The 288,358-nt window shown below is 35.2% G+C and overlaps 3 protein-coding genes across 3 annotated transcripts; all 3 read left to right on the top strand.

Annotated features, from left to right (window-relative positions):
* Positions 1 to 48,410: 48,410 nt before the first annotated feature.
* On the top strand, positions 48,411 to 253,284 carry LOC124357857. The gene is made up of 12 exons (XM_046809936.1): positions 48,411 to 48,678; positions 218,059 to 218,206; positions 220,205 to 220,272; positions 222,085 to 222,336; positions 226,904 to 227,108; positions 232,390 to 232,469; positions 233,589 to 233,862; positions 237,673 to 237,737; positions 238,259 to 238,339; positions 241,301 to 241,765; positions 245,283 to 245,495; positions 247,985 to 253,284. The coding sequence occupies exons 1-12, from the start codon at positions 48,597 to 48,599 to the stop codon at positions 248,083 to 248,085; spliced, it is 2,034 nt and encodes a 677-aa protein (XP_046665892.1). The 5' UTR covers positions 48,411 to 48,596; the 3' UTR covers positions 248,086 to 253,284.
* Positions 253,285 to 263,558: 10,274 nt separating this feature from the next.
* LOC124354390 (putative gustatory receptor 28b) lies at positions 263,559 to 264,554 on the top strand. The gene has a single exon (XM_046804848.1). It carries the CDS (start codon positions 263,559 to 263,561, stop codon positions 264,552 to 264,554), a length of 996 nt encoding a protein of 331 aa, XP_046660804.1.
* A 2,308-nt stretch (positions 264,555 to 266,862) lies between these two features.
* On the top strand, positions 266,863 to 270,372 carry LOC124354322. Its single transcript, XM_046804722.1, has 3 exons — positions 266,863 to 266,955; positions 269,586 to 269,647; positions 269,808 to 270,372. The coding sequence occupies exons 1-3, from the start codon at positions 266,863 to 266,865 to the stop codon at positions 270,370 to 270,372; spliced, it is 720 nt and encodes a 239-aa protein (XP_046660678.1).
* The last annotated feature ends 17,986 nt before the right edge of the window (positions 270,373 to 288,358 follow it).

Genomic DNA, 288,358 nt, shown 5'->3' with positions numbered 1-288,358 from the left:
AACAGTTTTTCACATAAGTCGTAACAGTTAATATGACATGTTGAGCAGTGTCTACTGTGTCAGCAAAATATATAAAGTACGTTATCGTCCGGGTACATTGGAACCTAGCGCACCTAGCGGCCGTAGCTGCAAGTTCGTGGAATCAGTCCATCTTGCCTCTATTTAAAAAGTCTGTGTTTTGTTTTGCCACTGCCAGCAGAATATAGCAATTTAGTAAGTTAACTGTTGACGTGCGTCCTAGATTTCACTTTGATTATTCAATAATTAAAATGAAATAATTAAAATGAACTTTGACACAATTGACTTACTAAACATAGCCAAGAAACACACTTGGATAATTTTGAAATTACTTAGCTTAGATAAAGTTACAGAATTGTAGGTTAACGTTATTAACACTATTTATAATCAGTATAGGTTAAAAATTGGGATTTTAGTAAACCAAACCAAATTATCCTGGATTAAATTAAATTATCGTTGTAAGTTGTTGCCATTCCTTTGTTTATTATTAAATAAATGTATTTATTAATTTTTGTACAATAGATACAGGAATATTATCCCATATCCTATTTACTTATACAGTACAGTTTATTATACTAGTAAATATATTTTGAATTTGAAAAATGTTTTAATAATGATATCACTAGCAAATTTCTATTTCTTAACTCCATTTTGAATTACGTAATAGAAATATGCGTAGTATATCTTTAATCTAGTATTAAGGTTAGGTGCATTCCATTTTTGCGTAAAATTTAGAAATTCTTTCGATATTGTCCAATAGGTAAGTTTGCTTTATGTTCAAAACTGTCGACGTTGAAGTATGTTTTAGGAAATCGTTAAGGAAATATTGAACGGTGTATCAGTTTCTTGTATGAAAAATGTAATATAGCTCTCTAAAACGAATAAAACAAGAACAAAGCCTGTGAACTATAATCCTAAACTGTTCTGTATAATCTGTCCATACACGACTGTCCATAAATGATTAAGCCTTTGTGTCTGATGTGTTGTCTTTTAAACAAAACATTAACAATTTTGAAGTTAGTTGGTTCGAATGAATGTATTGAGTTATATTTCCATTTTTGAAGTGAAAATCATTTTCAGGACACTTCATGATTTTGTGGTTTCAGTATAAATCAATTTAGTTTAGATTTCCAAGAAACGTTGATCATTTCATATGTAAAAGTTCAAAATTTAATATGTTCTTTTCAATGTCTTTTCTAATACAAACTCTTAATCTTTAAAACACTAATAACATTAAGTAAAAGATTTCCAAGTTAAAAACTTGACTCATCATAATGTATCTATTCGAAGTTAAACGTAGGAGCTTGAATTAACATGGCGTATTCTCGTGGGATATAAATATACTTTTACGTTTTTAATTTTACTGAACTAAATTGGTAGGTCTATTTACCAAGGGGTACACTCCATGATTTTTAACAGTTAAACTTCATGATAACCTGTGTTAACTCCTTATACATATTTTAGAACATTGATCTATTTAGTTCTTTTCTTCAAATTAAAATAATCATATAATTATAATCGCATTTAAATAGTAGGCAGCTAATTCCATATATTTCTTATGAATAAAAAATGTTAGTTGTTTTATTTCGTAAAGGCTTGATTAAATTCAAGAATCGTCTAGATTATTTTGTAAATATAAAAATGATTAAATAATTCCAAGAAACTGAAAATCGTATGTCTTTAAATGTTTAATATTACAAAATTAATGTGTGAACATGGAAAACCCAGATAGTTTTATATTTAAATCAGGATAATTTTTTACATTCGAATAAGTGTTCCACTTTCAATATATGTTACGTTACTGTATATATTATATTTAGGCTTACGTCTAGTTGGACGAACAAAGAATATTTTTCGAAGCTTTTCTTATCATTTTATGGAGCTAAAATACTAATACTTTAATTACTTTGAATGTTGCCTTAATTCACCTTATAAAACTTCTAATTTTATGTTATTCCCTAATTAAGAGCTCATAGCAGTCCTGGCTTAGTATACATAATCTTTTTAATATATTTTATTTGTGGGTTTTCTTGCTTTAAGTATTTTCAACTGAAATATATATATACCAGTGTTAATAATGAAGGTTAATAATGTGTCCTGTTACATTTGAAATTGTTTTATTAAAAAAAAAGAGTTATACTGACTAAATTGTTCATACAACTATAAATACGACAGTAATCACTTTCAAGTGAAATTAAATTTTTTGTTATCTTTCTAACATCATTTTAAGAACTTTTTCTTTAGTTGCTGTTGTTGGATTATCAAAACCTTGTAATAAGAATGAATGTATATCAGCACGCTAACTCAGCAATGTATTTCTATTTCGAACTGACAGGAAATTTTTTGAAAAAAAGACATAGATATACTAGAAGCGTTAATTTTTAATTCACCACCGACTTCTATACAGGTTGAGTCTAAATGTTCTATGTCTAAATCCTGCTGATCATTATTGAGTTATACACCATTTTGATGAAGTATATTTTCGGCCTCTATTTTGGATCCCACATATTGTAATTAGACAATCCTTCTGTAAATATGACATTTTTATACACGATTTAAATGCAATTTTGCACTTAACACGATAGCGGAGTTTGTATTTTAATATATTCCTTTGTTCTTTAGATACTTTTAGAATTAACAAAAACGTTTACGCCCGCTTATTTATTCTAAGTGGTTTACCATTAAACGAGCTGCTGTAATGGCGATAACAGTCCCACATTATTAATGTCCATTATAGCTCTAATTGTCATAAAATTCCATTTAAAATTGATTGTAATATATTATCCTCATAATGTGTCACATTTCGTAGGTTTTTATTTTTTAGACGGCCAATCTTTAACTAGGTCCTGTCCAGTTTAAATATTTCATAAAAAAGTAAACTTATGTATAGAATAGGAAATCAAGCTTGTTGGAGATGGAAAATGTCAGTCTTCAATTTTACTAAAACATCACAAAAATATTTTAGTGTGAGGGTACTACTAAGTAGTAGTAACAGGGCAACCTTTCTTTAAGTAATCTGGAACTTTCTTATCTTACTATAGAACGCATTAATTGGGCCAGATGTGAATGTAGGTATATGTATAGAACGAGGGTGTTTTCGCTATGTATTATACATGTATTTCACCATTATACCTTTCTAAGAGTACCGGCTTGCACCGTAGTCGCCTTTTACCAACCTGGACAAGCTTGAACGATTTGAGAGAGATTTGGATGTCCCTAATGCAGACTTAACATCAATAGAAAATGCTCAGAAGGGATTGGTTGAATCTTGTTATAGGCATTTTTACAGTATTTTAAATCCCTTGCACTAATATGTCGTAGCTTTAACTTGATATACTAATCGGCAATACGATTTTGAATGGATCACATACGTATCCTTGATATGCCTCATCTTCTCTAGTAATTTTCTATGTTTGTCAGATTTTGTAAAAACAATCATGCGTTAACTTAAGAGGATAGGATTTGTACCCTAGTTCTAACTGTGCGTTTGTTTTGGGAACTTGGAAACTTTGCTTTGCTCGCACTTTTTTCTTAATTGTCAGAGGACATGCAAGGTTCTCCCGCACAATCATAACCAAATATAGGCAGTAGATCTCTTCGCAGCAAACGCTCTTACCCATGCTTCCTATCTAACAAAACCAGAACCTCTGAGATTGTTACTTCAGATCGGTAAGGTTTCAATCTATTATTCTTTCAAAGATAGTCCTATCTCTCTCAGCTTTCGAGGCTTCAGTGGTCTTTGCAGTAGTTAGTGTTGTTCCAAATACCGATGCGAATAATTTTCTCTTCCCACCTCTGGCAATAAAAGCATGTGTAGTTTGTCGCCTCTTATTCAATTCCGCTGTATATGTAGTCCAGTGGTTCTAACAGTTCTTTCCGGAGTCTTCCACCCTCCTACGTTTTATGTGAACTGACACATCCATTTTGCATAATAACTCTAAATCAACACTATTTGGTATACTAGACCTCGCTTTCTGTCCTGTAAACCTATGTGTAATGCATATTTCTCTTCTTGTAGTTCATGTGGTCCATAGTCAATGACTGCTCTGGACAGACTTTTTCTATAACGAAATTTTAGTTGGTTGCTGATGAGAATCTTTTCTTCTAAGGATCTATGCTAAAGATATTCTCAAGGGTGTATTATACACCATACCGTAAATAAAAAAAACTAGCAGTTGACAGTTTCAAGCTTTGAACAAAACACTAAAAACAAACAACGAGTTTGTTCTGGGGAAATTTACCGTTCTTTTCAAAAGTGCCAAAGATGGCAAGGCGATGCCAAGCCAAAACAAGACCAAACACCTTTGTCTTGTCCATTGATTATCTCTAGAAGTACCAACTCCTTGGACACGTTTCTTCCAATATCCAAGACAGATGATTAGGTATATCATGTGAGAAAATTAACATCTGCTCATGAAGAGAACATCAGATGTCGTAAGGTAAATGAATAACAAACTTACTCATCCATAAGTCCGGAAGCATGGAGTTTGGGTGGGCTTATATTTGTGGTTGTGTTATTTACATTGAAGATCGTGGGCAGGATTTGTTGTTTGTAAGAAACTCCCTATGAGACCTGCTTTGTAGTAGACGACTGAGAGGACTGTATAGTTTGTCCACCACCGTTGCATGAGAGTCATCTCTCTCATTTGCTTAATCATAAAAGTGCGAATACAATATACGTAGTTGTCTTGAAATAGAGTTTTTTATATGGTAGTTATATTGTTACTATTTTATTGTGTTCCGTTTTATACATTAATATTATTTGCCAATAATTGTATTTATTTTTATTTTGTAGACGAGTTTTGTTGAAATGCATATGGTGATATTAATTTAATTATAGTTAATCCAACAAAAAGAAGTAAAATACTTCTAAGTCACTGAATCCATTAATTACTAACATTTTCCTTTCTATTCCCATAGCCTTCGGACTATAAATTAAATTGGTAAAAAGGTGTTTCAAAATACATCAGAATAGTCGTTACAAAAAATACATAATAATTGCCCAGTATTACAAACCTTACAGGTTATAGTACTTTCAAGTTCGTAACTTTGCCTGAACGTAATTTATGTTACTTTAACACCCTGAATACGACGATGTAATTAGTAGATAATTAATTAGTCGATGTAATTAGTACGATGTAGCCAAGGACGTTATCGTTGTATTGGTTAGATACAATCTGGTATACATAGATGGTACATACATGATGTATCAAATAGCGTAAGTGTTGTCATTAAAAATTACTGCCCAAAATTAGGAGGATTCACAATAACATATTGCTGTTAAAATATGAATATTGGCTAATGGCTGCTTTTTAAAAATACATGGGCTGTAATGTGTCATTAGAAATTTATAAACGGAACACGAGTTAAAATTAAACGCGATGTGTGGCGAGTGTTGCCACATAATGACATAGAACTGCGCTGTGGCAATGGTATCTCCGAACTTGCCTATAATAATTAATGAGATACATTAGCCTACTCGTGTTGTGTGTTGTGTGCAGTTGTGGTGTAGCACTGTATGCGGTGTCTTCTTGCCGTTACATTGTTTCATATATGTATTATGGAAATTGAATGTATCGATTTCCCTTCCACTCGTAACAACCTAAAGTCTGAAACACGTTACAGCGATACTTGTTGGTATTGTTTAAACCATATATTATCAATAATAAACGGTCAGATTCCGTTATATGCCCCCAACACTTAAACTTTTTCAATGAACTTAGAACGTTATAAAACGATGTAACAGAACTAACATTCCATCAATCAACAAGCATTTCCAGGTATTGCGATCGGTATTGTTGTCGCTGTTATCTTATCTTTCTCGAGAATCCCGATTACGGCAGGCAAATCTCGAGAGTGAACGTTTGGTCCACAGTCGTGTTTTGGAAAGGAAAGCCAACTCCAAAGTGATGCATATTGATAACGATCAAGGTTTGTATTCTCCCAACGTACTTTTCTAAGTTCAAACATGTGATGTGGCAGGAACTTAGAAATTGGTGGAGAATATATTCAAGCGCATCTCATGTTTCAAAGGATCATTCTTTGTCCGGCAAATATATACCCTTTGTCATTGGCTGAACGTTAGCGAAACCCTAATCACTCCAAGGGCTGGAAAATGCAATATATGTCTGTCTGTCTGACGTCCGCGCGATACCTTTAGCCAAACTTTCATAGACAAACCTTTAGAATTGAAATTTTTCATAAAGCTTAATTTCTACGTAACTAATATCGAGTTCGATACTGGAAACCACTCCGTGGGATTTGGCCAGAGCGTTAGCTAACGGCTTTGCATTGGTCTTATTGGTAGCCATGATGGACATGAGAAATTTTAAAATTACATTTTAGCTGTAGACTTGAAATTTTACATGTTACCTCAGCGAAGCCATGTTTAGCCTTTATTTAAGCTAAAAATTCTATATTTTTCTTTAAAGTATATATTTAAAAAATGTAATTTTTGGTCAGTTCATTTCGTAGTTTAGCTCACCCGAAGTAGCCATCTCAAATGTATTAAGTGTGTTGTTATAGAACCGAAGATTAATTAATTTAAGTTTTAACAATAATTATGTGACAAGAATGGGTTACCACAATTATTGACATTAGTATTTGACTCACATGTAGTATGTTTCACAGTTAAACTGTTTCTTCGTAATAATGTAATATTCACTTGGAGCTAAGCTTACTAAAACTGAAGCTTGTACCTCAATAAATTTGACCTTTACGTGCAAACTTACACATATTTAATTATGCACTGGAAATCTCTGTAAATAATGTTCTTCAAAATCACAAACAGGCAAAATAATACTACGTCCAATTTTGTTATTGAAATTTTTGAATTTTCGTCCTTGCAACGAATGTTTTAGACACTAAAAACTAGAAAATATTTCTAAAAACTAAGCCTATAGTAACTTATTTATTTATACATTTTTAATGCATCATACAGCTTTCTGTGCTAATTGATAAGCGACCTCGGTTTTTCAGTAAGGTATTAGAATGAGAATTAATGTATACTTCAATTGTGTTAGTAATAACACATATTATAATAAATAATAAGGCATGGCCTCCCAATTCCAAAATTTATCACGTAAAGAAGTTTACGACCGAAGCTGGATTACGGAGTTCATGGAATCGATTTCCTTTTGTTTGACCGAATCTTGAAACCCTCCCAAACGCACTCACTCGATACTATAATTCACTGAAAATGGGAGGAAACGCTATTATAACCGGGAACCAAGGGGGACTCGACGTGTGTGTAATACAATACTGGCATCTGTATGTGTACGGGAATCCGTGTGCGTGCGTATCAGTGTAGGGCTATTGGCAATGTGTGCGCCACGCTGGCCAGAGAGGGAAAGAGAGAGACAGAGAGTCGGCAGCGAGTAAGAGAGAGATCGATAAAGCCGGGACTCGCGGGGTTCGGTGGGGAGGGGGAGGGGACGTTATAAAGCCCTGAATTCTCACCCTCTCCCGACCGACCCCCAACTGCCTCTCTTATGCTCTTATGCAACCCCTAAATTTCCCATCGGGAAAACCTCGCGCACAGACACACGTAGGACGGTGAGGAGGGGGGGGTGACTTTTCATCGAGCCCCGTTTAATCCGAGTCTTCTTCACATGTTTCCCAAATAAACATGTTCATTGTGCACAGCTCGCGAATTAAAACTGGCACTGCCTACTGCCTCACCTCGACTCTGCTCTGCTCGCTTGTTATTCTCTACCCTTTCTTTTACGTCGGGCCGAGTTCACTCCGCAGGTCGGGGATTTCCTGAGCCAACGAGCTTGTCTGCACACGCATTATCCCCCGCGCGCAAACCCTTGATTGGACCACAAAGACTTTCCAATTTATTTTGACATGTTACATACGTCCGTATTGAAATGGACTTTTGCTCTCTCCCCGTTTCTTCATTTCATCTTTCGGGATCAAAGGAACTTTTATTTCGGCCCTTTGTTTGCCCTGTGAAATATATCATAAAGAATTTCCGACGGAATGAGATAGCATTTTCAAATTATTCTTCTTGGTTTTTAATGCGGTCTGTAGTATGCTTGTCAAAAACTGTTTGAAGTATAATGAGCTTGTTTGAACCGTTTCTTTTGAACGCGTCTCTTCATGAATGTAGTACTGAAGGAGGGGTAAATTAAAAATATTCATAGGAGATGTTACTGTGGGAATTAGAAAACTCGTATAATTTTTGCACTGATTTTCATCCCTTTGAAGTTTTAGGTTAGTATCATCCGTAAAATTTTGAGGTTAAATATAGTCTACTTATAATTAGCGCATGCACAGGGTGGGTGAAATATTCTTCTGAAAACACCTAAGTATTGTATTTAATACTGGAAGTTTCAATACTTTTAATACTCAAATTCTGCTATAGTAATTAATAAAACGTTTATCCCATACAAAGTGGCAAATTTTTACAGGTTAAATACTGAACTTATTTCGATAGCATTTTGAAATGAATAAAACTTGTGAAGTGCAACTTTATGTTCTAATAACAAAGGTATTTATTTTGACATGGCCTGCATTTAAGATTTTCGTGGGACTCTTCACGGGCATCCCCTCAATGTGGGCGTATGATGTTTATTGCTTAAACAATATTTAAGATAATACTGTACAGTTTGTCGATATTATCTTCTATGATTTAAAAATATTAAACTGTTACCAGACATATTTTACACAGGGCATAATTAATATTCAACTACAAGCCATGTAGTGAACTGATATTTTCGGGTTATAATTCTACAGTATCAAAACAATAGTTTGTATTTTCTTAAAATTTTAAATCTAAATGATGTGGCCCTGGTTTTTTGATGATATGAACTGAAGATTCACCAGGATGCTGCAAATATGTTTGGGTCAAAATTGAATACTCTGTTTATCTTTTTATATAAAACAAAAACAAATATTCCAAATTGAACATCAGCTTATAATACTTATTTACTTACTCCCATGGCCATGGATACCCTAGGTGGTATTTGGCCTCGCCAACCAGCTGCCTCCATCTCTCCCTGTCTTCACAATCCCCCTGACCCGCTCTCAATTTCCGCAAGTCCTTCTCCACCTGGTCCTTCCAGCGGTTTTTTGGGTCTACCTCGAGGTCTTCTTCCAACTGGATTGTGTTTCCAAACCTCTTTAATCAATTTATCATCCTCCCTCCTCATCACATGGCCTGCCCACCGAAGTCTCTTGCTCTTTGCTTCTCCTACAACGTCTGGAGATTGAAACATCTCTCTGATTTCATGGTTGTGCCTGATTCTCCATCCATCTCCATCTCTAATAGGTCCAAAAATTTTATTCTCGAATGTAACCAATCTCTTTTCTGCCTGCTTATCTATAATCCATGTCTCTGCTCCATAGAGAAGAATTGGTCTTATAACAGTCTTATATATTCTTAATTTTGTTTTGTAAGACAGTAATTTTGATTTTAAAATATTATTTAATGCGTACATGATTTGCCAAATTTATTCTATTTTGGATTTCTATTAGTTCATTACTCTTTGAATTTAGAGCAAAGAGTAATTAACTCTTTACTACAGCTTATATTAGAGGATTTAAAACCAAAATTGTAAGTTTTTGACGCCTTGTACAGGCATAGTTTATAACTAATGAAACAGACAAACAATAACATTTTTCTGCTTGTTTGTTATAAATATAGGTTTGTCTGTCTGTTACAGTACATTTCAAGTTATTGTAACATCATTTCGATTTACAAGCTGCCCAACAACGGTGTTATTACGTTTAGATTCATAAACACATTAATTGAATCACTAAAGAACTTATCCATAATATAACTATCACTAAATTTAATGTGTTGTCCATAAAACTAGTATCGGTGGAACTAACAGAATTGACACACGAGAACGGTCCACATCCATCCAGAGTATGTTCCACCATCAGCAATCTATCAAGCATGAGCGCGGAGTATTTCAGATTAAAGGTCAGCTAAACCAATTTTTCAAGACGAGCGCTCTGTGGTAGCGATAAAGCAGAACAAATTACCCGTCGCCCCCCGTCACCTGACCATTTCTCCACCTCGGACGCGGGTGTCGTGTCCGGGTAATGTGTGTATCACATGCAATGTTACAATGATAGGGTTGATAACGTTACAAATCAATCCCCTCGGAATTTCATTGTTCGGGACTACGGTGTTTGTGATAAACCTAATCGTGTAAAAGCCAACATTTATGTTAAACCATTTTGTTTGTTTTAAGTGTTTTACAAAACATTTACATTGATTTTAGGTCGGAAACCAATCAAGAAACTCATAGAAATCTATATTAGAGATGTAGCCTCGAAAAGTGTTTGATAAATATATTTATACAATAATAAACCTTTTTAACTCTTTTTTATCTTTTTTATTTCCGTACAATGTACATTTCAAATTCAAGGAATTCATCTTCAGGTACTATTAGGTTAAGTCAAATTATGAATATTTTTTTATAATTTAACTTAACCTAATAGTACCAGAAGATGAATTCCATGAATTTTAAATGTACATTTTACGGAAATAAAAAAGACCAAAAAGTGTTAAAAAGGTTTATTATATATATATATATATATATATATATATATATATATATATATATATATATATATATATATATATCATAGAAATCTTCTCAAAATTAAACGTACAGTTGTTTTTATTCCATTTTTGGTAATTTTCGTAAAATTTTTTATTAAAGTTATGTTAGTTTACAACTAATTAAGGATTCATTATACTTCAAAGGAATTAACGTTAATTTAATGGTGACATTTTCGAAATTTTTATTATTATCAAATATGAAAGACATGATTCATATTTCTCGGGAAGCTTATAGTATAGGGTTTGTTCTGCTAAAGCACACTGAAAGTTCATCTAGGGATGGATCAAACTTGTAATAATGTTTATACAGGGTGTAACATAACGGGTCACCAACGATTCAGAAATTGATTTCGGGCATAAATATGTGAACAAATGTAACTAAACACATATATGAAAATACTTTGTTTTCCACATTTCTGTCTGTATTTGTTTTATAGGAAAATATAGTGTCATGTATTTTTAATCTAAAAAAAACCACGAATATATATTTTCGTATTCTAAAGAAGAGCGTGAAAAATTAAGATATCTTTCTACAAACCATTTACAGGCAGATACACAGAAAACGGGACCTGTCATTGATTTCTTTTCTTATTCCTGAACAAATTTGTGCTGACTCCCGATAGAGGACAGCCTATTAAGAATATTTCACGAATCCAAGCTACGGTATAATATTTTTGGGACAAAAATTAATACGTACTCTGTTTATCTTTTCATCTTAGACAAAAAACAAAACAAAAAAATTACTCCAAATTTACTATCAGCTCGTATTAGTGCATTTAAAATCTTTAAGTTTTTTACGATTGATTAGGTATATATTAGTATTTTATGGAAATAAAATCAATAGCATTTTAGTTGTTACCTCATTTTTATGTAATATTTTGATTCATAGAGGGATTTTTTTGTTGTTATGGGTGTGTATTTTCTTTTTAGGAACAATTTAAGGCCTATTACTAAGAAAAGTCAAACTTTGGGGATATGTGAGCTAATTCTTAATCTTACATTTAATTCTTCAAAGCTAGAACATTGGTTTATTTCAAATCCATCTATTTATAGAAGTCTCGTTTATGAGCAAAGATTTTCTTTAAAGATTTATTTATATCAAGGTTTAAAATGCCTTACAAATTGAAATTCGAATAGTGGCAACTGCCTAACAATGCTAAATAAACCTAAATGCTTAACTCGATATTTTATTTTTAATTTCCATACAAGTGTTCGTAAGTCTTATATTAGTTATGTGTTATATTTCGCATAAAGCCACAACATTGTCTACTGAATTAGCTTTAGTAATTAGTCTGTCCGCAAAATATCTCGAAAAAGAACTAAAATTTACAATTGAAACTCGGCATAAATATACTGGCAACACTGATTTCGGTGATCTTGCATGTTACTGTAGTATATACCATATATACTAAACTAAGGGTAACCATGATGGAAACGAGAAAATGACAGAAAAAGTTTATTTTACAACAATCCGAGTACAATCATATGGGCTTTTACCTTGTAACATATTAACATGTATAGCTTATTCATACAGTATAAAAAAAAACAATAAAAGTTTAGGGTCAATGATAAAGGTCTGTAACAAGAATTGATTTCAACGCACTGTTTCGTTGTAGTAATTTCTCTTGCTCACCGGAACTTTTATTATTTAAACACTATTATGAAACCTAGTTTTAAATAGCGCTGTTCCGGTTAGCTAGCGAGAGTAAGAGCGCACTAAAGTCTAATATTGTCACCTACTTTTAACATTGAATCCAGTCTATTATATTTTCGTTTTACTCTATGAATAAAGATGTCACTTGTTAGTATCTTATATGATTGTGCACCGTTGTTTACACATTTATTCATTCAGCTATGTTTTCGTCTCTATCATGGTTATCAATAATACCTGTGTAAAAGTATTCGCTAACGCTCAGCCAAATTTCATGAAATGATTCAGAACATGATCAAACAACTATTCCTCAAAATTTCAAGTCGTTATCAAGATATCTTGCGGACAGTCATACAGAAATTAAATTAAATTAGCCCGACTATAGCTCAGATAACAAGAATGAGTTCTACGTTGATACATGACCAACCACAGAATGTGACTGAGCGCCATTGAATGGATGGATACAGGACGGCTGTTGCTTAAATGGGTGACCGCTGAGCGATCCTGTCCTTGCAAGCAGCCCGGCTGCTTGGCCATTTTTGGTGGTTCGGAAGTCACCTTTAAGCTCCCCTTTGGTCCTCAGGTTAAGTGTTAGAGAGGGCTTCTTAGCCCTAACTTAGCCTGGTAAAATAAGACATTCTTTACTTTTGTCTGCCCGGGATATTATTAGCTGTATAATTGTCTATCTGTCCACAGAACACGCTGAGATTATTAGCTGTATAATTGTCTATCAGTCCATAGAACACCTTGAGATTATTAGCTGTATAATTGTCTACTGTCCAAAGAACACGCTGAGATTATTAGCTGTATAATTGTCTATCAGTCCACAGAACACCTTGATATTATTAGCTGTATAATTGTCTATCAGTCCATAGAACACCTTGATATTATTAGCTGTATAATTGTCTATCTGTCCACAGAACACGCTGAGATTATTAGCTGTATAATGTATATCAGTCCACAGAACACGCTGAGATTATTAGCTGTATAATTGTCTATCAGTCCACAGAACACCTTGATATTATTAGCTGTATAATTGTCTATCTGTCCACAAAACACGCTGAGATTATTAGCTGTATAATTGTCTATCAGTCCATAGAACACCTTGAGATTATTAGCTGTAGACTTGGCGACGTAGTCTCATATTTGTTTAAAGACTAATTCACCTTCCCCTCAGCGTACAATGAACCTGTAACCCCAAGCCTCGGTATGGTAACGAGTAACGACTGGAGCTCAGGCTAAGCTTGCTGACACCTGGCCCAGGATTAGCGACGACAAATGGGGAAAGAGAATCCTTGATTAGCGGCCCGCTTTGAGTGTGAAGACCGAACACCTCTGAAAGGAATGCGGCAGAGTGAGCCTCTTTATACCGGCAGGTGTCGGCTCTGTGTGAGGAGAAGCTTCACGCAGTTTTATGATCCCGGGAGATAGAAAAAACTGAAAACTTGTCTCTTAAATGTGTTGGTTCAGGACGGCGGAACTGTTGTTGAGGCAGTTAAAAGTGAATGATGCTAATGGGCCTGGAGCTTTAATTGGGCTTTTAAAGAAATATTAGTCGCCGTAGTGCAGTAAGACTGTTCAACATTCATAGTTTCTTTCTAACGGCTTTTGGCTTACTGCACCTATTGATTGTATTATCGCTTTTAAGTAAGTTTTGTAGTTCTTCTACAGCTGTCATCCTGATAACAGAATTTAAACAATATTTGCTGATATCGTGATTTCAGACCCGAACAGAAACACTGTTCACCCATGCTTTTCAAAACGAGGACCAAATATTAGAATATATACAAATCAACTAAAAGCAAATTTTATTTATATTTTCAAAATTGCGTTTTTTAAACTACAATATTTCTGAATTAATTTCACTGCTATCGACGAGATGATGAAAAATGTTACAGGACAATAAAAGTTGCTAAATCTAACGACAAACATTTTGACCCTACAACATATAAATCAGCCAAGAAATTATGTATATAGAAGTTTTAGCCTGTTGTAATATACCACAAAAATTGCAATGATTACATGTTTATGAAAAATTAACCTTTTTTACCAAAAACTTATGTATGTATTATTGACGGATTTGTATGAGGCATCAAAATGTTAGTCATTACATTTATCAACATCTATTATCTTTTAAGAAATGTCACAATCGTATTAGGTTTTACGATATTCATGTTTAAAACAACCTACCGCCATCTAGAAACATAATATGATAAAATAAAATAATTTTTATCTTCATTTGAAACTTCGAGGAATATAATTTTACCTAATTTTATTTAATCTTTACTACTTTCTGAAAAAAAAACTAAAAAAAAGTGTACATACAGACGGAAGGGAAACGAAGGGAGATACCCATCCGTTCCAATCAGTTTTAGTTCCCCTTTATCCGTAAAATAATAGAACTAAAGATCATTTTAGAGGGTTATATTCCACTTCAACACCTTGTATAATAAATACATGTATTAAAGGTGGATTAGGTTTTGATTAGGTTGAGACACGTTGAATTATCTCTCCTCGTATACCTTTTTACTCCCAGAAATCCTCAAATAGTAATAGCTGTGGTGGAGTGGGGGACAAGCTGTCCACGCCGGAAGTACTGGCTGACCAATCATCGTGGGTTATATTCCTGAGGCAGCGCGGCGGGGCGCGGTGTACAATGACAGCATACTATCTCTGTTGACAGTCGACAAACACGTCGGAATGAATGACCAGTTGTCTACGCCGGATGTACTGGCTGACCAATCATCGTGGGTTATATTCCTGAGACAGCGCGGCGGGGCGCGGTGTACAATGACAGCATACTATCTCTGTTGACAGTCGACAAACACGTCGGAATGAATGACCAGTTGTCTACGCCGGATGTACTGGCTGACCAATCATCGTGGGTTATATTCCTGAGACAGCGCGGCGAGGCGGGGTGTACAATGACAGCATACTATCTCTGTTGACAGTCGACAAACACGTCGGAATGAATGACCAGCTGTCTACTCCGGGAGTACTGGCTGACCAATCATCGTGGGTTATATTCCTGAGACAGCGCGGCGAGGCGGGGTGTACAATGACAGCATACTATCTCTGTTGACAGTCGACAAACACGTCGGGATGGATGACCTGCTGTCTACTCCGGAGTACTGGCTGACCAATCATCGTGGGTTATATTCCTGAGACAGCGCGGCGAGGCGGGGTGTACAATGACAGCATACTATCTCTGTTGACAGTCGACAAACACGTCGGAATGAATGACCAGTTGTCTACGCCGGATGTACTGGCTGACCAATCATCGTGGGTTATATTCCTGAGACAGCGCGGCGAGGCGGGGTGTACAATGACAGCATACTATCTCTGTTGACAGTCGACAAACACGTCGGAATGAATGACCAGTTGTCTACGCCGGATGTACTGGCTGACCAATCATCGTGGGTTATATTCCTGAGACAGCGCGGCGAGGCGGGGTGTACAATGACAGCATACTATCTCTGTTGACAGTCGACAAACACGTCGGAATGAATGACCAGTTGTCTACGCCGGATGTACTGGCTGACCAATCATCGTGGGTTATATTCCTGAGACAGCGCGGCGAGGCGGGGTGTACAATGACAGCATACTATCTCTGTTGACAGTCGACAAACACGTCGGAATGAATGACCAGCTGTCTACTCCGGATGTACTGGCTGACTGACCAATCATCGTGGGTTATATTCCTGAGACAGCGCGGCGAGGCGCGGTGTACAATGACAGAATACTCTCTCTGTTGACAGTCGACAAACACGTCGGGAATGGAGCTAATTGCCGACCGACGTATGGGCTCTTTAATCCTTTATTAAAACATGGAGGGTGAGAGTGAGGGAGGTCTCCCCTACACTAATTCCAAATCAATTATCAATGCGAGATTGGTGATGTGGCGCGGGCCCTCGCTTATCGACCTCCCCCCCCCCTGAGAGTTACATCACGTCATCCTGCGGCTAGGTCATCCTTCTTTTCGCCCGCGGGACATCCTTGTAATGGTCCAATTCAAGTTTTATCAACAGCTCACGATGTAAAAATTCTGGAATCTCCTTGAATCCTTACTTTATTGTGTGTGTATCTGAACAGTATAAAAGCTGTTACAAAACCTATTCACATATCTTCTATTGATTCTCTAATGTTTCAAAAACTGCAACCCACACATAGTGAAATTTTGATAAATCAAACAAGAAAAATAATAACATTAATTTTTTTATAATACCAAGAAAATAACATTTACATGCATAGAGAAGTCTCACTTATTTTTCGCAAATACGTTGAACATTACTAGTTAGTACACCTAAAAGTTTCTTACATAACAGTCTATGGTTGTAAAAAGAAGATTTATGTTACATGCATTATACTGTATATTGGCATATAAGTATAGTAAGTACTTAGCAGATATATCGTATTCATTGTAGAATAATTATTCTAAACCCATAAAATCTTACACATTATTGTCAATTTCACACACTTGTTGGTTTAGGTTTAACACTATTACGCTTTAGACCAATAACATGTTTCCATGATAAAATTGTTTTTTGTAAGTATATGAGAAAGTGTATAATATTGGACGTTTAAAAAGCACAGAATTACCATTTTTTACGTTTCGAAATGGTAGTTTATACTTTACTGAAATAGTAAACTACATTTATTAATTAAGGTCGTACTCTAACACATTTACCACCTAAAAAATGTATGAAATAAAATATAACTTTTAAATTAAATAATACACGATTATATATGATTCCTTTTAAAACCAAAACCACTACTTATGATGAAGTATATTTGATTAACTACTTTCATAAACAAACTTTAAATTTATGATCTAAACTTATACTTTTTCGATTGTATATATTATGGTCTTATTAATAAGCTCTTAGGAGATGTATGGAGTGCACTCTTACAATAGTAACAAGATTAAAAATAGAATGTTTATCGTATTATTACTAAAACAACAAAGCATTGGCTTTTAAATCATGTTCAAGAATTATGGGCAAATTGCCCAGTTGTCAAAGTTTGAGTTTGTGTTGCATTACAACAATAATCAAAATTATGTAGGTGAAACTAAAGTTAACTCACAAAGTGGATCGAGAGGTTAATCTAACAGTTGAAAATTAACTAAAAACGCAGGCATCCGGCATTGGTTTGATTTAGATCAGTTCAAATATTTCTTGTAGGTTGCGAATACCATAGCCAAATATATTATTTACACATTCACTAAAGTAATTTTTTATGGTATTTCATTTATATTTTATCATGGACTTAAGTTTTTTCTCAATTTGTTTATAGAAATAATCTCCGGACTGAATTTTATAGCTGTTTTATAAACTTATTAATTCTTATATATTTTAGCTATTGTAAGCCCACTTAAAAATTATAACATAAATTTTCCTTTTTACAAAAGACCGCATTGTGTACAAAACATGTCCCATTTCAAATAGTAATGCAAATATCGTAGCCTACAACAAGAAAAAGATAAATTCTGAACGTCCTAAAATACAACCACCTAAGTACAACCACATCTGTCTCAATTGAGATTATTTAGAGATTGTAGGTAAAAAACCACTGGTACTTGAATCTACTCTTTACAAATTCCAAACATCTCACAACAAAATATTGAGACTTTCAGTATTCTCTGCATAATAAACACCTAAAGTAACATGTTCGTCATATATCGTGTAGTGTCGTCTATTATTTAACGTCTATTATTATTTTGTCGTCTATAATTTTATCCATTCCCATTGATTTCCATTTTGACTAACAAATTACTTTAATACAAATGATTTATTTTCTATTTTAAAAAGTTGAATAAAACCTGTAATTATTTATGTTTGCCTAAAATATACATCTTTACGTGATAGACGTCACTGATTTAGTAACTCTCTGTGACCTAAAAATGTGTCCTACCCTGTCACAAAAATTTGTGAGTAGTAACATCTAAATATGAACTTATCTGATGTTATTTGTGTTCAGACACGGGGTTCATCGACCTGGTTTAACGCTTCGCTCACGATCAGACAAAAATATGTACTAGTGTTCAGAGAAGAGCAGTTTAATTTGATTTCGCTTTAAAGTTGCGATAAGAATGTTTAATAATTTAAAAAAATATCAGACAGAATAGACAGTATTTAGATGCAGGATATAAGTTTCATGGTGAAGTCTCTCTGTACAATGAACCGACGAAGGTTGTACGTAAAAACTTTTTCCATGAAGACTTTTCAAAATCATGGCAAGCAAATATATTATATTAATATAGTCATAATTTATAAACCAATGGGTATGGCAAGAAAGGAAATGTTTGTTGCATCAGAGCACTGTTGATTCCTGCCCCAAACCATGATGAACTTAGTAGTAAAGTGTAGTATCTAACACTCTGCCAACATTACTAATCTAGTTAACATGTTCACTGCAAGGTGCACCATCTGGGTAGTATCCTGTCTGTAATTCTTGTCCTGGCACCGTACCGCATCGCATGTGTCAATATGACATCTGCACAAACCATGATTAACTTAGTAGTAAAGTGTAGTGTCTAGTACTCTGCCAACATTACTAATCTAGTTAACATGTTCACTGCAAGTTGCACCATCTGGGTAGTATCCTGTCTGTAATTCTTGTACTGGCACTGTACTGCAGCGCAAGTGTCAATATGACATCTGCACAAACCATGATTAACTTAGTAGTACAGTGTAGTGTCTTGTACTCTGCCCACATTACTAATCTAGTTAACATGTTCACTGCAAGGTGCACCATCTGGGTAGTATCCTGTCTGTAATTCTTGTACTGGCACTGTACTGCAGCGCAAGTGTCAATATGACATCTGCACAAACCATGATTAACTTAGTAGTAAAGTGTAGTGTCTAGTACTCTGCCAACATTACTAATCTAGTTAACATGTTCACTGCAAGGTGCATCATCTGGGTAGTATCCTGTCTGTAATTCTTGTCCTGGCACTGTACCGCAGCGTATGTGTCAATATGACATCCGCACAAACCATGATTAACTTAGTAGTAAAGTGTAGTGTCTAGTACTCTGCCAACATTACTAATCTAGTTAACATGTTCACTGCAAGGTGCATCATCTGGGTAGTATCCTGTCTGTCATACTTGTCCTGGCACTGTACCGCAGCGTATGTGTCAATATGACATCTGCACAAACCATGATTAACTTAGTAGTAAAGTGTAGTGTCTAGTACTCTGTCAACATTACTAATCTAGTTAACATGTTCACTGCAAGTTGCACCATCTGGGTAGTATCCTGTCTGTAATTCTTGTCCTGGCACTGTACCGCAGCGTATGTGTCAATATGACATCTGCACAAACCATGATTAACTTAGTAGTACAGTGTAGTGTCTAGTACTCTGCCAACATTACTAATCTAGTTAACATGTTCACTGCAAGTTGCACCATCTGGGTAGTATCCTGTCTGTAATTCTTTTCCTGGCACCGCACCGCAGCGTATGTGTCAATATGACATCTGCACAAACCATGATTAACTTAGTAGTACAGTGTAGTGTCTAGTACTCTGCCAACATTACTAATCTAGTTAACATGTTCACTGCAAGTTGCACCATCTGGGTAGTATCCTGTCTGTAATTCTTTTCCTGGCACCGCACCGCAGCGTATGTGTCAATATGACATCTGCACAAACCATGATTAACTTAGTAGTACAGTGTAGTGTCTAGTACTCTGCCAACATTACTAATCTAGTTAACATGTTCACTGCAAGGTGCATCATCTGGGTAGTATCCTGTCTGTAATTCTTTTCCTGGCACCGCACCGCAGCGTATGTGTCAATATGACATCTGTACAACTCACTAGGGTATTAAACTGTAAAGGAACCCCATTTTCCCAAAATGAATAAAAACAATCTATTGATTATTTCTTAATCAAACCATGTCATAGTTGCCGCAATTAAGCCATGCGCAGAATCTATGCTTGTTGGATGGCTGGATGGCAGCGTTGATGGAAGGGATCTGATGACTTTTATTATATTGTAAAACCTATTACGAAGTAAAGTAGTTTACCAGACGAAGTTAGAGCTAAGAAGGACACTCTGACACAACCTGGGGACCAACGTTAAAGGTGACTTCCGAACCACCACCAATGGCCGGGCAGGCGGGCTGCTTGCAAGGACAGGATTGTTCAGCGGTTAGACATCCAAGCAGCAGCCACGCTCGACGTTGCTTGATTTTGTTATCTCGCAATAAACGCCGTACCCGCTACACCGCGCCATTGGCAAATAGAATGAGCGAATGAAAGTCCAGACGCACTATTGAGGGATTGACGCAGATAGTATTGTTTTACTATCATTTATACTGAAGACGACCATGGATCTTTCATTATGGATATTGATGTCGGTGAACTGGAGCTAAACACTGAACACCAAGACAGAAATCTACTTTCTTCATCAACTGTAGGAAGAGAATTCGCTCAACACATTAAACTTCATTTGTCTATTTTTAAATATAATGAGTATGTTTTAAGCCCACAATTCTAGATTTTAAATTAAAAATAAAAACTTATAGTAACGTTTCGTTGTACTTCTTCTGTACACAAGTACAGTCACAAACCGAGTTCACGCGAGCCTGCAAAATCATGGAAATTAAAATAAAAACTGTGTTATTCATGTACATTTTCTGCTTCATGGACATTGTCCTAGTCATATGCAAACAATCGATGTAGAGGCAGTCACATAACATTTTAACCCTTTAAGTAACGTCATTCGACATTTCTCATGCGTATATTAGAAACTGGTGGGAGATCATATTGACGGAGGGGGTAATAAGTTATAGTAGTAATAACGTTTCTATCGTGTCATGCTACAACTGAGGGCACTTTAAAGCTACTGTAATAACGCACGAAAGGCGCTGAACAATGACAAACATTTTGCGAAAGTAAACAGAATTCGGATTTACTCGAGCATAAATATAATATACTCTCCGTGAGTAAGACAGAGTAACGTAATGTTCGCATATACGGCACTACTAAACACGGCAACAAGACTATTCAGGAAAGTCATTCAAGAGTAATTCTGTTCACCGCCAAGCTTTAACAAATTGCCGCTCGCATTACTTAGTCATTCGTTCAACTCGCGCTTACCGGTAATGTGTTTGTGTTTGCGGAGAGCACCCCGAGTAATGGGGGGTTTCTATACGAATGGAACCACCTACACACTGAGAACCGTGTTTGTTTAATAACTATTACAAATGTGAAATGGTCGGTAAAGAGTAGAGTTTGACTTGGCGACCCAGAGTGAAATTTAAGGTTAGTGGTGAGAGGGCATTCGAGCAAATGCCTCATTTATCTCAGGCACGGTGATCAAAGAAGCCGATATCTGAAGTAAGTTGTTTGCCCCTCCCGCCCCCCTTCACGTAGCATGCAGACTCTGTTGACATTTCCTTACAGTTTATATGCTAATATACATAAGCAATATCGATAAGGTCGACATCAAAGGGAATTTATTCATCCTGCAAAGCCGGCCGCAAAAAGCTGCCTCGAGCCAGGATCATCAAGAATCCATTTTCCGGCCATATTTCATTAAACTTGATCCCGCCGGTTAACTTCTTTGCTTCTCCATTCCGGCAATATATGTTCAGCGTATTCGACCGAGCAACTTTATTAAACTTAGACGTTGATACCAATTTAGCTCGTTTAGGGGGAGGGGACTTCGTTTCGACTCTTGGCCAACGTGCGTCTCCTGGAGAGAGCTCCGCTCTTTTATATTCTAAATTGAAGCTCAAATGAAAAAGGTGTAAAGTATTTTTTAAATCCTAGTTTGCACTACATCACAAAATACATTATTATTATTAGATACGAGTAATGCTTAAAAGGCTGATCGTCAGCGAAGCCTATCTCACATGGGCCTGGAAAGCTTTTGTTTATATCTGTCTGTCTGTCGATATCTCTAGATTTAACTAAAATACAGAGTTGTAATTTTGCATTAAGCCACACTTATACACAAGCAACATTGAGTTCGATAATGGTGCATGTCGCTCAATTAGATTTTTTTGAGCGTTAAGAACATTTTTGTTGGTCTAATGTGTAACAATGACGGCTAAATGAAAATCGCAGAACAAATAAATTTGTTAGCAAAACGTGTACGACTATACGCCATCTAACATGAGACATAGCACATGTGACCTTATGAAATTAGCTATGGAGCTACTACAATTTTGGGCTACAGTATAATAAGAGGCCACCACCACAATAGAATCAAATTTATCTAAACTGTAGAAAAAAAAATGTTGACACGAATTACGTTATACAAAAACTATCTATGTTGTGTACCCATAAAATTTAACAAACAAAACAGTTTAACATTTAGTTACTTTTTACTGTTTTTAAGGATATACTATGATTCTATGTGGTGGTGGCCTCTTATTATACTGCACCCCAATTTTGCATGCAACCTCAACAACGCGACACTTGATGTGGCGAACTCCTTAAGTATGTTGTCTTTTTTAGATTAATATACCAACAATTTTTTTTTAGTTTGACGCTACTCTATTCTTTGTTAAAAGTAGAGAGCGGTCTCGTTTTATCTTAAAACTCTTTTTACTGTAATGATGCAAGTTTAATTTCCAATATGTGGCTCGCTATAATGTAACGTACAAGAACACAACAAACCAATATTCCTGACAAAGGATCAACATCCACAACTTGCGCAACAGAGCGGATTAGTAATTTTATTTCAGATAACTTCAGATTCAACATTATTCGCGGATAACAAAATGCAAATATTGAAACGAAAACAAGTACAAAGCGCGGATTACTAACCAATTTAACTGTGGCGGGGGATACTATTTTAATTTGGACTACAATGAAGCCATGTTTGATCGTATAATGCTCGGGGAACAATCGAGGGGATGAGTGGAACGGGGAAGGGTGGGGCAAGGGTTGAAATGAAACGTATAATTGATTGTTTAGTTTGCATGCATTCAGCGATCAGTCAGCGCGTGAATAATGGCCTGTCAAGATATTCATGGCACTCGTTCACTTTAATGAACAGTTTGCAGGTTCTTGTCCTGTAAGCGATTACTGAATACATTCTCCCCGCAACTCTTTACAAATACGTCTCTCTTCATTAATTTAAATCCCGGACTACTTACACAGGCCATGTCGTTTTAATTCGTTATGCATTTCTGACTATTATGCAGAATACTATATTTTATTTTGTGGGGTATATTACAAGTTAAAAGCCCAAAACTCATTATTTACAAATTTCCTTATATTGTATCCTCTATAACGCAGGTTTTAAAACGTAATGACATAATTTATTTAATTGTAAATATACTTGTAAATCTCTAGAACGTAAAAATCTCCTACAGTTCTTTTGACCGTGATTAAGCTTTTAATAGTTTATAAACTAAAGGGTTATGGTGGGGCCTGGTTGAAAGGTATTAAATCGTTTTTTTATCCTCATTTTTAACATAATTTGTTCATCAGTTTACTAATTTCACCACTTCTCTACACAGTGATCTTAAGTAGTCTAAAACCACAACACGTGCACTATTGCTCTGCCATAACGTTTCCTTCCTCATTTATCTGGATGTGCGATGTTCTTTGACTCTATTTTGTACTAAATTGTGTACTCACCATTACTTAAATCGAGGTTTCCAACCACTAATGCGGATATTAATGGCATCGATATCTCGACATCGGTTGAAGGTTGAATCTAATAAGTGAACTTTCAAATGTATATAAAAAATGCTTTCCCTCATTCTTCAACAGCTTCAATTGTAATTACTAGAAAATTCCTAGTACAATTGATGAGTCTTCAGAGTTACCCTGATTACCATGGAATGATAAACCTATATATCGGAGTATCGAAGGACCGAAGGAATGTGGCAAAAGTCTTTATCGTTTGTAACTATTTCTCGGATTTTTGCAACTTTGCTGCGACTTTTGACCTTAATAGGGATCTCCCTTTGACAAGAGAACCCTATATGCCAAGTTACAAGTCTCTAGATTGTCTTTCAAGAGTTATCACACAGGACAAACAGACTATAACACAATTTTAAGAAGGGCATATTGAGTCCTTAATTACTGTAAACAAAAACACAATGGAGATATAGGTGCAAAAGTCGATTGTACAGATTATGCAATCATCCTTGAAATTAATCAGTGACGAATGTTTCAATTGTAGTCTAAATATTATCTAATAGTCGACGGTCTTTTAATTTATCAAATTTATAAGAGATGGTCAGTTACCGAAAGTAAACGGAAAAATTTACCAAAAATTAAAATATTTCACAAAAAAGAAAATTATATTTTGCATTTATGCTGCACCTAACCTGTTTTTGTATAGGACAATAAAACTGGGTGAAGTATAATAAATTGTGAGCAGTATAATTTCCCGTAACAAACCATAAGAATTCTTATGGAAACCCCATCTTTATGGTAAGGGTGCACGTTGTACTTGAACAAGCCAAGAACGGAGCAGAAGTAGGATGTCAGAGAAAGCTGACAATTTATTCTACAGACCACAGAGATTGATTTATTATAGGAAGCTACAACTGATAAGGCTGTGTGAAGATCGGGGGTAGGTAATCGTATTTACCCCCATGGACATTATGGTCCACAGGGGCGTTTTGAGACATCTCCCCTGTTAAGTAGTGTAAGGGTGGAGGGCGATCATGCCCCGCTGCGATCTACGAACTTAGGGGACCAATAAAGGGAAACGGTATTAGATGTCGAAAGTCCAATATTGACCAAAACTCATATCTTATTATCTATACATGCACAGCATAGTGGTCTTAAGTTTGAGGATCTGGAGATTTGGTACAGATGACTTGTCGAGTATTGAAGCGACAAATTAAGAGCTAGTATGAATATGAATTTCTCCCAGTGACATATTACGAGCCTGTTGGAAGCGATGAACATGTAGACATTGTTAGATGAGGAATCAAAATTGTACTTTTTTGATATAGGTGATATAGGTAACTTTTAACAATAACAATAACTGGCTTCAAGGTTATAATAGACATTTTACCGCACTGTGCGTGCGTTTGTTGACGGAGTTTTATAGCTCTGGAGTTCCAGGATGCTGTGAAAAAACATAGGAAAAGGTACGAAAATGTTGCTTTTCGCAAAACCAGCACGGTTTTCGGAGCCATTTATTGCTTCACCAACTATGTAAGGGAGTTCAATAGGTTCGATCCATTATCCTAATATTAGGAAAGAAGTCAGGAAGTTTGTATTTTGCCCATAACAGCCTTAGATCTAGGTACCTTACCATTACGATTGTGTAAAATATCTTTTTGGTGCCTGCTGAGTAAGTTCAGGCAGATGAACTAGTATTTACTCTGTTAAGTAATATATAATCCTAACAGAAAGTTGTGTTTATTACTCGAAAAAGTTAATTTGAAAACAAAATTGCAATATAATTAGTGCTCTTACTAAGATTATAAAATTGTTACATATTTATTTTCGAACACAATTTTATCGCATGATCTTCATAGAGCTTTATAATAAGTTTACGTACATTTTTGATTTTTTTTTTACATTTCAGACACAAATAGTCAGCAGGAAAATCCGAATTGTTTCTACTGTAAATATTATTCTAGGAAAATGTTACGCTACAGACAAAGAGAATCTACCAATTACTGTTGGATGAGTGGTGAAATGCTGCACATCCAAGAGTTTTCTTTCTTCAATTATCCTGTTTTCTTCATGATTGCTTCCTTGGTGAACAATATAAATTGTAATTAAACTATTAAACTCCTTTAATTTACGATATTTTGGTCTTGTTAACAAAACTGAGTAACAGAAGTATTTGTAATATAACTGTACTTTATTATTTTATTTTGAGAAAATATGGGAAATATGGGTTAAACAAGCCCCATCACTCCACATATATTGACTTGGTACATATATTTCAGCTAGAGAAAAATGGCCAAATTATCTTTGTAACAAAAAAACACTATGTGAATGTCCCCACCAGATCCCTAGGTAGGTTTATGCAATCTGTTGTTGCAAATATAACAATAGCTTATTATTTTGTAATTAACAGGTTTTCTTATTAAATTATGTTTCTCCTGCTTTATCGTCTCTGCCATATATAGTGGCTTCCATTATTTAGTGTAGCCACAACTGAATTTCCGTTTTAAGATTATATAATTAAAATAAAATCTTTTATATTGTACATTAATTAAACGATAATTGAACCGTTAGAGTAAAATGTCTAAAATATCCGCCATAGACATTATAATTACTATTTCCGCAATGTCAGTACCAATTATTAAGTTTCAAATTTGTTCTCAATTATAAAGTGCTGAAAGTATTATTTTCATTTAACAGTAACTTTGATTTACCCTTCTCCTACCTCACCTATGAAAGGTTCTAGTGGTCAGATTCCGTTATATGCTCCCAACGCTTAAACTTTTTTCAATGAACTTAGAACGTTATAAAACGATGTAGTTGAGTAACAGAATTAACATTCCATCAATCAACAAACATTTCCAGGTATTGCGGTCGGTATTGTTGTCGCTGTTATCTTATCTTTCTCGAGAATCCCGATTACGGCAGGCCGAGCGGCATCACATGATTATTTAAGTTTTTTACACGGTACATTCCTTTCCATTACAATTTAATTTATATTTCTGATCAGCCCCTCTTGAATTTAATATTTTACTGATAGCTACTATCTCGAGAGATGTTTTTCTTTCGTTGACATCAGCGCGGGCTTCGGCAGCACCTTCGGTCGGAGGCACTCGCATTTTGGGTGGCGGAGTGTGATCAAGAATAAAAACAAGTTTTGTGTGTGTTTTTTTTTTCAATAAAGAGCTTAGTTTTTATTTGGTAATGTTTGTTTTTGTTGAATTTTTGTGTTTGGAGAAATGTAGGGGTGTGGTCGATATAATACGTAAGTACCCTTTTTTCTTAGCTAGTAACCAATTGTAGTTCATTATAATCATCCATAAATGAAAAATTAGCGTTGGGGGCATAATGTTAGTTCTGTTACTCAACTACATCGTTTTATAACGTTCTAAGTTCATTGAAAAAAAATTTAAGCGTTGGGGGTATATAACGGAATCTGACCGTTCTAGTTTCAGTTTACATATGAGGAGCGCGTGGTAATCAAACTGTAGGCATGCAAATATACTTTTAATTAGAAACTGGGAGTGTATGGAAAAATTAGGAGCTTAACTTGTTTAAACTAACTTAAAATGTATACATTTCTTGTTTTGTTCATATAACTATTTTAAATTTTGTATCACTTATGTGATTATTTGTGTCATGAAAACGCTAAGTTTTATTAATTTGTTGAGTGAGGAAATGGAACATACCGTATCGATAGCCCTATATATATATAGCTTATTTCGGTAGTGGTTTTCATTCTTAAAAAGTTTGTTCATATTTGTCTCCCGAGGGTGTCATGCTCTCTTTTTTAATTTGTTGAAATATTAAAAAAATGTGGTTCTCTATGAAAATAAACTTATATTATTCTAGAATGTTTTAATCCGGGTAACGGTTACATTTTTGAAATGTTCGTGTATATGTAATACTTTATACACATAGGTCTCAAACATATCACTTGAGGGGCTGTACAAGTTCATTTCTTCACATCTTGAACAAAATTATCTATGTTGCAGAAAGTTTCATTTATATAAAACAACATCGATTTCGATGATGGCCCTATGGGTAACTATGATGGCAACGAGAAAAATCGTGGGTTAAATCAATTTTTAAACAAATTGAGTACAATAATATATATTTTTACCTGTGACATAGTTGGGTAACGCATGTAACCTAGTCATAGTTATGGTCATACAGGTCATTTTTTCGTAATAGAACATAAAAGAAAATGTACACATACAATGTTGTATTCAACGTCAGCGAAGTAAATCGTTTTAAACGATACGAATCGACTCAAAATGATAAACCAAATTTCTTCTTATATTGTTGTCATAAAATGAGTTCTGATCAATTGGATAACTATGTTCAAAGAATTTTTAACGATATCTCATTTTTGGGTAATAACGTATAATAAATAAAAGGTCGACAAAATAAGTTATTTTGGTTGCGCTGCGTATTAAAACCGTCAAAAATGTATTTTATACCTCTTGTACCGCTTACATTTCGTAGTTTTCATATAAGTTCTCAGCTACATCTTAATGACTCGAATTCCAACATTAAATCTCATAGAACTCTAGAATGTACGATTTGACCGGTGAATAAGCAGAAACGGACGGGCATGTCAAGGTTAGGAAGCCGAGCCGAAACCTCCAGTCGTAAATCTGGGGAGTCGTAAAATTTTGTTAAACATTTATAACATTTCCGTGACCGTTCTCGAACCCCGGACAGCCGCCTATATATTTTGCTGTATGGCAGGTGGAAAATGAATGTAATCTCTATTTCAGATTACATAGCAGTTCATCATTTTTTCCAATCTTGGTTCAAAATAAAAGTTGTTTCGGTGAATTCGCTTACGCGGAAAAAAAAGCTAAGTTATGAAGTCACCTCCTTCGGAAACAATAAATCTTGTTTGCTCAATCTTTTAGCATTGTTTGGTGGAGTAGCTCCACTCAGGGCAAATGGGCCTCTACAGCGAGTCGCGCACTGGGCTCCGTCGCTATCAGACGGACCATTCATCCAGTCTGATTGATCAGCTGTACGACCAGCAAAACAATCAATTATGCCGTTTCATTTCAACCCTCTCCATCACGGTCGTGTCGGGGCATTGTTGCCGCATATCGGTCCCTGGGCACCGCGCCTCTCACATTCCTCCGCCCCTGTCACCTGAGCCGATCTGTCAAGCTCGGGCGAGGAGGTCGAATGTTCGACGTTACCATTCGTCTTCATTTTTAGATTCATGTTTTACGTCGATATTGTTTCAGAAGAATAAAGGTTACAACCAACGAACAACAGCGGGTCTTCAGACTTCAGAAAGGCCGTTGGAATAATCATCGTTAGGTCGTGTATGGCTTTCAAAGAGTTAACCTTCTATTATAGATATTAATTAAACAATACTTTTATAAATGGTTTATTTTTTTAACAAGGCCTTTCAAAACCAAAGGTTTCATCATTAGGCGATTCCACAAATTTTTTGTGTTGAGTCACCTGATGATGAAACCTTTGGTTTCGAAAGACCTCGTCGAAAAAATAAACCATTTAGAAAAGTATTGTTTTTATTAACATTTAATAATATTTCAAATTTTTAATCGAAGAGTCTTCGATTTCCCCTATAGGCTTAAGAGTTGGCTGTAGTGAAACAACCTTGAACTTTTCTCCACAAGTACAATGTTAGACCTAATGCATTTTTACACCCTTATTTTTGATCGTAGCTCTATGGGAGGCATCTATTTTCTGAATTTTATCAATACACATAACGAGTTGTAGTTTTTTGTAAAGTATGCTCTTTTGTCATATTTGAATGATGACGGCCAATTGTTTGAGATTTTATTCTGAATAACAAATAAGAATTTCTGAAAAACTAAAAAACGTTTGGATGCATTTTAATAAAATTTTATTTTTTAACTTGAGACATCTCCCATACTTCTATGACTTAAAATAAGTTCGTAAGAGTGCATGAAGATTAACATTGTTCTTATGACGTTAAAATCAAAATGGCTTCCTCTACAGACGTCTCATAACGTGATCGTGTACTGCAGATAGAGGTGCGTCGTGATTCACAGCGGTGACGTCATCAATATGAACCAAAAGGGAGGACAACTTTCGATTCACAACTGTCTCAACACATGCCACAACAAGTTGGTGTCAGATGAATCAGTAAACTTCCTGAAAGTGTACAACATTCTGACAGCCAAAATCAATTTAAAACTCGTCCCAAACGCCCTTTGGTGTCGATGAATTCATGATGAGCCGCTGGAATGGAAAGTGCTGGATCTGAGGTCAGTGTGGCTAAGTCTGATTGTATGAGTAAACAATCGTAAGTATGAATGTGGGTGAATGTCCCGATAAGAACTTTCCTATTGAATTAAATAAATGTGTTAACAATTGTGGTACAAGATATACTGTGAATACAATTCAATTATCATAGCATTGAATTATTATTATTAATTGTTATTCACCCAATACTCTAACAGTCAAACATTCATTCAATATAGGGCAACGTACAATAACACTGAACGCTAACACGTTATTAAATAGACGACAGATAATCGCAAACTATTTTGTATTGTTAAAATAATTTAGTGCATAAGATTTGTCTTTAATCTTTGGAATAGTTTTGGGTTATTTATTACGAATTGAGCCGAAATTAATCGAAACTGTTAGCAACACTTAACAACAACTTGATAATATTTTTATTTATTGTTAGTGAACATTATTTTGTTACTATGAGACACTTGTAGATTTTCATTGCGCAATATTTCTTGTAAAACGTAAAAGAGTAAAGTAAATAATACTTATTTTACTAGGTGAAGTTAGGGCTAAGAAGCCCTCTCTAACACAACCTAGGCTAGGGACCAACGGCTTAAAGGTGACTCCCGAACCACCACCAATGGCCGGGCAGGCGGACTGCTTGAAAGGACAGGATCGCTCAGCTGTCACCCATGCAAGCAGCAGCCACGCTCGACGTTGCTTTATTCGCTTATCTCGCGACAAAATCCGTAATTGCTAAACTTTGCCATTAGCTCTTCTTGTGTTTTAATTTGGAAAAGTTAATACATTTTAATTTTTTTCTTATTATTGTTGCTTATTATATAGTCTATAATTAATGCTAGTTTCGTAGACTTTCATTATGTATATTTATTCCCTATTCTATATTTCAGAGTACATATTTTATTACTACCGTATCCCTTTTTAATTCAATAGATTTTTTAAATACTTCTGATATAAATTTAAAAACATGCACTCGTTGAAATTTTACCCCCAGTATTAAGTACTTATAATCTCAACAATCTTAGCAGTTTTACTGTATTTATTATCTCAACAATCTTAGCAGTTTTACTGAACATGTGGTGCTTGTAACATCTAAGTTCTAGTATTTAGTTTTTAGGAATACACCAGCCCGGTGAAACCTTCTGTTGCCATCGCATCGTAGCATTGAATATGCATCAAGTTTACCGGCAACCCTATCGCACCTGTTTGATGTAGCAGCTTTGACAATACACAAGCTTTACCTGCAACCCTCTCTCAGCAGCCTCAGGGTCGTACTAGAAACATACCAGATTTTCTTGCAGTATGGGGAATCCAATGACTTCTCCAGAAACATTATCTCTGTAGCTGATATTCCCCTTCATGGCTAATCTTATCTGTCATTCAGATACTGGAAATATACCAGTTAGCAGAAGGACAAATACAATTACTTTGTTGCAGATTGGAAATTACCTGCAACCCAGTTTTGTTAAACAGCATCTACCGATATCCAAAATCATACCATCGTCTAATACCAAATGTTTATATGTAAATTTGAACGAAAATTAGTTTCAAACCCAGATAAACCAAAACTGTACACGTATCTTATACATGAAAAGTATCTGTTCTAGCTCTATGTTATATGTTTTCCATAAGGTAATTGGTTTGTAATATCTTCATAGATTTAATTAACTTCAGTTAATAGCTTTTAATCATTAAACAGTTCGTAAAAGCTATGAGCTTTACCATAAAATAGCTTTATTGGAAAATGCTTTTTACTCGGTATGCGTACAATCTTTTCTCGCCAGTATTATTTTTACTACTTCCTTATTTGATACTTATCTTTATCGGGATTTTTATGAGAAAATTGTATATACCATGTTTGATAAGATAAGATAGCTTGTAGAAAAAAGTTTTGTTTGTATATGCATAAACTCGTATATATTTTTCCCCTGGTAATTAACCACTAATGCTAATTGTACATTAATGACAGCCCTGGTGAGCGAGACATTAAAATAACGTGGCACTAACGTCACTAAGCATTAAATACTGTGTCGGACAACAGGGGAAGTTTGGGCTTCGTTATCAAGTATAATGATGATCACGGGTCACTGTTTATTGTTTCGATTCCATGTCAATCAAACTGGGCTCAATTTAGGTAGCGGCCATTTGCAAAATAATTATGCCCAAATACCGTTGTTTCAGAGCAAACTAGCAACGGTACCCATTACATCTGTACAGCCTTCCCTCCGCTGGACTGAGATAGTATATTCAATGTATTTATCATTGAGCGTTTTCAAAGTGAAGATTTCTGAGAGTTAGGAATATGTAATATCAATTTCACATTATTAAAAATATGTTTTTTTATAATATTTAAAACTATTTTTTCTGCAAGTGTATCCTTTAGAATTCAAAAAAAGAAAATCAACACTAGTTTAAAAAAAGTAATATCTTTGTAATGAAATATCATTATCAAGTGTAATGGTGATATTCGGTGACGAAATATCAAGTTTGTTCTGCATCAGCATAACGATAGTAACTATTATGGAATCAGCAAATCCTTGTCGAAGCCAGAGGCAATGATGGTGGCATTTTTAACGAATAATCTCTACGATCTGTTGACATGAGATTTAACGACTCTCTTGCTGTGATGGTCGGGTCTGTGCTACATCAGCATAATGAGAAGTTACTATCATGGAATCAGCAAGTCCAAGCCGGAAGCAGTTGCTGTGGCATTTAGATCTGCATCAAATAATCTCTGTAATCTGCTGCTATAGCCGCTTCAGATTACTCTTACAGAGCAACTTTATAGTCATTTTGGTCATGGGTACAATGGATTTAATGTCACAGGATTTTGATGTTTTATAGTGTCAAGGGCCTCCTTTTTGGCTACTCCGCCTATAATTTTATTTTCTAAGATTCCTTGTTGTTCTTGGACTCCTGGGTTATAGATGGTTACGAGTCGCGAGCTAGACAAATTTTTAAAGTTTAAAGAGATTTTACAGGAACTTTTCGTCTCGTAATTCTATGTAAAAACACATAAAAATGTTATTTACAACCTTTCCATAGCCTAGAAAAGTGTGCCACAAATTTAATTTAAAATTTCCATTACCTTCATTGGGAAAGATAATATGGTGATGGCAGATTAAATTTGGTTGACTTGACCACTTCCAATGTTCATATAACACCGTTCCAAGACCTGCAATAACCTTAAATTCTAATCTGGGAGGAAAATAAAGACAAGATGGAAGGCGGTACTAGAGCAATGCATTGTGCTCACTACGTGTCTAGCATTCACTAACTTCTAGTTACACTTTTATTAGAATAAATGCTAGCGAGTATTGTTCGAACACAAATCTAGCGGGGTTTTATCGCGCACTAAAAGATCCGAACAGAATGGGCTATTCAATATCCATCAGCATTTCATCAAAATCCGCTTTTGTTCATTACGTATAAAAATGGCCGGTTCGAGAATATCGGTCGGCCAAAATGGAATGTCAATTACGCCGGAGAGTGTTTTATGTTAATGCCACAATTTATGGATATAGCTCCGAGCGCTTAGCTTGTCGATAGTTTCATCAAGTTTGCACAAAGTCAACCGCTTTCAGCGGTATTGTTGGTAAAATACATCGAACGACAGAAAATAGTTGTACTGTACTGTACTGCGAATATACAACTTACTTGGTACAGGAAATATTATTGTTTTATCTAAAATGCTTAAAATTGTAACTCTAAATACATTTTCCGGTAGTATTATTTAGCAGTTCACATTGTAAACGTATATTATTAACAATAAGTTGGTAATTACCATTTCAAATTTAAATTTCAGCTATCTGTGACTGAATAGTGAAGTTTGAAGTAAAGTTCATTATAAGTCCCGCTTTGTTAAAAAAAAATATATATATAAATTAATTGTATATACATAGTGTATATACTCTATTGAATTTCAGTATATCATGTTTAAAATTTTTTTTCTGCTTTTTAAAAAAACACACATTGGAGACAGAACACGATTATTGTCTAACGTATTTTCATCTTTACAAAATTTAATTTTTAACTCAATGCGTCGGCTATATACCATTTTATGCAACATATAAAATTATTATCCTTAAATTAGTAATTACGTCCTTAAAATTCATTTAACACAGGTACAATACGGTATTAATACGTTACGTAGTAATGTTAGGTATAAATGACTGCTTACACCATCCCTATTTGCTGTACACAGAGATGTAACTTAATACCCAATTAATGAGTTAGAAAAGAAGTTTAAAAATCTATTTTATAAATTAATTCCGAACTGAATTCCATACTTGTTATAGCGAGCCACCCATCAATACTGTACTAGCTGTTTATTTATGTTAGTTTTTTTGTAAATGAATCAAGAATTTTTCATTTTTCTACGGATTGACTCACATTTTTATTTAAAAATAAAGATAAATAACCTCTGTAGCGATAGTTAAGAGGACTGGCATGCATGCCCCACCACAGTGCGCGGCGTGGGGAGCCGCTGTATCACCGCGAGATGATATTAATTACAATATTAGCACCAGCAGCGTGTGGCCAGCGCGGGAAATTAACTTTCATGATGAGCTTATTCTGCTGGCAACACGGCATCAGCCAGGCGAGCTCCCTGTAGGCTGATATCTGTAAAACATACATGGAGATAAATAACCTCTATAGCGATAGTTAAGAGGACCGGCATGCATGCCCCACCACAGTGCGCGGCGTGGGGAGCCGCTGTATCACCGCGAGATGATATTAATTACAATATTAGCACCAGCAGCGTGTGGCCGCCGCGGGAAATTAACTTTCATGATGAGCTTATTCTGCTGGCAACACGGCATCAGCCAGGCGAGCTCCCTGTAGGCTGATATCTGTAAAACATACATGGAGATAAATAACCTCTGTAGCGATAGCAATAGTTGAGGACCGGCATGCATGCCCCACCACAGTGCGCGGCGTGGGGAGCCGCTGTATCACCGCGAGATGATATTAATTACAATATTAGCACCAGCAGCGTGTGGCCGCCGCGGGAAATTAACTTTCATGATGAGCTTATTCCGCTGGCAACACGGCATCAGCCAGGCGAGCTCTCTGTAGGCCGAATATCTGTAAAACATACATGGAGATAAATAACCTCTGTAGCAATAGTTGAGAGGAGTGGCATACATGCCCCACCACAGTGCGCGGCGTGGGGAGCCGCTGTATCACCGCGAGATGATATTAATTACAATATTAGGACCAGCAGCGTGTGGCCGCCGCGGGAAATTAACTTTCATGATGAGCTTATTCTGCTGGCAACACGGCATCAGCCAGGCGAGCTCTCTGTAGGCCAATATCTGTAAAACATACATGGAGATAAATAACCTCTGTAGCAATAGTTGAGAGGAGTGACATACATGCCCCACCACAGTGCGCGACGTGGGGAGCCGCTGTATCACCGCGAGATGATATTAATTACAATATTAGCACCAGCAGCGTGTGGCCGCCGCGGGAAATTAACTTTCATGATGAGCTTATTCTGCTGGCAACACGGCATCAGCCAGGCGAGCTCTCTGTAGGCCAATATCTGTAAAACATACATGGAGATAAATAACCTCTGTAGCAATAGTTGAGAGGAGTGGCATGCATGCCCCACCACAGTGCGCGGCGTGGGGAGCCGCTGTATCACCGCGAGATGATATTAATTACAATATTAGCACCAGCAGCGTGTGGCCGCCGCGGGAAATTAACTTTCATGATGAGCTTATTCTGCTGGCAACACGGCATCAGCCAGGCGAGCTCTCTGTAGGCCAATATCTGTAAAACATACATGGAGATAAATAACCTCTGTAGCAATAGTTGAGAGGAGTAGCATACATGCCCCACCACAGTGCGCGACGTGGGGAGCCGCTGTATCACCGCGAGATGATATTAATTACAATATTAGCACCAGCAGCGTGTGGCCGCCGCGGGAAATTAACTTTCATGATGAGCTTATTCTGCTGGCAACACGGCATCAGCCAGGCGAGCTCCCTGTTGGCTGATATCTGTAAAACATACATGGAGATATCAATCTGTCTTTTACCCCACTGAATATTATGACAGCGATGTCTGTAATATGAAACTCCACTAAAATACTTGATTCTCGGTGTATTCTTAAAATTCCAGAAAAGCGCATTTGTTAAACAATCGAAAAAATAAACTTGACAGATTAAGTTTTAAAGAACACAACATCAAATAGTGAAAGTTATTTTGGATATGATATAATTCTGGATTACAGATTTTAATTTATTATACTAAGTTTATTTATATCTGTTCAAAATAGTAGACTAAACTACCGCTGGTCGTAAAACGCGTTCAAAATGACCAGCACCAAAAATCCACAACCTCTTGATAGCCACGTCAAAATCCTTCGATCACCAATATATAGGCTTGTCACGTCTTGAAACCCATTTGGCACTCCCGAGGCAGTCATGGCAGTAGCGTGGCAGTCCATGTTGTGTAACGCCCTCGCGACACTACATAGCTGATGTTATTTCAGTACAATAACATGCATTTTTAGTGTATTCACAACATACATTGTCAAACAATCTATATTTATTTGTTTTTGCTTAACGAAGGTGGTGTGCCAGTATTCATTTCTTTTCATTTTCAGATTTGCATTTGTTACCTTTCCACAGTCTAATTCATAATATCACTTTCCATATTGTACAATTTTCATTATTTTGTGGAAATTCTCTCAATTTTAGGTTACCATACCAAACATAAATACAGAACAGTGTGTATATATACAATACATGTATTGGAGTTTATGTACAGGGTAATAATTAATTCAACACTCTTAAACAGTTTTGAAGGTAACATTATTTTCTGCATTGTAAGTTCTGCATTCTCTACCTATCAAGAACCAGTCACAAATTAGGATCGAAATCGGCCAATTTATAATTTCCATGAGAAATAACAATAAACAGTTCCGCTATACAATGATTCAGTGTTTAATTTGTAGGTTTAAAACTTATATAATTGCATTAGATTGTTGATACGTTTATTGTAAAGCCAAATCACAGAGATCACTATTTTACGCGGATTCGATACAAACCTACCTCCTAAATTCTCTTAGGTACGTTAGTTAACTTGGCTCATTTGACTAAGGAAAAATGGATGGGAAAATTTTATTTACCATAAAGGTATGATAGTTCCCGACTATTTTAGTTATAGCCACTGTTTTTACCTATTTTAAAGTAAGTAAGAATTATTATGTATAGACCTTTTTACATTTATAAATCGGGATACATGGTTTTCCACGTAATTTATATTGGAAAATCTAATAAATGTAAATTAAAACCAGTTGTTGTAGTCATATAGCACTTTATTCTACAATAAGCTAAAATTACAGCCTGAAACCACTTATCATCTTTCTTCAGGTTCGGCACAGATGATAATTTGTTTGTTTGAACCGTGGTTCACATTCAGGCCCGCGGTACTTTGTACTATAACGCTACTACTCAAGTACTATAGTAGGGGCGCTGTTTAATTGCATTAGATTTCAAACAACAGCTCCTTGTTGCATGTTCCACTTAGGAGCCAATATGGATAAATCGATTATTCGTTTGAACCTGCCTAATTCGGTCACGCCCTTTGAGTTTTGAGTAGAACTCTTATTGTTTAATTGGCATATGAATCTATCATTGTTTTGTGAAAATACCTTTGCCGCTCTTGTTGTGTCGTACATAGACAGAATACTACTGACACTAATGCTAGTTTATGTTGCATTTGATTTGTTTAGTTTACGATATTTGTTAGCTTTAATTGTTTTGATTGAATGTTCTTACTTATAGACTGTTTCGTATTGTACAAACTAAATCGCAATCTTAGTAATTTTATAAAACGTCTACTTATGCTTGTTAATGTTTAATTGTATTGTACCATTTATTTTAATTGATTGTTGGTTTACAACTACGTATATTTAAAATTTGCATTTTCCCTGCTTGTTGAATATTCTAATGATTGTAATTTGGAGCCCTTGCAGTGTGGCATTGTCTTGTATGCGACAACAGTATAATTTCAGTAATCTTTACACTTTTGTAGACTTAAGTCCAAATCGAGTTAGTGTATCACATTCTGTAAAACTATTGTTATCATGAAAAAATAACCTTTTCATCCAACAAATAAAACATACTTATTTGTGTTAGTCTGAACAAACCATATATGGCCGTGTTTATGTATGTGTTTTGATCAGTTTGTGCCATATCCGAGAGCGATAGTGCTTATATATGTATTTACACTTTTAAGCAAATCTCTTAGAACAGCTGACACATTTTCAGCTGTATTGGACTGTTACTATAATGTTCAGAACATAGCTTGAAACACGCAAGGTGAAAATACAACCAAAAGGACTTCCTGCCCGCAATTTCATCCTTGTTTGAACAAAATCCCTCTCAGGCTAGCCGTGATTCAAATGGGGGAAAGGTGCCCGAGAGAACCGACATTAAAGGATAGGGGAGATTTAGATTTAGATCATGCCGGAAACTTCTCTTTCAATGTTGCGAATGTAACTCCTAAAGAAATAACTGCGTGTTTCTATGACGAAAGTCAACTTTTGTGAACCATTTAAGTTTTCCTTGAATTTGTTATTATTTTATTAACTAATATTTAACTTCAACCCGTCGGTTGGGCTTACGTGTAAGGGTTTCAGTGCTGAATCTATAATTATGAACGTATCAAAAGTCATCTGGATTTCACAGGAAGAATGATCTTCCATGTCCTCTGGACTGCAAAAACCGTCCTTGAAACACGTCGCAGTTCTTAGGAATAAGATTTTCTTAGCCGATTCAGTGTTTAGCAACCATTTGATATTCAGCTAAAGACTAATGAGGACAAAATAAATATCCCACAGAAACTGACATTAATGCGTGTTGTTGTAAGATTTGGAATTAAATGAAAGTAGGCCATATAAAAAATGGCCATTTCAATGATCTAGAATAAATTTAGCAAACCATTCTTGTACAGCATAGACCTCAGAAAATTTGTATAGCAGACGTGTTGTAGTATAAAATATTACTCCAATATTTTCTGAACACTTCATTGACCGGTATTTGACTAATTGTCCAAAGATACTCATTTTATAAGTTAACTAGGAGATTATTGGTTGTGTTACCTTTTCTGTATTACCTGACAAACCTAGCCCGTGCAGTTATAGCCACCACTTACGTAGTTAATGCAGGTGGACCTCCCACCACAATCGATATTCCGCATGAGCGACCGACAAGAAATTGCTATATAAATATAATGTATCGCATTAATATTAATATGGCCTCGATCACGCGACAGTTTTACCTAATACGTACAATGTAACCGGGAGTTTAGCGATGGATATCGCCGCGTTTATGTTCGTGTTTTGGTCCAATCGCGGGCTCGCGTGCCTAGAACAACACAACGGTGTAGTTGCGCGCCAAATCATAGCCGAGTGGCGGCAAATATCGCGGGAAAGACCAGCCGAGAACTTATCTCTGGGTTCCGTGGCTCGTGTCAACATTCATTTCCGCCCAGACCACTCTCGAGTAACACAACGGTGTTTTGCGCGCCAAATCATAGCCGAGTGGCGGCAAATATCGCGGGAAAGACCAGCCGGGAACTTCTCTCTGGGTTCCGTGGCTCGTGTCAACATTCATTTCCGCCCAGACCACTCTCGAGTAACACAACGGTGTAGTTGCGCGCCAAATCATAGCCGAGTGGCGGCAAATATCGCGGGAAAGACCAGCTCGGGAACTTATCTCTGGGTTCCGTGGCTCGTGTCAACATTCATTTCCGCCCAGACCACTCTCGAGTAACACAACGGTGTAGTTGCGCGCCAAATCATAGCCGAGTGGCGGCAAATATCGCGGGAAAGACCAGCCGGGAACTTATCTCTGGGTTCCGTGGCTCGTGTCAACATTCATTTCCGCCCAGACCACTCTCGAGTAACACAACGGTGTAGTTGCGCGCCAAATCATAGCCGAGTGGCGGCAAATATCGCGGGAAAGACCAGCCGGGAACTTATCTCTGGGTTCCGTGGCTCGTGTCAACATTCATTTCCGCCCAGACCACTCTCGAGTCGACCCTGCGTGGTCATAACTGCAAATATAACTTTGCTCCATGGTTCGGAACTTACTTTACTCACGGCATGGGGACAGTACCTAAATACCAATAGCTTCATGTCAATGCATACGGAGAAATTACTTTTTTACAACCGTTGGTTTTGTAGTTTTTATACCCTATTTCTAATTTGGAAACATGTTGTCAAGAATTTCTTCTTTCTTCTTTTAGAGTTACGTGGATATTAGACTTTTATTTTATGATATAACATTTTTTACTGATTATCATATAATAATAATAATAATAATAATATTCTTTATTGCGTGAAACAATTACAATATTGCATGGCATGCGTCAACGTAACTATATAAAGTACATAAGTACATCAGATAAATGATGTTAGTCAAGGTAAATACATACAATGCAATACGATTCTTGTATGTATCAGAACCGGGGATTTCGTGGTTGTTAATTTCAAAAATTTTCATCCCAGCGGCCCATCATGAACTCATTAGTTCATCAGTTTAGTAAAATGCCTTTGACATAAGAAAATGTTTTAGTCGAGTTTTGAATTTTTTTGTTTCATTGAGTTGTTTTATGCCTTCAGGGAGCCTATTGATTAGTCCGACTCCAACTTGAGATGGTAAGTGTTCGAAAGCTGCCGTCTGTGCTGTTCGACTCGAAAGTTATTCCTGCCTCTAGTCCCATATAAGTGAGGATAAACCTCCGCCCCCCCCTCATGTTGATGGAAAAGTTACTGTTTTTTTGTATAAAAATACTCTTAGGTATGAATGAATTAAAGTTTTATTCCACATACATAAAGTACTTCGCAATGTTGCAAGTTAAATGTAAAAAAAAACAGAATAAATAATAAAAAGAAGTATAATTAAATTTTTTTGTTATTGTATTTTACGTTAATTAAAAAATTTTGCTCATTATAATAGTAACTGATTAAAATAACTTCACCGGATACGACTTTTCTAAAAAAAATTGAAATTCTATACACCTCTCATTCCAGCAAGGAATGATTTTCTGACCTTCGACGGTTACCCATGAAGCCCGTGGTGTTTTAGATTACGTGAATTGAAAGCTACGAATAACTTCGAGCTGAATGTTTTATTGACAGCAGACTTTTTAGAGAATTTGATCAAAGAGGAATGTGAATCGAATCCGTTGATCACTGTACAGCAGAGGATTCGTCCTTGGGAAGACAATGGGTCAAATCGATAAATGCCAGAATGAACCAATTAGACGCTGCTGATTGGCCAGCTCTCGCTTCCCAATTATAGCCCCCTCAAATATTATTTCTACTTATTAATGCCTGTTAGTTCTAATCAAACATCAAAAGAAGAGCAGAGCGAAGCAAATGAAGTGAGCCGCTACAAACTCGGCCCTTATATTGTAATTAGTTCCGCCGCTCGTTGGGGGAGGAAGAGGGTAACTCGACTCCTTTCATGGAAACTGGCAAATAGATTTTAGCGAGCTTGTAACTCTCTCCTAACGAACTCTTTATATTGATGGAGCAGTTTTACTCGGCCGTTTGCTCAACGATCGGGTCTGTGTTTAGCATTATTACTCTCCGAGCAGTCCGTCCATTTATAAAGCCGAATACGGATCAAGTTCGTTTCCCCTTCAGTGGAAATCTCTTTGCGATACCGGGGCGTATAAACAACTTCGATATATTGGAAGTCTTTGATTTCCCCTTCAAGTATTCCAAAGGAATTCACTTAAGAGATTAATTTTGAAGTCTGATTCAGAGGCTAAGCTTGTTATTAAAACATAAATAAGTAACAAAGTATATCAAGAAGGAATTTAACAACAAATAATCATACTTTTTGTTCTGCTGATTAATATATCGTGGAAAATTGTCTTCTATAAATACTAGTATAGTTTCCAAAAGGAACACAAGAAAGCAGGAGTGGTTTTTAAGACCGGCTGTTTGGTGTTGTTTAAGGAGAAGGTTGGTGTTCCAAGGTAAAGTAGGTGCCGGAGTATACGAGCGCCGTAAAGTAGAAATAAATACGAGCAAAGCACCAGCCATTGTCGGGGAAAATGGAGGCGGTATACTGCCGCAGCGCACTATAGCAATGAGATGTGTAGTTTGTGTGTCGGCCGCCAGAGTGGAGGCTCACAACAGCTGATAACGTCTTAAACTAATCACAGAGCACAATTAATGAGACATCGTCTTTGTTCCCGAACAAGGGGCGACAGGAGACTAGGCTGGTGATGCTATCAGAGCAGACAACTCATATCGAATGCAGCATTCACAGACAGGGTTTGTTCTTTCCGTTCTTTCTTCTCGGCGGGCTGTGCTTGTGCAAGTCATTTTGGCACCCCACTCATCATTCACCACCCCCTCCCCCTCCTCTTCCCGTTTCTCCCCACCCACCCCCGACACCTCCACCCGACATTTCTCTTCTCGCGTCACAAACTTCACTTCTACAAAATTGAACACTTTCCCGACCGAGAGAACCTTCCTTTTTGTTCCCGTTGTTTGTTGAAATTGTCAATCTTAAAGTTGCCATCGACGTCGACATCATTTGATTGCGACTTCTCATCGGTAGGACTAAGTATTTTCTCGGGATAACTTCGGAGACAAACTTTTTTCATTTTACTTTTGTTTTCGAGTCAATAAAATACCCGGTGCGAATTTACGTAACCCATATTTCAGTCAGACTGCCGCCGTTATTTGTGCACGTTGGTCTTACTTTTTTAATCATTGTTCTTGAGACAATCACGGACTTTCTTATTGTTTTTCTTCCCTTTATTTTTGCTTCAAAAGTTGCAAATTGTGTCGAATCAATCTTTCATTTCGCGAAACAAATGCGGAGAAATTACTTTCCAGGACTTTCCCCCGCTGATTTCGCCAAATGGCAATAACGCTGTGTTTCAACTGTTCCACAGTTGTGAAGTTCGACAGACAAATAATTATTGAAATTATTGTGGAACGCTTTCTTAGTGTATTTATTAATTTATCAAGCGGACTCTCAATTAATGACTGATTGTCTACCTGAGAGCAAATTTGCATTGCGTGAGTACAAAATCTGTTATTTTATCGGTAGGTAAACTTTCTAAGAAAGAAATTGATTTCGGCTATGCTAGTTTTTGTGGAAGATGAAATAAGAAGGCTTAAAAACAGTTAAAAATATGAAACGATAATATTTTCGAAGATTATACTGTCTATATTGAATCACATAACTGTCCACGAGACAATAAATAATCTGTATATCATCGTTAGGTAGTCACTACTGGTTGACGGTTATTCAACGGTGATTTGTTTATTGTCTGACTTTATAAGAAACAAATATTTTTTTAACTGTTTTTGCAACCTTCACCTGTTTTTGTATTTTCACCTTAGCGTAGCTCATGATCGACTCTTTCTCTGTCAATATGAACAACCCGGGTTGTGTGTTTATGCAATACCAACTCACTGCTCCAGAACTATGACTTATTGTATTTTATTACAAGATACAGATCTCTTAAATACCATTGATAAAGAGATAAGGACGAAATTTGTTGGTTAAAAAACTACGTTACACTAAAAAGAAGTCTATTCTTTGTGTAGCTTACAGAAAGTAAACCTAAGTGTTTTGACCCAAAACTGACAAGGACTAATTGTTCATAATTAATAATTTCGTGGTACTAGTGTAACATGATCACCCCAGTTACCATTTAGTTTTCAAAGCTTGAAGGTGTAATAATGGTAATTTACAAATTATTGACGTTGCATCTATTAATCAGTTTCCAACAAGTACATAATTGTCCATGGCTGCATACACTTTAGTGTTCAAAGTTTGGTTAGTCCATCAATAATAAATTACACACCGTTACTGACACTACAAAGTTCCTGTAGTTAGTGATTAAACAGTAAATCTCTGACAAAGTTTGTAATTTAAACAATTTTGTTACAAATGTTTCTAATAATTCTTTATAGATGATTCCTAGTTTGAATTGTATAATAGTCACAGACAACATAACACTGTTTTATTTAAACGGGGATAGATCATTGGATCATTGGATATGTTACATCTCAAATTTAATAGCGGAAAGAACTACTTCTGCGCCACAAAAAGGGTTTTTGTTTGAGCCCTGTGTTAAACATCTAAAGTTAAAAGGTTTTTATGACATTAAAAAGTCTAGGATATGTTTGTGGGTTGTTTAACCCAGTTTTTACTGAGTGGAGGTTCCAAGTGAAAAAAGATTGAAACCCGCCCCAACCCCTTCCCTGAACATAACATATGTGGTTCTTAGCTTGAGTTTTAACTCTTAATACAATAATAACTCTTTTTTTAAGGAGAAACCGATCCCCTTTTAAGCCTTATTTTGCCCGTCCTCGTGGACCACTGGCCTGTGCGAGGATCTTAAGGGGGAGAGTCGATACAGTACAAGGTCGATGGCACTGATAAAAAGTGCACCGGTCATAGAAAGGATTCGAACCTGCGCTTTTACTAACTCAGACTCAAAAGTCCAATGCTTCAGACCTCAACAGTGCTCCAGACCCCAACACACCTCCAGACCCCAACACACCTCCAGACCTCAACAAACCTTCAGACCTCAACACACCTCCAGACCTCAACAAACCTTCAGACCTCAACAAACCTCCACACCTCAACAAACCTCCTGACCTCAACAAACATCCAGTCCTCAACAATCCTCCAGATCTCAACAAACCTGCAGACCTCAACAAACCTCTTGACCTCAACAAACCTCTTGACCTCTAAAAACCTCCAGACCTCAACAACCTCCAGTCTTCAACAAACCTCCAGACTTCAACAAACCTCCAGTCCTCAACAAACCTCCTGTATTAGTGGTTTATCCACTGAGTGACTAATACCGTCAAAGGTATAACGTCGAACAGATTTCCAAAGCATATTTGCGACTATAACACAGCGTAATGTATTTAACGAATTAGAAACTAGAAAAGTTACTTTGTTCAACATAAAACTCGGCACTGCAGTTTATGTCCTATTTACGTATGTGAGGTCAGTATGCTATAAAGCAATCAGTTACACAATGAAAAGTAAATACTTGACCTACATGAGCAGCAAACCGAATTGCAACAATGCAAACTACAACTCTTTTCGCAAACAAACTGCTCGCGCTGGTGAAACTATTCCTGCGGCCCAGTCAGCGCTAACTTTGAATTTGTCGGTTCACTTCTCTAATCTATACAAAATGGTAATGTCATACCGAGCTGCTGTTTGCTCATTAAAACCCTGTCTGTATGCTGTTTAACTGTGGGATTTATACATTCAATCCAACTAAATAACGTAAGACGAGTGTAAATTGTGTTGGCGAAGTGTAAAGTACTTAACATACGTGCAAATATACTGTGCAAGCATTGCATCGTCTACTGCAGTGAGACAATAGAAGATATGTCACCATGCATTTGGTGTTTTAAATATTCCAGGATTACAACTGGTTCTATCTTAAATTTTTGCGAATGTGTAAAATTATTTTGTAAAATATCTCTAAAAACCTCCATATCACTTCTCCCGCTTCGCCGATAAAAGTATAAGGTGAGAGAAAACGATTCAGCCCTTCATCCTTCTCCTGTATATCTAGCTGTAATAATTACTCTCGGTTATAACATATCAAAACTAATTTGCATTAAGGGCTGATCCATAATGATGGTTATACATATCATTGTTTAAAATCGATCGAGATCAGAACAATGATTAAGCACGACCATTGTAAAAATCTTTGCTGAATTGTTCTGTATTTGAGGAAAGCTTTTTCTCTCATTAAGGCAGTTATAATCAAATGGTAAGTGAAGTAAGAGTATGTTCCGTCAACAAACAACAAAAATATTCGCCGTCCAATATACTGTATTTTAGTCCACAAATACATCGATATCATACTTTAGTAGCTTAACAGAATTATTATTTTAAAACTAAACAGAAGCTATTTTATTATTTTAAGTTTAGCTCTTAGTCGTTTTTACTCAGCTATATTGAGTTCAGCCACCAGTTGTACTTATTAAAGTGTAAGAACTAACCGAAATTACGAATAGTGGAAATTGTGTAAGTTTTTGTGGTAAAACATTGGAAAATTAGTGAGCAGTACTTATTTAATTTACCTTAAACTTTTAACATGTAATGTACGTAACAGTTTTAGCTAAGGACGTGCTATAAGACAAAGACTATTCCATTTACGAGGATGAAACAAATTTTAATAGTATTAATTACACTGAAATAAAATAAAACATTCCACTTAACATGAACTATGTAACCAATTACTGGCGTGACATAATTAAAATGAAATTGTACCGCTCAAAGCAGTTTTATTTCGCCATTTTATTATTGTTAGCAACTATATATACGAGTATCTTCATATTGCAACACAATATAAACACGTAGCAACGATATTATGTCCTGTGGTAATGAACACTACAGGTACATTGCCAAAAGCAGAGACTAGGGCACTAATAATCGTTTATCTACTGTAACGATCCGGTAACTGGTTGTGCATTATCTTATCTCAGTTGATAACGGTTTTCCGACGTTGCCAGTTTTCTGAAGTAACAGGTTTATCGTTTACAGCGGGAGTGTTATACATGATCGGTTTCAGCAGTTGAGAAATAAGATGTAACTGGTGGGTTGTAATAAAGATAGATATTTGTAAGCTGTATTCTATTTTTCACTCACGCAGGTCTTCAGAAAACGGGTTAGAGCTTTATTACTGGCAACATTGTAAGTAATTTTCAGAATTTAAAATTGTAAAAGAATTTGTGAATAACTCAGGATTTAATACTTATTTATGGTACCTTCCTAAATATGTGGTTTTATCTTTGTATGTCGTGCGTGCTTTATTTGGAATAAATTTCAGCAATATACAAAATGATTTAAACGCAAGTTCGGGAACTATAAAGATATTTTCTCTTTTTTAACTGTTGCCAATTATAAACATGTTATCAGCACTGCGCACTTTTCAGAATTTTTTTTATTTTTATTTTACTTATTTCTATCTGTTCCTGTCCTCACTTGACACCAGTACAGTTTAAAACCATTAAAACTCCTTGGCTCATCTCTCAGCAGCCGCCTGGTATAGTAACGTTTAACACCTGTATTGTTGTTCCAGGATGATCTAAGTGCGTGTGGTTGACGCTACCGCAGTAAGATGACTTGGTGCGATACCCTGGTGGTATTAGCACTGCTCGCCTACTCCCTGGCTCCTCTCTCAGCAGCCGCCCGCCATAGTAACATCGAACACCAGTATTGTTGTTCCGGGATGATCTAAGTGCATGTGGTTGTCGCTACCGCAATAAGATGACTTGGTGCGATACCCTGGTGGTATTAGCACTGCTCGCCTACTCCCTGGCTCCTCTCTCAGCAGCCGCCCGCCATAGTAATGCCTAACACTAGTATTGTTGTTTCAGGATGATCTAAGTGCATTTGGTTGTCGCTACCGCAGTAAGATGACTTGGTGCGATATCCCTGGTGGTATTAGCACTGCTAGCCTACTCCCTGGCTCCTCTCTCAGCAGCCGCCCGCCATAGTAACATCGAACACCAGTATTGTTGTTCCGGGATGATCTAAATGCATGTGGTTGTCGCTACCGCAGTAAGATGACTTGGTGCGATACCCTGGTGGTATTAGCACTGCTAGCCTACTCCCTGACTGCGCTCTCAGCAGCCCCCCGCCACAGTAACGTCTAACACCAGTATTGTTGTTCCAGGATGATCTAAGTGCATGTGGTTGTCGCTACCGCAGTAAGATGACTTGGTGCGATACCCTGGTGGTATTAGCACTGCTCGCCTACTCCCTGGCTCCTCTCTCAGCAGCCGCCCGCCATAGTAACGTCTAACACCAGTATTGTTGTTCCAGGATGATCTAAGTGCATGTGGTTGTCGCTACCGCAGTAAGATGACTTGGTGCGATACCCTGGTGGTATTAGCACTGCTCGCCTACTCCCTGGCTCCTCTCTCAGCAGCCGCCCGCCATAGTAATGTCTAACACCAGTATTGTTGTTCCAGGATGATCTAAGTGCATGTGGTTGTCGCTACCGCAGTAAGATGACTTGGTGCGATACCCTGGTGGTATTAGCACTGCTCGCCTACTCCCTGGCTCCTCTCTCTCAGCAGCCGCCCGCCATAGTAACGTTTAACACCAGTATTGTTGTTCCAGGATGATCTAAGTGCATGTGGTTGTCGCTACCGCAGTAAGATGACTTGGTGCGATATCCCTGGTGGTATTAGCACTGCTCGCCTACTCCCTGGCTCCTCTCTCAGCAGCCGCCCGCCATAGTAATGTCTAACACCAGTATTGTTGTTCCAGGATGATCTAAGTGCATGTGGTTGTCGCTACCGCAGTAAGATGACTTGGTGCGATACCCTGGTGGTATTAGCACTGCTCGCCTACTCCCTGGCTCCTCTCTCAGCAGCCGCCCGCCATAGTAACGTTTAACACCAGTATTGTTGTTCCAGGATGATCTAAGTGCATGTGGTTGTCGCTACCGCAGTAAGATGACTTGGTGCGATACCCTGGTGGTATTAGCACTGCTCGCCTACTCCCTGGCTCCTCTCTCAGCAGCCGCCCGCCATAGTGGTAAGCTATTCTTTGTTAAACCTCAATGTCGTAAATGTTCAAGCTTCTTGCTTTTCACAACCATTTGGTTTCTTTTAAAAGCTCTTGTATATTCTTACTTCTAAAAAGGACACTCTAAAACAGATTATTTTCACTCAGTGTCACGCTTGGATTATAGCTATCCATTTACTTTAGATATGCACTACAATAAACTTCTTAACTCGATGTATTATTAAAAATCAACATAAACAGAACTGTAAATTGATTTTTATAATGAGCAAATAGTGATTGAATGCAGTCGTCATCTTTAATCATTCAAGAGAGTACCTACTCTCTAATATGCAAGTGTATTATATACTCGTATATGTAAGTGTAGAATGTAAGTGAAATATTCTTTTATAAACGGTAGTCTAATAATTTATAGATTAATCCATTGTGAATATTATTTTATTTTTCTGCTTTTTTATGTAGTATGAGCAACTATTTCTCCCAATTTCTTATATAATTTACGTATTATTAAGTGTCAAGGTATTTGTATTATGGCCTCTAAACGCGCTTATAAAAATAATATCCCGCAGAAAACACTTGATACACGATTTTTCAAAATAACGATCAAAAGCCTCACAAATCTTGCCGAAGTACATTTCACTTCATATAAAGCTCAGTGTGGTGGAAACGTAACTGTGGGAGCGAACACATTCACCGGAATCCTTCCAAATTTAAGAACATTCCCCCAAGGAATTTTACGACCCTCTCACTTAAAGTGAGCCCCATGTGGTGGAGAGACCGCAGGTAATTCAGTGAAAATAGCTGGCAAGGAGCCCCACCACCGGCTATTACAGTCTGTTTAGGGGGAGGGTATGATACTGCCGGTGTCTTGGACGCCGCGGCTCGAGATGTTGGCGGTAGTTCTAATGTTAGTGGCAATATTCCATTATTGCTTCTAGATCACACTGGCTGGATTATAGAAGCCCCTGTGGCTAGCACAGTGCCACTCCTCAATATAACAAGCAGATTTTTGTGTCTGAAACTATAACTTAGTAGTGTACTTTGGTCGAATGTGACCAAAGTGAGCTAAATCGTTCAACGTCTATAACCAAGTAATGTCATAGTTATAATGGCTCGAATGTGACCAAAGTGCTTACTGTAACTTAGAACGTCTCGAGTATAACCAAAGAATGTCATGCTTAGAATGTCTCGAGTATGACCAATTAGTACTTACTGTAACTTAGAAGGTCTCAAGGAGCACCACATTTAGAACGACTTAAATTATCATCAAAGAGCCCCACACTAGAACATCTAAAGTATGATCAATTAGTACTTACTGTAACATAGAACATCTGGAGTATCACCAACTAGCTCCATACTTAGAACATCTCGAGTATGATCAACTAGTACTTACTGTAACTTAGAAGGTCTGGAGTATAACTAGTAGCTCCATACTTAGAGTATATCGAGTATGATCAATCAGTACCAATTGTAACTTGAACGTTTGGAGTATGATCAAGGAGCACCATATTTACAACAAATCTAGCATAACCAAGTTGCCACACTTGGAATATCTCGAAAATATCCAAGCTAGAACGTCTTGTGTGCGTTTTTACGTGTAGTGCCTCTGTACCGCCTGACTGGGGCCTGGGGATAATAACTGGCCGGCCCAGCTGTTACACGACCGGACTACAATCAGCTGATTGCCGCCTGTCAGCTCGCGTGCTATGCACAATCAGATGTAGATAGAGGGGGCCGCAATGACTCATTCCCCAGATAAATTAGCCCTAATCAATCCCATTCGGGTTCGTTCTGGTATGAAAATTTGATTACGCCCTTCATTTTATAAATAAAAACCACCCTCACTTTTTACGCTCTATTCAGTATCAAACGATTAAATAGTTCAAATTGTCGTGGCAATCGTTAGACATTGTTATACCTTTATAGTCACACTTCGGCGTTAGTCCTATGCGTACATGCAACAGGTTAGTGAAGCCATAGTCATAGAAGCACTCGCGTTACTCATACATAGCGTTATGATCTCACTTATTGCCTGGAATGATAGGGGTTAAACTATATAATATTACAATTTTAAAGTACTAAGTATGTTAGGATTATTACATGAATGGATTTTTAAAATGAATCCGACCTGACGAAAACGGAATTTGTATAGAGCTTAGCTTTAAACATATGTACTGATTTTATGTTTTACTTTCTAAACTCGGAATCCCGCCCCACTAGTTCAAAAGTCTTCAATGAAAAATTGATGTTATAAACGTATTAAACAACTTGAAATAATTTTGGTTCTTTCAACCCATTAATTTACTCAAGGTCGTCCAAATTATACTTGTGACGTCTTTATTGGATATTACTCGTATTTATTGGAGTGAATATTGGGAAGCAAAGTATGTAAAAAGTTGAATTATACTGTATTTTTTTTCTTTCCACTACAGTCATCGAGTGGATTTTAATCCCATTTTATTCACTACTTCTAGCAACTTAAATCTAAGAAAATATTCACATACTATCCCCCTTCACAGTTCTGTCCAAGTTTTTTGTAGTTTCAAATTATAATTTGATGTTTTAAACTGTAAATAGTAATCTGAAAAATATGTGTTTACTTTATTTATTCAAAATGTCTGTACCAATTCACAAAAATACATATGCCAGGTCAAGACGGTAAATATAAAACATAAAACAGCAGTAAAACCAAAACAATAATACAGTAATAAAAAGCGTTGTCAAAAGTCACAACGGTGAGAATAAAACAATTAGATAACAGTCCTAACATACTTAAGTTCACATACTTAAAAACACTATAAGAATGAAGGACACAATACACTCCAACAACAATTTATTCCAACGATGATTCCTGATCCCTGAAATTGTGTAAATTAATAAAATCCAACAACAAGATGTTACAGTAATCGAAAAGTTTAAAGAATATTAAACAGTAATAAAAATTACAATAAATACTGAGAACAAGAACGAAGTTAAAAAAGAGAGTTTGTGTGGAAATTTTGAAATAATTTATTCATATTTTGGAGTTACCTCACCAATCGCTAAGAAAAAGTACCCTACGATTTGAAAATGGCGTATATTTGTTGCGAACCATAAAAAATGGCGTTGCTATTAAATTTCAAAACTCAAACTTACTGCTCTTTAAAATTTGAAATTAATAATTCGTGAGTGAGCTCTGTGATGAGGATACATTCCAATGACCATAACTTATCTCAGGAATGTCTGGGTGGCATTTAAACAGGGTTGGCTATAACGCCCCTGTCATGCTGCTCGGAATTGTGTGAGAAGCCACGGGTCAGTTTAAATTATAGGTAAACTAAGAGCTTCAAATGAAGGATGAATGTGTAATTAAAATTATACCGTTATATCAGTCAATCTCAGCACTACGCCAACGTTTTGAAAATACTACTTCTTTTGGCGGGCCATGGATGTATATTTTGAACGGGGAAAAATCTTCGTTACGCGTCACAGAGCATCACGCATGTTTATATTTTCCACATGCTTCCGAAGTGGAATGACATCGTTACCGAAACGTAAATAAACCGTTATATATACATCTGATCTGAACTAACATGCCATTTAAAGCATGTTTTACTGAAATGACCAGCAGTCAACAACTAGACAATAAGAATGGTTTTTTTAGTTCTCCTCCGTAGACTAATGGCTTATAGACTCGGCTCTCTAACCGAGAGATCAAGGGTTCAAATTCCGGGGAGCTCCAATCATGTACTTTGACAATAAAAACCAGTGCACTTCGAAGCCGGCGTAGGTAAGACGCTGAGGCTTAAATGAGATTAAAAAAATAAAAGAGTGGTGTTTGTAATCAGCTGTGAACTACCGTATATATTACTATCACTTGGATTCACAATTTTATTTAAATATTTAAAATATTTGTTTATCTCTTTTTCAGTTATCATAAACCCGTCATTTCGTTTTTAGAATATACTGACAAAGGAAATTAAATAATTATTTTGGAACTATTGGATTCTAGTGAAAATGATACTGACCAAATTATAAAAACTAATATGAACGATAGTAATAAAGATGTATAAATATATTTTTTACCTTAATATTTAGAAGTCAGTGATCATTGTAAATATGAAATGTAAAAAATATTTTTTATGGTTAAAATTAATTGAAAATATAAAACTTTACTGTCCTAATATTATTCAAAAATAAAAAAATACCGTTTAACAATTAGAAATTAGCTTTTTCAATTCCAGTGACTGTCTATTTTTTTCTTCTAAAATTGGGATTTATTGCGGCTTAAGGATCGAAACTCTCAGAAGACAAAACGCCTTGGTTTTGTCAGTAACGGCAATTTAATTGCTCCAACTGCATTATCTTCTAAAAATTTTAAATTACTTCTACTGATTTTTAAAATCTTTTGCTTATCATAACATTTTTACAAGCCTTATTTATGCTTAAGAAAGCCTTTAGTAATTGATAAAAAAATAAATTAATTTGACATAAGTAAAATTTATTTATATTTTACGGCAGTTATAAGAGTAATATAACTTTTTCAAGAATGGGAATGATAATAATCTACCTATGACTTTGAGTAGGAAGTTAAAATCAAGTGGTAATATGCTAGGTTAAATTATTGCTGCTTTAAGTATTGTTCTTAAAATTGGATTTTTTAAAGTGCGTTGTTTTTTCTTTCCTACTGTTTTACATGTCATGTCAAGATGTTCTTGCAATTTACTCATTCTTTACAGAAGCTTATGTATAATTTCATATTTTAGACCACCAGTTCCTCTAATATAATTCACAAATTATATAGAATATAACTAATACTAACCGAACTTGCATTTGTCTCTTTGATGGAAACGTAATACAATTTGACGTTTGAAACGACCAGCCGTCTTGAAAAAGATCAGAGAGGAAGTGAGATGATATCAAAAGGAACGGAACTCGGCGAGTCATCGAAGCGTGTTCTGGAACAACTGGAATGAATCATTTCCTGGAGGGAATATACGAAATTTCGCCCTTGTAAAATGGAGCAAATCTGGGAGCGGGGCGGGGAGGGGAGTGTGAGAAAGAGGGGGTTAGCGAGGGCTGTAATTGATTATGCATGTAAGTCTCAACTTGTTCGGCCCGAGGCCCCCTTCGGAGTGCCAACTGCACACAACGAAATGTCCCACTGTTTATTGTGTCTCCGGCCCAGACCAACACCGTGCTCAAATTCAAATGGACTTGTCGGGTTTTTCCCTCTCTGCCGCAGTTGAAGAATAAACACGGCTCTGTCGCCGACAAGCTCCTGTCGTGGCAGTGGTCTAACCGCTCTCACCGCGCCACTGTCTCTTCCTGGATTACACGTCCACTCTGAAAAACAAATCCTGCACGCCTCTCAACAAATATAATTAAAACAGTCGGATAACTTCTGTTATGTTTCCTGCTCCTGCATGTTACATAGTGACACATGATTGTTTTTCTCCGGACAAAATAATTACTAAAGTTATTTAAATAGTAATAATTATTTATGATAGTTTTTTTTATTAACATCCTTTTGATTCAAAAATATATAATGTACGGTACTTTGTACTCTTAGTAGTTTAGAAGTAACATATGGCAGAATAATGATAGTTTTTAGCAAAGTAATAAACTTGTGCTTAATTTATTTCGTAGATAAATTCCTCAATTTCAAATATTTATTTTTACTTTTTACTGTTAATATTACTAGTAATCGAACAAAGGATTCTGGTAAAAGACAGGATTACTCAGTGATACTGACGGAAGTTTTCATCCCGCAGATAAGAAAACTTGAGTTCCTAGAAATCGACAAACAAGTGATCCAGAAGCTACGGAGATAAAATATACACAATCAAAACTTCTACAATGAATACTTTGCCTGGAAAACTCAAAATGCAGAAATACTAGGGACTTTTGGAATATTTGAACAATTCTTGAAAGTCTATAGACTACTTACTATAGCTCCTATTATGTTATTTTCATTTCGTATTTGGATTAAGAAACTAGTGAACTAAGAGCTAATTGAAGTATACTAACACGACTGTTTTATCCAGCTTTTTAGTTTGAAGTTGTTTTTTGACAATGGAGGATTGTGAAGGAAACGGGATTTTCCGGACATTTCACATCGTTCAGTGATATAAAAAAGATCAGTAACATTACACTTCGAGATCTACAATCTTATCTCTTCTTCGAGTGAATAACTAACTAACCTAACACATAATTACAAATTACTATACTGGAAGTTTGCTAAGCGTCATTGAAGCCTATAACTATGTAGACTGGCACCATTTCTCTTTCCTGGTTCAAACGAATGTAAATATTCATTTTCTGTATGATTTTCTGCCTAACTGCGCACAGGAAAACTCGAGAATGAAATAAGCTAAAGGTTGTACACTAACTCATGAAATTGTTAGTGTGAAGTTTGTTTGTAACGAGGGAAGGATTGTGAAGGAAACAGGATTTTTCCCCAGACATTTGACATGTTCAGTGTTACAAAACAATTCAAAAACACTACGTTTTCAGATCTGCAATCCGATCTCTTCTTCGAGTGAATAACTAACGTAACACATAATTACAATCTAGGTTGAAATAAATAAATCATACCAGATTGTTGACACGCATTAGTCAGGAATCCCAACCACCATGTTGTGTGTCACCTTCACTACCTCTAAAACATGCACTTAATAAAAACAAAACATAATTATTAAAACTAAACTACGGAATACAGGTCACAATAGGTCTGACGAACAGCTTTTTAGCCTGGATATCTAAAGACCATGAAGGCTGACAATCTTTTCGCAGGATATCAAAGAATTTGAGTAAGGCGCTACTATCTAATGAGAATGAAGTTTCTGAAAGATAAGGATTTGAGAAAATCACGTTATATAGAATGTAAGATATCAAGGAAGCAGGGGTCAAATCCATACATTTTTTGCAGTGCCTAAGGACTCATTTGTGGAAAATCGGGGGAATGTATATTACCGCAGCAAAGCATATGCAATGTAGGTTGGAACCTGAAAGTTTACAAAGAGTCACTTAACTACACTTCTCTCGAAGTATGAATATTGTTCAATATTTACAAAACAAACAACAAAATGTAAAGCGCTGTTAGTCAAACTAATGTAATGAAATTAGTTAGTAGTGATAAAGTTATTACAAAGCAATTAATAACTATTACACACAACTTGTCGCATACATTAATATAGTAGAGACGTGTTCATAGGGTAAGTGGCCCATAATCACTAATTCGTTATTTTTGCTTTAAAATAATCACACTGGAATTTTGAAATTGTAAAGTTGTAAGCGTAATAATCCTTTAAATAACTGGTAACCAAAATAAACTCTAGAATTTTGTTTAATTTTGTGTCGAGGAATGAAAAGAACATCTCAACCGTCTCTGTTTGTCTCAATATTTGTGGTATAAAAAACTGATGGCAATATTTGTGTTACCAGCTTCACAGCGCTTAAGGCGAGGAAGCAGGCGGGTACAGCCAGGGTCGGGCAGCGAAGCTTGTAATTAGGTTGTTCCCCGGTTAATATAAACACATTTCCTGAACAATCTTGGAAAACCAAGGCACTATTATCTTTTCAACAACAATAACTCGGCGTTTAGCGGATATTTTACCGAACACTTCCAGTGCGCAATTAAACAATAATGTCATTGTGACACAATTAAACAATAACATGGCTTTAAAATATAAAAACTGATGGCAATATTTGTGTTACCAGCTTCACAGCGCTTAAGGCGAGGAAGCAGGCGGGTACAGCCAGGGTCGGGCAGCGAAGCTTGTAATTAGGTTGTTCCCCGGTTAATATAAACACATTTCCTGAACAATCTTGGAAAACCAAGGCACTATTATCTTTTCAACAACAATAACTCGGCGTTTAGCGGATATTTTACCGAACACTTCCAGTGCGCAATTAAACAATAATGTCATTGTGACACAATTAAACAATAACATGGCTTTAAAATATAAAAACTGATGGCAATATTTGTGTAACCAGCTTCACAGCGCTTAAGGCGAGGAAGCAGGCGGGTACAGCCAGGGTCGGGCAGCGAAGCTTGTAATTAGGTTGTTCCCCGGTTAATATAAACACATTTCCTGAACAATCTTGGAAAACCAAGGCACTATTATCTTTTCAACAACAATAACTCGGCGTTTAGCGGATATTTTACCGAACACTTCCAGCGCGCAATTAAACAATAATGTCATTGTGACACAATTAAACAATAATATGGCTTTAAAATATAAAAACTGATGGCAATATTTGTGTAACCAGCTTCACAGCGCTTAAGGCGAGGAAGCAGGCGGGTACAGCCAGGGTCGGGCAGCGAAGCTTGTAATTAGGTTGTTCCCCGGTTAATATAAACACATTTCCTGAACAATCTTGGAAAACCAAGGCACTATTATCTTTTCAACAACAATAACTCGGCGTTTAGCGGATATTTTACCGAACACTTCCAGCGCGCAATTAAACAATAATGTCGGAGCGATACAATTAAACAATAACATGGCTTTAAAACAATGTGATGAATCCGAAGAACGCCACACGTGAAACTGTAGTAAACAGAAAGGAAATTGTGGAGATTTTAATCCGCTTACAGCCAGTGGGAGGTTGATGAATGTATTATGGCTCAGGACTACATAATCACGGTCAAAATCCTCTACAGTATTTATCATAGATATAAGGTGGAATAATATTATGTTACAAGTATTATTACAGTAATACTACAATAGCAAGATTCGGACCGATTTTTTAAACTGAACTAATGTAAAGTTAAGCTTTATTCGATGTGAATTTCAGTTAGTAAAAGCAACAACTGAAAATGCGTATGATTGTAATCAATTTGTATACACTCATATTAATTCATTATGAGGTCATCTCGTTATTGTATTTTTGTTAACGCTCAGCCGAATTGTATGAAGAGTTCACCATCATTGAACTCAATTTTGCCTATATAGAAATGAAGCTTCGTGTAAAATGTACAATGTAAAGGTTAATACATTCTCGAGATTACTTGCGGACAGATACACAGACAGTCAAAAATAAAACTTGTCTAGCCTTTTCGCTAACCCTCAGCCCAGTATCCAAAATTAGACACATTTGAGCCAAAAAAATAAGAGGTGTAATACATATATACCTCGAGATAAAGGTATTGAAAAATCGCATTACAAATGAACCTTAGAGCTCCAGCGACTTTTGCTCGAACAAATGTGAGTCCATCGAGTAAAATGAGGGCAATTCTAATATCAATTTTTATTCTGAAAAGTGTGACAGGAAGAAGGCCCACTTTGCTGAGATCGCGTTTAATTTCCGCTCCTCTGTGTACATCTGTGACGTGAGAGAATCGAGATCGCTGTTCGTGCTACCAAATAAATATCCTGCGACAAAATAGTGATCGTCCTTTCGTGCGATATTGAATCTGTGTTTATATTTTACAAAAGCGGACAGAGAAACATCATGGCAATTTGTTCGTATAAAAATACTATTTCAGGTCTTTCAAAGTTATTGCTCAGTGTCAGATATCTTATACTGATTATTATTACATTAATTGTGTAATAGCCTAGTAAATAAAAGAGGTACCGTCTACTTAGAATACTTGTACCGAATGGACGACACACATGGGGTTGGAGATCTCTGAGGTCGTAGTAATAAATACTTGTTTAGTTAAGGCACATAAAACCTACAAGTGTCACTTTTAGATGTTGAAATAAAAATATGAATTGCCTCGTTGATGCTAAAACAGTTTAATAAATTAAAATGATATATTGGGAGTGGGCCTAGTAGTAATTTAAAATTACTTCCCTTCACGTTGATGTCGACATACACGGGCGGCGTCAGCATCTTGGCTTGACATTGCAACTGTAGTCACAAATAAAGGAAGATTGAATCAAAGTATTCTTCAAAGAGAACCATTCTTGGACTCAAGACGTCTAAAACAAAATCGCGAAGGGATTAGCCATTTATCGAGACTTATAATCACGACAACGTGGTCTCATCAGCATGACATCACCACAACTTATTAACCTGGCAAATAAAACATCATCATAGGTAAGTTACTGTACTTTTCACAAATTTATCGTATACTTCATCCTAAATAAATGTCCAGAATGAAAGGGCTAATTTATAATACGAAAAATGTAAATTTTACTTATGAACAAATGGCGCGAGGTGGTAATCGGTGAGCTATCGAATGGCTACAAAGTTCATGTGAAAAATTACTATACGTGCCAATTAGGTTATTATTCCGCCTAGAATTTAGTTCTAAGAACGTCGGAGAAAAATAATACTGACCAGTAACAAGTAACAGGGTTGCGAAAATATGTACATTATATGTGCCACAAAATAACTGTACACACTAAATCTGTCCTGAAAAGTAAAGTCATAACTTAGCTACACACAGTAAGGTGAAGATTAATGGAAAAATTAAGGGTCTTTTCTAGTATGTCCCCGCATTCTCTGTTTTAATTTCTATAAGTTAGATTACGTTACTAGAGCTACAAATGTAATTTCTTAAGGTAATTGAGGTTAGGTTAAGCTAGGTTTTTGACAATAATTAGTTCGTAGGGCAGTAGTCCAGGTACTACTTCTAGTATAAACTCGTCTTATGTTATCAGTGATAAACGCGCGACGCATATCTTTTGCCTGTAATGAAACCTGCGTTAGTCCTGTCTGAGTTTTGTGTGTGTAAGCAGTCATGTTTTCTCTTGTTCAATAAAGCGTGGTGAGTTGATCTGGGCTTGGAATTTGCAAGCTCGAGTGAATTTTTTTTCTAAAAGAGCAAGCATCGCAAAGCGCTGCGCAGCGGGCAAGCATCGCGTGATCTGAGTTTTGAAGAGGCAAGCTAGGGTCTTTTGGCGCTCGGTACAATTTTAAAACTCATCACAAATCATTTACTGCCTCTATTAATACTGATAAGACTCACGCTCTGTAATAATGAATGGAAAAAACAGTTGGTGGCTATAGAAATTAAAATAAAGAATGCGGGGACATATTAGAAAAGACCCAAAATTAAATTTTAAAGTAAAGCAAAAACTCAAAGAAATATTTATATTTACCGGCTTTAAAAAATCTAATAAGAGTTTGTTACATGGTGGTACTAAAATATTCTACGCTTAACCATAAACCGAACCAGAAGCTATGTTTTCACGTTATGACAAGAGAACGTGAAAATAAGTTAGAAAAGTATGTGATGTACAGGATTACATATAACCTGTAGGTTATATAATTTGGAATATGAGTAATTTAATTTCAATTTCGGGATATAAATATGCCCTAAAGATACGCCGACTTGCCGCATTGGAAATGTTTCTTTGACATAACACTCGCAATACTATAGTGAAAAACTAGTACTACTACTATTACTACTATAGCGATTTACTACTAGCAAATTGTGTAACTTGAAATTTTACTTTATTATTGAAGCGAACAACAACTGTGATATGTATGAAGACAACTTTAGGATAGTTTTTATACGGGTGCTACTTCTAAGTTATTGGAAGTTTGAATCAATTATACTAAAAGTTTTAAAGGAAACAGGGCCAAAATATTTTCAAATTTTTGTACTGACCTTCTCGGGAATCAAACCTACCCCTAAATTACGGCGAAGGTCAAGAATATTACAGCCATTTTGTGCATACCTTACTATTTAGGCGTTGAAATCAAGCTTTGATGTAAGGAAAATCATAACTGCGTAATATTTTCACGAAATTCGTTCGTAAAAATAGGTCACCTTTGATTTATTACAATAACAAAGGTTAGGTTGAGTTTGATCATAAAGGTGTAACACAGTTTTCCAAAGTGCTCTTTTTATTCTAACATTTTCTAGAACTAAGTTGCACCAACTCTTAAATATATTTTCTTTCAACTTACGAGTATTTTCATTGAATAGTAAAAGGTAGATTTCTGATAAAAATTCGATCTAAAGTTTATTTCGCAATACCTGTAACGTTATTTGAATTTTTTAGTTAATCTAAATCAAAACTATGGTTAAAAAAATTATGGTTGCCTGTAAAGTCGGTTTTACGGGCGAAGATTTTACGTGACAACGTCTTTTTCTCGGTAGAATATTTATTGATATGAATATTATTAAATTGCACAATAGGAACAAGGAATTGAATGAAAATAAGAATTGCACAAATTTTAACTATAGAAATATATTTTGTTTACTAAAACATTGTACATAATTTGAAATTAATTAAAATTTGTTATTGTAAATGGTAAAGTTGAATAAAACATTTACTAAAATTGGAATTTGAAATTCTTGCTAAACACAGTTAAATTCTAACTCCGCGCGTGGTGATTGGTCGGTTTAGTTCGTTTGTTTGGTCGCACTGTTATGACAGGTTAGAGGTTATAATTTGTTATTTTAAATGTTTGACTAGCAATACGCGCTGTTTCTTCTCAATCGACTGAATTACGATTGGTTGCAGAGTGATTTAAACTAATAATTTACTTAACACTATCAACATTTGTCAATAGTATGACATAACCTATAAACTCAGTTTCTCAACTTTTGTGTCAATCTAACAATTAATCAATCAATCATAGTTTACGATAATGAAATATCAGTGTACAATTATTTACCTTTATTGTTGTAGTTGTTGTAAATGACGAATCTAAGCACTCCACATTTTCACGAATAAACATAGTTATCTGCTTTATCCCGTGCGGCGGACCCACAGTTATCTGCTTTATCCCGTGCGGCGGACCCACTGGACGGGCATCGTAACGTTACCGGGCGTTACACTTTTTCATGAGTGACTCCGAGCCGCAACCTAATTTAAGACGTTGTCACGTCAAAAATTTGTGACATACTATGACTTCAAGATCTTGTACTTGGTAACTTGTGATACAGATTTGTTCATGCGAAAACAAACATCTATTGTACATCCAGTATTGTTAAAATATGGTATTTTTGAATTTATTTACGATTTATAATTTCTTGCTCAAAACCTAAGATAACACATATTCATTGTAGAGTGGATAGATGTAATACTTACTGAAAAACTAAGATAACACATATTCATTGTAGGTTGGATAAATACAGTATAATGCCTTTCACAGATTCTGTTTTGAAATGTAAGTGGGGTAACCCAAAATATGTATCTTACTTTGTTTTAGATCAACATTCACACCTCGTGCATATTTTGTGTTATTTTACCTACTTGTTTGTTCTTTGTATTTTTTAAAAACGCTTAAAGTAGCCGAAACTAAAACTATGCCTCTAAATAAACGTACTACTGTATTTTGGAGTTAAAATAAATTATTGATGACAGAGTTATTGTGTATTATTTCTCATTTACAGCAACAAAAATGCAAATCCGTGGGAAAACGAATGGATAAGGAAATGCCTGCCTCGAGACCTCAAGTCGTAACTTTCTTAATCAACTTTGATGTAAGGCTGTACTTTAAAAACCCTCGTGCCGCGAGAATTTGAGAGATTCTTTATTTCGTGGAGGTGCACTGAGATAAGGCAATGTGATTGGCCTTAATATTTCACTCTTGACACGTGACAACTGTCAATAGCTGGTTAGTTAGGTTTAACTATTTTAAAGTTCCTGTCATTATTCTGTAATTCCAATGACCATTTCTAGCACGCATCTTGGACATCGCAACGTAAAAGGACATGAATGTGAAATTAAGGTATTTTTCACTTTCAGCTCAGTGCAGTGCGCCGTCTTAAATCTGACACTGTCACAGACCTGGAACTGCTGGAATCTGGCACAGGACCTGGACGAAGACGTTCATGAAGTATTTGCGTCATTTAGTCATCAGAGACGTCGACTAATAAGGAGTCTGCCTGGTTTTCCAGTGGCCATCCAGTGTAATCTAGATGAAGAAATGTTCTCATTGTCTCATCAGGTGCACAATTGACAACGATGTTTTAGATACAACTGCATAGCACGGCGGAGCAACCGAGTTTTCCAAACATAACATGGTATGGTGGGAAGGGTTGATTGAATGCTAAAGTTGAGTAGCCCCATTTCGCCTTTCACTCAGTCCAGTCCCTGAAATGTGACTGAGCGTTGATACGTGTGTCTGATATGATTTGTTTATTTTATCCTAGTTTGTAATTATGTGTTATGTTAGTTGTTTACCTGAAGAAGAGATCAGATTGCAGATCTTGGAACGTAGTGTAACTGATTTTTTGTTTCACTGAACGATGGCAAATGTCCGGAAAAATCCGGTTTCCTTCATCGTCGGGTTTTTTATCTTTCTTTCCCTCTATTCCTTTCTTCCCAGTTTAGTTCAGCAATATTTTGACATAGACTTTACATTAGACTCTCATAATGGAGATTTCCACCGGCCAGAATTTTTGTGGTAGTCTACACATCCTCCCCTCTTGCAGTTTACGCAGCCTTTATTTTCTTTGTTACTCTTTTCTTTCTGTACAGACTTTCAAATCATATTCTTAGTCAAGGTACGAGTGAACTAGGTTTCGTCGTATTGCGGTGCTTTACCTATAGAGCACAGCTGTGCTCTATGGCTTTACCACGTGCACTAACCTCGGCAGCTGTAACATCCAGCCAAGTCGTTATAACCCTTGACCCTTCGGCTTTGCAATGTTTATGGGCGAACCTTTCCTTTCCTCTTAATCCATTCCTATCTCTTACAGAACATTGAACTATGAGATGGAACTTACATTACCGTTTATACCTCCTCTTGAAACATTTCTCTTGGTATCCCTTTATAAAATTACTATGTTAAATTCGCCATTGAACAGGGATGAATATTCACCTGGATGGATGCACAAATGAACATATTTTGGAATTTTTGCAAGCCGTGACTGATGGCGGAGGTGGGGAGGGGGTGACGAGTCGGCTCCACGAGACACTTGATCGGAACACTCGGCTCTTTGTATTTGCCCACATTCATATGCGGCAAGTTTCGCACTTCACCTTAACCGGGGCTTTGTTCCGCCGCGCTCCGAGCCGCGGGCCTCGGCAAACTTTGCCATTTCAATGAAAAACTTATCGAGCACGTAAGGGGAGCGGGGAGTACATTAAACAGCGACATGACTACATGAGTGTCACTTTACTCCGGCAGTTCCTTTGTGCTTCGCTGCTGAATGTCGCTGTCTCACTATTGGAAATGTATTTTAGCTGAATATGTGAGCGTGCATGCACAGTTCACAGTGCTCTATTTATTTCAGTTACCAACAGTCGTTTCATTATCTACATAAATAGTTTATTTTTGCCACATAACAACAATAGTATCAACCTCATTATATAAATAAGTAAAATATTAGCACAGCCTTAGTTACAATTGAATGTAGAACGAACAGTTAATATATGAATAATAGTAAAAATAGAATATCCATTACACGAATGATAATGACGTGCTCTAATGATGTATATAATGTCTATAAACTTTTAATGAATAGACAATGACAAAATGGAACAAACAGGATTAGAAATATATTATACAGAAAGGTAGGTGCAAGATAATACAAATAATTCTCACTATTTTTGTTGAGTTAAATGAATAACACTCTAACTTAAATGAAATAACTGAAATTAGACTGAACAATACAGGAATAACACTAAACAGTGATTTTTATGTTTTATTGCCGATTGTTGTTGAAAGAAATAACCAGAGTTAATTTGGTACTAAATATTGTCTCTAAGGGCTATATGAGACCGAGTGCTTAAACATTCCATCTAAATGTGTGTCTCTGTTTCACAGCTAACATCTTTTATTACACTTACACTTTTAGTGGCATTAAAGTAATCACATTTTCCTTATAATTTTATATAAAAAAGGCGATTCGCATAAATTATATTTTTATAAACGCTCTACGAAAACTGTGATAGCGACTTAAATTCAAGATTTGTCATACGCAGTGTATAAGATAATATATACAAAAAAATAATAAAATCCAAATTCTTAATAAAATAATAAAAATGTAAACGATTTATGTTCAACGTAGGTAAAAAATGCAAAGGACTAGGGGGATGGTTAAGTTTGATGTTATTTGGCATGTAAGAATTTTCTCCAAGTAATTTGTCGTTTGTGCATTTTTGGCTGAGCGTCGGTGAAGACTGCCATATGAGGGACTGGAAATCTGTCTTTCAGCCAGCACGATATCTCGATTCAAGTCTATATTTGAAAATGTGCATAACGCTTCATTTATATATATGTAACATCGTTTTCTATGATGGTGGGTCTCACTCCGTGGGGTTTGGCTGAGCGTTAGAAAACATTATTACATTGGCCATGGGAGCAATCATAAAAACGATAAATTCGCAGAATAAATTCATTTCTGAGCAAAAAGTATGATATTAATATGACATAATGTCATGTATAGCCTAATGAGTGAGCTATAGGCTGGAAACGTTACATGCAACCTCAGCTATGCCTGTTACGCGATCGTGGTGTGGCGTACTTCTACCTTGTTTTAAATTCACTTCTGTATATTAAAGGCGTTATTGTTTAGCCAATAATGTTGAACGAATATTAAATTTAATATTTATTTACTCACATGCAAGAAATGTGCCATTTTAAAGTAATATTTAAAAACACAAAAATACCTACTTCGTGCGCTTGGACATGACTTTGAGATTAGTGCCCTAATTCTTCCTCATGGATCTCGATAGGAGGCGGCCCCTACCCCTAAACTTACCCATTCTGAATATCCTGTCACTCCGGAAGCAGCGCTAAGGTCCTTGTAGGATTCGGTGCAATTTATAAGCTTCTTGTCCTAAGAGAACAAAAAACCCATTAAGGTCAACATTATTGCAATATAACGTATATAGAGGATACTTGAATTTTCTTAGACTTGTCAATTTCCAAACCAAAATTTCAGCCAAGAAGTAAATAAATCTATCAAATCCCCCTTACCTGACTAGGATGCTTCTTAACATTATAAACGACCCATAAGCACCGGCACGACGAGCCGCGGACGAGCATTTGCCGGTATCCGATTGATTGGACTAGCCTAAGCCAATATAAAATCAAAAAAATGTTAAACTATGAACAGCATACACACTAATAGTAAAACCAACTATAAAGACTTATACACATTTCTCAGAGACACAACAAGCTCTTTCTTACGATTGGAATACACAGGTAAGTTGGAAGGAAGATGGCCACAGCAGTGACATGTGTACGGCGATCCAATCCCAGCCGGTATCTGATTGATTGGACTATGCATTGACCGTGTTTACAAATCAAATTGAAAGCCTCATGTTTAATCCTACACGAATGTTTACTGGATTCCTATTAATCTTTCGAATGTGATCGAAAGTGTGAACTCTGCTCTCCACACCAAATGAACACTGTTTTAACTGTAGTTGTTGAATCAGATTTGTGTCACCTTCACGGATGTGTTACATATGATGCTCGTAAACCAGGTATTCATTATAGACAATCCAGCTCGTCAAAGTCACCAGTATCGCTTTTTTTATTCTTATGAAGATTCCAAACTGCTTCCATTCAGCTACATTATTCATAAAGTTAGAAAGTTTCACAATATTTTGTAAAAAAGTGTTTGGCACGTTCACGACGACGTGTACTCCATCTGGTACACTCGATCTTTCACAACTGCTGTCGTGTACCCGATCGAGTACACAATGGGATTTCGTAAATGTTCATCATACAACAAGACGTTGCCAATTTAGAAACGACGTCATATCTAACCGTTCAAGTGCATAGTTCCATTCGATCTTGAGATGTCATCTGTTAAGTATTTACTAACGCTCAGCTAAACCCCGTGGAGAGACTTGCACCGTCATCGAACTCTCTCTTGTCCATCCCGTGATTTGATACAACAGCGTATTGAAGGATCCGATATAATGTAAGGAAAACCTTACCAACCAATCCCCCCAATATCACATGTTAAAATGTCATATATGATTCTGATCAGTCAGTGTTTACAAATTTGTTTATTCCATAATTTTATCTCTGCTGTCATAAGAATAATGTAAAAATGTTTTTTTCGTTGACGCTAACCCAAATTCCATATGACGAATAACCAAATTTCCTTTTTAGAGACTCCTAGCAGAAAGACAAAGAAAAACATACACATTTTTCAGCCCCTCGATTAACAGGCTTCGCTAACGCTCAGCCAAGTAGTGCTATTCCATATGATAAATAACCCAATTTTCCTGTTTAGAGACTCCTTGCAGAAAGACAAAGAAAAACATAAACATTTTTCAGCCCCTCGATTAACAGGTTTCGCTAACTAACGCTCAGCCAAGCAGTGCTATAAATTACAAAGTTCGGAGTTGGTTGAAACATGTCTACCGTACTTATCATAACTGCATGAATGTTTATAATTGATCTCATTCCCTCCTACGCCTGACTTATTGAACTTTACTGATGAAGGCCATGAAGGATGAGGGGAGAGATGAAGGAGGCCCTGACTAATGCGAGGGATCATGCAGGTAAAGTTCATTTCTCTAATGGCATCTGCGACTCCTTCCCACCCTGCGACGTCTTCTTCGCTGAAAGACAAATTAATCGATTAAGTAGTAATGCGATCGGTTCCCCTACAATACTCGAGCCACTCAACATACCAGCAATACGCTTGATAATGTTGCCATTTGTTTATGTCCTTTCTCCCCTACTTTTGCAGATTTTTATTGATTTTATTTTAGTAGATCAGCAGGATTTCAGACATTTACCTTCGTTACGCACGTGCCGTTGCAAAACAAAAACTGTAGAAATTGATAAATAAGGAAATAAAAACTGGATGATGAACAACATATATACGTATACTGGACGATAGATGTTTTCGGACATTTACCTTCGTTCCGCACGTGTATTTCCAAAAACAAAAAAAACTATAGAAATTGATACAAAATATAACAACTGGATGATGAATGGATGAAGTTACATATATACGATACTGGACGATAGATGTTTTCGGACATTAACCTTCGTTACGCACGTGTCTGCAAAAACAGAAAACTGTATAAATTAACAAGGAAATAAAAACTGGACGATGAACAGGCCATACGTATATTGGACGATAGATGTTTTTTCCATTTATCAAGTGTGATTTTGGCCTCTCCAGCGTCTAGTTTTGGTTGACTGCTTATATTAAATACAACCTTACATTTATGTCTTTGTAACTAAGAACTATGAACTGTTACAAAAATCACTTTACCTATTCAAACTTCGGTAAGGGTAGGGTACGATAAGCGGACCCGATTTTTTATATCGAAGAATGTAGTCTTCGATACCTAATATTCGCATCTCAAATCCTAGACTATCAATCGAAATAAAAGTATCTATAGTCCTCAATAACAATCATATACTTTAAATTAAAATATGAATTTAATATTTATAGTGATCAAACAAATTATTATAACAAAAATTAGGAAAACTGAAGACGACCATATTTGCTCCTCTCACAGTTACAGTTGTTTCTTTCTCACAAATTTCACATAATGGGTTTTCGATACGAGTCCAACATGTTGAATCCACAAAAACAATATATTTTATTTATGTCTTATCATCTTTCAAAGCAATGTCTTGTAGTTTTTTAAAATCAATTGGCTGCCATTTTTAATAATTAAAATTACTTACGTAAAATTGAAATATTACCCTACGTGTATTATTTTAAAGTGTTTACAGCTGTTGATATAGACTATTTAAGTTAATAATTCAAAATAATTAATCAGTATCTATTGATTATATTGATGCCTATGAATTATTAATATCGTTTGCCAATTTCGATATAAAAACCGGGTCCGCTTATCGTACCCTACTCTTTGGTAATACGAGAATAATAAGTATCAATATGTGTTACATTTATTTATATCTTATCGACAATGTCTCTGCTAATCCTTGAAGAATCTCTAGCAAAATTTACCGTACTGTAGCCACAAATAATAACCTTGTAAACTTGTATACGTACAGAGCCAGTTAGCGTTTTAAGTTTTTTTTTTTTTCAAGATAAAAGCTCTAGTATTTTAATAGTATTCTCCACAGTAAAAAAAAACAAGTAAATCATCATGTCTCATAAATTTATTTTAGTATAATAACTTTGTAATTTCAGTAATTGTGGAATTAATTTATAAAGCAGTGCTTGCTCGATTTTCCATCCGAATTACCGATTTCACAGTCCAAATATTCTTCAATTTGAATGTACACAGATTGTATGAGCCGACGTATTTACAAATATAGCATTTATTGTTCACACAGTTTTATTTTAATGTGATGATGTAAGCACATGATTGTTTTTTTTAACTTTTCAGAAAAATCTGACACACACAATTAATAATTCTTAATGTACATTTTGTGTTTCACATGTACACACCACTTTTGTGTTAAATTGATTATGTGATTTTGATGATATTCAATTGATGTCGCCTAAATGAGAACTTTAGTTAAGTGAAACACAAATGCGCCAGTATCACACGCAATAGAACCACCATTATGATGTAAAAGCCATCACAAAAGTGGTAGGATTAAAAACAAAAAAGTCCATTTAAGTTGGGAGAGTGGAGTTATGCCTGAAGGCACAATAAACAGTGAGTTATTTTAGCGCGTGCAGTTGGCACTCCGGAGGGAGCCCCGGGCCGAATAAGTTGAAACTTACATGCATAATCAATTATATGCCTCGCCTAACCCCCGTCCTCACGCCCGCTCACAGGGCTTATGCCACATTTTACTGGGACACTCGCTTAATTCTTGCCTCACTTCGCTGTTTTTGGCATTGGTTAGTGGAAAACCAATAACAGCACTTGCCGAGCCTCAAGTGACAGTATTAGAACAGTTCAAGTGATAGTATAATTACAATTTATAGATCTTTAAGTAGTTGTCTCTGTTATCTTCAACGATCGCATACCACCATGCCTTGCTGTTACGCCCTCTTGAGATCTTGTCTCTGTTATCTTCAACGATCGCATAACACCATGCCTTGCTATTACGCCCTCTTGAGATCTTATCTCTGTTATCTTCAACGATCGCATACCACCATGCCTTGCTAGTACGCCCTCTGGAGATCATGTCTCTGTTATCTTCAATAATAGCATACCACCATACCTTGCTAGTACGCCCTCTGGAGATCTTGTCTCTGTTATCTTCAACGATCGCATACCACCATACCTTGCTAGTACGCCCTCTGGAGATCTTGTCTCTGTTATCTTCAACGATCGCATAACACCATGCCTTGCTATTACGCCCTCTTGAGATCTTATCTCTGTTATCTTCAACGATCGCATACCACCATGCCTTGCTAGTACGCCCTCTGGAGATCTTGTCTCTGTTATCTTCAACGATCGCATACCACCATACCTTGCTAGTACGCCCTCTGGAGATCCTGTCTCTGTTATCTTCAACGATCGCATACCACCATACCTTGCTAGTACGCCCTCTTGAGATCTTATCTCTGTTATCTTCAACGATCGCATACCACCATGCCTTGCTAGTACGCCCTCTGGAGATCTTGTCTCTGTTATCTTCAACGATCGCATACCACCATACCTTGCTAGTACGCCCTCTGGAGATCTTGTCTCTGTTATCTTCAACGATCGCATAACACCATGCCTTGCTATTACGCCCTCTTGAGATCTTATCTCTGTTATCTTCAACGATCGCATACCACCATGCCTTGCTAGTACGCCCTCTGGAGATCTTGTCTCTGTTATCTTCAACGATCGCATACCACCATACCTTGCTAGTACGCCCTCTGGAGATCCTGTCTCTGTTATCTTCAACGATCGCATACCACCATACCTTGCTAGTACGCCCTCTGGAGATCATGTCTCTGTTATCTTCAATGATAGCATACCACCATGCCTTGCCAGAACGTCATCTTGAGTTCTTGATAGGTCGTAGATTGACAAGGAAGGTTTACATTGATTCATTCAGATTATGTTCCATTGAGAATTGTAACATCCTCATTATGTTATGGAATCTAATCATGAAGTTATTTCACAGTCACATGATGAAATCATTTTCATTTGATAGTCACGTGATGAGGTCATATCATGGAACTACATGATGGAATCAAGTGGTCACATGTGAATAATCGTAAATCGTAATAAATTTAAACAATAAAAACGATACAAAATATTGATATTGTACAAATTTATGTCGTATATCAATAGTTTTCCAGATAGATTTGTTTAACAAATCCTCACTTATGAAAAAGGCTTTTAATTTCACAATGTTTGAGCATTTACCTCAGTAACTTAGTGTTTTCTACACCGGAAGAAGTTCTCCAATCCAAATTTATCTGGCTGTCATGAATTACATTATCTAATATTGTATTTTAATGCATTTCCTAAATCGTTCCTAATTTAAACTGAGGACTAGACGGCTACCATACAAGCCATACAATGGTTCTTCATCGCAATGAAGGTTCTGTCCTGTTGGCTATATACCGACGTATACTAGCACTTAGGTATCCCAGGCTGTTGCAGGTCCCCTTGGTTACAAACGCTCCTAAGTGATCGGCGTAACCGATTTGTAGGTAGAGCGCATGTCCTATCTGAGAGTTTTCCGGTCCTGGAACTGCGGAGACTGATCACGTGACCAATAGCTGACGAGCCAAATTCAAACTCGTGAGTCTGATTCCCTTCCAACCAAGTTTGTATCTTAAGCTGAAACAAACTAGGGTTTTTGTTATCATAAAATTAAATTTGGTAAAATGTACGTTGTGATAATATCTTGCTCAATCTTATATGAAGATCTCATGGCTTCAATATATGTCTAGTATCATACTAATGTATTGTAACTCTATTTAAAAAAGGCACTCTAAATTTTGATAACACAAACAAAATTGAAATTAAAATAAAGTGCTGATAATTTATGGATAACATTTCCTGTAATTAATTTTTAATTTTCTTTCACAAGGTTATCGGGCAGACTTATTATGCAAAAAAAATGTTTTTCCAACATTTGATCTACCCAATGTCTAAAATAAATAATGGAAAAATGAATTATAAGACGATATAAAAAACTCTTGGCTCTCATATCTTTCAGGTGTATTTAGCAGGAATGGCTTTTCATTTGTACACGAACATATCACTACAGTCCAGTATCTAAGTAAACGTCAAATAAAATTAGTTCATTATTTTTGCTAATTATGTTAAATTTTGTATTGAGACCGACTAATACCATTTCAGTTGTTTCGTTGTTGAATACAAATTATTTTGCTTCTAAATACTACATGTATGCTAATTAAACCAAGTCCTGGCTTCGCTTATTTTTAAACCTTGAATTAAAGTTCAACTTTATCTTTTTGGATTATATTTTATATGGTTACTGACACAAACCAAGAGAGCCTTGTTATCTACTGGTAGCACACCCGCCCGGCGGATTGAGTACTTTTGCTGTATCAATCTTTATTGATTATAAAAAATGTATATACTGTACGTATGTATGAAGATTTGTCGGTAAATCTGATATATATGAATGAGTGCATGAAATGTGAGTTGCAGTATTGCTATTAAGACATATTCCAGAACATATATATATTATATTACATTATGATTGAAATACAGTATTCTTATGAATGGGTGTTTACTTTTAAAGGTGTAAGTTATTTTACATAAATCAATATTTAACAATAATGCATTAGTTTTGGTAACATTTCTGTGCTGAACGTTTGCAATGCAAAGTATTTATCGTATTTATGCAATAAAGAATATTATTATTGTTGTGTTTCAAAAGTTTGTTAACTATATTACGGAATAGTTCATTCAATATTACTTCATTCAAATATAAGTAACCTTTCCAATAACATTGTATAGAGTAATGTCCGCTGCAGAGCAGCTGACTGACATTGATTATAAGGACGTGCGTACAGGGTAAGTTATCAAGTGAGCCCGAGTGTGTCCCCTACTTATTGACCCTTACAGCGCCAGATGGCGGCGCGGTGTGGCGTGAAGAGTCTATAGATAACACTTTCAGATTTATCAACATCGCCACCTGGCGCCCGGGAGATTACATGGAAACACCTCACTAGCTGTAATAGACAGCTGATTTTGTAAGCGTTAGAGGGCTATGTGAAGAATTAAATAAACAACACTTTCAAATTTATCAACATCGCCACCTGGCGCCCAGGAGATTACATGGAAACTCATCACTAGCTGTAATGTAATTTAAATGTATAAGAGAATCATAGGTTTACTATAACTCACAAGTTTTATGATGAGGAAATGAACAAAGTAACTAACAACAGTTAGCGTGAACTGCACGGTCCGTAACCAAACTGCTTTTCTTCCGGTCTAATTATGCATGTGCTCGTTACCTTCATCGTATCTAGGAATCTTTTATATTTCCAGTCTTATATTCAGCAATATATTATTAGTAATTTAGAAAGAAAACAACTAATAAACACTAAATGAATCAATAGCTATATTAAAAATAATAAGATAATAGTTGCTATTACTGTATTGGTTAGAATTATTCGTGAAAGGAAGTGTATAATTAATTGTGTACTACTAAGTTCAGGAAACGGAAATCCCTAAATTTATTTAAAATAGGACTTTTGAATCCAAAACTAGTGTAATTCTTTATAGAAAATGTAATATAATCTCGATTTTCATAGTATTTTTATTAAATATAGGTACGATATTAATTGGATAATTATAAATTTTTATGTACAAAAATAACTTTCCTTTCTTTTCACAAAATATGTAAGTGATTAATTTTGAAGATTAAACTTATGTTTGTTTTTTTATTGTTTTAATTACTAAATTGAAAATCACAACAATCAATACTGTACAACTTTTTATTGTGTAAGAACTTTCGATCGCAAGGCTATGTTCGTTAGATGCATACAACATTTTTAATATAACACGTAAGGAACGAATCTTATCATACGTCCTCACCTGTTATCAGTGACCTTTTGTTAGCAGTGATTATCGACTATTATCAGTGACCTTTGTTATCAGTGACCTTTTTTATCAGTAACCTTTGTTATCAGTGACCTTTTGTTATCAGTTACTATCGGCAAATGAAATACCAAGTATCATATACTCCACAACTTTAAACGATTAAATATTTTAGATGAAATGTAGGTACATTACAAACAATATGTACTACAATGTACCATAAATTAATACCTAAAAAGCATAGTTTAGGACTTAAAAGAATATATCTAAAATTTATTATACATTTCAAATATTTTTATGTATGTTTTAAAGTGAATTTCTTATTGGTTTAAGCAATTAAATCAGGTCATATTTTATAAATTGACCATCATAAATTTATGATATTGTACGATGTAGGTGTAATACCGTATTAATATAAACGCCGTGATTATGTATTTCGCACCGAAGTGTTAGAAGCAAGGCTGAGTCAAAGACCGGGGGTTGACAGGAAGTTGTGAGACACTGTGTAGGGCAGAGTTCATCTTATAATGACCTGTCTGGCGGCCGCTCTGACCTCACATGTTAATTTAATACTCCTTGATTAGTTAATTAAGCCATTTACTTGATTCAATTTAGTATTTTCGCTACCCTTATTACCACGATATGATCAGTAATGGGTGGTTCAGTTTAATGTGCTGCTCTGAGATAAATGTACGAGATAAATCATTCGCACATCTGAGATAAATCATTCGCACTGACGAGGTGTACTGATGTTAGTTTGGAGGTCTGACGCTAGGGCTGTGCCACGTACCGTTCAAATATTGGATACCAGACATCTCACTCCATAGATGGCGGTCCTAGCGATCACTCATGCGGTGCCTTAATTAATTGCATCAGATAAGTCATCTCTTGTGTAACTAATATAGTCAAATTACTATACCATAGCTTGATCTAGATAAGTGGACGAACTGTTTATATGGTTTTTATGGATCGGTAGTTCCATTTCCGGGAAATCCTAAAAATTTGGTAAGTTAAGAGATATCTAAAGAGCTTCTAAACTTGGGATATATTTAAATTTAAAAGTGTTTACAATGTTGTAAACGTATGTGTTAACATCCTTTGGTTAACCGCCACCTGTCCAGACAATCGCTGAGGCAGGAGCTTTTAAATGTGTTAAAAGTATGTGTCAATTGTTTTGAGGTTTACACACGCGTGCAGACTAAAATTAAATACTATATTTTTATGTAATTTTGTTCTATTTTTGTGTTCATTACACTATATGTCATAGTTTACATGCTGAATATTTTAATATTTTAACTTTATGCTAACCTGTTTTTATTTTATACAAATTGAACGTATTGAAATGTACAGTGTTATGGCGTTATGTACAGCGTAGCTGACATATATAAGTCAATCGTACATAAACTGCTATTGATTTACAATCTATACAACAGGAACTGTACTGTCAATATTAACAAGCAGTCAGCTGATTCTAGAATGTAACGGCGGAGAAAAAAAATTATCTGCTTACCTGTTGGACACGTGTTCCTTTTCTCACTCTTTATAAGTCATTGTTAGATCGAAAGCTCATTTGGCTGAGCGTTAGCGAATCTTCGCTTGATATATCGAGAACGGATTGAGTACGACGTATGCATTTGATATGTTTTGCTATAAATCAGTGGGCTGGCAAAAAGTTTTCTTTTGTCTATCTGTATGCTTGTTTCCTATACGATATCTTGAAAATAAAAAATGCCACAAACTTGATGTTTTGTATGAAGCTTAATTTGTACGTAGTCTAGATCGGGTTCAAATATGTTGTATATCCCACCTATGAGATTTGGCGAAACTCTATCGAATCATATTGCCCAGATGTATAGAGAACGAAAAAGCTTTTTAATCGATTATTAGAGGAATTAATTCACATCAAACTATATTAACTAAATTTTTATTTTGAAGGAACTTGTTTTACTTTTTAAAATTACTCTACACACATTCTTGGTTATTTTTTGATTGAACTATACCTGTATCTGATTTACAAAATTGATTGATTTCATTCATCATAGTAAGAAATAAGGATTTGAAGTTGAAACACGAAGGATTTAATATTCAATCATGGATTATTCACTAGAGTTTGATTCCATTATTTAAAATTTTCACTCAATTTTAAGTAGTTACCCTTATTTCACTACTTATTTGTATTATTACCTTATATTTTGTATGCCCAAGAGAACTTAAACAGAAAAATAAAATAGAAAATACTCTAATGGTTTTAAATATACTCACATACCCTATCCTAATAATGTATTCTGTCACACGTAATAGTAAACACATTTTTGAGTTAAGAGTGCCCCAAAAATTCCGGTTCCATATACATATTAATAATGACTAAATTATGAAAAATTGTTGTATCAGATACCCCGTATGAACACCTTTTAGGACAGACAGCACAAGTTTACTCACTAAAAGAAAGAGTCGTTAGAATGAGCAGCCGCCAGCACTTAAAATTCAAATATTTTAACCCTCAGGTACACAACTATTTTTTATTTTCGAATGAAAACTGTTTGCGAGGGCTTAGGGTCAATTAAAAAAGTTAAATATCCATATACCATGTTAAATTGTATTTTATATTTTAAGTACTTAGTTGCCTAGCGACAATTGTATTTATACCAGATATACCATTATAATAAACAAAACTATGTAGACAATTAGCTTTCCTTGTCCACTACCAAGTTTGAAGGTTAGGCCTTGTCACGTAATTTTCTTTGATTTCATCATTGCCACGTTCATTACTACTTTCGCTCAAAATTTCGGCGTCAAAGTTAGTTTTTACTTTTATTGAGTATTTTTTATACACAATTACTAAAACTGTCGGAAAAAGATCGCGATTTTATCGGCAACAATCAAAAGAAACAATCAACAGATGGAACAACAGTAAACATCAATCGATTTCTAGAGAGTCGACCAACTTCAAAATCGAAAGATGTTATATTTTAACAGACTATCGATTTAATAGTATAGACAGATGTCAAAATAATCGATATCAGAAATATTATTCGACTCCAAAATTACGTAATTAGTGTTGACCGTCATTGGCAATTACGCCGATGCTGATGATGGGCAATATACGTCATTGGTAGCCTCAACTTTATAGACGGCTGGCTACTCTATTTCACAAATTTAAACAAGCAACGCAAATGGAGAACACAATCGAATGAATTCCTTCGGAGATAATTGATACAACCATGGTTCAGGTCAGGAGATTGCAAGTCAGCCTCTATCAGCTGTGCAGCTCAAACTGAGGTTTAAAGTCGTTGTTCTATTAAGTTTAAATTGATGCAGTCAAAGTACTTTGCTCGACCGAGACAATCTTGGAATTGGTTGTCTAAATCTTCTGCCATCCACTCGAATTTAATTTGCGGCAAACCTCGTACTCTTGGAAATGATTGATATTGGCTTGGAAATTAATTTTGTTCTTGAAAATCACCAATTATTGGTAGGAAACGCTTTCGTACTTCAATGCACGTTGTAAAGCGAATATGAAAGTGAAGTATACACTTCTTCTTATGGCTCTTTAATCTCTAAACAAACGCTGTGAAACAACAAACAACTATTTTTTTTTTTCATAGCTTAAGTCATTTTAAATACAAGGTAACAAATTTTTATTGTTTGAGGGTTAGCAAAAATTGGAAAAATTGCATTTCTGTCCGTCTTTTCGCATGATATCTCGACAACGAACTAACCTTTAAACATGAAATTTGGTATGAAGATCCATTTCTGGATAAGCAACATGAGATCGATGATGTGCATATCCATTCATGCAATGTGGCAATGGGTTACCGAAACCTCTCACTTACTAGGCAGTGCCTGCCATACAACCACTCTGCTTTTAGTGTATATTGTTAAAAAACTAACAAGTAAACAGTTTTTCACATAGGTTTAGTAACTAGTAACTTTGCATTGTTATAACAAGAAAGGTCACTATACGAGTACATTTTCATTTTAAATCCTTATAACATTTATTATTGATTTATTCACGATATAGTCGTCTTGATTCTGTCAATAAAATTGTCAGTACTTTTGGAACTAATAATAGTGGATACTAGTCGTCAACTATTTTGAGTCGCATAAAAATGGAGAAAGTTGTGTGTTGTCGTTTAGGATGTCTGTTTCCGATATCAGTACAGCAATGCACTATATTCCAGGTAATCTTCAGTTTTATTTGTAGTCCAAACCTCGGGACCAAACTGCAGTGTACGGTTTTGTCTTTTTATCTAATCGGTAACTGATAAGCGGTGCGCATCTGTCTTTTATTTTCTCGCGATAATAAAAGACAGTGGTCACTCTGAAAACATTTGCTACTTACTGTTGTGGTAGCTGCCAGCTAGATCAATTAACCTTCTCAGGTTCAATAGACGTGATTCGAAATGTCGGTGTCACAGAGAAAAATATTTAATTTTCTTACGATTTTAGGATTCCAATTTTTATTTTGTTACAAACACTAATGACATTTTTGTATTTCTCATCATGACAATATACAGGGTGTAAGTGTAATTTACCCATATATGTTGCTAGAAACGTCGTAGATATGTTTTATTCGTGTCATTGTGTTTCTAATTAATTTAATTGCATTTAAAATGACATACCACAAGTTAGGAGTTGCAATTGAACAATTTTAAGTTCTCTTCTACTCCATTTGAAAAGATAATGAAAATTTTTATCCTCCAAATAAAATTCACAAAAGTATTTTAATACGTAAGGTGAAAGTTGTACATCGATATCTCAGTCCGTTTGGAACATATCCAATCGTATCAGGAATTAATTTACAACCTGTATATTTGTTTATATTGAAATGTATTTATTCTATTATGCTTTCTTTTGTTAAACTGCCTACCAATATAAATAAAACGCAATGTGGGTGGGGTACAGCAGTGGTCGTGAAGTAACGGAAAAGGTCCAATGTAGATCCTAAGGTTAAAAACATCTTTGAAATCCGATCCCCATTCGTGATTCAATTTCTAGTATTTTAGAAAATTATCCAAATAGATATCCAACTCTGATTTCAAGAGAATAAAAAAATACTAGAAGATGACTTTAAAAGAGCCTATTTACATTAATAATGTATAAATTAAATTAATGACATTAAATCCAAAATTAATTTAACTCTCACATAGAATAAACAACTATTTTGCAATCCCCCATCTCAGCAAAACACTTTATTTAAATTACTTGAATTAATTACCGATTTAAAAACACCTTAAGAAGATCAAAAGCAGGTTTCGTACATTGACGCGTCAAGGAAGTCACGAAAGTCAACGACCAAGGAGTAACACGAGGATTTGCTGCACCGAGTTGGGCGGAGTTCATCTTTATAATGGCTTCTGTCAGCACCCACCCTTATGATAACATCTTGCCTCATGATTAATTACTCCCCGTAATAATTGATTTTACTGGAATCTGGTGTAACCAATCTTTTAAATGGTTGTTTGATAAGCAGCCTTCGTTTTCAATTACCCAATCCGGAGTGTTTTATTGTACAAATCACAATTTTAGTTACTCTGGTTTCGAAATTTTATTTTGAATGTTCATTTCGAAAGTCATAGGCAAAATTAAATGTACGTTTATTTTAAATAACCTGTCTGTTGTCTGGAGGTCTTAATATTATTTGTAAAATTAACAAACAAACGTACATACAGAGAGAGTTTTATGTCCTGGCAAACCTGGATATAATTTAAACGGCCCGAGATATCTATGTGAAACCTTGACCCTACCTATTATAACATATTTTTTAATTTTACAAGTTGTTGAAAATTTTGCCCCCCTTTACTAAAGGGGGGTAAAGGGGGGCAACTAAACATTTTCAAATACAAACCCCTACAATGTGTTTTACACACGTTTAGCACACTGTCAAACAGCCTAAGGTGAACAGTTTGAACACCTGCTACATTAAAACAGGTAAATGTTTTTAGGGGTCTTTTTCGTTTAAGGGCCAGCACCTTACAAACATACTATACCTGACTGTCAGTGCATTTAATCGTTTTTTTTTTGTGTTATTAGTTCGTAGGGCAATAGTCTTGGTACTACTTCTACTATAAACTCGTCTTATCTTATCAGTGATAAACGCGCGCCGCTTATCTTTTGCCAGTAATGAAACCTGCGTTAGTTCTGTCTGAGTTTTGTGTTCAATAAAGCGTGGTGAGTTGATCTGGGCTTGGACTTTGCAAGCTCGAGTTAATTTCTTTTCTAAAAGAGCAAGCAGCGCAAAGCACTGCGCAGCGGGCAAGCATCGCGTGATCTGAGTTTTGAATAGGCAAGCTAGGGTCTTTTGTGCTGGCCCATAAACGAAAAAGACCCGTTTTTAGAATTTGCGTAAGTGTTGAATCATGTTACGATAAACAGGACAAGACAGTTACTGATTTTATTACTGTAAATTTGTCATAAAATCTGTTAAAATAAACGTAGAGACCTCTAGTATGCATTATTGGATTTCTTTTTTATTCCCTTTAAAATATGATCGGGGTTTGTATTTGAAAATGTTTAGTTGCCCCCCTTTACCTCCCAAAATTTTCAACAACTTGTAAAATTAAAAAATATGTTATAATAGGTAGGGTCAAGGTTTCACATAGATATCTCGGGCCGTTTAAATTATATCCAGGTGTGCCAGGACATAAAACTCATTCTGTATATAAAAAGGTAAGTGGCGATATTAAAAAAAAATACGATTTGTTGATTTTTAAACTAGGATACCCTAAAATGCAATACATAAAATCATTCCATATATATCTGACTTCTGACTGAAATCATTGACAATTTTTAAATTTAATTAAATTAGCGACTTACTTTTAAAAGAACGAGTTACAAGAGAGCTCGTTTTAAAAATAAGTTTTGGAATAGTCTGAAGAGCAGGAGAGATAATTTTATTAAGTTTATTACACCAAACTCTCATGAATGCTGGAGACAGACATGGCCTACTTCAAGGCAAAAATGAATCGAATTGTACTTATAATGTCGGTCATGGTGTATTCGATGGTATAGAAATTATCAGTACAAGATATTTTTAAGGGGAGGCCCATCACTTTTAATCAAGGCGATAATCTTATCACACAGTATCCAAGGAGGAGAGTGGATACAGCACAAAGATCGAAGGTACAGATAAGAAGTGTTCCTTAAACATGCGCTATCTCTAACTCGGATCCAAAGTCCGACTTCGTAGATCGCTCGACCATCGTCACTCCCAATATAGTATTGGTGTTTGAGCTAGAGATGTGCCAAAAGAACTGGAACAGTTCCATCGGAACGTTCCGGAACCGGAACGGACCTGGGGCAGTTCACTTCGGAACTCCATGTTCCGTCGGAACGGTTTACTAGACGTGCCAAAAAGCTTCCGGGTGTTCTGGAACGACTAGGCTGGTAAATTTTCCAGTTCCACTCTGTATTCCAAGCAACCACAATATTTTCATATGACAACCTGAACTTAATTATTTGTATTGATAAATTCAAATCATTATTACCTTATACGTTAACAACTAATAATTCATCATTATATACCATTTAGTGTCCGTAGACTTAACGAATGAACTTTACCAAATAACATTTTTGCACAGCTATAGTCTAAGGCTCTCCCTAGCAATAAAAGTATTTTTTAATTTTAAACTAACTTTTAACGTGGGATAAACAGTAGTAACGAGTAGTACAGTTTTAGTATTTAAATAATAGAATTTTCTTTTAACACATCTATTTATTTTACTATTTCAAGATAACCTTCTAAATATATAATTACGAGTATGTTTCAAATCCATTCTTTGCATTTTATACGAATATTTTAAAATATGTGAATTTTAATTCATCAGAAATATTTCTTATTACGTTTGATATTGTTTTAATAACATTACCTTTAATAGTATTGTTTAGTTTATTTTGATCACCTATACTGAAAGTATTGGTGGATAAGAGGCTTTAGAATTTATATTTATATTTGCAAGTATAAGCATTCACAAAGTTCAATTTTTATGGAACTGTGTATCTATGATGCACAAAAACAACTTGAGCCGGTTATTCTTTGTGTTTCAAATATCGGAAACTTAGTATTATATTGTACTGGAACGAAATCTTCCAGAACTTAATAAGTAGACAAGCACTGTCGGAACGGAACTATCTCGCGGAACTAGTTCCAAGACTGGAGCGTTCTGGTCGGATCAGCTCCAGTTCCGGAACGGCCTGATACACCTCTAGTAATTTAATCCAGATATTTTGTAGTACACTAGTGTCTCACATTATACGGATAAAATACTCGATTCCTGAGGTAACAATTTCGAAGGAGCATGTTTGACGGAAACGATCCTCACATTGAGTAGGGGAGAGGAACGTTAATGGATTAGGGAGTCAGTTCTGATAATGACCGCATCTCACGCAGAGAGAGGGTGAGAGTCACGATGCAGGCGTAACATTCAGATATTATCTTGGGGAAGCCAGTATACTGAGAAGGCTGGGAAGCCTCGCCTTATCAGTCCTGCCTGGACCACTGGCGATATCTAATGATGATAAAATAGTGTAATCTGTTTTAAGGATTTTAAGGCTAAAGTTTCTTGTTATTTAGTACCAGAAACATTTTTAAATGTATCAACCCATAACGGATTGTAGGCATCTAACCGTCTTGGAATAAATTCAAAGAAACACGGCCGAATAAAAGGCTAGAGATTGCACAAGGTATGAATGTAAACTTCATTACGTAAGGAAATGACAAGTTTGTCATATGTGAAAATGTAATTAAAATAAGCAATACCTAATTAATTTTGTAAATCATATGTTATATCTCTAAGTTATTGTTCATTAAAATCGTATCATACCATTAGACCATAGCTGTAATTCAGTACTATAAAATGTGTATCGTTATCAGCAGGACTTATTATCCATTTAGTAATTTTTTTAATTAAAGGCTGTGACTTAAATAATATAAGAAACTAACTAAAACAAAAAGTTATCACACCACCTTTTGCAAAATACTGTAAAAGAACAAATTTGTGGGCCACTAGTTATTGACCTATGAATATTTATATTTTTCATTTCGATAAAAATTGAAGCTCAAAAAGATGCGCCGAGACTCGAACCCGTATCTTAAGCAACATACGAGTGACGTCTTCAAATATCAGATTGATAAAGAAATTATTACCAAATCCATTTAGATAGTCGTTGTTTTGACGAATATGATTAATAGTTCAGCAAAAATATACATTTATGTAAAACCAGGATTATAAATCAAATATTTGAATAATTTGTAAGTATCGCAAGCAATATATTTTGTACTTTCAGTATTTTTTTTTATTATTTCTTTGACATATACTACCCGGTTTATTCCCTTTCCTCATAATATAAAGTTGACGAATTTCCACAATTTTGAATATTAGAGGAAAATATGTTTCAAACTTTTTTGAGTTCATCGATTTCGTCGTATTTGATAGGAATATTAAAGTATCCATGTATACGATATTAAACCTGCAAAGGTCGCAACCAGATAAATTCTTGTTTTCAAATCTTTAAAAAATTTTCTTTTACTCTTAACGTCAGAAAATAACTCCGCACGAATACCTGAGTAAATCTCGTCATGTCGAGCATTCCTATTCACTTATTCAAGCGAATGTTGACCGTATGCACATTCACGGTAATTTCAGTGAAAGTCTAAACTACTTCTCAATGTTAAATATTTCCAGCAGACGTTATGAATTAAATTAATACAATGCCTTATAATATGGCAAATCCCTTTTTATAGTTTTTTATTTTATTTTCGAAAAGTATACTCTTTATCTCATAATAATTACGGTAGTCAGGCATAAAAACTGTACAGATGAACGAACACTGTTTAGCTCTATGAAATCAGTATTCAAAAATCAGCAGCCTGTTAGCGGGATTTGTATTCAGTTAGTGAATTGGTGAAACCGTCACTGAAACGTAAACAGCTTAGGCATTGGAAACAAAGCAAATACTGGAATCGAGGTAGTGTATTGGCATAGGGATAATTAGAACTGTGTTAACAAGTTCTGTGTGTGTGTTTGTAGTACTGATGGTTGACGCTAGGGAGCTCTGACTTACTAAATAACTGTCACGCGAACTTTAATGATCTATCTCGTATACACTAATATTACTATTCCATAACCCGTAAGGTATGTCATACGTTTTTTAAGAACGAAAGTTTAAGTTCAACTTTAATTACAAATTACATGTTCAAAATAATAATTTATTAGGAAGTAAATAAATAACAAAGGTTGCAAATATTCAAATAGTACTTGTATGAATAATGCTATGCGCGCGCAGTCTGTAATGCAATAGATGAGTGGGGGAAGGGGGAAAATACCATCTAACATTCTCAGTTAGTTTGTTTCACACTTTTAGGACAGTGGCAGATCTATTACCAGGAATTGCAGGTTTTTGTTTGTTTTTTAATCTCATTCCAGCTATGTCGGCTTCGAAGTGCAGTTTTTATTTTCAAATTACAAAGTACATGATTGGACATCCCCGGAATTTGAACCCGTGATCTCTCGGTTAGAGAGCTGAGACTATAACCATTAGTCTACGGAGGAGGACGAATTGCAGGTTGAGTGTAAGAAATGTCTAGTGCAATGAAGAGCTGATTAAATTCATATATGCAACCCCAAATTACGCAACAAATTTCAACTAAAATAACAAACTTGTTATGAATTTCAAACAAAATCTATAATTATAGATTTAATTATGCAGCAAATAAATTTAATTGGAAAAATTCTAGCGGACAAATTATCAAACCACCAATATAAAACAAAACCTCGTTTCGCTTAATTGATAAGTAAGTTGTTTACTCTTTTCAAGGTGGGTGACCTTTCAACAAACTTTACATGACATCAAATAGGCTACCTTCTACGTAATCTTTATTATGAAGAATCTTGGAGCATTGGTTTATTTTACTATCACTGGTAAATAAATATAAATTTCCCAATATTTATTTTTTTATTGCTAGAGCTTTTGGAATCATTTTATTTTTGATGAAGCTGATGATGGAATCATTGATTCCGAAAGGCCTAGCAATAAAAAAATAAGTATTGAACAATTTATATTTATTTAACAGTGATAGTAAAATAATATTAATTAGATATACTGAAATAATATTTATCGTAATTTAATGCGACCTGTGAATAATTATTAAAAAGTCGTGTTTTTTTATATGATGTAATAACAGTCGTTTCTGTTAGATATATTTTAGTCTAATAGTTTCTTTCAGTCATTTTTGGCTTATATCATTTTATTGCCTGCAAAGTAAAAAGATGAGTTAAGAAGAAATTTAAATCAGAGATCAGCGAATAACACGAGGCTTTGCGGCACAACGATGGGCGGAGTTCATCTTTATAATGGCTTCTGTCAGGCGCCCCCCCCCCTTGTGATAACATCTTGTCTCATGATTAATTACGCCATGTAATTGATTCAACCAAAATCTGGTTTCTCCAATCTACTAAATCGTGTGTTCACTACAAGGTGTGTCATCGTGTAACTCGATTTCTTTTATGAGTTTTCCACTAGTTACACCTCAATAATGTTTCACTTTTTAAGATTGTAGATTTTTGCACATTTAAGTAAAATATTGAAGTTACTGTACTACTTTGTTACACATATTCCTGTTCTTAACCGAAATAAATTGTTTTTCAAAAATTATTTTTGATTTTTTTACAGATATTTATAAATAACCCACACAAATAAATTGCTTCCTGAATACAGACTTAATAAAAATATTATCGGATGGCAAAATCTCTTAGATCTATTTATACACTCAAGCTTAACCAGGTTTTAAAATATACCCATCATAATATGTGTAGTATGTGTTTTGCTCCGAATTTTAACTGTATGGGGTTATCCAATTTCGATTTTGAATTGGTTTTTAATTCAGCGGGAGGTTTTTTATTGGTTTTTTTTTTTAATACGTATCAATAAATACCACTAGATTAGAAATGTATTTTTAGATTGGATGTGTAATAAAACTTATATATCCATATTGCTTAACGAACACTTTCTATTCTATTCTAGCAAACCTTATTAATTTATTACATCTTTTCTATTGTATTGTAAAAGCGGGCTTCTTAATTACGCCAAATTAAAATATTCCAAAGCTAATACACTGAAAACGCGAGTAATTAATTCGACAGAATTATGAAACGTCTCAAATTTGTCAAGATTGTTTGGGCACAAGACGGAAGAAATTTCATTTGAGCAGTTACGAATTAGTTAATTCTCAAAAGAGGCTGAGATCGGAGAGCAGCGGAAACAGTAATGAAGTGTAATTAGTTTAAGACTCGAAAACAAGGCAGAAATTCGGAGAGCGGAGCATTGAGCGTATCGGGGGGTAATTGTGCTGCCGACTGATCATGAGTCTGTGCTTGTCAGATCTGTGGACTGTATTGACAACAATGTCAGCCTGCCATTGGTGGCCATTTCTGCGTCCATTTCCCCTTGTAATGACATTCGTTGACAAGGCACGAGTGTTCGAATTGAGCTTGAAACTTTAACATGGTTTATGAGCCCATAATTATGCATAAATACAATGAATATCGTACAGTAATTACGTGGTTTGTCCGGAACTGTATTCATGAAAATGTTCATTCGTGTGTGTCATGGGTGTTGACATTGCTCTTGTGTATGAATAATTTTGATTGGCGAAGAAACCAATGGTCTTCATAAGAGAATTTGGATCTTTTTGTAAATATCTGTTATTTAAATATTATAATATACCGAATTGTAAAAATATGTAAATATATATATATATATATATATATATATATATATATATATATATATATATATATATATATAAGTTCAATAAACACTGAATCGCAAAAAGTACTTGCTCCGCCGGGATTTTTGCGATTCAGTGTTTATTGAAATTAAATAAGGCTATTGCCATTTATACAATTTAATGTATATATATATATGTGTGTGTGTGTGTGTGTGTGTGTGTGTGTGTGTGTGTGTGTGTGTGTGTGTGTGTGTGTGTGTGTGTGTGTGTGTGTTTTGGTTATTTATCAAGTTATTAATGAATAATGATACAATGTTTTCAATGTTTTTGGAACTCAAATTAAGATACACATTTTCAGCTGCACGTTTGTATTTGTTTAATAATAGTTGTAATATGTGATTTTCTTCTTAGGTTTTTCTCTCAGCTTCGGCCAGAGTGGATAAAACAAAGACTGCGTTGTACAAAAAATGGTTATTATTGAATAAAAACGCTTTTATAATCTTTTAACCAATTTGAAATGATTGTTTAGGGGTCTTAAACATGTTTGTGAACAGGTTCTGAATGATTCCCAGAACTCTATATCGGACACGCATTACGTAAATAGACTATAAAGTTCTTAGGATTCTAATCTCAATCTCGTAAGGGATTAGTCTAAGGGGGGGAGGGGGTTACTCTCAATAGTTAATGATATTGTTTGAGTTGTCGTAGTGTTGCAATTTGGCAGAATTGTTTATCGGCCAAACTGACGTTTTGTGTATCTAAAGGCGGAAATGACCTTCAGTTATTATGCAAACATGAACAAAGATATACAGTGGTGTATCACCTTTTATCTTCTCAAATAAATGCAGAGTATGTATGAGTTTTATACATGAGAGCAATTGTTGGTTGCTTCTTAAAGTACTATAGTAGCAACGTATTAAGTCCAGATAGTCGATTGTGGTTGAGGATATTGGTAATGATTGTTACTGGAGTATGTTCCAGTGTTCCTAAAAATAATAGGACACCCTTTATTTCAGTAGGGTTACCACTATATTGTTTTGTTTCTTAAGGCGTATTTAAATTTTTGTTTCACAAATCTTTGAAGAAATACAGTACATTTTTATTTAAGTAATTTCCGTTGTGTTCACAGCAGAGTCAAAATTGGTAGGATCAATGAAACTCAACAAGCATACGACGTCCTCCAGTGTCATAGTACAGCATGCCGTGGATAAAATACTTAGTGATCAAAGTGGATGAAATACTACGCTATCAATATTCCACAATGTGACCCGATATCCAAAGCACCGCTCGAGAAAACAGTTTCCCGCCTTAACCTAGTACGGGTACTGAATTTTCATTATGCGAGCTGCAGAATGTTACATCTTGCTGTATTGCTCTTCTCGACCAATTCATAAATACAAGGAGACTTAACTGTATTCTACTGGTGTATTGTGCAAATCTCCCTTATGGTAATGTTTTGGATTTGGACTGATGTTTTATCCACATTTATTGGTGGATCTCGCTATTTATATGGTGCCATAACTGCCAATGGCGCAGTGTAGCGGGTACGGCGGTTATCGCGAGATAACCGAGCAACGTCGAGCGTGGCTGCTGCTTGGATGGATGACCGTTGAACGATCCTGTCCTTGCAAGCAGCCTACCTGCCCGGCCATTGGTGGTAGTTCGGAAGTCACCTTTACACAGATGGTCCCCAGTTTAAGTGTTAAAAAGGGCCTCTTAGTCCTAACTTCACCTGATACAATAAGACATATTTAGTCTTTAATATTCGTCACTTACTGTATCTTGCATATTTCCGTCGCCTTTTCACTTTCATTGGAAGATATGGAGCTTATTACCGACTCGTAACTATTGAGAAATAATTTTAAAGGGAAGTGCAGTGTCAGAGTCACCGTCAGAGAAGATTAGACAGACACCTGTTCACTGCCATTTGGCGTTGGGTCAAGCAGAAAATTCCAAAACTCTGTTAAATAAACAGAAAGAAGTAGGTCTGAGGACCTCAAGGAACCAGAGGGATAATATGTGCTTAGAATTAAAATTACTCAACAAAGTCGTCTAGAAAATACGTTGCGTAACGGGCTTAGCTGAGGTTGCAAGCAATATATCAAGCTACATGTGTTTCTACGTCACATTGATTTAAACTTCATTTGATTGTACTCAGTTTCATTGCAATTGTATTTACTCTGTGATATTCTCGTGTCCATCAGGTTACCCATAAGATGTAAATATGGAGAATGTAAAGATGCCAGCTGAAGTTAACCCAAATTCCAAGAAGTGACAAGCTCTAACGTTGAACTCGATGTTTCCTACATACAGAGTGAGTTTTATGTCCTGGCACACCTGGATATAATTTAAACGGCCCAAGATATCTTTGTGAAACCTTGACCCTACCTATTACAACATATTTTTTTTAATTTTTCAAGTTGTTGAAAATGTTCCCCCCTTTTCTAAAGGGGGGTAAAGGGGGGAAACTAAAAATTTTCGAATACAAAACCCTATCATGTGACCCCTCATTTTAAAGGGAATAAAAAAAAGAAATCCAATAATGCAAACTAAAGGTATCTATGTTTATTTTAACAGATTTTATGACAAATTTACAATTGAGTAAAGAGGGGGCAACTAAACATTTTCAAATACAAACCCCTATCATGTCTGAAGTTTTTACACACGTCTAGCACACTGTCAAACAGCCGAAGGTGAACAGTTTGAACACCTGCTACATTAAAACAGGTAACTGTTTTTAGAATTTGCGTTAGTGTTGACTCATGTTACGATAAACAGGACGAGACAGTTACTGATTTTATTATTGTAAATTTGTCATAAAATCTGTTAAAATAAACGTAGGGACCTCTAGTTTGGATTATTGGATTTATTCACATGATAGGGGATTGTATTTGAAAATGTTTAGTTGCCCCCCTTTACCCCTCTTTAGAACAGGGGGAAAAAATTTGCAACAACTTGAAAAAATTAAAAAAAAAATTTATAATAGGTAGGGTCAAGGTTTTACATAGATATCTCGGTCCGTTTAAATTATATCCAGGTGTGCCAGGACATAAAACTCACTCTGTATAAATGAAAAAATTCAAAAAAGTTTGTAGGTTAGTTTGTTCTCGTGAGATCGTGCAGATAGACATACAGACATAAATATAAAAAAATCCAGCTCCTCTGTTGATTAGCATCGGTATTGTCCAGCCATAAGTTATAGATACCGCGCTTCTGCTGGTAGATTGTTTATTTAAATTTAAATATTAGTTATGTGTAACTTTAGTTATCCACTTAAGGAAGATCCGTTTGAAGATCTCAAAGCATTGTTACTGATTTTTTTATCCCGGAACGATGGGAAACCCCGGCAAAAATCTGTAATTCTTAACATACAAAAAAAAACTATTACAATAATACAGCAGACCAATAATTGTGGTGGATTTCTTGGGTTAAAAGCTAATAAGAAGAATTCAATTAGATATAAATTATATCATCTTAGATACATTCTTAGATGGGGCCCGCTTTCGATGAAAGTTGTAATGATAAATAAGTTTGAAAGATGTTTAGTGCTAAACTGTAGATTTTGTCATCCACGAGAATACCCCCGACTGACATTTATAGTGAGAAATATGTTTGGTTACCAGAATACGAAAGAATAATTCAAGTTCATTCTGATGAAAAACGGGATCAATCTACTGTAGAATCCTGTTGGGAATTATCGGGGCCCGGGCGATTGCTTTTTAACTGCATCACTTCTTTGTTGATTGCATCCTGTCAGATCTAAACCAGTTCGGGAAACCCACTACACTGTTCTGGCTATCACTCGAGTTAAAACAAATGGTCGTTGGGTTTGATTGAAACGTTATTCATTTAGAGGTTTCGACACTTAACCCCTTAGGTATTTCACTTAAACTTATTTAGTCCAAGTAAATTTATAAAAAAATATATGCAAAGTATATGAAGATTTTGAAAATATTACGAGCTATAAGTATTAACTTTTTCGTGATATACTACTTAAAAACTACATTGGTACATAAACAAGGTAAGGAGTAGCTACACGACGTGTCGTGAACATTCTTTACTAATGTGAAGGAAACAGGATTTTTCCGGACATTTTCCATCGTTCATTGATACAAAAATCAGTTTTTCAACTGGTTGGTCAGTCGTAGGTGGTTGGTCGGCGAATGCAGACCTATTGTGACCTGTATTCTGTAGTTTAGTTTTAATAATTAGTGTTTTGTTTTGTTTTTATTAAGTGCATGCTTTGAGTTATTGAAGTTGACACACACACAACATGGTGGTTGTGATTCTTAAAATGTGCCTGTCAGAACGCTTTGGTATGATTTGTTTATTTTAACCTAGTTGTGAATTATGCGTAAGATTAGTTATTTACCTGAAAAAGAGATCAGATTGCAGATCTCGAAACGTAGTGTTACTGATTATTTTGTATTACTTAACGATGGCAAATGTCCGGAAAACCCTTGTTTCCTTCACAATACTTCCATTGTCGAAACAACACAAGGACAATAAGAAACAAACTTCTAAATAAAGATTGCTGAGGTAGTGTGCAACCTTTAGCTCGTTTCATTCTCGAGTTTTCCTGCGGGCAGTTAGACAGAAAATTGTACAGAAAATGAATATTTACATTTGTTTCAATCAGAAAAAAGAAATTGTGTCAGCATACTGAATTAAGGACTTAAATGACGCTTAGCAAAATTCCAGTATTAGTCATACAACTCATTCTTGTCTCTTTAGAAATTAAATTTCATTCAAAATTCAAATTCTGCAGATGATCTTTTCCAGTATATCTTTCCACATGATTGAATTAGGTGCCAAAGCAGTATTTTTAATAATAAAAGTTCCAGTTAGGTAGAGAACGTATTATAATGTGAAATCATATCTTATCACTTTTAACATTGACTTTTCACGCTATTTGTGTACTGTATGAATAATCTACATACGTTAGTACTTTACGTGTTAAAATATTATATATTAGTATTGAGTTTGTTTACAAATTACATTTTTTATACTATTTTCTCGTTCCCTTCATAACCACTCATATGACCAATTTGAAATTCACCAACGCTCAGCTAAATACCATGCTATCTATACACCATCATGCAACTAAGTGCTGCATGTATAGAAACGAAGCTTCATGCAGATTTCAGGGCTATATATGTCAGTTCATTTTCGAGATTTCGTGCTGACACACATACAGTACAGACAGAAAAATGAAAACTTTCCCGCCCCACATGTGATAGTCTTCGCTAACGCTCAGACAACAAACTATATGGGTACATATATTAGTGACCTACTAGTAAGTTATTGACCGACCTAGAGATCTCCAGATAAAAAAAACCCTACAAAACTGAAAGCTTCGTTAGTTGTTTATAACAGGACCATAATAAAAGGGAAGATGAAAAACTCAAAGGAAGTTGAGATGGAAAGGTGTTATTATTACTTTAATTGCCGTAATTGGATAACTACTGGACGACCATTTATCACCATTCTTGGTTATAATGTTTGGTCGTAATAGCTGTAGGGATGCAGGCTCCACCTGTACACTGTAAGATAAATGACAAACATCATATAAGTATCGTTTAAACAGTACTGATAGTATGGGCCCTATAATCGGACAACTTTTTAAATTAACATACCGAACATACGAATTTTGAACACTAATGAGAAATATAGATTACATAGATAACAAGGTCTCCAGTTTGGCACGAATAAACAGATGTTCGAAACTATAGCTTAACTGAACCGAATTGTCTGTGACCTACTTGAGATGAGATAGGGACAATATGATGGTTCCCACGGGAGTTATCACACAAAAAGGTCACTCGTCTTAAGATGGTAATCCGCGCTTTGTTTGCCTTATAAGTTAATCTCCTTGTACTACATTATGTTACTTACTTAGAAGTATAGCATAGTAACTTAAGAATAGAAACTATCGGAATCAGACAGTAATGTAGTAACCGAAAATAGGTTATTTGCAGGTTTTTCATAACAATATATAAATAGTCCTTCCGGCTTAGCCGGAAGAAGTAGGTAGATTTGAGACGTCCGAAATATTAATTATTTATTTATTACGAGATTTACAGATATAATCAATATAGCAAAAAGAACTCGAGATACAGAAGCATTCGAAAATAGTTTTTATTTATTTTCTAGGTATATAAATAAGAGTTGCGTGCCGCCACATTGGGTGAAACTAGGGGACCTATTAACGTGGCTGAGATATTTATAATATCAATTTAGGTAAAAACTTTGAAATTTGTTTTGCATTTAATTCACCATTTCTTGGTCGTCGAAAAATCTTATCGGATTTACAGTTGTGTTATCAATTTAAAATACAAATTGAATTTACAAAAAGCTACTAAAATTTTTGAAGCATTCCAGAACAGTTTTTCTCTAAATCCGCACAATACGGAGCTATGAGTTACATGTGTATGTAAAGGTTCTTGAATTGCAACGAAATTATTGTGTACCTTGCTGATCAACGAAATTGGCCGAAATGTTATAACATCAGTGTCTGTACCATGTTTCCACTTATTAACCCTTTTTTTGGCAGTTATACATCACATGTGTTTGATGAAGTTATGTGGAAATTTGTTGAAAGTGCTATCAGTTATTGCAATAGACGAATTTTGTGAAATAATCTACCTAATATTATTCTCAACACATAGGCCACCAGTAAAATGTGATATTTTGCAAATCCTTCAATTCTTTGCAGTAGAGGTTTCACGTTAAAAAGGAATGTGCCACCCAAGAACTTATGTACTTTCTAAAAGGTCTAAATGTGGGGACAATACCCATTACCCTCCACTGAAACGAATATAAAGAGTTGCTTTGAAGATTTGTGTCGAATTTTATAGAAAATAACAAACAATTGGACGTCCAATAACGGCCTTTTATGGATAGTTGAATATCCATATAATTTAAAATGTTTTACTCTAAATAGCTAGTCCTGGTTGACCCGTTTTAAATGTAGCTACATTCTAGAAAGGCAATACTACTATCGGAACCCATTATACGGAGCTCTTTATCAGTAATTTTTGTGTGCTAAACCACTACACATCGACGAACTAAAAAGAGTTTTAAAATATTACAGAATTTAAAGAGTGATACATTGAATTCGTACTATTGTTGTTGTATTGACGATTTTATTACCGCAAAACGTGTTCATCATAAACCAACCGCCTGGACTAAGTTGCAAACAATTCACTGTGCTTTGTGGTTGATGATTTATGCAGGCAAACGGCAATTCATAGTATTGATGTTCTATGGACCTATTTTTTTAACGTGTCCAGCATAAACCACCCGCCTTGACTAAGTTGCAAATCAATTCACTGTCCTTTGTGGTTGACTGGATTATGATGCAAACGGAAATGCATACAATTAATATTTGGACCTATTTTATTGCCACAAAACAAGTCCAGCATAAACCACCCGCCTGGACTAAGTTGCAAATCAATTCACTGTGCTTTGTGGTTGACTGAATTATGCGGACAAACGGTAATTCATAGTATTGATGTTGTATGGACCTATTTTATTGCCACAAAACGAGTCCAGCATAAACCACCCGCCTGGACTAAGTTGCAAATCAATTTACTGTGCTTTGTGGTTGACTGAATTATGCGGACAAACGGTAATTCATAGTATTGATGTTGTATGGACCTATTTTATTGCCACAAAACGAGTCCAGCATAAATCACCCGCCTGGACTAAGTTGCAAATCAATTCACTGTGCTTTGTGGTTGACTGAATTATACGGACAAACGGTAATTCATAGTATTGATGTTGTATGGACCTATTTTATTGCCACAAAACGTGTCCAGCATAAACCACCCGCCTGGGACTAAGTTGCAAATCAATTCACTGTGCTTTGTGGTTGACTAAATTATGCGGACAAACGGTAATTAATAGTATTGATGTTGTATGGACCTATTTTATTGCCACAAAACGTGTCTAGCATAAACCACCCACCTGGACTAAGTTGCAAATCAATCTACTGTGCTTTGTGGTTGACTGGATTATGCACGCAAACGGTAATTAATAGTATTGATGTAGTATGGACCTATTTTATTGCCACAAAACGTGTCTAGCATAAACCACCCACTTGGACTAAGTTGCAAATCAATTCACTGTGCTTTGTGGTTGACTGGATTATGCGGACAAACGGTAATTCATAGTATTGATGTTGTATGGACCTATTTTATTGCCACAAAACGTGTGTAGCATAAACCACCCACTTGGACTAAGTTGCTAAGTTGGAAATTAATTCACTGTGCTTTGTGGTTGACTTGATTATGCACGCAAACGGTAATTAATAGTATTGATGTAGTATGGACCTATTTTATTGCCACAAAACGTGTCTAGCATAAACCACCCACCTGGACTAAGTTGCAAATCAATTCACTGTGCTTTGTGGTTGACTGAATTATGCGGACAAACGGTAATTCATAGTATTGATGTTGTATGGGCGATTTTATTGCCACAAAACGTGTCCAGCATAAACCACCCACCTGGACTAAGTTGCTAAGTTGAAAATTAATTCACTGTGCTTTGTGGTTGACTTGATTATGCACGCAAACGGTAATTAATAGTATTGATGTAGTATGGACCTATTTTATTGCCACAAAACGTGTCAAGCATAAACCACCCACCTGGACTAAGTTGCAAATCAATTCACTGTGCTTTGTGGTTGACTTGATTATGCACGCAAACGGTAATTAATAGTATTGATGTAGTATGGACCTATTTTTTTGCCACAAAACGTGTCCAGCATAAACCACCCGCCTGGACTAAGTTGCAAATCAATTCACTGTGCTTTGTGGTTGACTGAATTATGCGGACAAACGGTAATTCATAGTATTGATGTTGTATGGGCGATTTTTTTGCCACAAAACGTGTCCAGCATAAACCACCCGCCTGGACTAAGTTGCAAATCAATTCACTGTGCTTTGTGGTTGACTGGATTATGCACGCAAACGGTAATTCAATAGTATTGATGTAGTATGAACCCATTTTATTGCCACAAAACGTGTCCAGCATAAACCACCCGCCTGGGCTAAGTTGCAAATCAATTCACTGTGCTTTGTGGTTGACTGAATTATGCGGACAAACGGTAATTCATAGTATTGATGTTGTATGGGCGATTTTATTGCCACAAAACGTGTCCAGCATAAACCACCCGCCTGGGCTAAGTTGCAAATCAATTCACTGTGCTTTGTGGTTGACTGGATTATGCGGACAAACGGTAATTCATAGTATTGATGTTGTATGGGCGATTTTATTGCCACAAAACGTGTCCAGCATAAACCACCCGCCTGGGCTAAGTTGCAAATCAATTCACTGTGCTTTGTGGTTGACTGAATTATGCGGACAAACGGTAATTCATAGTATTGATGTTGTATGGGCGATTTTTTTGCCACAAAACGTGTCCAGCATAAACCACCCGCCTGGACTAAGTTGCAAATCAATTCACTGTGCTTTGTGGTTGACTGAATTATGCGGACAAACGGTAATTCATAGTATTGATGTTGTATGGGCGATTTTTTGCCACAAAACGTGTCCAGCATAAACCACCCGCCTGGACTAAGTTGCAAATCAATTCACTGTGCTTTGTGGTTGACTGAATTATGCGGACAAACGGTAATTCATAGTATTGATGTTGTATGGGCGATTTTTATTGCCACAAAACGTGTCCAGCATAAACCACCCGCCTGGACTAAGTTGCAAATCAATTCACTGTGCTTTGTGGTTGACTGAATTATGCGGACAAACGGTAATTCATAGTATTGATGTTGTATGGGCGATTTTATTGCCACAAAACGTGTCCAGCATAAACCACCCGCCTGGACTAAGTTGCAAATCAATTCACTGTGCTTTGTGGTTGACTGAATTATGCGGACAAACGGTAATTCATAGTATTGATGTTGTATGGGCGATTTTATTGCCACAAAACGTGTCCAGCATAAACCACCCGCCTGGGCTAAGTTGCAAATCAATTCACTGTGCTTTGTGGTTGACTGAATTATGCGGACAAACGGACCAACCATATTGAAACTCCTCACGTTTATTCCGGTCCAACAAAACTGTTTGCTTGCCGTGTTTATTCAGCCGGACAAATATATTGGCTCTTTTACTTTACATCGGCAACATCTTAACAGGTCAGATTAAAATACTATATAAGTGTTCTTTCTGAGTTTAAACCATCTAAATAACAAATTATGTAAAATTCCACCTTATCGTAGATGACACTAAATTTTTTATTTCTCTTTTTTTTGTATATACTTAGTACCAGTAATATTATTTTACTTGGCTGCTTCTTGATAACATTTAAAAAACCTGATACAATAAACATTGAGGAATTTTAGTATTTTGTGATAATATATTGTCTGGTATTAATTGTTATTTTATTTTATTTTGCTGTAAAAAAAATTGTCAGAGTCTTACAAAATACCAATTGTATCTGTTATATATTCAAAGTACCTAAATGTATGGCTGAATAAATAATTCGGAATGGTAGTAAGAATATTGTGACCAAGTCTTATGGAATCATTTTAATAACGAATATGTTTGTTACTATAAACTATGTAATAGCTGTAAATCATATTATACGTTACAAATTTATATTACCTTTTTAACGGTTTTAAAGTACCGTACGGTTAATATTGGCGTAAAGATGTAAGCAATGAAAACTGTGCCGTGGATTACAACCGTTAAAGGTTATATCTACGTTATTTAGTGACCGATATTTATGGTGTTGCTGATAAAACGTTTGTAGTTAAACTTAGCAACTATATTATTCTTTAAAAGTGTCATAACCTTTTTAGTTTGTAAGGCATTAACTTTTAAAAACTGAACCGTCCGCCATCTTGAAACGTAGTATGATAATATTATAAAAATGTTTCTCTTGGTTTGAAACTACATAAAGGATAATTGTACCAATACAAACTCTAATACAACAAAAATTCCTACCCTCCCCCCCCCTAAAAAAAAAAAAAAAACAGACAAAAACTGTAAACGAAAAGATAGACTATTGGCTGTATTTAGCTCGTCTTCAAGGAACAAAGTCCTGAAGTTTTTGTAGAGAATCGTGTCTCGCTCAATGAGAGTAGATAGTATTTACAGGGTGCAACAAAATTGTTACATACACATTTTTGATTATATTAGTTTTTTATTTTGGGGGTCATGATCGGAGGAAATGCAAACAGTCCTCCTAAATCCCATTGCGAAAGCGATATCAATTGGTAGATGTATATGAAATCTATCGACAAACGTTCGCGAAACTGTCTTTTCATACTATATTTATAAGAAGCGAACCCCATCCTACAAGTTATAAAGACTATTATGAGGCCCAAAACGTATCTTTTTACGACGAATCTTTTCAGTAATGTTAGAATTAGTTTTTATTATCTTTCATCAGGCCTTAAGCAATGCTGAAAAATTACTAAAAAGCGTGTTGCGTGTTCGCGTTTCATATAAAAGTCAACACGAATAGCTCGCTCGCTGTGCGTGCAAACAAACATTTACTCGTAGGTTAGTCTCATTGACCTTATAAACCTTACCTAATTAATTAAGACTAGAAATTAATGAATGAGTTGGAAATAGTATTACAATTAGAATGCTCATGGGGGATGCATTTTTTAGGAATGCTTTGACTACATATACAATGGTTTCAGAAGATTATATGAAGACGAGAACATTCCAATTTAAACTTAAAATACTTAAAGTTTTACAAAAGAATAAAAATAACATAAAAAATCTACAAATTTGAATTATTCATAATTCAGCCTACTGCATTCCCTTGATTCATTACTCTATATGCCAGTTTTCTTTAACGTTAACAATATTAATTGGTTATAAAAATATTGCGAAATAAAAACAATTGTTCCATGCTAAAATTGTTAAGGACTCCTTTTGTTAAAATATATTGATGGAATTGTATCAATTGGACTCACTATAAATGCTGAGTTTAGATCCATTTCATCTTCAGCTCTGTGCAGCGTCTTAAATGTAACACTTAAATCATAAGAAAATTATTAAACCTCTTCATCTATGTAGAATCTTGGAGCATTGGAAAAAAAGGTTTATTGTAGTATCACTAGTATACAGGAATACAACAATTGTGTACTCCAAATACAAGTATTTGTGAAGTGCCTGATGATGGAATCTTTGATTCAGAAAGGCCCTGCACAAAATAAAACAAATATATTGGAAAATGTTGTATTCCTGTATACTAGTGATACTACAGTAAACTCTTTATCTATATTACAACGAAGAGCTGCTGGGTAAATAGACAGAGAACTCTTTTGTAGTCTGGATGTCTGTGATGTCGAAGCGGTGCGAGGAGTTAATTTTGAACGTCTTCGTCACCGGCTTTTTGGATCTCTTCAGACGGACGGACGGCTCCAGATTCCAGGAGGCAAGTCTGTGACAATTTCAAATTTCAGTCCCTAAACTGAGTGGAAGATGGAGTTGAGCTAAACACAACTTTCGCATTGAATCACCCCTCCTAACATAGGTACGTTATATGTGAACTCATTAGACTTATTTATTATTATCATTTTTGTGAATGATCTTTAATGTAGTTAACGGATAAGACATTGTCAGGTAAAAGGAAAAGTACATGGATGATTTCAAGAGTCTTGTCATCTCCTACAAAAAACACGAATTCTAAACCATCTGTTCCGGTACTACCGTCGTTTCAGGAAACAATGAAAACTGCTTTGTATTCTTGATGGAAGTCACCAGGTTTTATAAGCGCTGATGTATTTATTATTAAACAATAACTGATGATGCCTTAACCGGCGAAAACGCTTTTATAATAAATTAAAATTGTGGAAGAATAAAAATGTCTTTTATATTAAAACAACGAAAACGTCCAACATCTTGGATGCTAACTGTAGATCTGAGCTTCAAGCCAAGCAGGCGTTTATAGTTTGAGAATTTACTATTCTGGGAACGTTCTCCCATAAAGACGTTGCTGTTGAGACTTCTTAAAAAAAGCTCCGGAAGACAACACCACTTGTCAGCGATCCTTGGAATTTTTTGTTTTTGTCATCGGAGAGAGCAAAGGGATGATTATCATCTAACATCGCCCACAGTAGGAGCGGATCCCCGGGCGCGGTTTCCGGCTGTCTGGCCGATGTCTGAGATCTAATCTAGCGGCGAGGCGAGCCCACACCATGATACCCTCGGCTAGTCGCGTCTCTATGTCCCGCCCGAGGTCGCTGTAGCATTGTCCGCCCATTGAGGATCCTATTCAGCTCCCCTTACGCCAAGCCTTAGAATGATTTGCTAAGCAATTACCGCATTTCCGTCGTTCATCGTTGTTATCTTGGTGGTCTCAACTCACCAAGCATCCAGGGGTTTCTTCAAAACTTATAACTGCAGGTCAGAAATAGTGTGTTATGTAATGAACATAAAAGCGCCACTTCTAGGTTTTAATAATTAAAATAATGTATTGCCACTTTTCTGCCAAATAGAGTGATAATGAACTACATGATATTATAGGGTGTGGGCCTAATGGTTCCACTGTTCTATGAGAATTTTGGATAGGAACTTAATAATTATTAAAACTTTAAAATTGACTTCCCTTCACGTTGATGTCGACTCACAAGCGCGGGCGTCAGCATCTTGGCTCGGCATTGCAGCTGTAGTCGGTAAAAGTGAAGATTAGTAGCCTAGAGGTCTAAAACATGAATGATGGAAGCACTCGAAGTTGTTGTACTCATAGTTAAAATAAAACTCAGAGACTTGAAGTTAAATTCGCCTAAAACAAAATCACAACGGTATTAGCCATTTATCGCGAAACTTAAGATTCATGACAACGTGGTCTCGTCAGAAGGACCTCACCACACTATTATCCATATTAATCTGCCAAATAAAACATCAACCAAGGTAAGTTACTTTACTATATACAACTTTACTTTATATTACATTCAAAATTAGATGTCTCGCATGAAAGGGCCAATTTATAATACGAAAATATAAATGTTACTTAAGGACAAGGCGCGCGAGGTGTTGCTCGGCAGAAGAAACGGCAGCTACAAAGTTCACGAGAGAAAAAATTAATACGCGTGCCAATTAGGTTATTAATCCGCCAGGAATTTAGTTCCAAGAACATCGGATTTAACTTATATTAACCAGTAACGAGTAACAGGGTTGCGAAAGTATATATTATATAAAATACAACTAAATAACTGTACAATCTTTCTGCCAAAGCTTAAGAGCCAGATGTAGCAACATGACCTTGAGTTTTCCCCCATAAGAACAATGTTAACCTCAGCTGGACAGATTATTTAGGCTACAGTGAAAGACTGACTGTCCGAATAATTGCAAAACTGAAAGTCAGAGTCGTGTCAGAATACGTTTAAGTATCTTGAGTTATTTACTTCACCCTGTTCTTGAGGTGTCACTTTACTGCTGGTCAGAAACGGTTACGAGGAACTTCCACCACTGGGGGGGAGGGGCAGGAACCACTATAGAATACAGCAACACAGAACGGTTTCATTCCATAAGCTTCCATCGCAAGTTGGTGCCAGAAATATAAACTAACTTCCTGAGGGTTGAAACAAGTCTACTAAAATTAGTCACTTCCAAGCTCGTCTAAAACGTTTATAAATGGAAGATGTTTCTTTAATGAAATAATTTGTAAGGATCCAAACCTTGTTTTACTGTAGGTACGTAAAATGTAAACTGTTTATAATTTAAGTAATAATGTACAACAAATTTTTGGTATTTTTTTCTGAATAGCCCGTAAAGGTATCGAAAAAACTAAAGAAGCGTTTTGATGCGTATTATATAATACTATATTTAAGAGACACTCTATAATTTTTCATACAACATAAAATTAGGGCTTACAACTTCATAAATTATAACATTGTTCTTGTAAGGATAACTCAGGTCATTTTATTTGTTTTGTCATTATAGGTGACAAAATATGTAAAGTTATAAGTAAACAGAGAGAGACAACTAGTAAATAACTGATTTCAAACATTAACAGCTACGTACTTTAGTAGCAAAAAAGTATGGTTCACATTCTCGTCCGATGAGTGAGAAATCAGGGTTCGGTGGATCAAATCTTGTTGCACTCCATTCGTTATTGAAGGTGCACACGGCTGGTTTGTAAATTTTTCAACGTTTCATAGAAATTGAAAGGTTATAATTAAACCAGGTTTACTGTTGTTTCCAAGGACATACTTGATTTGGTATTGGAAATAAAAACTATACGTACAAAATAATTTATGAGCAAATGCAAGGTTTATATAATGGAATAGTTAGAATGCTTGTCAAGTGATAAATCCGGATTTTAAGACCAATAAATATAAATTTTCGTTCATAAATGTGTATTTAAACTAAATTAACCTGTTGCTATGTATACAAATTTCACGAATATATACATATACATACCTGGAAACTGTGAATATGATCAAACGGAACAACTAATTCGGTGTTCGTAACTCTTTTAAATAGAAAACTAAAAAGATATATGTTTTCTATCTACAATTACCTAAACTAGTGACTTCTATCGTAATACCACTGAACTACTGACACTAGTTACTACACTAAATAAAGGAAAAAGGTGAATATAAAGTGAAATCGCCATCAATATATGACCCAGAAAACTGTGGCAGTGACGAAAATTCTTGTTAAACTGATAAATGTAATAGTGTTCACACAAGCGGAATATACTCATACACACACAAACACACACACACACGGTAGTTATATTCCGCATGCAGTTTAGATCAAAGGATTTCCTGGTAGTGTACTTGTTAAGGGTTTTCACTGATTCGCTCTGCTTCATCGACACGTGTCATCGATTATTACGAATACAAACTTCTCTAAGCAACTGAAACTACTCAATTAACGCTATGGTGGGAAGGGTTGGTTTCAATGGGAATGTTCAATTTAGCTCAGTTAATCTTCCTCTTATGCGGCATCTGGAATCTTCACTTGACGAGACAGTGAGAATATTTCTTCACCTAGATTACATTATATCTTGTAGTCTCTGTGTCTCTAGTATCAACACGATGTAAAGAGTTCATTTTGAGATTCTTCGTCGACGACCCTTTTTGGATCTATTCAGACGAACATGACACCAGATTCCATCAGTCAGGCCTATGACTGCGTCAGATTCCAGACGCTGCACAAAGAGGAAGAAGAACTGGAGCTAAATATTCGTAATGAATTAAGTTTCGTATCTACCCAAGAGAGTAAATATGTTTCTGTACTCTTCAGACCCGAGGCGACTGTGTCTTGAAGAAGGTAGCATACTCAATGAAGTTTACGTTACGGAAGTAATTCCTGGAAAACTGAATTCTTCCTCTATTGTAATCCGTGTAATTTCCCCAGGTGTCCGGTTCTATATGTCGTGCTGAAGTTGCCTTTAAACACCAATACGCAAGTCCTTTACAACGTAAACACCAAACAGCAAACCATGTTAAACTGTTTATTTCTAAAATATGCCTACAACAGATCTCATTTTACGTTTTTATGACAATCTATTAGTTTTGCTATAATTTTAAAGTCTGTAAATATTAATGGAGACGAATAATAAAAATATGATTGAAATCAAAACTTTAGGTTGTAATGAAACAATCTTTGAAAGAATCTTCATAAGTATATTAGTTATTAATACGGAATAACTTAAAAGAAAACTGGGATTCGGTAATAAGATTAGATCTTATCCGCCGAAATGCAAAGCAGAGCGTAATTTTCGAAGGGTTGGAATTTTCCTAGTTCGTAGTCAATGATTACAGATAACCATGTAAGGGCTGAGATCAGCGTTTCTTCAACTGCTGGTATATGAATAATTTGTAATATAAGCAAATCATAGATCTTATTCAGTGTAAAAAGTCAGTACTTTTGAATGCACAACCAACAATAAACATTTCATCATCTTACCCATAACTACATTTAGTAGAGGTTGTAATGTTATGCGCCCGATTCTATTTTCCCGGGACTCGGGTTCGAATCTCGGCTTGAAAACGGTATTTCCACCATATTTACTGGTGATAAACAGTTCAGATTATCTGTATATATTCGTGTGTAACAGAGTTGATTACCTTAGGTATCCCTTCCACTTGGATCTACGACAAGGAAAATCGTTCTTCCGTAAAGAACGATGTGGAAGAAATTATTGCTCAATCGATATTGAATGCCTGTTGTCCGACCTTAATATTGAAGGTATTTCATTCTGCTATTAATTAAAGCTATAGCTCAGTCAAACACCATGGGTGACATGCACCTGTACAAGTAATTCTTTTGTATACAGAAATAAGTCTACATACGTTCTTGAAATATCCTGTGAATAAATGAAATGAAATGAAAAATGTCTTTATTAGAGGCGAAGTTAGGACTATAAAGTCCTCTCTACCACTTAACCTCGTAAAAAATTAAACTAACATACATATACATGTATAACTAAAAATAAATCTATTTATTTACCTTATACGTTAAAAGAATCTTAGATTTAAAATAAAAAAAATCTACAATTAATGTAACTTTATAAATATTTACAATACTATAATAAGAGGCATACACGCATTCATTCAACTTGCATTCAGTTGCCTTAAGTACCACATTCCAAAGCCGCCAACCGCTATACCCGCTGAGCCCCCAGCATCAAGGCCCTGACCTCCGCCCCAAAGCGAGCGCGCTTATCAATGCCTCTGATGTTTATAGGTAAGGCATTCCACAATCGACAGGCAGAAACTGTAAACGACTTACTACAGGTAGTTTTGTTCGATGAATTGGGATAGATAATAAGGATGTACCCCTCCTTGTACTTCGTTCACTTATTTCAGACATAAATTGAAAGTTGTTTGAAAGATAACTGGGACAATTTGTATTTAAAAGAGCGTGCAACAGAATAGTAAGCGTATGTAAAGTATCAGCTACATGCTCAATAGCACACACGACCCTGCCTTTGTAGAATTGTTGTTACAATGAAAACTTTCAAGTCCATAGCGATAAAAATGACTAGCAGAAAGAACATGTGGAAAGAATTTTGTCAGAACTCGACGTGATAGCGAAACAAAACATTAAACACCAAGTTTATCGCTCAAATTCAATCTTGAGATATCACTCTAACGTTCAGACAAATTCCATGGAGTAACTTGCATCTTTATCGAACTCAACGTCCTTATTTAAAAATGAACCTCCATGCATAATTTCAAGCTATAGGGCAGTTCGTTTTCGATACATCTTGCGGACATAAAGAACTGACATTTGTTCAACCCCACAAATGTGATAGGCTTCGCTACAGCTCAGCCATGCAAGTATTGATTGGCTCAGATACAACTAAGTTTTGATTGGCTCGGTGTAAAATGTATCAAAATTCTTACCAACTGCAGTAATCTACCAATCATCACATATTACGTTGTCATATAATTAAGCTCCGTTTTTTAATAAATTGATACATTCTATGATTTTCTCGTACTGTTTATTCATGTAAAAATAAAAGTTCGCTAACGCTCAGCCAAAACCCTTGGAGTGAGATGCACATACATCAAACTCGATGGTTCTTGTGCAAAAATTAAGGTTCAACCAAAATTTCAAGTCCACAGATCTGTTGGCTTTAGAAGAGACAGACTGACAGATGGGCTAAAAATGTACATTTTACATTTTACAACCCATCGTGTGACAGTATTATTCCTGACAATGTGTCATGGCACACAAACTACACATTTCTTCAACAATCACCCAAACCGAATTGAATTTTGAGATCCATTGCCTCGATTTCTTAACAAAGCGGCAGCCCAAACACCGACATTACTGATGATTAGTTCCATTAACTCTTGGTATAATTCAAAAAATCCAAGTACCCAGCGAGTACATTAAACCGTAGCTCACGCTTAACACGCGTGTTATTTTGTGACATCAGTACGCACCACCACCAGGCTAAGAAACCAGTGTTACAGTAGAATGGCGGCCAAAGTGCACATTAATGCAACGAGGTGGAGTTAAAGAGCATAGAGAGTGGAAGAGAGGAAAACACACTTAAACAAGTCCATTTGTATTAAGAGCTCTGTGCCTAATGTAAGGTCACAAGTGGTGGGGGGGGGGATATTTTGATGTGTGCAGACGTCAAGCGGTGTGACGCGGTGGGGAAGTCTCTGTCCGCTTGATTCGCCATTGCGCCCAAACTTCTGTATTGACATATCGTAACCTTATGGATATTAATTAGTGGACGATTCTTTAACTTTGTGTCTTTAAAACGTATTGTTGTTTATTGATCGTTTTTATGCACATGGGTAATTTCTAGCAATAACACGTTTTGATTGTATGACACTATACTATATTGGACAAAGGACAAGGAGGTAATATTGATATATAAAAATAATTCTATAATAGTATAGAATGATCTATACTATTATATAAAACTCTAATGGTGTATGTGTGTGTGTGTGTGTGTGTGTGTTTTGCTCATTCACGTAAAACTACTGGACTGGTTATAGTGAAGCCTATTCCTATTTCGAAAATACGAGGATTGAGACAGCGCTCCCCCTCCGGGCTACGCCCCACTGATCTTGACAACTACCCTTTGTTCTTAATAAGCAGATAGTAAAAGTGTTTTTTATTTACCTGTCGAAGTCAGGAAGTATAAAAATGTATACCCATTTTAGCAGGTATTTTTAAATACCTTCAGCGCCTTTATACTTTTAATAATACTTGTTACACTTAAAACTGTTGAATTAATACAGCTTAATTTGTGGTTAATTATTGTAAAAAACAACTGATGCAGATGTGCTGAACTATTACCTAATAGCTAAGAGGTTAATTATGTCGTACCTGTTTGAAAGTTTGCTCCAATCACGTCTGAAAGTCTGAGATGTAGAGAAACTAAAATTTTCAATTTTTATATTCATTTTTATTAGTTAGTAAAAGTTCTCCATCATATCAAAGGGCAAATTACCGTTTTCAGGTTCCTTATAAATTAGAATACGTCCTTTTTAGAATCGTCTTGAACGTATGAAAGTCACTTATGTTTGGAAAGTGGTTTAAATAATTTTATTTAGTATTAAGACATTGTCGTATCTTAAACCATTCTTGAAAAGTATTTAATAAACTTACCTGAAAGGTTTCAATTAACAGTGAAGACGATTACTGAAAATGGAAAGATCAAGTAAAACAGCTCTAAATATGTGTAGATTTTAAAGAAATCACACATCTTAATTTATAAATAAATTTAACGTGTAAGGTTGCTAAGCTGTGTACACACATATTAGCTTCTTGTCATCATAGAGTTTGTAGAAAGGAAACAAAGCAACCTTCTGAAATCTCGTTAACTACTCAACTGCATGCCGTGGGAACTTTGATATGTATGTTATCACACGTGTTATAAGATTACTTTGTGCTCTACGATTTCAGAGTTTCGCTTCTCGACGTTAACATTTATAAGTTGCCTATTTAATAAGTAGTAACCATTTAAATAAAACAACTTGGTGATAAGGTAAGTTGATTTTCTTATAAGGCATCATAAATGTCACGGAATGTTATGAGAACAACCAAAATCATTGGAGCAGTACTCCTGAATAAGTTACCATACAAATATACGCATTATTTAGGTGGAATGCATATGTGTTCTACGTTTTTTTAGTATTGTAAAATATTTTAAAGTATATAATTAAACTCATACATTAATTTATTTTAATATAATTGAAATGAAAGTGATTAATTTATTAAAATACAAATTTAAAATAATTTAATATTAAGTTTTACTTAAATTTATCCGAACCTAGATAGAGTTGTACATTGAAGAACTCTTGGGTCTTGATTTTGTCTATAAACCATGTAATTAATAAACTTCAAGTGATTTCTAAATGTTACAGAATCTCACATAGATTTATGTCATATACCATCACCAATGACCACTACGAACAATATTTTCTTCCAGTTTCACAATTGTATATTTTTCTATAGTTACACACGATATAATCAGTGTGTGCTGTCTTCGTCCATCTTCTTTTCGAAATGGCAAATAATGCAACTAATCCAACTTCAATTGTCAATCTATGTAGGCATAAAAACTGAACCCTTTTATTGCCGTTAACGATATACCTCTTATCGCAAAAGTCATGATTTGTATTAGAATTTCGACATTCATTCAACAATGCCACATTCCTACATACACTTTTGCATTCATGCTTTCGCCAATGTTTTCCACTGTCAATGTCAGTGTCAGTTTTCCAGATGTGCAGTCTCCAAATGATGTGTCAAAAACTCGGCGACATTATAGAAAGCCTTTGTCGTTAAAAACGTTTGAAACGAATCTTTAACGCCTTGGGCGTTAGTGATTTTATAGAAAGTGGACACGTGCTTGCGAAGGAAAGTGTTCATAAGCCTTCATATTTTGAAAAAATAAATAATACTTTTATATTTTCCGTTTAAGATATTAATTTATTAATGACCGTTAGTACGTTTACTTGTCACATTCGTCATCCAAATTATGGGATGAACTGTGTAAATTGGATGACGCTAACCTGCAGTTATGGCCACAACTTCGTAACCTTCAGTATGATCTGTACGGCCAGTATTTAGTTATTCTTGCAGTGGACATCAGTGTTGTGCGAGTACACATATTGACCATAGCTCACGTGAGCAATAACGTTAAGTTATTGCAAATACCCGGGCCAGGACGGACAGACAGACAGACAGTCAATACAGAGCGCCCTGCCCGGCGCGGTGTGGCGGTTCACTGGTGCCGAGTGTACGCGTGGTGATGTTTGATGTGACATGGTGATCAATACACGGGTCAATCAGTCTACTTATCGACACGTGACTGGCCATCGATCAGTCCGTAAAGGATTTATTGTTGTTACGTTTAAGAATTCTTTACACAGTTAAACAGTTGGATGTTTGCGAATCCTTGACTAAAAGCCACGGTGTCAACCCCAATATTATTTTAAAAGCTTTGTCCTGAATAACCTTGAACTAAAATAAAACGTCCACTAGTTTAGTGTTACTACAATGTAGGATTGTGAAACTCCAGGTTCACCTTCCTCTTAGTGCAGCATCTAGGATCTGACCCTGTTAAAAGACATCACTCCTGAAATCTGGAGTAATGTTCATCTGAAGAGAATCAAAGAAGTCGGTGACGAAGAAGCTCGAAATGAACTTGTTACATCGTTTCTACATCAGAGACACATTTACCACAAAATTTAGTGTAATCTATTTTAAAAGAGGTATTCTCATTGTCTCATCAGGTACACAATTGTTTGCACTACGATGTGATAGACACGATCTATAATTCCTGTGCAGCAACCGAGTTATCTACACATAATGTAGCTATGGTGGGAAGGGCTGATTCAATGTGAATGTTGAGTTGAACTCCAATAAAAAATGACGCCAATACAGAATTGACTCCAGAAATCTGGGGCCGTTTGTGTAAAGAGATCCAAAAAAAGTCGGTGACGAAGAACCTCGAAATGAACTCGGTACATCGTTTCGACATCAGAGACCTTTGACCACAAAATACATAGTGTAATCTAGGTGAAGAGGTATTTTCATTGTCTCAAGTTTCTGGCGCTTAACTCAACACTCACATTGAGTCAACCCTTCCCGTCATAGCTATGTTAAATATGGCATTGCGTCACACCACGTGTATATAGAACTTGGCTAAGGCTGCATGCATAATTCCAAATCTACAGATCATTTTTTGTACTGTGGCGCAGGTTAAAATTTATTCCATAATTATCTCTTTGCCATCATTGCAATACCTATAAGACCACTGTAAAAGGTTTCAGCCAAAGCCTACGGTAAAATATTTGGTCTACGGTCACAGTTAATTCTCGAGATATCGTTCGGACAGACAGACGTACAGAAATTAAATGTATCCAGTAGTAGGCTTTGCTGACGCTCAGCCAGAAACCTTCCATTTATGTTAGTTAGGAATGCGTGAGAAATAACACACATAAGCTGAAACTATTCCTATCTCTGTTTTAAGTGATGATGAAATTAAAAGTGTTCAACTATTGTATTTCAAGCAAATTATCTCGCTAATGATTCCCAAGCTCAGAACTCAGAACTTTTTCAGATACCTGAGCTATGATTTATTAAATTATATTTCTATACTTAATAAACTAAGAATGTAAGCCTATATCCGTATGTATAAGTATATCCGTGATATATTTGTATATTTTTTTATCAGTTGCGTCCAATGTGTAGAGGTTTAAGAACAAGCCTTTGTTCAGATTGTAAATAAAAACATGATATTTAAAACATTACTGACTTACTCTGTATGGATTCCTATATACATTCCAGAGTATAATTAATTAGTTTTAGATGTATTCTATAAATTATATTTATAAAATGAATTCCACATTCTCTACATATGAAGACAAAACTTCACTCTTGCTTTTAAACTCCACTCTTTTACGATAAAAGTGGCAACGTTTCAAAAATTCAATATAAGATTTTCTTTCTATTCTGCCGATCTATTTGTCAGTTCCAATTTATCTAATACTAGAATTCTAATGTAACCAGGATTTTTCTGGATATTTACCATCGTTCAGCGACACAAGAAATCAGCAACACTACGTTTCGAGATCTGGAAATTAATCTCTTCCTTAGGTGGATATCTAACATAACACATAACTACAATCTTGGTTAAAAAAATAAATTGTATTAGAGCTTTGTGACACGCAGTCAGAAATCACAACAAACTAAGTGTTTACTCCATGCATACTATATCTAAAAAATGCTCTTGATAAAAAAAACACTAATTTTTGAAAACGAACTAGAGAATACGAAACGGTCATGTGCCATTGCATGATTGAAAATGTTCGGAAAAATCATGTTTCCTTCTCGATTAATCTTGACCAAACCGGTACAAGGTTTTTCGGTATTGGGCATTTGACCACTGGAGAAAAGAAATTATTAGTGACGAACCACACATTAACCACTAATGTGTGGTCTGTAGTGTAATAGTGGCTACTCAAATGTAATAACCATCGATCGATCACTAAAATATTTTCATTTCATTTCAATACGAGTGTGATATTTAGAAGATAGTAGAGCGCCTCACCACGTTTCGCAGAACAGGCACTGAGATTTCTGGCAAAATATCAAATTTACAGCTCATTTCACTGTCGACATATCCTGTAAATTGATAAACAGCAAGAAATTACATTCCTCGGGAAACGAAAAAGATATCATACCAGCCTATCGTATTTCATTCTTGTCTATGTAGAAATGAATTATTCCGCGAAATAAAAATTATACATATGAAATAGTTTTTGAGATCTAATGATATGATACATTCCCATTTTGGTCCATTGAGTTAAGTTTTATATCAGTGTACACATAATAAAAGTTAAGTTGAATAGGATCAGTATGCAAGAATGCGCTGAAATAAAATCTTATAACCTACTTTTAACATTGATTCACAAATATATTATTCTGTTACGCTATGAATACAAATGTCACATGTTAAAATCTCGACATTACGATTTAAAATACGATTTTACTCATTTTATACGTTCAACTTTTTGCTCGTTTCCATCACGGCTATCCATAAAACGTATGTAAAAATATTCGCCAAAGCTCAGCAAAATATGAGTGACGTGCATAATCATCGAATTCAATGTTCTTCATATAGAAATGGAACATCATGGAAAATTTCAAGTCGAAGATCAAATCGTTTTCGACATATCATGCAGACAGACAGAAATGATTTTATTAGCTACTCCAGTGATAGGCTTCGCTTACGCTCAACCAAAAATTCGATTTTATCTATACATTTTTATAGTCCCTGTACATGACGCACGGCCAAAACAAACAGAGTGTTTTCATGAGTGGAGTTGCCAACGTGGGTAGTCTCCCTGGCAGCAAGTGTTTTGTCATCGCCGCCACCCCCTTTCCCCCCACTCCACCCACTCCCCTGAGTATTATTTGTATTGTTGACTTTGTTTTTGTTTCTTTTTGTAGCGAAAAAGTGCACATCATTTATTTCCCACTTCCCTTCGTATCGAAAATATTTTGCAGAGTAGGGTGTCAAAATAAATATGGGAATTATCGGTTTATATATCATCAAATTTCGCTGACTGTCACAGCGATTGTTGTAGAACATTCTGAAGCTGTTGATACGTATCAAATTTTAATCAAAACGTTTATTTGTTTCTCAATAATAGATTTTTAAATGGATTTGTAAACTTTGTTCATCATAGGCATGTTTTATTCATGCGAGTTATAACAATATCAATTAACTGTATTTTATTTACCAACTAAACAAAAAATATGATTATGTTTATTGAATTAAAATACTTTACTAATTATTGTTATACCGTGTTCAATAATCAAGTCAGCTGATCCAGACGTGTGCAGGTGACAGGAGATACTAGCCCAGTCAATGAGGTCGAGTTATGCATGCACAAACATGTTCAATAATCAAGTCAGCTAATCCAGACGTGTGCAGGTGACAGGAGATGCTAGCCCAGTCCAGGAGGCCGAGTCATGCATGTACAAACACGTTCAAAAATCAATTCAACTGATCCAGACGTGTACAGGTGACAGGAGATGCTAGCCCAGTCCAGGAGGCCGAGTCATGCATGTACAAACACGTTCAAAAATCAATTCAACTGATCCAGACGTGTACAGGTGACACGAGATGCTAGCCCAGTCAACGAGATCGAGTTATGCATGCACAAACATGTTCAATAATCAAGTCAGCTGATCCAGACGTGTGCAGGTGACAGGAGATGCTAGCCCAGTCCCGGAGGCCGAGTCATGCATGCGCAAACATGTTCAATAATCAAGTCAGCTGATCCAGACGTGTGCAGGTGACAGGAGATGCTAGCCCAGTCCCGGAGGCCGAGTCATGCACGTACAAACACGTTCAATAATCAAGTCAGCTGATCCAGACGTGTGCAGGTGACAGGAGATGCTAGTCCAGTTAAGGAGGTCGAGTCATGCTTGTACAAACACGTTCAATAATCAAGTCAACTGATCCAGACGTGTGCAGGTGACAGGAGATGCTAGCCCAGTTAAGGAGGTCGAGTCATGCTTGTACAAACACGTTCAATAATCAAGTCAACTGATCCAGACGTGTGCAGGTGACAGGAGATGCTAGCCCATTCAAGGAGGCCGAGTCATGCATGCACAAACATGTTGTTGACGGGTTGTTGACATAGGTTGTTGTCTGAACCACCCTGTTTGTCTAGTCAATGTGTACACTACTCGAATAAGGTGCGAGTGTTTGGTTTTCCATAACAAGTTCTTTTTCCTCCTATCGTTGAATTTATCGAGAGGACGGGCAAGTTTATAACGGAAATATTAGATTAGCAAGTGCTTTAAGATATTATATTGAGAGATATTTTATAATATCTCGATGTGACTTGAACGTAACGAAACAACTATACTATACAGAGTTAGTGTCGCTAGGTGAAACAATTAAAAACTATTAGATGAAATAATGTTTATGGAATCCGTTTAAAGTAGTATAATATTGTATTATGTACAGATTGCGCCGAAAATGGAGCCCTACTCTTGCTTTTTCTTGTAATTTCCAAGCGTAAACCTTTGTCACAAACTTGCTTGGGAGTTTTTGTAAAATATCGCGTAATACAGCGAACCAAAACAACGAGTTTGCAAAAAAACTTGGCTTCTGAACTAAAAATTATAATGAAACTACGAAATTCATATTCTGAAATGTTCTTCAATAGGTGTGCTAAATACACCATATCCACTAAAATTCGCTTAACCCCAGAAACCCTCTTGAAAATGTAAATTGCCAATTTCATCAATTAATAATGTTATTGGAGGTGTTTGACATTTGGCACCTTCAAGAAGACAATTCTGTTTGTTATTGCAGTAGAACAAATTAACTCATATTTGAAGTCATTCGAACTCACACTATTATCACGCATAGTTTATTATTATATAAATAAAGTGTTATCTAAAGTTTATTTTGTGATATTTAAGAAAATATATCCAATAACTAAATACTGAATGTTTTAACACAAATAATATTACTTATTCTTACAGTATTCACTAAGAAATTTTCATTCTTTGGTGGTACAGGAAACTGCAAAGGTGGTGGAGGATATTTTAAGGATAGTGAATTTCGATATTGATACAATACCACCGATCGATAATCGATCAAATAAGAAATAAATGAAACTTTTTTGGTGGCAGTAGGAATGGTATTGGTCTATATTAAAGTTTATTGCTTCTAAAGGAAACTGTATTGACATTAAAAATCTCCAGACTTGATAAATACTTCTATTTAACATGTTTTAGACAAAGCGTTTGTAGACGTTTCTCCTATATGACTTGATAAATAACAAAACCGCTCATAAATGATTCTTTACTCTTTGTCAGTTATGGTTTATCTTGTAGATGAAAGACAATAAAGTTTTCCTTCTGGTCATTGTCATTTTAATTTCGTTCTTTTAACATCACTCTCTACTCTATCCCTTCTATATATTCATTCTTCTTTATTTTATTTTCCCACTCTTTTCAAATCGTTAGTCGTATTTTGATTTTATTTTTTGTAAATAGTAATAGGCCTTTAACCTTATCTACACCCTGGTTCAAGAAGACAATTCTGTTTGTTATTGCAGTAGAACAAATTAACTCATATTTGACGTCATCCGAACTCGCACTATTATCACGCATAGTTTATTAGTATATAAATAATGTGTTATCTAAAGGTTATTTTGTGATATTTAAAAAAATATATCAAATATATCCAATTTGGTGGTACAGGAAACTGCAAAGGTGGTGGAGGATATTTTAAGGATAGTGAATTTTGATATTGATACAGTACCACCGATCGATAATCGATCAAATAAGAACTAAATGAAACTTTTTTGGTGGCAGTAGGAATGGTATTGGTCTATATTAAAGTTTATTGCTTCTAAAGGAAACTGTATTGACATTAAAAATCTCCAGACTTGATAAATACTTCTATTTAACATGTTTTAGACACAGCGTTTGTAGACGTTTCTCCTATATGACTTGGTAAATAACAAAACCGCTCATAAATGATTCTTTACTCTTTGTCAGTTATGGTTTATCTTTTAGATGAAAGACAATAAAGTTTTCCTTCTAGTCATTGTCATTTTAATTTCGTTCTTTTAACATCACTCTCTACTCTATCCCTTCTATATATTCATTCTTCTTTATTTTATTTTCCCACTCTTTTCAAATCGTTAGTCGTATTTTGATTTTATTTTTTGTAAATAGTAATAGGCCTTTAACCTTATCTACACCCTGGTTTTTGCGACCATTGAGCCATGCTTGTTATGGCCTATTCTTGTTGATTTGTTTGTAAGGTTACAGTTGTAACTTACAACTGTAACTTTAAACAGAATAAAGTACAGGATAACCACCTCAACGATGGTTATTTTAAGACCTTTGACGTGGGTTTATTGTTATTAATTCAAATCTACCCTTTACTGATGGTATTTTTATGGACTGATTTTACACTATATTGTTCCACTTTATTGCCTTTCTTTCATGTTCTCTTTTATTGAGTAAGATCAGTTTGTGTATAGTTGGATGCAAACAAACAAACATTACGTTAAAAATTATTAACAACTCATTTTTGTATTCTCGTATAAAAAAATCAGGATATTTTCAGGAATATGTTAATTTTCACTATAGAACTTTAAAGGAGTTGCAAAAATTGTTTAATATGTTTCAGAATGTATATTCTGTATTACATTTAGATGAAATCTATATTCATATATTGTTTTGCCAAGTTAAAAAGTTGAAACAAATTAATTTAAGTAATAGTACTCGATGTTTTGTATTGTTATGTAAGTATGTCGGATATACCTGTACATTTGCGAAAAAGCTAAAAATAAAATCTGCTTAGAGGGAAATGTCTCTGTGACGGAATATCCATTTGATTATGTTGGATTATTTATAGTAATGGATCTTTAGATCAGACAAGGTTAAAGTAATTACTAACTTGGTAGTCCTCGATCTACCGGATTTACTTCTATATATTATTCATGGAAGAGCTTAAAATAAAATCTGTTTACAGGAAAAACACTGACAGAATATCCATTTGATTATATTGGATTATTTATAGTAATGGAGTTTAAATCAGAAATTTCCTTGTAATATTTTCTTCCCATGACTCTAAACCCCAGAAGACATTACATATACAGACACATCTTTGAGTTGTGACGTCCACTTTGTAGCTTTCTCTACCTTGCTATTCTAGGAACTGGTTATATTTATTCTTCAAAGAGCACTTACTCTATAACTCCAATTTTGTTCCCTATATAAATGTCATCTCTAAACCCGAAGGAGTAGGGTTTACTTATCCTCATGTTTCTCCTATGTTATTACAGTCGTACAGCGTACTTCTTCAATACGATCTGCCGCTGTTCTAGCCATTTATAGGTTTTGTTTTTCTCAGTAAATTTTATAGATTTAGTCTTCTTCATACTTTAGCTACCTACGATACATTATCTAATGTGTTATCCACGTAGGATAAAAATAAAATCAATGATTCTCCTCCCATGTAATGTAAGTAATACTTAATAATTGAAATCATTACAATTCTTCAGAGTTTGCTTAAATACGTATACGTTTCTCTTGTTTAAAATGGTAGAAGAACAAGACACGTTTCCAAGGGTATCATCCCCTGTATTTGAAACTCGCCAAATAGAAGAACAAAGTCTGAAGCAGTTACTACCAAACTTGTTTTTCTTATTTCTATGGCGACTGTACAAAGTTTCAACAGGAACTTTAGGAATAGGTTCAAAACTTTGTATTGTGATTTACAATATTTCCCCACCATTTATAAAAATTGGAAAATTTTAAGTAAAACATGTAATGAATATGCTTAATATATGATCAAACACTCCAATAAATGACACATTTTTATTTTTGTGAGGCCTTTCGTGCTCAATGAACACATGCGTTATGTGGGTCTGACGATGTGTTCATTGAGCATGAAAGGCCTCACAAAAATAAAAATTTGTCATTTATTGGAGTGTACGATCATATATTAAGCATTTAGTTTCCAATAAGAAGCTGGTAAAATGTATGTAATGAATATTTTTCCGTGGTTATCTGGTTGCTCGTTACCATAAAATTTGAGATAATGTACTAAATAATGTAATTCATTAAAAAACGCACACCGTTTTGTAATAGCCACCTTTTTTATACGAACTAGTTAATTATTTTTTGAACGACATTGAATTCTGTTTTTGGCCACTTAAAATTTATACGGTCCTAGTTAAGCGTTATCGTTAAAAAAAACTCTTAAGGACCTTGCGTTATCGTTAAAATCTTGCTCTTTTCTGGAAGAACCTATTAATAACATTTCCAAACTTAATTAACTGTACTTAAGTTTTATTGTTAAATATTTACGACGAAAAACAGACTACTTTACTCACTTGTATTGTATAATACCCATTCTTTACAAGCCTGACCTTACAATTTACTGTTTCAACAAAACAATTTTAGTAAAAAAGGTACAGGTTACATTAATGTTTTTTTTAATTATATCTCTTGGATAACCATTTCTGAGATTTATAAAAAAATTGAAAAACTCTTAATATACTTTAAAAACCTATAAAACAGCTCATATCATCTCCAAAATACATACATAGAGAGAGGGAGGACGGGGGAGAGGGAGTGACGGAGGGAGAGAGAGGAGGAAGGGTGAGTGGGGAAGAGGTGGAAAGAGGGGTAAGAGGGAGAGGTGGAGAGAAGGTGAGAGGGAGAGTGTCTAAAAATAATCCTAAAATAATGTAATAGTAAATATACAAGTTTCATTCACATTATTCATTTATAAGTTTTTATATACATTACAGTATTACTGTACTGCAGTAGGAGGCGTTGTAAAAGTCTTATGGACACATGTACAGTCTTATCACGAAATGTGGACATCTATTTTCCAGCATATCAAAATTCAATGAATGTCGTGTAAATAAAGTGCAAATAAAGTGAATCTTAGTTTAAATGCATAAGCCCGGTTCACAGTGCTCGCCGAACGCTGACACATCAGTCCGGCCTATTGCTGGCGACAACCAATCAATAAAGCTGTGATATTGTTACAAAGCAATCACTCAACCTCTCATGTTAGCTGACGGACACCGCTCTCACCGGTGTTACATTGTGTTACGCGCTAATGTTTTCATACGGTCGCGGTATGAAAAGATACAAATGGAATGTCTGGTTTGTAATTGTTTTTATTGGAGTTCTTCAACTTCAACTTCTTGGTAAATAACAAGATCACGTTCCACAAAATGAGTTCCGGAAGAAGGAAACAATTTCATTTCTGTAAGCCTGTCCTCGCGATACTAAAGAGGTACTGATCTATAGGATAATAGGATTTCGGATATTTTCCATCGTTACAGGTTTTAAAAGATGGAAATGTCGGAAATCCTGTTATCCTTTCAAACCTTCCATCGTCAATAACAAACTTTAAACAAATAAATGATCTAAAGCCTTGAAATGTTGCTTGAAGCTTCATTTCTATATCAGCAATACTGAGTTCGATCTTGGAGAATGTCACTCCATGGAATTTTGCTGAGCTTCATTGAAGTTTACCACAATTTTTTTTGTCTACTGGAACAGGTCAAAATTTCTTTCCCAAATGATTGTCTTTATGTCTATATGTCCGCAGGAAATTTCTATAATTAATCAAATTTTACAAGGGACCTCAGTGAAGCCTTGGAGTAGCGTACTCTTACCTTGTCACTTAGAAGTGGTTTGATATACTGTCACTTGAATCTTTGCAGTTCTTGGAATTTCAGAATTAGCATTTTTATATATAAGTTACAAATGTATTATCTACTTGTTAAAGCCCAAATCTTTGCTAATTTTTAAATGACTCAAAAACGTATAATTCCAGAAACCACTTTTGATCTTCCCGTAAGAAGATTTAGTTGCGTTTTAAGGAAGAGCAGCACATGGGAAATATCACATTAATTACGAACCCTGTGACTTACAGAGAGATAAAGAACTTCTGTTGAAGTCTGAGCACAAATCGTCAGCGGGATAAAATACTGACATTATACAGAAGACTGTCTACCCTCCCCCTACCGCCCCCTCGAATTATTCTAGAGGCTGAAAGGGGAGACCCTCATCTCAGCTATTTTTGTCGCACTTTACTGAAAGTTCTTCATTAGGAAAATAAAAGGAGGGAAATCCTTCCGGGAATTATTCTGACTGAGGACACATATCCTACTTGGGGCGTCACCCGACGTTACGTTTTACTGCGACTTGAACGTTACCTTATAAATTCACATCATTAAAATTAACCGAAAAAACAACTGATGATACATACTGAATCTAAGAGAATTAAATTTATTGATGACACCGTCAGACGTGATAACGTAATTGATGACACAGTTTGTTTATTTAGGTAGAACATCTTTTAATAACTGTCCTTCACAATATAATAACAAACTTGCCTGCGCATTCATATAAATCTAGCATCATACTTGCATGCCTTTCTGATCAGGCATGCATCATACAAGGCATGATCAGAAAGGCATTCAAGTATGATGCTAGATTTATTTTAATTTGCAGGCAAGTTTGTTACTATATTGTTCAGACAAGAGCCGCCGTTATGAGTTTTCTTGTAATTCTATAAATAGTGGTGATACAAGTAAAACTATTGATAAGATCAGTGAACGTAAGAGTCTCGTTAGAGGATTCCATAATGTTAATGTTAAAATCATTGGCGATTCAAACATAGCCGGGGTTTTTGTTGATGATGGAAAAGCACAGCTTAGAGCTTTTCCATAAAAAAGAGGAAAGAATCCATTCAGGGAACGGGGAAATAGCTCTCTATACTCTATGTTTTCAAACAATGATTCCTAAAATTTGTGTCCAGTGGTTTGCGGCATTATATTTTAACAATAAGTAATTTTAAAATATATGCATATTCATTCATCTAACCTTGCATTCGAAACTTCCATGACACTGTTCGGGCCGTCCTCCCCATGTAGGCATGGCACTGTCCGGGCCGTCCTCCCCATGTAGGCATGACACTGTCCGGGCCGTCCTCCCCATGTAGGCATGGCACTGTCCGGGCCGTCCTCCCCATGTAGGCATGAGTCGCACTGTCCGGGCCGTCCTCCCCATGTAGGCATGGCACTGTCCGGGCCGTCCTCCCCATGTAGGATGGCACTGTCCGGGCCGTCCTCCCCATGTAGGCATGGCACTGTCCGGGCCGTCCTCCCCATATAGGCATGGCACTGTCCGGGCCGTCCTCCCCATGTAGGCATGGCACTGTCCGGGCCGTCCTCCCCATGTAGGCATGACACTGTCCGGGCCGTCCTCCCCATGTAGGCATGACACTGTCCGGGCCGTCCTCCCCATGTAGGCATGGCACTGTCCGGGCCGTCCTCCCCATGTAGGCATGACACTGTCCGGGCCGTCCTCCCCATGTAGGCATGGCACTGTCCGGGCCGTCCTCCCCATGTAGGCATGGCACTGTCCGGGCCGTCCTCCCCATGTAGGCATGGCACTGTCCGGGCCGTCCTCCCCATGTAGGCATGGCACTGTCCGGGCCGTCCTCCCCATGTAGGCATGGCATGGCACTGTCCGGGCCGTCCGGGCCGTCCTCCCCATGTAGGCATGGCACTGTCCGGGCCGATCTCCCCATGTAGGCATGACACTGTCCGGACACTACTAAAAAAGTAGTTACAATTGCCGTAAAACATTGTATAAAGTTTGTGAATACTATCTACTCAGCTTTAAACAATATTAAGATTAACTGTGAAAATGTTGTATAATTGTACTCAATTTGATGATCAATTTAGTTAATCTTCTGTTTTGTCGTTGTCATTAAGGTTAATCATAAGAACAATGTAATAATATTCGCTTCCGCTCAGTTAATTGCCATAGAGTGATTGCACCGCAGAAAATCCGCATATTCACATAGGTAAGTTCATTTTCGAGATATCGCGCCAGACACACAGACAGATATGAAATTTGTCCAGACCCTCAAGTAATAGCTTTTCCTAACGCTCAGCCAACGAAGTTTTATCTTAAAACACACCAAAATCTGTGTTTAGTTTACCTCAAAAATAATTAAGTCCCTTTTTGACCCCCAAAAAAGTTGATTGAGCTGGCAATGATTTGCTTATCTATTTATTTTATGAAATTATATCGATTATATGGTTATACAATGGAGCTTGGTTCTTGACTCCAAAATTATTCATAAAATACCCACAATATAGTACAACAAAATGAGTATAAAAAGCTGAATATGTTCTAACAATGAAAAAGAACCATAAAAAATGTTTAGGGTAGCTTGTATTTGTCTTGAGGTATTTATTAAGAACTTTTTAATTTTAGCAGCACACCTTGTTACATAGGCGTTATGAAGAAAGGGAAGGCCATATGCAGTGCAGCATTCTTTTGGATTCGAAGAAACGTGCTTTTATACTTTGCTTTGAGTGTACGATACAATTCCATATCTTTTGTGAGCGAACGCTTTTCCTCATCACAACAGGTCCCATGAAAAGAAAGAACGGATTTCCTGTACCCAACCTTTCACGCAGAAACTCCACTGACAACTAGGCACGAACTGGAAAGTTCCATTCTGTCCTTCCATCTGCTTGTAAAACTGAATAAACACACGTGTTTACTAAAGGTTAACGTAAATCGTAAACCAATTTTTAACTCCAGTTTTGGGATAGTAACATACAAATTAAGAGCATCAGTGTATTATTTTTTTATCCAGTAATATCTAAAAAGTATTTGTTTTTGTTTTAATGCACTACAGAAAAGTATGAATCTTTTATACCTGCTTTTCAAAATAATATATTCATTAAGACCACTTAATAGTGTAGTGTAAATAGTTTTTGGGTTTATGCGGCTTATGCCATAATTAAAATTTGAGTTATCCTACTCATACCATGTCCAAACAAATTCAGTTATCGGATGTTACTGAAACTCCCAACGATACATATCCGCCTGTACAGGTGCGGAACCTTATCGTGGTTGGCTGAAGCCTGGCCAACCAACAAGCGATTTAACCCAACAGGAATCAAAATGGCTTCTTAATTACTAGCCGGCAGCTTTTCGCCACTAACGTCTTTGTTGAAATTATATTTAACAATTAAATAACTATCTAGTTTAAAATATGTTTCACACACGTTGACTGAACTACGCCTAAATAGTTTAATAATGTTTATGTGAGCAATGATTGTGTCCGCAGTACAAACCACTACTCCTAAATGTTAGATATGTTTTTATTTCTTCATTGTAAAAATAAAAACAGCGTCACAATATTTCTATAGTTTTTGGACATGGATAACGAGTTTTGTACAATTCCCTACATTGTTTTTAATTAATTTTGTCATGGTCTATTAGAGAAATCAACAAAAACGCCACTTAGTAGTTCAAGACCAAAATACCAAATTTCATTTTAATCAAACCACATATTATAAAAATTATTTTTTTATTCGGTATGATAGTAATTTAACAAGTGTCAACTAAAGTTAAGTAAATTATGGGAAAATTAGTTACAAACAGAGGTAGGTGACTGACTGAGAGAGTTATGACTGGCTTGGAATAGTTTGCGCTACAAAGAGATTTTATCTCTAAACATCATCTTTGTTTTTAAGCCGTCTTGAGCCCACTGCTATTTAATTAACACCCTTATTGTTCGTTTGTCACTATTAATTAATGAGCGTAGAGCCAACTTCTCAAGTAACTTATTATGATCGTTGTTGTATTTTGCTTTCTTTGGTATCCGTCTTTCAATCTTACTTCTAGCGTTTAATCATTTTTATACCATTAAACAATTTCTCTTATACCGAGTATGATTAATTATAATATAGATCATAATGATGAAAAAATCGTAACTTAACTCCGCCGGTTTTTAAACGACTGAGTTAAACCTCCACTTCCGGTATGGTGATATCCGTTACCCAAACTGGCTTGTCAGATACGAAGATAAATTTACGAGTTCCATCCATAAGTATTATTTTTGTTTATATTAATAGTTATATGAGGTTGTAAATAAAGTAATGAAACTGGTTCCAAAATATGTTTTATTCACAATGTAGAAACTCTTATTTCCTTCAAAGTTGTTCCCTTGGGAACCTCCACACCACTTCATTCAGTTTTCCCACTCCTAGTAGCAGCGATGGAAGTTCGAAACTGCAATCCCCTTCAGCTGGTCGGACACATTTTGTTTGATGTTTTATATTGTTCCAAACTTATGTTCTTTGGTGTGGTTTTTCAGCTCAGTGGTCAGGAAAAGTCACAAGGACTAAAGTCAGGATAATATGGTGGTTGAAGAACAAAAGAAATGTTTGTTCTGGTAAAAACCTCAGTAATTGAGAGTGCAACGTGGTAAGGCGCACTTTTATGATGCGGCATTCGGTTTTTGATGACTCGTGTGTGTATTTTCGCAGCCTTTAAAAGGATTTAGCGATACACATTTTGATTTGCAGTTTGCCCTGCAGGCAAAAACTCTTTATGGACAATGATATTGGACTCATAGAAAGAAATCGTCATGGTTTAGATTTGGGGTTTGCTCTTCTTGCCTTTTCCGGTCGAAGTGAATTGGAAGTGTGTCATTCTTCACTCTGACGTTTTGTCTCTGGGTTGTACTCAAAAGTGCAAGCCTCGTCACTGATGATAACGTGTTTAGTAAAATCAGCATCTCTTTCAATGCGTTCCTAAAGTTCTTGACAAACTTCCATTCTGCTGTCTTTCTGTTAAATAGTGAGATGTTTGGGATGAATTTTGCACAAACCTTTTTCATTTTTAATTCTTCCGGCAAAACTTGATGTACTGTCATATGGTATAAATAAGGCTATTCTGAAATCATTCTTGTAGTCAATCATCAATCATTTTTTATTTAATCTCTGATTTTCCAATATTTTCAACCATTTTAGATGATAACGATCTACCAGAACGAGGATCATCCTGAGCCGAAGTGAAGTTACACTTGCTTAATCCTTTCGGCAAAGCGTTTTTTATGTTATTAATTATTATTTCGGCTTAAATATAATTAGTTTGGGGTTGTTTTATGCAGGTTCGTGCTGAATATTTTGTGGTCAACAAATTTCGTAGCAGAAACAATTAGTGGTCGTTTCTTCGTAGCCAAGATAATTTTGGATTGGCTTTCAGTTTTCATGTCATCAGCATTTCTGGAGCCAAGATTCAAAGTTCAGTCAAAAGGAAGTATTTTTAAGTAAACTCTTAGGGGGACTTTGTGATGTCAAAGGAAGTATTCAGGATTAGGGCTATTATAAGACTAGATTAAAAAAAACAGGCTGTGTCAGTAAAAATGTCAGTCAGACATATTAGTCACAGAAAACGTATCAGTACATTACATCAGAGTGTCATAATCAATGGATATTATCAGCTGTGAAGGCTAAGATTTATTTATCCCCCTGTATTTAGGTATACTCGAATAAGTGCAGCCTCCGACTTTGAAATCTATATGTACGTCGTCAACTCGTAAATTGATCTTTCAAAAGCATTATAAATCTCGAAGTTGACACGTAATGATATTCAGCCACGCCGTAGAACTAAATGAAGCTCATTTGTAGTAGCCCGTTAAAAAGGGTGACAGTTAAAATGCGTCCCCCTAGTAGGGTCATTAATATTCGCTGACAAGTCTTTCAAGACACTTCCTCCTCTTGTCGGTGAAACACAGATTTGATTGGGAGACGAGAAATTAATCTGCTCATCGCATGAGACAGACAGGAACATGAGGCAATCTATTCATGCAGCTCTCTTAAAATACTCACACTTGTGTGTGATATAATGTTCATTGGTGGAGTATATTATTGATCTAAAGATGGGATTAGGAAGATTAGGATTTTCGGTCAGAATCTGTTTATGTACACGCAAATCTTAAACTTTTTTCAATACAAATATTTAACGCTAAAACAATTTCGTACAATTTTCTACAATAACAATGACTACTGAGAATCGGTTTTACGGCGTTATCAGTGAAACTATCAAAGTCTTATCGCTATAAAGATAACGAACTTGGGACTGGCGAGCCGAGTTTCGTACTCCGGTTTTGTCTATTGAGTACATCTTTGAAAATGAAATTACAATATTTTATCATACATATCTAATCATACCCTTTATGGTATTATTCTGTTACGTAATAGACACTGTCAAGAAGGTTGATTTTTTGTACATCGCTAAGCATTATTGTCGAATCTAAAACTGCTGAAATAGTAATGAAAACATCAAGGAAACATTCTTTACGATTGCTTAAACAAGATTAGATAGAATGTTTAGTTGTCGAAACGTCTGCACTAATCCTCCGGCCATCAATACGACCTGCGGTACCAATGCCCAGTACTAATGAAAACCAAACGAAAAACATCTCTCAAGTAATACGTATCCTATAACAGGATAAAATTCTAGAAGGCCTAAGAGCATTTATAACCCAAATAATTAAAAGTACAAATCACCACAGTGATATTTACTAAGGAAAAAACTTTTCCAAACATGTTTAAAGGTCATAGCTAGAGTACAATAAAATCGAATAAAGAGGAGGGGGAGTAATATCACGAAAACAAAGGACCCTACTTCCTCGTACTTACTCAGAATCTGTACATCTTCTACGAAAATGTCCAATCAGATCTCCTGATAAATATTGTCTTTGGTAACAGTTCACAAGACACAATGGTCTCCAGTACAATTAATATCGTATATCCAACAGAACACTTAGCAATGAATTAATTTGAGGCGAAGGAAGCTGAGACACGTTCTGATGATAATGCTAAATCTAGGACTATCAAACATATGATAAGATATCATCGGATTTGGTCCAAAGTCCGCGGAATTGTTGGCACAGAATAGGAAAGGTCATCACACTTTTATCACACTTAATGAATATTTCTACAAGCTTAAGGTTCATAATTTATCACGAATCATATCTCTGAATGTGCTTTCTAAGTACCAGCCAGCCAATCTCTAAGGTTTCTGGAAATGCGATGCAGCTGCTATTCTCTGATTTCACTTGGGTTACTGCAGGTGTTACGGCAAATCCTTTAACAATGTTGTATCCTTAGAGACACCGGGTTTAAATCTGGTGATAAATGAACCTTTTCTTTATCCCCTGATACAGAATCTTTATTTGCCTTAACTAATTACCATCGTAAAGTAACTACTTCTATTTGCTTGTTCTTTGGACTGATATTCTGTTAACCCTTCTTGACAACAATGAACTATGAAGCAGGTTCGGTGTCTGATTCAATGACTACAATTGAAGTCGGTGCGCCCTTTGATACAGGATACTATTCTCGTTACAGAGTAATGGAATCTGTAGAGATGGCTAAACAGTAACATCTAGAGGTTTCGTACTATTATTTCTTCTAATAAGGCTAGCAACATAAGTTAACCTCTAATTTTACTCCTCATCAAGGTCATTGTGAACTAAAATGTGATATTTCTATCTTCATTCATGATTTCCCGATTACCAAAAAGAACCTCAGACAAAACATTTTCAGAAACACAGGCTACAATATCAAAAACTGATTCCTCGTTGAAGCAGGTTTTGTTAAAGATTTCGTTTTATGCCATAACAAACCACCAAGTATGGTATGTCTGCCTGGCAGTATCATAATGTGCATATGCCACAAATAGGTGCATGGACAAGAGATGTTACAAAGTGACGAGATATTACGAAAAGCCTTTTGCGAAAAAATTAAATGAGCCATTCATTTTCAAGACATTAAAACAATACTTTCTGAAAAAAGCAATGGCCATACTGTGTGACAGCCTATGCCTGAAAGTACATTATGGTGCCGTTTTTTGATAAAACATGAAAAAATTCTTCATAAAAATCTTTGGTCATTAAAGTCAATGCCAGAAAATGTTAGGGTTTGAGAAATCCGTAGTTAAAACAATTCTCTCCACCGGGCCAGACAGTGTTCGCGATGTCACGAGATAATGTGTGTAATGTACAGGGAGTAATGTGACAAGTTAGTGGAACGTAAAACAGTGTCACTTAATATTGCCTCGTGGGAGTAGAAACTTACTCCATTACTTCTTTCACGGACAGCAACTTCACAAAAACTGGTGCATCTGATCTAAACGCTTGTGACTAACTGATTTATTTCAATATGTTACGACAAAATAAAACTTTCGAGAACTATAATCTGGTGTCTTCTTCCGACGGAACACATTAAAACTTAAATTGTATTACATAGATACTTTAGATCTCATTGAGATAAGTGCGTTCTACTAAGAATGTTTGTTGACTTGATAATGTTTATGCATTATTAATCTAATATTGTATAGTAAACATTAACATTAACAAAGTAGCGCATTTTGCAAATTTGACTTTGTCTTTGACCCTTTTGGCATCCGAAAGCTCGTAGAGCCCAGTCACCCTTTTGGAACTGACTTTGTGTATCGTAATATTTTATTTTTTTACACATGAAGAATACTCTTCATATTTTTAAAACGTTTTATATTGTTTAAATTACACGAAATAAGGAAAATTATTCATAAAAGCACAATATACTTTTATATTACTTACTTCCAACATACAAAATCTAACATTTTCTGTTAGAACAGGGGAATACCTGATTTTAGTATTTTACTACTGACCTCAATCGTTTCTGATAAGTGTAGGTAACGGTATCTTTAGTGGGAAAAGTCACACTATGGGTACACTGTATCCTTAAAGTATTCTGAAGAAAATCCTCAACATGTATCTCGAATCAAGTATTTCTAAGAAAGGTTTGAAACTCTTAGGTATATAATCATTAGTTCTGTACATCCTCAGACTCTCTAAAACTATATGTTCCACTTTTTCCACTATTAATATAAAAAAATGTTATTCCTGCAGTACTACAGATAATCTACCTATGACAAGTCTGACTCTAACTGAAATGGGAAGTGGCAGTGACAACACATCCTACACAGACACATCCTTCTCTGTCCTCGCTGTACATGTCAAAACGTCTATTTGTTATCCACAGTATTACAGAGAACGTGCCCATGACAACTTTAAATCTAACTGAAGTGGAGCTGGTAGTGACAACACCCTACCAGACAGTTAGCCCGCTGTACTCGCTGCACAATTCTCAAAAGGTTTCATAGAAAAAATGTCACAGAGAACCTGCCGATAACTGGCAAGTCAACTCTTGTTTGCCCACTAACTAGAAAACTAGCAAGACACACTCTAGAAAACAATACGGTATCTGTCCTCGCTAACATATGACAAAGTCTCAATGTTGCCCACAGTAATACAGAGAACCCTGACCATCCGAACTCTAAACTCTTTACTGAAGTGGAAGTTGGCATTAACAACACACTCTCAGCAAACAAGACGTTATCTGTCCTCGCTTCACATATGTCAAAGTCTCAATGTTGCCCACAGTAATACGGAGAACCTGACCCATTCCGAACTCTAACTCTTTACTGAAGTGGAAGTTGGCATTAACAACACACTCTAGCAAACAATACGTTATCTGTCCTCGCTGTACGTATGACAAAGTCTCAATGTTGCCCACAGTAATACAGAGAACCTGACCGTCCGAACTCTAAACTCTTTACTGAAGTGGAAGTTGGCATTAACAACAAACACTCTACCAGCAAACAATACGTTTATCTGTCCTCGCTGTACGTATGACAAAGTATCAATGTTGCCCACAGTAATACAGAGAACCTGACCGTCCGAAACTCTAACTCTTTACTGAAGTGGAAGTGTTGGCATTAACATCACACTCTAGCAAACAATACGTTATCTGTCCGCGCTGTACGTATGACAAAGTCTCATGTTGCCCACAGTAATACAGAGAACCTGACCATCCCGAACTCTAACTCTTTACTGAAGTGGAAGTTGGCATTAACAACACACTCTAGCAAACAATACGTTAATCTGTCCTCGCTGTACGTATGACAAAGTCTCAATGTTGCCCACAGTAATACAGAGAACCTGACTGTGCGTCCGAAACTCTAACTCTTTACTGAAGTGGAAGTTGGCATAACAAACACACTCTAGGAAAACAATACGTTATCTGTCCTCGCTGTACATATGACAAAGTCTCAATGTTGCCCACAGTAATACAGAGAACCTGACCATAGCCGAACTCTAACTCCGTTACTGAAGTGGAAGTTGGCATTAACAACACACTACTAGCAAACAAGGACGTTATCTGTCCTCGCTTCACATATGTCAAAGTCTCAATGTTGCCCCACAGTAATACGGAGAACCTGACCATCCGAACTCTAACTCTTTACTGAAGTGGAAGTTGGCATTAACAACACACTCTAGCAAACAATACGTTATCTGTCCTCGCTGAGTACGTATGACAAAGTCTCAATGTTGCCCACAGTAATACAGAGAACCTGACCGTCCGAACTCTAACTCTTTACTGAAGTGGAAGTTGGCATTAACAACACACTCTAGCAAACAATACGTTATCTGTCCTCGCTGTACGTAATGACAAAGTCTCAATGTTTCCCCACAGTAATACAGAGAACCTGACCGTCCGAACTCTAACTCTTTACTGAAGTGGAAGTTGGCATTAACAACACACTCTAGCAAACAATACGTTTATCTGTCCTCGCTGTACGTATGACAAAGTCTCAATGTTGCCCACAGTAATACAGAGAACCTGACCATCCGAACTCTAACTCTTTACTGAAGTGGAAGTTGGCATTAACAACACACTCTAGCAAACAATACGTTATCTGTCCTCGCTGTACGTAATGACAAAGTCTCAATGTTGCCCCACAGTAATACAGAGAACCTGACCGTCCGAACTCTAACTCTTTACTGAAGTGGAAGTTGGCATTAACAACACACTCTAGCAAACAATACGTTATCTGTCCTCTGTACGTATGACAAAGTCTCAATGTTGCCCACAGTAATACAGAGAACCTGACCGTCACGAAACTCTAACTCTTTAACTGAAGTGTAAGTTGGCATTAACAACACACTCTAGCAAACAATACGTTATCTGTCCTCGCTGTACGTATGACAAAGTCTCAATGTTGCCACACAGTAATACAGAGAACCTGACCATCCCGAACTCTAACTCTTTACTGAAGTGGAAGTTGGCATTAACAACACACTCTAGCAAACAATACGTTTATCTGTCCTCGCTGTACGTATGACAAAGTCTCAATTTGTTGCCCACAGTAATACAGAGAACCTGACCGTCCGAACTCTAACTCTTTTACTGAAGTGGAAGTTGGCATTAACAACACACTCTAGCAAACAATACGTTATCTGTCCTCGCTGTACATATGACAAAGTCTCAAAGTTCTCCACAGTAATACAAAGAACCTCCCATGACAAGTCTATTTCTAACTGAAGTGGGAGGTGGCAGTGACAACACACCCTACCAGACAGTTCACCCACCGTCCTCGTTGCACATTTTCAAAAAGCCTATTTGTTTATTCTTTACCAACAACGTTATCAAACAATACGTATATCTGTCCTCGCTGTAGTATGACAAAGTCCTCAATTGTTGCCCACAGTAAACAGAGAACCTGACCGTCCGAACTCTAACTCTTTACTGAAGTGAAGTGGCATTAACAACACACTCTAGCAAACAATACGTTATCTGTCCTCGCTGTACGTATGACAAAGTCTCAATGTTGCCCACAGTAATACAGAGAACCTGACCGTCCGAAACTCTAACTCTTTACTGAAGTGGAAGTGGCATTAGACAACACACTCTAGCAAACAATACGTTATCTGTCCTCGCTGTACGTATGACAAAGTCTCAATGTTGCCCACAGTAATACAGAGAACCTGACCATCGCCCGGAACTCTAACTCTTACTGAAGTGGAAGTTGGCATTTAACAACACACTCGATAGCAAACAATACGTTATCTATCTGTCCTCGCTGTACGTATGACAAAGTCTCAATGTTGCCCACAGTAATACAGAGAACCTGACCGTCCGAACTCTAACTCTTTACATGAAGTGGAAGTTGGCAATTAACAACACACTCTAGCAAACAATACGTTATCTGTCCTCGCTGTACGAATGACAAAGTCTCAATGTTGCCCACAGTAATACAGAGAACCTGACCATCCGAACTCTAACTCTTTACTGAAGTGGAAGTTGGCATTAACAACACACTCTAGCAAACAATACGTTATCTGTCCTCGCTGTACGGTATGACAAAGTCTCAATGTTGCCCACAGTAATACAGAGAACCTGACCGTCCGAACTCTAAAACTCTTTACTGAAGTGGGAAGTTGGCATTAACAACACACTCTAGCAAACAAAACATTATCTGTCCTCCCTGTACATATGACAAAGTCTCAAAGTTCTCCACAGTAATACAAAGAACCTCCCATGAATGTCTATTTCTACTGAAGTGGGAGGTGGCAGTGACAACACACGCCTACCAGACAGTCCACCCACAGTCATCGTTGCACATTTAAAAAAGTCTCTTTGTTCCCCACAGTAATACAAAGGGATCCAGCCATGACAACTATAACTCTTACTGAAGAGGGAGGTGGCAGTGACAACACACCCTACCAGACAGTCCACCCACTGTCCCCGTTCACATTTTCAAAAATTCTCTTTGTTCATCACAGTAATACAAAGAACCTGCCCATGACAAGATCTATTACTCTTACTGAAGTGGGAGGTGCAGTGACAACACACCCTACCAGACAGTCCACCCACAGTCCCCGGTTGCACATTTAAAATTCTCTTTGTTCACAGTAATACAGGATCCAGCCATGACAACTCTAACTCTTACTGAAGTGGGAGGTGGCAGTGACAAACACACCCTACCAGGACAGTCCACACCCACTGTCCTCGTTGCACATTTCAAAAAGCCTCCTTGTTCCTTCAGTAATACAAAGAACCCGCCCTTGACAACTGTAACTCTTACTGAAGTGGGAGGTGGCAGTGAACAACACACCCTACCAGACAGTCCACCCTACTGTCCTCTTGCATAATTTAAAAAAGCCCCTTTTTTCCTCACAGTTGATACAGAGAACCTGCCCATGATAACTGTAACTCTTACTGAAGTGGGAGGTGGCCCAGAGACAACACACCCTACCAGGACAGTCCACCCACTGTCCTTCCTAGTTGCAACTTTTCAAAAACCCTCTTTATTCCTCACAGTGATACCAGAGAACCTGCCCGTGACAACTCTAACTCTTACTGAAGTGGGAGGTGGCAGTGACAACACACCCTACCAGACAGTCCACCTACTGTCCTCGTTGCATATTTAAAAAGCCCCTTTTTTTCCTTACAGTGATACAGAGAACCTGCCCATGATAACTCTAACTCTTACTGAAGTGGGAGGTGGCAGAGACAACACACCCTACCAGACAGTCCACCCACTGTCCTCGTTGCACATTTCAAAAAGTCTCTTTGTTCCTCACAGTATACAGAGAACCTGCCCGTGACAAACTCTAACTCTTACTGAAGTGGAGGTGGCAGTGACAACACACCCTACCAGACAGTCCACCCACTGTCCTCGTTGCACATTTCAAAAAGTCTCTTTGTTCCTCACAGTAATACAGAGAACCTGCCCATGACAACTCTAACTCTTACTGAAGTGGGAGGTGGCAGTGACAACACACCCTACCAGACAGTCCACCCACTGTCCTCGTTGCACATTTCAAAAAGTCTCTTTGTTCCTCACAGTGATACAGAGAACCTGCCAATGACAACTCTAACTCTTACTGAAGTGGGAGGTGGCAGTGACAACACACACCCTACCAGACAGTCCACCCACTGTCCTCGTTGCACTTTTCAAAAACCCTCTTTGTTCCTCACAGTGATACAAAGAACCTGCCATGACAACTGTAACTCTTACTGAAGAGGGAGGTGGCAGTGACAACACACACCCTACCAGACAGTCCACCCACTGTCCCCGTTGCACATTTCAAAAAGCCTCTTTGTTCCTCACAGTAATACAGGGATCCAGCCATGACAACTATTACTCTTACTGAAGTGGGACGTGGCAGTGACAACACACCCTACCAGACAGTCCACCCACTGTCCCCGTTCCATATTTCAAAAAGTCTCTTTGTTCCTCACAGTAATACAGAGAACCTGCCAATGACAACTCTAACTCTTACTGAAGTGGGAGGTGGCAGTGACAACACACCCTACCAGACAGTCCACCCACTGTCCCCGTTTCATATTTCAAAAAGTCTCTTTGTTCCTCACAGTAATACAGAGAACCTGCCAATGACAACTCTAACTCTTACTGAAGTGGGAGGTGGCAGTGACAACACACCCTACCAGACAGTCCACCCACTGTCCCCGTTGCACATTTCAAAAAGTCTCTTTGTTCCTCACAGTAATACAGAGAACCTGCCATGACAACTCTAACTCTTACTGAAGTGGGAGGTGGCAGTGACAACACACCCTACCAGACAGTCCACCCACTGTCCCCGTTGCACATTTCAAAAAGTCTCTTTGTTCCTCACAGTAATACAGAGAACCTGCCCATGACAACTCTAACTCTTACTGAAGTGGGAGGTGGCAGTGACAACACACCCTACCAGACAGTCCACCCACTGTCCCCGTTGCACATTTCAAAAAGTCTCTTTGTTCCTCACAGTAATACAGAGAACCTGCCCATGACAACTCTAACTCTTACTGAAGTGGGAGGTGGCAGTGACAACACACCCTACCAGACAGTCCACCCACTGTCCTCGTTGCACATTTCAAAAAGTCTCTTTGTTCCTCACAGTAATACAGAGAACCTGCCCATGACAACTCTAACTCTTACTGAAGTGGGAGGTGGCAGTGACAACACACCCTACCAGACAGTCCACCCACTGTCCCCGTTTCACATTTCAAAAAGTCTCTTTGTTCCTCACAGTAATACAGAGAACCTGCCCATGACAACTCTAACTCTTACTGAAGTGGGAGGTGGCAGTGACAACACACCCTACCAGACAGTCCACCCACTGTCCCCGTTTCACATTTCAAAAAGTCTCTTTGTTCCTCACAGTAATACAGAGAACCTGCCATGACAACTCTAACTCTTACTGAAGTGGGAGGTGGCAGTGACAACACACCCTACCAGACAGTCCACCCACTGTCCTCGTTGCACATTTCAAAAAGTCTCTTTGTTCCTCACAGTAATACAGAGAACCTGCCCATGACAACTCTAACTCTTACTGAAGTGGGAGGTGGCAGTGACAACACACCCTACCAGACAGTCCACCCACTGTCCCCGTTGCACATTTCAAAAACCCTCTTTGTTCCTCACAGTAATACAGAGAACCTGCCCATGACAACTCTAACTCTTACTGAAGTGGGAGGTGGCAGTGACAACACACCCTACCAGACAGTCCACCCACTGTCCCCGTTGCACATTTCAAAAAGTCTCTTTGTTCCTCACAGTAATACAGGGATCCAGCCATGACAACTATAACTCTTACTGAAGTGGGAGGTGGCAGTGACAACACACCCTACCAGACAGTCCACCCACTGTCCCCGTTTCACATTTCAAAAAGTCTCTTTGTTCCTCACAGTAATACAGAGAACCTGCCCATGACAACTCTAACTCTTACTGAAGTGGGAGGTGGCAGTGACAACACACCCTACCAGACAGTCCACCCACTGTCCCCGTTTCATATTTCAAAAAGTCTCTTTGTTCCTCACAGTAATACAGAGAACCTGCCCATGACAACTCTAACTCTTACTGAAGTGGGAGGTGGCAGTGACAACACACCCTACCAGACAGTCCACCCACTGTCCCCGTTTCATATTTCAAAAAGTCTCTTTGTTCCTCACAGTAATACAGAGAACCTGCCCATGACAACTCTAACTCTTACTGAAGTGGGAGGTGGCAGTGACAACACACCCTACCAGACAGTCCACCCACTGTCCTCGTTGCACATTTCAAAAAGTCTCTTTGTTCCTCACAGTAATACAGAGAACCTGCCCATGACAACTCTAACTCTTACTGAAGTGGGAGGTGGCAGTGACAACACACCCTACCAGACAGTCCACCCACTGTCCCCGTTTCATATTTCAAAAAGTCTCTTTGTTCCTCACAGTAATACAGAGAACCTGCCAATGACAACTCTAACTCTTACTGAAGTGGGAGGTGGCAGTGACAACACACCCTACCAGACAGTCCACCCACTGTCCCCGTTTCATATTTCAAAAAGTCTCTTTGTTCCTCACAGTAATACAGAGAACCTGCCCATGACAACTCTAACTCTTACTGAAGTGGGAGGTGGCAGTGACAACACACCCTACCAGACAGTCCACCCACTGTCCCCGTTTCACATTTCAAAAAGTCTCTTTGTTCCTCACAGTAATACAGAGAACCTGCCCATGACAACTCTAACTCTTACTGAAGTGGGAGGTGGCAGTGACAACACACCCTACCAGACAGTCCACCCACTGTCCTCGTTGCACATTTCAAAAAGTCTCTTTGTTCCTCACAGTAATACAGAGAACCTGCCCATGACAACTCTAACTCTTACTGAAGTGGGAGGTGGCAGTGACAACACACCCTACCAGACAGTCCACCCACTGTCCCCGTTGCACATTTCAAAAAGTCTCTTTGTTCCTCACAGTAATACAGAGAACCTGCCCATGACAACTCTAACTCTTACTGAAGTGGGAGGTGGCAGTGACAACACACCCTACCAGACAGTCCACCCACTGTCCTCGTTGCACATTTCAAAAAGTCTCTTTGTTCCTCACAGTAATACAGAGAACCTGCCCATGACAACTCTAACTCTTACTGAAGTGGGAGGTGGCAGTGACAACACACCCTACCAGACAGTCCACCCACTGTCCTCGTTGCACATTTCAAAAAGCCTCTTTGTTTTTTCTTTACGCTGACGTGTCTCTTAAGACAAATGGACTTGCTAAAGTGCGCACTCCTCCTTCTTTTCATAATTGAGTATGATTTGTCTCATTATTTTTATATAAACATGTGTTTTAATAATACAGTATCTATAAACATAAACGCTGCAGATAAACTGAAAATAAGTGAGTAGTACGTGGTAAAATATTACATCATTCATTATAAGTATAGTAATAGATTTTGAATATATTTTATTTATTTTTGTTTCACACAATAATAGTGAAGTTAGTTTATGTTTGAAAAATAAATACTTTGCTTTCATAAGAGGCTTAGATTTATCTAAATTTAACATTAATAGTGACCTTTCTTATTCCTTTTTTAAGATAAGTATATTTTAATATCGTTTGTAATTAATTAAAGACCGATCCCCTTTTAAGCCTTATTCTGCCCGTACTCATTAGGTCAGTGGGCCTGTATGAGTGTATTCTCAAACGGAACAATAGGAATAGTTGGTAAAGTACAATGTTACCAGTAGTGACTAAAAGTTGTCCCAAACAGAATCTAAAACCGCCCTACGTCTTTGATATATTTTCACAGGTATTTTAATATTCAGAGATTAGTTTTGCACTTTCAGATTATTGGATTTCTTGCCCGACTACGGTCCATGTCGATTTCAAATCAGACTGTAAATGCACTATACTGGTCGTTATTTATTACTTATTACTTACGTCTAAAATTTGATGATGGCACAGACTTCTGTAATTTGGAGTCATGTTCGTTTGAAGACGAACTTTCCTTCCATACGCTTTTTGCCGCCTTTCCCCCACTGTGTGCCGACCCGTTGTGGGCAATAAATAATTATCTCCCATATGGACAATCTATCAACAACCAATTTTGCGTTGCGGAGGACTCATTCCACGATTACTGCCCAAAAATAATTAATTTTTCACCACAGACCTTAAAAGTAATTTTCTGATTTACCGAATGAGGTTTTCCAGAAACTCGATACTCATATATATGATTAAATCGAGGTCGAAGTTAAGTTTTAATTATATATTTTGCAAATAATTTTACAAAATATTTGGGTTCTTTCAATTCTTTTATACAATCTTGTTAGACTCATGCTTTTATTGTTTTTGACTAACCTGCAAAGAAGGTTTTCCAAGATGCGTAAATGATTGTATCCAATGGAACTTGTTAGCCTACATAAATCTAAACCTCAATCATTATATAGTATACTAGCTGTTTCCCGCGGCTTCGCACGCTTTTCGTAAGTTTTGCCCGCGTATGAGCATTTCTGGTTGAAGTAAATTATATTTCCAACCCCGATGTAGATTTTACCTTGATGTCACGATCAAGAAAATATGTCAAAAATGTATTGTACATGCATAATGTATTTTATTACAAAGTGGTCTACCACTCAACCTTTAAGTTCAACCAAAAATTTAGTTTAGACAATTATACATCATAACTTAGCGCCTTCAAATAGTGTTTCACTGTTTAATATACGTATCTATCTCGTAATTGCAGGTTATAATGTGCAGGCGCTTTGAAAACTTTTCTTCATTTTATTCGTTTATATTCACGACATAAGCGAATAATTCAGATAATAACTATCCTATCTTCTAAGTTAGACTAAATTACGGATACATGTGAAATTTGATTGAAATTGGTTCAGTCGTTTTGGAGTTTATTGGCAACATACATCGTGACTCAAGATTTTTATATATATAAGATATAAAAGAAATGTCGTTAGCTCCAAGTACTTTTAATCCAAACTTATGTTTTAATTTTATCCGTAACCAATTACGGACATCCAAATGAATATAAATTTATAGAAGCTTCTGGATAACTCTGCTTGTAACTGCTTTCAATTTTATGAAATAATTTATTTTCCTAAATTAGACAAGTTGTATTTAATTTCTTGTACTAATTCAACGCTTCGTTTTATTGTTATCTTGATGGTTTACATAAATAGTCTTCTCTGAACTAACATATTTATAGTTTCATTGTATCTATATAATTATAAATAGTTATTACCAGTATTGTTAGGTTACTTTGGAGAGTTATCGCAGTATTAGTAAAATAGAATGAAAACAGACTAATTGCGTGTTTTATGCAGCATAGCAGCGAGCAAGATACATCTTATCAATAGTCTGGTTTTAATGAAGAACTCCCAAATGATGAATAAAAATAGTCTGGCTGAGATCTCACCTCCCCCCCCTCTATCTTTGGAATAATGGAAATGAGGCGGCGCAGCGTGGAGAGCGCGTGGTGCTGGAGAGTGAGAGAGAGAGTGAGAGAGCGCGCACAAGTCGAGAAGAAATTATTCCGAGGCGGTTCATCAACATTTTTTACTCAGTGCTCGTTATGAGAATCTTTGTAACGTTTCTATTTCCCCAAGTTGTGGTTTTGGACTGACAGTTATAAGGAAGTAGTTTTAATCTTATAGATAGTGCATCAACAAAAGATTTTACATATGCATCACTAACTGCTGAGAGGCAGTAGATTCAACTTATGGAAACCTCTACTTTCCACAATCACATCATTTTGACGTAGATCCTCGTACTTTTGATTTCAGCCTTACACAAATAGTTAATTAGGTAGATTTTGTATTCAGAATCAGCCAGTTGCAAGTGAACTGTTACCAAAGATTTCTGCATAACTTAACCGAACAAGCCCCTAGTTACTCAAAGCCCAACCCCCCCCCCCCCCGTTAGAAAATGTACCTATCGTTTCCAAAAGCCATGTTTTATGTATGTGTTTATTTAATTATATAAAACTTTCCGAAACAAGCTAAAACTTGGAAGCTTGGTGCAAACATGTATCTTCTAAATTTATAGGATAAGTTTGTTGGCTAGTTTGGTACTCCATTTCGTTTCAATATGGCGGACGTTCAAACTTTACTTTAACAAAACTCCGTTTTTTAAAAACATAAACGAAAATAAAAATGACTTTGGAATGCTTATAACATTTTCTAAACTTTTCGTTCTAAACAAGTTTTTAATATTTATCAGTTTTTGACATATTGAGTAGGCTACAGGTAAATCACTGTTGATTCCGTTGTCACAAAATTTACCTACTTCTATGGACTGACCTGGAATAAGTATTTTTAGTACGGGAAGAGCACAGAATTCGTTGTTATTGTTAATGTATCATATTAAATAGTGCAGAATTAAGAATTATTATTTTCAAGGACGTTGAGACTTGCCTAAAATGGTAGCATTTTTCCTAACCATGAAACAATTCCATCCAAATACGACATCAATGTAATTTTGATTTTCTCAACTGACAGGTCATTGTGTATAATATGGGACACATTAGCAATAAGTGGGCAACACATGTAAAATACTTTTACTAAATGCTAAATAATTTTACCTCTTTTTAAGATAAGGGCTTGTGCAACCTCCTGTTTCTGCTCAAGACAGGAGAAGGAGACAACAGCATCCTACCCAAAGTTCCCATCAGACTACCCATCTGTATCATACCTGTTCATTGAAGTGCATCCGTATATAACATTAGTGTCTCTCTTACGTCTTACAATTTTGTAATAATTGTTTACCCTGTACATATAGACTCATCAATTTTACGAAAACTATTATAAATTTACAAATTAATACAATTCAATAGATAATATTATTTGTTTTAGTGTTAGATAACTGGCTGAGCGTCAGGGAAGCCTATTCTTCCGGGGGCTAAAAACACTTCATCTCTGTCTGTCTGTCGGAACGGTACCTCGAAAACAAACTGGCATAGTCTAAAAGCTTCATTTCTATATAGAGGTAACAGTAAGTTCGCAAAGTTTCAGGTTCCTCTATTAGATTTCAAAGAGTGTTAACGAATATTTTCACATTCATCTTATCGGTAACCAACGGGCAACGAAAAAATAGCAGAATAAATTAATTTGTAAACAAACTGAGTACAACCAAATGAGATTTTAACATGTGACATAGTTAAATGTAGGCCTAACTCCCCCCCCCCATCCCCCCCCAAATTTTGTTTACAATACTTTGAAACCCAAAATAATGAAAAAATGTGAATGTATTATGTGCGAAAAAATATAAGAATGATTTCATCTGTAGATGTCAAATTTTGCATTTTTATAAGTTTTATGATGGTACATGTCCAGCCATGAAAGTTAGCTGAGCATCACTCTGTAGGCTGACAAACTTTTTCTTACAATTATTACAAGAATGGAATGAGTTATATATTTTAACTTTTGCATACAAGTAAGTCTGTTACGTGACAAGTGGTATGGTGCACTCCTACCAGGTATTTCACATCTAAATTAATTAGTCGATATATCGTGAAAGTTTCCGACGGATAATACTAAGAAATAATTAAACAGTAGCTAGTTTGACTAAACTTCAAACGAATATGTACTACGACAAGAAGAACTTGGGGATTGACCAATGATGGAACCTCTTTTACTTACTTAAAAGTAGTTTGGGTTGGTGAAACTGAGAACTATGGAAGAGACGGTATTTTGCTCCCAATTTTTATAAGTAATTATTTAAATATTTTTCAGTTGATTGGAACAATCTCGCTAAGAATGGAACACATAAGAGAAGTTTTATAACACTGCAAGTGCAAAACAAAAAGGAAACTAGAACTGAATCTAATGCAACTAGAAATGTTTTAACCAGTCATGTTTGTTGAGAAGAATTTCAGTTCTTCGGAATGCACTATTAGTTATTCTAATAGATAATAAAATTCACAATGCTGTAGTTATCTGTTTGAGTTTTATTTTACACTCATGTGGCACACAAATCGAAATCACCTTATTTTTTGCATTTAAGTGCTTGTAAGTTTATTAATTTAATTTATGTAAGTATATTTATATTGTTGTAGAAAGCTAAGGAGAGATTATAGTCAATTATGACCGACGCGATTCCTTGGAAATAAACGGATAAAAGTATATGTATTTATTAATTACATATTTTACTAAAAATTCAACCCAATCCTACTCTATAGTCTCGTAATTTTACGCGCATTTTAAATAAAAAACGTTTTGGAGCTAAACCACGTTATCGATGGAATATTATTACAAGCAAGTTGAATATCGTTTCCTCTATCATTAAAAAATGTTTTTAGTGACAATTCTTAAAATGTCATCAGATACCAATTTTTAAAACTAACTTATCTTTTAACGTCAGGATTTCTTTAATTGCACACAGTTTAAAATAGAAAGGCCGTCATTTCGCGTTGAGCAACGCACAACGTCATCGAGCTAAATGGAGCTAATTTTTAGACGCCTTTTAAAGCGGGTGACAGACAAAGGTACTCATCCTCTTTTAAGTCGTTAATATTCGCTGACAGTCTTTCACTGAGCTCCCTTCTCGTGCCTGCCGGCTTGGCAGTGCAGTGATAACAACACAGAACACTCAATACTTTTCTAGTGTCAGAGAATAGATACTCGATACTCGTCTTGTGTTAGAGGATGTATACTCGTGACTCGTCTAGTATCAGAGGATGGATACTCGTCTAGTGTCACAGGATAGATACTCGATACTCGTCTAGTGTCAGAGTATGGATACTCGATACGCGTCTAGTGTCAGAGGATGTATACTCGATACTCGTCTAGTGTCAGAGAATGGATACTCGATACTCGTCTAGTGTCAGAGGATGGATACTCGATACTTGTCTTGTGTTAAAGGATGTATACTCGATACTCGTCTAGTGTCACAGAATTTATACTGATACTTGTCTAGTGTCATAGGATGGATAATCGATACTCTTCTAGTGTCAGAGGATGTATACTCGATACTCGTTTAGTGTCAGAGTATGGATACTCGTCTAGTGTCACAAGAATACTCGATAGTCGTCTTGTGTCACAGGATGGATACTCGTCTAGTGTCAGAGGATGGATACTCGATACTCGTCTAGTGTCAGAGGATGGATACTCGATACTCGTCTAGTGTCAGAGGATGGATACTCGATACTCGTATAGTGTGAGAGGATGTATACTCGATACTCGTCTAGTGTCAGAGGATGTATACTCGATACTCGTCTAGTGTCAGAGGATGGACACTCGTCTAGTGTCAGAGGATGGTTGTTCGATACTCGTCTAGTGTCAGAGTGTGGATACTCGATGTTCGGCAGAATCTCCATCGGGTGTGTCCTTGTTAGGTGTCACATTAATATGTATATATTTTTTGTGAAAGGTCCAAAATTAATCATCAGTCCTCCGTCTTCACGCTCATCAAAGAAGTAATCAGCAGTATATCAGAACCGTGTATCCGGTCTGGGTCGACGCCATATGGCCCGAGCCATCCTACATTCCACTGACTCGAGTGTTACGTTACACATATTTTACGAAAAAGTGTGTCGACACAAAATAGAAGGACATTAGTCAACATTAAAAGAGGGCGAATAAGTAATGCACTCACATTTACATAGTTGTTTTTTCAACGTTTAACCTGATCGTTAGGATAGCTAACATCGGGTACATCCTTGTCCAACAAACTTTTTTCCGTTAACCAAAGTTATTTTGCCTTGTGCGGAAGAACCCTGCTCATGGTTCCTTTCCAATATTAATGTTATCTCGCAACGTAACTAAGTGTTTTTCTACGTAACAACTGTTTAGAAAATGAATGTTGTCCTCAAGAATCAGACAAAAATGTTTTCATGTCTTCATTATTTATTAATTACGAATTTCCATCCTAACAATAAAGAATTTAAACTTTATGTTTCATCAAGCCCTAAAACGCAACTGAATCTACCCCAATGATCACGGAGCAGAAAGCAGAAAAAGCAAAATCCAAATCAGACCGGCAATGGACACAATATACGCATTATAAGAGTGTTACCTCGAGCGTTTCATTAAGCCCCACAACGCAACAGAATCTACCCCAATAATCACGGAGCAGGCAGTAGATAGAGCAAAATCCAGATCAGACCGCCAATGGCCACAATGTACGAAGTATCATAGTGTTACCTCAAGCGTTTCATCAAGCCCTATATCGCAACTGAATTTACCCCAATGATCACGGAGCAGGCAGCAGTAACAGCCAAATCCAGATCAGACCGGCAATGGCCACAATATACGAAGTATCATAGTGTTACCTCAAGCGTTTCATCAAGCCCTATATCGCAACTGAATCTACCCCAATGATCACGGAGCAGGAAGCAGAAACAGCCAAATCCATATCAGACCGGCAATGGACACAATATACGCATTATAAGAGTGTTACCTCAAGCGTTTCATCAAGCCCTACATCGCAACTGAATCTACCCCAATGATCACGGAGCAGGCAGCAGTAACAGCCAAATCCAGATCAGACCGGCAATGGACACAATATACGCATTATAATAGTGTTACCTCAAGCGTTTCATCAAGCCCTACATCGCAACTGAATCTACCCCAATGATCACGGAGCAGGAAGCAGTAACAGCCAAATCCAGATCAGACCGGCAATGGACACAATATACGCATTATAAGAGTGTTACCTCAAGCGTTTCATCAAGCCCTACATCGCAACTGAATCTACCCCAATGATCACGGAGCAGGAAGCAGTAACAGCCAAATCCATATCAGACCGGCAATGGACACAATATACGCATTATAAGAGTGTTACCTCAAGCGTTTCATCAAGCCCTACATCGCAACTGAATCTACCCCAATGATCACGGAGCAGGAAGCAGTAACAGCCAAATCCAGATCAGACCGCCAATCCCCACAATCAACGTACTGTAACGTAGTTACGTCAGGCGCTTCATCAAGCTCCACGTTACGGGCTATTCCATTGCTTCATCATTACCCACCTTCATTTGATAACTCTGTGCTTTTCAGTATTATTTTTAATGTTGTTTAACTTGCTAAGTCTTTTTTTTAACTTTTATAATTTTTGGAAGGTTTAAGCACATTATATCTTCAATCGTTAACTTTCTGTTATTTAATATAGAGGGTGTTAATTAATGTCTGATACGCCTGAATATATTCCAAACGGATTGAGATACCGATGTAAAACCTTAACCGTACTTATTAAAATACTTTTTTACATGTTTTGTTAGATAAAAACAAATTTCCCCCTTTCAAAATTACACTTAGGTGAAACAATTTCATAAATTAGCCTTTATAATTAATCTATATTAATATTTAAAACATTATTTCGATGTCGTTTCGTCAAGTAACTAAACACATACTAAAACGATCACCTGTAATGTACTGAGAGTTCTGATTACTCACGATTTAATGATTTGCCAATAAATAAGTTCAGCGGCGAACTCTAACCAACGGTTACACTTCAAATAATGTGCGTTCTACTGTAATGTGTTTATTTTTTGTAAAGATAGTTTTATGCTGATTGAGTAAGCTTGCAAAAGTGTAAATTTAAACAGTTTTGATCTGCGTTCAGTAAATCAGTTAAAATAGTTGGTTTTAATTCACTTCCCATGTAAAACAATTATAAATTTTGTCTCAAAAATGGAGTGCGAGTTTCAAGTTCAGTTTAAAAGCAATATATGAGTGGAGGAGAATATCTAAACTGAAGAGTTTCCACTGGTCATGAGTCTGCTGAGTAACCTTTTTAGATTTTTAGATAATATTCAAAATAATCATCTGAAATTGTTCCATCATTTTTATGAATGCCTAATAATTTCATAATACATGTTTAATATACGTGTGTTACTAGTGAAATATGAAAAGATGGACAGTATTTAAATGTATTTTGTTTCAATTATTGAATATTTTTGTGCTCGTGATTTTATCAGGTAACACGTTTATTGCGAAGATGCCGAGTACTCTATTCGATAGGTCACGAGTAAAGATTAACCATTAGTATTATAGCTAGACAGTGACCGTGCCATATTAACTACATGCATTATAATAGCTAGACAGTGATCGTGTTATATTAGCTAAATGCACTAAAGCTAGACAGTGATCGTGCCATATTAACTACATGCATTATAGCTAGACAGTGATCGTGTTATATTAGCTAAATGCACTAAAGCTAGACAGTGATCGTGCCATATTAACTACATGCATTATAGCTTGACAGTGATCGTGTTATATTAGCTAAATGCACTAAAGCTAGACAGTGACCGTGTTATATTAGCTAAATGCACTGAAGCTAGACAGTGATCGTGTTATATTAGCTAAATGCACTAAAGCTAGACAGTGACCGTGTTATATTAGCTAAATGCACTAAAGCTAGACAGTGACCGTGTTATATTAGCTAAAATGCACTGAAGCTAGACAGTGATCGTGTTATATTAGCTAAATGCACTAAAGCTAGACAGTGACCGTGTTATATTAGCTAAATGCACTAAAGCTAGACAGTGACCGTGTTATATTAGCTAAATGCACTGAAGCTATACAGTGATCGTGTTATATTAGCTAAATGCACTAAAGCTAGACAGTGACCGTGTTATATTAGCTAAATGCACTAAAGCTAGACAGTGACCGTGTTATATTAGCTAAATGCACTAAAGCTAGACAGTGACCGTGTTATATTAGCTAAATGCACTAAAGCTAGACAGTGATCGTGCCATATTAACTACATGCATTATAGCTTGACAGTGATCGTGTTATATTAGCTAAATGCACTAAAGCTAGACAGTGATCGTGTTATATTAGCTAAATGCACTGAAGCTAGACAGTGACCGTGCCATATTAACTACATGCATTATAGCTAGACAGTGATCGTGTTATATTAGCTAAATGCACTAAAGCTAGACAGTGATCGTGTTATATTAGCTAAATGCACTAAAGCTAGACAGTGACCGTGCCATATTAACTACATGCATTATAGCTAGACAGTGATCGTGTTATATTAGCTAAATGCACTAAAGCTAGACAGTGACCGTGCCATATTAACTACATGCATTATAGCTAGACAGTGATCGTGTTATATTAGCTAAATGCACTAAAGCTAGACAGTGATCGTGCCATATTAACTACATCCATTATAGCTAGACAGTGATCGTGCAATAGTAAATACATGCGTTGTAGCTAGATAGTGATCGTGCAATAATAAATACATGCATTGTAGCTAGACAGTGACCATGCCATATTAACTAGATGTATTATACCTAGCAGCGATCGTGTTATATTAACTAAATGCATTATAGCTAGACAGTGACAGTAAATACATGCGTTGTAGCTAAACAGTGACCGTTCTATAGTAACTAAATGCATCATAGCTAGACAGTGATCGTGCAAAAAAATAATAAATACATGCATTGTAGCTAGATAGTGATCGTTCTATAGTAACTAAATGCATCATAGCTAGACAGTGATCGTGCAATAAATAGTAAATACATGCATTGTAGCTAGATAGTGATCGTTCTATAGTAACTAAATGCATCATAGCTAGACAGTGATCGTGCAATAAATAGTAAATACATGCATTGTAGCTAGATAGTGATCGTTCTATAGTAACTAAATGCATCATAGCTAGACAGTGATCGTGCAATAAATAGTAAATACATGCATTGTAGCTAGATAGTGATCGTTCTATAGTAACTAAATGCATCATAGCTAGACAGTGATCGTGCAAAAAAATAGTAAATACATGCATTGTAGCTAGATAGTGATCGTGCTGTAGTAACTACAATCCTTATAGCTAAACAGTGATCGTGCTATATTAACTAGACATTTTATAGCTAGACAGTTAGCACTCAAACAGTAACTACATTCATTATAGACACTCATCGTGCCATATTAGTTAGATTCATTATAGATAGACAGTGATAATGCCATATTATGTACGTGCATTATAGCTAGACAATAATGTTACAATAGTTTAAAGGAAGATAGAAGATGGGGTATCCTTGTTTACTTGTAGAGTAACCTTATATAAAGTCAGATTAGATTTTCAAAACTTTTATTACGCATATAAATAAGCTGGCAGATGAACTGTACATAAATAATATGATGTATATAAAATATGAGTATTAAAAGGCATAGTTAATGATTACATAAATCTGAGGAGATATATAAAACATTTTTGTATGTAGAAACGCACGATTAAAGAATCAAGTAGTAATTTAATTGGTGTTACTAAGCCACTAATTGGGTATAAGTATTGAATAAAATTAAATAAAAGGTGAGCGGAAGCCACGGCGAACATTAGCAGGCGCTGTTTACAGTTGGCTGTTTGTAATGCTGAGGCCGCGCTCCACTGCTGTGGATTGTCGGCTTTATTCCAGATTATTGGATTTATAGGGCATGAAATCATTTACAAAGGAACATCACAGAGAGCTGTTGAATTCCTAACATAAATAATTTTTACAAAGCTATTCATTCCGAAGCCGTCAAAAACAACGAGATTCAAAGTGTTGCTTTGTTATTTCTACTTATTCAATTTATGAAAGTTAAAATCAGCGATCGGAAAACAGTTTACCGCAGATAAAATTTCTGTAGGATTTAGTCTTAATTATAAGGGTTTATCTTTTAACGGCGTATGTGGATTTATATAGTTTGAATAAATATACTAAAAGGGTAACTTTTGAACGTCTTAAATAGGATATTCTACGAACTAAAAATCTTATCCTGCGTACTGTTCTATTTGGTGTGACTTCTCTATTACAAAATCACTTAATAATTGCTTTATTACATCTGATTGATACAGTTTAGTCGCCAAACTGAGATTTACTGGCTGTTTCAAGTTGTCAACCGAGTAACTTTAAATTCCTGTAATTTATTTGTCAAACAAAGATCTTGGACTGAAGACCCTTGTCTCATATACAAGGTGTTTGAAAAGTTTGGGTACGGCTTATTATTTTACAAACCATAGCAGATAACATCTATAAACTTTGCACAGTGTCATATGGCTATGTAAACTATTTTCCCTTGCTATTACCATGACATGCCATGCCAACCATGGGGGGACGGCCCATAGAGGAAAACATGGAAATCTTAAATTAAAGCATGGGTCGAGTGATAAAATAGCATTGCTAGTGTGTAACTATGTTAATTCATAAACATAAAGACGACGAATTAATTTTAGTTTTATTTATTGTGTTATAAATTAATGACATAATTTGCTAATTAAAAAAAAGTCAGTGAAAACACATCAGTTAGTAGAGTGAAACGCCGCCTACCGCATCAGAATACGACGATCCAGTCAGAAATGGCAGCACATAATGTACTTCACAGTGTGTACCTAAAACAACCCGCCATTTCTGATTGGATAAACCTTTTGAGATGCGGTTTGCGGCATTCACCTCTACTAAGTGAGCTCTTTAAAATGAGGCGACCCATGCTTTAATTTAAGATTTCCATGTTTTCCTCTGTGGGCCGTCCCCCCATGGTTGGCATGTCATGTTAATAGCAAGGGAAAATAGTTTACATAGCCATATGACACTGTGCAAAGTTTATAGATGTTATCTGCTATGGTTTGTAAAATATTAAGCCGTACCCAGACTTTTCAAACACCTTGTATATGCGATACTTCAAAATCCACTAGTCTTAAGTGCCTATGTTGAATTTGAATTACCTTTCAAATTCCTCTAGTGGTACCCATTAACTAATTATTCTTATAAATAATGAATTACTTCTCAAAACTGAATCAAGCGTTATTTACTTTGCATTACTATATTAATATTCCCGTTAGTTCATCAAATTGCAGTCATTTGTAAGACATGCAAGTTTTTACAATGATTCTTGTATGTAATTAAATACATAAATATTAAAGTGTCGGCAAGAAAAGAATAATTTCTAGTTGGTGTATACTTACCTGATACTGATTAGTCTTAACGTGATCTAGATGCAACTAAAACAATACCATTCTCATCACTGTTAAGAGTAAACTGGGTAAATTTGAGATTTTGGGCAAGGGAAAGAGTCGATCGCTATGTCTAGTTCGCTTGAAGGATGATGGTTAGAGTACTTTTGGCCTATTCAGTGTATGATAGAAAAAAAGAATTTCTGGTTGATGTATACTTACATGATACTGATTAGTCTTAACGTGATCTGGATGCAACCAAAACAATACCATTTCCATCAGAGTTAAGAGTAAACTGGGAAATTTTGAGATATTGTGGTAAGGGAGTGACTCAGTCGCTACGTCTAGTTCGCAGCCAAGGGTACTCGTGGCTTATTCAGTGGCAAATGCTTTGGCAACCCTAGTCCTGAAGAAGCCTTTCATCGCTTCCCTGACTCCAACGGGTATTAGTGGCTGGAACAGTTCGAAAATTGCTGTCACTAAGATGTTCCTTTGCCCCCCCCCCCCCCAATGGTAGCTGATCCATAGGATCCCTTAGTGTGATCCCTATATACGTGTCCCAAATATAACCACGCAGTCATCTAGAAGTCATGTTAAAGACCTTTTAGGATATTCCATTTTATAAGATCATTCGTGTACAGTAGGATTAACCTATAGGTTCTCGGTATCTGGTGTTACGGGATAGTCTGCAGAGAGACATGTACGTTGAAGGATTACTAAACTATCTTACAGTACATGACCGTTTCTCGATATTTTATCAATTGAACTTACTATTTTCCCGCAGATCTGAGGAAAAGTCTAAACAATATAGTTAGACTTATGTATTCAAAGAAATATCTGTCCCAAGAAAGGATACGTCTAGCCAGACTTTTTTTACTTTAAAATGTATCCAGTGGAATAACCACTGTATAAAAGCAGGTGACTGAATAGCAGGAGCTAGAGAGAAACAATTAGATGTACTTACATGTTTATCACCACCGGATATTGCCAAACAATAGGAGAAATCAGCATTAAAGGCACACAATGGGAATCACATGATGGTAATGGCTCTCAACGGTTGTTTAGTTGCTTGTAATCGTTCCAGTGAAACCAAACCGATGTGAAGGCTAATTAGACAAGTGTGTGTATTATTAATGTTCTTCTTTTAAAATTGTTTGAGTGAGAAACTGGAAATTGTTCAAAGCAAGGGGGGGGGACCGTTTTAACTGAATTCTTAATAGTTTGTGTTATTGATTAGCGTACGGGACTTACAATTTTCAAATTAAATTAAATCGAGAATTAATCACTCAAAGATATTACCCTGTGTAGGAATATATTAAACAGAGAAAAGCTCTCAATTAAAATTTTGAAGCTAATTGATTCCCTATTATTTCGACCTCCGTAAAAACTAGCGATCGATTACTTTCTCATGAGACAATTTTATATCGATTTTTTTCACAGGCACATCTATCGATTTCAAGAAAACCCTGATTTTTTGGACATACAATGCAAATTGGGGCTTGACTAAAATATTGTTTATATATTTTTAAATTGCTGTTTGTAACATTTACTTAAGTTCCTTATTTATTAATGAAGTATTTTGTTTCAGGTACGTACTTTTTTACACACAAGAAGATATCAAGTGAGTACAAGTACTTAGCTCCTACACCTATACGCTCCTTACACTACATTGTTGCACATTTGTAAGTAATATTGCTTATTGAATCATATTTGGATTTTTTTTTATTTTCTTCTTCCTAGTATCAGAGGGTGCTGTTAGTACCATGAACGTTGCGTTGACAGTGACCCCTGTAGCGTAGCGTAGAGGTAAGACCGCGGTCCTATAACTGAGAGGTCACGGGTTCGATTCTCGGGCAGGTCAAAAAGATTTTGCAAACGTGATTAAACCGCGTTCCCTTAAAAACCAATTAAAATGTAATTGTAGAAAAAATATCCCTAAAAACTTGTACTGAAAACAAGCAACAGAACTCACGACGCACATGTTGTTATTTAATTAAAACACCGTGACCCAAAACTTAACTATTTCCTGATTTCCGGTGTTTAAATAAAAGCGCCCTTTACAATGACTGATAGTGGATAAAGGGAAAGTTGGAACTGCACAAACATTCCCTTAATTGTTTAATGGCGTCACATGTTATAAAGGCCGCTTTGTTTAACTAACTCTGGCAGACAAAATGAACGTTCAAGCCGGTTGCGCTCCCAGGGTTTTAAAGATAACAGAAATTATATTTCCACATCGGATTAACAGTAACAATAACGCAGTTGAGGAAGGTTCTCTAATGAATGGGTTAAATGTGGGCGGAGTTAAACTGCGCACATTTATTCCCACCAAGCATATGCCTGTATTTTTATTACCTTTTGTCACGGTTAAAGAGCTAAAAGTTAGTGGAGTTAAAAGGACTTTTACTTCTAGCCTGTATGTACCGAAGGAAATATCTTTATTCTCGAAAAACTGCAGTTTAGGGAAAACATTACTCAAATGTGATTTACATATATTTCGTGGAAACCTGGATTCTTCAACCTCATATCAGTGTTTGTATTAAATGCGTGTAGCCACGTGTCTTCAAAACTCTAAAACTTTTACTATTCAACATGGTGGCGTGAACACATTGATTGCATCCAAACATATTCCAACCGCCTGACATACTGGTTTTACTCATAACTCAGTTAAATAAGGCAAAATCAGGGTGCAACCTCGGTATGAAAGATAATAAGCTAAAAATTTGCATACGTCTTTATTTTGATGGTATAAAACTTCCCTCAAAAGTCTCATATAATCACGTGTACGCGACTTAAGATATTTAAGGTCAAAGGTCACGAAAATTAGTTTTTTGCAAATATCTCGTTTCCCTTACCCTAAATGACTTTGAAGGTGGTTAGAGATATTGTAGAACGGAACATTCTCTTCAACTTTTGTCTGAAGTAATTCTATGTACCTTCAACCCTTTTTGAGATACAGCGCAAAGAGTAGGGGGACCGCTTACCTGTATATACGATAATGTGAGGTCAGCCAGTAGAATACAATAAATAAATGAGTTATATTGTTAATTATTAACTTACTATTATTATTATTACTTAATACTATTATTATTGTTATTGTTTTATCATTGTTATTAAGTTTTTATTATTATTTATTATTTAATATACCATATTTATAGATAGTAATTATAAATTATATATTCTCTAAATAATACTTATTTTATTTTTACCAAACATACAATATTAAAAGAAACATGTTAAATAAATTTTTGGATATGTATACTCTACAACCAAAAAATTTTAAAAAAGGCTTAAAAGGGGTTGAAGTTGAACATTGTACGGGCAAATCTTGAGTTCGTTTCTCTCATGTTGGCTTAAGGACATATTAAGAAATATTAAGGAAATGTTAGGGGACTATTTGTAGATAAAAATTATACTGTTTTCCTACATAGAAGTTTCTAAAAATTCATGACAGGGCTTTCTTAGTTATAATTCATATTTAGTCCTGTAAATTCTCTGAGAGGTTTAAAAAGTGTTGTGGGGAAAGTTTCTTTTATATTTAACAATTTTTACTAAACTTTGTTAGACCGTGAAATTTGATTTTATAAAAATATTGTAATACTGACTTGGAAGAAATTTCATTAACTTTGTACATGCAATGTGAAATCTTTGAGACAAACTTATATAGAATGAAATAACTTCGTCCCGTACATAGAGAAAAGTACATATGAACCACTGATGATTTCATGGAGTTGTAATGATCATCATTACAAAACCATATCATCGAAAGTAAAGGTCTCTTACTCTGGCAGTGAGTATTAATGGTGAAAGCGTTAACAAAACTAAATAAATAACAACAAAAAAACAAATAAGTCTTAAAATGAGTTTTAGTCTATTACAATAGAAATATTTGAGTATTAGTCTACGTTTGAATTCTATTGTTTAGTTTTGTTCAGTAACTTTTTACATTTCAGCATATACTGAGAAAATTATAACTGTTCTTCATGTTTTTTTACACAATAGTAGAAACATTTTACTAATAAGAAACGTTTTAGTGGGAGCTAAGTTTCGACATAATTAATGTAGGCCTAAATCCGTTAATTATATTCCATTTGAAATATCACAATTGCATCAGCAGATAAAATCTGCAGATAAAATTCTTTCAACTGAACCGGAAACAAAATAATTCTTGTTTCCCTAATAATGAATTAGATACGATGTGATGTTCGCTAAATTACAACCAAAGCTCATATAAAAAGGGGAAAGAGTTTTAAATTTTTATATGCAGGAATTAATTTTTTTCACAATTTTGATTTGACTTGAGTCTAATATTCGCTATCTGAATTAATGACAATGTTTTTGAATTCATGACTAAGTGAGTTTGAAAATTTTCGGAGAAAGTAAAAAATAACTTTACGCCGATTCATTGTAATTGATGCAGTCTTCCGTTTCAAAAAATTGAACGGAGTTTAATCACGTTACAAAGCACACTCGTGGGCTGTCACGCCTTTTCCGGGTAGCCATTTGTTTCTGTAGAGCAAGGCTTGAAGTCTATTATTGTCTACTGCCGGTGACAAGGCGATTTTCAGGTTCCATCAGTCGTTGTGGCTTGGCGCCTACACTGCTGATGAAGATACGTTTTTTTACATTCACTACTGTTATTTTGGATCCTGCTCAGATATATTTCACAGGTCTTGCGGAGAACGATTAGCTAAAACTTATTAAGTGTGGTAATGTGCAACTCAATAACAACAAATCATTACTACAAATGCTGAAATACTATTAAACCACGGACAAATTTCTAGAATTATATATTTGACTTATGATCAGTTTATCTCAAAATATTTACTATAGATATCATTAAAGTTATGCAATCAATTTTGACCTTGGAAAATGTTTGTATGTTAACTTTAGCCCTATAAGATAACTCCTTGAATACAAAAAATTGTTTATATCACTCCATCAGTGGCCTTTGAAGAAGGAAATTTGCGCCATTTTGTAACCAGGTACACATAAAACGGTTGAAGATATAAATGTGTTCTTTACTGTAGGTATCTTCAGGGAGTGACATAATTGTAATTTATGCAAAAATTAATTTCGTATTAAATTTGTAAAATAAGAAAACATATTTTAAAACCTGTTTTTATATTTATGTTTTTTTAAAGTTATAATTCATGTTTATATTGTGAAACTTTACGTGTTGATCTTCCAAATGAAAACCGTTGAAGATATAAATTTGTGTATTTTACAATAGGTAGCTTCAGGGAGTGACATAATTCTTATTTATGCAAAAATTAATTTCGTATTAAATTTGTAAAATAACAAAACATATTTTAAAACCTGTTTTTATATTTATGTTTTTTTTAATTCATGTTTATACTGTAAAATTCTACGTTTTGATCTTCAGTCGTTTATATTTGGACCTGATTACAAAACGACCTTAATTGCTTACTTTAAACCCCTCTTATTTTACGTAGAGTGGTTTTGAAGGGCCGTGAGTTTATTACACAAAAATTTTCCAAACCCCATTTCGATTATACCACAACATCCTGCACGTGTTGCGGTCACATGCAATACAAATGAAGATTGATCATTTCCAATCAATTACCGATACATACTCCGCGCAGTCTAACCGATACCGGTATAAAAGCGCAGTGTAGACTGTCACACTGTTTATAGTGTAAATGAAGTCAATGTAGAATTCTAAGTAATGTATAACATTGTTAGTGGGTTGACAAGCGTGAAATGCTCCAGAGCCGTTAGAGCTTGCACAGTTTAGTAACTAGGCAAGTAGGTTGGTGCCGCACCGTGGTGCAATACTTCACTTTGAATTTACACCGAGTTTGTTCTCGTAATGCAAATAAAAGGTTAAATTTACTCCGACAGCCTGACTTACAGCAGAACTGAGCACCCCGCCGCCATTTCCGCTCTGAGTAGCGCGGGGGCGGCGCTGCTGCCTAGGCGGGATCAGCGGCAGCGACAACAAAATCGGGACAGCGCCCATTATACCACCACAAAGGCTCTTTGTATTATTTTATGGAAATTTTAATGCGTTCTTTGAACAACGCCCTGACAACGCAGAGTTGCTTTCCAAAAAGGTATTAATCAAGGTTAAGCTGTCATCATAATGATCTAATTAAAGTTTTATTGCTAATTTCAAAATCTAATTCTTTTAATTTTAACATTGAAAGTTATTATCTGTGTAGATAATTATTTAACTGTTTTCATATTAACAGTGAATTCCAATATTATAATAAACTAACAGACTGAATTATGACAAAGTGTCTCATAGCATATAAAGTTAGTTCACACGATATTGTAATAAAATAGCTGACATCTCCTTTACGACGTATGACAAAGTGTCTAATACCACATAATGTTAGACTCACGATATTATAATACTAGCTGACATATCCTTTATGATGATATGTGACAGTGTCTCATAACACGTAAAGTTAGTTCACATGATGTTATAATAAACTAGCTGACATATTCTTTATGAGGTATGACTAGGTGTCTTACAACACCTAAAGTAAGTTTACATGGTATTATAATAAACTAGGTCACATGCCCTTGTGGGGTATGACAAAGTGTCTCATAACATATAAAATTAGTTCACGCGGTACTGTATTATAATAAACCAGCTCACATATCCTTTATGAGGGTAAATTAGGTGACATATCCTTTATGATCTAGGCATGAGAAAGTGTCTCATATCATATAAAGTTCACACAATTGATTTTTAAGTTATGTACTTCTTAAGTTACGAATCGTATTGTAAACTGCTAATAATCCCGTACTGGTTTGGGTCACTCTATTTATTTACGTCAATCACCTCATATTTTTAGTTTTATCGCCACGTCACGTGTCGCAGAAAAAGTATTGTATTCACTGAGGTTACATGCAAACTTTCTATAGTTTATTCCGTTCTTAAAATGAATTGCGAACAGGCAGCCAATACATCATACATTTAAATCCCTCTCAAAAGGAGTACAGAAGAGGAGCGTAGATACTATTTCTCGAAACGTCTTGTTCTGTTGTAACACGTAACTTGATCATACTTTATTAATAATCTTATCCGATAATATTATTTAGTTCTTTTACTACCTATCTTAGTTTTAAATTAAACAAAATAAATGTTATGTTTTAATTAACGTTTAAAGCATTTTTCAAATAAATTTCTAAAACACCTTAAGATAGATTTAACGTAAAATGACGCCATTTAAACGTTTCTTTAAGGAATGGTGCCATCGAACGGTTCCGCCTCTTCCAGGTAACACTTAATTTGTGACACAGTTTGACATCAGCTGATCCAGTCCGCTGACGACAGGAACACTTGCTACTTTGTGGTCAAAACAGAGTTCTTTCTCCGTACATTACATGACCTGGTGTAAGATTTAATTTTAAAAAGTGTAAAGTAACTATTGTTATTGGTTTTAATTTAATCCTTCAGATACACTAAGCTTTTTCTATTTTCCGTTTATTTCAACTCCACTTAAGACATTTTTTTGGGACTCTAATTGTGTTAGAATTGTTCCGTATCAATGGGTTTCAACTTTTTTTATTTTTATGTGTTATTTGTTTTTTAGGTTTGTAAATGTATACAGAAATTTTTTAATAAATGCATTGCATTCCTGTACCTCTCTGAAAATGCCTAATTTTATAAAATAGAAAAAGTTGAATGTTATTATATGATATAATGGTCTTTGCATCTGTATACCTACTTTATTTATATTTGTATACCATACATTCTATTTTAATTCGCATATATACTTATTAGTATTTGTTTTATCAGTATGAAAGAATTTTTCTCTAGAATGGTTCAGCTTCTTAGCGCTCATACCATTATCAACTTTACTATTTAGTATGTATTTTGCTGAAATTAACCTACTGTAGTTCATTGAATTAAGTTAGTTACTATTGTGACACTTCTATTGTACATATTAGCCAACGAAAAGCGTGTGATACATTTTCGATTGCCTACATGAATAAAAGTGCATTGGAATTCATATATTCGCCTTAGTAATTAGACAAAAATAATTATAGATTTTTTACAAAATCGTAAAAGCACGTAGTTTTGTAAACTAATAACTAAATTAATCTTTTTTTTTGTAATGTAACAACAAACGTTAAACGGTAACATGTTTGCGTAACTAGGAAACATGCCGTTCATTTTGTGTGAGGAGGTAAACTGAATTAATGTTTAAACATTCTGTAGTCTCTGGCTTACGGAGCGGCTAAAGTCATTAGAACACAATCACTCAGTCACTGTCTGTAACAATGTATCGTTCTCAGTATTGATGCTACACAGCGCTGTGGCGTGGTTTGGTTTCACGGGCAGTGTTTGCCTGTAACAATGTATCCTTCTCAGTATTGTATTGCTGCACAGCGCAATGGCGTGGTTTGGCTTCACGGGAGTGTTTGCCTGTATAACAATGTATCGGTTCTCAGTATTGATGATGCTGCACAGCGCGATGGGTGGTTTGGCTTCACGGGGGCTGTTTTTTGCCTGTACGGGCGGGCAGTGTTTGCCTGTACTTCAGTATTGATGCTACACAGCGCGGTGGGTTGGTTTGGTTTCACGGGGCACGGGGCCTGTAACTATGTGTGTATATCGTATCGTACTCAGTATTGATGCTACACAGCGCGGTGGACGTGGTTTGGTTTCACGGGCAGTGTTTGCCTGTAACAATGTATCCATTCTCAGTATTGATGCTGCACAGCGCGATGGCGTGGTTTGGCTTCACGGGCAGTGTTTGCTGTAACAATGTATCGTTCTCAGTATTGATGCTGACACCAGCGCGATGGCGTGGTTTGGCTTCACGGGCAGTGTTTGCCTGTAACAATGTATCGTACTCAGTATTGATGCTACACAGCGGCGGTGGCGTGGTTTGGTTTCACGGGCAGTGTTTGCCTGTAACAATGTATCCTTCTCAGTATTGATGCTGCACAGCGCAATGGCGTGGTTTGGCTTCACGGGCAGTGTTTGCCTGTAACAATTGTATCCTTCTCAGTATTGATGCTGCACAGCGCGATGGCGTGGTTTGGCTTCACGGGCAGTGTTTGCCTGTAACAATGTATCGTACTCAGTATTGATGCTTGACACAGCGCGGGTGGCGTGGTTTGGTTTCACGGCAGTGTTTGCTGTAAAAATGTATACGTACTCAGTATTGATGGCTACACAGGCGCGGTGGCGTGGTTTGGTTTCACGGGCAGTGTTTGCCTGTAACAATGTATTCCTTCTCAGTATTGATTGCTGCACAGCGCGATGGCGTGGTTTGGCTTCACGGGCAGTGTTTGCCTGTATATGTCATGTATCGTTCTCAGTATTGATGCTGCACAGCGCGATGGCGTGGTTTGGCTTCACGGGCAGTGTTTGCCTGTAACAATGTTTCCGTATCGTACTCAGTATTGATGCTACACAGCGCGGTGGCGTGGTTTGGTTTCACGGGCATGTGTTTTGCCTGTAACAATGTATCCTTCTCAGTATTGATGCTGCACAGCGCGATGGCGTGGTTTGGCTTACGGGCAGTGTTTGCCTGTAACAATTGTATCGTTTTCTCAGTATTGATGCTGCACAGGCGCGATGGCGTGGTTTGGCTTCATGGGCAGTGTTTGCCTGTAACAATGTATCGTTCTCAATATTGATGCTGCACAGCGCGGTGGCGTGGTTTGGATTCACGGGCAGTGTTTGCCTGTAACAATGTATCGTTCTCAGTATTGATGCTGCACAGCGCGATGGCGTGGTTTGGCTTCACGGGCAGTGTTTGCCTGTAACAATGTATCGTACTCAGTATTGATGCTACACAGCGCGGTGGCGTGGTTTGGTTTCACGGGCAGTGTATGCCTGTAACAATGTATCCTTCTCAGTATTGATGCTGCACAGCGCGATGGCGTGGTTTGGCTTCACGGGCAGTGTTTGCCTGTAACAATGTATCGTTCTCAGTATTGATGCTGCACAGCGCGATGGCGTGGTTTGGCTTCACGGGCAGTGTTTGCCTGTAACAATGTATCGTACTCAGTATTGATGCTACACAGCGCGGTGGCGTGGTTTGGTTTCACGGGCAGTGTTTGCCTGTAACAATGTATCCTTCTCAGTATTGATGCTGCACAGCGCGATGGCGTGGTTTGGCTTCACGGGCAGTGTTTGCATGTAACAATGTATCGTTCTCAATATTGATGCTGCACAGCGCGGTGGCGTGGTTTGGTTTCACGGGCGGTGTTTGCATGTAACAGTGTATCGTTCTCAATATTGATGCTGCACAGCGCGGTGGCGAGGTTTGGTTACACGGACGTGTTTGCCTGTAACAATGTATCGTTGTCAATATTGATGCTGTACAGCGTGGTGGCGTGGTTTGCATTCACGGGCAGAATTTGCCTGTAACAATGTATAGTTCTCAATATTGATGCTGCACAGCGTGGTGGCGTGGTTTGGTTTCACGGGTGGTGTTTGCCTGTAACAATGTATCGTTCTCAATATTGATGCTGCACAACGCAGTGGCGAGGTTTGGTTTCATGGGTGGTGTTTGCCTATTACAATGTATCGTTCTCAACATTGATGCTGCACAGCGCGGTGGCGAGGTTTGGTTTCATGGGTGGTGTTTGCCTATTACAATGTATCGTTCTTAATATTGATGCTGCACAGCGTGGTGGCGTGGTTTGGTTTCACGGGTGGTGTTTGCCTATAACAATGTATCGTTCTCAATATTGATGCTGCACAACGCGTTGGCGAGGTTTAGTTTCATGGGTGGTGTTTGCCTATTACAATGTATCGTTCTCAATATTGATGCTGCACAGCGCGATGGCGAGGTTTGGTTTCATGGGTGGTGTTTGCCTATTACAATGTATCGTTCTTAATATTGATGCTGCACAGCGTGGTGGCGTGGTTTGGTTTCACGGGTGGTGTTTGCCTGTAACAATGTATCGTTCTCAATATTGATGCTGCACAGCGTGGTGGCGTGGTTTGATTTCACGGGTGGTGTTTGCCTGTAACAATGTATCGTTCTCAATATTGATGCTGCACAACGCGGTGGCGAGGTGGTGTTTGCCTGTAACAATGTATCGTTCTCAATATTGATGCTGCACAGCGTGGTGGCGTGGTTTGGTTTCACGGGTAGTGTTTGCCTGTAACAATGTATCGTTCTCAATATTGATGCTGCACAGCGCGGTGGCGAGGTTTGGTTTCATGGGTGGTGTTTGCCTATTACAATGTATCGTTCTTAACATTGATGCTGCACAACGCGGTGGCGAGGTGGTGTTTGCCTATAACAATGTATCGTTCTCAATATTGATGCTGCACAGCGCGGTGGCGAGGTTTGGTTTCATGGGTGGTGTTTGCCTATTACAATGTATCGTTCTTAATATTGATGCTGCACAGCGCGTTGGCGTCGTTCGGATTCACGGATTCTCTGAAACACCTGAGCAATTCAACATTAAGTAATTAGTTATAGCTGATTGAAGTAAACACTGATGCTGTGGAATTGATTTATAATTTTTTGACTCAGGTAGGAAATCTAATATTTCAACTGCCACATGAACGTATATGTTACATAAGTTACATAATCAATACAGCTATTTATGTGTAAATCTAGGTAATAAAAATACATTTGTGATGTATTACTGATAACTAAAAGAACTAAAAATTGATAAACAGGCAGTCTCCAGTTACTGAGTAGAAGAGTCTAAGATCAGCCTTACGCTGCAGAATCGATATATGGCAGGGGCGGATCTTGCTGGGCGTCATAGGGGCCAAATCTTTTCTTAAATACAATTAAAATTTTTTTAATTGCAAAGGCATCCAAAATTCCTAAAAGAATGTATTTTATGATGTGTACTTTTAACAATTTACTGGGGAAGGGCCCCGATACCTCATTCTTTGGATAAAAGTATATACCACACTCTAGACCCCTATGGTAGCACTGTAGACTCTATGCAAAATCCGCCCCTGTAAATAGAAATCTGTGACTTTTGCTAAACATTACATGAGCGTCTTTGGAATTTAAACTCGGTTTTTGTGAAATTTTAAAATAATTAACCGACTCAATAACGTATTTTTCATTGTAAACCGTGCAAAAACTTTAGATTACTGCCGGTTACTACGGAAACCCATACGCTAAATAATTTATGTACTAGCAAAATTGTTTTACTCACCTATAGTCTTTGATTTTGATTCAATATATTGTGCAATTCTGTATTGTATAAAATATTGATGGCCTATTTTCGATCCACGAATAAGTAACTAAACTACCAGATATGTCTTTTTATCACAGTAAAACGTTAAACGGGTAATGTACCCATGGAACCATGTAGGTAAAATTGCGTTCATTTTGTGTGAGGAGCTGAACTGGATTAGTGTTTGAACATTCCGCAGACTCGGGCTTACGGAGCGGCTAAAGTCATTAGAACACAATCACTCAGTCACTGTCTGTAACAATGTATCGTTCTCAGTATTGATGCTACACAGCGCGGTGGAGTTACACAGCGGTGTGGTTTCACGGGCGGAGACGCGGCGATTGTTCTGTTCTCACTGGCTCTTTCACAACTAAATACACGTGTGTATTTACTATTCATTTATTATACTTTTTCCACTTTATGACGGATCATCATTGATACAATATTGCTTGGATATTCAACATTTAGAAATCTTCTTTTTCAATTTTTATCAAACATACTTTGAGGCTATTTTGGGAATGTTGAGAGTTGGTCACGTTGGAGTCGGGAACTCATTTTTAACAATGCACGCACAGTTTGATAATGCTAAATAGGATAAAGTCTTTAGATTTATTTTATTTTCAACGGTACATCTCCGCTGGCTGAGATTGTACTTAAAGGGAGATCAAGCTATGTTTTTATCTGGTACGCTTTAATACACTGACATCTGAGATCTGCTGTCTTTCTGTGTCTGAAGAGACGAAACAATGTAGAAAAATCTTCATTAGCCGGAGTTTCTGTTCCTTTTACTCATCAGGCTTTCGCAAGAGAGTTCAGACGCACACTAAAAAAGTGGTCTCTTTTAAGCTTTGCAACCAAGAGAGCAACTGAGAGGCATCTCTAAAAGCATTACAGGTATTGTGAGCTGTCGTCTCATCTGGTACTTTCACCCTCGTCGGTAAGAGGTCGCTCCTCTCAATGAGACGCTGACATCCAACTCTATGGGTTCGGATGCTACCCGGTCCTTGCAACCTGGAGAGGACTGACCTTCTGCCAGGTCATGTTCACTCATTCCTGCTCACTAGATGGTTTATCACCTGGAATCCAAACATTGAGTTCCTTTTCTGTTTAGTTTTCAACCAGGTCTTGTTCCCATCCAAAAACTAAGTTACCCACCACATATTTTGGTTGCTAAGAGGAGACCATTCTCTTAGTATGCATCTAGACTCTTCTAATAAAGCCTAATGAGTGAAAGGGGTAGATGCTCCGGTTAGTGAAGCTGTTTCTGTGTTGTTTTGTCTCTTCAGACAGCAAATTTCAGCTGCCACTGTTGTAGCGTTCTCAGATGAAGATTAAAAGAATACTCTCTTTTCTTGAGTACCATCTCAGCCAGGGTAGGAAACTAAACTCGACTGCTGAACCTTTCATGGCTACAACTTGTCGATCTCCTCACACTACATCATCTCCTTTTTAACAAAAATGCACGCAAACAACGAGCATTTCACGATAGCAAACTACCAAAATAAGGGTTATAAAGGACTAACACGCACTTTTGCGTATCATAGCTTACATTATAAAAAATAATTAGAACTATCTGCAATATTAGCAAGACATGAGTAACAACAAATATTCGTGAAAGACTATGTGTAACAATAATAAATAGCAATCAATAAATATATAACAATAACCATCTTTTGCGTATGCCAAAGTCAAAGTCAATAACAATGAAGAGAAGTTTTAAAAAACGGCAAATATTCCCAAGAAACTGTTTTTTTTTTTATAAAACCTTGAAACGGATGAGATGGAATAAGGAAGTATAATCATTTGCTTTAAATTAGTGAAAACCCTAATAATTTTAATATTTTATTTAAAAAATGGCTTTTTTTAGGAGATGTTCAGTTTGGGATAACTGTACACTTTGCTAATGTGACACAGACTACGCTCAAGTACGGTAGACAAATAACACCAACACAAGAGGACACACCCCAAAATATGGTTTGGCACCGGTCCCAGTTAATTAGCAGAGCTCGGGGAGGTGAACTGAGACGTCATGCCCGCTCCTCACACGGTCCGGGGGAAGAAAGGGCTGCCAACTGTTACCGCCTGGTTGATTATTGATACAGTTATTTTGAAATGCAAATGTGTGCCAGGTGTGCACAATAACGGCGAGGCCCGGGTCTCGATGGCGGGCCGCACATGGACTGCCGCGGCGACATCGATCCGAGGCGGGTATTGTGCCCGGCCTGCAGCCCGCCCTGCCTACTCCACCGCTTCCTAGGGACTACGGCGGAATTTTTCATCTAAATTTTTGAATCATCGCTATTCCTAATGTCGACTGACTTAACTTTCACCATGAGAACAGTGTTCACCCTCTTTCAGTTTACGCCCTTATTTTTAGTCGTTAAATTAGGGTATATGTCTCATTTTATAGATATAATTTATACAAATCCAAACTCTTTATATTTTCCAATATTTCTATGGGTTATTCAGAAAAAAAACTTTGTACGTCATCATAAATTAAAATATTATACACTTTATGTTTGAGTTTATGAAATATCTTCCATACCGCTACGATAATAAGATCGCACTTTACAAAACATTTCAGAGTGTTTGGACGCTTATTAATTATATCTTTAAAATGAAACATCTACAACGCTATGATAAAAAAGGGCGTACCACTCCACGAGGTTTAACATTGTTCTTATTGGGAAAGGAAATTTTACTAAAGACACAAGAAGACGCTCTTAAGTCACAAGAACGTTGCATCTATGTTGAATATCTTACTACGACTGGCTCTTAAGACACATTAAAGTAGCATCTATGTTCAATATGTTACTACAGCCGGCTCTTAAGACACAAGAAAGTAGCATCTGTGTTCAATATGTTACTACAACCGGCTCTTAAGACACATTAAAGTTGCATCTATGTCTCAACTGCCATCTTGATTGTATCCACATAATATCAACGTTAAACCTTATACACTTTTACGACCTTATTGTTAGTCGAAGAATTACGGTAGATGTCTCCTTTTAAATGTATAATTAATATGTATCCAAACTCTTTTCAATATTATTAAACGTTGTTGGGAAACATCCTCAATCTTTTATTATATTATATTAATTATATGGTAGTGTACAATTTAAATAAGGGCGTAAGCGCATGAGGTTTAATATTGTTCATATGCGGGAAAACTGAAGGCCTTTCAGCTGTAGCCGGCTCATTGACTATTAGTCGTTGAAGCTCGGTCCCTTTTTCCGACTCTGACTTCGTCCGCATTCAATGAGTTATTCATTACTTTTCATTTCCAGCAAAGTAAACGGTAACAACCGAGGGGAAGGGAGAGAATAGTAATAAGGGCAATATCCCACTTTTAAACTAGTGTGATCTCGAACTAAGTGACTTCCCTCATCTTCTGTAACCCTGATGATATTGATCCACTCAATACAGTTACATTCTCGCGACAGAGAACCGTAGATCTGCCTCTTTTGTCTCCCTCATCTTCTGTAAACCTGATCATATTGATCCACTCACTACAGTTAACATTCCCGCGACAGAGAACATTAGGTCTGTCTGATTGTCTCACTCATCTTCTGTAACCCTGATCATATTTCTCCACTCACTACAGTTAACATTCTCGCGACTGAGAACCGTAGGTCTGTCTTATTGTCCCCTAATACCCAAATAACCTATACTATTAAGGCCTTCATAACTGAGCGGTTCGTGGCATCTGAATTTTGGCCAATCGTATGTGATAAAAAGCCGATGTATTTTTGCAATACAACACTTTTGAAAATTGGTCATAGCAGGAGTGGTGTTGGAATGACCACATGTCTGCTAGAAGCGTTTGCCTACATCTCCGTTGTCTGTAATTCTGCCAGTAATAGCATTTTACTCAGAACTACCCCTTTACCATCAGGGATCGTTGGCCTGAACATATTACCACATAATAAGTTATCACATTGCCTATAATTATGTTACTTTCAAGATACAATTCTTTGAATGAATGAGATCTAGTAATCCTTACAATAATGTTGATACGTAATATTTTTGTTTTTCTAATAAATATGTGGCAATAGTTTGTATATGCAAAAGCCTACATATTATGGTTTAACGTATTTAAAACCAATGAAATTATATACGTCATAACTGGAATTAAAAGTAATTGACTCGCCCTTAAAGGAAGGAGGGGTTGTCACAAATTAACTTCTTATAAATGTTGTATGTGATGTACTATTTTTAGAATACTTGATTCAGACTTATAATCTTGTCAGAATTTTCGTGTACCGAGGGGAAAAAGTAGACTTGGCTATTACGCATTAAATTATAATATTCTTCTCGTATCACTTTTCTCAAACAGTGTCATTATAGTTCATCAAAACATAAATTGAAACACAATTCTAATTTAGTATAAATATCAGAGTTCTAATGAATATTCGTGAACCATCCAAAGGAGAAGACGAAGGGTTACAGAAAACACAAGATGTGTCAAGTAGGAAAACCTAGAAAGTAACAATATAGTTTGGACGGTTCATTATGCGATAAACGTATCTCCTAAACAGTTTGTCCTGTTCTCTATTATAATATAGAAAAAATACCTTATAAATTATATATTGTTTGCACTATCTTTTATTAAAGGTCAAGTTAGGACTATAAAGTCCTCTCTTGCACTTAACTGCAGTACAATTTATCGTATTGAAATAAATAGAAATTAATTGAAGGAACATTAATAAATTAACAAAATACCATAAATATAAATACCTTATTGACAACACTACTTAAAATAATAATATTGAACGTAACGTCAGTGTATAGTAGTGAAAGCAAAGCATAATAATAAACTCAAGTCATTAAAAAAAATATTAATATAAAAATGAGTAATAAATTAGTAAATCGTACATCCAAATCATTCACACATTTAGCCACGAAGTACGTCACCGGTTACCCAGATCCGACTCCCACGCAACATCTCTGTGACCTCTCCCCCTTCCACCACGACCTGAGAACGCATGCCAAGATTTCTGATGTCATCAGGAAGAACATTCCATAGTCGGCAGAAAGTAACAGTGAACGATATGTTGAATTAACTGGAATTATGGATAGGAATTTATAAAATGATGCACCACTTCGAGTTAATCGGTAACTGATGTTGAAATGAAACTAGACCTTTATTAGTAGAACTAGAACTACATAATTTATTAGTGCATATAGAATGCAAAAGGACAGTAATATGGTATTCATAGTTTCTTTCAATTCCATTATGGATAGTTGTGATGTTATGTTAAAATTATAGTTTTGTCTTCACAATATAACGTTAAATTATGGGCGGGGGTGGAGAAGTAGATATTGTTAACTGTGACGTAAGTCTGCTATATATCTCTAGAGAGCTCTGTGAATTAACACATCCAGATTGTTTTGTTGCAACTCAGCATGTAAATGTTGCAATAAATTGTCATTAAAGAATGCTTCAACAGTAGATTTGTATACAAAACGTAGCCGGGGTAGGAAGGGTTGATTTAATGTTGGGTTTAACTCCAGTTCACCTTCCTCTTGGTGCAGTGTTTGGAATCTGACTGTCACAGACTCGACTCCTGGAATCTGGACCATTTTCATATGAATATGAAAAATAAATATTTAAAATAAATTGGCGACGAAGAAACTTCAAAAAATGAAACTCCTTTACGTTTTACCTACATCAGAGACACCTAGACTACAAAATCAAGTGTAATCTATGTGAAGAGGTATTCTCATTGTCTCATCAGGTGCACAATTGAGTGCACTACGATAGCTTAGTGCCATATGTAAACACGGTGGAGCAACCGAGTCTTCTACACATAACGAAGTTATTATGGATAATAATAGTTGATTCAACGTGAATGTTGAGTTTACACCGGTTCACCTTCCTCTTAGTCTTTGAAACTTATATTCTGCGTTAGTTGGAACTCCTGATCAGTGTATCGTTAATATATTTTCCAATTAAGATATTCAGTCAATTGTAGCCTAAAAAAGCACTCACGTTAAAAAAGATGACGGTTTTAATATGTGGAGTATCGATTACTGACGATGATGGGCGACGCTTAGACGCCATTTTATCTGCGGGAGAGATAACAATCGATAATTAATAATAGATAAGAAAATTCTCAGAAAATTCACGTTTAAGCTTCTCAAAAGTAAACATGGTAAATTAAGTAAGGGGGACGAAATACTATATACGTTCTAGGTGGGGAGTTCTAATAGAAGTTATCAATTTATTTCAATATATATTTTCTTCAGATACTATGAAAAATCATTACTGTGAGTTTTTGAATATTTTAGAAAATCATTCGAATAAGTAAATAAATACATTTTAAATTATTTAAAACATTTAGTGAATTTTTTGCTACTAGTTTTAAGTAGTGTTTTGTTGACACTACTAATGAATGACTTGATCTACTTCATTTAGCGAATGGATTTTGATGAATTCTGCCCAACAACAGAACATTTACTAATTAATTTAAAAACAACGAATATACTGCACTTTTATACCATTGAATCCCTGAAAAATAATTTAATACAAAACCGTAGAATACAGCTTATACAGTGGTGAACTGACCGAAGTGGAATTTTAACCTGATTTGTTGGTTTGATAAATATTTATTTTTAATCCGTTAAAACCGTTGGTTTATTCTATTACCACATATTTACTGGAGGTGAATGTGGATGAAATGCCGATGGATTCCATTAAAGAGATCAATCCACCCCTCCCCTCCACACGCCTCTCATTTTTTACGATCCCAATAACATCAAGTTCATTCCAGGGAGGCTCTTTCGCGCCTATGAATAATTTATCATTACCTGCAAATTTATCTTCGATCTATGAGGTCAGATTTTAGCAGTTTTACTATATTCATTAATCTTGTATAAATGGTAATAACCTAATGTAATTTATATAACGAATTATAAAACACTTCTCTCCGCCACCATTCGAACCACAGACCAAATGTTAATGTTAATGTTATGCCTGTAGTCCAAGTGAATGTTTAAATGAAAAACCAGTATCATAACAAACTTGTAGAATAACTATTATTTTAGTGATTTTTTAATGATGTTTATGGGTTAGGTAATTAGTAGTTAGTAATTATTAAAGGCACTACGTTTTTTTTATTTTGACGAAGCACAGAAAAAATTAAATTAACAATATACTAAACTACATAAAAAATGAACAAATTATAGGTTGTTGTTTGCATCAAATAATAAAAATGCTGCAAATGTAATATACTTTCTCAATTGAACAACCATTTTTGCAGTCATTTACAATAGTGAGATTAGTGAAACCGTGAGGAGCGACGTTTGGCGGAAGATGGCTTATGCATTTCCTCCCCACTCCTCATTGGTGAAACCGCTGTCGAGTCTATTTCATTCTTTAGTCTGTGATCGAACCCATATCTCACACCGGTCGAGCGTGCACTAGATATAGGTTAACATAACAATGGTTGCTTTGGATAAATTGATTTTCCCTTGCCCTCTTTACGTGCACGTTTTTCACGAAAACATTACCGTACCTTTACATCCGCTATCCCTTATTGTTTTCGTCATGTATTTAGAATTTTGTTGTTGTTACGAAATAGATGAACACTAGATCCTAATCCAGTAATACTACTAGCTTGATCAGTTTTTACTCCAATATTTCAATCTGTTTCTGTTGAAATAATTCATAGTAATGAAAAGTAATTTAATTATTTATTACTTGGAATCAAAGAAACTTTCCGGGATTGGATCGTATTTCTGTGTTCCGTTTCGCCACTCGCATTAAAACCAATCTTGCACAATTTTTGTACTAATGGTGAAAACCCCTTTGTACTCTTCTCCAAAATTTATTTATTCAACTATTTTCTCGTTCAAGACTGATGTTAAAAATGTTTCTCTAATACTCAGCCAAGTTCTATGAACATACACTACATAGCTTGTTGTTTCTTAATGTAGTTGTTGTTTCTTATTTAAAGGAACCTTTATGTAAAGTTCAAGTCTAAAGTTAGTTCGTTCTCTAAATATCTTGCGGACAGACAGAAAATTAAATTTTCGGTCACCTTGAGAGATAGACTTCGTTAACGCTCCGCTAATTAATCAGTTTTCAACAGAAAATTTTAAAAAATCATTAAAAAATAAACTATCATTTTGGCACAATTAAATCTCCTTCATAACAAATTTTGATTACAATTTCCAGACGTCTCAAAATGACATGATTATGGCTATGACATTCCGGAACAATCGTTGTGGAACATTGAAAATTCAGTGGCAGCAACATGAGATATTAAGGTTTTGTTGTGAATGGTGAAAAGTACGAAAATCCTTACCGGTAACAACTCCTTGTGTAAGTTTTTCCGGGTTGTTCTCTTTTCTTTTAGCGTAAAGTTCTTTCATTATAAAATTAAGAAACTTTGATATTGCATGTTTTAAACTGATAAAATCATCCAATCAGGACAACGTTTATTAGTTTTCATAAAGGTGTTGTTAAAGGCAACGACAGGTAACAACAACTAACAAACAACTTTCTAATGATAAAATGATAAGGTTCCTCTCAAAGTAACACCACTTCTAACTTTTTAAGTAAATTGGTAACCGTATATTATAGTTGTCATCAAAGTTTGTTATTTACTGCGCATTATTGACTGAGCCTTAGCGAAGCCTATGAACTGTGGTGCCGGAAACACTTAATTTCTGCCTGTCTGTCTGTCTTCAGTACATGTATTTTTCATGTATGTTCATTAAGCTTCGTTTCTATATGAGAAACAATTTATTTTATTAAGGCACGTGTAGTCTCTCCTTGAGATTTGGCTGAGCGTTAGTGAATATTTTTACGTTGGTTCTGTGTGTAACCATGAAGGCAGCGTGAAAATAGCAGAATAAATACATTTTTAAACAAACTCTGTACACTCATAAGAATTTCAACATATAAAATATTAGTAGATGCAACCTAATTATCGCAACATATCCAACATCGTTTTATGATAACTTGGTGTGTAAACTTTTATTATTTACACACTGATATGAAACGCAATTTAATGAACCAAAAAAGTGTGAATTTATCATGTGGCAGGGTACCTCGAGAAAGATTTAACCTGAAAATTATAATTGTGTATGAAACTTGTTTCTTTAAATAGACAAGAATGATTTCTATGATGTTGCATGTCCAACCATGGAATTTGGCTGAGCGTAGTTGAAGCCTAGCACTGAGTAGAATGACACAGTTTCTCCTTCGTTTTTCAGTGAGGTAAAAATTTCTTTTTCGTATATCATTGTCCATCGTTCTATCTGTTAATAATGAAATTCGCTATACACTTGGAAAGTATTTCATTGAACCTCTGCGAAGCCTGTTTTCACGACACGTGGTGTAATGTACTCTACCTTGTATGTATACTACCTTATTAATATCGCTTGCTTTCAATTCTTGTGGCAGGTAAAAGTTTACATATGTATTATTTAAATCGTTTATTGTCAAATAATATCGATTAGGTCTACTTTTTTTCTAAATTTTACCCCTCAATAAATTCTTGATAAGTTTCAATCGGTGGGACTTGGTTCCATATGTTAATACTATAGTACTAAGCCTATAGTCTGTTATAGTCTATAGTCCACGAGATAACAGAATTACACATAGTGCTACAAGTTGTGATAACCTGTTTTGAAATAGCTTGACCCTTTTAAAATATTTTGTGAGGCATAAAATTCATGCCTCCTGAAATATTAATTATAAAGTGTATCTTGGTGATAGATACAGCGTTCATGGTTTTTTTTCTGTTTTGACATTTTAGACATTTTACATCAATATATTTAATTCTCGTTATAATAACACTATTTAATTTAACTTTAAACGATTACAATAGTTGTGTTACCTAGCAAGATTATTTATTTATTTATTTATTTATTCATCAACGGTATCCACCATTTTTACAATAATTGAATAACGCAATACAATATAGGACTACTAATACTATATAAATACACAATAATACATGCATTAAATATGTGGACAACAACTAAGACAAAAAAAGTCAGGAGCTGGTGAGCAAAACAGCAAGTGTATCAAGACTAGTGTCCAGACAAGAAAAGAGGGCAACAATCAAAAATAAAATTTGAACGACTATAACAGTAAAATTTTTAAAGTACTAACAAGAGATAAACTTGAAACATACTATAACAATATGATAAAAATTTTAAAAATAACAAAATTAAATTTCCTAAAGAAATAAAAAAAAAATAAACCTAGAACAAACTTCAACAATCAAGACAATAACAAACAAACAATAAGTTAGGCATACAGAAAGTAACAAAAGAGTGTAAAAATTTTACCCTAAACAGAAATTGCCATACCTATGATACTGCCACAACAAAAGCCTAACTAGGGTTTCTTATAAATAATTTGAAACAGTTCATTTCTAAATCCAGTTGGCCTCATGAAGAAGTCAATCAGTGGAGCCACATCACTGCCACAGCGGAGGAGTCTTGGGACTGACGAGTTATACGCATAGTATGTTTATTTATTTTATTCACTTATATGGAATTAAAGAAGTCAACAGTTATTCACGATAAAATTTCAACGTCAACTAGTAATCTTGTCATCGATCCTTGTATTAATTTTCAATATGGGGAGCTCGACGTGAACCAGCTCCCCTCCCCCCACTCCCTTATGGGCTGAACGTGCGGTATCACGTTGGATGCGCGTTCACCTTGTGTACGGTATCGCGTAAGTTAAACATGACAGCATATCGCGTGTAATGTCGTTCAGGAATGAGGAGCGTGGGCGTGCATGCGTTCCCGGGTTACAGCTTCCTTAAAATGTGTCTCATTGATTCGAATAGTGTAATATCTAGTTAGAAGTAAGTTTTATGTTCTCGACAATACATTTTCAAAGGACTAGTGAAGAATTTGTCTCGCAGTAGTATACGTTCAGATTATTGCATGTCATAGGAAAATATGCAGAGTGTGTAAAGTACCTGGATACAACTTAGTATTTTACACAGCAGATAATATCTGCAATCTTTGCACAATGCCATATTTCGATTGTGGCTTATATAGACATGTTTAATGTTTAACTTCAAATATACAGAGTGTTCATTTGAAAACTTCAAACTCGTATTAAACGACTTATAGTCCAAGTATCAAAAGTTTGTAAACGGGAGTGTATAATACTAATTGGGGAACAATAAAAAGTTTTTTTTTCAAAATTTTGAAATGGCAACTAATACCTTGTGTTTCTTTTGCTTGACAACAATGGCTACCAATTTGAACATTTGATTTGAAGGATTTACAACATTATTACTGCCAAATTACATTATTGGTTGCTGATACCAAACGGCTTTGCCGATTTCAATTTGTTTTTACCACAATACCGAATTTTTATGAGCTTCAATTTGAGTTGCCACAAGGTATTAGTTGCTATTTCAAACATTTTGGCTTTGGGTACGGGGGGAGCATGGGGGTGAGCACCCCCATTTTGAATGTTTTTTGTTGTTCCCCAATTAGTATTATACACTCCCGTTTACAGACGTTTGATACTTGGGCTATAAGTCTTTTAATACGAGTTTGAAGTTTTCAAATGAACACCCTGTATAGGTAAGTTTGTTCTAGATATATCATACAGACAGGCAGACAAACAGAAATGAAACTTTTGTTGCCCTTCGACTCATAGCTACAGCGTTAAATCTAAATTTATTATAATATTCCTTATTGAGCCTCTAAAACTAGTTGACGAATGATAGGGAATATTAAGTCTTTTAAATTAGATTACTTCAATAATAGTATAATGAATAGTCAACTAAAACCCTTTTAACTAAAAATGGTTTTTATTTGGCTATTCATTATTCTAATATAAAGATAACCCTGTAACGTGGAGTTAATAACATAAAAAAACTTAAATAATATATTCTTGTAATATAATACTTGTCCAATATTCCGTCAAAACAGTTACTATATTAACATACGTGTTACCGCAGTTTTGACATCATAGCGCCGTTGTCAAACACAATATAATGTAAAAACTCAGTTGTGTTCAGTCATTTTAATGATTCTGACAAAGTTTCTACTGAGATTGTATGTATTCAGTAATGACGCTATGACGTTGAAATCGTAGTAACTGGATTTTCAAATAGTACTGTAAATGTTTTGAGGTAATGTTAGATAGACAACGTTTTCCTTATAATATGATGATGTTTTTCCCCTCCGATCAGAGCAATCAATTCTACATAGTTGCCGAGTGGTTGTGAGCTACATTGATTTTCTTGTTACTGGTAAGACGGGAAATGATGATGCAATTTACATTTTACAAGAGGGTGCTCCCACTTTTATTCAGTACCACTCGAAAAGATTATTTCTGCTGTGGATTTATCGACTTTGTAAATTATTTACTCGAGAGGCCCCCAGTAAACTCAATAATCCTGAATATACCAGACAATCCTTGGAGGAAAACCGGCCCTGCCGTGTCCTGAATTACAAGTGACTCCTGAATTTCCACAGTCCAGTTTACATCATTTGTACCCGTATAATGTATAATCTCATTACATCATTACTAAACATTTACCAGTTATAATTTACTACTCAACTACAACTCTCACCCTGTTTTGGTAATAAACGCACCTTTTTTAATTTTATAACTTATTATTTGATCCGCATTTTTAGTTCATAAAAAAGTTTTTATTTAAACAAGGCAGGTACGCTGTTAAAAAACAACGTTGCAAAGTTGAATGGACCTTCAAACTTTGTTTTGTTGCGAAGCAATTAAAACTCTTCATACAATTTCTTTTGAAAGCTTGACTTGGTAAAGTGTTGTAAAACTGGTCATTAAACACAATAATTTACGTCGAAACAAAGCACGGCGAACTTATTTGAAATATTCCGTACGCTGAAATTACGTTTAGATTTAGTTTATTAATTTAATTTAGCTAGATTAAGAATTATTTATTCATACAGGAAAATAATATGGAATAATTGCTAAATTAGAGAATTTTTAAACCTTCTTATGATAATATTATTGAGTTCTAGTAACTATAAAATTAGTTTTGTTAAATTTAACCACAAATAATCATAATATATAGGTACACCATTATATTAACCCTATGTTTTTTCTGTAATACCATCAACCAATTAAAACAATTCTATTTCATGTATAATTTTTATTATTGTAACTTTACTCTTCAATATTTTTTTGGAAATATACTAGTTTTTACCTTTAAAACACACACACACTTATAGGGGTTTTTAAGAAACTACAATTATTTCCTATACAATATTTCGTTGTAATTTCAACTTTATCAAGTACACTTTATACACATACCATATATATATATGTGTGTTTATATAATTTAATTAACTCTTGCATCACTTCTGGTGACCTTTTCTTGTTATTAATCTCTCTCTTTATAAACGTCTGTACTATAAACGTCTTGGTTCGGATTGCCTTTGATTTTAAACACTTTTTTGGACCTGTACCCTTTTAACCCTTATTCGGCCTGTCCTCGAGGGCAGCTGGCCTGTGCGAAGATCTTGTGAAAAACACAATAAAAAGGAGAATCGATACAGGACAAGATCGATGGTGCTGATAAAAAGTGTTTCGGTCACAGACAGGATTTGACCTGCGCTATCTCTAACCCAGATCGAAAGTTCGATGTCTAAGACTTCTTGGCCATCGGCACTCCCTTTGCTGATAGTAAAACAGCGGATGTTTCATTACATCATAAATCAATACATAGCATCAAATAATGTCACTTTTTGTGTTAATCTGTTTGAGCTTTGTATTGTCTAAACTACTCAACGGATTTTCGTGTGGTTTTTACTGTCGGCTTCGTTATGAAATACATAACGAATACATCATATAAATATTGATACATCAATATTTAAATCATAGAGTTGCGAAATGTTTGTATTATTCGAAAATTAATATTTTTGAGCGCTTTTATTGTTAATACTGACTAAACCTCACAACGTGTAAGCAAAATAATGCACTTAAGCATGTACATTTCATAAAGACCTTTTAAAAAGTCCTCGGGGGCATATATCTATCGCTAAAGAATAATCCACAATAACTATTTTTCTATTTTACTTTTATTAGCATTTTGTAACATCACTTTTTACATCAATCTTTTCTGAAAAACTCTGTTATCATAGATTAAGACAATACCCAATCAAAAGAATTAAACTTTTTAATAAAAATAAACTTTTAACTGTAAATTTTAGACAATTTTAAGTATGTAGTGCTTGCAAATGTAAATATAAATGACAAAGTAACTATCTAACTTTTACCATAAACTAACATTCTTCTATAAAAGCGATCTCAGCTGTCTTATGTAGCTGCGCGGTATGTGATGTGAGCTGTTGAGAATTGAGCTACCGCTCTGAAATGTCACTAGTGATAGCTAAAGCAATCAATAATGATTGATAATTGTTTTCTATATACGTTTTTGTACAATACTTAATATAATTTTTTACATACTTTTACAACAGGCTGTGTGTATCAGTTACTAATTCTACTTTCTTGTTTACATTGAGCCCTCTTTAAAAATTTGAGGACAAAACTTGTTTGGATCGTTTGACACCCTGGTCTTCGCGATAACAATGGAATTTCGTGGGCCGCCTGGATAATTAACGAGGTAGGCTCAACACAAACCTCAGGCGAATACAATGGGCCGCAATACGTGAACATGGGCAGCGACATAGATCTGCGTGCAGAAACAGCCAGAGTTATCTTTGCCGGTCGTTTGACATCCTGGTCTTCGCGATAACATTGGAATTTCGTGGGCCGCCTGGATAATTAACGAGGTAGGCTCAACACAAACCTCAGGCGAATACAATGGGCCGCAATACGTGAACATGGGCAGCGACATAGATCTGCGTGCAGAAACAGCCAGAGTTATCTTTGCCGGTCGTTTGGCAGCCGGGTCGTCGCGATAACAATGGAACGCAATTTCGTGGGCCGCCTGGATAATTAACGAGGTAGGCTCAACACAAACCTCAGGCGAATACAATGGGCCGCAATACGTGAACATGGGCAGCGACATAGATCTGCGTGCAGAAACAGCCAGAGTTATCTTTGCCGGTCGTTTGGCAGCCGGGTCGTCGCGATAACAATGGAACGCAATTTCGTGGGCCGCCTGGATAATTAACGAGGTAGGCTCAACACAAACCTCAGGCGAATACAATAAGCCGCAATACGTGAACATGGGCAGCGACATTGATCTGCGTGCAGAAACAGCCAGAGTTATCTTTGCCGGTCGTTTGGCAGCCGGGTTGTCGCGATAACAATGGAACGCAATTTCGTGGGCCGCCTGGATAATTAACGAGGTAGGCTCAACACAAACCTCAGGAGAATACAATGGGCCGCAATACGTGAGCGTGGCCGGCGACATTGATCTGCCAGCAGAAACAACCGGAGTTATCTTTGCCGGTCGTTATGGCGTCCGCACATCTTGTTCATGAGACATATTTCACTCAATGTGTCAGTGGGTGAAAGTTTTAGGAATCATACCTAGTAAAAACCTTGTCCAAGTTCGTTTAATAGTAATTTGCGTAAATTACAAATCTCGCCTTTATTTTTCCCACATATACAAATTCTTGTGTATACATGTGTTAGTCTGCAGATGTATGTTTATGTATCATTACTGTTTGATTTTTAGTTTATCTTTGTTAATATGACTTTACATTGTTCATATTCCAATATAATAATTTTCTCTTACAAATTTACTAATAAAATAATATTCATACGCATTTCAATCTATCCGTTATTGTTTATGGTTAGATTGAATTACGGAATGAATCTCTTTAATCTTCACGAATTCACATTTTTCATACTTCTAGTGTATTTTATATGTCTCGTCTATTTTTCGTGCATAAAATACTATTTTTCGGGGATAAAATGGAGTTAAGTTAAAAATATCAGAGTAAATTGGCACAATTGTTTGAGTTAGTATACAATTTTATTTAATTGTAATTGTATTTTAAACTTTAAATGAAGGATACATATGTGTAAGTTACAAATTCTAAAACAACAATTAAATTGGTATTTATTTTTGACAATAAAAAGTTATAAACAGTATTTGTTTTTAGTTTCAATAATAACTTGGGCTTATTCAATAAATTCAAATTTTTATCTTTCTTGGTCCTCACAATTTCGTACGAATTCTTATTAAAAATTATTAATTTTAGAATCTACATACTGAGTTATGTAAACCAACTGTACTCTCAACAATTATATTACACACTTTTTTTAATTTCCTTTTAATAAGTAGCAAAGAGTAATATTTGTAAAATTGAACACTTAATTTATTTAATTCGCCATTGAAAAAAATGCGTATTTATCTTCTATCATGCATCAAACTAATAGGCCTTAAGGAAAATTAGTCATCCTTGTCTTATTTTTCCTTAAAAATAAAAACCAATTAAATAACTTTTCTGAAAGCATGAAAAACAAAAATGGTGTTAAAATTTACTATTTGTACATATCAACTGCAGTCCTCTTCAATTATGTTTATATATATATATATATATATATATATATATATATATATATATATATATATAGATATATAACATATATATATGTTATATATCTATATATATAAACATATATATATATATATACACACATATATAACATATATATGTTATATATCTATCTATATATATATATATATATATATATATATATATATATATATAGATATATATATATATAGTGAAAATATCACATTTAATATTTAACTACCTATAATTACTTATGGAATGATGATATGACCTGTTTGTAATTCCTCATAGAATGATAATATTTAACTGCCTATAATTACTCATGGAATGATGATATGGTACTGCTTATAATTACTCATGGGATTATAATACTGAACTGTCTATAAATTCCTCATGGAATGATAATATTGAGCTCCCTACAGTTACTCATGGAATGATGATATGGTATTGCTTATAATTACTCATGGGATGATAATACTGAACTGTCTATAAATTCCTCATGGAACGATAATATTGAGCTCCCTACAATTGCTCATGGGATGATGAACTTTTTGTTGTCTTCAGAAAATGGATTTAAAAGGCTGGAATAAAAAATGTCACCCACCCCAAAGCCGAATGCCCCACCACCTTTAACACTTCATCAGTGTATTGACTGGAAATTAACGCGTACATTTCTGAAAGTTTAACAGTATCTCTGATATTTGTCATCTATATATCAAACAAGACTTAATATATTTGTAATACATGCCCGAAATTCTTTGATCCTTTCAAATCATTCGTCTTTTATTGTTATCAAACTTTATATTTAAATCTTAAATATTTCAACGTTATTGCTTAAAAATATTAAGACATGAATACTTAAAATAACACACTAAGATTACATTTTGATTCTGGGATTTATTAATCGAAGTATTTTTATATTAATATTTTGTCTTGGATCACGATTGACAAAGAGCGTGAGGTGTGATAATAGTCATTCAGTTTTAACTGAGAAATGTGTAAAGCCACTAAGTGGATATAGCTGCTTGGATATCAAGGATCAATGGAAAATACGTGATCATTTATGATAGAGAATCCTCTTCATTCAGCCATTACTATAGTTGCATCAGCTATTTATACTACAGCTAGTTTGGGCTTAACGAAAACATTTTGTATTCCTAAATTATAGGGATTGAATAACAAAATTTAACTCCTTGATTTTTGTCGTCAAAGTCTTTTTTGATAAAAGTATAAGAATATATTCTGTGCCCAATTAGAGTTTTGTTCCGGATAAACAGTTCCAAGAATTGAACTTAGTTTTAAAATTATTTTCTTATCTAGGAAATGGAGTGACATTCAGCATGCGGTAAAGTAGAATCTATCATTCGTGTAAGTTATAAATTAAGAATACTCAAATAAAAAATATATGTAAAAAGTAATAAGATAAACCATAAAGGAAGCAGGATTATTGTGATCACAGGGTCATAAGCAGATAATATCAATGCTAATTAGGTTACGGCGTCAACAAATGAATGGAGCCAAGTACTGGTTAAATTAGGCACTCTGCAGACGTGTGCTGTGTGGCCCACTTGAACTTACTGTAACGCAAGAGCGTTTACATTAATCGCTAGAAATGAAAAATGTGTGTTTTTGTGTTATGTGTGATTTTGAACACCTAAACATGTATGTTTATGTTTTCCAGACTTTAAAGTGTTGGCTTAGTGCACACTAGCTCAAATACGGGTTTTGTTATTTAAATTAATTTAATCTTTTAGGACATGCTCAGTAAAGTAAAAACAACGAAGAAGAAGTACACAGTACCATTCCATATAAAAATATTGTTCATAATAAAACAAAAAGAAAACATTCGTTTAGGGTACCAAAAACAAATGATAAGACATCAGTTAAATAAGGTAGTAATTGTGTGAGGGGAACCTGACATGGTCAAGCTCCACTGACGAAACATGAAACAAAATAATCGAGCAATTCCGTTCACCAGGCGATTGGACACGATTCCGACACAGCCAATGGTCTTATGGCAAACACAAGACACAAGTTGTTTCCATATTCAACCAAAGGAGCCTAGTCATGGGCCAATTATCGCTAAAAGTTTTACTCTATGGTACAAGGGAATAGTGGGTAAATTACCCGATCTAACACAACTCCTGCAGCTGTTATCGTTTATTCTAACCAGTAATTGTATATATAAGTCTGCTAAGAGTGGGATGTATAGATTAGCCTGCTCAGAGCGGGATGTATGGATTAAGCTGCTAAGAAGGGGATGTTTATATTAGTCTGATAAGAGCATGATGTATGGATTAGGCTGCTAAGAGTGTGATGTATGGATTAAGGTGCTAAAAGTGGGATGTTTAGATTAGGCTGTTAAGACTGGGATGTATGGATTAGCCTGCTAAGAGTGGGATGTATAGATTAGGCTGCCAAGAGTGTGACGTACAGATTAGCCTGCTAAGAGGGGAATGCATAGGCTGTTAAGACTGAAATTTATGGATTAAGCTGCTAAGAGTGAGATGTTTAGATTTATCTGCTAAGATTGGGATGTACTGAATAGCCTGCTAAGGGTGGAATGTATAGATTAGTATACTAAGACTGGGACGTACAGATTAGCCTTCAAGAGTGGGATTTATAGATTAGCCTGCTAAGGGTGGAATGTATAGATTAGTATACTAAGACTGGGACGTACAGATTAGCCTTCAAGAGTGGGATTTATAGATTAGTCTGCTGAGAGTGGGATTTATAGATTAGGATGCTAAGACTGGGTGTACAGATTAGGCTACGAGTTGGACGTACAGATTAGCCTGTCAAGAGTGGGATTTATAGATTAGCCTGCTGAGAGTGGGATTTATAGATTAGGATGCTAAGACTGGGTGTACAGATTAGGCTACGAGTTGGACGTACAGATTAGCCTGTCAAGAGTGGGATTTATAGATTAGCCTGCTGAGAGTGGGATTTATAGATTAGGATGCTAAGACTGGGTGTACAGATTAGGCTACGAGTTGGACGTACAGATTAGCCTGTCAAGAGTGGGATTTATAGATTAGCCTGCTGAGAGTGGGATTTATAGATTAGGATGCTAAGACTGGGTGTACAGATTAGGCTACGAGTGGGATGTCCAGATTAGGGTTGTGAGATTAGCGTGATTGGGTGGAGCAATTATCCTGAGCCCTAATACAAAATACTAATTGACGTAGTAAGGGGTACTTATATTTGCAAATTCTTAGCAGCAATCTTGAAGTTACATCAAAACATTTTCCTCATTTTCTTTCGATTTACTTTGTTTGCAACAATAGATAATAATGGAAGCAAAAATTATCAATGGTATTGAAAAAGCAGCGGTTGTAAGGTGACACCCATAGAGATTGGAGTATTATGAACTTGTTGAGCTTACAAACATCAAGACTTAAGGGATAGGATTATCGACTATAACCATATCGTTTTGAGATTGTTATATAAATGTACTTGTGAATATAATTAAACTCAATCATTTCTTTTCTTTAATTAATTATTTGGCTGGAACTGTGGGATGCTGTCATAATAACAAATTTTTACCTGAGAAATATAATACCGACTGCTAGTATAGTCCAGTAAATGTATATGAAACAAGGTAGGGGTATGCCACATCAAGTTTCCGGTAACAGTCTTCACTGAGGTAATATGCAACATTTTAAGCTTATAGCTCATTTTATTAACCTACATTATCTATTTCTGTATATCAGATGTTAAAACATTATGTAACTGTACTGAGTTTTTTACCCAGTGATTTTCTCGTGGCTACCCATGAGAGTAGTGTAAAAATGTTCACTGATGCTCAGCCAAAATCCGTGGAGTGGCATATACCATGTTGCGTATATATATATATATATATATATATATATATATATATATATATATAACAAATAAAAGTCACAGGTATTTGTTCTTCCCAATATGTTAGTTTGCTTATTTAAACGCATATGTGACAGATACGGCCAAATAAAAAATAATTGAATTTAAGCGCTCTGTGGTGTAATGGTAGCACATTCACCCGGCAAGTGATAGATCCGGGTTCGACTCCCGGCGGATACTTTTTGCGATTCAATGTTTATTGAAATTAAATAAGGCTTATTTATACAATTTAATGTCGCAGGTATTTGGTCTTCCGATCATATGTTAGTTTGCTTACGCATATGTGACAGATACGGCCAAATAAAAAATAATTGAATCGGAAAAAGTAAGCGCTCTGTGGTGTAATGGTAGCACATTCACCCGGCAAGTGAGAGATCCGGGTTCGACTCCCGGCGGAGCAAGTACTTTTTGCGATTCAATGTTTATTGAAATTAAATAAGGCAATTGCCATTTATACAATTTAATGTATATATATATATATATATATATATATATATATATATATATATATATATATATATAGTTACAAACGGACAGGAATAAAACTTGTCAAGTACTTTTTAAGTATCAGTACTTAATAATTTATAAATTCTAAATTGATAACAATTCAGCTCGGAATACGAATTCGAATATCATTTTATATAGTTTTACGAATAATACTAAAGTATGTTGCACTTGTAACAAGTTATGAACACAATAAATCATCTCTTGCCATACAACAAAATCTAACTTCTTCTTTCAATTGAGGGAGAATTGTGTGGTTAACTGAGCTTAGCTTGGTAACTCGTTTTTGAAACGAATGCAGAACGATCTTGTTAACGTAGTGACTCGTTGTTTGAGGGACTATTCCACAATCACATCTCGGGTCTTCTATTTGTCCTCATATCTTTTCCCATTGTTAGCGACGAGGTGACAATAGAACCAGGTGAATAGGAGCAGTGTAGCACATTCTTAATTATTGTGATACACAATTAAAGTCACTTTCATTTTGGATTTTTTATGTTCAGACATTTTTGAAGACTGCGATACAAAGTTCTTGTTTTGAATATAAAATACACCCACTCACAAAAATCTAAATAAAGAGCGTGACTGTCTTTCAAAATTAAAATTTCTTCTTGTAATAAAACGAAATAGAAATTCTCCATACAATACCTCTGTATTTTCTTTACATATCTCGATCAAGGACTGTAATTACTATTTAAATTCACTTAAAAAGATTGAATATTAAAATTAAAGCTGCTCGCAAATAAAATACTTGTAAAAATTGGAACAAATATTAAAATATATAAGAACTAATAAAATTCACTCAAAAGTTTAGAAAAGAACAATATCGAAAGTTTAAAAATCCAAAAGTTAAAAGAGCCAAAAAGGTTAAAAGGTTATTTTTAAAGTCACCTGAAACGAAATGTGTTTACGTAAGATTGACTAAAATTAAACAGGAAATTCCTAATTTAATCTCTAAAACTTTATAGACTCTCAAATTACAAGGAAATTTAATTAATTAAATTTACAATGCAAATATTAAAATAAAATTATTTAATTGAATCAGACGGTGACTTACAATCGATGTCGATTGGAGAAACAGTGCACTGTTTATATATATTTGCTCGAATTAGGCCCTCTCTATTTTTTAGTTACCCCACATAATATCTAAGTTACTTAAATAGATTCCCTGTATGTAATATTCCTGGGGGAAGGGTTGCATTTTGGTTCTTTGTTGTAGCCCCTAACCGTGCTCCCATTACAGGGTTGATACCTTATGTAACTTACTCTGTGTAATATATATTGTAATGTATAACTCATGATGTGGTAAACTTCTGTTTATATTTTACAAATGTGTGCTGTAAGAATAGAAATTTCTTTAAATAAACTTACTTTTATTGATTACCAAACAGACCATTTCAATTTATACGCTATCAGGAAAGTGAATTTTTGGAAACAAAAACACAATTGAAATTTGACATAAGCAATATTGAATTTGTTGTGTTGCGTACTTGTTTTACAGGGAGTTACATAACTTAGGCAATTATGATATTGAATACTTCCAAAGTACTGTATAAATAACATTTTACATAGTGAGCAATCTTCCAGCACATACTCAGTACAGAGTACTTGACAATTACTGAAAGTGAGCAACTTCCCGTTTTCAAATGCAGGAACCAAATCTGTAATCTGCTGCGTAGCTCTATCGTGACTCTATGTTGCCAGACAAGCACTATAGTAATTAGATCGAAACACTAACAAATGAGATTAGGTGCTTTGGAGACACGGCATCGTCCAGACCTCCCCCCCCCCTTCTTGATTGGGTGTTGAGGATAATGTATTGTCCAAAAACCAGCACAGCCACGCGTAACATGCGACATTACCAGGAAGAGTAGTAAATGCTCACAATGTTCCTAAAAATAATTAGCAATGGGATCAGAATTCTGAAAAAAGTTTTAATGAATTTACTTATTCCAACAGACATCTCCATTTTTCAGATTTTACAATCAGCCTTGAAGTTATACAAAATACTTACATATACAAGGTAGAAACACGCCACGCTACGTGTTGCGTTCGCTGAAGTGAACAATTTCAAATGAATAGCTCATTTATTCTCGGGATGTCCTACGATAGATAGACAGACGCATAATTATAGAGAAGATAATTTTTTACACCCCCCTGCAAAAATAAGAGACATTGTGTCAGACTACTGATTTGGACATGAACCACCATAAAGTTTACCCTTATTTATGTATAAATCAAGTTACATGAGCATTTAATGAGTACCCATGAAATCTTTCTCTCGATATCGTGCCATATCATACATTCACATTCTGACAGGATTTAAAAATAAAAGTTCCAGTGAGGTAGGGAGGGTATTGCAACGCAAGAGGGCTCTTAAATCAAATCTCGTCACCGATTTTTAATGTTTCCAATCTTTTATTTTACGTTAATATGCCGTATAACGTCATATGGTTATACTCAGCTCGTTTACATATTTATTTATCCTGGATATTTTCTCGTTTCAATCATGGTTACATACATCACGAATGTAAAAATATATACTAACGCTCAGCCAAATTCTACGTGAGCCAAATCCCAAAACCCACCATCATCGAACTCGATGTTACTTATATAGAAAAAATAAAGCTTTATAAAACTTCATGCCAAATTTCAAATCTTACGTCAATTTATTTTGTTATATATCGTGCGGACAGACACAGAAATTTTATTTTTCCAGTCCCTCGAGCGATAGGTTTCGCTAACGCTCAACCAATAACTAATAGATTATGATGTATGGCTGTCCACATTAATAGAAATAAATAAACACTCGTAGAACTGACAAATTCAGAATTGAAAATATATACAAATAGAATAAAAGTATATAACAATAAATAAAAAAACATCAAATTTGGAGATTATATCGTAAACATCGTAAATAAAACTGTACATGCAATAAAACAGTGATAAATTATATTAATATAACTAATATGTAATAGAACAATATATAAAATCTAAATCATAATAATACACGTATGTTCAACAGTAAAACAATGATTATTATGTGCAAGAACAATAAATTCACAATAATCCATAATATTATGTTTCTTTTTTTCTATATAAATTTTAAAATAAATTGTTACATAAAATTCTACTATTTTGTGTGTAAGACACAAATATGACTAGAGGGATCACAAACTCAAGGCAACCTGTTTCATATAATCTAAAAAATTATACAATACAAATTTCAAAATATTTTTACATATTTTAAATATATTTAGATTATATATGTTAAAATATATTTTATTATTTTTAATATACATATTGTATTTTTAATTAAATATATTTAATTATATTAGATTTAAATATATTTAATGTAGAAAGTCTTGCAAAACTTCACACAACAATACACAGATAATCTGGCCATCCCATCCATAAAAATGTTAATAATGTTGAAAAATCGTATTCCTGTTTGTAGTACTATGAGCATCCAATGTCTTAAACTGATAGAAGAGGGAAGTAATTAACGGCTGCCTTTCTGAAAATTATTATATATGTATATATTTATGATTATTATATTCATAATATATAAATCTAATTATATTTCCATGAAACACTCTAGGAAAACTCTTTAAAATTATGAGTGTAATTATTTCTTTATCCAGGTTAAGACTGGGTAAAGCACTGAAGATTCTGATAGAATTACTGTGTCCAAATTACTTCTTGTGCACTCCTTGGAAGCAGTAAAAGATCCTATCAAAATCGAACTTGGATTGCAAGTTTATGGCTGGAAACGTCGGATCCAGGAGTTGAATGCTTTAATTTTGTACTTCTAATAAAACAGCTGTGTGTTGAACTAAATATTTTCTCGGACATTGAGCAGTATTTTTGTTGTAAGTGATGACTCCTGCAAGAATCTGGAGAAATCAAGATTTGTGCAATGAGGAAAACCTTTGGATAATCAAACTTAGAAATAAAGAGTTTGTAACATTTCTGGAAAAATTTATTTCACGAACGCCTACATTTATTGTGTCTAACCCGTAAAATCCTAGTGGTGCCATGTAGACATATTACATATATATATATATATATATATATATATATATATATATATATATATATATATATATATATATTAAATTGCCAATCCTGGAGTGTGGTATTCTCATTACATTGCCTGAGTTGATAAGGGTTATATTATCATTGATTCAATACATTTTCTGATGTAATAAGTTAAAATTGAAATTCATTAAGCATGTTGGAAAAGAGTAAATGGCTGTAAACTATTCAATGCTGAACTTTAATCAAATCAATAAATCCCTAATTTAATTTCCATGTTCAGTACCCAGGCATGAATACAAACAGCTGTTGCCATGATGTCAATGTCACAGAGATTTACTACTGACAAGCTTAAAGTGAGGCGTTCCAACAATAATTATTCCTACATGAGGTAAAATACAATTGTACTTGTAGGCATTATCTGTTTAAAATCTGTTAATGTGACTCAATAAAACAATTATCCCTGTTGACAATGTGGATGGCCAGCAGCGACACATACGAGTATTTACCAGTATATTAGTGTGGCTGATAGATATCGGACACGACTCGTAGCGAGTCAACGCTAATTAACGGTTGTATTCCCAGCAGAGTCTGGACACGGACCCTGGGGAGTACAATAGTCGCACAATGCGTGGACAGCGGCATCGATCTGGGCCAACAGCCAGCTCTCGCCGCGGTGTAGTTTTCGTACACATACATCACCGATCGCTAAGTGAAAAGTCCTAATGCACTTTTCTTGCGGTAGAATCTACGCTGAACATATCTCATTCTGCCAAATTTATCTGAAAATGTGGAACACGAAATTGCGAACGTTCTGTTGATAAGAACACGACATTTTGGATTGATGCGAAAATAAACTTGTTAATTTCCGTGTTTAGAACATTCAGTTTTTAAGATTTTCATTGCTGAAAAGTAATTCATGAACTATTCTCTAGAAGGGTTTACTTCTGGCTGGTTCACATTCTTCAGATGCATCTACACTTGGTACAGCAAAAATTGGGATGTCATTTACATCTTGGAAATGCTATGGATTTCGGCTCATAACTAGCCGTAAATGAGTACATATTAGTTAAAAAAAGGTTGATCAATAGGTATATATTACTGCGGAGGATTACTATTGGTCGCGGTGAAGCCTAGACTTGACGAAGTACTACCCCCTCTGCCATCTTTGGCTGGCCTTCCCCTTTGAAGATTCCCGAAAAAGATTCAGCTTTTTTTATTCCTCATGGGATATCGACAGGATTCGGCCCCTATCCCAAATCGCTCCCATCATAAATATTCTGTCACCCCGGGAGGAAGCGCAATGATCCCTTTAAGGCTAAGTGCAATGAGAGATTTTTCAGTTTCTTATCCTGATTCATTATCTGCTGAATTGTAAGAATTATTTTTAGCTCGTAGAAGTGTTGAGGGAGACGAGCATGACTGGCGTTGTGTTCACAAGAGAACAGTTTTCCGTGTAATTTTTATTTCTCTATGTATTTACCGTATTGTTTAATCAAGCATTTGGACTTTTATGTGAAAACTTATTATTCGATTACAAATAGCTGAATCATAGTCGAATAGTTTGTAAGACTAAATAACATGTACTTTCAAAAGTGCCTTTGGAGAATTAATTTATGAGCCCCCAGATGTTTGAATTATTAATTATGCCCACTGTTTTGTTTCTTCCTTTGCCTTGTTATTGCTGGTATTATTTTTCCCCCTGTAACGCCTCCTCTGTTATGTATTATACTTTTATTGCTTGTTACTGTATATTTGTATTGACTTATTGACGTCATGTTATTGTTATATCCACTCACTGATATTTTTTATATACATATGTGCAGATATTGTTATTGTTGTATACTCGTTGTTTCTAATTATTATTTCACAAATATATTATTCTTTTCTTGTTATTTTCATATTTATTATTGTATCTGTTAACTTATTATTCCTGTTTCTTATTTGTTTCTATTTCTGTTATTTGTCTGTTTCTCATGTTTAAACTGCTCTTAATTTTGTTTTATTCTTCAGAAATATTCATAACATAAATTTAATGCTAATGCTAAACGTTTGTGGAGTACTGTTGGTAACAAATATATAAACATTTATCCTGAGGTCTTAGATAAAACAAACTATTTTGATAAAGGTATTTTTGAAGAACATTCTAACAGAAAATAATAACAAATATTGTTAATAATTCACTAGGGGATGGAAAGTGTTTGATTTTTAGTTACTTTCCTCGTTGATCATTTCATTTTTTTCAGTTACGATTAAAGAAATTTATTCCACTTTTACCTTTTAAATTATTGTTGATTATATAAGATACAATACGTTTGGACTTTAAATTCTTAAACATTTTCAAAAATGATGTATGAATCAAGTCAGTGTTTTACTAATGTAGATAAATTGTTACTTTATGGCAATTATTCTAAATTGTATTTTTCCAAGACTAACCGATGTTTCTATGAGTATGTGAAAATTAACAAATTAACGTTTCGAATTGTACTACTTTTACTTGAAAATCATCCAAACTTATGGTAACACAGTTTCTTCAATACACCGATCTACGTGATTTTTTGGTTGAATCTCCTCTACAACTCGAAACCTTGTATTGTTTATTGGTAATATATTTTTTCTCACAACAACTCACTAAGTCGGACTAAGACAATGACGTCATAGCGTTCGTAGAACTGTAAATATCATAGTTCATTGGCTTGCACAAAACAAAAGTACTTGAGGAAATTTTCTACTACTATCCGAGAGTAATAAATAAACTACAAAAAGCATCAAGAAATCAATTAACTTTAATAAAGAATGGTGGTAAATCGTCAAAAAGTTGATAACCAGTGGTAAAGAAACGATATTGATTATTATTGATCGGTGGTTGGTCAAGGTTTAACCAATCACGTGAAAGCTCCGCCCCTTCAACTCGGCTATATAGACGACTGCGTATTATTGGCAGTTCTGGTATAACATCTGTTGAAAATGGCTTACCACGGCGAGGCCGAAATATTTTAAGAATTTAAATTTAATTTGGGTAAGTAGTCTTTCGACTCGGCGTCTACCGGAAGACGTTAGTTTTAATAATTTATATTATATTAAGTAGAAGTTACAATTACATTTTCGTAATACTATTATATATAGGCTACAAATAAAATTTTGTATATACTTAAATTTACATGAAAATAAGTAGTATGTACTAGATCATTAGTATGTTTACTTTTGATTGTGAGGACTTGGGCTTTTTTTCAAACACACACCAGTAGCCAGCACTGCCGCATAATATACGCAAATGTATACCGCTACAGTAAAACTTATGTGCTGCAAAAACATGTGTGACACATTACGTGAAATGAGGCAGATCACGCACGCAATCACGGATTAACATATAACAATTGGTGGTTGCCTTCGCAGCAGCACCCAAGTTATCGCACATAGATAAGGTTTTCTTACTATAAATTGAATTTCATACAAGAATTAGTTTTAAAACCCCAATTCGGTGTACTTTTTAATTTTAATCAAACGTGTTACAAATTAACAGCTGTTTTAGAACCAGGTATAACATTTCAGTTCAGTATATATTGTACAGAAACCAGAAACATCGTCCATTCTTCCACCTCCCCTCCCACAAGTATCACAGATTTGCTGCACAGGTTTTTTACGGATACATTCCTGGTCCACCAGTAAAATGCGTGCAAAGTGTAAAAATGGTTGGTAATGTAATTAGCAATCAATATAAAATCATTCACTGTATTTGTATATGATGTATTTGTTGGCAATTTATAGGCGCATTTTCGATTTTTTTTTCAAATTCTTTATTTTCATGATATTACAGATTTTTGAACTTTATAGATTTAGGAAATCCCTTTGTCATCTTCCTTAGCTTCCATTTCTCCAATTTTTTTAAAAATATTTTTGTTTACTTAGGACAAGAAGCTAAGCTAAGATTGCCTCTTGTCGAGATTCCTTGCGGCAGGATGACTATATCTATCATGTAACCTTGGAAGAAGGGAAGGCATTTCTTGTGTTCAAGCCTCTTCCAGTCAAATCGGGTATTGACAGTTCTCTATTAATTTGATTAGCAACAGCTTTTAACACCAAGTCAGCTACAACCACTCCAACAGTTATCCTTCGCAGTACTTAGTACCTATCGATCAACCTTTTTGCCCACTATCTCAACATTTCCTGTTGGTGATATTCCGAAATCCTTGGGATTGCCCAGATGTAAGTGACACATCGGTTTTGCTGTACCAAGTGTAGATGCCTCTTTGGAGGTCAATATTACAGAAATGAACCCTCCTTGGTCTTTCTTTCCAGTACTTTGTTCGTCCAATTAAAATTACTCTATATGTATGTACCTGTAGAAGATTTTAAAGACCCCAAATAACTTTTTGTTTCGTAATGTGGTACTTATTTCTCAATTTAATTCTAATTTAATTTGTCTAATTTAAATCACTAATGCACTTTAAACAATTGTAAAATCTACACTATTATCTGGTCTTTAACGAAGTGGAATTTCAATATTAATATCGTATGGAATTAACGTTCAGTAATAACTTCTTTAATTACCCGTGCTTCTAGTTTTAATTAATATTGTACTCAAATATGTATATCTAGTAATTAATAAGCTATTTGTCATAGATTGCACTACCCCAAGTATTGTAATTGGCTGTTATAACTTTCATAACACCGAAGCGGTGTTTTCAAATTATATCAAAACTAATGGATGAAAATCTCCAGTCCCATTAGTCCATCAGTTATGATTAAATCCACGAGAAGTATAGATCGAACGCGATAAAGCTTTTGAAAACATTCCTAACTGATAACTCCGGGAAAATCTCTGGTTGTACGTTTTTATTTATTTTCTTCGGGCAACAATGTTTGGCACAAATTGAGGTATAGGGATATTCAGTTACAGCACGACAGCCCTTGAAAATAGCCAACATGAATAAACAACAGTGGGGGTATCAAAGGCCAGTACCGTGTACGTGATTATTTAGGACACCATTTGAGTGCGTGACCTCCCCCCTCCACCTCACCCTCAACAACTACCCCCTCCTTCACATACACCTCGTGACGGCAACAATGCGGACATCTGGCTGTCAGCAGGGAGTCATTCCTTACTTCAGCACGTCCTAGAGAAAAGATGCGACTTTTTAAAGATACGCAACATTGTATTCTATTTTTTTTGTAATTCCCAACGAACTACACAGTCCATATAAAAGATTACATGTATATTTCATCAATTTCTTTAATAACATAAAATAAATTAATATCGCACACACATGGTGTAAGTCAATGATGCGCAATTCGGTGTGTTTTTTGTGCATTAATAAGATATTCCATTCAGCTGAAATTAATAAATCCACTATATTCGAAAGTATGATTCTTTCGAGACTTTACTATTGTATTGTTCCAATACAGATGTAACAACTAAAAACTTTGTTGAACGTGAAACTTCAAAATAGCACAAATAAGAATAAAATATTCCAATAACTAGCACAAGCTAGAGCAGCCTGCACCAAAATAGTCCGGTGACGTTTGATGCGGTGTTGCCATATCGCTGCTGACCATCAGCTGTTCCCTGATGTTGATTAAGATCAGTAATTTCTCATATACGTAACACTGGTCACAGTGTCGTGCGAGGAGTGTAGAGGTAAATATTATACCAATATTTAGTATAATTCCCATCTTTAGACCAATTTTTAGTGCTTTACTTTGCAAAAGCTAACTAACTGTATAAATAATAAAAACATTCCTTTTCAAAACTAGAATTTGCATATTTTAAAACATTACGAGATATAAAATATTTCTGACAATAAATTTATTTTTATTACTCAAAAGTAAAAAGAATTCCTTGGTCTGCATTGCGTAGTAGTTGATATAAACATCTTGCTTGAACTCAGTTGACCATATCTTGAAACTATTGATCCACCGAGGCCGTCTATCGTACTCCATATGCTATGTTATTGTATAAACCTCTCAAAACTTACTATGGCCTTTATCTTAAAATCTTACCAGTATAGCAAACTTATATCTGAGCTTTTTTCATTTTGCTCTACGATGATCAGTAGGTCTAGAAACTTTGGACGGCTCCCATTTAAAACCTCAAGACATCAAAAATGTAGACATTAAAGTTATCATAAATTCCTTTAATTTTCTAAATAAGGTTAATTTTTGTAGAGCTTTTCATACAAGAAAAAACCATTTTTTTTAAGGGAGAAGCCGATATCCTCGAACACACACACATCAATTCAGTGATTGAATCACTGAAATCAGCGACATCAGGATTCAGTGTTTGTGTGATTGAATTAACACATCAATTCAGTTTTTAACAAATATTTTAGGTGGGCCACGTTGAATTCTCCGTTACTTGTATGGTTTACCCAACCAATATCAAGTAGAGATATGCTGGTCAAATTAATGACTCAAATAAAAGACACAATTAGTCAGTAAATTGGGGTTTTCCATGACTTTTTAAACGGACTTTGAGCGCACATTGCGTAATTCCAAGAAACAACGGACTCCCAATTGAATAGGGACCGCATCAATTGTTGAACCGTTTCCGCCCCACGGAACACTGTTGGCGGTCGGTCATGAATGTGCAAACAGCTGATGCCGGCCGTGACGTCACAGTTATAGGTGCCGCCATGTTGGTTAAAGCGATGTGCACACAAGGTGATTATGCAAGGTACTACCATTAATTCTGTACAACCCTTGTAGTAAGCGGTTTAGATACCTCCGTTGCAACAAGGCCTTTGGGATATACTAGTATGTTACGTTATATATCAGGAAGTGAGGATTTCCGCGTGAAGGGATACAGAGCACTAGATCACGTCATTAAAAATCTTCATAACTGTGTTATTCTTCATCTTAGCCAACTTAGAATAACATTTATTATGGAGATCCGGTATGTAGCTCATATCGATCCATTGAAAACTCTTCTTTACTTTCGTTACTCTCCATCGTAGTCATCTTAAAATAATATTGACAATAAAGATCCTGTATGGAGCACATATACATCATTAAAAATCTTCACAACTGTGTTATTCTTCATCTTAGTCATCTTAGAATAACATTTATTATGGAGATCCGGTATGTAGCTCATATCGATCCATTGAAAACTCTTCTTAATTTCGTTACTCTCCATCGTAGTCATCTTAAAATAATATTGACAATAAAGATCCTGTATGGAGCACATATACATCATTAAAAATCTTCACAACTGTGTTATTCTCCATCTTAGTCATCTTAGAATAACATTTATTATGGAGATCCGGTATGTGGCTCATATCGATCCATTGAAAACTCTTCTTAATTTCGTTATACTCCATCGTAGTCATCTTAAAATAATATTGACAATAAAGATCCTGTATGGAGCACATATACATCATTAAAAATCTTCACAACTGTGTTATTCTTCATCTTAGTCATCTTAGAATAACATTTATTATGGAGATCCGGTATGTAGCATAATGAAGAACTGACACAGAGCAAAAGATTTTCGATTCACTAAAAACTCTTTCCGACTGTGTTATTCTCCATCGTAATCGTCTTAAAATAATATTGCTAATGAAGAATCGACACGGAGCTTAAGATTGTTGATTCATTGTTGGAAAACTCGTCATAACTATTTTGTTCTTCCGCGTAATTATCTTAAAATAATATTGACAAAGATGAACCAAAACTGATAACTCAATTTTATGAATTTTTCAGGTGTTAGTTGAGAAATGAGTATATGACCAAAAAATTATTGTTATGCTATATATTTTGCTATCTCAAATTGACTATAAAAAATATGGTATACATTTCCTATATGAATCCCTGTATTATGAATATATTATAGTGAAAACGTTAAATTAAAACCAGTGATTGTAATTAAAATATTTAGGAATACTATAAATAATATATTAAGAAATTCATAAATCTGTAAAACAAATTTAACTTGAATTTTCGGTAGTACCATTACCATGTCTCATTGTATTTTTAGAAAATATAATACTATTTTAAAATTCTCAGTTTACAAATGGAAGCCATGTGTTATTTTTTTATTTAATAAAAGTTATAATTTATCTTAAATGTATTAAAACGGGCTAATTAAGTTTCATAATATATAGTTTGTAATAATATTAGATAATTATTTAAACTAAGTATGCAAATTATACATATGAGATTTGTTGTCCATATAGGTTCATTAGAAGAGGTAGTTTTGACTTGGAACAAATTAACATAGAAATAATTATTATTCTATGTAACGTGTTAGTAGAATAAATAGAAGCCCGAAAGCATAGACTAACACATAATATGTTATTTTATGCATAAAAGTTTTAATTTACAGTATGCTTAATGTTGAAAAAGAGTAATATTTCACTCGTAAATAATATATAATAACACGAAAAGTAACATGCCCCATTTATAATTACATGCTTTGTTTAAAGGTACAATGTTTAAATCACAAAGCATATTATTCTTAATTTAAAACTATGTCTTTTAAGTAATTTGCTGCTAACATCAAAATCGAAAATGAAACCACTCTCAGCTCTAATATTACGCAGTAGGCACATAATCTCTTGAACATTCACTTTGTTTACACACGAGCCGAGTAAACATGGCGGCGTTTATAACGTGTGACGTCATTAAACAATCAGGCCGTGTTTGTGCATTCGTGTTTCCTACCTCTGCTCCACGTACCTGGCTGGTCAGAGCCGAGTAAACATGGCGGCGCTTATAACGTGTGACGTCATTAAACAATCAGGCCGTGTTTGTGCATTCGTGTTTCCTACCTCTGCTCCACGTACCTGGCTGGTCAGAGCCGAGTAAACATGGCGGCGCTTATAACGTGTGACGTCATTAAACAATCAGGCCGTGTTTGTGCATTCGTGTTTCCTACCTCTGCTCCACGTACCTGGCTGGTCAGAGCCGAGTAAACATGGCGGCGTTTATAACGTGTGACGTCATTAAACAATCAGGTCTTGTTTGTGCATTCGTGTTTCCTACCTCTGCTCCACGTACCTGGCTGGTCAGAGCCGAAGTAACATGGCGGCGCTTATAACGTGTGACGTCATTAAACAATCTGGTCTTGTTTGTGCATTCGTGTTTCCTACCATCTGCTCCACGTACCTGGCTGGTCAGAGCCGAGTAAACATGGCGGCGTTTATAACGTGTGACGTCATTAAACAATCAGGCCGTGTTTGTGCATTCGTGTTTCCTACATCTGCTCCACGTACCTGGCTGGTCAGAGCCGAGTAAACATGGCGGCGTTTATAACGTGTGACGTCATTAAACAATCAGGCCGTGTTTGTGCATTCGTGTTTCCTACATCTGCTCCACGTACCTGGCTGGTCAGAGCCGAGTAACCATGGCGGCGCTTATAACGTGTGACGTCATTAAACAATCTGGTCTTGTTTGTGCATTCGTGTTTCCTACATCTGCTCCACGTACCTGGCTGGTCAGAGCTAAGTAATCATGGCGGCGTTTATAACGTGTGACGTCATTAAACAATCAGGCCGTGTTTGTGCATTCGTGTTTCCTACCTCTGCTCCACGTACCTGGCTGGTCAGAGCCGAGTAAACATGGCGGCGCTTATAACGTGTGACGTCATTAAACAATCAGGCCGTGTTTGTGCATTCGTGTTTCCTACCTCTGCTCCACGTACCTGGCTGGTCAGAGCCGAGTAAACATGGCGGCGCTTATAACGTGTGACGTCATTAAACAATCAGGCCGTGTTTGTGCATTCGTGTTTCCTACCTCTGCTCCACGTACCTGGCTGGTCAGAGCCGAGTAAACATGGCGGCGTTTATAACGTGTGACGTCATTAAACAATCAGGCCGTGTTTGTGCATTCGTGTTTCCTACCTCTGCTCCACGTACCTGGCTGGTCAGAGCCGAGTAAACATGGCGGCGCTTATAACGTGTGACGTCATTAAACAATCAGGCCGTGTTTGTGCATTCGTGTTTCCTACCTCTGCTCCACGTACCTGGCTGGTCAGAGCCGAGTAAACATGGCGGCGCTTATAACGTGTGACGTCATTAAACAATCAGGCCGTGTTTGTGCATTCGTGTTTCCTACCTCTGCTCCACGTACCTGGCTGGTCAGAGCCGAGTAAACATGGCGGCGCTTATAACGTGTGACGTCATTAAACAATCTGGTCTTGTTTGTGCATTTGTGTTTCCTACTTCTTCATAACGCCAGAGCCCAGTCAGTCAACTGAGGGTTTCACTCATCAGATTATCTGTAATGTACTGTCAGTTTACGATAAAACGGTGGTTGCTACTCTCGAATTGGCGGTTACTCTGAATTGTAACTATATGAATGTCATTTTTTAATTTTATGTGTCACCCCAAATTTAGTCGATATGATGACATCAATTTTTGTCGTTGGGGGGAAACCTCGAGGAATATTTTATTTTTCATTAATAAAATATATGGTGTCATGAATATACCCTTTCCACATCAAGATCGTTCTCCATAGCTAGACCGATACATTTCAAGATTTTAACTGTACTAATAAAGTTTCGATATGGTGGTCATATTTTTTTAATGTCAAAATAAACAAAAAAAATCAGAGAGAGGAAGTGGTAATAGCCTATCTTTATTAATATGCTTTCCAGGAATGTTTGCGGTTCTAGAATGAATGTAATCAAATAGGAAATATTTAAATAAATGTTAAAAAATATAATTTTCTAAAATGGAACTTTTCCCCGAAGTCTAGAAACCGAAAGGTAATTTCCACTGTATACCAACAACTTGCGAACCAATACAACTTTTACTTGAAGTCGATAAAGAAAATTTTCCTAAAAAAGAAATCGATCGTCAGCTACGCTAGTTTTGGTGGAGGTCGAAATGGGAGGGTATCGGTAGGGTTAAAAATATGAAACTATTTTATTTAGACTTCTTTCTTAGCTTGGTACACTTAAATTGACCGTCAGACATGATTAATATTTACATCACCGTCAGACAACGAAACAAAGAGACTGAAAGTTGTCAATTTAAGTGTTTGTAAGGCTTTAAGTGGATCAAGTTGAAAAAATGTATGATCTGGGAAAGTTGTGATTTCATATTTTAATCATTTAGATACGCTCACGTTTACCACCGCCAAAACTAAGCGGCTGACGATCCGTTTCTATATTTGAAGACATATATCTATAGATTTAAAAAAAACATGGTTTATGCTGTAAGTTGAGGCTTTCGGGTACCTAGCCTAACAAATTCCACAGCGCCTGTACATATTATATATTTGATGTATATTTTATAGTTTACCAGCTCAAGTATGGTTTAACAGCTTGTTATCAGGTTTAGTTCGAATATTCATAGGTTGAAAGTTGAATTATAAATAGGTTCGGGATTGTAATATGATTTATCTGTTCCGGGGTGGGGGGATGGAGTGGGGGGCACTCGTTTGTATTCAGCTGAGCGATGGAGTGAAATTATTTCTATTGGGGATTTGACGAATATGAACATTATTTTCTCGAGAAGACCCCAAGTAAATTCAATAACTGTGAATATATCAGACAATTTAAGGAGATGTACAGCCTCGGCCGTGGGTGGAATCGCAAGCGACTACTCCATGCGGTCCCGTCTCCCGCAGCTGCCTCTAGATCACCTTGCATTGAATAAAGAAGCGCTTAGCTCCAGGACTCGGCTGTGGCTTGGATTTTATTTTATCACTTTATGAAATATTTACTTAAGAAACCATTTTAGTACAGGAAACTATATAAGTATTTCTGAATTGACTACTTTTGATAAATAGTTGTTGTTTTAAATTAACCCTATTCAGTCCGGTCTGATATTGTTTGCGTCAGACCCGTTCTGACTTTACCTCCGGAAATTGAATTATACGGCGATCTTGTCGGATCCATTTCAGACCCTTTCCCTTCACCTCCAAATCCATATCTGCCTATTTTACTGGTCAACCCTTTCCAAATTAAAGATGCTTCACTGTGATTGTTACACTTCAATACAACCTCCCAGCTAACCTCAGAAGTAATATTGAAATTGTAGTGTATCTGCAGAAAAGTCCATATGTCTTATCCGTAGTGCCCTATTACATCATTATGTATGACACAATATTCTTATCAGCGTGAAACACTTTGTAATACAAAAATCCCACTCTCGGTTCCGGTTTTACCGCTTGTATTTCTGCCGTGACGATCGCCATTTATTATTAGCCTCTGGTCAGTTCTCAGTGGTTGGTCGTTCAGTGCGCACCTATTGTGGCATGTATTCTTCAGTTCGGTTTTTAATAATTAGAGTTTAGTTTTTTAAAGGCTATGTTCTAGAGCTAGTGTGCATGGAGTATACAACATGGTTGGTGTTCCTTGGCTTATAGTGTTTCAAAACTCTGGTATGATTTGTTTATTTTAAGCTACATTGCAGCTAGTTTAGTTATTCACCTAAGGAAGAGACTGATCAGTATGCAGATCTGCACAATCTTGTAAACAAATGTTTTCACTATTTTGTATATCAGAATAAATTGTTCTATTTCATCGTCTGAAAATTTAAATGTCTTTGAAAGTAAAATTTTTATATGATAACTTTCGTACTCTCTCTAGGACGGTAGTACTTTTCAAAAGTACCAAAATGATTTCACTTCGTTCATTTTATTTCAAATGTACGCTGTAAAATTTTGTCATAATGTCGAACAATGTTTTTACTATAGAACATTGTTTCCCATTTACATCAAATTGTAAATACTTGTAACTTTCAAATGTTTGTCTAATTATCATCCTAAACTTGCCTAAAATTGAATAATGAAACAATAAATATTAAATTTAAAATATCTTTATATTATTCATTAGACTATTTTGAAACAAAAGCTCATTTTAATTTGTTAGTTTAAAGTAGATATTCGAATTTCTTACAGTTTTTACAAAGAGTTAAATTATTGTCAATTGAAGTTTTGCCAACATGTTTGAAAATTTTAAATTTTTATTGATGGATCTAGAAATAATTGCCATATTTTGATAAAATAAATAAATGTTACTAAAAACTAACACATACACATTTATTGTCATTTTCAATTATAAGGCATTCAAAATGTATAAAAATATGTTTCTTATATCAATATCAAACACTTTATTTCATTTATTTATGAATCTAAACAAAATTACAAAAGGTGACTTAAATTGTTAGTTGAATATCAATGTATAAAATTAAATTTTTACTTATTTACCGCTATACGTGATTAACCATATTTGCAATACTACTTTGATGTAAAAATAAATATTGCATACATTTACAAGATAAACACGGTTCATTTATTTTAATCTAAGAAATATGACAATTTACAATTGGGCAGCAGTTTTTAAAATAACTCATAGGAATTTAAATTACAACCATTGGTAGAGACAAATTAGTTAAAATTTAGCTACAGTCTGATACAAATACGTGGTGACACCTTGGATAGAAAAACTGCAGCTATCACCTGACAAACACGCCAACCATATGTACATATCGACAAAGATAACACGTGGTGACACCGTGATGGATAGAAATACAGCATCTATGCTACAATATACCGTATCACCTGACAAACACGCCCATCCTGTGTACATATCGACAAAGATAACACGTGGTGACACCGTGATGGATAGAAATACAGCATCTATGCTACAATATATCGTATCATCTGACAAACACGCCCATTCTGTGTAAATATCGACTAAGATAAACACGGCGGCACAGATAACACGTGGTGACACTGTGATGGATATAAAGACAGCAGCTATGCTACAATATACCGTATCACCTGACAAACACGCCTATCCTGTGTACATATCGACAAAGATAACACGTGTGGTGACACCGTGATGGATAGAAATACAGCATCTATGCTATAATATATCGTATCATCTGACAAACACGCCCCATTCTGTGTAAATATCGACTAAGATAAACACGGCGGCACAGATAACACGTGGTGACACTGTGATGGATATAAAGACAGCAGCTATGCTACAATATACCGTATCACCTGACAAACACGCCCATCCTGTGTACATATCGACAAAGATAACACGTGGTGACACCGTGATGGATAGAAATACAGCAGCTATGCTACAATATACCGTATCATCTGACAAACACGCGCACCGTGTGTACATATCGACAAAGATAACACGTGGTGGCACCGTGATGGATAGAAATACAGCAGCTATGCTACAATATACCGTATCATCTGACAAACACGCCCATTCTGTGTACATATCGACTAAGATACGACTAACAACAGATAACACGGGCTATATACCGTATCACCTGACAAACACGCCCATCCTGTGTACATATCGACTAAGATAAACACGTAACACGTGGTGACACTGTGATGGATATAAAGACAACAGCTATGCTATAATATACCGTATCACCTGACAAACACGCCCATCCTGTGTACATATCGACTAAGATAAACACGGCGGCACAGATAACACGTGGTGACACTGTGATGGATATAAAGACAGCAGCTATGCTATAATATACCGTATCACCTGACAAACACGCCCATCCTGTGTAAATATCGACTAAGATAAACACTGGTGACACTGTGATGGATATAAAGACAACAGCTATGCTATAATATACCGTATCACCTGACAAACACGCCCATCCTGTGTACATATCGACTAAGATAAACACGGCGGCACAGATAACACGTGGTGACACTGTGATGGATATAAATACAGCAGCTATGCTATAATATACCGTATCACCTGACAAACACGCCCATCCTGTGTACATATCGACTAAGATAAACACGGCGGCACAGATAACACGTGGTGACACTGTGATGGATATAAAGACAACAGCTATGCTATAATATACCGTATCACCTGACAAACACGCCCATCCTGTGTACATATCGACTAAGATAAACACGGCGGCACAGATAACACGTGGTGACACTGTGATGGATATAAAGACAGCAGCTATGCTATAATATACCGTATCACCTGACAAACACGCCCATCCTGTGTACATATCGACTAAGATAAACACGGCGGCACAGATAACACGTGGTGACACTGTGATGGATATAAAGACAGCAGCTATGCTATAATATACCGTATCACCTGACAAACACGCCCATCCTGTGTACATATCGACAAAGATAAACACGGCGGCACAGATAACACGTGGTGACACTGTGATGGATATAAAGACAGCAGCTATGCTATAATATACCGTATCACCTGACAAACACGCCCATCCTGTGTACATATCGACTAAGATAAACACGGCGGCACAGATAACACGTGGTGACACTGTGATGGATATAAAGACAGCAGCTATGCTATAATATACCGTATCACCTGACAAACACGCCCATCCTGTGTACATATCGACAAAGATAAACACGGCGGCACAGATAACACGTGGTGACACTGTGATGGATATAAAGACAGCAGCTATGCTATAATATACCGTATCACCTGACAAACACGCCCATCCTGTGTACATATCGACTAAGATAAACACGGCGGCACAGATAACACGTGGTGACACTGTGATGGATATAAAGACAGCAGCTATGCTATAATATACCGTATCACCTGACAAACACGCCCATCCTGTGTACATATCGACTAAGATAAACACTGCGGCACAGATAACACGTGGTGACACTGTGATGGATATAAAGACAGCAGCTATGCTATAATATACCGTATCACCTGACAAACACGCCCATCCTGTGTACATATCGACTAAGATAAACACGGCGGCACAGATAACACGTGGTGACACTGTGATGGATATAAATACAGCAGCTATGCTATAATATACCGTATCACCTGACAAACACGCCCATCCTGTGTACATATCGACTAAGATAAACACGGCGGCACAGATAACACGTGGTGACACTGTGATGGATATAAAGACAGCAGCTATGCTATAATATGCCATATCACCTGCCAAACACGCCCATCCTGTGTACATATCGACAAAGATAAACACAGCGGCACAGATAACACGTGACGTCACTAAACCGTCATTGGCGTGTTGAGACATGCACGCCCGCCTCCACCTTCTTGACTCTATAAAGGTTCAAATCTGAATTTCATCACCGGAGTAGTTTTTTATAAATGTCGTGTTATATTTTTAGCATCAATAATTCAAATTTTTGAATCCTATATTACTTATTTTGATAATAATGTCACACCTGTTGGTCTTTAGTGATTACAATCGATTTTGTAATTAGATTACGTTAAACACATAGGCATTTTGGGATAACTTTTCCAAATACAGAAAAATTAAAAAAATATTTTACTCATTTTACGCGTAGCCTATTACAGGGATGTTACAAACTTTGACATTTTGTAATCAACCACAAATAACAATTGACTAAGTTATATTTTTGATATGTGTTCACCTTGTACATGACTCCAGGGAGTGGCGTGATTTGTATTTATAACAAAATAATTTAGTTTAAAAAGTATTCAAAAGTCATATACAAATATTTGAGAACTTTAAATTTAATGAAAAATACACAGTTGAAACATTTAAGACGGAGATTTCTTTTGAATATTTTGAGTTTTATGTATAATACAAAGACAATATTTTATGTGTTCAATATTCGTATTGTATTTTATATATTGAATTCATCTCGTAAAACCATTGTTTGAGCGACAGCTCAATCTTTCAAGCAGGTTGGCAGGAAAATGCGGTTTGTTTCGGTACATTCTAGTATTTGTATAATATTGAAACTGGAAGATATTCATTGTAGTCTGTAATACGAGAGTCAATTTGTATTGTGTAAGCACACAACCCAGTTTTTCATTAAACCTGGAGATAAATTCGTACGAGAAAGTAATCGATCTTCAGCTGTTTTTTGGCAGTAGTATAAACAGATAAGCATCTATAGGGTTAAAAATATTAAATGGACAGTTTTATGGAACGCAAATTAAATTTTAATGAAATCAATGGACAAGGAAGGGCGTATATTTCGTTAAAATGGAAACTATTAGTCCTGTATGAATCCATCTCATAGGTTGTCCCTTATACAATTATTGTTTTCGTATCTGAAGATTTGTCTTATTACCTGGCTCCTATAATATGGTCTATGACACATTCATAAGATACTAGGAACGTGACTATCCCAAATTGATGGGACCGCGCCTATTTCAGAAAATCATAATTTTTTATAAGATAGACGGCCATTTTAAACTTCCGGTTGTTATTGATATCATTATTCATAACCTTGACATTTAGTTAAAAAAAAAACAAGGTAATTGCTCAATAAAATATACAAAACTAAATCCAATTCTTGTAATGTACTTTGAATAATACGAAACTTGTGATAATATCGTTACAGATAATCGCGTTCCTAGTGTTGTACGTAAATAATTAGATTTTTGTAAGAAACATTCTTTTGTTTCTGATTTTTTTAATCTGTGTATAATCTCTGAACAACGTTAGTCTGAGTGTCATGTCCGAGAAGTGATCTTGGTGTATGTGTTAGGTAATCGGGTCATGTTAAAAAAGCCGATGGCGGAGCGGTCTAAGACCTCGGACTTTGGATCCGGGTTAGAGAAAGCGCAGGTGCTTATCCTGTATGTGACCATTGCACTTTGTATCGGTAGATCGAACTTGTACTGAATCGACTCTCCCCCTTATTGTGTTTGATAAGGTTCTCGCACATCCCAATGGCTCGCGAGGACGAGCGGAATAAGGCTTAAAGAGAATCACACTCGCTATAAATGAAATAGTATTATTGAACATCATGATACCATGTGGTTGCAATTTACATTGCATTATTGTAACTTCAACGGCTCTTTTTAAGGCTCACGATTGTCATAAATTAAAAAACTCATTTCTTCTTCATAGCATATTATAACTTCTTATTGTCTAACTCTTAAATTATGTAATATGGGATGCAATTAAGTAGCATATTTAGTGCCCAGAAGAACCTCGGTATACAGCAATCCAACGGAGTGTCTCGCCGTTGTATATTGTTCTTTGTGGAGTCGCCTTGACCGCAATAACAGTAGTGTTTTGTTTAACCAGAGTTTAATTAAAGCTAAGAGACAAAAACTAATTTATCACGCCAAACACGAATGGACCACAAGTACCATTCTGTAATGTTCTTTTGGTCAAATCAAAAGGAATTAATGTTCCTTGGAAACGTTAAAACTTTAAATCCACTTAGAATAATTAATAACCTAACTCAGGTACTTACATGAGACGAGTACACCTCATCACTTGTCACGTAACAGTCTTTGCTGAATTCCCGTCAAAATTTCAAGTCTATAGCTCAAAATTGATTTCCTGCAGACAGTTGAGTTGTACTAATAGTGAGCTAAATTCCACAGGGGACATTCACCATAATCTAACACTATCTAATCTGTATGGACATTAAGGTTCACTCCAACATTGGATTATACAGCATAATTAATTAGTTCTTGAGATATCCTGCGAATGACTATAAGCAGATAAATGCATAAACAGACTAAGAAGAATTTGGTCATCCCCCTGAATGATAGAGAAATGTAAAGATTTCAGGGCTTCTCTGACGCTCAGCCAGATTCCATGGAGAGACATGCACTTCATTGAACTCAATGTTGGCTATTTAGAAATGAAACTCTGTGTAAACTTTCAAGTAAGTGGCTACATTCGTCCTACGAGATAGCATGCAGACAGATATACAAAAACATACATTTTGCCAGTCTGAGTAATAAACTTCGTGGACGCTAAGCAAATGACAAAATGTATATTAAATCGCTTAGCATATATCATTAGTATTATTTTTAAAACAGAAATGAATGATACTATTGATTATTCTACAATTGGAATGATACTATATATGCATTCCCCATTCCCACTCAGGTCTACTGGGATGAAAATCTGTGAGGATCATTCAGTTGAAACTTTCCACTAGTGAACCGGACAGGCGTGTTTCACATAATGACACTAGGTTGTGATTAATCTAATCGGAATTTAGAGTTGTCAATTTAACTATTCGGCTGTTAACTACGTATTAACAATAAACTCTATACTGTAATATTGGTATTTAACATTGAGCACATTAGCTAGATAGTGCTGTAAAATAATATTGTACACTACAGCTAAAGTAGTTCTTGTATATAACACAATCGCTACCGAAGAGCACAGTAGTGTAGTTTGACGCCACGTATGAGTTCACACAATTGAGGACTGGAAAATGACATAGTATACTATAGCTAGAATAGTATACTGGTATTATAACACACTATAAATACATACATTAAATACTATAAATAGAATAATATACTGGTATATAACATTATGTACTATAGCTAGAATAGTATACTTGTATTATAACATCATACTATATAGCTAGAATAGTATACTGGTATTATGACATCATATACTATAGCTAGAATAGTATACTGGTATTATGACATCATATACTATAGCTAGAATAGTATACTGGTATATAACATGATATAATATAGCTAGAATAGTATACTGGTATTATAACACACTATAAATACATACATAAATATATACATTACATACTATAAATAGAATAATATACTGGTATATAACATTATGTACTATAGCTAGAATAGTATACTTGTATTAAAACATCATACTCTATAGCTAGAATAGTATACTGGTATTATGACATCATATACTATAGCTAGAATAGTATACGGGTATTTTAACATTACATACTATAAATAGAATACTATACCGGTACATAACATCATATACTATAGCTAGAATAGTATACTGGTATATAACATTATGTACTATAGCTAAAATAGTATACTGGTATATAACACACTATAAATACATACATAAATATATACATTACATACTATAAATAGAATACTATACATTTACATAAATTGTATAAATGGCAATTGCCTTATTTAATTTCAATAAACATTGAATCACAAAAAGTACTTGCTCCGCCGGGAGTCGAACCCGGATCTCTCACTTCCCGGGTGAATGTGCTACCATTACACCACAGAGCGCTTACTTTTTCCGATTCAATTACGAATTATAAAATTCCAACTCAAGACGGATTTTCAAAAAAAGCTATATATTATGTTCGAATAAAGGATTTTGTTTAATTTAATTCATTCAACCATAATTCGATGTTTTGGTCCATATTTACCAAAAACCCTGTATATATCATAAGGTTTATAGTCACAATGAAGGAGAAGATTTATATTTCCGACCCTTCCAATTCACAACCTGAGAGTTTTCTCAAAATCAAATTCTGGACACGTTACTAGCCCTTTAACCACCAAGCGTGAGATATATTGTGCAACTCTAGTTTTGCGAACAACCGCATCGCCCGAGATACAGTATATCGGGCAAGTCTAGTTTTGCGAACAACCGCCATGCACGAGATATGCCGTGCAACTCTAGTTTTGCGAACAACCGCATCGCCCGAGATATATCGTGCAACTCTAGTTTTGCGAACAACCGCATCGCCCGAGATATATCGTGCAACTTTAGTTTTGCGAACAACCGCATCGCCCGAGATATATCGTGCAACTCTAGTTTTGCGAACAACCGCATCGCCCGAGATACAGTATATCGGGCAAGTCTAGTTTTGCGAACAACCGCCATGCACGAGATATGCCGTGCAACTCTAGTTTTGCGAACAACCGCATCGCCCGAGATATATCGTGCAACTCTAGTTTTGCGAACAACCGCATCGCCCGAGATATATCGTGCAACTTTAGTTTTGCGAACAACCGCATCGCCCGAGATATATCGTGCAACTCTAGTTTTGCGAACAACCGCATCGCCCGAGATATATCGTGCAAGTCTAGTTTTGCGAACAACCGCCACGCCCGAGATATATCGTGCAAGTCTAGTTTTGCGAACAACCGCCATGCACGAGATATGCCGTACAACTCTAGTTTTGCGAACAACCGCATCGCCCGAGATTTATCGTGCAACTTTAGTTTTGCGAACAACCGCATCGCCCGAGATATATCGTGCAACTCTAGTTTTGCGAACAACCGCATCGCCCGAGATATATCGTGCAAGTCTAATTTTGCGAACAACCGCATCGCCCGAGATATATCGTGCAAGTCTAATTTTGCGAATAACCGCCATGCACGAGATATGCCGTGCAACTCTAGTTTTGCGAACAACCGCATCGCCCGAGATATATCGTGCAACTCTAGTTTTGCGAACAACCGCATCGCCCGAGATATATCGTGCAACTCTAGTTTTGCGAACAACCGCATCGCCCGAGATATATCGTGCAAGTCTAGTTTTGCGAACAACCACATCGCCCGAGATATATCGTGCAACTGTAGTTTTTTGAACAACCGCCACGCCCGAGTAAACTCGTTTTTTAATATTTTTGTTGTATCACCTATTATATTGTGTTACTTGGTGTCCTCTTGCGTTAGAAATGTCTAAAAGATAGCTGTTTAGTTTTTGGTGCCACGTGCTTTGTATCGTATACGAGTTCAGAAATGGTTACGTTGTTATTTTACGAGGTGTTTTCCTGTGTTTATTTGCAGATAGTTGTGTCATAGTGGTAATATGATTGAATTATTTGACAAATTGACATTATTAGAGACGTTTGTAAACATTGTTAATGGTTTACTCTATTTATTTAACTTTAACTAACGTGTTTAATGCGTTATGTCAAAAACAACTAAAAATGGTGAAGATAATCGGCACTGAGGGGACTTTGTCTATAACTAACTAAGCTCAGGTGTCGCCGCGAATTCAGGAACTTATAAAATAGCTAGTTACAATGGCTAGCGCATCTACCGGTGCCAGTCCAGTTTTAGTTTGAAAAGAGAAAAACTGTGCCAAGCTGCGGTCGAGCAGTAAACGTCTGTGTCTGCGGAGTTTTGGTGGTCGCACACCTGATGGCACAATTTGTTGGCGTCGCTCTTTAATTATATTGAGTCTGTCTGCTCCCCCCCCCCCACTACCCTCCTCACGCCCCAAACACCTCTCTGCCACTGTCGCTGTCAAGATAACAGCGCTTCTTCCGTCAGACATCTCTTTCAACTTTTCATCCGGGAAACGGCATAGTTAACGCGAACAAACTTATAGTGTTAAATCTACAGTATTAGCCATTCTTTCGTGCTATTTTGTAACTATTGCACAAAAATAAATCAAGAGTTTTTAACACTCACTGCAATCATCGGTGCGTTTAGCATTTTAATTTTATATTCATTCTACATATTCCCAACAAAGATCTAAAATTAAATTTATTTCTGGAAAAGCGTGCGCATTTACAGTTTTATATTTTATGTTATCCACATATTTCATCCAGAGAGTGAAAACAAATTTCAAAAGGTTAGTCAGTATGGAACTGTTAAGACATTGGGGTACTATAAAATAAAGTCTATAATAAAAGGGTTTCAAAATGTCCAACCATCAAAATGAGCCTAAGTGTATTTCAAAACGTATTCAAAAACTAGGTGTAAACCATTTAGCATATATTTTATAACTGGCTTACTGTATGTGCAACATAATCTTCAAAATTAATCTTAAATAATTATATATTTTCACGGTATGTTTTATGTTGTTATTATATTGAACTCTGGACTGTAGCTGATAATAATGTTTTCATTATGTTATCACCGGCCACACTACTTGAAACAGTGGTCGGTTAATTCCCAAGTATTGTGTAACCTTGTAATATTTCTAGATATTGTTTGGTGGAATAAATCATTTATTCATTTATGTTGAGTGTGTAAAGAACCATAAACTGGATATTTGACTCCACATATTCAGTTATTGGCTGAGCGTTAGTGAAGCCGACATTTCAGAGGTTGGGGAAATTCTGTCTGCCTACCTGTTTGGCTTTCCCTTCACACTCTATTTTGAGATTTAGCCATAGACTTGAATTTGGCATGAAGCTTTTAATTTATATATAAGAAACATCGAATTATGTAACGGTGCATGAGATTTTAAGGGACGCTTGGTTAGCAAACGTTCTTACGAGTAAACCACAATGGGAACCAAAAAAAAAAAAAAACGTAGAATAAAGAAATTCGTAAACACTGTTACTATATCACAGACGGGTGATATAGTAACACATCTAGCCTAAAGAAATCTTATATTATTTTTAATTTTGGATGCAACCTAAGCGAAGCCTCTTATGCTACTTAATATGTAATGGCGTACCCTTAAATTGTTTATACAGAGTGGTAATTACCATAGAGGTCGTATATTATACCACAGTTTTATTCTACGTTGAAGTTGAAGTACACTGTTTCAAGTCTAGTCCGTATCAGGTTGCCAATGGAGAAAAGAGAATTATCCTTGGTTTATGTAACCCTACAACAATATTTTACGCTGCTTTTTAATTATAAGCAGTACTTATATAAATCTACACAGATTGCATTTCGGATGCCATTCCGTTACGAGCCCCTAAAACTTAATTTTTCCTACGACACTTTCACTACTGAAACAGTCATGCAACCCAAGAAAAGCAATCTTTATGATGGTTAGAAAAAGATTAGGAAGTATTTCTGTTATAGGAATCTTCTGATACTAATGTATCCGGTTCTATTCTATACCTATGGCAACTAAGGACATCAACCTTCGAGATTGTGACTATCACGAGACAGATTACAGTATTATATAGTGTGATTACAAATGGCTGCGAGAGCAATCAAATATTATAAACTCATTTGCATGGATGTGCTTCTATAGAAAACATATGACATTCCAAACTCCCGATATCCCGTTTGATTTAAGATATATACTTAAAACGCCATAAAATTGATCTTTTAATTTAACAATATAGAATAATGTAGGATATACAACATTGTTTTATCGTTAAATAGCCGCACATAAAAGTTAAGATTTAAGGCACCTAATGGAATTAGAGCACATTTTGTGTTTATATTTCAATACTCAATCCACTGAATGTTGCCATACAGTATTGCAAGAAGTCAATGCTAAAGAGTTGCTGTTGGGCGGGGATGGGCAGAGAGCTCGGAAAGGGAGGTCACGCACTTTTAATGGTGGCCTAAATGGTCACGTACACGCCACTAGTCTTTGATATTCCCGTTTTGTTTATTCATGTACCCGCTGTCAATGGTTTTACTGGGTAACTGAATACTACTGATATCGCCAGTTCGTGCCAGGCTCAGCTTTCTATTGGCGTTGTTACACAGGATGTGCTTGTACCGGATCCTTTTCTGGTCCTTCCTCCCGTGTACCGACGTTCTCAAAGTATGTACCTAGGCACGAATTACAATTACCTTGTTTAGTGGTAATAATTATTAAAGCAATATTCAAGAGTAATAGTGGTCTTTCATTGCATAAACCAATACAACGGAGGATCAAAGGACTTATCAGAACGTAACGAAAAGAGTAGCGCACATACAGATAGAAGGAAAGACCTCTCTTTTACTTTTTAAGCTTACAATCATTAGAGCTTTTTCTTGCCTCAATATGCCAAGTTTCAATCCTACAGGACCTTTTATCGTACAGATGTACAGACAGGCGGACTTCTCTATTACATTTTAAACCTTCAATCAATAGAGCTGTACCTTGGACCAAGATAAACCTATGTACAAAGTGGCAAGTCTCTAGTACATTATCTTTCAAGAGTTATCGCACAGATGTACAGACAGGCGGACTTCTCTATTACATTTTAAACCTTCAATCAATAGAGCTGTACCTTGGACCAAGATAAACCTATGTACAAAGTGGCAAGTCTCTAGTACATTATCTTTCAAGAGTTATCGCACAGATGTACAGACAGGCGGACTTCTCTATTACATTTTAAACCTTCAATCAATAGAGCTGTACCTTGGACCAAGATAAACCTATGTACAAAGTGGCAAGTCTCTAGTTCATTATCTTTCAAGAGTTATCGCACAGATGGACAGACAGGCGGACTTCTCTATTACATTTTAAACCTTCAATCAATAGAGCTGTACCTTGGACCAAGATAAACCTATGTACAAAGTGGCAAGTCTCTAGTACATTATCTTTCAAGAGTTTATCGCACAGATGGACAGACAGGCGGACTTCTCTATTACATTTTAAACCTACAGTCAATAGAGCTGTACCTTGGACCAAGATAAACCTACGTACAAAGTGGCAAGTCTCTAGTTCATTATCTTTCAAGAGTTATCGCACAGATGGACAGACTGGCGGACTTCTCTATTACATTTTAAACCTTCAGTCAATAGAGCTGTACCTTGGACCAAGATAAACCTATGTACAAAGTGGCAAGTCTCTAGTACATTATCTTTCAAGATTTATCGTACAGATGGACAGACAGGCGGACTTCTCTATTACATTTTAAACCTACAGTCAATAGAGCTGTACCTTGGACCAAGATAAACCTACGTACAAAGTGGCAAGTCTCTAGTTCATTATCTTTCAAGAGTTATCGCACAGATGGACAGACAGGCGGACTTCTCTATTACATTTTAAACCTTCAGTCAATAGAGCTGTACCTTGGACCAAGATAAACCTACGTACAAAGTGGCAAGTCTCTAGTTCATTATCTTTCAAGAGTTATCGCACAGATGGACAGACAGGCGGACTTCTCTATTACATTTTAAACCTACAATCAATAGAGCTGTACCTTGGACCAAGATAAACCTATGTACAAAGTGGCAAGTCTCTAGTACATTATCTTTCAAGAGTTATCGTACAGATGGACAGACAGACGGACTTCTCTATTACATTTTAAACCTACAATCAATAGAGCTGTACCGTGGACCAAGATAAACCTATGCACAAAGTGGCAAGTCTCTAGTACATTATCTTTCAAGAGTTATCGTACAGATGGACAGACAGACGGACTTCTCTATTACATTTTAAACCTACAATCAATAGAGCTGTACCTTGGACCAAGATAAACCTATGCACAAAGTGGCAAGTCTCTAGTACATTATCTTTCGAAGAGTTATCGCTGAAAAAGAAAGACAGTCTACCCTTTGATTCTTTGACTCCAAAATCAAGAGCGTTCTTCTTTGGATCAAGTGGAATCCATGTTCTGATTTTCAAATCTGCAGTACCTTTCTATTATGAGTTATTGAGCATAAGGTCGGGCAGATGAATTGACGTCACGATTTCAGGAATGCTATGCTGGGCGTTAAATAAAATTTGTACAAAACACTTACTCAAAGTATATACTTTGACCTGTTTGGTAATCAAGCAACTAAAACTTTTTAATTTTATCATACAGTAGGATCAATATTTAAAGATTCAATGAAAAGGGACTTCTTTCATTTAATCGGACTTGTATTATTGTTTAACAAATCCAAACAATCATAAAGGATTATTATGGTTCGAAAATAGAGACAACGTTTACAGTTCACTCTCAGTTTAAGTTCAACAAGGGTTAAAAGAAACGTACGACATAACTTTTCTTGCTCAGGAATTGGCAAGGGCCCAAATTCAACCTAAGCAGCAAAGTTACTTTTTAGGAACATTATCAAACGCGTTGTGTTTGGCTTCATCGATGATATAAGTCGCAAATGTAATTTACTTACTTTCATATTTTAGAAGCAAATAAATTAGACAAGACATCTGTTTAAAGGCATCTTATAATAGTAAGGCAGTTATTGTCCCAAACAAATTCGCTTGATTATTTCTATATATTATCTGAAAATGTTTGGAAATAATTATATCGAATTGTTACATATTATATATTTTTCCACCCAACCCTGACTGACCAGTGACCATTGAAATTGAACAATGTTGATGAAAACTTATTTCATTTGGAACTCTTAGTTCTGTACAGAAGCCACAAACGATCCTGTGATCTAACTCGCCGAGAAAGAACATTGCTTCAATCATCCTCTAACACCTTTTCATCAGGCAGTTTTTGACTCGGCACTTCCCCCTCGTTGTCTGTGACAATAACGATTTTCACTAACGATAATGACAAACAAATTACGGTTTTTACTTGCGGAAAAAGGAGAACAAAGATGAAGATGAAAAAAGAAACATTCATCAAACGAGACTCCCTCAGCACGTGTCCACCCCTCCGTTACCCCTCTCCTCCCCCTCCCGACCATGTAATCGCTTTGAGCAGCCTTTATTATCATTTGATGTTTATGGATGTTGTTACCAACCCTCTTTACAATATTGAGCTATCCCCTGTCCATTGTCTTGTTTTACAAAGTGATTCCCTGCCAGACTGACCGTCCCTATCGTCTTTCAGCTATGTCTTTGTAGTTTTAATAATTATCGTCGAGCTTTTAGAAAGAGGGGATGTTTGTGGCTGGGGTAGAATGATGTTAGTGAATGCCTACTTTAAGGTACTCAAGCGTTTCCACTAGCTTAGACACGCTTTAAACATAACATACCTATCTCCTAGAATACAAGCGCCTCCACAAACTTACTACCTTTTACAGCATTGAAAATATATGTCCTCCGTTACAAGCGCTTCCACTATCTAAACATGTTTTATAAAATGGTAGATATCAGTTCTCCATTACAAGCGTTTCCAGTAGCTAATCGTGCGTTAAACCATGGTAGATATATATTCTTACTTACAAGTGTTTCCACTCTATAACTACACTTTACAAAAGGTAAATATCTACCCTCTATTACAAGTTTTACGCTAGCTAAACTACGCTTTACAAATGATAGACATCTACCCTCCATTACAAGTGTTTACACTATGTAACTACACTTTACAAAGGGTAGACACCTCACCTCCATTACAAGTGTTTCCACTATATAACTACACTTAACAAAGGGTAGACACCTAACCTCCATTACAAGTGTTTCCACTAAGTAACTGCTCTCCATTACAAGAGTTTCGACTACCTAATACATTCAGCATGACAAATGTATGTTCTCCATTAAAAGCACTAGAATCAAGAATTTATTTTTAATTCCTGTAATCTTCTTATTTTTAAGTGCACGAATATATTTGCTGCTTCTTCTTGGCTCAATTAGCCAGAACAAAACAGTCTTCTTTGCAGATGTTTCTTCCACCTTACGCACAAGTTTCAATATATTGTAAATGTCGTTACTAGGTTTTCAGGTTCATGAAAATTTTACTAACACAATTACAATCTTGAGTTAGTTTCCCCTCGCTTTGGAGAGGAATTTTCAGTCAACAGGATGCTAAACAAAGCCAGTCATGCATATCCGCTAATATATCATGATTTTAATTATGCTCGGAATGTGTTGCCACATTATTAATCGGATACTTAAATGATTATTGTAATACCAACTGTAAAAGTGTCTTTGGTATTCTAAATTATATGAACAGTAAAAAGCAAGATGTAGCTGATTGAAATCTTACTTGTGATCCCCGTGTGTGCTTATTGTAGCTTCTTTGCACCAACTTTTCCAACTTCCAGTTTTCCTTTTCACTTTGTGATGCAAAATCATATTTTGGATCCACATACAATAACTTTGATGGATATAGAAATATTCAAGAGACTCTCTACACTACTGCAGTTACTAATCCAGGAGCCAGAAACCAATTTGCACCGTATAGAAGAAAGCCAAAAGCCAATCTACTTTACGTTAAATCTATGGATAAATTTCCCCAAGAATCGTCAGCTGAAATAGTTTTGGTGAGGATCGAATTGGAGGGTATATAAAGGGTTAAAAATACAAACAGTTATTTTTCTCCCCGCATATGAAGAAAACTTGCATATAGACATGTATAAGTGATTTATTTAGTTGGAAATCAAACGTCAAATGTTGTGAGAGAACTTAAATTCAAATAAAGTCTACTTGTCCGGAGCAGTCAAAAGTAAAATCATATCTTTAATCGCCAATAAAATTGCACAGTTGAAACTATTACAACAATCACCAATAAAGAGCAATCGAAAATTGAAACCAACAGAAATAAAACGAGAATCGGATTAATCGGGCAAAGTCGACGAGGTAAGGTTATCTCGTTACAAACTAACTAAGTGACTTAGCCCTCTTTCACTACGCTTTGTCGTTTTGCGGTGTATTACCCAACTCAAATATATCAGAACTGTTAGTCAGAAGAAGCAAAACAATCTTATTTTATTGTACATGATGTTATATTGCTTATACAAGGGTATTTAATTTCCGTCTCAAAAATGATATAGGATGAACCACTTCGAATGTCTTGTCTGTCCAGTTGGAGATTAGTTTTAAAATTAGTGTCCTACCTCGTAAACATCAAAAATCCCTTACTTATTAAAATATATGATATATTTATACGTTATATATTATCATAAAGAGTTGCCTAAACTATTGCGTGTCCATGTAAACGTACCCCGCTATCATGGTCATACCCAGCAACGGGCAGGGTATGACAAACCATTCTCCCTAAAACAAAAATTAATTACATAGTTATAAAGTGATTACACAAAATAAAATTAGGAAGATCAACATTGTAAATTTCATTACCACGCTGAAATGGTGTAGATCTAGAAGTATCTAACGCCTGGTTGAAGAATCTTACAACCGTAAGATCTTTGCTTGCCCTTCTAGTTTTAATTCTGGGTATGCCTACCTTCCTTGCACTCTCATAAAAAATAGGTAGCCACTTAACTTTACTCTTACATTATACTAGTTACATTATTATAATATATTATACTAGTCTCTTAACTCGCTCTAGTTACATTATACTTTGTCATGAACACTTCTAATGGGAATATCTCTCTCTGGATCTCATAAAAGATTGACAGTCTCATTGTTTTACTGACTACAGCGCGATCCAACGCCAGATCTAGGAACTATCACTAATGGAACGTAGTGCTTCACTAGCGAACTCTGTTGACTGATCGTGGCTATTAACCACAACAAGAGGTCTGGACATGGATTGTCTTTGCTCTGGATGATAAGGATTTTTATCTGCTCAGTGAATTGAGCACTTGCAGTTGAGTCGTTTTTCATTTAAATTGGTTGAGTTTTAGGAAGGTTATGATGAACGTTCAACTGTCTCTGATATTTTTCTCCACACCACGCGTTATATTTAGTCTGATGTGAGGTAGACACTAAATTTTCAAATAGCGAATTATAATAAAATTATGAATAGTCAAAGTGAAGGTTATTACTCTGTATTATATCTAAGAACTTATAAAAATTACATGGTTTTTCAACTTACATTGTAGGGAAAGTCTGTTGGCTCAGGTGATACAAAGATTCCAAAATTACTGTTACAAGCCACCTAATATGTTTTGTAATTTTAGTTAATAATAACATATGGGATTACTTTAATTACCATAAATTCACACATCGGACAACCGAACGGTTTATAAACAAGGGATACAAAAAAGGGATATAAAACATAGAATTTTACAAATTTATTGGTATAAACAATATGTTGATGGTATGGTTACATTTATTTACCGAAGGAATATAAATATAGATAACACCTAGATTTGTACATATCAAATACTAATACATAAACTGAGATAGCTCTCTTATCTCTTAATATCTCTCCCAATTCCTATGACGAGAAAAATGATATGGCTTGTACAAGAAAATAAAGTATTCTTATCCTCGTACTAGTTAATTATCCCACATTTTGTATCTTCTTTAAGGAGAGACCGTTCCCCTTTTAAGCATTATTCTGCTCGTCCTCATGGGCCACTTGTCTGTGCGATGATCTTATCAAACTAAATAAGGGGGAGTTAATACAGTACAAGGTCGATAGTACTGATAAGAATTGCTACTATCCGACTCTTAGGATGCTCGTTTAATTTCCGTTCTTATGCTTTTGTTGTGTGGAACCGTCAAGGAATTACGTTTCGCATTTGTATTTAGTCTTGAATTTGCAATATATCTCTTATACAAAAGAATACCAGTATCTAAAATACAAGATTAGACTTGTTTCTGACGTTACAATTGTGTTGTATAGAACCGTCAATACAAACAAATGCGTTTGTCATTTATATTAAGTCTTGAATTTGCAATACATCTCTTATAAAAGGAATACTAGGATCTAAAATACAAGCTTATACTTGATTCTGTTGTTACGATTGTGTTGTATAGAACCGTCAATACTTAAACAATTGCGTTTGTCATTTATATTAAGCCTTGAATTTGCAATATATCTCTTATACAAAAGAATACTAGTATTTAAAATACAAGATTAGACTTGTTTCTGACGTTACAATTGTGTTGTATAGAACCGTCAATAAAACAAATGCGTTTGTCATTTATATTAAGTCTTGAATTTGCAATACATCTCTTATAAAAGGAATACTAGGATCTAAAATACAAGCTTATACTTGATTCTGTTGTTACGATTGTGTTGTATAGAACCGTCAATACTTAAACAATTGCGTTTGTCATTTATATTAAGCCTTGAATTTGCAATACATCTCTTATAAAAGGAATACCACGATCTAAAATACAAGCTTATACTTGATTCTGTTGTTACGATTGTGTTGTATAGAACCGTCAATACTTAAACAATTGCGTTTGTCATTTATATTAAGCCTTGAATTTGCAATACATCTCTTATAAAAGGAATACCAGGATCTAAAATACAGGATTAGACTTTTTTGCACGATTACAGAAAATATAGTTATTTCTGGTCGATAGATTTGAGTATGTTACTTGTTAAATGAATTTACTCAAAACGAAACAGTGAACTGCCCTTGTCCGCTAAGCTAACAAAGTGTTTTAATTTAAAGTGTAAAAGAACCATTGTCTTTTCGGCCGTTAAAGTCAGCGAGAGATTGATTACACAACGCCCACAGACAGACAGACAGACACAAAGACACACACACACACACACACACACACACACACACACGAATTCTCTCAACAAGCCACCCACTCGGCTGATTACTTGTCTTGTTCTTTTTCTGCCCGAACACTTTCCTCCAGTGCAATCTGGGAATGTACTTTTGCAGTCGGGAGCGTGACATCTCGACTTGTTTCAAGTTGATTTTATCGGCAGCGCTAATGGCTGAGCGTTAGCGAAGCCTATGACTCGAGAGTCATGGAAAAATATGATTTCTGTATGTCACGTGATATATACGAACAGACCTATAGGATTTACATTTTTCATTAAGATTAATTTCTATATAGGCAACATTGAGTTCGATAATGATGTATGTCACTCCATGGACTTTGGATGTGCGTGGATATTTTTATCGGTCTTATGGGTAACAGAGATAGCAGCGATAAAATAATATTTTTTAACAAACTTAGGACAATCATATGAGATTTTAACAAGTAATAGATTACCACATGTAACCTAATTACCTAACACTTACAACATCATCTTTTGGTGACTTCATGTGCGACTTTTTATTGACAAGAGTAAGAAGAAAATATTTTACTTAATTAATAATATTATTTGAAGAGTGAAAAGTCGGTCACCCGATTTGATTTCAACGCATTCTAGCGATGTAGTACTGTAACTGAGTTCTATGATGATGCATGTACAACCATGTAATTTGGCTGAGGTCATTGAAGCCTATTTATTACTCAGTAGTTTGACACATTACTCTTCTGTGTGCTGGGAGGATATAAAAATTTCTATTCTGAATTGATTGTCTGTCCATCTCTCTTTAGGACATCTCGAGAATGTAATGAGCTATAGATTTGTAATTCTGCATGCAACTTGAGCGAAGCCTGTTACACAACAGGTGTTGTGTTACGCAACACGGTGTACCTTGTAGTAACATGAAACCGTTTTATAACCATAAATTAGTCAAATATTAATAGCTGACCTCTCCTACATGGTTCTCTTTCATCCGGATTGCCATTTAATCTGAACCTAATTTTCAGTGCTTATTATGATATTACTTTAAAGCGCGAAACATGCTTAATCTAGGTTGATTGGTTCATTTAACCTTTATTATAGCACTAAAATTACCAAACTAACTCAGATTTTACGTATGTGTTAGGTTAAGTCAGTGGGTTTAGGTTAGGTCACATCATTAAAATGTATATTAACAAATGAGAGTGACATCTATACGATATGTATAGATGATATACCTAGATTTTTAACTTGGTTAATTAGGTGTAACACTGGCAAAAAACAAGTTTGTAGAAATAAATTTGTAAACATCCGATGTTGCCATTATTGTTATCCGTTTTTGTTTATATTCTCGCCTTTCGACTTGAGGAAGATATCAGAGATGTTTTTCATTTGACTGATCGATCGAAAATTGTCAGCAAAATCTTGTCACCTTCTTTCAAGTACTTGGAAAATAGCTGAGTCTACAAGAAACTATAAAGAAATCTAGCATATAGCACTGACTTTAAACTTTGTTATTGACGGTGGATGATTTGAAAGAATAAAAGAATTACTTGCGTACATTCGCGATCATTATATGTTACGAGAAAGTACAAGACCTCGTTTAAGGATTAAAATCTCACCTTTTTATATGTGAAACCTCCTTGACACATTCCAGAAAAAACGTAAAAACTAAAAAGTGCGGCAACAGCATGCAAATGAATTTTTACTGGGGAGAGTGGACCAAAGCGATGTCACTGCACAGTAGCTAAGAGCACAAACAACACGTTACACTCGCACCAGAGAAGGTGGGACACTGCCCGAATTATCATTTGAAATCCTGTTAGTTCTTCAGACGTCGAAATGCAATAAGTAGACAAAGGAGAATTGTTCCGTGACCTCACGCAGCACCTGCTGATCGTCTCTTCTGTTCCAGCTGAGACCGGTTGCCGGTTTCCAACTCGCTGGACGGGCACGTGGTTCCAGTCCGGGGTGCGCCAGCCAATCACAATCCAGGACTCTCGCCTCAGCACGAAAGGCCGCTGTCTCGCTTCGGAGGGTGACAAGTTTCTGCTCGTGGACGAGTGAGTATTTATGGCTGTTAGTCATCATGTTTATGTATTTATACGGCTTACAGCATTTTACAATATGATAGTTATAATGTAATGGTTCTGGAACAGTAAGCGTAAAAAATACAATATGAAAACATGCCCATTAATGTACTAGAAAATAGCATATAAAACATCTAAAAAATAAAGTTCTTGTTGTTATTATTGATGCTGTCATACTATATTGTTGCCGGAATAACACAAAATTTGTTTAAATGAAATATATAATCAAGTTATTTCAGTAATATTTTTAAGAAACTATCACCTAAAAACTATGATGCTTATAAAAAATAAGGGAGTAAAAGTTTTTAAGATGTAACACTTTTTTTGTAACACTTGCGGCACTTTTTTTGTATAACCCATAAAAATATCGAAACATATAAAAACCTTTTTGTTCTGTGTAAAAAATTAAGAGCGTAACATTGTTTGAGGTTTAACATTATGGAACCTTTTTACGAATAACTCATAAAAATATCGAAATATATAAAAACTTTTTTGTTCTGTGTAAAAAATTAAGAGCGTAACATTGTTTGAGGTTTAACGTTATGGAACCTTTTTATGAATAACTCATAAAAATATCGAAACATATAAAAACCTTTTTGTTCTGTGTAAAAAATTAAGAGCGTAACATTGTTTGAGGTTTAACATTATGGAACCTTTTTACGAATAACTCATAAAAATATCGAAATATATAAAAACTTTTTTGTTCTGTGTAAAAAATTAAGAGCGTAACATTGTTTGAGGTTTAACATTATGGAACCTTTTTACGAATAACTCATAAAAATATCGAAACATATAAAAAACCTTTTTGTTCTGTGTAAAAAATTAAGAGCGTAACATTGTTTGAGGTTTAACGTTATGGAACCTTTTTACGAATAACTCATAAAAATATCGAAATATATAAAAAACTTTTTGTTCTGTGTAAAAAATTAAGAGCGTAACATTGTTTGAGGTTTAACGTTATGGAACCTTTTTACGAATAACTCATAAAAATATCGAAATATATAAAAACCTTTTTGTTCTGTGTAAAAAATTAAGAGCGTAACATTGTTTGAGGTTTAACATTATGGAACCTTTTTACGAATAACTCATAAAAATATCGAAATATATATTAAATGCGCTTAAAAATCGTAAATTATAAGGGCTTTACAGTTTTTGAGGTTTAACATTATCACCTTTTTTCTGAAACCATAAAAATGTCGAAGTATGTACAAAAATGTTCAACGCGCGTAAAGTATATTTTTGGAACAAAACCATCTATTATCTAGGACCAATAAATTATAAGGACTTATAATATATATATATATATATATATATATATATATATATATATATATATATAGTATTTGTGGCGTAACATTGTTCTCATTGGGCAAAAATCAAGATGGCAGCCGGATTTTAAGATGAAGATATGGTATTTCTTAACAAACCCTGTTACTTTAAATATAATACATAAAGTTAATCGCTTCCTAAAACTGTTCATATGATCTAGTTGCTGGACACCGTGTAACTGAGTTAGCACAGAACTACGACCATTTATCAGCCGTTGTTGAACATTGTGACTGTTTGATTTATACGGTTTTACGACACATAAACCTTAACTACAGCGGGCGACAAGAGTACGGGACGGGAAAGGATGCACTTTATTGTTGTCACTTGATTGTATCATGGACGCTACATTTAATGTCAGTGATAACGTTTATGTCGCTCCTTTATGTGTCTACTTTTACTAGTTTGGTTTGTTGGCCAATTTCGACTCAAAGTGCTTTCAAAATGAACAATGGTTCGTAAATCCTTTTGAAGTTTTCCGAGCTTTAATTGCACGATGATTGTTCCACAACGCTCGTTGACTTAGATGGCGATGCAGATAGCCATTAATCTTTATGGCGGATCTGAATGCAATAAACTGAATGAGGGTCTTTGTTCGTTCAGACTCGCTTACGTTTTTGTTCTAATTGCAAATTGTTGTTCCAGCAAAGGAATTTGCTACAGGTGCGTCGTCATCCACGAGAAACACGTCAATGTTCTTCAGTATAAAGAAAGTGAGTATAAAGTTAATATTTGTGCATATGTAACTAGTTTGTATTTTGAACCATAAAATATAATAAAAACAATATCTCTGTGTATACAAATAAAATGACGTTTGTTGATGTCACTAAAACTCGAGAACGGCTGGACCGATTTGGCTAATTTTGATTTTGAAATATTTCTATAAGTCCAAGGAAGGTGAGAAACACCTGTTGACTCAAACAGCTGTTGACACTTTGAGCCGAAGTGTACCAAAGTGGCAAAAACATTTGTTTACATTTAAATTTTAGGAAATACTAAATAATTATACAGCGCTTGATCGGTAGTGTTATGCAGTTTGCAAAGACAAAGTTACTATCTAAGTTTTATTTTATAATGCACCAGTGACGAATAAGTCATCTAATACATTGAAAATAGTATTTAAAAGGTGTTCTAAAACCCACCTTGATAAAGAAATCTGTGAATGTTTTGCACATAAGGTTATCAAAACTGGTTGTCTCTCTTAACAATTTTACTGTTGGTAAAGGATTAGAGAAGGCATGGCACACTCTTCCCCTTATATCAGAAGCAGAATACAAGCGATGGAAGTAGATGCATTCTGACTAAAGTAGTCTTTTAAAGCTTACGTATGCCTATATTTTTTTAATCGGGGTAAAAATCAATTTTACTTATAGCACTAGAAACAATACAGACCGGAAATAAACGCTTTTAAATCTAAGTTGGATTCCAAAACACATATTTATTGTTTATTATTGTTTTATTTATGACTTATCACCAAAATAGGTAGTCGAATTCAACTACAATGTAATGAATCCTAATTACGTTACTACTTATTTGCATAACCACGCAAGTGAATGAACTAAGGAAGCGCCTTCAGGAATTCCGCCTGCAACTCTAATGCTGCGTGCATATTGCATACTCCTCATTCCTCCTGATACAGATTGCAGTACTGAAAGTAACTATAACGTTTTAAAAGCCCGATAGATCGATTCATTTACAGCATTTTCGCCTCAAATATTACAACAATTTGCTGATTCTCATTTGTTACTTATTTTTGCATAAAAATTCTTCTACGATTGTTTGTTCCTAAAGAGACTAGCAACATTATAGGTAATAAAAGTCAGGAAATTTATGTTTGAAATTACTACGAATTTACAAAGGTATTTTAAACTATTCATATTTCATATACCGTAACTATAAGGATCGCTTTAGATCATTTCCCCTTTAGAAATGTCGTATTACAAATTATTTTTTGTTAAAAAACAAAAACTTCACATAAAACATATATTTATTCATGTACAAATTATTAATCAAATTGGATAACACCTATTTTTTAAATGTGGTGTACATTATACGTAAATTAATATAGATTTAAATTACGTTTTAAATACAGACTTAAAAATATGAATAAGGTTACAAAACTATTTTTTGCTTTAAGTTTGTAAACCTTTCGTGAACTGGTTTCTGCTCTCTTCTTCTGGTTCCAAATTAGTTTAAGCAAGCACAAAAGTAAAAACATTATAATTCATCCGTGTAAAAATCTAAGCTGGTAACCTTACTGTGTTGTCAACTTTGATATTGGTGTGGTCATTGCCATGTGTTTTTAGATTTGACGATGAAGACGAGAGCAGACATAAGTTCTTGATACGTTGTTTCCTAAGTAGTAATACATAGCTATTACATAATCCGTCAGCCAGTTTTCTTTTTAACTTAACCATCAACGATAATGTACGAAATAAAAATGTTTCTTTATCCTTTTTATCACTGTTTTAGAATTTTGACGATTTTTTAAAATGCTGCAACTACGCTAGTTCTCGCTGTTACAGCGTACTGCCTGCAGCGTGACAGCCTACACTCTCTGTGTTCGCTGATCACGGGAGACGCGCTGCTCTACTCCATGTTCCGCGAGGCCGCCTCCTCCGTGTCCTGCCCGTTCCGTGGAGGCCATACCTTCACCTACAACCGCGGCCACGGCGAGTGTCGCTATCCTGTCAGCAGCATCGACTCCTGCACGCAGGACTCTCGGCTCCTGCTGCGTTACCAGGCGTGTCCTGATGTCCACGGCACCGAGAGTACAGGTAGGCGACCCTCTTCTGTTACTTCCGTGTCACCTCTCTCCTCCTGTGTTACCAGGCGTGTCCTAATGTCCACGGCACCGAGAGTACAGGTAGGCGACCCTCTTCTGTTACTTCCGTGTCACCTCTCTCCTCCTGTGTTACCAGGCGTGTCCTAATGTCCACGGCACCGAGAGTACAGGTAGGCGACCCTCTTCTGTTACTTCCGTGTCACCTCTCTCCTCCTGTGTTACCAGGGGTGTCCTAATGTCCACGGCACCGAGAGTACAGGTAGGCGACCCTCTTCTGTTACTTCCATGTCACCTCTCTCCTCCTGTGTTACCAGGCGTGTCCTGATGTCCACGGCACCGAGAGTACAGGTAGGCGACCCCTTCTGTTACTTCCGTGTCACCTCTCTCCTCCAGTGTTACCAGGCGTGTCCTGATGTCCACGGCACCGAGAGTACAGGTAGGCGACCTTCTTCTGTTACTTCCATGTCACCTCTCTCCTCCTGTGTTACCAGGCGTGTCCTGATGTCCACGGCACCGAGAGTACAGGTAGGCGAACCTCTTCTGTTACTTCCGTGTCACCTCTCTCCTCCAGTGTTACCAGGCGTGTCCTGATGTCCACGGCACCGAGAGTACAGGTAGGCGAACCTCTTCTGTTACTTCCATGTCACCTCTCTCCTCCTGTGTTACCAGGCGTGTCCTGATGTCCACGGCACCGAGAGTACAGGTAGGCGACCCTCTTCTGTTACTTCCGTGTCACCTCTCTCCTCCTGTGTTACCAGGCGTGTCCTGATGTCCACGGCACCGAGAGTACAGGTAGGCGAACCTCTTCTGTTACTTCCATGTCACCTCTCTCCTCCTGTGTTACCAGGCGTGTCCTGATGTCCACGACCGGCACGAGAGTACAGGTAGGCGACCCCTTCTGTTACTTCCGTGTCACCTCTCTCCTCCTGTGTTACCAGGCGTATCCTGATGTCCACGGCACCGAGAGTACAGGTAGGCGAACCCCTTCTGTTACTTCCGTGTCACCTCTCTCCTCCTGTGTTACCAGGCGTGTCCTGATGTCCACGGCACCGAGAGTACAGGTAGGCGACCCTCTTCTGTTATTCCGTGTCACCTCTCTCCTCCTGTGTTACCAGGCGTGTCCTGATGTCCACGGCACCGAGAGTACAGGTAGGCGACCCCTTCTGTTACTTTCCGTGTCACCTCTCTCCTCCTGTGTTACCAGGCGTGTCCTGATGTCCACGGCACCGAGAGTACAGGTAGGCGACCCCTTCTGTTACTTCCGTGTCACCTCTCTCCTCCTGTGTTACCAGGCGTGTCCTGATGTCCACGGCACCGAGAGTACAGGTAGGCGAACCCTCTTCTGTTACTTCCGTGTCACCTCTCTCCTCCTGTGTTACCAGGCGTGTCCTGATGTCCACGGCACCGAGAGTACAGGTAGGCGAACCTCTTCTGTTACTTCCGTGTCACCTCTCTCCTGTTGCGTTACCAGGCGTGTCCTGATGTCCACGGCACCGAGAGTACAGGTAGGCGACCTCTTCTGTTACTTCCGTATCACCTCCACGTTATTTTATTAACATATCCTTTGCGCTTTAAGGCTGAAGCAGGAAGCATGATACCTTGTAATAACACAGACACAGTTATTATAATAAAAGTAATGTAGTTATTATGCTATGTCTATCCACTAAAATTAAATATTCTGATTATGAACTTGCCTTTAAACGTAAATTAAAAACTCTTTTCCTGGAAAGAATTCCATATACAATTAAGGAACTCTTCTCATAGCAAACTAAAATTCTTTTACTATTGTATAATGTTACATAGCTATGCTATGGTAACACGTCAATAACATCAATATGATATATCATTAACGTATAAATCTAAAACATAATATAACTATGTTTTTAATTTTGTCTGACAAATTGGCAGATTTAAAACATACTATTTAAACTAAAATTCTGTAACAAGTTATATGGCTTGTGCTGGAAATTTTAAAGATAAGATGAAATCAATAAATGACAACAATAAAAATTCTGACATAATAAATTAACAATGGTAGTAAAACAACAAATACAAGTATTTAAATGAGGAATAATCAACATACTACATAATAAAAACGAACAACGTAAGAACAACTGGAGAGATAGAATAAACAAACATTGCACAAAATTGGCCACGATTAGAAAATTGAGTAAAGTAAGTGTTCCACTCCACCACAGCAATTTTAATCTTCAGCATGGGGTTCTGGAAATAGTTATTTTAACCTGTGCCATATCAATGTTGGGAAATGAAACTAACTTATTAGTAAACATGACGTTGAGTCATCATATTGAATTTGTATTTTAATTTTCATTGGCCAAATTAGATACAAAATTCCTGTTATATTTATTTCAATTTAATAAGAGACAAAATGATTTGTTTATAATTGTTTCAATCGCTGTTATTTTTTAATGTTTTCAAATTTTATGTTTCCAAAAAACTTAATAAATCTGTAACCAAAAATTTAAAACGATTTTTTTAAGTTAAGGCAGTAAAATGTTTATAATGAATTTGCTAATAATGTTCCTTCTGATAGTTAGACTCGATTTATCTTTAACTTTTACCTTTTAGACATTATATTCAAGATAAAATATTAATTTTGAAGGTTAATTGTTTAAAGATACTCAAAATCTTTAATAAAACTAATTAGGTAGGTATTCAATTTTTTTTGTTTAAAATGTATTGTTCTTTTTTTTCATAGTTGAAATAAAACTAAATAATTTTTTTTTAAAAAAACTTTGTATTACAACCATTGTATAAACCTTTTATTCCTGCACGAACTTATCAGTCAGTACTAGAAAATGTGTTATATTTGAGATTTTGGGTCTTTTTCGTTTAAGGGCCAGCACCTTACAAACATACTATACCTGACTGACAGTGCATTTAATCGTTTTCGTTGATTTATGTGATGCCATTTGGAGGGATATCAATTGGTATTGGCCTCCAGAACAATAAGTTTTGCTCTTAATTACTTCCATTTTCTCATGAGTGAGTTATACTTAGTTTTTCTTGTTCAATAAAGCGTGGTGAGTTGATCTGGGCTTGGACTTTGCAAGCTCGAATTAATTTTTTTTTCTAAAAGAGCAAGCAGCGCATAGCGCTGCGCAGCGGGCAAGCATCGCGTGATCTGAGTTTTGAATAGGCAATCTAGGGTCTTTTGTGCTGGCCCTTAAACGAAAAAGACCCGAGATTTTTAGCATTATTTTACCATATGTCCAGGAAGTGAAGCAAGTACTGAAATGCAATATTGTAGAAGGGTAAAACTAAACTACCGTATACCTCAATATACTTTTTTTCATGAACAACGTATAGTCATAAATACATTTGTATTCATATTCATGATCCATGCATTTATATTTATGAAAAGGCATTACATCATATTATGGTTAACACTTTTTAGATCAAGTCCAGGGAAACATTAAAGCAGTTGTTTTTTATGAATTCTTAATATAATACTAGGATTGTTTAAAGTTTAAACTATTTTAGAAGCTATTATCCATTTTATTTGACAAAAATCGATTGTATAACAGCAAATAATATTTCTACTTTGAAAGACTTGAATTGCTATTTTATAAAAATGATATTATAATTATAACGATGTTGCGATGTTTTTACTAAATATAACCTGTAACCACACAAATGAGGCAATTTATAATTTACCATAGTCGTATCTTGGTCATAATTTCTTCTGGCACTGACTGAAGAGGTTGTATAAACCAGTGATAGTTTGACATGGGACTTCCTATGGCAACTCATATTTATGTTCAAATAAGAATTCATTAGGTCTATGAGTCAAGATTAGTGAAGATATTTATCCATGGAAAAATCTTGCCTGTTACTAATTCCAATAAGCAGATCCTAAAATAACTTTCACAGACTTCGGAAAAGGAAACTACAAGATCTTGCTGTTATGTAGATAAATGTTTTATAAAATATATCAAGTTTAATTTTGGCACGACTTCCGTTCCTAAATCATTTTCTGCACTTAGCCTATTTGTGCTTCTTGGCAAGGCAGCAACATTACTGGGAAGGTAACCAGTGCTGGGATTTGTAATTTGTAATTTACTGCTGTTTCTCTTTTTGGCAGACAACATTGTGTTAGGCAGAGCTGAACTTTCCAGCTAATTTCCAGAGCTAACCTTTCTAGCTAATTTCCTGCCTCGATGGCAGTGATCACAAGAGTAGGGGTTTTTAGTCTATTTGATGTTAGTGCCTTTGTGATTTGTGGGTGTGTGCTGGGATCTGTAATTTCCTGTTGTTTTCCTTTTCTGCAGGCAACAGTGTGTTTAACAGAATTGAACTTTCCAACTATTTTCACTTTTCTGTGGCAGTGACATTGCGCACAAGAGAACAACTTTTGAGTCTATCTGATGTTAGTGATTTTCTTATGATCAAATTAAGTTTTCAGGGGACACAAAGAGTATATTTTTTTACTAGAGTTGACCATCTTCCAGCCTATATTGCCTCTGTGGATTAATAGCCCACAGAAATCCCTCTATAAAGTTAACAAAATTCTCTAAAAATATATTTTTAACTTTCAGTGGAGGAACTTCAATGCCTGGCCACATGGAAGGAAGGGTCCTCCCGCTATCTGGTTGGCAAAGTACATCACAGCCACGCCACTTCCAATGAGGACAGCTATCGCTGCTTCGTCTATGAGAAGATGTCGGGCAACAATGTTCCACCCCACCAGCTCTATGGAGAAGAGGCGGACTTTCGGCCTCGAGCTGATGATGTGGAATACAGGTAATGTTACGTCTTGGCTTTATTGTGAAAATGTCGAAAACTTTTTGTTAAGATAAACTTTTTTAAATATTTGAAGTAGATAGTAGATTGAACTCTAAACGAACAATATCTCAATCTGCTTAAAACGATCTAGTTGTTTGTCCAAGACTAATAGAGACTTCATAGGTAACTTTTACCCACGTAATAGCAAAATACCAAAGTGCTAATATCTCAAACTGCTTGAAGCTATCTAGGTGTTTATAAGAGATCGATAGAGACTTTGGCATTACAAAAGATAACATAGTACATTCGCTATTGTTACATGTGCTTCATGAAACATTTGGCACACTATTTTTAATAGCGATTTAGCACCTAGGAGTTAGCAACTTGGAATTTGGTTTTTTCTTCATGATTTGGCATGGTTTTACAATCAAACTGCAATAATTTGAGTTCTACAGGAGATACGCTTATGAACCTTCACAAAATTACACTTTTAAGTACCATTTTAAGTACCAGTATTTTAACCCTCCGAGCGTCGGCCGACTTGTTTTTAAGTCGACGGCACCTTTCGCTAAACGTCGCCGTCTTATTTTAAGACGGCGGGCACTTGCCGATCAAATTAATTCGACCCGCGCTATTATTCGCGTAATATTGTTATAAATTACATATATTGAAAGGCTGTGAATTGTTCTTTACATTTAGTGGTCTTTGCATACCTCTTGGTCTATACCAGATGCTAGTGTAAGTAGTTTATACCAGCTGTTATTTCGGGCGGGACGCTGCTCGCGCGATTGTTCAGTGTGTTGTTGTAAATATATTATGATATAACATTATGAATATATTCACAGAACCCTATAACCCTGTATATTTATGTGTTTATGACTAAATTTGTTATAATTTGCCTATTATGGAATTGTTGTAGAGGTAATATAACAATAACATGTGGATACTTTTATATTTAAAAAAATATTTTCTAAAATATTTTTTCCCCTTTCTCAGGCTGTTGCAAAAAGAAAGTTTTTTTAAAGATTTTAATTCTTATATAAGCATATTCTGTGATTCTTTCCAAGAAAAATGATGTATAATACTCTATATTTAAACCATTCTTAAGATATTTTATGAATTGTGCAAAAAAGACTACAAAAGTTACAAAAACAGGTGGACGTTTAGGGAAATATGATGGACACTCGGAGGGTTAAATTTATTATAAGCAAGGAAATTATATATACTGCATCATATTTATCATTTACTTACATACATACTATATAGGGCCATGCAAAATATATAAATATATTATGTTATCTTAAAATAGTTTTTTCAGAAAGAGTATTATTTTTTATCATTTATACAACTTTTTAATGGTGTCTTAGCATCTAGGAATTTCTATTTTGACATTTTTTACAGTAAAACTGCAATAGCTTCGGTTCTATAGGGGGTATACTTATGAAAATTTAGCAAATTAATTTTTAAATATTTTACATTTATTGTACAAAAGGGAAATCATACTTATAATAAAACTACATATATACATACATAAGACATAGGTCTGTGCAATATGTATGAGTATATTATACCACTTAGAACAAATGATTTTGAGAAACAGTATTTTAATATTTGGCTGAGCATCACAAAGCTTCTCACATGTTGGGCTGGAAAACTTTCATTTCTGTCTGACCTGTAGACTTGAAATCTCCCAAGAAGCTCAATTTGTATATTAACTTTGAGTTCAATTATGGTGCATTTGACTCCATGGATATTGGCTGAGAACAAATATATATGTATATTGGTCTTATGGGTACCAAGATCACAATGAAAAAATTACAGAATACTACAATTTTGAACAAACTAAGAAAAAACCCGTGTAAGAGATTTAAACATATGACATTTTTATTCACAGAGTAAAAAGAGAAAAATAATAGAGTGGAAACTATATTCTGTAGACTTTAAATTTGGCATGAAACTTAATTTCTACATTGATACGAATGAGTTCTATAAGGGTGCATGTCCAACCATTGAATCTGACTAAGCATCATCATTGAAGGCTCACACAATATCTCTTTTGTTTGCAGATGATGTACAAATTAATTTTCTGTACAACTTTCTATCTGTCTGTAGGACATCTGGAGAATGAAATTAACTATAGATTTGAAATTTTACAAATAACCTAAGCAACAAACATACCATTTTAAAACACATGGACTGTAGCTGTGAACGCCCCCCCCCCCCCAACCAGTTATCTATAAAATAAAAAACATCAACTGGCTGCAATAAAAGAAAAAGTAATATTATTCTGGCTGCAATAAAGAAAAAAACAATATTTTACTGGTTACAATAAAAGTAAAGGTTATATTTGTCACAGTCATACCAACCAGAAACACTAAAAGTAATAAAGTTAGGAGAGTTCTTAGCCTGTTCAGTGCTGCTATCTACCAGACAAAAGTACAACTACATGTCAAAGTTTCATAGCCAGTTTTGTAATGGCATTGTTGTGGTACCAACTTACTCTTTTCATAACATGCCAGTGGGGTTGAGTAGCAAATATACAGACAACTCAAACTGCTTTAAAACTATCTAGAGTTTATAACAGAGTGACAGAGAGAGATAGACTTTAGTAATACAAAGGATAACATCAAGTAATACAGATAGTTGACTATCATGATGTAGATAACAATAATAGTGAGATAGTTGACTATCATGATGTAGATAACAATAATAGTGGTGTTGCTTTGAAGCAATCTGCAATCTGTTGCAACTCCAAGGAACTAGTTAATATTACTGATGTCACTGTTATATACCTTTTTTAGATTATAGTTGTCTGGTATATTAACTTTTTATATTTATATATAAAAAGTTAATGGGTATATTAAAAAGTTAATATATTTGGTTTATATTAATTTATTATTTATATTTTAAGTTTATATTTATGTATTGCTGATATTGTTAATTGGTCTATGTTCTCACGTCTGATTCATAATTATTAGCTACTGTAATTTGTTATAAGTATTTTGGCATCAGATGATGCAATTCAGATGTATAATTTCTTATTTATTAAGAACTCTCTTGGCTTTATTGATGCACCAATTATCTGCGTAATAAATACATGCGTAATGAATACATGCGTAATAAATACATGCGTAATAAATGTCTATTGGCAAGACTCATTAAGTGCCAATATAAATAATGTATTCTGTTTTAACTTGCCTCCTATTAACAAAGTAACAAAGTCACCATTACAACATACCGAATCCAATTTATCAAGTTTATTAGTTTTATCTTAAAAATTACAAATAGCTGAAGAGGTAATTAAGGTTTAACATGTTTCAATCAATTTGTAATTTATTTAATATACTCTTGCATTAAAATGGTAACATATAAAACAAGATCAATTGTATTCATAATGATAAAAGTTAACAGGTATATTAAATTTAAATATACACAAATTATTAAGTTATATTAAATCTTAACAGGTAATACTATGAATTTAAGTTTATCAACAATAACTCTAAATGCATTTAAGAAATTGACTACTGGTAGTAAAAATCAGTATATAATTTATAATAATTAATCAAATTGAAGATGAGTAAACATAAGTTTTATAGTTATATATTATCTGCCTCATAATTTTTTTCACAGATTTTCCATTTCACAGAGTTCTACTTTAAATAGGTAGATAAATATATTAATTGTAGTGAGCTTCAAATCTTTTAAATATGTTTTTTTAACTCTTTTATTATGTAATCTCCCAAACAGAGTACGGTCATAGTGAAATATGGGTAGTAAATATTGCGTTTATTGGCTAATAAAAAGCCACAGCCACTGGGGTTAGTAATTTAGGTTCCTGATCTGTAATATCCACTCTTATGGATTTTTTATTACAGACATTACAGGTTTAAGTATCAACAATAAGAAAAGTCAGTTACATGTCCAACATTTATACATTTTCATTATAGTTTTAGTTTGTTATTTGTACATGTGTTATTATCAATCATTGATTTGATCGATTTATACAAATACAAAAGTGGGAGTTTTTAATTGAACAATAAAACAGACATATTTAAAGTTTTTAATAAATTTTGTCTTTGAATATGACACATGAAACATTAAGTTTTCTCCTAAATGAATTGTTCTTACAAAAATAGTGTGCAAGACACACAATATATGAAATTTTGAATCTCTGCAAAAGCCATGTTGCTTTGCTTTAATTTTATTGAAGTAGGATTTAGAAGCTGTTACATAGCTGATAATTGTATAATCACCTAACTCAGCATATGTATAAAAACATTTTCTTTTGGCACAGAAGTGGATGACTAGTGAATTCTGAAATTTATAAAACAATAAGACAATTTGGGCTACAATGTTTTTGAGGTGTTGAACAAGAACAGTTGTATTGCAAGCTCAGTCTTTAGTTCTATAGCAACCAACCATCTTTGTTTTAAGAGACCACAATTTTATCTTTTGAGAATTATTTAAGTTAAACTGGCTTTGGATGATAAGATGTAATTCTTTATTATATAAAAGAATATGAACAATTGCTCAAACTAAAAACTGCAATTTTGAAAAATAATGTTCTACAAAATTTCTTCCTCAATAGATTTTACAATTTTAAAACCTCATGTAACTATTCAGAAAGGAAGGTTTGTGACAGTTTTGTTGTGAATAAGGTAATATTTTGAAAACATTAAGTTTATTAGATACATCTTTTTCCCTAACATATACATACCTATAAAGGTAAAATCACTGAAAATGTGTTTCAGAGGCTGGTGTTAGTATGGATTACATCTCAGGATTTGTGTTACTGTAGAAGTAGAAAAGAAACATGAATTACATCTCAGAATTTGTGTTACTGTAGAAGTAGAAAAGAAACATGAATTATATCTCAGGATTTGTGTTACTGTAGAAGCAGAAAAGAAACATGAATTACATCTCGTGATTTGTGTTACTGTAGAAGTAGAAAAGAAACATGAATTACATCTCAGGATTTGTGTTACTGTAGAAGTAGAAAAGAAACATGAATTATATCTCGTGATTTGTGTTACTGTAGAAGTAGAAAAGAAACATGAATTACATCTCGTGATTTGTGTTACTGTAGAAGTAGAAAAGAAACATGAATTACATCTCAGGATTTGTGTTACTGTAGAAGTAGAAAAGAAACATGAATTACATCTCAGGATTTAGTGTTACTAAAGTAGAAAAGAAACACTGGTATTTGTTTATATTAATACCTGTTATCTGGTACTTATTATTCATAAGAGATTCACCAATTTTTTTTTACAAAAAAGTTGATTTTTGTATTTGAATTCAGGGTTGCCCAGTCAGGAGATGCTACTTGTAATGGTCTCTTCAGTCCCATGGAGGGCTCAAGGACCATGACTCTGAAAAAAGGTAAGTCTAGTAAAGTTTAACAATCAAGTACTATCTACTATTAACAATCTTAGTCAAGTTGCATATTTCAGAGAATTGGAAACTGTTGATCATACTGTAAGCAGGTTGGTAATGGTAGATGGAGATTATCTCATGAACTTGGGAAGGAAGTTTAAAATTAAAACAAAATAGTTCTTCCAGCTCAGTCGGAAGAAGTAGTTAGTAGATTTTGTGGTAACTCAAATATTATTAATTTATTGTCATGAGATTTACATGTACTCAATGTCTCAAAAACTGTTAGAAACACTAAAATATAGTTTATAACCAAGATCTTATTTTTTTCTCCAGGATGTATTAAGCCTGAACATTTATTGTGGTTCACTTGTGTGATGGAAAACTGGGAATTTGCTTGCCTTGAATCTAAATTCCCATCTGTTGGACAACTTGGAATTATTTTTATCTCTTAGTTCTCTCCAGAAAAGTTTATTTTTGGCTGCTTAGAACCTATACTGGAAACAGCAAAAACTGATTTCAACACTTAAGTTACATCCTGGTAACACAGAGGATCTCCAGTAGGGGCACACCACCACAAGTTTTTATTTACCACAATTCATTATATGGCGACACGCATTCGTACATGTTTCTGAGAAAATGGCAATGATTTTTCTGTAATGCGTACAAAAATAGATTAATTTTATCTTAAAGTTCAAAAGATAATCCATGTCTCTGTGCTTATCTCCAATGTAGTACAGTATACTCTGAGAAGAAACTTTTTGTTTACTAAAATTCATTTAGAGATTTCTAAAACATTTTTACTTGTTCTCCTTCCTTCTGATTAAAAGTGGTAAAGACTGCTCACTTACTAGAGAATTGTAGATGCTAGTTTAAATTGTAATAGTAAACTCCACTTTTCCTGTAGCTGGATGTTCATATTTTTGTACTTTGTCTGTATGTGTTTATTCTTGAACAATATTTGTTTAACCCTTACACATGTGTAAATAAGTTTTGCATTTAATTTTACCATTAATGCAGAATCTGATTTATTTTTATTCAATAGACAAGCTAAAAACAAAAAAAATGAAAATTTGTAACTTATGTATTTTAATAAAGATGGCGGTTATTTAAAAGTTTTGTCCACAGCAACGGCCAGCACCAAGTGCAAATTCCCGAGCTGGCTCACGCAGCACCACCAGTGGTACACCTTGGACTATAGCAGTTCCTACAAGTTCCACCACCGCAACACAACACTGCACGTGTCCAACACCACACTGGGTCAGATGCCTAGTGAGGGACCCGTGGTGCAGCAACAGCTCTCAGCGTATGATGCTGACCAGGAGGTGCGGGTAGTCTGCGCTGAGATACTGCAGGCTACTGCTGACATGACCTACCTCGTCACCCACTACACTGTCGGCTGGTCAGTCACATGTTTCTATTTCCAGAACTACATATATACATATACGAGAATATGGGGCTTCTACAACAGTTTTGTAGCCAACAGATAATCTATGGCTGTCCAATTCACCATAAATAATCCACATATTTAAACAGAAAATCTCAAATTGTTTTAACCCTAGAAGTGTGTCCATGTTACCAAAGATAAAACGTCAGTCCATTTTCGACGTGTTACAAGGGTTTATTAAAAAATTCGTAAACATTACTTAATATCAAGAAAACATATATTGTTATATATCGTTTTTCTTCTCAGAAGTTGTACTATTTGAAATAGGAATAAATGTTTTGATATTCTTTGGTTTAGTATATATTTTCATGAAAATAATGAGAAATTGCAAAAAGTTTTATATGAAAATTTCAAATTTGGACCTCTGTAAGGTATTGAAATATTACAGTAAGGTCAAAATGTTAAATGTATAAAATGTAGAGAATTTTATGCCAAACTATAAAATATATTATAAATTTCTAAAAAACAAAAATTGTAATTTTGCCATTTTTTACAAAAGCGAAAATGTATAAAAATGTACAAGGATTTGGGCTTTTCATTTTTTTACCTCCAAATGTGACTGTATATTTATATAAAAAATAGTTTTCTATTGTAAATTATACATGCTATTTGAAAACACTAAAAGTAAACAACAACAAAATAAACTGTTATTTTATTATAAGCATACAAAAAAAATCTTTTGAAAAATGAAAATATTTTGTAACAAAATGCAGAAACAAGCTGAACATTTTCACTTATACTTTATGTTAATGTAGTTTTTGAATATACACTTAGTAAGTATGTTTATTTGGCTAAAATAAAATATAAGATATGTACAAATACAAATACTTTGAAAAGGAATAATTGAGTTATAACATTTTTTGTTAACAGCCGCACGTTGAAGAATTTACTCATAAAAAAATAATCTGGTTTGCAATGTAAAAAAAAATATGAAAACAATTTTTTAATTATTTTACTTGTTATATTAAGTTAGCACATAATGTTTTAAAGAAATACACTCAATAATTTTTGAAATTGAGTAAAAAATAAATGTTGTGCGTCAAATATCGTAAAACCTTGCATTGTAAAATTGTTGACAATATATAAACAATAGATATTATAGTTCAAAATAACATTGTTTTATAATGTTTTTGTCATTTCATATGCATTTATGCAGTATAGTATTTCAACCTGAAAAAATAGAGAACTAAATTATGAAAATGTGGTGCAACAAGTTACAAGACAATGGCCGACAGGGATGGGTTGGGTTGGTCTTGATGCGACGCCATGATTCATCTCTTTCGTTTCGCACTGCGAAACCTACTGAACTAAATTTACCGCTGAAAGATTGTACTGGTAGATCGTTTCTTTCACTTTACACTGTTTTTTTTATTTTCTTTATTGACAATAAATAACTGTGTGAATGTTATTATACTAACCTGCATAAAATATGCTGGTTTACAACTTTAGAATTGTCCCTTTTTAGAATATTCATAGTAAATCAACTATTCGTTGTAATGACTTTCTGTTTGCACTGGAAGAAAGAATATTTCATTCCGCGTCTATTGACATATGGCACCACTGTTTGCAGGCAATACGTAACTTGCTGTGATGGGTTGAAAATGACGTATTTCTTTGACCCGGCCACCCGCGAAATTCAACTCAAATGATGACTTCTTCAGAAAACATTTCACCACGACCGTAATATTGAAGTTAGAAAAAAAAGTGTATATGAAAAATGTAGAGTGGAATCTCACAATTTCATTGATACCAAAAACATGGTGATTGTTTGAAGATAAATAATTATTTTTAATGAAAAACTGAACCGACATACAATATGCTGGTTCCGCACAACACACATAAATTACAACCGACATAAAATACGCTGGTTCCACATTTCTAGGGTTTGTTAAAAATATACTATGTAAAATCTGTTAAAAATGAACAAATATTCTGTCTTGATTGAATGACAATTCTGTTTAAAATGATGAAACTTATGTTGAAATTGAATGAAAATTCTGTTTGGATTCAATAAAAAGTCAATTACAAATGATTGGTGATCTAATAAAAAACCTAAACAAACTCTATTGAAAAATCTAATCTAAATCAAATGAAGAATCCAAACAAAATCTTTTTCAAATCAAGAACACTTTCCAATCTCTTTTGAATAACGAATTTTCTCCAATTTGTTTCTGAATTAATGTTCTATCTTGATTGAATAAAAATTCTCTTTCAAATGTTGATAATTATGGTAAAATGTTTATGTTTATTGAAAATCTGTTGTTTCAATCAAAACTTAGTTAAAAATTGAAGTTATTATTCTAAAAATATTTTTAATATATAATTTTATAACATTTTTAACATTTCAAATTTAGTTTTTGGAAATTTATTGAATTTTATTTCATTTGAGCCAGAATTTTTAGTCATTTTTAACAGTATTACAAACATTGATGACAGAACTTTAATGAATTTGAGACAAAATGTTAATTAATTTTTTTTTTAAGTTTTCATTATTCAAAACATAATTTTTAACAATTTGAGACAGAATTTTATTAATTCTAGATAGAATTCTAATTAATTTTCAACAGAATTTAAAACAGTTTATTATTATTAAAATTTTGTACCATTGTTGTTATCGTTTTTATTTTTTAATATCGATCTAAACTACTTTTATACATTCTACAAAGTGATCTAATTTTTCCATGTTGTTTTCAAAGTTCTAGTATATTTTTTTCCATTCTACAACTACAACATATTTTAAGATTTCTTTAATTCCTTAAGGTTTTCTAACTTTAAATTATCATAGTTAAAAATTGTATTTTCTCTCACTCAATCTGTTTAGTTATTGAATTTATTTTATTTTATTTTTGTATTCTCTAGTTTAATATTATAATGTCTATCTATAATGCTTTCTAAATATTTCTTTATCACAAAGTGGACAATGAATCTTTTCATTCACCATTCATCAGCAAATAACTTGACAAAAGTTTTTAAACATCATAGAATTTGACTTTTACCTAGGGATTACTAAAAAATGCTAGACTCTTTATAGGTTGTTCTGCACTATTTTACATCTTTGACCTTAAATCTTATTTTTGATAAAAATTTATTATTCTTTTTCGCATTGTACATAAATCAATTCTATAACACTAAACATAGTATACTTGTATAAAGCAAATTTAAAATTTAAAAGTAATAATAAAACATGTATTTACAAAAAAAAGTCTCCTTTGAATGGAAAAAAAAACAATTTTTTATGAAAATTCCATACGGAAAATGTTTTATTTCACTAAACACAACAGATAAAACTATACACAATCACACATTTTTATTGTTGTTACAATAAAAATGCAATCTTTATGAAACTGGAAAAATTTATGTTTGATTTTTTATACATTTGTTACGTTTGTAATTTTTTAGCAATGTTAATCCAATGTTAATGTGTAAAATTTTAGCAATCCCAGTGAAAATCCCCATTTTTTCAAAGATAAAATATTTATATGCAGTAACGTTCTGATATCTGGATATTAGTATTTTCATATTAGTATTTACAGGCACATCTGTATAAGATGTTAGTAATTTCTTGTAATTTCTTTACACGTCTGAATATCCAGACATTAGGACCCAAAGGTGTAATTACAATGACTGAAAACCCATAATTTTTCAGTCTACGGTACTGATCCTAATTGTGTAACTTCACCGCCTTAATATCAGTGTAATGAATAATCAACTACACTTATATGTAAGTAATAAAATTGAAATGATCAGTTTTAAATGTTGTTGCAGCCAAAATGGATACATGTGCATGATGTTCCACAAAAGAGATGCACACATCATAGAGGTCCAATCGGGTAAGTGTGTTTAAAACAAAAATATTACCACAGAAATGTAATTACAACATTAAGTAATTTACGAGGTTAGCTATGAAACCTCAAGAGTTCTTGAGTAAAAATGAAACATACACCGGAGATTGAAATCAACGAGTTTGAGCAAAGGCGAGGGGATTTGCGTAACGTGATTTATCCATTGTATGGCAGTGATGTAATTGGATGAGCAGTATGGATACAAGCGACACACCACAAAGCTCACCCGTAGACAGTGGCTATGACAGTGGCTGTGACAGTGGCAGTGGCCAAGTTAGTGGAGTGTGCGTTTAATGTGATTGTGGTTGATGCAGTTGCCACTTTCAGATCACCACTATCTAGTTTGGTAATTTAATTACGATTTACTCGTGCAATCTCTAATGTATGCTTGTAATAAGTTTGTTTTTAAACATGTTACATAAATATTTTAATATTGGCTACAATATTGTGGTTCACCGTTCTCTGGTAGTGGTGAAAGTGGATTTCTCATGTACTCTTGTATTTTCAAGGAGGCTATACGAGGAGACCAGAAGATGCTTGCAGTCCTGGTTATTTTGACAGGAATAGCATTCCATACATCACTTTAGTTAGTAAGTACTTCTTTGATCTACACTTTGCTAATAACAGTACTGTTATTGACTATTCTACATAATTATGTACTAATGAATGTTCTTTATTTCATTAGAAGACTAAGTGAATTTTTTCCTATTTTTCTTTTAACCAAATATTCTTACATAACCAGTTCACAATCCATCTCTTGTAGTCTGAGGTTAAAATAAAAGAAACCTTACATCAATACGACATAATGGTTCACTTATTTCTTTAAACATTATTCAAAAATCTAGTACTATATTCCATTCTATTTTATTCTCTCATTCTATGTGGGCTCTTAAATAATGTGAAGCAATAATTTTATAATAACATCCTATTCCATAAAAAATAAAATAAATTAATTGTAATTGTTATTGCAAAGAATAAAATGTATCCAACTATATTGTACCCAGGATACTTAGGTACCCTGAAATATTTCTGAGAATATCTTTATCCAATACCACTAGAAGAAGGTATATCATTATTTTATTTTTCCTGAAATTTTATGGGCAATCCCTCAACTTCTGCTAAGTTTTCAGAATCCAACACTGTTTTATTAATGGATTTCCTCTCAGTGACTATTTGGGATGAAGTAATATTATAACTTCAATAGTTGTCACACTTAACGTGAAGGGACAAATAAAAGGACATCACGTTGTTGTTCATCATTTTTCAAATAGTATAATAAATCATATGTTTGTTCACCCCTATGTGAACATAACATGTATAAGTACAAACAGAGAACGATGGAAATAAATGGGTGATCTGTTGATCTCCAGTTGGCAGTCGCTGATATTGGCGGACAATCTTCTGCTTGGCAGCCCAAGGGTTAAATGATAAAAATACAATTAAAAAAAAGTTGGTTCGTTGACAGCCATTACAAAAAGTTAAGAAAACAACTGAAACCATAAATAAATTAATGATTTCCATAACAATAAACTACAAATACCGATACTAAATTTTGAAGATATTGTAATATTTTAAACACATTATAGATTTTAATGGATTTTGAAGGTTCCATAATACTCATTATGAAGTCAAATGAATAAAAATAAAATAATTTTAACTCAGAAAATAGTCATTGTACGCAGTACTACATCTTATTGCAAATGTTGGTTTTGTAGCAAAAGAAACAAATGTTGTGGTTAAATGATTTTTTAATTAAATACCATAAAAGTCGGTGTTCAGTGATATTGATTATAGTGATGATCAATTTGATTGTGTTGTAGCTAATTTGCTATTTTTTCACAACAGCTTGGTCTTATTAGGTGGTTGTTTTGAGGTGAACATACCGTGTTTATTGATAATTATAAGTGCTTACAGTGCACATTGTGATGTGTTGTATGCTATAATTTTATATATGTTGAAATTCATCTCTCCATGGTCACGAATAGTGAGTTTCATGTACTATTTAGTGGAATTTGTAATAGTGGAAATATTACAAATCATCTAGTTATTTATAAAAAAATATATATCTACAACTATACATTTTCTAAGCTTTTATTATTTTTACATCAGATTTTTATAAACTCGACTTCCAAAATATTTTACATATTCATATTATAGGTTACATACTGGGCTCGATTTGAGGCAGAACAGAATTGAAATATACTAAAAATAGCACTATTGTTATGCACAGGAAAACTTCATTGTTCCTCAGAAATACATAAAAACATTGTTTTGAGACCTTCATATTTTAAAATGGATTAACCCCCTTTCTTCTAGAAAATATCCCTCAGATACTGTGAGGTACAGTTCCATCACCTCTAATTATAAATAAGGCACTTGTATTTTATAAACAACAATATTCTATAGACCATCGTAAAAATTATTTCAAATAAAATTTGTTCACATATCTATATATATAAAAATGAATGTTTGTATGTTTGTCCTTTATGGAATCGTGAACTATTGGACTGATCATGATGAAAATTTGTACGTATATGTATTTTTCCACGGAGAAGGTTTATAAGCTATGCCCATCCCTTTCCCGATTCAGGATTCCGCCCCACTGGTTACAGAAATACCCATAAGAAATGCATTGCAGCAAACATATGTTAACGTCTTTTCAAATTTTTAATCAGCTGTTCTTTGTAAACATATATTACACTTATAGTTTTAAAGCATAGAGTAAGCTTAAGAGAAACGACAAATTTTGTTTAAACTGTTTTTGCAATCACTGTTAAACATAGACTTTACTATCCAGATAATACAATTCAAATTTGACGTAAAAATTCACCTTTAACTGCAATATTTATTTAATATAAACCATGCTCATGCTTGATCAGAAGAGTAATGCAGATATCATAATTACTATCTTACGTTGGCTACAAATATAAAGAATGTTATAAAATCAACCTTAGTTGTTTTTTTTGACAGAAGTATGGTTCTCAAAACTCCGTGTGTACATATTCTCTCTCGATCGAGACAACAAAGCAAGCTCAATCGTGGCATCGGAGATATAACTAATTTAATCTAAAATTTATTATAGTAAAAAAAAAAAATTTACTAAGTAATATAAGGACTTCGGTTCTTAAGATTTGCGTGCGAAGCCGTGGGTAACAGCTAGATAGAGGCAGGAATATGGTACATACCTTCATAATACGCCCAAGAGGCTCACGATGGAACGACTATCAATTATCTCAGCAATGTTTAGAATGTGATAGAAAAAGAATAAGTGAATATAGTGTACTGTTTTCAACGGGAAATTGCGTGCGAAGCCGCGGGCAACTTTTGCAAAAAAATTATTGAAATGCGCAGCAAAGCGCGCCGGGCCCGCTAGTGTTGTATAAAAATGGTGTACAAATTGTCTAAATTATCCTGTCAGTTAGAGAAAAATCAACTGTCAGGTCGAGGGTTAAAATATAAAATGTGATGCACAAGGATTCTGCACAAAACTTTACTTTATATTGAAACATAGTATTAATTTCACTAAGCCAATAATTATTTTTTTGTTTCAGCTGAAAATCCTGAACAGAAGAAATGCCCACATTTTGGCCGGTTTTCCGTGACAGGTGTTAGTCGTAAAGAGAGACACACAAGGTCACACAGCCAAGAGAACGTTCAGAGCACGCCCATGGACTTGTACAGCAAGAGATCCTACAGTCCTATAAAGTGGATAAGAACTGAGGATGGAGGAGATATCCAAGACCTCTACAACACCCGTAAAACAAGACTGAAAAGAAACCTGAAGCATTCATACAAAGAAAACATTAAGTTGAACAAAAGTAGAAACTTTGATGTTATTGGAAACTATTTAAAAGTTTCAAGGAAAAAAAATAAACGGTATAGAAGAGACTTGGAATCGTACTCACAAACTAAAGCCTGCTCCTTGGACTTCAAGACCCTGATGGTCGGTTGTGGAGCCACCGACACGATGGAGTTCCGCTCGGACTGCTCCGCTCCAGGCAGCAGCATGGTATCTGGTCAGTATTTTCTATTCTTTTCATTAATCCTCAGAATGCACTAGTTTATTTTCAAATACAATATATTAATTACTTGCTGTGTGACTCCCTTCTTGCCAAAATTCACTTGAAACTCGACTCTATGAAATTATGCCCACAGCATGATAATAGACAATGTTCAAGCAACAGGCAAATCACTGTGACACTCCTCCCTATTTATTTTTTAACGGTTACACCACATAACTTATTGACAACATACTTCACAACTCAATCAAAAGAAAAGCAAGACAATCCAGAACAACATTACTACCCCTATTGTTGTTTGTACAACATACAACAATATTTAAAATCAGTTACAGAAAACCTTTAAAAAGCATACAAACAAATCTGTCACTATCAGATCAAACAATAAATTATCACAAATATTATTAAATCCCTAGGACAAAAACTCATTTGAAAATAAATCATTAATTTATGACAGTAAATGCAATGACTGTGATAAATTTTACATTGGCCAAACAAATAGGAACATCAAAACACGATTCAAAGAACACTTTACACATAAAATATGGAAGAACTGAAAAATCTGCTATTGCGAAACACTGTATTGATTCGGGACACATCATCATCTCTAATAAAAATTTACGGTTATTAAAAGAAACCTGAATGCTTATGAAACATTTTACTTTAACAAAAATGAAGAAAAAGTTATCAATAATGAAGGCAGACCTATTCAAAATTCAATTCTACTCTCATCACAATTTATAAGAAAATTAAAATTAAAATCTGTTTCCATATTTTATACTGGCTAACCATATTTCCAAATCCTTTACCATGTGTTGTTTTAATATTTATTGTTTCGAAAAATGTATATATTTATTCATTTGTGATGTTGTCTGATGATGGAATCTTCAATTCTGAAAGGCTTCGCACTAGTAAAATTTAGATTGGAAAATGTGTAATAATTTACTAATGATAATAAATTAATACCTTTCCAATGCTCCATGAATCTTCATTGCTCCTTATGTTTTACTTTACAAATATTGTCAATGCCAATTTCATCCACAAACGTACAAGCATTTGGTGAACAATGTTATCATTTATTCAGGAAGGAAGAGAGGAGTTTGCTTGAAATTGGTAAAATATATTGACAAAATTTATCAAAGAAGGAAATGGACAAATTCCTGTGATCAGATCATCTTGAATAGTTTGGCACAAGAAGTACCAATCACAAATGCTCCTGGCCATAGCATGGGCTTCGATGATGCCTTCAGTGACACCCTGCATGTCTGGCAAAAACAGAAAAACATCTAAAGATAATAACGTACCTATGATGGGAAAGGTCGATTCAATGTGAATGTTGAGTTTGACTTCAGTTCACTTTCCTCTTAAGATTTCAGGCACTGTCACAGAATTGACTCTTCGAATCTTAAGTCATGTTCCTTTAAAGAAATCTAAAAAAATTCTGCAATGAATAAAATCAAAATGAACTCTTTACATAGTTTTGATATCAAGGTTTCGACATCATAGACCTAGACTACAAAACATAGTGTAATCTAGGTAAATAGGTATTCTCACTGTCTTATCAGGTGTACAATTGAGTGTACTACGATGATTTAGTAGGCACGATCCCAAAGTATGATGGACCAATCGATTTTCTACACATAACGTGATGGGGAGTGTTGAATCAACCCAGATTGCAGGAGTCAAATCTATGGCAGTGTCAGATTTCAAACACTGCACTAATAAGTGGTGCTCTATGAAGTGGTATCTTTTATACTTTAATAACCTACATGAGTCTACAAATGGGTGTATATCAAGCTCCCCCGAAATAAAAAAAAACATTAAAATTTCACCCATTAGTTTGTTGTAAGCTATAACGAACATTCATGGGGTCTTAAAGCTTAACAATGTCCTGGGAAGATTCCCAACTCCCAGTTTTAGGAGTATATTTTGTATTTCCTAAACCATTCAGTGTGTCGGCTCCCTCTGAAATAATTTTCTATAGACGCCACTGAGTATACATGCTGACTGTGGCAGAAACCTTATTGGCTAGCAGAAATACTCAACACCACTCAGTAAAGAGCCGCAGAGAAGGTGCAAATTCCAGGATGAGTTTAAATATCCCATCATGATGATACTGAAGATGAAGTGGAGAGCATGCCTTATTACACTTCCATTGCTGGTTCTTGTTACAAGTAAGCGAAGATGAAGTGGAGAGCATGCCTTATTACACTTCCATTGCTGGTTCTTGTTACAAGTAAGCGAAGATGAAGTGGAGAGCATGCCTTATTACACTTCCATTGCTGGTTCTTGTTACAAGTAAGCACATGTCCATGATCACAAGAAGTGAAGCATTAGGCGGTTTGTGATTTTTTGGTGATATAGCTATTCCTTTAAATGACAAAAATATACTTAGATATATATTGCTTTTCACTATTACAAACAAAAATAAGCATAAATAGAGAAGGAAATGGCACTAATATCCACAGCAATGCTCCTTGTAACTAACTACATCCCACCAATTGGATAAATGAATCTGCCAGAACCCATGCAGCATATTCCTGGCCTTAATACTTTACTTTTGACACATACTTAGTCCCATACATGTTTACACCGGATGTAGCAGATATTTGTATGCAACTTTTTTAGTTGACAATATTTATTGATGACAAAGTACGTTTGCGCTCTTAGTTTTCTTTGACTTTTGTAGACAAAACAAAGAGGTTGAGAGGTTCATAGTTCAGATGGCGAGTGAGGAGTACGTGCTCACAGCAGTGAGCACGTACTAACTACTTTCTTTCGTAGTTAGTAGTTTGCGCTGCGTAATTCCTCCCCCCTCCCCCCGCAGTGCACAGATTTCTGTCACAGAGAATGGGTGTTAACACCCATTGAATATCTCTGGATAGTTCTGTCTCTGTTCTTTGACTACTCCATAGAAGCACTCACTAATTACAGAACGCGATGACAAATGTTGCATTTCTTTGATCTTTTCCAACTCTTGGTGTAAAATGCAAATTCTGTTGCAGGCACACAAAATCTGTTGTCAACAATATTTATGATAAAATAAGTGCTGTTATGTGAAATTTCTTCAACATTAATTTGGTGGTCAACCTAAAACCTAACCAGGAAAACATTTTGGGGGGGGGGGGGATTTAATTACTGATATTTTCCTGTAGTGAGAAAAGTGCAGTCAACCGCTTATGCCCTATTTTGTAACCTTAAAAGGTTCTTGACCCTTTTCAATATTGAGAATGATCTTTCAGCAGTACATGTCAGTAATACCAAATTATTTAAATAATAATAATAATAGTTTGCTAAAAAAGTTATTGAAAAAATTAAAAATTGGGGGTGTGAATGCCTTGAACCCCCTTGATGGCTACATCCTTGCGGTTAGCACATGGTGTCAATGGGAATTAAGTTTTAATCATTTTTATTTTAAGACTTTCCAAGTATAGCAATTATATAAATTAACTAAATGTCTTTACGTCATAGCTTGAATAAAGATTGAGGGTCTGATTGATAATCACTATTACAGCATACTCATGTCATGGAGGATGGTCTGAGAATGGAACCCATTACTTGATTACTACACCACTGAGTCGAAGCTCGAGGGGTGCGAGGCGCTATTGCTTCGTGTACCAGAACCAGGCAGAGTCTGTAGTTCTGTTCTCTACAAGTGCAGACACGTGCCGACGTGACATCACGCCCGGCTCTACAGGAGTTCTCGCATTCAACATCACCAGTCAAGGTATCACATATACTTCAACTGCTTTATCTCAGAAACTTAATAAATCGTTAAATTGTCAAAGTGTAACAATAGAATACTTCTGAAATAAAATATTTTAACTGTTCCAAATTGTAAGTTAGTACAAGTACAAGTCATCTTGTACAGTATAAATGAGTAACGGTTTAGTAGTATAGTTGTGTGGGAGAACAGTATATACATATTTGGGAGTATAGCAAAATTAAAAAAATAAATACTTTCTTTTTAAATTTGTAACAAGCACTATGTATGCAAAACTGACTAAATGGTGAGAGTAGTATAAATACATAATCTATTCAACTAATATAAATCTCAAAATCTCAATAAACAACGTTCTACAAACTGTCTACTTGTGAAGGAAACAGGATTTTTCCGGACTTTTGCCACCATTCAGTGATAAAAAAAAATCATTTACACAAGTTCACAATACTTTATCGTCAAAAACAAACTTCTTTACTTGTGTGCCATAATGCACTGACTTTCCTCCTCTGTATTTTCCTTCTCACATTAAAAACAAAATGTGTATTTTATTAAAAATAAAAAAAATGTTAATTTTGTTTAAAATTCAATACCTGTGGGGAATACATTCTTTGATTGTTTTCTATACATTACAATCTGACAAGATCCAACCAACGGTTCCTTACTTTGATTGAATTTTGTTTCAATAATGCAGTAGTATCTAACAGTAGCATACACACTTTAAGACCGACAGCTTTGATCTATGATTGTGATAGCACAATGGAAGAAAATGTATGGAAAATCAAGTATTGTGTAAAGTCTTAAATAGGATAATATTGATTTTTATAGTGTTTTGGAATACTGTAAATTTATTTTTCCAAAATCTTCTTGAAACCCCTGTAATTTGAAACTAACGAGAAGTAATTTACTGGGACTTTTATATATATATATATATTGTTTCTAGATTACATTCCATCATAAATGATGATTTAAATTCAGAGCTTTTTCAGAGTAATTAATAAATGCTATTACATTGTTGTTAATATTTATTACAAACTTTCAAGATTTCTTTGACTGTTAAGTTGTCAATGATACAGCCCTTTCTAAGAAGTGATTAATCTACCAACAACATTAACACACAAAATATAAAAAAATTAGGAAAAAATGAATAAAATTCCATTTTAATACTGTGAAAAAAATAAAGTTGCGTTTGAAAAATTTGTATTTTCTGCCTACAAAATATTACTTTCACAACATATTTGGTTGTAAAAAATTATTAAATCTCCACCAAGAGTACCAATATATTCATAATATTTGCTAAGCAACAAAAAGGAGTTACGACTCATTTATGCTGTAAAATACATTTAATCCAAAACAGCACTTGAATACAACATTACGGCAATGAACACATCAATAATTGTAATGTGGTTGTAATACTCTATGTACATCTTGCCTCAACCAAAGATAGGATTTAACGTAATTGCTTACACTTGTTGTTTACATTAAATCTGCAAACATAACAGCGTCTATGTCACTTGAGAGTATAACTTGTTTTTTCAGTTGAAGTGGAGCAAAAAAATTATTTAATCAATTGTGCATTTTGTATCTTGATTTATTCCTGGATCTGTTGCATTCCAAACTTTTATAGAGGGCAATTTGCATAAAAGTAAACCATTTTATATGGAGTCGTTTATGGCTCGCTTTTCCTCTATAAAGAAAACCACAACATTGTTGTGTACGTATACTAGTTCTTGCATTCATAAAAAATTATCATGTCCTGAGTTTTTTGTTTAGGACATAATGACTGTCATGAGAAAAGTTTTGGTTAAGTTTCTTACTGATGGATTTTTAAAATTATAGTTTGATGGTAGCATGCCATTGTCAGTAGATAAAGGTTTAGAAAAACTTGCAAGGTTGCATAGTATGTGGAGTATTTCTCCCTAGGAGGATTCACTCTGGCTGGTTGAACCCACACTAGACACTGCAAAACCGATATGTCACTTAAATCTGGGCAGCCTTATGGATGTCCAGGAGTGACACATCACTAACCGCAAATGTTGAGATTCTGGGTTGCAAGAGTAGTTCGATAAGTCTAGTTTATTGCAGGAGATGACTGTTGGAGTTGGTGGGATTCTCTAAAAGTCAAAGGTTCTTGCTAGCCTAGACACAAGGGCGTGCCATCCCCTGACTGGTATGGCTGGAGAGGCTGGTTCAGAGCTGGCTTCCTTTCTTCCAAGGAAACATGAATGAGATTAATGTCCTAAGTTCTTACTCATGAATCTCGACAGGAGGTAGTCCCTAACCCCAACCTTACCCATCCAGAATATCCTGTCACTCCAGAAGCAACGCAAAGGTCCTTTTAGGACTGATGCAATTTCTAAGATTCTGGTCTTAAGAGAAAAAAAATGTGGGGTATTTATATACTGTTTAAATCTAGTTTAAATCCAGAATTTGTCAGTTCAAAGTCTTGTTTGTCAGTTTAGCTCCAAATACTTCAATACAACGATTGGTTACAGGTCAATGTATGGAGCTAAGTGCTGCGTCCAGACCCTACCTGAGCCTCGGTACAGCAGTGGTCCTCGCCATTCTCCGTTTCCGGTTCGTGCCAGGCAGGTGATTTTAATCCGGACTTATCCTAGCAAAGTAGTTAGCCAATGAAAGCCGGGTCGGGCGCTGGCAGTGGTCAAGTGGCCTGTACATCATCACTCCTGGTGGATCGGTCTCTCTACTCTTTGGTTCGTTTCAAATCGTGATAAATGCGGTGTCTTTATATATAAGTATATGAACATATGTACAGAACGTTTTTAGGGTAAGAATTTTTATAGCTTTTAAACGTAATCGTGTTAGGGAGTATGTTGATAGGATGAGACTTGAAAAATAGAGTCTGTTGTTTGTATATCACTTTTAGTTGTTGAATTGTGTTTATAATGCCAACTGTAAAATTTGCTTGTGAATTAAATTTAGACAAAAGTGAAGTATTAAATGAGTCACTTCATAAAAAGGGGATTGAATATAAATGAAAGTATTAATTAATGTGTTAAAATCTTTTATGTGTATTTTCATAATTTAGTGAATTGAATAGATTTCTTTCAAGGCCAAACATTAACAATTCTAGAAATTTTAATTGTAATTGTTATCATGCAACCTCATCACTCTAGTGCAGTTATGAAAATCTACCAACTTAGTAAAGAAGAATAATGGTGCAGTGTTAATTATATTTGTGTTGAAACTACAGAGCAGCTATCCATAACACGATATACCAATTTGTGTAACTGGATTGGAAAACAATCTTAATCAAAAGTGTTTTATGTTCATGTTTTGCATTTTGGATATTTGTTTAACACTGTTGTAAATGTTAGTGTATTTCAAAGTATACAACTCTTAAGAGTAAAACTCACCAATCCTGTGAGATCTTGCTCATCCCGAACACTGATAATAACATTATAAACTGAGATAAAACTAGCAATGGTAATTCATAATTGGCACCAGTGAAACAATTTAGAGTCAGCCCTATAAAAACAGTGTTCAACATCAAACACTTATACACCATTTTTTTTAGATTTTATAGCAATGGGAGGTGTTTTATTTAAAGATACAATTAATAAGCTTCCAAACGGTTTTTTTTATTTTTTATTATAAAGTGCATTCTTTTGAATGTTTACACAATAAAGTGCAAAAAAGTTTTTTCTACTGAATAACGGTTAAAAACACTGACAAAATATAATGTTTGGATGCGTATTAATCACATCTGTAAAATGAGACATATCTCATAGTTCTACGTCTAAAAATACAGCCATAAACATGTATGAAGTTCAAAATTGTTTTTGAAGAGCTAAAATCAATACCAGCTGGTACTCAAGATCTCAAACACTTTTATACGTTATTTTTGGTCGTAGAATATTATGGAAGAAGCTCATTTTAAGGGTTCGATCAATATTGTTTTTATTTTTTCAATATTGCTATTAATTAGGCAGAAATAATCAAAACTATTATTTTACTTTATCATCTAAATATTTAAATTCAAGAATTTTACAAGAATTACTACTCAGCTTCATAAGTACAATAAAAAAATATACAAAAAAATATCTTTACAATGGCAAATCTTCCGTAACTCTAAAACAAAAATAGAGAAAATATGTTTCTGCTTTAACATTGTTGTTAAAGGTTGAGACAAAAAAATTATTTTGTCATATATTTAACCCTTTCAGTACACTCTCATTATGACCTCCAATAAAACTAGCATGGCTTACGATTGATCTCTTTCTTAGGAAATTCTCTTCTATTGAATTCAAGAAAAGCCAGATTGTGTGGTTATACAGCACACATTAGCTCACAATGCATAGGCTATTAGACTTTCTGTTTACTAAGGCACTCATTCATAAAAGTATTTATTTAAAATCAAATCATTCAATTTCCTTGTACCAAGTTAAATTTTGGCTGGCCAAAAGAAATTGTTTCTCAATTATGTAAATATTTTAAGGATAAGCAAATTCTACAGTGGCGCATTGGACATAAACAGACTAAAAACTTTGTATTATAATAACGTTAGTTTAATTCAGTTCAAGGTTCAATGCTATCGCTGTTTTTTCTGTTACTTTTACTGTACATAAATATATTTCTTTATATGTTAGGAAAATGAATTAGTCTAGCTTATTGTTGTAACCTATATGATTGTATGAACCACAATTGATTAGTAAATGGAAATGAAACTAGGACATTTCTGAACGATAAACAATGTCCGATGTAAAGAATAATACTGGTTTTTTTAAAGATAGTAATTGTTAAAAAATAAAACAAAAGTTTCTTTTGAAAAACTAAGGGATAGGACATCTTTTTTTCTTCTAAATAATACAAAATTTGGACTTTCACCTATTTTTACACGAATGATCACAGCAAAACGTTGTAGTAAAATTGGGATTTGTTTAATGCATTCAATTAATCTAAGAAGAGTAATTGACAACCCAGTGGATTTACTTGGCATTTTAAAATCCAATCTTAAATTAATACAATTTATTAATTAAGAGAATTTCAAACTTGAATATAATATCTATACGAGTTTTTACATATGGTTAATACTGTGAAATTGTAAAAATTTGTGAGTTAACTGTATATACCTAATAAAAGTTGAATATTAGGTAATTTATCAGATTTACAAATCAAATTTAAAATTTGTTTACAAAAATTATTAATTTGGTTCAGTTTTTTATGAATTTAAATTGTGGATTAAGGATTAAAAAACGAAAGCAGTCAATACTATTTTTAGAGTTGAATTAATACATAATGTCATTATTTAAATGTAGAAAGATGAAAACGGAAACATTTGTGGTTCATTGTGAACGTGTTTCTTCATATTAAAAATATTTTTCTTTTTTGTACAATATTGTTGTAATAAGTTTTGTAACACTTTTCTAAAATTCATGATTATTTCAAGATAGAGAGACTATAAATTAAGTGGTTTTATTGTAACCAAGGTCTGTGATAGATTCTAATAGCTCGTAGTGGGAAATACAAATTGTGCAGTAATGTATGTACAATATTAATATGTTAGTGTTGTGTTACAATTAGCTTTGGATGCTACTATAAGGTTGTGGTTATGATATTCCTGTTTCAGTGAATTTATTTTAACTTTTTGATTTTTTTCAGAAAAATATGAACTGATTATTCATGTATAAAATAATTTTACCACTGAATTATTTTATTTTATGTAAATGTGTTACAACGTACTAACTTTTCAATTCAGAATGAAATCATAATCACATCCTTTATCAACGCAACCTTTGCGACTTTGTTGACGGTTCTTATAAGCAATGTACAAAGTGATTATTGACAAACTTTAATGCCTCTAACTTATTGATGCGTCGATCAGTAACAAATATGATTGATTTATAAAGGTGCCTTGATTGTAACGTATTGTAAGATTGACTGGGGTTATTATAACAAATGTTACAATAGGAAGTAGTGACGAGTGGGTTCGAACAGTAAGTTGTCTTTGCATTGTTTGTTAAAATATCATTCAGTAAAAATAATTGAATAAAACACTACGTCACTTGTAAATACCGGTAGTCTCTTTGAAAACAATTTTTTACTTTCTGCCTTCACTTGCGATAAATAGCCACAGCGAATGCTGATTTGAAACAGCGTACATTCAATCTTAAAAACTTAATTAGTTTTTTGAAGTTATTTGCTGACGAAAGCAGAACACCAGTACTTTGTGCCTGGGTTAATTACGAGCACATATTTGGTTTCTGTAAAGAGCATCACTAATTTACTGTAAAATTAACTCCGAACATGCTAATTACAAGCTCCTTACTTAATTCTCCTTCACTGCGACTGATTTAAATCCCCCTAGGAAAGTACATAAAAGGCATAAAAATGAAAGTTTTGTAAACATTAACCTGCTGAAATGGCTCTTTAATAGTATGTTGAAGTATCAATCGAAGATTCACCAGTTCAGTTCTGCCTCTAGGCAAACGTCAGATAATTTTTTCCCTTTCCAATAGACCCGTATTTGGATAATGCTCTTAGGATGGGTGAGGCAAAAGTAAAAAACGAAGTTTTGGCAAAACAATGAAAGACAGCTGGATGTTATTTGTAAATATAGAAGACATGTATGTTGTTGCGATAATCATACAGTACTTTTTGTGCAAAGTTCAAAGTATCTGAGGCTAGCTGAAGCAACCCTCGAGTAATGAACTGATGACATATTGTACAAATTTCCTCAACTAAGTTAGGCTGGTTATTGTTTTGTTTGTTGATGAAATATGATATATTTTTACGTAGCGTACGCCGAAGTTTCTTCTCGTTTATTACTTTCCGTAGAGCAATAAGATTGATATTTTTGTTTTAGACACTTTTAAGATAATTTAGCGTAGTGAAGAAAACTATATTTTCTGTGTTACCTGCTTTCCCTACTTGACCCATGTAATGTTCTGTTAGCTGTTTAGTATTATGTTGTGCTACTAGTGTTTTGAATACAGATAATATTTTACAATATGTTAATTTGGATTATTAAAAGTATAGATTCTAACCGGTTGATAATATTTAGTCTCAAATATCTCAATTGTTTTCTGTATGAATATTTTTCAATTCCATAAACGTACCAAATGTTAGTGATCTGCTCCGAATAATTGGTATACAACGAAATATTCAAAGGTAACTGTAATATTAGTGGTGTTAAAATGGTGGTTTTTTAATATAATTTTAATGATTGCAAATAAATAAAATGCTTACAAAGTAACACAATAATTCCATAGGGTGATTAAATTTCTAGTTATGTAAAAATAGTACAAGGTTATTTGTTTTCTTAAAATTATACAGCTTCTGCTTTTTTTAAGATAAAATTATAAAATACCTTAATCTTGGATAACACCGTTGATTGCAAAACAGTAACCTAAGAGTCAACAAGAATCTTAAAGACTCTCTTTAAGACTTTTTTTAAAAGTTAAAGTTTTTATCTTGTAATTGAATTAGAGAAATAATAATCATAATTTTAACTCCATATATAATAAGTACAATCATGATTTAAAAAGCTAAATTAGGATTAGAAATATTGATTTACTTGTGATCTTAATTTATTTAAAACAGTCCAACAGGAAAATAAATTCCTACATATTTCACAATACTGCAGTTCCCACGTTCCTTCAATTTTCCTGTAAGATTATTTCAGTCTTAGTAGCAGTACAATAAGTTTCTCTGTAAACATGACTTATGTATAGGTTGTCAGATATTTATAGACTATGTTGTATATTATATTTATATATAATAAAAACAAGCAATACGTTGATGTACATACACATGCTCATATTTGAGTACAAAATTCTGTTTGAATTATTTTCCTTTTTCCTTAATTCTTAGTGAATGATTTTAGGAGAATCATATTTAATTTTTTTTTTTTTTTATTGTGATTGTTTGAAAACTATGTAGTTAATGACCCATGAACACTGATAAAGAATGTAAGTGAAAAGAAAAATTTTAATACGAAACCCTCTAAACTATGTTTTGTATCTCCATGAAAGGTTAATTTCAGACCAAAGCATAGGTAAAAGACCTTTGAGAGAGAGGCTTCTTTACATTACACTAGCACTAACCTTCTGATGTATTCTGAAGGATCATTTTCTTCTATGCGACTGTTTTTCAAGGCAGTTGTTGTAACTGCATTTGTGGGCTTCTTGCTTTCTTTACAAATTTGTTAAAACGTTCGCTTAAGTTCTAACCATGGTAGACTGGTTCTTAGAAAATGTACATTTCTTTAGTTTCTGTGTCCATTGTTCATACATCAGAATTAAATAAATAAATCTTATCACAAATGAAAATTTAAGATTTCACTTATTTGGCTAATGGACGCATATTGTTTATTTATATTTATGGATAAGTAATGGTTTTCATTGTGAAAATAGATTTAGTGTAATTAAGTGATAGATAAATTCACAAAATGAGCAATGTCCATAAACCAGTTGAAAACTCAACAAGACCATTTGTGTTTTGTGAGTACCTAGCATTAACTGAAGATATTTAAACAGCAAAAACAGAAATGTATCTAGGTAGTACTTATCACCATTTTTGACTACATTCAATGATATTCAGTGGACGTAACTCCACAACTGCATAACTTTGAATTATAAGTACTCCTATCAGCATGCTTTATTCATGAACTTTAAGTACAAAATTTGTGTCATTAATTAATAAAAAAACAACTTATGCTTTTAACAAAAATTTTAATAAATTGGTGAAAAATGTCTCTTCTAGAGATTTAAAATTCTTGTAATTATCTCCATCCATAAAACTCAGTTAAGGAGTAAAATGGGTGGTCAAGAAGCTAGTTCTTCTGCATGTGACGAAATCTTTGTGTGCTTGCCATCTTGAAATCCAGAGGAAGAAAATTCCACATTCTGGCACCATATATGAGGTCAAATCAAGATGTTTCGGATTATGATGCCTAGTAGCAATATGATGTTGTCTGCATATATTAGGAATCTGCAATGGTCTTTTAGATATCTTGATAAGTCATATGAAAATTAAATAAGATGAAAAGTACTGGATCCAGTACAGACTCTTGAGGGACTCCAAGTGTGATAACTGGCATAATATTACACAACGTCGAAATGTTCATGTTTTATTCTGTAATACTGCACAAGAAACACATCTATAACAAACGTGCCTTGGGAAGTAGTTCTGATGTTTTCTACTAGATGTCAGCACTTCCTCGGTCCTCTGTTTTGAGTGTTTGCACCTTGGTGGATTTATTGTAACAAAAAATAGATAAAATTTTGAACAATGGTGAAGGGGGGATGTTTTTGGGCTCTGGAAGTCATTTTTGGTGAAGGTATGCATACATTTTCTTTAACTGTGCAGTGTTAAAAACAAGGAAGAAGGTTGTATAAATAATTCCCTATGACAAACGTCTGGGGTGACTTTAGATCACCTCAGTGGGGTACTTGGTTCCCAAAGGAATCCCATTTGTTGATACTGACAAATTAAATAAACAGGGTGAACAATACAATGCACTGAATAAAATATTCTCTCTGTTAAGAAAAACCTTTACATTTTCAGAAGCCTTAAAAATGCAAAGATTACCAATAACGCAGCCTAAAATAAAAATGAAGCAATATATTGCTATTGGATAGGAAGAGGTTTGGTGCAGAAGACAGGTAGGGTTCACAAACACAGAATAGGGTAGATGATTAAGCCCCCACACCTTACTGCTAGTAAAATAATTCATATGCTGTTGGAGACCCACTTCCTGAGGTGACAATATTGATTGCGGATCTGAAATAAGAACCTTTCTCACTGGGCAAGAGTGCAGGGAATAAGTATGGACAGAAAATTAGTGGAAACAAAAGTTTCACCAAGAGCAGAATCGGATAAAAATCATCTAAATCATTTAAGGTCCAGTATTAGACATGTTTCTTATTTCTACTACCATTAAAGGTGAATCAATTGTAATGTAAAGCTAGTCTTTACTTAGGATCTCGAAATTGTGGAGAAAACCCTTAGGTGTATGGATCAGAAAATTGTTCATTATTCAGGGAGGACCTTCCTGCCCAAATCTATGGTACAAGAACGTTACCTCCTTCAAGTGGGACTGTTGAAAACTCTCAATGGATTTAGGATGAATGAGACGCTCAGAATCTCATCACTAAATGTCAAGAAGCAATTAAAATTCATGTTAGAGGGAAATTTACCAGCATTGCACTGCTTAGTTGACAAGTGTGACAAGAAAAAAGTAAGCCAAAGTACTATTGCACTATTATTAGGTGGGAAACACACCTTGTTTAAGAAGCAAATAGTCTCCATACTTAGAATTATATAAGATCAGACATGGTTCCTTAACTGGGGTCTGGGAAACAAGCACTTAAAGGTTACAAGCTTATGAGTATGATTCTATAGTTGGAATAAGCTTCCACCAAATTCTGGGAATACTGATAAAATATAATCAAGTAGTTATGATATCGATGACAGTCCATAAGAACACATGAAAAGCAAGGATATTGAGTAACTGGTAGGAGTCGAGTAAGTGACAAGTCTAACCTTCGAATTGTCCCTTTAATTTGTAGAAAGGGATTTGTGGGTTAAGTTGGTTAAGTGGCAGAATACCCACTAAGATACGAAAAGTTGTTTGATAACCCTTCGGGAAAACAGTCAAATTGAACCATACTTATTATTCACAAAGGACAATCATGAAAATCAGCGGGCTGAATGTAGGAAAGAGGTCACAAATAGAATTAATTGACAAAATCAGTGCTATAATTAGGTCTAGAACGTAAAACATCAAATTCAATTTATCAGTGTGAAACCTGTGCATTGCAGCAGTAAAAAATAAAGGTCTCTGTTATTCCAGGTGTGAAGTTGTAGAGATTGGAGATACAGTTGTCAAATTCACATTACAGGAAATTCCATACGGAAATTTGTTCATAGAATATACTTGAGTAGAATCACAGTAGAAATCCGAGTTTCAATAGGTGAACTGCGCCTTAAATAATTGACAAGGGTTTCCGTATTCGAGATAGCCCCAATCCCGTTTTACTGTATTTTCAATAATTAATTATTGATCCCTGGGAAATTAAAAGTGGTTCCAATATATTGAGGACGTACCGCCCCAGGCCAAACAGCCGTTATGGATCACCACCAGAACATACTTCTCGTAGTTGATCCACCGTCAACACTTGATTTAGCTGAGAGCTCTTTTTTCATTCAGAAACAAAAGTTTATGTTGGTAACTATTAAAATTCGTTTGAGCTTGCACAGTGACCAAAAACTCCATACATCTGAAAGTGACCCGTAAAATGTATTTACAGCAGTGACCATTTGGGTTGCCATCGTGTTTAAGACTACTGTTCGGGCAGTGGTCCTAAATGGTGGTCCTAATAATTAGGACCATACTGTTCGGGCATACAATAAATTAATTAATGGCCGTAGATGCTATCTATAAATGTCCCGCGGGTCCCTAGTTACGGGCAATCTATATCGCCGTGAAAGTAACAAAGAGATAAATGTACAAAGAGATAAGGGCTGATCAAGCTGGCATACCTAAGAAACTCGTCTTTTCTGACAAACTCAAAAGAGGGGAAATAGTATGTACAGAAAATGAAGACAGAATTATTATTACAAGACGACAGAAGAAGAGGCAAGTCCTCATGCTATCCACAAAAACAGTTGATAGGGTGACTCTGAAAAAAGACATAAAGGGAAATCCCACCTTTTAGCCGATAGTTGTAGAAAGCTACAAGAAACCTAAATCAGGCATTGTTCTTGCTGACCAAGTGTTATCGTACAGTTCCGCAGTGAATTATTTATAGTTACATTTTCCATCTAAATCCTAATGAATACTTTGCTCTTAAATAAAGTTTTTTGGACTTCTAAAGTGATTTGATATTAAATAATGTGCTTTATTGTATATTTTGTCTTTAAAAAATATAAGTGTAGCTCGTACTTAACCATTAAACTTTTGCTGCGGTGTCGTTAATACATAAATACCCAATGAATCAAATAAATTTATTTCCTTTTAAAACTTTACTCAGAAGAAAAAGATAGGTCATAAAAGAAATATCGTATTATAAATCAGCCAAAGAGTAATACAATCATGTATTTATCACAGCAATACATTTAACTGGGGTATACATACTTTGTTCCATCGTACGTAAAGTTAATGGAGAAAACTGTTTTGTGTAATTATTCAAATATAACCAACTTTCATTTCCACTTGCGCGCGTTCATATCTTGAAAGCTACATTTTCGGAAGAGTAAAGTATAATTTTCAGCTTACGGGGCGAGCCACTCCCCGATCCTGTATAAATCTCACTGCTAGGAATGAATGAGACTTTACATATACTACGCGAAGCGGCGCATCTCCACCCTCGCTCAGCCGTTCCTTACAGTAATGGTGCTCATCTATCGCCTTGAGTATGCCTGCTTCACAGCGCGTTCTTCAGGAAATACACTACTTACCTGGTTTTACGGCCGACAAAAAACATTACAATCTCTAGTTGACCTAAACTATAGTACTGTATATTCTTTGTGTACAGTGTGTAATTGACAATGGAAGATTTGAAAGGATAATGTGATCTCGGACATTTTCACATCGTTATTTGTTACAAAATGTATAACACTACGTTTCGAGGATTGAAATCTACCCTCTTCTTCAGGTGTGAAAACCTGGAAGAAGAGGGGTAAAATTCAATTCTCGAAAGGTAGTGTTATACTTTTTGTAACATACAGGGTGTAAAAAATTGGTTTGGTAACTCCCAAATGATTACAGGTAAAGCAATAAAACTTGGTACATCGTTACTGCACCTATAAATCTCCGATTTGAAGTAACTACCACATTTTTATCATGTCAGGGGATGGCCCGCAAGTAGTTGGAAGAAAATCTTAAATGAGAGCATAAGTTGAGTAGTACATTGTTTAACTTTCACAACTTGAGCCAAGACAAGAATATTAAACCATCTTGAACAGGACATATATTGTAAATGTTTCAAACTTTAAACCAATTTTTTAAATAGTGATCCCGTTGAGGTTATTTGCGGCGTGGCCCATTTTAGCTAAACCAGTTTCCTGTTTCCAGTTGTGCAGTTTCAATACCAGCCTGCAAGTTGTTTATAATTCTATTATTTGCAAAAAGCGATGTGTCGTCTGCATAGATGACTGAGTTTACATTGAGGTTGTTCAGAAAACCATTTATTATAACTAAAATAAAAAAGGACCAAGAACGGACCCCTGAGGTACTCCTATTGTCACAGTTTTCATTGTTGGGTTAGATCCTTTCACACGCACACATGTTGCTGTCAATGGTTCACATAATACATTGAGAGACCTCTAAATAGATGAACTCTTATATAAATGTCTTCATTGAAGTGCATAAAATCCAAACGAGAGTCAATACTGTAATGTACTTCGGTCTAAAATTTGGTCACAAATTAGTGTTTGCAGGATACAATACTCTGAAGTGTCGAGGACCATTGCATGCAGTAATAACAACATTTAATGATGGTGAAATGGTTAAGTTAACATTTTTGAGAACACGGGTAAAGAAGCAGAGAAAGGAAGCCTAAGTACAACGGTTGCTTATTATTGATATAATAAAAGTAGAAAAATCTAAAAAAGCCTCGAAAGAAATTATCTAAGAAGCCAGATTGAAGAAAAGAAAAAATATAGGGAAGAATGAAGACGCAATATAGTGCTGAAGACTTTTAAAAGTAAGTTTTTAAGTATACATTATTCCTTCCGAGAGGTTTTCCGAAACTTACTATTTTTAGTTTTTATATACCTGTATTTCAGCTTTGTAGTAAGCTACTAATCTGAAAATTACACAATTGCAACTTTAAACTTTTCTAAAAAAACAATTTTTTTATAATTTTTATTTTTTAATAATTTTAAATGAAAATAGGTATCTACATATTTACCTCAAGGAGTCCTCAACATGTAAAAAAATCATTGTAATAAGCCTAGTAGATATTGCTCAGCAGGTACATGAAATGTGCATAGCTTCACATTTAAACGCATGTAAAACCACGCAGAGGCCTTCTCCCCATAGTAATAGCTTCTAGGAAAAACGTCAGATTGATGAAGTACCTTATCTACAATGACGAGCACGAAAAAAGCTCATTGGAGGCGTTCCAACGAAAAGATGTGTTCTTGTATCGGCCAATAAGCATCAAGCGCTGTGGTCAGCCTGATCACTAGCTTTAATAGCACTTGGCCTATAATATCTGGAATGCAAGGCCCGACTAATATAGCCGCACAAAGGTATCAGATAATAATCTAGGGCATGTTACTGCTTCGATTTAGTGATTGTATTGAATCTAGTCCCTGATAATATGCTAACATAAAATTAATTTTGTAGTAGGCCTAGTATAAATTTATAACTATAATAATTTTATTCCTAACACTATATCTTGGATAGATATATTGATATTAATGCCTATATTACTACTAGTAAACACTGTGCTGTAAACAGTAATTTTCAACGCTAACAATGTAAGTACGCTTCGACTTGAGTTATTTTTATAAGTACGTAGATACTTTAGATTAAAAACACTAAAAAAAGGTGCTACAGTAAAATATGGTATAGCAATATTGCAAAGGTGTCAGAAACAATTCTGAGTAAGTTTTTCTTAATAGTAGAATATTACAAGATCGTTTTAAAAATAACCTGTGGGCAGCCTAAACTACGGACGCCTTTATCATTGGGCAAAGTGCGAGAAAGGTTGTGGAACTAGATAGAAGCTTCACTCCCAGTGTGAAATTATCGCAGTTTGACAATGAAATGTGGAGTCATTCAACCAAACTGGGACGGCGCAGCGCGTTTTATGAGTGAGAAAGGTCGTGGAACTAAGCAGAAGCTTCACATCCGCCCCGGGGTGAAACTATCACAGTTTGCCAATGAAATGTGGAGTCATTCAACCAAACTGGGTCGGCGAAGCGCGTTTTATGAGTGAGAAAGGTCGTGGAACTAAGCAGAAGCTTCACATCCGCCCCGGGGTGAAACTATCACAGTTTGCCAATGAAATGTGGAGTCATTCAACCAAACTGGGTCGGCGCAAGCGCGTTTTATGAGTGAGAAAGGTCGTGGAACTAAGCAGAAGCTTCACATCCGCCCCGGGGTGAAACTATCACAGTTTGCCAATGAAATGTGGAGCCATTCAACCAAACTGGGTCGGCGCAGCGCGTTTTATGAGTGAGAAAGGTCGTGGAACTAAGCAGAAGCTTCACATCCGCCCCGGGGTGAAACTATCACAGTTTGCCAATGAAATGTGGAGTCATTCAACCAAACTGGGTCGGCGAAGCGCGTTTTATGAGTGAGAAAGGTCGTGGAACTAAGCAGAAGCTTCACATCCGCCCCGGGGTGAAACTATCACAGTTTGCCAATGAAATGTGGAGCCATTCAACCAAACTGGGTCGGCGAAGCGCGTTTTATGAGTGAGAAAGGTCGTGGAATTAAGCAGAAGCTTCACATCCGCCCCGTGGTGAAACTATCACAGTTTGCCAATGAAATGTGGAGTCATTCAACCAAACTGGGACGGCGCAGCGCGTTTTATGAGTGAGAAAGGTCCTGGAATTAAGCAGAAGCTTCACATCCGCCCCGTGGTGAAACTATCACAGTTTGCCAATGAAATGTGGAGTCATTCAACCAAACTGGGACGGCGCAGCGCGTAGCCAACCGTTATGAAAAGCCTCTGCAGTCAGGCACCACTTCCGCTATTTGCATGTCACGTTCTGCATAATATAGGTCGGTCTGTTATACAATAAACGGCACTTATTGCTAGCTTCAAATCGTATTTTGTAAATACTAATATGTTCTTTATATTTGAGTATTACTCCTGTTGTACTAAATGTATTAAGTTTTAAATTTAAGTAATTAGTAATATAATAAAAATCTCATCTGTTACAATGGGTATTACTTTAGACTTTTGTTGATTTATCTTCAGTTTTATTTCAATGGTCAGACAATTGTGCAAGGACAACAGTGATACCACCATTGACTGACAGAGAAGATCAAGAAAATTGGAGAGTTTAGAGAAGACGGGTCGGAAATAAAAACACAACATAATGCATACGGCTAAGAGATGGCTTATACATAACTTTCAGCAACAAATTTTGTATAAAGGTACAACTGCAGGAGCCGCCGAGCAGTATATAGTATACGGGTGACCTCGTATTTAGTTATCCTAATTCTAATTATTATACATGATTGATGTTTGTGCTTCTATAAAACTAAAAATGTGTACTAAAAAAATTGTTTCCATTTCACTTTTTAAGTTTCCTTTGTGTTACACACTGCCCTGTCTACGTATATAAAGAGTGTTTCAAAACTCTTGCTACAAACCCAGGGATATTGTTGCATGTTGCACACAAAGCCAAAAACTAAATTCAGTAATGGTCTATTTCCTTTCGTTCACTGTCTGTCCATATGTATGTGATTTTCATTTAAAAGCCATATTTTAAAAACTAATCGATCGATTAGAACCAATCATTGGAACCTCATTATGTTGATAGCATTTTAAATTTAAACAGATTATGACGAATTTGGTACTTAAATTAATGGCTATTTAAACTACAGAATAAAAAATATTACAAAATAATACAAAAACACACAAAAATAACAGTTTATATGAAATGCTATAACAAATCGAATTGTATTTTTTAATCGTATAAAAAATAGCTTACTTATTGCAAGATTCGTTCAACCATGCTTGTTTTCGTTCCAAGATGGAACGTTGTTATTTATTTTCATTAAATTTGTGTCGCTGTACAGTCTTAGAATTACGAGGAAAACAACCTTACAAAAAACGCGTTTTATGAGTACGAAATCCATATATCCATTTATTATATTCAATTATATTTAGCAAACGATGAAACGGGAATTTCACATTAACTATCTATCCATAATATTTAACAAGTGATGAAACGGGAATGCCACATTAAGTATTCATCCATTATATTTAAAACATATTGAAACAGGAATGCCACATTAACGATCTAGTATCAATTATATTTAACAAATGTTAAAATGGGAATGTCACATTAACTATCCATCAGTTATATTTAACAATGATGATGGCACGGGAATGCCACATTAACAATCCATCAATTATATTTAACAGATTATGACACAGGAATGCCAAATTAACGATCTATCCATTATATTTAATAAATGATTAAACGGCAATGTCGTATTAAATTATCTTTTATATTTCAACAAATCTTTAATGTTAGCAGAAATAGTAATGGTTTTATATTCTTTGTCTGTTAAGTACACAAAGTAATGAATATAAATGTTACCTTTCTACAATATATCTAATGGTTGAACCTATAGTTTATTGTTTTTGTTACTGGTTCAACACTAACCTTATGATTCTAAACAATATGTGCATACATTTCAGCGATAAAAATAGAAACATTGTCATTACACTTGTGCAAGTTATTATTATTTTATTCTTGACACTTTAGTGAATAATACTAAAACTTCGCTATATAGTGTGGAATTATTTATATATGGTTGATTTACAACCGTTAACTGTGTAACCTGCCTATGTGAAGTGTACTAAATGTTAGGATGATGCGTTGGGAAGAAAGCTTTAGACTTTTATAGTTCGAACGATTCTGTTATGGCTTTTAAAAGTAATTATTAATATATGTGCCCCAATAGTGTAGTCTGTGCAAGGAGAAACACCTTACTGTTGTATATTTATGTATTTACTATAGTTGGTTAACAAAGTGAGGTCTCTTAGATGCCTTGAAAACTTTACACTTTATACCCGGCTGGGAGACTTCTTTGGAACTATCTAAAATCTTTTATCATTTACAGAAATTGTCAAAACATGACTGCAAGGTTATTTCCTTCATTTTAGTCATACAAAAATAGTTGTTTTCATGACTCTGAAGCAGCTTTAAGCACTGAGATACCACAACGTCAGAATGCGTGTTCTCTCAAAAAGGGCTCTTTTGTTTTGCCAAGTGTTCATAGGGTTCCCACTAAAGTACGCCCAGGACTCTGCTGGAGGGTCTGGACTCGTGTTTTCTCCAGCGGTGTGCTGGTGGGGTTTAACCTTGATTTTATCTCACATAGTGTTTACGTGTTATGACCTTTATATGATGTCCATGGGAAATCACTCAGAACTATTGCCTGAGATGGCGTCCACAATCTCTCTTCTTGTGTTGAGTGTGATAATTGGGAGTATCCTGATGTTGGAACTGGTTTCATTTATCAACTACACCATGAAGTATTCTAAGTTTCTAGAAGTCTGCACCATTCTAGAAACGTTCGACTACCATTTGCAACTGGGAACGTCTGAGTACCGGAATACAGTGAATGTATCGATCATCGTCCTTTCCACGATTACTCCAACGATATCACAGATAGCGTATATGTACTGGAAAGACGAACCTGGATTCACAGTGAGAGAGATTTTGGCATGTATCTTTTATGTGAATGCACACTGCGGGCGAATTGGTTTATTAATCCATTTCCAACAAGTGAGCCATGGCATTACCGAAAGATTAAGATTCGTGAACGACAGGATCAGACTGGAAGTGCTAACCCAATGTTTTAGACGGACTCTCCTTCGCCAGAACCCGCTGTGTGCCAATCCCAGCTATGACTCTACATCCAGTAAGAAGGTAAGGTCTCTCATAAGCGCTTACCATCTTCTGTGTGGCGCTGTGGGCCAAGCCAACGTCTTTTACTCCGATCTACTCTTGGCCTCCATATTTTGTACATTTCTCGACATCACTGAAGCTTTATATTTATTCTTACTCTATGTTGACAAAGCAGACACAACGGTTATCTGTACGGTCGCCTCCTCCATTTTTCACGACGCCACTTTCCTGGTGCTGGTCACTCTCTCCGGCTCTGGTGTCTCCGAGGCGGCAGGTGAGACTGCACCGCTCGTCTGCAAGCTGATCAGCCAGGACTTGGGCTCGGAACTGAGAGAAGAGTTGAAGTCATTTTTGCTCCAGTTAGCCAATCAGACTATGGAATTTTCTGCAGGAGGATTTTTCCAAATCAACAGACAAACGTTGACGTCAATGATTGCAGCTGTGACCACCTACCTAGTTATAATGATTCAATTTGACACCCAATCAAACTAATTGTTAGTTTGGCTATATGTATTTAATGATACCAAGTTTATTTTTGTTAATATCCTTCTTTTTACATATGTGATGCACAATTCACCTCAATAACGCTTGTGTGAGCTGGTGTAACAAAAACTCACTTGAACTTTGTGTTTCACTGATATGTTGTTAGCTTGATATATTCTTGAAATATTCTGTGCAGTTAAATAATAAAAAAAAATACAGCAAAACTGCCCAAACGTCTACGTTTTTAAAGCTAAATATAGTTTAAGAGACCTACGGTACTGTTTAGGGCTATATTGTCAATCCATCTTTTCCACTAATCCAAATAACTACTCTATGTCTACGGTAAGACATCGTGTAAACTTAGAGCGACTACTTACGTACGGCGTGTCGGCCTAATTTCATGTGTCTTCTTCTTAATTTTATGTAAGACTAAGTTATGAAAACTCTTTAAACATGAGTTGAAAGAGAACTGTACGACTATATGGATACTTAGTTTGCGATAAGGACTTGTTACATCATGTAGACGTTTCTAAAATAAGTGTTTTGTTAAAATGTGTGGTAGTATTCATAAGCAATAAATGAATATACAGTATCATCCAGGCATGTTTTATAAATTAATATAGTATATACAATACACTATATAGTACAGGTGGGTATTTTGACTACGGTTTTCCACAAACGGATATTTTATGTGAAAATTTTAGAAAACACTATTGAAAACATGTGTTTTTTGTGCCATGTTATAAAACAGTTATTACTATTATTCTCAGGTAAGACAGAAAATCATTATTAATAGACAGTAGCAACAGTTTATACCATAACTACTGGTATTCCAATTTAAGTCATAATTGTGCAAGTTAAAACTAGTTACAGAATATCACGAGTAGCTTGAAAGATACAAAGTAATTTTATACAGATTTCATTATTTTCCGTACTATATAATTCCACACTCCTCCTAACAAAATGAACATTTAATGTTGTTTTCTCAAACGGAACTTTTACTCCGTTCTTGCTATGGGCAGTCTGTCTCCAGGCGAGCATCTTTAGACTCCAATTGAATTAATGAAAATCTCGTTTATGCTACAGTTTAGTTCAACAAGTAATGGCAGTTGCAGTAAAATAAACCACGCTAAAGTTATACAGGGCCTAACGAGTTATAAAACGGCTTAGTCGGTAAACAGTCCCAACCAAGGATTGTGTAATAAATCGCACACCCGGTGCTGGTAATACCAGCGAGTGCGCCAACGTAATGATCTTGCCGCCGTCTTAACGACCCGACATATTAAATTACATGAAATGTTGCCCCATTTACTCCGACTGTATATTATTTAAAAGCACTTGTCTCCACTGAATTTAAATTACTTTACTTTACTTTAAGTCTACGTACAAGTAGTGGGAGTAATGTTCCAGATTAAATTAAATAAAAATATTTCACTGTTGAGGCGGCATTTTTATTCTATACACTCCAGTCTGACATTAATCTTGAATAATACAATTCTTTATATAATAAACCAATTAAAGAAAATGACGTTTTCTTGTAAAATATGAAATGAAATATAGAAATCGGTATGACCAAAGTTCAAATTAATATTTATAAAAATTACTACATCTTTCTGTACAGGTTTCTCAACAAAGTATTTTGCCAAAATAAATTTATCAATAGAATAAAATTGGTTCTTGATTGAAACTAAATTCTAAAGTCATCAAAATATCATGTTCACACACATCGCTCATGAGCAGCATAATTAAGGTTTTTTGTCAAATATTCAATGAAACAATGATATCGGAGGGCCAAAGTTCAAACTAATATTTATAAAAATTATTACGTCTTTCTGTATAGGTTTCCCAACAAAGTATTTTGCCAAAATAAATGTATTACTTGAATAAAATTGGTTCTTTATTGAAAATAATTTCTGAAATCATCAAAATATCATGTTCACAAAAACCTACCCTTAAGCAGCTTCTGTACCTTGTTGTGAGCGGTTTAAGCGTAAATATCTATTTTTCCCCGAGGAGAACCTTAAATAAACACCCGGATCCTATATAACTGACCACTTACTTAATTATGTGGTTAGCAAATTCTCCTAAGGTCTGTGTTTTTTTTTTTTTTTTTTTTTTTATCTAGAAAGCGTTTTTTTGTTGGAAATAAATAATTTAATAATTAACTCATAATTTCATAAATTGCTTATGAATTCAGGGTAAGAGTTTTTAACAGATTGTGAGTGTCATATACTCCGATTTAATATCACTATATTAGATTTGTCTTTTGTGACTGATATCAATGTTTTTATAATAAGCAGATATTGGAACATCAGGGATGTTGTGGGACACACAAAGAGGTTCACCCGGAACCAGCGTGTTTGTCGGTGGTGGCAGCCAGGGATGCAAAGGTGACGATGAAATGTCGAGGGTAAGTGGTCTTATACGAGGTATCATGAGGCTGGTCTGTTGTTTAATGTGAAAGTCTGCTGGCTTTGGCAGTTTGTATAATTTCATATTTACTGTTTCCCTTTTTTGTTATTATTTTTAGAATAATTTTGCTGTTCTTTACTTAGCTTATTACACTCATTTTAACCTGTTTTTTCCACCAAATAGTTTTGACTAAATTAAAGCTGCTGCACCCCTACGTGTTTATTTTAAACTAATCTTATTGTTAATTACTATATGTACTTTAGCTTCTCTCCTGTCTATTCGTTTATGTTAATTTACAGAATCGTATGTATTAAGTCTGTGTGATGGGTAACCGTTGAATTAAATAAATAAGTACAATATTGAGAAAGGAATGCCTACATAGGTAGGGTGACATCGAATCCCTGGTATTTTCATGAGGCTTGTAAATTCAATATTCTTCTACGGCGAACGTAAAGCTACGTAAAGACCCTATAGGTTGCCATGGAAACTCACAATTGCAAAAATTTGGTACCAAGTGTGCCAGTATTAATCAAACCAAACAGATACGTAATACTGAAATGCGAAGTAAGTCATTACATTAAAAGTCAAGTATTTAATACTAAAACTTGTTTAAATCTAAACTCTCAACGTACTTGTTTCTATTAGAATTAGTTGTTCGTTTTTTATATTCTAGGGTGGCCTTTTGATAACCGTAGCACTCAAGTAATACATCCTCTTGTTGGACCTAATAGTAATTCTTATTTTTTACTCTATGCTGTTAGTATTGCATCTAGGCAAAACACTAGATCATCTCTTGGGAGAGTGTATGGTACTCTTTGTAATGGCCATTGTTTACAAAACACTGTGAATTTTAACTAAAACACGTAACTTGTATTCCTACTGATTTGTTTGAGTTAGCACATCTAACAGATACTTTCATAACTCAAATTTCACCGCCTACAATAATTCTCACATACATTTTGTGGAGTGGAAACGCGCTATTAAAATTTGGTTTAAAAAATAAGTCTAAAATGACTTTATATTACTCAATATTGAATCTGCCTTTAAAATATAAATATAAATAATAAATAAATAAATATTCATTTTCCAACATTTACATTCATGTTTACAAATAAATGAAAAACTTAGGAAGTCACTGACCAAGAACAAGTAGCTGGTCAGTGTAACAGATACACAATACACAAATAAACAGTTTGTAGCTTGTTCTCACATAAAAAACTAAAAGGTCAACAGACTGCTTTCCGCGACGTCTGCACAAGACTACAAAAAGACCACAACCAAAATAAATACATATGGCCGACGTTTATATAATACAGATATAAGCCATACGTAAAAAGTCTTTACTACTGCACACATAGCCAGATATTTTTAGTAGCAGTCCGAACGTCCGGGGAGCTTTGTATGAGCTTTGTGAGCTACTAAAATGGCTAAAATGTATTTATGTGCTAGTTAAGATTTTATTATATAGCACAAGTTGATGCTAAAAATAAAAATGTACAATTATTGTTTCTAAACTAATTTCAAATTATTTTCTTTTCTCCTCGAACTAAGACATTTAATCTAGTATAGACTACTCTAGGTGGAGTGAAATAAAAACTACTGCTTCCAATTCTCTAAACAGTTTTCACAAGTATTTTAAATATTTTTTTATATTTTAAACTACTCATAAGTTTCGTAGAACACTATCACTTGTTCTATGTTGAGATAAACCAATTATGGTCCTAACTGCCTTGTCTGGCAGGCTGTACGTGCTCCTGCACAAACTCGCTAATAATATAATCTATGCGAGGAATGCTTACCATATAATATTATGCAAATGTTAATCTTTGATTTCTAGTTGTACATAAAATGAGCATAATACCTTGATTATGATGATGTCCAAAGTGCCCTTACAAATCTTGAAGTGTCCAAGGGGCCTGGTCCCGATTCCATATCGCCTGCAGTTGTAAAGTATTGCGCTGAACTCTTAGTATTGCCTTTGACTAAACTATTCAATCTATCTCTATCTAATGGCACATTTCCCGAATGTCTGAAGTTTAGTCACGTTGTGCCAATTTTTCATAAAAAAAAGGTTCAGTGAATGACATCGCAAATTACAGACCAATTGCTATCCTACCGATTTTTGCAAAGAATTTTGAGAGACTTGTGCTTGACAGGTTGCAGTTTAGAGTTCACCATCTTATTACTAACAAACAGCACGGCTTTATGACTGACCGTTCTCCCGTTTCTAATCTAGCCGTCTTTCAGACTCATATTATGGACGCACTCGGAGAGAGAACTCAGATCGATGCCGTTGAATTGGATTTTGCCAAGGCTTTTCGATCGAGTTGACCATGTCCTACTCATCCCGCAAGTTGTGTGAGTATGGGATCTGTGGACCACTGCTCAAATGGTTTGCGAGCTATCTACATGAGAGAAAACTTCAGGTTCGCTTCCATTCCGCTCTATCCAAGGAGTTCATTGCTACTTCTCTGGCGTACCTCAGGGTTCACACCTGGGCCCCACTTTGTTCAAAATATCTACATTAACTACATAACTCGAAGACTGAGCTGTGACCACCTACTCTTCGCCGATGATTTGAAACTGTATGCGAAAGTTACTACACATCAAGATGCTATTAATCTCCAGGAAGATCTGAATCGGGTAGAGGAGTGGTGCCTGGAAAATAGCATGGCTCTCAACCTCGATAAGTATGTCTGTATCACTTTCCACCGAACCGTCTCTCCAATACAATTTGACTATTCTCTGAGCGGCATAACACTATCAAGAGTTACTACAGTAAAAGATCTTGGAGTGACCATTACATCTACGTACACTCAACTGGGATGCACATGTTCGGTTGGCTTGCAGCCAGGCAGTGCGCAAACTCGGTCTGATAAACAGATTTTCACAGCATTTCACTGATATACTCTCTTTCAAGACTCTCTACTGTACCTTGGTGCGCCCACATCTGGAGTACCGCTGTGTGATTTGGTCGCCACATCAGAAATATTTGATTGAGGATTTGGAGAGGGTCCAGAGGCGATTTCTCAGGCTGGTAGGGCTAAGGTTGGGCTATGGATACCTAGAGTTCTCTACACGCGAGGTGGCATCATCCCTTCTCCACTACCCGCTCTTGCAACAAGGCGCTTCTACCATGATGCAATATTCTTGTTCCTCCTCGTTAACTCTACTGTGGACTGTCCTGAGCTGCTGGAGAGGATTTGCTTTCCGGGTTCCTGCTGGTACTAGATCCCAATATCTATTTGCTAGATCCTCTGTTTCCTCATCATACTTGGCCAACTCTACGATGCGGAGAATTCAGCTTCATGGAAACCTTCTTCCTAACCACATGGATTTCTTCGCTTCCTCATTCCTAACCTTCAAACGGAATCTCAAGACATTTATCAACCTGCAACACACTGAAACCTCTTAATCACAACAAACAAACACACACACACACACACGCGCGCGCGCGCGCACACGCACACATACACACACATTTGAAAATCTATAGCCTAAATTATTTATCAATTGTTATCGTTAATATTCTATTATTTGTATTGTAATCTGCATTATTTATCTGTTATTGTAATGTACTGTCACTGTTATCATATATTTATTACTGTTATCGCCAAGTTATCTTTAAGTATTAATTGTTATTTTTGTTATTACACTCTTTTCATTGTTAACTAGTTGTTAGAATTAATACTGTTATGTTACTGTTAATTTTCACTCTTCTCTATGTAATGTGGTTCTGCCGTTGGAAATAAATGAAATGAATAAATGAAATGAAATGAAATGAAATACTGCAGTTTCTCACAAAGATACTCTTTTACATTATAAATATCCTACAGTACCTATTGAAATAGTTTAAAAGTTTCCGTCATGTTTGAGCCAAACAGCATGGATGCAGTAAAATCACAGTTGTGACAGTATCTGTCATCTGTCACACAGTTATCTACTCCTCAGCTGTTATGTGACATCGGCTGTCACAGCCACTGTCATGATATGTGAGTAGCAGTCTGAAGCTTTCTTCCCGGCAACGGTTCTGTTTTCTGTGAAATATATTTTATTAGCTTGTATTTCCATAGATCCAATATATTAGAAAATTCAGCTTAGGTCGTATAAACCAATTTCTGTAATCAAGCGAAATAGAGAACCGCAAGCTTAAATAAACAGATCGATAGAATATAACTATTTCAAATATTAAGCAATAAGCAAAATTGCGTTAAATAGCCTTATAACAAACCTAAACTGTCTTTTCAGTATTTACAGTTCCGTAAATTTAAAATTTTATCTAGGACGTAGCCTGGGAAAATAATTTGAGGGTGGGTCAAGACGAAATTGGGTGGCCTCCCCCGGAAGCATTTACATTCTTATATATAGGATTAATAATTTAAATTATTAGTTTTATGTAGTAATGTAAAGTCAATATTCTTTTGTCTGCAAAACACAGTGCATAATACAAATCCCCGTTGAATATATATATATATATATATATATATATATATATATATATATATATATTATATATATATATATATATATATATATATATATATCAAGTTCAAGTTCAAATCGTCTTTGTTCAGAAAAAACACAATAATAAATTTGTCTATAGTTCCTATGAAACTCGTCTGTTGCGCATGGAATTTAATTAATTATTCTGCAGTTATGATATAAATTTAATAATAATGTCCTTACGACAGTAATTACGTGGTATACAACAGTTATAACATGGTATACAAATAATTATTATATGATATAAAAAATATAACATGGTACATAACAATTATAAACTTCATAATCAAAATTAAATTAAAAGGTTTAACAACAAATATATCTTTATCAATAGTGCAGCAAATAACAACATCAACAACAAACTTCCTCAAGTAGCCTACACAAAAATAAATATTATAATCCATAAATATATCAATAATAAATAACAGTATAACAAATAAAACATAAGGCCAAAGTGAAGAACGCAAACAACGTAACAACTTTAACTGGAACCGCAAACACGCAAAAAATAAGTAACATATAATTTTGTAACAAATTTTCTAAGAAGTCTGTAAAAAAATAATTTTGTTTTTAAAAAAAACCCATATTTATATCATGAAATTGTGTTTACTACAAAAGAGATTACCTTCATCTTCGCTTTAGTTTTAGCTTTAAATATTATTGGTTGTTTCCATAATACTGCACTATTGAATTAAACTATCTAGGTCCCTGATAACATAGTTGCTTTCTACAAACTTTCTTCACGAAAAATGGTGTTTCAAGAAACATGTATTGTGTACTGCGAGTTACTCTATTAATTTCTCTAAACTGATATTTATATTGTTTGCTGAAAATATTTATAAACATGCATTATAACACTAAAAAGATATAACTGTTCAAACTTCACAATATTATGTTCAGAAAACAAATAACTCATGCTCTCCATCCGCCTCAACTCATAAACTGTGCGCAGTGCATGTCTCTGACACATTATTACGTATATTCTTAACTATGGTTGGGTAGGTTCCTTCATAATGAATCAGGGTACTGTCAAACCACGACAAGTAGAGAGTTCTTAAATGGTCACCACCAATAAAATGTTTCATATGGTACAGCCCGTAGTTAATCTTATTACGTTTTTTGACAGGTAATTAGCGTGCTGATCCTATTTTAGGTATTGGTCAATATGAAGCCCTAGATACTTAGCAGATGCGAGTTTTTCATATATATTATGAAAACCCTTCAATAAATATTCAGTTTCAAACGTAGCAGTGTGAGGATGTAATGTGATGTTAATTTTGTCAGTCAATATTTGCAAGATCGATAACTTTCTTTGGAAACCTGACTGGATCTAGTGTGAAAATTAGGAAATTTAAATCATATAAATATGTTAATATTTAGTAGCCACATTTGATAATCAGATGTTCAACCGGCGAGCAAACTACACAAATCATTATCATGAATATATTATCACTACATGTAATTCTGTCTATGTGTAACCTTTATGTTTATATTTGAGAAGTGTAATGCAATTAAATACGATTGTAGTAATTAAATTACAAACTTAATAATATGATTTACCATATCGACTTTTGTTTCAGATGAAACTTTATTCAACAACGAGGACAATGGAAATTAATCCACTAATATCTCTCGGATTTCAATGCATTACAGAGACTCATTAACATATTTCGTGTTGCTGTCCCTTAGTTGTCAAGTTAAGGAAATAATGCTGTTCATTTCTGTTTCTTCACTATGAAACTGTAGATATGATAATATCACCATCAATTCAATCAATTGGCATAGTATTTTAAATTTATGAATGGCTTGGTTATTAAGGGGGTTCGGTAGGCCCTATCCTTACAATGCTATATTCCTATATTTTATGTACCTTCTTCTCAGGAACAACTGGTTCGATTACAGTAAAATTTTTATGTGTTATTTTTTAGGTCCTTATCATGAAATAGAGCGCAAAAAATTTTGGTTTTTAAGAAAATTTCATTAAAAAAGAATTTTTTTTAAAATACATGTTTTTTTTGAAAAGATTTTATGTTATTTATTTTTTTGCGTAATTATTAAAGATTTTTTTGTACAATGTTACGCGCTTAAAATGTGTATATTGGTGGCATGTACAAGTGGTTTTTTTTTTTTCATAATGATCCATCTAATACTTCCTGAGATAAAGGTACATAAGTAAGAAAAAAATTAAATTCCGGGAAATCAACGTTAAAGTTAAAATATACATTTGGTCTTACTTGGTAATATGTAACTGAAGTTAATGGCATCCTGCTCCATAACTGGGATCATCAGGATCCTCCAAATCTTCCCATTCATCTTCCAACTTCCTTTTAGCACTTTCACGGGATTGTCTGCTTCTTTTTGCAACTTCCGAGATCATGCGCTGAGCCTTTTTTTAGCCGGGATATATCTTTATTTTTCATAGCATCACAAAAATTCTGCCCAACAATCAATCCCAGTTTCTTAAATACCATACACTTTGCTATGTTTCCTTTATTAAAAGTATTGATGGCATCATATACACCTAAGTGAAGTGTGTGAATGCTTACAAACACGGTTTTTCGGTAGGCGAGTCCAAATTATTTGGTTCACAGACTCATTGGGATTTCTGGTGATTTACCATGTAAGCACTTTTTTTAGAAGGTCAGGAGCACTAAGATCTTTGAAAATAGGTTTTAGCCTCTCCATTATGGCAAGTGGTAGGTGAAAATGTTTTTCATGATCATATTTTTCATTTTGGACCAATGATTTTTTGATATTTACACCAACTATCACTTCCTTTCGGGCAAAGTCCATGTTTAGGATTAGAGTTACTTGATAGTAAATGGTAGTATTCTGCCCATATAGCTTGCTTCATGTCATTCAAATTACCTATATTTCTGCGTATGGCTAATCCGTAGTATTTCTGAATTGATAATATAGCAGCATCTGTTAGTCGGTTGCGACCGCCTAAGGTTTTTCCATCAATTTGTTTTGCCTTACCTTCTTTTAGTTTTAATGTCCTTAGGCGTGTGCCCATACGCTTTTGGACATGTCCAATGCTCTCTAATTTTGTAACTGGACAGTCATTACCATAAGGCATGCTTTCTAATACACTAGCAAAACCCTTTAGAGTCGCCGTCTCCAAGATATTCAATATAGCGAACATCATAAGTTGGAACGGACCGTTGAAATATTTTTACAGGCTCCTACCACTTCCATACCCCCACTTACTCCTTGGTAATTAGCACTGCAATTATCATCATGATGGCCAGTAAACTTGCCTCTACAACGACAGTACTTAGACAGTATGACGGCATCTACAACTTTACCAGTATCAACACTTGTAGCAGTTACAACGCCATTTTTGAGATGTATGTCCACGCTTTTGCCAAGTGCCGTCGATGGCAACACACAAATCCCTATTTCCATCATTTATTTTGCACTGCTTCTTCTACAGCCTCTTTCATAAATGAAAAACATATATCCTCAGCTGTAGACCCTAGAACTCTAATGTATTCACTAAACTTTTGTAGGAGGTTTAAGCAAGTTTAGCACGCCACAAAGAGTTTCACAAGCGACCTGGCCCCTTCCAATAGTACGCATACCGTACACTAACCTAACATTTAGGTCATACATTTTATATTGTGTGATGGGTTATCAGGTAAAGTACAGCAATTTTCATATGAAGCTAATGTCTTTGTACTACAACCTGAACATGTAAAATCACCTGAAAAAGAAAAGTCCAACACGCCTACCGACTTTGAAATTAATTGCTTCATGGCAATGTTTACAAACTGCTATATTAGAAATTATTTTCAACAAACTATTCAAATCAACTATTTCATAGGCTAGACTAGGCTCACCATCAACAATAGATTGGTAGATATTGGAAATATTTCCTAGTTTTGCTTTTGAAGCACTAACTGGTTCATCTAGACTAGTCATATCTTCCAAAACATCAGCATTAGGACTATGCCTAATTTCAGTTTCTACTGTCTTCTTACAAAATACTCGTTTCCTTTTCTTGAAAACACTAGTACTCCTAGGCATTTTGAATAATATATTCTTCTAAAACACTAGACACAACACTTTAGAAAAATAATTGTAATGTGTATTTACTTTTGAGTTTTCACAATAAAGAATAAACTCATGAATGTAAACAAACAATGTTTTCTTACTTCTCTTGTCTGCTGTTTATTGGCACAATACTTCAGGTTAGCCAACCATTGAAAGAAAAACAACTGTTTCTGGATGCTAGTTATTATAACAAATAAATAATAGTATTGTCGTTACCATAGATACAATTCTGGTAAAAATTGCAGCTGTGCAGACAATATGTTGTATATTTTTTTTAAATACTTCCCATTGTCAGAATTAAATAATTTTTATGTCAAAATGTTCAGAAAACAACACAGAAAAATAAATTGAAATAAAAAAAATTTATAATTTTTAACCTACCGAACCCCCTTAAACAATTCATACTATGTAAAAATTATGCGTAGTTATGTGCTTAGTTAAATTCAAGGAGTACAATTAATAAATAAGAAATATCAATAAGTATATATCTCCCGCTATTCATAGGCTTTGCACGTGTATGAACACATCTGGTTCGAGTAAATTATTTTTCCAACACCAATATGGAGTTTGCCTTGTTCAATAAATAAATTCTGTCAAAAGTGTATAATTATGGCCATTTCATACATAACTATCGTGGTTTTCCAATGTAATGTGGAATCATTCAACAAAACTTGGACGGCGCCGCGTGCAGCCAACCGTTATGAGTAAAAAAGGTTGGGAAACTAAGCAGAAGCTTCACATCCGCCCTAGGGTGAAACTATTGCTGTTTGCTTATAAAATGTTGAGTCATTCTATCAAACTGGGGCGGCGCAGCGCGTTTTATGAGTAAGAAAGGTCGAGGAATTAAGCAGAAGCTTCACATCCGCCCCGGGGTGAAACTATTGCAGTTTGCTTATAAAATGTTTAGTCATTCTATCAAACTGGGACGGTACAGCGCGTTTTATGAGAAAGAAAGGTCGTCGAACTAAGCAGAAGCTTTACATTCACCCCGGGGTGAAACTATTGCAGTTTGCTTATAAAATGTTCAGTCATTCATCCAAACTGGGACGGCGCAGCGCGTTTTGTAACTAAGAAAGGCTGTGGAACTAAGCAGAAGCTTCACATCCACCCCGGGTGAAACTATTGCAGTTTGCTTATAAAATGTTTAGTCATTCTACAAAACTGGGTCGGTACAGCGCGTTTTATGAGTGAGAAAGGCCGTCGAACTAAGCAGAAGCTTTACATTCACCCCGGGGTGAAACTATTGCAGGTTGCTTATAAAATGTGAGTCATTCATCCAAACTGGGACGGCGCAGCGCGTTTTATAACTAAGAAAGGCTGTGGAACTAAGCAGAAGCTTCACATCCACCCCGGGTGAAACTATCGCAGTTTGTCAATGAAATGTGGAGTCATTCAACCAAACTGGGACGGCGCAGCGCGTAGCCAACCGTTATGAAAAGCCTCTGCAGTCAGGCACCACTTCCGCTATTTGCATGTCACGTTCTGCATAATATAGGTCGGTCTGTTATACAATAAACGGCACTTATTGCTAGCTTCAAATCGTATATTGTAAATCTATTAATGTTGTTTTAGCGCTGTATATTTGGATTTTGTTGACGTCATTAACAATTTTCCTGAACCGTTTCATCAAATTTATTGTTATGGGAGCCCCGAGTAGTTTAAAACTTTAGAATTTGGATATGAGTTAGAAATAATGCAGATTCAACTGTAGCACTTTTTATCAGTACCATCGGACTTGTACTGTAACGATTAATCTTATATTGATTTTTGAAATATTTTAGTTAATTTATATTTAGCTTTATTATTATATTCAGATAATTGAGCAAATGACAAATCACGCTAGCTATCCAGCTTATGAGTGGAGTGGTGTTGGATCATTTATATTTGAAATTCGTGGTTTACTGATCCCTCTTTACTTTATGCTATGTAATATACCTGTCAGTTTTCCAATATTGCTAACTCATTAACTCAATATAAAGGACTATCATGTCAAAAGACACAATTTTTAGTTACGCATTTGTTTACGGCATATACAGAAAAAGACTTATGGAAGGCCAGAACGGCGTTCTTAAAATTGTGTTTTTGTCTCTCGTCTGTGTAGTAACTGTTGATAGGAAGGCCCTAGAGACTTTTACACAGAAGAACGTGGTACATAGTATCATCTCAGTCAAAGGAAGGACTTTATCCAAATCAAAGGTAAAAATAGAATTAATTGTAATATTGGTCTTATAGTAGTTCCAGATCCAACATAGGTGTTTTCAGTTTGTTTACAAATTTTATTCAAATAGGTAAAAGCAATTACTAATCTCTGTTGGTATAAATATATCAATAAAATCAATCAATCACTGTAAATCAAAATATTTCGTTTAAAATCAATGTCCAACTAATAATTAATAAAATAGGAGTACACTTACCCACATGTCGTGTAAGAAGCTTAGTTGAAGTTGCATGGCAAGACACATACGCCGTCTTATAAATACTCATCTATAAACTAATTAATAAACCAATACAAGAGTACTGAAGAATCTGAAAGAATGTAGCAAAGGTTTTAATTAAACATTTTACTCATTATAGTTTTTCCTATTTCATATTTTCAAGACTGTACTCAGTTTACTTAACAATGTACTCTACCATTTATTAATTGCCATAATTAAAAAATATTCGCTACGATCCATGAAGTGATATGCCTATCATCGAACTTGATTTTGCTTAATATAAATGAAGGTCAATGAAAATTTTCAAGAAAATAGGTCTGTTTGACCTTGAGATATCGTACAGACAGACACGATAGAATTGGCTAGCCTGGAGTGATAATTTCACTAACACTCAGCCACCAATAAATTACTTATATTCTTTTTATTTCAATCTCCTGGAGGAATAGTCTACTTTCTGTCTTTACTACACATTTTAAACTTGTAGAACTAAATTAAATTATACACGTTTATGTATAGTTTTAACTAAACAATTAATGACAATTGTTTTCAAAATAAATCACACTGAACGTTATACCGGGCCTAACGAGTTATAAACGGCTTAGTCGGTAAACAGTCCCAACCAAGGATTGTGTAATAAATCGCACACCCGGTGCTGGTAATACCAGCGAGTGCGCCAACGTAATGATCTTGCCGCCGTCTTAACGACCCGACATATTAAATTACATGAAATGCTGCCCCATTTACTCAGACTGTATATTCTTTAAAAGTACTACTTCTTGTTTGAAATAAATTCCAAACACGTTTCTTTGAAATTACCAGAAAATTTTGAATGGTTTATAGAGACAGCTAAGAGTGAGAAATTATAAGTAAGCTTTAAGAAATTAAATTAAATCTGGCTTTGTTATAAACAAAATTATATATGTTTGAAGTATATTATTTTGTTTGAATTTTGAATTGAACCCCATTTACTCTCAAAGTAAATTCTTTATAAACAGTTAATTCTATTGAATTAAAATTGCTTTATTCTGAAGTGTCTATAACAAGTAATGGGAGTGTTAAGATACACTGTTCAAGACTTGACATAAAAGTAATAGGTAGCTGGAACAAATTTTTCAAAAAACTACAATTTTAGCCTCGTAAAATTCAAGCGTACGTACTTTATTTATCCATGTTAAAATAAGTTTACCCTGGTTAGAACTACATTCTGAAATTGCGTCTTCCTGCATAATCTTATCTGGACAACATGGATACATATACATGTACTTAAAACCTATAACGTGCGGCAATGAACTAAAACTAAAAAATAAAGGAAAGAATTTCATGCTCTGAAATTGTTTGTAGTCCAGACAGGAGAAAGTGAGCCCTGCCATTGTTATTGCACAATAGATAGGAGTAGCCTACAATTAATACACCAGCACAGGCGAAAGTGGTACATTGAGCCAGTTTGTAATTGCCTTAACGCCTGACGCAGTGGATTGATTTCAATCCTCGAAACGTAGTTTTATACATTTTGTGACATTTAGCGATGCTAAATACCCGAAGCCCTAGTACCCGTTTCAATAAATGTTTGAGCCAAACAGCATGGATGCAGTAAAATCACAGTTGTGACAGTATCTGTCATCTGTCACACAGTTATCTACTCCTCAGCTGTTATGTGACATTGGCTGTCACAGCCACTGTCATGATATGTGAGTAGCAGTCTGAAGCTTTCTTCCCAGCAAGAGCTTCTGTTTGCTGTAAAGTATTTCTTATTGATGTGCACACTCAAGGACAATTTATAAATCTAGTTTGAAAAGATCATGATTAAAATAAATAAAAAATGCAACCAGTAATCAGTATTCTGGACATTTGACAGAACTAAAATAAAATAAATATAATTTATTGCCTAACAGAAAATGAAGACTTGGCATTATTACGCATAACACATTTAGTTGTTCAGTTTTAAAGTTAAATACATATGGGAATATTCGCAACATTGTATAGAAAAAGGCAACATTTTGAAAGAGCATGCGTAAAGGAATAGAATATAAGCTAAGGGACAGTAGAATATAAATTTTTATTTCCACGGATTGAAGACCTATGGAATAAACAACAGAATAACAAATCAGTAGAAGACACAAGTGTGAGTGAAATTAGAATAGACTAAACACATAATTCGTATGAGAATCAAACAGTTACATCAATTTACTATTTGTAATAAGTGAATAAAATACTATGTAATTAAGTATAATTCATTTATTTAGAACTTTATAAATAAATATTTCCCTTTGGGTAATTTTAATGTATTATAAACTGGCAATTTTAACAATAAACATTTAACAGAGTTCATAAGAAATGCAAAGCCAAAAATAACGTAAAATACAAAACATATAGAAGAACTAGTGTGCTTATCGACAATTCTCGTAATTCAAATCTTAGGATAAAATCCCCTACAAACATCTAATTACTAATAAAAGGTTAGACTGTGAAGTCCTGGTGAATTTTATAACTAAGTATTTAATAAGTTCATAGCTCTATTGGAAAAATCTTATTGGTACCTGCATATTACAAAAATCATATAATGTAGATCTTGCATCTTCTTCGTAATATTTAAAACAATATTACATTCTTTCATATATTCCTATTTAAAATTGATGAGCAAAGAACACAAATAACCTATAGTTAATTAATAAGCAGGATTTGCTTCTTATCTATATAATATATTTTTCATAATGAGAGTAAGAAAATCTAAAACTTTAATTAAGTAATTAAATTTGTATTGCCATAGTGTAATATTTGTGTACCACAGTTTTATGATTAGACTGATATAATTAAAATGCGAGCCACAAGAGAGTTAGGAATATCAACTTTATTTTAACATAAAGCGGCGTGGACAATACAGATTAATTTACAGATGTTTCGGATTTCAATGCATTAGTGAGACTTATTTACATATTTAGAATTTCTGTACAATATTCGTCAAGTTAAAATACATATGTACGTTTAATTTTCTGCTTATTTATTTTGAATATCAATGTTAAGATTATTAATAAATTGGGTTAAAATACCTATTTAGTTCTACATTGTTTAATGGCACACCAACCTTGTTTGTTTGATTCAACATTAAGTTTTATTGTGTAATGCTGTATTACAATTTTAGCTTGTAATTCTTGTTAATATTTGTAATTTAATAATATTAAGTGGAAAGATTTCAACTAATTTCGTTCGTTAATATCATATTTAATGTATGCAATTTTTAAGTAAGGTGCCTTCTGTTAAGTATATTAATTTTAAAATATCAAATTTGAATAACATTTATATTTACTAGGTTTATTACAGAGCAGATAATTTTAAGTTACATAAACGTGTGAACTCTTGTCATTGTGAATATTTCAGATATATATTTGTAATATGCAATACTTCAAATGAGCTAATATACTGTATAATATTTAAACATCAGCTGTTTGTTGCTAAAGGTACTTCTTATTTCGATCCTGACCGAAAGTACAATCTCTCAAATGATCAATAATTTTTTCTACGGGTGAAGTCCTTTATAGATTTCCGAAACCATCCCCTAACGAATGATCGAAGGGTAAAGGGGTCCTCTATAGATTTCACGTGAAACTAGACCATGTTCCTGTACAGTGGAGATTGGCTCAAACATACTTGACTGTAACAAGTGTGTTCTTTTAGTCTTTACGAACCCAAACTTGTACCCCTTATGTTTACAATGAAGACCGAACTTGGATACGATGAAAACTGTGTTAAAACATAACAAAAATACCACAAGTATATCTTAACTCCTCATGCCTGTCACTTCCCATGAAACAAAACGGGATAGTAATAAGAGTAACTGTTTGTAGAATTTCACAATAAGAAACAAACTGAGAATAAGGTCAGTTAATCTGCTATTAAAGGCTCTCTTCAATCAGTGTCTTCTTATCCGAATTAAAGTTTGTTTCTGCAGAGTTTTGTTTTCTAATCCCCAGGCTGACACCTTTCAAGTTATCTCTGTCAGAGTTAAAATTATCTAGACCTCGCTTGATCTCCAACGATTATTAAATAAACTTACTTCAATAATCTCTTTGTTTTCTATAATATACTAAATTATAATACTAATTAAAAGTTCTTACTGACGCTCATTCATTAATTGGCAGAGCTTTATTTTAAGCCAATAACTGTTAGGATGGAAAACGTGTATCTCTGTCAATATGTATATCTGTCAGTCCATCAGTCTGCTAGATATTTCTAATGCACTATCCTATAGTCATGATATTAATCTATCATTAATTATCTCTATATGAGGAACATCGAGTTCGACAATAGTACTTGTCACTCACTACGTGGGATAAGCGTCAAAAAATATTTTTCATTGGTCTTATGAAATGTCTTATATAAAAAATGTCTTTATTAGAGATGAAGTTAGAACTATCCTCCACTGATAGTTCTAAGAAGTAAGTCCTCTCAACCACTTAACCTTCTTGTCTTATGGGTAACCATGATGGTAACGAGAAGATAAATAAACCAATGAGTAGACAGACTTGAGTGCAGGCATACGACCTTGAAACTTTCGTTACATACGATCGGGTATTTTACCGGTAGATTGTGTCAGGTTATTTGTGTGTAGACAAGATAGAGTTCGATAGCGGTGCATGTCCCCTCATGTGATTTGGCTGACCGTCTGTAGCGTTTTTACATTTACATTGGTTGATTTTTTAAAAAATTAAAACTTGAATTAAATTAAAATTTTTGGGAAAGAAATATTATTATAATTTAATTATAATTAGATTGTGAGAAGTTAGGATAAAAACGAATATGTAATCCTTTGGCAAGTTAGTGCTGGTAATTTGAAATTATTAGGAAAGCGGTTCACTGCCTTGAATTGATCAAAACTTGTCTTGTACTGCAGTTACGTTAGATCTGAGAAGGCTATTGTTCTTAAGTTGGATACGGGGCTGGGCCAATGAGAGAACGCCGCGGATGTCCATGAGAAGGGGGGGAAGGGGAACTATTTTTAGAGTTCATAAAATAGTAGTTCATAAATTTTTATAGTTCACTAATTCCTCTAGCTCATAATTTTCGCCCTTCTTTTGGTTATTATCGTGAGTTAAGTTGATTACAGTGCGCCGTGTTTCTAAATTTTTTTTCCGCGAGGGATTTTGAGGTAAGCACCAAATTTATTGTACGTTATATTGAAATAGTCTTCCAGATCTGATATTAAATTAATTTTGTTGTCTTTTTTATAGGAAAAATTAAATTTATAGAAACTACAGAGCAATCTGCATAACTGATTCTTGATGAACAATAGATCACAATAGAATCAAACAAGTTACATTTGGTACAAACTAGCAAGAAAAGTGAATTAAAATTGAACTTTGTTAATAACTTTAATTGAATTTTTTCAAATTTAGTAATTTATTAATATTTAATTTGTACTATTTTATTGTGAATTATTAATTGGAAATTAATTGAACTTTAATAATTGTTTGAGAGAGTTGTATCTGAATTGTAAAGACTTGAAAGTTAAGGTACAACTAGTGGAAAGAGAAGCTTGATTTTTTTATTTTGAATTTTGAGAGAACTTGGAAGTGAACATTTTTATTTTAGTTATTTCCAAGCGGTATTTGATTTTTATTTGAAAACTTTGATATTTTTATTTCTTGCCAAAGGATCTTTTAAAATTACTAAACGGTTTGTCAATTCTTTGTGGAAAATAGAGTGATGAACATTCTGAAACATCGCACTTATTAATTTGCCAGTTTAAAATAAATCCATTATTTTTATTTAGAACTGTGATTTTTATTTTAGGCAAACCAGATAATTTTTAATAGTTACCAATTTAGTAATAAATTGTACTGAATATTCACTCGGAGCTTACTAATCAAAAAATATTTTATATCGTCTTGGATGTCTCATTGATAATTTAAATCTCAATATTCTGGAATATTAATATCTACAATCCAAGTCGGTATAGCGTCATTGAAGCCATCCGTTCAGTAGGCTGGCAGATTTTCTCTTCTATCTGCCTGAGGACAGTAACAATTTCTTTCCTGTCTGATTGTCTCTCTGACCGCAGGACAACTCGAGAATGAAATGAGCTAATTTCAGCGAAGCCCGTTAAGGGAACGTGTTTGACGCATTTCTACGTTTTTAATTTAGTTTAGTACTTAACAGAAAATGTTTTCAATTTTTTCAAAGCTTAATTATAAAGACAATTTAGGCAACGCTTACTCATGAGAAATATAATCTTTCTTGCGTAAAACACTATTATTTTATACACAATAACTTTTTCCGAAGTAGATAATTAAAAACCTTATAAATAATCCCTTTAGTGGACATGTGCAAATATCAGTTTGCAATTTTCATAGAATAACTATAACTAATATAATATAAAGAGTTATAACTGATTTTTGTGTGTTTATTAAGTAAGGAATATTAAGGAAAAAGAAAAAATAAGAATATATATAAATTAGAGGAAGAGTGGGAACAAAACTGAATAGTAAAAAGAATAAAGTTAAGATAGTGTAATTATTTATTAGAAGACAAATACAACAAACAAATTTCATTCGTATTAATAAAGAAACTCCACTTTAAAAATGTTTTAAACATTTACGAGTTTACGAGCAACTCAGTATTCTACACTTCGTCAGACAAATAAACTAATAAATATTTACTATACAAATTTAAAATGTACAGGAAGTATTGATTTGAACAAGGTAAATAATATATTTTACGTATGGGTAAAACAGACACGACAAAATAATTTAAAGAAGAGATGGCTTTAAGGTATGAAACATTAATGGCCTCAAAAAGCTTATTAATATGCGTTTATAGGAAAAGATACAGCGAATTTTAATAGACTTTTTTTAGCAGTAAATATATTTTTCCATTCGTAGTCGTGCCCTAGCTTCTAAATTATTTTCTATACACGAGTACTTGAAGTATAAGAAAATCAGCCAGCCCTACAATTGTTGAATGACAAAGTGTATCTCTTTAACAAAGTTTTAATATTTGAGTTAGTCAATATTGGTCACACATGCACAACAGTATACTTTCTGCTTGAAGCGTAAAAGACGTTTCCAGGAATAGTGCAAGGGTGAGGTTTTACCAGTTAACGCAACTACTTCTCCTTATTCCAATTATATTTAATTTAATATTTTCCCTGTAAACTTCATATTAATGTTTATGTTTTCACCATTTAGACTTTATAAACTTGTGACAATCAGATCTGTGTAATAAACTAAAATGGCTTTTAACGTTAAATTATATTTTAAATAGTATATTGTTACCACAAGATTTATTATCCTCCACGTTTTCAAAATTTTCATTTTTTTATTTTCAAAATGTTCTTTAGAATATGCATACAGTATTTCATCATAAGCCACCAAATTTTTTAAACATTGTTTGTCATGCCTAATCTAACAAGCTTCAACACAATTACTAGCTACAATAATGCTTCATTTAACTTAATAATAAATCCACGAAGAAAACAAACATCCATATTGATTTAAAGTATTCATTAAATAGTAACTGGTTATTAATTTATAAAACAAAGTATAGATTATCTAATGTAAACAATACATGAACGTCCATTCAAATTTTACAATAGAAATTAGAGAACCGCACTAATAAGAACCCACAATAACCCGAACGCTCTGGTCTGAACTACTTTCAACCGCAATCAGTTGTTATTTTTAGATTTTCATGTAAAATCCTGAAAGTCTGTTTGGGTCACTGGGCCCTGAGGTTTATAGTGTTTTATTATTATTTCCTCGGTAATCCGAACAATTATAACCGCAATCAGTCGGTATTTTTAGGTTTTTATGATACAGCCTGAAAGCTTGCATTAGTCAATAAGCAATGAGGTTTCTGGTGTTTTATTAGCATTTCCTCGGTAATCCGAACGAGCTCAACCACAATCAGTCAATGTTTTTAGGTTTCTTAATACAACCTGAAAGCTTCCATCAGTCACTGGGCCGAAATATTTCCGTTGGTTTAGTATTATTTCTTCGGTATCCGAACGAACTCCAAGTCGAAACCTGGGCCATTTTTAGGTTTTCGATGATACAGCATGATTTTTAGATTATACAAGAACCTGAAAGCTTGCATTAGGGCACTGGTTTTCTGGGGTTTCATTTAAGCATGAGGTTTCTGATGTTTTATTAGCATTTCTTCGGTAATCCGAACGTTTTCCATCAATCAGAACGAGCACAAACCGCAGCCCAGTCGGCATTTTTAGGTTTTGGTGATACAACCTGAAAGCTTGCATCAGTCATTGGGCACTGAGGTTTCTGGGGTTTCATTCATATTTCCTCGGTAATCCGAACGTTTCAATAATCAGAACGAGCACGAACCGCCGCCAGTCGGTATTTTTTAGGTTTTGGTGATACAACCTGAAAGCTTGCATCAGTCACTGGGCACTGAGGTTTCTGGGGTTTCATTCATATTTCCTCGGTAATTCCGAACGTTTCAATAATCAGAACGAGCACGAACCGCCGCCAGTCGGTATTTTTAGGTTTTGGTGATACAACCTGAAAGCTTGCATCAGTCACTGGGCACTGAGGTTTCTGGGGTTTCATTCATATTTCCTCGGTAATCCGAACGTTTTCAATAATCAGAACGAGCACGAACCGCCGCCAGTCGGTATTTTTAGGTTTTGGTGATACAACCTGAAAGCTTGCATCAGTCATTGGGCACTGAGGTTTCTGGGGTTTCATTCATATTTCCTCGGTAATCCGAACGTTTCAATAATCAGAAAGAGCACGAAACCGCAGCCAGTCGGTATTTTTAGGTTTTGATGATACAACCTGAAAATCTTGCATCAATCATTGGGCACTGAGGTTTCTGGGGTTTTCATTCATATTTCCTCGGTAATCCGAACGTTTCAATAATCAGAACGAGTACGAAGCGCCGCCAGTCGGTATTTTTAGGTTTTGGTGATACAACCTGAAAGCTTGCATAAGTCACTGAGCACTGAGGTTTCTGGGGTTTCATTCATATTTCCTCGGTAATCCGGAAACGTTTCATCAATCAGAACGAGCACGAACCGCCGCCAGTCGGTATTGTTTAGGTTTTGGTGATGCAACCTTAAAGCTTGCATCAGTCACTGGGCACTGAGGTTTCTGGGGTTTTCATTCATATTTCCTCGGTAATCCGAACGTTTCAATAACCAGAACGAGCACGAAGCGCCGCCAGTCGGTATTTTTAGGTTTTTGGTGATACAACCTGAAAGCTTGCATCAGTCATTGGGCACTGAGGTTTCTGGGGTTTCATTCATATTTCCTCGGTAATCCGAACGTTTCAATAATCAGAACGAGCACGAACCGCAGCCAGTCGGTATTTTTAGGTTTTTGATGATACAACCTGGAAAGCTTGCATCAGTCATTGGGCACTGAGGTTTCTGGGGTTTCATTCATATTTCCTCGGTAATCCGAACGTTTCAATAATCAGAACGAGCACGAACCGCCGCCAGTCGGTATTTTTAGGTTTTGGTGATGCAACCTTAAAGCTTGCATCAGTCACTGGGCACTGAGGTTTCTGGGGTTTCATTCATATTTCCCTCGGTAATCCGAACGTTTCAATAATCAGAACGAGCACGAACCGCCGTCAGTCGGTATTTTTAGGTTTTCGATGATACAACCTGAAAGCTTGCATCAGTCACTGGGCACTGAGGTTTCTGGGGGTTTCATTCATATTTCCTCGGTAATCCGAACGTTTCAATAATCAGAACGAGCACGAACCGCCGCCAGTCGGTATTTTTAGGTTTTGGTGATACAACCTGAAAGCTTGCATCAGTCACTGGGCACTGAGGTTTCTGGGTTTCATTCATATTTCCTCGGTAATCCGAACGTTTCAATAACCAAAACGAGCAAGCGCCGCCAGTCGGTATTTTTTAGGTTTTGGTGAATACAACCTGAAAGCTTGCATCAGTCATTGGGCACTGAGGTTTCTGGGGTTTCATTCATATTTCCTCGGTAATCCGAACGTTTCAATAATCAGAACGAGCACGAACCGCAGCCAGTCGGTATTTTTAGGTTTTGATGATACAACTGAAAGCTTGCATCAGTCATGGGCACTGAGGTTTCTGGGGTTTCATTCATATTTCCTCGGTAATCCGAACGTTTCAATAATCAGAACGAGCACAAACCGCCGCCAGTCGGTATTTTTAGGTTTTGGTGATGCAACCTTAAAGCTTGCATCAGTCACTGGGCACTGAGGTTTCTGGGGTTTCATTCATATTTCCTCGGTAATCCGAACGTTTCAATAATCAGAACGAGCACACCGCCGTCAGTCGGTATTTTTTAGGTTTTGGTGATACAACCTGAAAGCTTGCATCAGTCACTGGGCACTGAGGTTTCTGGGGTTTCATTCATATTTCCTCGGTAATCCGAACGTTTCAATAATCAGAACGAGCACGAACCGCCGGCC

This window comes from Homalodisca vitripennis, chromosome 1 (assembly GCF_021130785.1).
Source record: "Homalodisca vitripennis isolate AUS2020 chromosome 1, UT_GWSS_2.1, whole genome shotgun sequence".
Taxonomy (NCBI): domain Eukaryota; kingdom Metazoa; phylum Arthropoda; class Insecta; order Hemiptera; family Cicadellidae; genus Homalodisca; species Homalodisca vitripennis.
The sequence above is the reverse complement of the archived record's forward strand: the minus strand, read 5'-3'. Positions and strand labels throughout refer to the sequence as shown.

Excerpts from the sequence above, each read along its gene's own strand:
- LOC124357857 (XM_046809936.1), top strand. The coding sequence starts at position 48,597 with ATGACTTGGTGCGATACCCTGGTGGTATTAGCACTGCTCGCCTACTCC. Across the intron at positions 48,679-218,058 it reads AGCAGCCGCCCGCCATAGTG|CTGAGACCGGTTGCCGGTTT; the intron begins GTAAGCTATTCT and ends CTTCTGTTCCAG. Across the intron at positions 227,109-232,389 it reads GCTGATGATGTGGAATACAG|GGTTGCCCAGTCAGGAGATG; the intron begins GTAATGTTACGT and ends ATTTGAATTCAG.
- LOC124354390 (XM_046804848.1), top strand. The coding sequence starts at position 263,559 with ATGTCCATGGGAAATCACTCAGAACTATTGCCTGAGATGGCGTCCACA.
- LOC124354322 (XM_046804722.1), top strand. The coding sequence starts at position 266,863 with ATGTTGTGGGACACACAAAGAGGTTCACCCGGAACCAGCGTGTTTGTC. Across the intron at positions 266,956-269,585 it reads GTGACGATGAAATGTCGAGG|GAAGATCTGAATCGGGTAGA; the intron begins GTAAGTGGTCTT and ends ATTAATCTCCAG. Across the intron at positions 269,648-269,807 it reads ATGGCTCTCAACCTCGATAA|CCAGGCAGTGCGCAAACTCG; the intron begins GTATGTCTGTAT and ends GTTGGCTTGCAG.